Source organism: Cnephaeus nilssonii (assembly GCF_951640355.1).
Source record: "Cnephaeus nilssonii genome assembly, chromosome: 3".
Lineage (NCBI taxonomy): Eukaryota > Metazoa > Chordata > Mammalia > Chiroptera > Vespertilionidae > Cnephaeus > Cnephaeus nilssonii.
The window spans coordinates 105,298,502-105,586,859 of record NC_137074.1 but is presented as its reverse complement, the minus strand read 5'-3'; the positions used below and the strand labels follow the sequence as shown (position 1 = coordinate 105,586,859).

General features: G+C 40.2%; 1 protein-coding gene and 1 pseudogene across 4 annotated transcripts; one reads left to right on the top strand and one right to left on the bottom strand.

The window, feature by feature from the left end:
• Positions 1-55,115: 55,115 nt before the first annotated feature.
• Positions 55,116-217,570, bottom strand: LOC307096777 (neurofilament light polypeptide-like; annotated as a pseudogene). The gene is made up of 2 exons: positions 217,295-217,570; positions 55,116-56,232 (listed from the first exon to the last, which is right to left on the bottom strand). The product of its transcript is annotated as a neurofilament light polypeptide-like (transcript).
• Positions 217,571-232,701: 15,131 nt separating this feature from the next.
• AGTR1 (angiotensin II receptor type 1) lies at positions 232,702-284,261 on the top strand. 3 transcript variants are annotated; one of them, XM_079764194.1, is made up of 3 exons: positions 232,703-233,023; positions 242,640-242,723; positions 282,249-284,261. In XM_079764194.1, the coding sequence occupies exon 3, from the start codon at positions 282,296-282,298 to the stop codon at positions 283,373-283,375; it is 1,080 nt and encodes a 359-aa protein (XP_079620320.1). In that variant the 5' UTR covers positions 232,703-233,023; positions 242,640-242,723; positions 282,249-282,295; the 3' UTR covers positions 283,376-284,261. The 3 variants fall into 3 exon arrangements, with proteins under 3 accessions (XP_079620321.1, XP_079620320.1, XP_079620322.1); XM_079764195.1 differs by lacking the exon at positions 242,640-242,723 and having other exon boundaries at positions 232,702-233,023; XM_079764196.1 differs by lacking the exons at positions 232,703-233,023; positions 242,640-242,723 and adding an exon at positions 270,522-270,546.
• Positions 284,262-288,358: the final 4,097 nt, after the last annotated feature.

The following is a 288,358-nucleotide window of genomic DNA, read 5'->3' as shown; positions in this document are numbered from 1 at the left end:
CATTGGACAACTGGCAATGCAGAATTTTGATCACTGAGAGAAGGGAAACAAAGGGAGCGAGCGCTAATATGTATGTCCCTGATTTTCTGCCTGGAGAAACTTTCTGGGTCATAAATAGTACGTGGAAGCGGATTTTAAACAAAGCATGGTGGTCTCACTGAGTTGGGGAAATAGATTGGGGATCAGGGAGGCTGCAGTGGCTGGACTTTGTGAGCCAGTGTATCAGAGAGAAGGGCATTGCCCAGATAAAGAGCCCCAAATATCTGCACGGGGTCTCATTGAGTCTCTGGCTGAATACTGTGCCCTGCATACTTAGAATGAGACTTCAAGTGGTTGGTTAAAGAACAATTACTGAGAACAGAACAAACTACTAGGAAGCTATAGGCTAAACAAGTCCCAGCACTAACAAAGATTGAGAGATGGTAGAGTTCTGATCCCACACAGAGACCTTTTTGAACATCTGGTACAGCTAATAGAGACCCCAGAAGGACCAGCCCTTGATATTAAGGCTAAATAGACTTATGTTAAAGGCCATCATAAGTCCATGCCAACAGAACTTAAATTCAAGTCTTGAAAGCTGATCTGCTTGAAATTTAACTGTCTTCCAAGTAAAGCTGCTCTATAAAAGAAGAACAAAAAATTTAGACACTTAGCAATTGCTGGGAAGAAGCAGGAAAGTGGGAAACAAAATCAGGAAATATAAATAGACTAAAAAGAAAACAATAATGATTGAAAACAGACAAGAATTTTAGACAGCTATTATAAATATGTTGAGGAACTTAAGGAAAGCATGAACATAATAAGGAGTTAAATAGAAAATATAGAAAAGAGCAAAGCTGGTTTGGCTCAGTGGATAGAGCATCGGCCCATGGACTGAAGGGTCCCAGGTTCGATTCCAGTCAAAGGCATATGCCTGGGTTGGTGGCTTGATCCCTATTGGAGGGCATTCAGGAGGTAGCCAATCACTGATTCTTTCTCATCATTGATGCTTCTATCTCTCTTTCCCTCTCCCTTTCTCTCTGAAATAAATAAAAATATATATAAGATTTTTTTAAAAAAAGAAAAGAGCAAAGTGGAACTTCTAGAAATAAAAGATTTTATATAATAAAAGGCTAATATGCAAATCAACCGAACAGCAGAACAAACGGTGGCTATGACGCACACTGACCACCAGGGGGAAGATGCTCAATGCAGGAGCTGCCCCCTGGTGGTCAGTGCATTCCCACAGTGGGAGCGCCGCTCAGCCAGGAACCCTGAGCTGGGCTCACGGCTAGTGAGCATAGCGGCGGTGGTGGGAGCCTTTCCCACCTCCACGGCAGTGCTAAGGATGTCTGACTGATGGCTTAAGCTGTCAGTCAGACATCCCCCAAAGGCTCCCGGACTGCGAGAGGGCACAAGCCAGACTGAACCCCCACCCCCGGGTACGAATTTTGTGCACCAGGCCTCTAGTTTTAAAATAAAAAGCATTAAATATATTGAGATTTTTACCTCGCTCCCCTTCTTCATCTTTTTCTTTCCTCACATATGATCTATCCCACCCAAGTAATATATGTTGATAGTATGTGTCTGTTCCTTTTTTCTCTACTCTTTTAATATTCATATGAACATATATGCACATGTATAAATAAATTTGCATTCATTTTAATAGACACAGAACTTTCATCCAAATATAGATATACATATGTATTTATCCTTCTGTACAAAATTGTGCTTTTGGCTTTATTCTGGGAACTGACTTCATATTCCAGATTTTTACAATATTAACAGTGCTTAAACTTGAACATATATATTCATACATTTGTTTCTGCTATTTATGGAAGGTTAGATTCCCAGGATTAAGACTGCTTGGTCAAAGAGTTATATTTAAAAAAAAAAAAAGAGTTATATTATTTTTAATTTAAATATATATTAACAAATTGCTCTCCCAACATAACTTGAAAATTTTCACATTTTGACCTTTTTCTAGCATTATTTTGAGCAATAGGTATTTACAGCCTTAAAATGTTTTCCAATCTAATAAGCATTCAAGACTATCTTATTATTAATTTAAATTAAATTTCCTTAACTTGTAGCAAAGCTAAACATTTTGGGGAGCCATTTAGACTTGAATTCTGAATTGCCTCTTATAATCTTTGCCAATTTTTCTATTGGTTTGTACATTTTTTCTTTAGAATTGTTCAAAATCATGCTGTATAAATTTTAATCTTTTGACGGTCATCTGTTTTTGCAAAATTTTCCCCCAAAGTGAATCCATGTAGAATGTATTTTGTCAATTATATGAAATGGCATGATTTACATAAGCTTCTTGGATATTGATGCATTTGTTATTTTATATGAAATTCAAAATGATTTTATTCCCTTATGAAAAAAGTCCTGCTGATATTTTTGTAGGATCTATAGAGAAAGAGCATTTTTATTAAATACATTTTTCAGGAAGTAATTTTGACATTAGTTTTACTTTTCTTATTCTTATGCTCACTGGAAAAACTCATACAAACTGGACTATAGGGAGATGTTTTTATTTGCAGTATGAAGTACAATATAAATATTTTGAATAGATAGAACACAGAAGCTTAAGTTTCCATAGAAAACAAAAAGGAAAACATTTTGTTTTATTACTCTCCTTGTGTCTCAAGAGAACAATCTTTTACAATGTTTTGAGGTCAGTAATAGGGAAGAAAAGGTATTTTTCCTTATTTTCACAATGTATATATACAGTATATATTATCTAATAATATCATTTTCTATTGTGGTTTGGCATAGTTTATTGTAAGGCACAATAAACACATTTAGGATATGCTTCTGCCTGAGACACTTGGGCAAATACCAGCACAAAGGAAATCTTATCCTTTAACACATCTGTGCTAAGAGCAAAGGAGAATATCTTTATTTTCTAATTTTCATTAGGATTACATATATTTATTTGCAAACGGCTTTTAAATTTTGTGAAACTTTGAAAGAACCAAATTTAATTGCAATGAAAAATATCATTTTAATGTAAAAGCCACAGGTCTGGAACTTTACAGACATGAATTAAAATCATGACTGTGGGACTTTGAGCAAGTTATAATATCATTCTGAGCTCTGAGTTCTTCATCAATTAAAAAAAAAAAAATGCTTACTTGCCAGAAACCACCTGCTTAACTGCAAAATTAAGTGGGACTAAAGATCTAATGCAGTGTCTGGCAACTATGATACCCTGAGTCTCCTTACTTTTGTTACAGATAGGAAATAGCTAAGGCCTTATTAATAACAATTCTACTATGTATCTACTTATTTATTATGATTTCAAATAAGGCCTCACCTATTTCTTTATAGCAAAGTTTTATAATTTGATTTTTAAAATCCATTAACTCTTTCACTCAAGATACATCTACTAGGTACTAACTATAAGCAGGATTATCCTATGCAGTGAGGGTACAGACATATTATATTTTAACTAGAGGCCCAGCGCATGAAATTGTGTGCAGGTATGGTCCCTATACCTAGCCTGCAATCAGGGCCATCTTCCCTGGCTGCCAGCAGCAGGCCCTGCCCCTCGCCGCCACCCACCCTGGTTCCCCATTCCCCATCCAACAATGGGAGCCTGACGGCCAGGGAGAGACTGAGAGGTTGGCCATTCCCGCCCTCTTGCCAGCCCCACCCCTGCCGCCAGTTGCCCTCTGTGTGTGGGGTGACCAGTGGGGTGGGGACCTTGGCCTGGCACCGCCTGCATCCCCCGCCACCCACCCGGGGTCCCCGTTCACCATCGGCAATCAGAGCCTGCCTGCTGGGGAAAGAAACCAAGAGGTGGTCAGTGCACCTCATAGTGACTGGTCGAGCAGTCGTTCTGGTCATTCTGCCATTATAGTCACTGGGCTTTTATTATATAGGATAAGGAAACATATAAGACAAAGAAATAATAAAAAATAATTACAGACCATGAAAAGCACTGCAAACAAAAGAGAGTGATATGACAGACTAAGTCAGTAATGGATAGCAGTTACATGTTTGAGAGTCAGTCCCATCTGAATAGCTTAAAAGTGCTTATAGCCCTTACCAGTGTGGCTCAGTGGATAGAGCATCAGCCTGCGGACTCAAGGGTCCCGGGTTCGATTCCGGTCAAGGGCATGTACCTTGGTTGTGGGCACATCCCCAGTAGGAGGTGTGCAGGAGGCAGCTGATCGATGTTTCTCTCTCACCGATGTTTCTAACTCTCTATCCCTCTCTCTTCCTCTCTGTAAAAAATCAATAAAATATATATATTAAAAAAAAAAAGTGCTTATAATACAGTATACATGCTATTTTATTGCAAGTGTGAAATACATACTTATTTCACAAAGTGGCAATGTAATATTTTTTCAAATGGGAAATTTAAAGGAATTGATTCATTTAAAGTAATTGATTAAATAATTTGTAATTATTTAATCAATTACTTAATGGGTACTTCATAAAATATTTTAGGGGCCCTATTATGTTCTAATTACATAGTAGGTGTATAACTATAATTTGGTCTTAGAAAGACAAAGATTTATAAAACTCAGTCCATGTTCTCTAGATAAATAACTATCACAATGTGATTAAGACTACATTAGGATTTGTAAAGGGATACAGGAAAATCCCAGAGAAGAGTACTTGAAAATGAAGTCTCTTCAACAAATGAGCATCTACAATGTTCTTACTTATATTTGTAGACTTTTAATTTAAACTTTACTTATATAGGGATAGTATTATCTACTAGAGACCCAGTGCACGAATTCATGCACGGGTGGGGTCCCTTGGCCTGGCCGGTGATCGGGGCCGATAGGGATCATATCACCCAGTCTGGGGGGAGGGACCGTGGGAGGTTGGCTGGCTGCAGGAGGTTGGCTGTGGGAGAACACTGACCACCAAGGGGCAGCACCTGCATTGAGTGTCTGTCCCCTGGTGGTCAGTGCACATTATAGCGACAGTCGCTTAGGCTGAATCCTTGGAGTAGGACTTAGTGAAATAGAACATGTCTTCTCTTTTTTATCTTTATACTAGAGGCCCGCTGCATGAAATTCATGCACTTGGGGGATCCCTCAGCCAGGCCTGTGCCCTCTCGCAGTCCAGGAGCCCTCAGGGGATGTCTGACATCCTTAGTGCTGCTGTGGAGTTGGGAGAGGCTCCTGCCATTGTCACTGCATTTGCCAGCTGTGAGCCTGGCTTCTGGCTGAGCAGCACTCCCCCTGTGAGAGGGCACTGACCACCAGGGGGCAGCTCCTGCATTGAGCATCTGCCCCCTGGTGGTCAGTGAGCATCAAAGTGACAGGTCATCCCACCATCAGGCTGAAACCGGCTCCCCGACATCCCCTGAGGGGTCCTGGATTGCGAGAGGGTGCAGGCCAGGCCAAGGGACCCCACCGGTGCACAATCGGGGCCAGGGAGGGACGAAGGAGGTTGGCCATCTGGGGAGGGGCCATGGGAGGGCTCCAGGCTGTGTCTGGCCCATCTCACTCAGTCCTGATTAGCCGGACCCCAGCAGCAAGCTAACCTACCGGTCAGAGCATCTGCCCCCTGGTGGTTGACTGGTCGACCAGTTGACTGTCTGCTCCTGGTGGTCAATGCACATCATAGTGAGCAGTTGAGTGGCCTTAGCATATCATTAGCATATTATGCTTTGATTGATTGAATGGCCGACTAGATGACTGGACACTTAGTATATTAGGCTTTTATTATATAGGATGTCTTTCAAACATTACTTCTATTTCTTCTCTCATGCTAACCAAGTGAAGAAATTTGCTTGCAAACAAGATCTTGGAAGAGGTCCTGACGTCAGAGAAGAGCACCTTCTTCACTCAGGGAGATAAGAAGTTGCCTTCAAGTCTAAATAATTTTGCTCCTACTCAGAGATTCTCTATTTTAATCAGGAAATCATCACTCACTCATTTACCTAAACCAAACATCATACTTGAGTTTCCTTCTCTATTGCCACTGTCTACATACCATTGGTGACCAGTGTCTCCTGGGTCCCACAGCCTCTGTGTTCTCATGGAAACTGCCTTAGATTCCATTCTTATCACCTTTATCTGGGATTATAGCAATGGCTGCCTAACTTTATCTCACATCATCAATCCACACTTTATAGTCTACTAGAGTTAATTTTTTAAATGGCAAAATGTGATAATATTAACATTATGCCCATAAAAAGTAATCCAAAATCCTTACTTCTAGCTATTCTGTCCTGTCTGCTCTATGATCCTAGTACAAACTACCTCCCATTATTGCAGAACACCCCAGACTCTCACTTTTGCTGGAATGTTCTTGAGTCCCTTAACCACCTGAAAAACTCAGACCTCAAGGCAAAGCTTGAGGATCACCTCCCTGAGGGTGTCTTCCTCATGGTCCAGAGCAGAGGCTGCTTCATCCTGCTTGCATCAAAGGCACATTGATCTATTAACACTTTTCACTGCTTTGACCTCTACACCACGAGTGCCTTAGGGATGGGAACTGTGCCTTAGTCCTCTGAGTAGAAAGTACAATTTCCTAACTCCTCATCCAACATGAAAGTTCATTTCAATTGTTTTAAAAAATTTTATTAAAAATGTCCATTGCCATCTTACTGTGCATTACTATGTAATGGCTGCTTCTTCATATTATAGGTATAGTCCCAAATGGGATTTCAATTAAAAATTGTGTTTAAGGTATCAATGTCCTTAACAATATAACAAACCATTTATGAATTTTTAATAACAGTAGCATCATACTGACTTTATGTATATGGTCACAGTCCATATGTCTTCATTCCAACTGAGATAAAGGTAGCCAAGAATATAAATGCACACAATTTTGCAAGACCTTAGATGGAAAATCACTTAGTGAAGTGTATGTTATTACCAAGGCATTGCCTTACTTGTCCATATGTGAAGGAAAGGGAATCTATGTTTTATGCTCACAACTCTGCATTTCAGGTTCATTGTAAATATTATAATAGTATGAGGGTTTGCTAATGGAAAAAAGTGAGGAAATATTAATAAATGAAAGTACTTTGATAATTAATTTCTATTTTAAAAATACTAAAATATATACTGACCCAAGGACCGCCTTTTTCTCAAACCCCCATGCAAACTGTAACTAAGGTCCTCATTAGCCCACCTGGACAGGTTGTGCATGTGCATTGCCCTCAATTGCACCAAGTCTCAGGTTCAGAGCTAGCTCCATTTTACTAGACACACCTGACTTAGGTTAAATGGTTCCTCTTATTTTCTTTAAAGTACTGATTGTAATAAAAATATTGTCAACTCAGTGTGTATTATCAACAGAATGTTTGTGAGAATAGAAGTCAATTTAATTGTGGAATAGGTCTGGAAACTTGCTTTTTGTTTGTCTGTTTTTTGTTAATTCTCACGCAAGGATATTTTTCCATTGATCTTTTAGAGGGAGTGGAAGAGAGAGGAAAAGACAGAGAGAACATCAATGTGAGAGAAACGCATTGATTGGTTGCCTCCTGCATGAGTGCCAACCAGGGCCCAGGACCAGGGAAGCCTGAAACCAAGATATGTGTCCTTGACCAGAATGGAATCCAGGACCCTTTGGTACGCAGGCCTAAGCTCTATCCACTCAGCCAAACTGGTTAGAGTGGAACTTGGTATTTTAAAGTTCCTCAGGTGATTGCAGTGAGGAATCAAATGAAAGTCTTCTCTACAGGAGAGAACTCTATAGATGGAAAAGTTGTATATGAAGTACTTAATGTGGTTAGGTTTTTCAACTAACCAAAACACCTTGCTTAATGTCAAATCAAAGTCTCTTTGCAAACAAACAAATGATGTAAGGAAATTGAGGTTATCTTAATATATAAAAAGCCATGGGCAGTCATGAGCAAAACAACTGAACAGTAGGCTGCATGGGGCGACCAGGCCGGTGGGGGGGTGGGGGGGCAGTTGGGGGAGACCAGGCCAGCAGGGGGGCGCAGTTGGGGATGACCAGGTCAGTGGGAGGCAGTTGGGGGCAGTGGGAGGCAACCAGGATGCCAGGGGGATGGTTGGGGGCGACCAGGCCAGCAGGGGGGCAGTTAGGGGCAACCAGGCCAGCAAGGGGGCAGTTAGGGGCGAGCAGGCCGGCAAAGGGAGGCAGTTGGGGGCAACCAGGCAGGCGGGGGGGGGTGGCAGTTGAAGGCAGCCAGGCCAGTGGGTGGGGGGCAGTTACCGTGAACAGGTTGGCATAGGGGGGCAGTTGTGGGTGACCAGGCCAGCAGGGGGGACAGTAAGGGGCAACCAAGCTGGTGGGGAGGCAGTTAGGGGCAACAAGACCAGTAGGCAGAGGAGGTTAGGGGTGATCAGGCTGGCAGGGGGGGCAGTTAGGGGAGATCACACATGCAGTCAGGTGAGCAGTTAGGAACCAGCAGTCCCGGATTGTCAGAGGGATGTCTGACTGCTGGTTTAGGCCCAATCTTCAGGATCAGGCCTAAACCGGCAGTCGGACATCCCCCGAGGGGTCCTGGATTGGAGAGGGTGCAAGCTGGGCTGAAGGGACCCCCCCCCCATGCATGAATTTCATGCACTGGGCCTCTAGTCTATATATATAAAAGCCAGAGACCGTAATGCCATAATGACCAGAACGACTGGTCGCTATGACACCCACTGTAGCCAGTGAAACCGCCTGATCTGGGGGTGGAGCTGCCTGGACAACCTCCTGCAGACCCTCCCCTGGCCGCTGACCCCCAATCACCCCCAACCACATTCAAGGGTGGGACTGGGCAGCCCATCACCCACAACCCCTCCCCATGGCCAGACCTGCTCCCAATTGGCCACCTACCCCAATCAGGGGTGCGACCCACTAGCCAATCACCCTCGGCCCCTCCCCTCAGCCAGCCATGCCCTGATTGGGCCCTGATTGGGGCAGGCTGGCCAGCCAACCTCCCGCCATCTCCTCCTCCCAACAGGCCCATCCCCAATCTGTCCCGATTGGGGCTGGGCCGGCAGGACCCCACCTGTGCACGAATTCATGCACTTGGCCTCTAGTGTTAAATTATTGACAAGGATTGTCTACATTCGTTACTGTGAAGGAATTTTTAAAGAGGGACAAAAATTGGAGGCTTTGAGATATATTTCCCATTGGGATTTTGATTTAAATTGCATTTATTCTAACCACATTTAACAAATATATACCTTTACTACATTTGTTTCTTGTTCAATTATAAGTATTAATAATTTTCAGGGTCTTTTGTTTTGCAAATAACTGCTGAAATGAACATAACTGTAGAAAAAATTAAATTTAATTTTCTGAAATATTTGCATTTTTAATATCAAGCATCATGAGTAATAATCAAATTTAAATGTTCTTATAATGCTACCTTTGAGCCCTAGCCAGTTTGGCTCAATGGATAGAGCGTCAGCCTGTGGCCCAAAGGGTCCCAGGTTCAATTCCAGTGAAGGACACATGACTGGGTTGTGGGCTTGGTCCAACATGCAGGGGGCAGCAAATCAATGATTCCATCTCATCATTGATGTTTCTATCTCTCTCTTCCTCTCCCTTCCTCTCTAAAATCAATAAAAACTATTTTAAAAAAGAATAAATGTTTGCCAAGCCAGTGTTGCTCAGTGGTTGAGCATCTACCCATGCATCAAGAGGTCGCTGGTTAAAAAAAAAATTCTTCCTTTGAGTACTGTCTGTTTTAACTATAGTATAGTTTCTTTAAACTATGTCTTTGTAACATACATCCATTTTTGGTTACAATTAGAATAATTATTTTCTCACATTTATCTCTTTGAATGGCCAGAATCAACAAATATTCATTGATTACCTACCTGACCAAGGCAGTCTCTGACATATCTTTTAATTTTTTGAAATATTATGTTCCATTAAAGGATGTGAGTTAACAAAAAGTGAATCAGTTTAGCTTATAATGAGTTATTTGTAGTTCACTATTTCATTCAGAGATAAGTTAGTGAAAATTACTCTGTAGGTCTGAAGTTTAAAAATGAGTTAATAAAGGAAATAAAATTCTAAGGTTTTAGATGCATTGAAATCTCAAACCTGAGATATAACTCACATTGAATGCAATGTTCTATGCATTATTATATTAGAACTAGGACTCAAGTGATTTAGAATGTTTGTTTAAACAATTTAGCACTTCAATATTGAGATAGAAAACAAAAACTTCATCCCCTTACTTCCTTACTTTCTTAGTATGGTTTATGTATTTATATTGGGTATGTATTTAATTCATGCACTGTTTTAGCAAAATTAGCAGCAATTACAAGAAACTGCTAGGCACTGGAAAAATAAAGAGGAAGAAGAAATGGGAAAAACAAACAAAAAGTAGTTGTTGGCACATGCCTTTTCAGTCAAGGACAATTTCATAATAATAATAATAAAGTTATATGTCTCCATTAATTTCTTTGGCTAAATAGCAAATCAAAAACCTCAGTTTAGAGATTAAAAGTTGGACATGCTCCCAGGAACAAAATGGAGTTACAACTAAAATACAGAAAAACTTCCTGAATAATCAATGGAAGACTTGCTGGAGAGAACCCTGATACCTGAGGACTAAAAGTGGAGACTGCATAGAGACTGGTCAGAAAAGGGAAAAGAAACCTCGGTTTTACACATATTTGCCTAATATTTCTGCATCTTCAAATCACCTGCAGCCTATTTAGAGGATCAAGTTGGGGTTATAAAAACAAGAAAAAGGAAAAGGAGAAGGAACCAAAGAAAACAAGATTACAACATCTGTTCATGACAATATGGCAGACAAAATAACCTGAAAACCCTCAAACAATGAAGCATATAGAAATCCTGCGCAAGTATAAAATAATTCCTGTCAAAGAATTCCTCATCTAGGAATTGATATAAAATGGCGGCTGAATAGGCAGCAGCATCGGGGACCTCCTCCTAGGGCCAGGCCAGAAAAGCAACTAAATCGGAGAACATCCAATTGAATTAACAATTTAGACACAGCTGAGGAGACAATTTTCAATAAGGAAGGGCAGAGGATGCCTAGAGAGCACCGCTTCTAGCCATAATCCCTGTGGAACCACCACCTTGCCCTGGAACTGAGTATCTCCCTGAAGGCTCCCAGACATCTCCAGGGAGCCTACACTGCCAGAGTGACCTCCTGCACCAGGCTTCCTCACCAGCCCACTGGGACCCAGAGACCTAGGATTGATTCTGTTCCAAGACCCCGCAGTGAGTGCAAGGCAGGGGGAACCCTATGCCTCACCCCCACCCCGGACCTCAGAATCTTGCTGCTAGCCTGACATGGAGCCACCTGATGCCCACACACCCCCAGCCACAGGACCTGCGGGGGGGGGCAACCCTGAGCTACTCAGAGCATGCCCCACTCCTGGCCACAGGGGAGTTCTGACTGTGCTACCCAGAGCAACCCACAAGTGCTTTTCCCTGGCTTCTGAAACAGTCCTGCAGGGGGAACCCAGAGCAAAGTTGTGTGCCCAGCCAGGGGCCACAGGACCGCACTGCAAGTGCACTGCCAGAGGGACCTAGGGTGCACCCTGCCACAGGTGCTGGGGCCACACAGCAAATTGCATACCAGAGGGCTTTGGGTCCTCAAAGGGAGTCGCACACCAGAGAAAATGTGCACTGCACATGGTCCCACCACCCGAGCATCTGAAGCAAACAACTGAGGGAACAGATCTGTGGGAGAAGGGGATACAACTCAGAGAAGAGACAATAAAGGCATGAGACTCAAGGCAGACAGCCTCTGGGGCAAGCATGTCAAAGTCACCAGCAGTGCACTAGGGTTCCTTTTTCTCCACATCCTCACCAGGACTTGTTGTTTGATGATTTGTTGATGATAGCCATTCTGACAGGTGAGAGATGATACCTCATTGTTGTTTTGATTTGCATCTCTCGGATCATTAGTGACTTTGAGCATGTTTTCATATGCCTCTCAGCCTTCTGTATGTCCTCTTTTTAAAAGTGTCTATTTAGATCCTTTGCCCATTTTTTGATTGGATTGTATATCTTCCTTTTGTTAAGTTGTATGAGTTCCCTGTAAATTTTGGAGATTAAACCCTTATTTGAAAGAACATTGGTAAATATGTTCTCCCATGCACTGGGCTTTCTTGTTGTATTGTTCATGGTTTCTTTTGCTGTGCAGAAGCTTTTTATTTTGATGTAGTCCCATTTGTTTATTTTCAACTTAGTTTCCATTGCCCTAGTAGCTGTATCTTTAAAGATATTACTATGACACATGTCTGAGATTTTGCTGCCTCTATAGTATTCTAAGATTTTTATGGTTTCCCATCTTACATTTAAGTCCTTTAACCATTTTCGGTTTATTTTTGTGTATAGTGATCTAGTTTCATTTTTTGCATGTATCCGACCAATTTTCCCAGCACCATTTATTGTATGCTCTTGGCTCCTTTGTCAAATATTAATTGAACATAATGGCTTAGGTCTATTTCTGGGTTCTCTGTTCTGTTCCGTTGATCTATATGTCTGTTCTTGTGCCAGTACCAAGCTGTTTTGAGAACAATGGCTTTGTAATACAGCTTGATATCTGGTATTGAGATCCCACGTACTTTGTTCTTCTTTCTCAGGATAACTGCAGCTATTTGGGGTCTTTGTTAATTCCAGATGAATTTTTGGAAAGTTCATTCTAAGTCTGTGAAATATGCCATTGGTATTTTAATGGGGAGTGAATTGAATCTATAGATTGCTTTGGGTAGTATGGATATTTTGATGATGTTGATTCTACCAATCCATGACCACGGTATATTCTTCCATCTGTTTATGTCTTCCTCTATCTACTTTTTCAGTGTCCTGTAGTTTTCCACGTGTAGGTCTTTTACCTCCTTAGTTAAGTTTATTCCTAGGTATCTTAATTTTTTTGGTGTGATGGTAAATGGGATTGCTTTTTTTAGTCCCTCTTTCTGTAAGTTCATTATTGGTGCATAGAAATTCCATAGATTTCTTGGTGATAATTTTGTATCCTGCTACATTGTGGAATTCATTTATTAAGTCTAGTAGTTTTATGATGGAGTCTTTGGGTTTTTCTATGTACAATATCATGTCATTTGCGAATAAAGAGTTTTACTTCTTCTTTTCCAATTTGGATGCCTTTTATTCCTTCTTCTTGTCTGATCGCTATGGCTAGCACTTCCAGTACTATGTCAAACAGGAATGGTGAAAGTGAGCATCCCTGTCTTGTTCCTGTTCTTAGGGGAAATGGTTTTAGTTTTTGCCCATTGAGTATGATGTTGGTTGTGGGTTTGTCATATATGCCTTTTATTATACTGAAGTATGATACCTCTATTCCCTCTTTGCTGAGAGTTTTTATCAAGAAAGGGTGTTGGATTTTGTCAAATGCTCTTTCTGCATCGATTGATATGATTATGTGATTTTTGTCTCTTAATTTGTTTAAGCGATATATGACATTTATTGATTTGCAGATATTGTATCATCTTTGCATCCCCAGAATAAATCTCGTTTGGTCATGGTGTGTGATCTTTCTAATGTAATGCTGGATCTGATTTACTAGAATTTGTTGAGGATTTTAGCATCTATGTTCATCTCCAATATTGGCCTGTAGTTCTCTTTCTTTGTGGTGTCTTTATCTGGTTTTGTGAAGTATGGTAGCAACCATACTTAGGTAAAAACTGCTGTTTGAATTTTAACCCTGCTATTCTGGCTTCTGCACGCACTTGCTTGCTTGGACAATAGGGTGGTTACCTCAGCTTCCAGACTGAGACCTGGAGACTCACAGAGGTAATTTTCCTGTGCCTGTGGACCAGGACTACAGGAGATTGATTCCCACTGATTCAGTAGCTCCAGGAGTAGAAACTGTAGATAACCTTTAGAGATTACTGAGTCCACTTGGTTCTGCTTCTGTAAAAACCTGCTTTTGCAAGATAGGGCCACATTCCAATAATGTCCAGCAGGGGCTGGGAACCCCCCTGCAGGCTGTTCCCAGCCTTTAGAATTTAGAATTTAGAACAAAGGAAAATTTTTGTGGTTTGGACCTTTAAAAGTACTTCCTACACCTGGGACGGCACGGTCGTGAGGGTGGCCACCTGCGTGTGGTGCCCTCGCAGCCATCCTGGCCAGTTCAATAAATCCTTGCCTTTTTTTTTTTAATCAATCAGCAGCCTCCGGTGGTCTTATTTTTGACTCCAGGGTTCGACCCCACAACATTTGAAATTAGGGTAATGTTGGCTTCATAGAAAGAGCTTGGAAGTGTGCCTTCCTCTTGAGTTTTTTGGAATAGTCTGAGGAGGATATGTTTTAGTTCTTCTTTAAATGTTTGGTAAAACTTCCTTGTGAAGCTATCTGACACAGGGCTTTTGTTTGCTTGGAGATTTTTTGATCACTGCTTCAATTTCATTAGTATTTATTGGCCTATTCAGGTTTTCTAATTTTTCTTGATTGAGTTTTGGAAGATTGTATTTTTCTAGGTATATGTCCATTTGTTCTAGTTTGTCCAGTTTGTTGAAATAGAGTTGTTTGTAGTATTTTTTTTTTTTTACGATTCTTTATATATCTGTAGGGTTGGTTGTTATTTCACCTCTTTCATTTCTTTTTTTCTTTTTGCGTTCTTGCCCTTCATAATTTTTTTATTGATTAAGATATTACATATGTGTCCTTATTCCCCCATTGCCACCCCCCCCTCACTCATACTCTCACCCCCTAGTGTCTGTGTCCATTGGTTATGCTTATATACATGCATACAAGGTCCTTTCTCTTTGTTTCTTAGTGACCCTGGCTAGAGGTTCATCAATCTTGTTTATCCTTTCAAAAAAACAGCTCTTGGTTCTATTGATCTTTTGTATTGTTTTCTTTGGTCTCTGTGCCATTTATTTCCACTCTGATCTCTATTTTTTTCTTTCGTCTACTTACTATGGGCTTTTCTTGTTGCTCTCTTTCTAGTTCTTTACATTATCAGGTTAGATAACTTATTACCAGTTGTTCTTGTTTTTTTGGTGGTAGGTTGTGGTGCTATGACCTTCTCTCTAAGGACTGCTTTCTTTGTGTCACATAGATTTTGGATTGTTTTGTTTTCATTTGTTTCCAGAATTTTTTTAAAATTTCTTCTTTGATCTCTTCGGTAACCCATTCATTGTTTAACAGCATACTAGTTAGCCTCCAATTTTTTTTTATGATTGTTTATTTCTAATATTATGCCATTGTGATCTGATAAGATACTTGATATGATTTCAATCTTCTAGAGTTTGTAGAGACTTAGCCTGTGTCCAAATATATAGACTATTTTGAAAATATCCCAGGACACTTGAGGAGAATGTATATTCCTTAGCTTTGGGGTGAAATGTCCTGAAGATATCAATTAATCCCATATAATCAGTAGGTTGTTTAGGATAGTTTTTTCTTTCCCGATTTTTTTGTCTAGAGGATTTATCCAGTGGTGTCAATGGGGTATTAAAGTCCCCTACTATGATTGTATTGCTGTCAATCTCTCCCCTGATATCTTCCAGAATTTTTGTTTTTATGTATTTGCATGCCCCTGCATTGGGTGAATATATGTTTACCAGAGTTATATCCTGTTGTTAAGTCAATCCCTTTAGTATTATGAAGTGGCCTTTCTTATCTCTTATTATGGCCTTCACTTTGAGATCAATCTTGTCAGATTAAGTATTGCTACTACAGCTGTTTGTTTGTTTTTTTCATTTTCATTTGTCTGAAAAAAATTTTTCCATCCCTTCACTTTTAGTGTGTGTGAGTCCTTTGTTCTGAGGTAGGTCTCTTGTAGACTGCATATATATGGGTCATGCTTTCTTATCCATTCAGCTACCCTATGTCTTTTGATTGGAGCATTTAATCTATTTACATTTAAAGTTATTATTGATAGGTACTTGTTTGTTGCCATTTTTATTCTTTGTTCCTTCTTCCTTTTTTCTTCTTTTTACAGCAGTCTCTTTATCATCGCTTGCATTGCTTGCTTGGTGGTAATAAAATCCCGTAGCCTTATTTATTTATTTATTTATTTTTGTCTGGGAAGCTCCTGATTTCATCTTCAATTTTGAATGTTAGCATTGCTGGGTACAGTATTTTTGGATTCAGTCCCTTGCTTTGCATCACTTCGTACCGTATTTTCTGGCATATAAGATGACTGGGCGTATAAGATTTTCCTGGGTTAAAAAGTCATCTTATATACTGGAAAATACGGTAGTTCAATATATCTAATCCATTATATCTAATCCCATCAATATAGTCCAATATACCATATTTTCTGGTGTATAAAACGACTTTTTAACCCAGGAAAATCTTATACACCCAGTCGTCTTATACACTGGAAAGTACGGTATATATAATTCTATTCCCCTCTGGCCTGATGTGTTTCTGTTGATAAATCAGTTGATAGTCTAATGGGAGATCCCTTGTAGGTAACTTTCTGTCTCTCTCTGGCACACTTTAAGATTCTTACTTTGTCTTTGATGTTTGCTAATTTAATTACAATGAGTCTTGGTATTGGTCTCTTTGGGTTCATCTTGTTTGGGACACTGTGTGCTTTCTGGAGTTGTGTGCCTTTTTTCTTCCCAAAGTCAGGGAAGTTTTCTGTCATTATTTCTTCAAACAGGTTTTCTATTCCTTGGTATGCAGATTTTTTGAATTTGTAATATGTAGTAGATGTTATGGGACCCAGTGGTTCTGTCTCTCAGGTCTTCTGGGCTGGATATTCTAAGGATGCCCCCCATTTGAGATATTTGGGCTCTCTTGATGGAGTTGGGTCTTGAGTGTTATTGTCCCATTTGTGGATAGTGTCTCCTCTCAGGATGTCTGGTTATATGGCTTGCTCTCTACCCCATCGTGCCAACCATTGTGGAGGTGTTGAACAAATTGCACAAAATACAACAGAACACATAATACAAAAGGAACCAAACACGGTACATAAGACACCTATAATCCCAATAGGAGTGACCAGCAGAGAAAAGAGAATTAGGTGAGAGAAAAGAGAGCAAAAATGACAGTGAGAAAGAAGCAAGAAAGAATATGGGGATACAACACAACAAAACAAACAAATAAACCAAAAAGTGCAAACCAAAATACCCAGAAGAAGGGGGAGCAGAATCTGTAGATGCAGAGATTAAATACAGAAAATAAAGTTAAAGAATTGGATGAATCGGGGATTGACCATGGTTTAGTATAGAGGAGGGAGAAAGAGAATAAGTAAATAAGGAGAAAAAAATTAATACATATATATTAATTTTATATATATATAAAATTACATATATATATATATATGTGTGTGTGTATATATAAACACATTTGTGTTTATATATATACACATTTGAAAAGGAGAATAGAGGAGAGAGCAGTTAGGCCTGAATTTAGGAAGTGAAACTAATTAAAAAATTAGGAGTAGAAAAGAGCAAGAGAGGAGAGGAAACAAAATAAAAATAAATTTTGTAGTGAAGAAAGAGAAAAGATAAGGGGAAATGGAGTAGGAGCAGGGAAGAGGAAATTAGATATATGAATAAGTCAACAGAGACTATAATAATAACAATACATTAATAAATGAGATAAAAAGATCAATTTTTAGAAAGGGGTAAAAAGAAAAAAAAGGGAAAAGCTAAAGTGAGGAAAGGAGACAAAAACAGTATGAAAAAGGGAGATGTGAAGAAGAAAAAGGTAAAAATAAATAAAATAGAATATAATAACAATAAAACAATAAAAATATAATACTAAAATAATTTTTTTTTAATTTTAAAAAAATACGAAAGTAAAGTGTCCTCTGCTTCAGCCATGTTTTAATGCCCCCCTATGGGCTGGTTTAGGACCGCACCCTTCTGTTCTGTCTGCCAATTCTGGGCTTCCTGTTAGATAGTTAGGAGCTGACCACTGTCAGGCACTGTCTCTGGCAATTAGCACTGTGTTGAAGCTCTGAGCAATCCACCACTCCTCCACTCGTGTGTGTTTCCACAAGCTTTGGCTGCAAGCAGGCGGAACCAATCTGCATGCTTTGCCTGTCTGCCAGCTGTCAATCTTAATCACTCAAATGTCTGTTTCTGTCAGCACTTTAGGTGGGTCTCATAGTAATACATAGAAATGTTTAAAAATGCTTTAAAAATGCCTTGAAAAGCATATATATATTAAGAAGGTTTTAAAATGTTTAAATTAACTTTCCTTAAAAGTGTGATTCCCCACTGCCCTGAAGCATGTGTACCTCACTAATAAGGATTTGAACTTCAGTAAACAACTCAGAGTGACTTGTCAAGATAACCACTTGAGTGAGTGATGTACTCTCTCTAGATAACCACATGTAGTCCCTTGCCCTGTTTGAGATAAACATGTGTACATTGACACAATTCATTGATAGCCACCTGGGCTGCTGCAACTGGGGTACAGGCTTTAAACTGGGGACTAGACCAGCCAAAGTGCTCACCTGTCAAGACAGCTACAAAGGCATGTCCTTTTGCCAGTCCGGGAAGCAACACCGCTCCATGCTCCTCTCCCTGCCAGACGACAGAAGAACGGCTAATCACCCCTGATTGAGACGCAACGGAGCTCTCGGGTGAGGAACGCCAGCCTGCTGCATCTGGACCAGACCAACCCAGCTGCTGGACCCCAGAGGACAGCACCACCGGGTATCCCCAATAAGCCTGTACCTGCAGCACCAGGAATTGTGTGAGTAATAAAGTGCTGTGTGATTTGCAACTGCATATGTTTCATGTGGTGTAATTCCTCTGGCAGTTAATTGAATTATTTTGCTTACACTTAAAATTTAAATTAAAGCTTCTGGTCCCTCTGGTCCTAAGCCTGCCACTTGGTCCTGCTTGCATAGAGTAGTCTCTTCGCTAGCAACTACTTGAATGTCCCACACCTGCATGTTTAAAGTTTATCTCAAGGGACACCTTAGATGAACACCCCAGAATCTTTCCAGGGATCTACTTGGGACAGTGGGGTTGGTGCTATTTAGCTATCAGGGGATCAGACCCAGAGCCACTCTTCCATGAGTAGCCCAAAATATAGCTCTGGCCTTTGTTGGTCAGAGATCCTTGTATGGACCAGTGGGTTTGGCTGGCAACCTGGAATTTTTATCAGTCTGGTTTCCAGAATAGTGGGGCAGACAGGGCCCTCTTCCAACCCAGCCACTGAGCTCTTTGGGGCTATTCAGAGCCTTTGTTTCCTTTGTACAGCTCAAAATGCAGGCAGGGTGTGGCAGGCTATATTCCCTGCCTTGAGGCGACTGGGAGGGCCTAACTATTCTTGGGAGAAATGGCCACTTGAGTTTGGAGGGTTATAAAGAGTCCTGGCCACATCTCACTGCCCTGCATCTCCTCAGGCTCTGCAATTCTATTACCTCTCCCTGCACCAGAGCCTCGGGTGAAATTTTGCAAGTGAAAAGTCCTATATTCTGGGTTTAGAAAAAACAAGACAAAAGCAAAACAACCAGGAAACTGCAGGTTTCTCTCCTCCTGGCACCTCACCACTGGGGCTCCTTTTTAGGCCATCTTTCAGGGTGAAGCACCCCATGCTGTGGTCCCAGGTCTAGATTCCCTGGGTGTCAGCAGCCCTGTGGGTTTTCCTTTTCACAATTGGGTATTACACCGGTAGCCAAGGGATGTGGCTTTGGTGTAATGCAGCCTCCACCTCACCCTCTCGGCCCAGGGTCCAGGCATCCCTCTTCAGCCCAGATCCCCACTCCTACCGTTCTTCAGGCATACTTTGCCCTTCCTTATTGAAAATTGTCTCCTCAGCTGTGTCTAATTTGTTAATTCTGGGTGGATGTTCTCCAATTTAGTTGCTTTTCCAGTCTGGTCCCCAGAAGAGGTGCACGACACATCTGCCTATTTGGTAAGGTGACCAGATTTTAACATTGGTAAAGCAGGACACCATTGACCGGGGGGGGGGGGGGGGGGGGGGGTTCTTTTTTAAAAAATATATATTTTATTGTTTTTTTACAGAGAGGAAGAGAGAGGGATAGAGAGTTAGAAACATCGATGAGAGAGAAACATCGATCAGCTGCCTCTTGCACACCCCCTACTGGGAGCATGCCCTTGACCGGAATCGAACCTGGGACCCTTGAGTCCGCAGGCCGACGCTCTATCCACTGAGCCAAATCGGTTTCAGCCCCGGGGGGGGGGGGGGTGGGGGGGTTCTTGATTAAAAATTTGGTCTATATTGTAATCACTTTTGGTTTTTTTAATAAAAGGAAATTCAATTCTTAGATCATCATTGAATTTGCATCCTCTTTTCTTACTCATTATGTTAAAAATCTAAAAAAATAATTTAAAATTATATTATAAATTATTATATACATATTGCTTAAAAACACAGTAAGTAGGTACATAATTACATGAACATATTTTATTGTTAGTTTATAAATTAAATTAATTTGATTGTTATAAAGAAACTATATTTTAAAAATTATTTTAATCCTATATTTCTTTCTAAATAATAACAATACTAACTTGTATTATTTTTCCTCTGAATTTGCCATAACGTAAGTCATAAGTGTCACTTTCAAGGCCGGTGCTAGACTTTTTGCTGCCACTATAAAATATAAATAATACGAGTACTGTCTGCTAAATTCAAGAAAATTTATGTATTTATGAAATAAATAAATAAATTACTTACCTAAATTATCTGAATAGCTGATTTGTAATGACATCACTTGTTTAACTAGCTTACTAGCACGCAGTACAATGTGTATCATCTGAGAGACAGTTACAAAATGTTTTCATCGTTGCCAATCCCAAAAAATGCCATTGTTCATTAAGTCCAAACAATGGTGGTCGAATTCTAACAACTGATCAACAATGCGAACTTTGATAAGCAGTTCTTGATAATCAGTTTTCAACAATTATTTGTTATTATTAAAGTTTAACATTATAAAAGTAACAAAAATAATATAAAACTCATATTCTGGCAAAATAGCCACATGGCCGCCAAAAACCGTATATTCCCTTCCCGTCCTCCCGCCGTTCTCTAGCTTGTTGTGCATTCTTTCCAAAAACCGGGACTTTTTTAAAACGCCGCGGGACATGGGACAAATTGTTAAAAATCGGGACTGTCCCACCAAAAGCGGGACGTCTGGTCACCTTACTATTTGGCCGCCATTTTCTTCTCCAAGAACTAAATTCTCAATATGAATATTAACTATACAGAAAAAAACTCTTACCTACAGTTGACACCCAAGAAAGTAACTTTCACCCTGAGGCAATAAGGTAAAGGGAAACAAACCAAATGGTCTTGTTTCTAGGTCTTCAACAACTCCTACAATAAAATATTAACAAAAAATAACATCTCTGAGCCATGGATAACAAAGACACAAAGAAACAAAGCATAATAAGTGAGGAAAAAAGAAGAGATAGCAGGCTACAAAAACTGATATTGTTGGAATCACCAGGTAAAAATTCTAAACTAACTGTACTTATTAACATTGAAGGAAAATGCTAGGTTAGGAAATATTTGCATGAGACAGGAAGCATAAATTTAAAAATTAAAATTGTAAAATGTTTAAAAGATAGCATAGAATGGTGTTGGTCTGACCTCTGGATGGGTATGCACAAAGGTGCAAACCCTAGAGGAAATTATTGATAAATTTGATATTTATATTAATATAAAAATTTATGCTATTTAAAAGATACCATAGAGGATGTAAAGAATTGGAGAATCCATTTTCAAATTTACAACTTATTAATTTTAGTATCCAGAATACATGATGTAAGTACCACCAGTAAGAAAGAAACTGATAAAAGTGGGTTAAAGACTTGAACAGACATTTCACAGAAAAGATAAATAATTTTTATAAGCATGTGAGAAAGCTCTACCTCAGGAGTCATGAGAGAAACACAAACTAAAACAAAAATAAAAGGTCTTTTCCCTCAGAGAACACTGGCAGTAATTTAAAGTTTAACAACGTTATATATTGGTAAGAATAAGGAACAACCTAGAAAAGTATATACTGTTCCAAGCAATGTTAACTGATAAAAGAAATTTGGAAAACAATTAAACATTATCAAGCAAAATAAGAAATGCACATCCCTTATGATTCAGCAATTCTATACCTAACTATGAACTCAAGACTCTAGAATCTCACTTAGCCAGCTGTGTAAGAAAACACACATATATGTTCATAGTAGCACAGTTGTCAAGAATAAACATACCTATTTATAGTCAACTGTTAAACTTGTCATAATCCTACAATGCAATATCATATAGCCATCGACATCAATCCTTATCATTGTCAAAAGTATTGAGTTGTACCACTTCCTTCCCAGAGGACACATAGTTTAGTTTAAGGTATATAAGATCTATATAGAAAGTTAAGTAAAAAGTATAAACTTCAGGGTACTACTCAACTCAGAGTAGGAGGTAAGCACTTAATATGAAGAGGAAATTTATGACGTAACTAGAGACCTGATGCACAAAGATTCGGGCAAGAATGGGCCTTTCTTCCCCTGGCTTCCAACAGCGCCTTCGCTCTGGTCGGAGCCGCCTTTCCGCCTTCCCACACTGCCCAGAGGCCCGGAGTGGTTGGGGTGGTGCGGAACACCTGTGTTGTCCCCAGCCGCTAGGCAACTGTGTATGCAATTTAACCCAACATCTTTGTTGGGTTAATTTGCATACTCACTCTTGATTGGCTGGTGGGTGTTGTGAATGTATGGTCAATTAGCATGTTACTCTTTTATTAGGTAGACGACAATTTTCTTTCTTGAATTGGAGGTGGTTACACCAGTGCTTCTTATAACACTACTAGAGGCCTGATGCACAAAATTCACACAAGGGGCTTGGCCCTTGCAGCCCTGGCTTCATCTGGAAGGTCATCCAGAAGGTCATCTGGAAGGTCATCCAAATGGTCATTCTGCTGTTTGGCCACTCAGTCAATTTGCATATTATGCTTTTATTGTTATAGATATTTCATATCTTATAAATATGTGGTAATATGCATTCAATAGTTAATATAAATAATTTTAAAAAGCGTAAAAATGATACACAATGTAAAAAGGGGAAGAAAAATTGAGTAAAATAAATAGATAAATTAGATGATATATTTCAAAAAGAAGGAAGAAAGAGACAATAAAGAAAATTAATATAGCCTAAAGTTTGTTCACTAAAAACTCTAATTAGAAAAATTCAGGCAAGGCAAAATCTTTCAAGGAAAATAAAAGATAGAAGGCAAAAATAAGTAACACTGGAAAAATGGAAGAAGAGGTAATTGTATATAAAGCAGAAAAAAGTATCATCTGAAAACTTTTTGTCAGTATATTTCAAAACTTAGATGAATGAAAAAAAAAAAACTCAGAGAGAGAAGAGATTGGTGCTTGTCAAAGGCAGGGTTAAGAGGAGGGTCAAATGTGTGAAGGTGGTCAAAAGGTACAAACTTTCTGTTATAAGTCCTGGGGACGTAATATACAGCATGATGACTATAGTTAATACTATTGTATGGTATATGTGAAAGTTGCTAAGAGAATAGATCATAAAAGTTCTGGTGACAAGAATAAAATGTGTTACTGTGCTGATGATGCAATATACAGATATATTGAATTGTTATATTGTACCCCTGAAACTAATATAATATCAATTATATTTCTTTTCTGTTTTTAAAATACACTTTATTGATTTTTTTACAGAGAGGAAGGGAGAGGGATAGAGAGTTAGAAACATCAATGAGAGAGAAACACCGATCAGCTGCCTCCCGCACACTCCCTACTGGGGATATGCCCGCAACCAAGGTATATGCCCTTGACCGGAATCGAACCTGAGACCCTTCAGTCCACAGGCTGATGTTCTCTCCACTGAACCAAACTGGTTAGGCCTATGTCAATTATATTTCAATGAAACCTTAGGTGAATGGACAATTTTCCAGGAAAATGCAATTTAGTATTTATACTCTAGATCAGTGGTTCTAGAGCCTAAGACCATCGGAAAACACAGATATTAACATTACGATTCATTAACAGTAGCAAAATTACAGTTATGAAGTAGCAATGAAAATAATTTTTGTTTGGGGGTCACCAAAACATGAGGAACTGTATTAAAGTGTCGCTGCATTAGAAAGGTTGAGAACCACTGCTCTAGATGAAGCAGTTTAAAAACTAAATCTGTAGTTAAAACACTCCTCCCAAAGGAAAACCCTCTGCCTAGACAGATTCAGAGATGAGTTCTGCTGAACAAATAGACAAGCCAATATCTATGAACTAACTTCAGTTAATTGAATATAGAGAAACCTCCCCCAATAATTTTATAAAGTGCCTACAATCTTGATATCAAACTACCGTATATTTTTCGTGTATAAGACGCCCCATGTATAAGATGCCCCCTACTTTTCCAACCCCAAATTAAGAAATCAATATTTTAAACATTTTTCTAATTTCCTCTTAAGGCCTTCTTCTTTTATTGGCATCTTAAGTTGTTCTTCCTGTTTTCTCCACTGTCTGATCATACACTCAGTGGGAGGAGGTCCAAATTGTCTCTCTGCAGCTCTATTTTCATGCTCTTTTGCACAGCTGATTACATTCAGTTTGAATTTTGCAGAGTAAGAGAATTGCTTACCGGTATTTATCTTTTTATTTTTTTATGTCATTATAGGCTCAGAATGCTCTGGTCTCTGTTGCTTTTGCCTGTTGCATCTGTGCACTCTCCACTTCCACCTCTAATTACAGCATCAGTTAATGTCAGTAACAATAAGGCTCGTGACTGGGAGAAGCCAGTTTGACAAGGTATGCCCAGCTTAGTCCTTGGCTGACTTCTGAGTATAAGATGACCCTCGATTTTCAGTCTAAAGATTTTAGAAAAAAATAGCATTTTATACACATAAAAATACAGTAGATAGCTATAGGATGAAAAGAAATAAACCAGTCTCACTAATTGATAAGAAGGCCAGCATTCTAAATCTAATATTAGCAAACTAAATCCAGCCATAGATATAAAAAAAATAACATGCCATATCCCAATTAAGTTTATCCCAGGAATAGAAAAAAAATACTTTATCATTTAAAAATAATTACTCAATCATTATATTAACACATTTTAAAAGGAAAAGAGATAATTTAAATCAATTTTTAACAGAACATTTAATAAAATTTAGCATCTATACATTATGTTTAATAATTAGCAAGTAAGGATTAAAAAAGGTAACCACTTAAAAACCTATAACAAAATTTATGCTTGATGATAACCTATTGGGAGCATTCTCTTTATTTTTTATTAAATTTTGAGCTAACATTGGTTAATAACAAATAATTTTCAGGTGTACAAGATTATAATTCAACATCTGTGTACTCTATCATATGTTCACCATTCAAAGTCTAGTTTCCTTCCATTACCATATATTTGACCCTCTTTACCCACTTCAACCTTTTCCCATCCCTTTTCCTCTTGGTAACCACCATTCTATTGTATGTATGTATGTATGAGTTTGTTTTTATTTTGTTAGTTCATTTGTTACTTTTGTTTTATATTCTACATATGAATAAGACCATATGGGTTTTGTTCTTTTCCATCTAATTTATTACACTTAGCATAATATTCTTAAGATCTATTCCTGTTGTCACAAATGTCAATATTTCATCTTTTTATGGCTATTTCATTATATGTATATCATACTTACATATAATACACATATATCATATATGTATTATCCAATAATCTGTCAATGAACACTTAGAATATACATTAGAGAAAGAGAAGTCTCTTCAATAAATGGTGCTGGGAAAATTACAGACATATGCAAAAGAGTAAAACTACACTATCTTGCACCAAACACAAAAAATAACTCAAAATGGCTTAAGGCTTGAATGAAAACTTAAAACAACAAAATACATAGAAGAAAACATAGGCACTAAATGTATGGACCTTGATCTCAGAAGTGTTTTTTTTGTGAACTTGACCCCAAAGGCAAGAGAAATAAAAATAAAATAAATGAATGAGACTACAACAACCTAAAAGGTGTATGCAAAGCAAAAGAAAGCATCAATTGGAAAAAAAAAAAAGGCAACCAGCCAAGTGGGAGAAAATATTTGCAAGTGATTCTTCCAGTAAGACATTAATATTAAAAATATATAATGAATTCATACAACTCAACAACAACAACAAAAATCCATACAATCTGATTAAAAATGGGCAGATGACCTGAATAGACACTATTCCAAGGAAGGCATGAAAAGATGATCAAAATCAAAACCTCAATGAGAGACCATCTCACACCTATTACAATAGCCATCATTTAAAAGACCAAAAACCCCACAAATGTTGGCGAGGATGTAGAGAAAGGGAACCTTCACGCACTGTTGGTGGGAATGTAAATTAGTGCCGCCGCTATGGAAGATTATCTTAAAGGAAGGAAAGGATGAGACAGTTCCGTTGTCACTCCTTTTGTTTCCCGTTGTACAATAGATCTAAGGCAGCATGATTGGAGTGTTAAGCAGAGAGATCAAGAAAGGATATTCCAGACCTGGTCTTAATTGAGTTTTTTGTAAAGATTGGGTTTTATCTTATAGATGATCAAGAACTAATTTCAAACCAGAGTATTGTATCCATATTTTAGAGTGATCTCCATGGCAACAATGAGGAAGACTGTTTAGAAAGGAGAAAGATTAATTTTGTTGCTCAGGTGGATGAATCCAGACTTTGTCTTCTTTACGCTGTATCCCCAGTGCCCTCCACTACGCCTGACACATAGAAGGTACTCAGAAAACACTTGTCAATAATTGAACACTATGAACAGGAAAATAATGACAATGCAGGGGAATGAACACTTTTTAGAAACAGTAAACATAAGCATCGGTAGGAGTTGGTAATAAATTGGAGAGTGATATAAAATTATGAATTAAGGGTGCTAAGTATTTTGACTTGGGTCACTGGTAGTAACATAATTGATAGAGAAAAATGTGTAGAAGAATCTGATTTGAGCCAAGAAATAGTGATTCCACGTTGGCAGACTGAGTTTGGAGTGCTTGGGGGATATCCAGGGGAAGGGCTCACAGAAAGTTAGAAATGAGCCTCTAGTGAAGAAGGCTGGGCTAACAATGTATATCTGTAAATGTTCAATAATTGTTTCAAAGTACCAGGTCAGTAATTCTGGGTGTTAGAGAAAATGAAATTGTCTGTGTAAAGTAAAAATTTCTGCTTTTCTCATTCAGGGAAAATGATCCACATTGCTCACAGGGAAGTATCAGTGCTTTGGGGCTTTAGTGCTTTGGAAGGATTTGTTTCTTTATTTATTTGGTTTAGGTTTTAGCAGATTTGACCACTGCTCACCCATTTACCCACACCCACCCCCACTCCACCTTCACACACATATACACTGATGGAGACTATTTTAGTGAAAAATGCTTGCCTGAAGCCACTTCACAGCCTTATTGAAATTTGCTGCTTTATCTAAAGTGGTGGGAACCAGAAATAGCATTAGAAAGTAACCCAACCATTGGCATATTGTATCTTTTCTGTGAAAACAAATACAACCAATATTAACCCAACTGGTTTCAAATTCCCAACTCTTCTGCCGAATATTTTGATAACTTTCCTCAAATATCTTGGAACTAATGAAATCATTTGTAATTGAAATACCTCTGTCAAAGCCCTCACTTTAGAACAGTTGTTTTGAATTAGAAAATTAAAAATTGAGTCAGTTTCCCTCAGGTGGAAGAAGGACATGTTGCATCTGAAACAATATTTTCAAAGGAGCTATTATACAACAGCAAGTAAACAAGTGTATCTATTTGGAAATGCAGATGAGTTGAGTATATCTTGACCACACTGAGAGAGTGATTCTATGTCAGCCTGTTCATTCTTCTATGCTTAAGCTTCATCTCTCTCATCAACCCAGTTGGGTTCTTACAGGATTCTCTGTGTAACCAATGAGACTATTCTATGATGATGTTTTGCTTTACTTCAGCTTCTGTAAGTGCTACTCAGGATAGTTAGTAGTCATCTGAAACCAGCCCCATTCAATACAGCTACTTGAGAGCTGCTGTCTGTGGTAACTGGATGGAAGTCAGCAGAATGTTTTGGGCATTCCTTTTGCATTCTGCTTAGACATTTATCCTAACCCCAGCTGGCTTTTGTAAATATCTATTCCAGGATTAGTCTTCTGTGATCTCTCAATCTCAACTCATAAAATTGCATCAACTCATGCTGACACTTTTTTTTCTTTTTAATCTTTATCTTCATGTTACTTTTTCCCACAGTCTTTTTAAAAAATATATATATTTTATTGATTTCAGAGAAGAAGGAAGAGGGAGAGAGAGATAGAAACATCAATGATGAGAGAGAATCCTTGATTGGCTGCCTCCTCAAGCCCCACACTGGGGATCAAGCTCATGACCTCCTGATTCATAGGTCAATGCTCAGTCACTGAGGCATGCCAGCCAGGCTCCCACAGGCTTTGTAACAATAAGTGTATATATATTTTCTCTTTTTTTCCTTCTATCAGCAGCTCGGGTGTGTTTTTTTTAATAATAAAGAAACATTTTAGCATAACTATATACACAAATGGGTGAGAAAATAAACATTGAACTAGAAGTCACAGTCCAAATAAACAGTGATGTACAAAGTTCATTGCAAGTTATTTGTCACCGATCACTTGGAAGATCAGCACTTCAGCAGCGTAACCATCCTTTAATATGTATTGTTTCTGAAGAGTATGCACTGAGGAAACAAAAACGTACTTGTGAATATTTACATAGGGGTTATCTTGGCACTTGACATCTAAGCTAGTTTTGGGAAATAAAAAAGTAAAATATGAAGACAAAGAATAATAACATGTCAATGTGAAAAACATGAAAATCTATTTAAAAGATTGAATCGATAATCATTACTAATAGTTACATTCAGGGATGGGGAGCAGTCAGGATGGGGGAGGGAAAGAAAAGGAGAGAAAGAATGAGGCAGGTGGCAAGAGAGGAGAAAGTGTAAATAAAACAGAAAGATGAATAAGAGATATTAAAAGGAGGTGTCTTTACTGTAGAAGAAATGAGTTACCTTATCAAATGAAACAAAATGGAAAAGATAAATGGGATATGAATGATATAAAAACATATTTCTATTACAACATAAATGCATCATAAAATATAATGTTACCCTAAGCTGTTCAAAACATAGATGGTATTTGATGAATTGATTCAGAGGTAAGTACATAGAGAGTGGAGCAATATAATGGTAGCTGTTAACAGCATTTCGTTTCTTATTTAAATTTCATGTAGAATATTATAGTAAGACTAGAGGCCTGGTGCATGAAATTCATGCATGGGGGTGTGTGTCCCTCAGCCCAGCCTGCACCCTCTCCAATCTGGGACCCCTCAAGGGATGACCGACTGCCCGTTTAGGCCCAATCCCACCAGGCTTAAACAGGCAGTCGGACATCCCTTTCACAATCCAGGACTGCTGGCTCCCAACCACTTACCTGCCTGCCTGCCTGATTGCCCCTAACCACTTCTGCCAACCAGCCTGATCACCCCTAACCACTCCCCTGCCTGCCTGATTGACACCTAACTGCTCCCCTGCTGGCCCGATTGCCCCTAACTGCCCTCCCCTGCAGGCCTGGTCCCCCCCAACTGCCCTCTCCTGCAGGCCTGATCCCCCCCAACCACCCTTCCCTGCAGGCCTTGTCACCCCCAACTGCCCTCCCTTGCAGGCCTGGTCCCCCCCAACTTCCCTCCCCTGTAGGTCTGGTCCCCCCAACTGCCCTCCCCTGCAGGCCTGATCCCCCCTAACTGCCCTCCCTTGCAGGCTTGGGTCACCCCCAACTGTCCTCCCCTGCAGGCCTGATCCCCCCTAACCATTAAAAGTTCCATAGCCTTTGCTTGGAGATGACTTCAAGGCAACTTAGAAAAACTAAAGAGCCTCCAGAGTGTGGTGTGTCCCCACTTTAGGAGCACTAAGGGAAGGAAATGGAAGTGCAAAGGAAGCTACAAGCCAATTATGATGACAGAGGCCAGAGTCAACTATTTGACTCCAGTGGGATTGGGCACTTGGATGGAAACTCAGTCACTTCACTTTTGTAAATGCCCCCAAAGAAAGTGATTGAGTTTTTTTCTTGAGCATTAAGTTGTATCCTTTGCTTTTTTTATTTCCCATAAACATACTAATAACCAGTATGGAAACTTAACTCTTTAGTAGTTTTCTGAGAAAAGGACTGCTAAGTTAGATGGTTAGAAGTCATGTTAATCAGACAATTACTCTACATTTTATTCAACTTAAAGCCCATTTTAAGTTGATTGCTTAAAATTATTAAATTAGTTTTTAACTTCATGCATCAAGATATGCTATTACCCTCATAAAGTTTTACAACAGAAAAAGAGAGCAGCATTGCAGATAATCAAAACATCTCTGTTGATTTGACACTATTTCCAGAACAGAGCCCTTATTTCCAGAATAAGGTGGCTTCTTTTTTCTTAATGCTCTGGAAAACAAAATTATAGGATCATAATACTGCCTATAGTTTGTGTATCAAATTTACTTTTAAAATTCTTTCACTTACTCTATTTCATTTAGTCCTTACAAAAACTCCATAAAGTGGGTATTATGGTGCCTGCTTCACAGATAAGAAAATTCTGACTTAGAGGTCTTCCAACTTATACTTGAAAATCATTTTCTAATGGTTATGTTATTTTATTTTACTATAAGTTTAAAAATTAATTTATCTATCTTAATATGTGATCAAGACTCATTTTGTTACCTCAAATTGATTTATAAATTTTTAAATGGCTTCCTCAACCATAAAACTAGTAGATAGTATCATCAGGGTGCAAATTCCTGTCTTTTGAGTCTAAGCTTGTCATTTTTCTTCAGTATCATGTCCCAGAGAAAGCCACCAAGTTCATTAGGAATTCATCATCCCCATAATCAATAATGGATGATACTTACATTGATACTTTGACCATTCATATTATATACTGTGTGTGTGTGTGTGTGTGATTATTATAAAAGTTAAAATTTAAAAATCTTTTTTATTCATGTGGCTTCAGTTGATCAGTAATATGAGTTATAAAGTATCCATTTAATGAAAAAATAGTCATACAAAACTTATTTCTAACTGTAAGGGTTATTTTATTTCATAGTAAAGTAATAAAATCACATTTCTTTTTTTAAAAAATATATTTTATTGATTTTCTACAGAGAGGAAGAGAGAGTGATAGAGAGTTAGAAACATTGATGAGAGAGAAACACTGATCAGCCGCCTCCTGCACACCCCCCACTGGGGATGTGCCCGCAACCAAGATACATGCCCTTGACCGGAATCGAACCCGGGACTCTTGAGTCCGCAGGCCGACGCTCTATCCACTGAGCAAAACCGGTTTCGGCTAAAATCACATTTCTTTATCATATGTGTGATTCAGACTTATTATTAATTCAGAATGTCCTTGCATGTGATTAGTAGATTTTATTGTTTTTATTTTTTTAACATGTATACAGCCAAGTTTCAAAGATGTCTCTTTTTTTTAGAACATTCAATTAAACTGTTTTGTGCACATCACTAAACTCAGCATCTCACAATTCTTATAACTATCATGGAGCAGGCAATTGGCTTCTTTTATGAAGAACTGAAAATAGGGAGTGATCCTGCTGAAATAAAGACTTGAAACTCTTGAGAGTTTTGTCATTGCTTTTCATTTCACTTGATATCCTAGCTTTGTGGTGATTAGGTTGTTTGAAAACTTCCAAATAGCATAAAAAAACAAAGCACTGTGTTCTCTCAAAGACACTTATCACGTTTCTCTGATGATTTAAATTGTACAGCCCAAGTGCCCATAAGTAGATTAGTGCATAAAACAGCTGTTTATACCATGGAATACTATGCAACAGTAAAAAAGAAGGATCTCTTACTCTTTGAGACAGCAGTGGGGGAGGGTGGGCTGGAGGGTATTTTGCTAAGCAAAATAAGCCAGTCAAAGAAGGACAAGTATCACATGATCTTACTCTTATGTGGAACCTAATGAACAAAATAAACTGATGAACAAAATAGATCCAAAGACATAGAAGCATGGGGCAGACTGTGAAATCTCAGAGGGAAGGCAGAGGAGGGTGGGAGGGTGGGAAGAGATCAACCAAAGAACTTGTATGCATATAAGCATAATCCAGGAACACAGACAATAGGGTGGTAGAGGCCTGGGGCAGGGGACAAGGGCAGGCTATAAGGGGTCAATGGGAGACAAAGGGGACATATGTCATACTTTCAACAATAAAGATTTAAAAAATAAAATTAATTGTACATCCTGAGGGCAGAAATGAAGGTTCTTCTATCTTGCACAAAATATAACTCAGGCTCTAAATAATATATAATAAAAGTAATGACATCACTTTCTCATCACCTGTTAGTGTTATAAACAACATCAAGGAGACAGTGTCTTGGGAATTTATTTTCTGATGTTCCTTTTTTTTTAAATCATATTGTACTCTTTCCTTTAGAACATTTTATGTACATGTTTGTTCATTTTGAGAAAACACTGTTATCGTATTTCTAAAGTTAGAAAACACTTGGGAAATGTGACCTTTTGGTCGATTTGGTTTTCTAATTTTCCAGTCTTTTTGTTCCCCCTTTATAAAAAGTGCTAGATAAAGCTTGAGGGGAAATGTGTACATTATGCAGATCCCGATAGTATTCTCCTTCCTCACATAACTGCAGCCTTCTCTTGGTAGAATTAGGTTTCTGTTACTATTTCTACATAGCAAAGCAACCCCCAATGTAATGGTATGTGGGGAGGCACGGGACCTGGTTGGAATGTCTGTAAGGAGGATTCTCCGAAAGGTCGGGGGCCTCTGAGGGGACCCTGCCGAAGGCAGCAGCCCCTGCCTTGACTTTTCCAAGTCTGATCCCCGGGGGCGTTTTGCTAGAATCTCTATGTTTAGTCTTTAAAGACCAGACCTTGTAGAGGCATATACTTTCTCAAGGATACTTGCCCTGCTGATTGTATCTACAGGTTAATTTGAGTTCAAGCTGTTACAATAAAAAGCCAATGAGGAAGGAGAACAGGACTGTTTTTACTACTGAAGTAAAAGACTCCCTTAGCCCTCTCTTTCACAGAAACCTGTATCAGAGTAATCTGTTCATTCATCATCATTCAGGGTCGGCTGGTCAGCCCCAGCAATGGTATTATGTCAAAACCATTTTATTAAGCTCATGGACCCTGTGGGAACGGGGCAGGATCCATCAGAGATGGCTTACCTTTGCCCTATGTCTGGGGCTCTGAAGAATCCAAGGCTGGGGACTCTGAGTGGTTCAGATTATCTTGACATGAGCCTCAGATGATCTCGACATGGCTGGTGCCTGCGCTAGGGTGACAGAGACTGTAACGACACACCACATGTCCACCTTACTTAGGGTTGCTGACTCTCTCATTGGGCGGCTCATGGCTCCAAAAGATTGTGTTCCAGCAAACAGAGTGAAAGCTGCTCAGCATTGCACAGGGCAGCCTCAGTAGTGGTGCAGCATCTCTCTGCTGGACTCTGGGTCAAAGCCGATGCAGAGCCCACCCAGCTCTCAGGGATGGGAATGGGACTCGACCTTTTGATGCAGGAGCAACAAACCTGAATTATGGGCATGCAGTGCAAACAGAAGGCATGGTATGACCAATTGGTGACATGAAACCTGACACAAATGGACTCAGTCATTTATGTCTGTCTCTGTGAGTGGAACTTGCTGGATAAAGGCGCCTTGTCTGGCTGGGCCTTTCATATCTCCTATCAATTAGCACTGGCTACATTTAAATGGCAACAAATGTTCATTGAACCTGAACTGAATTAATCCCACTAGTCTTTTCACTGAGGTCCCAGAAAAGCTTTCACTTCATGCCACAAAGATAGTTTTTGTAAATAATTTATGAAAACGACAGTGAATATTATTGTTCCTGGTATCTCAGTTGCAGGCATTAAATCCCTGCATGTGCTTCCTGAAGGCAGTACTGCCCACACAGACTCTGGCTGAGGCATATTTATTGTTGGGTCCTCTCCACCACCTACAAAGGGCTGTCCTTGAGCAAGTTAGTCACCGAGCTGAAGTTTCCTCATCGGCAAAATGAAAGAAATGCTGCTGACTTGAAGGGACAGAAACGTGGGCAGAACCAGCATGGAAAAGCCGCATCAGCGGCTAGAGAGGGGTGGCAATAGGAAACAGATGAAGAGGCTGGGTTTTTGTTTTGTTTTGTAATTTGTCTGTCTAGAAGGATGTCTTTTCTAATTTATACAAAAGCATCACATGTGCTAGCGGAGGCCCCAGGGCAGCTGTACAAAAAATAAAATAAAAACAAAAAGCAAGCACCAATATGAATTTGACTGTTAAGTATACCAATTTCTATTCATTTTGCCTCAATTTTGCCAGTCCAAATAGCCAGTGAGGCCTGTACATAGTAAAATATTCACATATTTAGTACCAAGTTTGAGTTGTATAACGCTAGGCTCGTGAGCTTTATCACCAACATTCACTTGGTTATACCGCATGTGCCTCCCACTATGGCAGGAAGGCAGCAAAGTGTTCTCAGGTGTGAAAATGTGACATCCCCTTTGGAATCTGTTTTCTCAAAATCCTGAAAAAAATGCAAGCAAATATCCAACTAGACTCTCAAAACATGAGTTGACGTATCTGATTCTTTACAGTGAACTTAACTTTAGGCCAGGGGAACATATTTCAAAGATGTTTAAATTTGGAAGGTGAGAATATGAGACACTCCATGCAATGGACAAAAGAAGATGTGGCCCTGTATCCCATCCCAGTCTGTGTGGAGGCAGCTGGCTTTGATGATTCTGTTCGCACCAATATTAAAAGCCAGCCTTGATCAGAACTCAAAATGGATCCTGCTCGAGACCATTGGAGAGCACCAGTGCAGCTTGCAATCATCACCTAATGAAACAAAAAACATTCTGACTCTTAGACTTACTACTGAAATGTCTCATGTATCTTAAAAGAGCTAAGAGGTTGCTCAAAGCAATTACACATGGTTATTTTCCAAAGAGTTTGCACATAGACATACACACAAACTAGATTCTGCTTTTGCTCCAAATAAAGAACTTGGTGCAAATTACTGTACAGTATTTACTCCCCGTGCAAAACATCTCTGCCTAATGTTTACCTTGATAAAATTTCTCATCTGCAAATTAACATTAAATTATTAAGTTAGCTTGAGCCAGCAGGAATATAATTTTTTTCTATGCTTGCAATAAAAATATTTATAATAAGATCAACATACCTTGGTCTTCTCCCATAAGCATTGTAATCAAGAAGGCAAACCTCCACCTACTTCCACTTGGAGCTGTCTACCAAACTCTCTACCTTCAAAGTGTATTTGCATTTCAGTATCTGGCCTTTGTTTCTGGGGTTCTGGAAGCTTTGTCTTTGTCACACGCATAGCACATTTATAAAGGAGGAATTTTTGTTGTTGTTGAATATTTTTCAGCTCCTCTTTTCTTTCTCTCAAAAATAACACTTTGATAACCTGATCATCTGCTCAGTAATTAATAGTTGTCAGGAACCAGGAGTTGGGGGAAATGGGGAGGGGCTACACACTTTCTATTATAAGGTGAATGAGGTCAGATCAAATGTATAGCATGGTGGCTATAGCTGATTATACTGTAAGCTAAGAGAGTAGATCTTAGGTGTTCTCACACACACACAAAAAGGTAACTATGTGAGGTGATGGACATGTTAATTAACATGATTCTGGGAATCCTTTCACGATATACACATATATCAAATCATCACATTGTACACTTCAAATAATTTTATTTGTCAATTATACTTCAATAAAGCTGAAAAAATAAGAATTAATAGTTGTTGGTTTATCTTGTCTCTCACAGATAGTAGGGAAGCAGAGAGGTATTTCTGATGTCACAATGCCTAACCCAGGTTTATAGCTGGGTCCTTTCTTCTGTGAACTAGAGGACAGAAACTTGTTCTCCTTCCTTTCCCTACCTGTCTGGGAGAGAGGCAAATCAGGACAAAGTACCCTTCTTTGTCCCAAATTCTGCTTTACCACTCCTTGTCTAGTTCATAACACCCTGGACCCCATGGGATATTTAAGCCATTCTTAATTAAAATATTTTAGCAAGAATTGTAAGCCTGTAAACTTTGATGAAGGGAAGACCATGCCTCTAATTTAGTCAATAAACTCCTCTGAGCACCACAGGGATGAAGGCCTTATCCCATATGTACTCTCTGATTTTATAACTTCATTTCCTCCCTTCAAAATGTATTCCTAAAGTCCTTCCCAGTCTTGTTTTCTTGTGATGCACCACCCTTTCCCAGAGGACAATGAGCATCTATCCCCCAGTGCTGAAGTGGCTCTTGCGAATACATTTTCCACTTGAGGGCTTTTCCAGAAGTCTGTAGCTCTCTCCTTTGAGGAGAAGAGGAGTGAGCTCTGAGTTGGGGAAGAGGAGACAATAAATATGGTGGTCCAGTTTTACTTCAGACTGTGGCTGATTTTCTTTTAAACTGTCTGAAATCAAACACAACTTGTCACCAGGAGGATGAATATCCTCCAAAGAGATCTTTAGTCTTAACTTAAACTTGTATTTTTCTATAACTAATGACCTTGATCTTATTCCTCATGAAATAAACTCCTGGCCCTATTATGCTCTTTTCCTTCCCTAAGCGTTTTTACAAAGTGCTTCCATATTTAGTGAAGATGTTTTTTTCTGAGCCATCAGACAAATTGTTCACACTCAGAACACATCTCTCTAGTCCACCAGGGAGCTTGCATTTTACTAGAAAAGTTGGAGAAGGGAGTTGTCAGAATTTCAAGTCTTCCTGCAATACTTGAAGGAGTACCTCCAGTTCTTTCTGAATCCATATTAGCACTATAGAATTTGTAAGATTTTAATTGAACTCCTATTTGTTCTGAGGTCATGAAAAGCCCGGTGCTCAGATAGCAAGCATCATCTCCTAAACTCAGAGTAACTCTGGAAGTCCCAAAATAGAAGAGACCCAACAAACAGGGGAAGCCCAACATATTTTTCTAAATGGCCTGCCAATAAAAGGTTGGAGGAGGAGTTTATAGGGTTGATATATATATATATATATATATATATATATATATATATATATATATACACACACATATATATACATACATATATATAATCAAATATGAAATAATATAACATAGAGTCTACCATAATTCAAAATGTAAGCTCCCTTACACTTATACTGGATATTTGCACCTTCACCCATTTGCTTTTAATTTTCATTGTTCCCAATATTAGATTTATGGATTCAATATCACTATTTTTGAAAAAGACATGCCTACAAATATTATCATTAATCCATACATCGGGAATTCTAAATTCCTCAAATAAATAATCACCAAACACTCAAATATCAAGGCATTTCTTTGTGACTAGAAGAAAATAATTACTTAATTGTAAGATACTTGATAAACCACTTTTTTAAAAATTAATAAGAAAATGGATAAACCTATCTTCTAAATCCCAAAATATAAAAATATTGAAACACCAGAAAATGCTTAATATATGTATAAAATGCAACTTTATTTCCTTCCAAATGAAACAATTTTTAATAAGTTTATTATAAAGATTAAACTACTTCCAGGCCCAAGTAACACAATTATAACAACAAAAGCACTCTGAATTATTTCCCAAGAGCAATAAAGCAACAATATGCTGCTTCAAGATATTCACAAATTTTATGGGGGTGGCCATCTTTGAAGGCTACTTTGCTTTGAAGGGTATATAGACAAGAAAATGTTAAATGCTGTTGATCTCTAAAAAGACATTTAATAGTGAGTAAAAAACAACAATGAAAATCTTAAAGCTTGTTTTTCCTTCATAAATGTTTATGATATTTTAGTGATCAAATGTATTACAGAACATAGATTATGTCTTATATATTTTTTTGAGCTGCTGGCTGTATTCCCTCATTCTTGAAACTAGAATAAGGAGGGTCCAGATCAGTTTGTAGCTGATTCTAATCCTTGCCGTATCTTTCTCATAAAGTTTAAGATGTTTTGTAAGCCCAGTTTTCCAGCTGTCCCAGTTGTCTGACCCATTAATCTGAAATCTACTTTGAGGCTTTAGCAATCTCATAATTTCTCCTTAAATATAAATAATAATAGTATGATGATGTTGCTCTGAGCTTAAAATGGGTTAATTCACTTAAAGTACCTATAACAGTACTGGGAACATGGTAAAAACTTTTTTTTTAAGTTAATTGATCTTATCATTACTGCCCCCGTTAAATTTGAAAATTAAAGGATATGCAGAAAATTAGGCAGTATTCGCCTAAAAAACACTTAATACAAAATATTACCAAGGCAAAAATGGATTAAGTGGCCTCTATCGCATCTTGATTCTAATCTCAAAATAGATTACTATTTATATACTATTTATTTTCATTTGGTTTCCAGGAAAGAATTTGAATCAGAACAATCTGTTTTAAATCTTGTCCCTTCTATTTACTAGTTACATGACCCTAATAAAGTTAATCTGTCTAAACTTCCCTTTATTCAACTGTAAAGTAAGGATAATCCTCATGGGGGTTGTTAAAAATCAAAGAAAATAGTGTGTGTAAATATCTAACATATAAATTGGCCCATAATAATACTCAGTAACTAATTACTACTTTTCCATTCCTGTTTTATTGTTTTCAAAGTGCTGATCTGAAAATAATAATTACTTTGATAAGAATAAAGCAATTTTAGCTCAATGCAACAGGCTAATTTAAATCTATTCTTCATGGCTTAAACTAAAAAAAAACGCTTACAGTTAAGAATCAATTACTCAGATTTTTCTATTGCCTCAGAGAGAATTAGGTATGAAAATATGAGAATTAGAATGAATTTTTACCTTTTTACTTAATATTTATATACTACATACTCAACAATCTTGTACTAATTCTTTTCAGAAATTTTTATAATAAAAATGCTTGTTTTTTGATTTTTTCTATGAAACCCTTATTTATCATTTTTACTTAGGTCAGAGGAGTATCATATATGACTACAAATATTTAGATTTGTCCAGGAAATCATTCTTAATTTTTAACTCTATTTTTTTATGTTATAAAAGAACTGAGTACTTATTTGAGCATGCTGGAGAAATTTAGAGTAATAAACGTAGCAGAAACTAGTTTACCTATAATCTTACATTGAAAAAGAACCACTATTTAACATATTTTCTTTTTTTTCGCAGAAAATCCAGTTAACTTTTAAATATTCCATAAACTTATCTCACATTGGAAGGACAATGGAAAGCTCCACAAAGTAAAGATTCTGGAATGAGCTGGTACACATAGGATGGGTGTCTTAATGAAGGGACTGGAACTGTCTCCTCAGTGCCTGCTCAACCTGAGTTGGAAAGGCAGGTGAAGCTTCTGAGCTGCATAAAGTTAAATCACTCTCTCTTTCCCTGCTTCCTTCCCCCTCTTTTGCACAGACCACACAGTTGACTTCTGAGAAGCTAGATGGTTGCAGTATTTATTTACTCTTCCACAGTAGCTTCTGTGACTGACAGCTGTACTCAGATGGTGGAGTCAGGTAGGGATCCTCTCAAAACCATGTTAGGCTTTCCAGGCTGAACTTCCCAACTGGGGCACAAGCAAGCTGGGACACCAAATGGGGAATCAAGGTGTGCCAATATTATGATTTTCAGCCTTTGGGGAAGGCAGATGTAGCTGGAATCGATCATCTCAGAATTACCATTGTATACTGTATCACAACTTGATAAAGTTTGGGAAGCTTTGCTTTAGAACCATCTCTCTGACATTTAAGGAAGCCTACACTAGTGGATGTTATTTGGCTAAATCATATCATCTTTCAAGTTGTCAGTGGAATTCCTTATACTTTTTTAAATTAAATTTTTATTTTTAAATAATTGTATAGTTGACACTTGAGCAACTGTGGAGGCTATGGGTACCTACCCCTGAGCAGTCACAAAGCCATGTATAACTTTTGACTCCCCTAAACCTAACTACTAACAGCCTGTTGACTGGAAGTCTTACTGATGACATAAATAGTTGATTAACACACAATTTTTATATTATATGTATTATATACCATATTCTTACAATAAAGTAAGCTAGAGAAAAAACTTGTTAAGAAAAATATAAGGAAGAAAAAATGCATTTATAGTACTGTAGTGTATTTATCAATATCAAAGATTACATTATCTGTTTATGAGATGAATCATTTATAAGTACCTACATCAAGAATGTCTTATATAATACAAAACACTGTAGACATTATACATTTTAATAACACTAAAAAATAAAAAGATAATGTGAAAAAGAAATTTAAAACTATTTTCAGGCATAACAATTCATGTATTGATAATGAAGAAGCAGCAATATAATTGTTTTATGTGTAATCAATACAACCTAGTCCAATCAATATAATAGCTTCAAGATAGTAAGGAAATCTCCAAAAAAATTTCCAATACTGTATACTTATTGAAAAAGATCCGCAGGTAAGTAGACTTGTGTTGCTCAAGGTTCAAATGTATATTCATAGGCAGTTGAAAGAAATAAATTAGAGATCCCATGTATCCTTCACCCAGTTTCCCTCACTAGTAACATCTTGAAAACAAGTCTGTCAAAATACAGATCAACTTCATCATTATACGGAACCCTTGTGTTCCCCTTTGTAGCCATACTCAGCCCACCCAACCCATATCTAACACCTGGAAACCACTAAGGGGTCCTCATTTCTAAAATATTGTCATTTCAAGAATGTCATATAAATGAAAGAAAACAGTATGTAATCTTTTGGGCTTGGCTTTTTAAAATTTTTTTACTGAGCATAATTCTCTGGAGATTCATTCAGGTCATGGCATGTACCCAATTTTATTGCTAAGTAATAGTCCATATTGCTAAGTATGTATGTATCATTACATTTTGAAGGGCATCTGGGTTGTTTCCACTTTGGGAATATTACAGATAAATTATTATAAACACTAGAGGCCCGGTGCATGAAATTCGTGCATGGAGGGCGGGGGGTGTCCCTCAGCCCAGCCTGCACCCTTTCCAATCTGGGATGCCTCGAGGGATGTCCGACTGCCCGTTTAGGCCCGATCCCGGTAAGATCGGGCCTACACAGACAGTTGGACATCCTTCTCACAATCCAGGACTGTTGGCTCCCAACTGCTCGCCTGCCTGCTTTCCTGATTGCCCCTAACCGCTTCTACCTGCCAGCCTGATCACCCCCTAACCACTCCCCTGCCAGCCTGATTGATGCCTAACTGCTCCCCTGCCAGCCTGTTTGCCCCTAACTGCCCTCCCCTGAAGGCCTGGTCACCCCTTACTGCCCTCCCCTGTAGGCCTGGTCCCCTCCAACTGCTCTCCCCTGCAGCCTGGGTCACCCCCAACTTCCCTCTTCTGCCAGCCTGGTCACCCCTAACTGCCCTCCCTTGCAGGCCTGGTCACTCCCAACTGCCCTCCACTGCTGGCCATCTTGTGGTGGCCATCTTGTGTCCACATGGGGGCAGTCATCTTTGACCACATGGGGGCAGCCATCTTGTGTGTTGGAGTGATGGTCAATTTGCATATTATTCTTTTATTAGATAGGATTAGATAGGATAGAGGCCTCGTGCACAGGTGAGAGCTGGCTGGTTTGCCCTGAAGGGTGTCCTGGATCAGGGTGGGGGTTCCCTTGGGGTGTGGGGTGGCCTGGGCAAGGGGCCTGTGGTGGTTTGCAGGCTGGCCACACCTCCTGGCAACCCAAGAGGAGGCCCTGGTATCTGGGATTTATTTATCTTCTATAATTAAAACTTTGTAGCCTTGAGTGGAGCCAAGCCTCCTGCTCGCTCTGTGGCTGCAGCCATTTTTGTTGGGATTTATTAATCTTCTATCATTGAAACTTCATAGTATAGAGTGGAGGCCTGGGCCGGCAAGGGCAGGTGGAAAGCTTGGCTACCTCCATTGCCCGGGAAACCCAAGCCTCCCTCCTGCTCTCTGTGGCTTCAGCCATCTTGGTTGGGTTTATTTGCATATTCGCTCCTGATTGGCTGGTGGGTGTGGCTTGTGTGTGGAGGAGGTAGGTCAATTTACATATTACTCTTTTATTAGATAGGATTTGTTTAACAGGTTTTTGTATAAACATAAATTTACACTTTTTCTTTGTTAATCTTCACCTGAGGATATTTTTCCATTAATTTTTTAAAGAGAGTGGAAGGAAGGGAGAGAGACAAAGAGAGAGAAACATTTATGTGAGAGAAATATATTGGTTGGTCCCCCCCCACACACACCACCACCACAACACACACACATGCCACTACCAGGGCTAGGGATTGAGCCTGCAACCAAGGTACAGGCGCTTGACCGGATTCAAACTAGGGACTCTTCAGTCCATGGGCCAATGCTCTATCCACTAAGCAAACCCGCTAGGGCTAAATTTACCTTTTATATGGGATAAATATCCAGGAGTGCAATTGGTCAGTCACATGGTAGTTGCATATTTAGCTTTACAAAAAACTGCCAAACTGTTATGTAGAATGACTTGTACCATTTTCCATTCCCACCAACAATGTATGAACAGTTTTTCTGCATCCTCTCCAGCATTTGCTAATGTCACAATTTTTATTTTTGCCATTCTGATAGCCATGCAATGATAACTCATTGTCATCTAAATTTGCATTTCCCTAATGGCTAACAATTTTCAAAGTCTTTTAACATGCTTATTTGCTATCTGTATATTCTCATCAGTGAAATACTCATTTAAGTCTTATACCTATCACCTACTAATTGGATTTATTTGGAGTTTTTACTTTTGAGTTTTAAGGGTTTGTTACATGTATTCTAACTGAGTCTGACAGATTTGTGGCATGCAATTTTTTTTTCCTGGTTTGTACCTTATCTCTCCATCCTTTTAACAGGGTTTGTTAGGGTTCTAGAGAAAATAAAACCAATGTATAAAGAGATTTATTGTACGGAATTGGCTCACATGTTTATGGGGGTTGCAAATCCTGAGATCTAGAGTCAACTAGCAGGAGACACAGGAGAGCCAACAGTGTAATCCCAGTCCAAGTCTGAAGGCTGAAGACTAGGAGAACCAACAGTACAAGTTCCACTCTGAAAGCTGACAGGCTTAGGATCCCAAAAAGAGCCAATGTTTTAGTTCAATCCCAAAGGCAGGAAAAACAAACAAACAAAACAATGCCCATCTCAAGGTAGTAGACAGAGGGATTTCCCTCTTAACTCAGCCTTTTTTTATCTATTTGGGTTGGATTGATTAAATGGGGCCCACCCATATTTAAGGGAGTGCAATCTCCTTTACTGCGTCTACCAATTCAATTGTTTATCAAATCTAGAAACACTCTCAGAGACACATACAGAATTAGGTTTGATGAAATATATGAGCACCCTTTGGCCAGTCAAGCTAACAAGTAAATTTATCCATCATACAGACTCTTTCACAGAGCAAAAGTTTTTAATTTTGATAAGACCTTATTTATCTATTATGTTTATGGTTAGTTTTTGTGTGTGTGTGTGTGTCAAATCTTAAGAATCATTGCCTCTCCCTAAATCCTAAAAATTTTCTCCTATTATTTTTCCTAAAAGTTTTATTAATTTATGTTTCACATGTAAATTTATGATCCATTTTGGCTTAATTTTTGTATGAAGTGGGAAGTTTAAGTTAGGGTTCTTCTTTTGGAGGGGAGGAAGGAGGAACTACAAATGTCCAATTGCTCCAGCACCATTCATTGAAAAACACTTCATCCAATGAATTGTTTTTGCATCTTCCTCAAAACAGTTAAACGTATGTCTGTGGATATAACTATGGGTTCTCTTTTCTACTTTATCTTTATGTCTAGTTCTCCACCAATACAACACCATTTTGATAACTGTATATATTTAGGAAGACTTCATAAATGATGTAAATATATTTTCCAACACTATATCCTCAGCCCCTTGTATAAAGTTTGAAAAATAGTAGATATACCATACATACATACATATAAAACAGCTTTATTGAAATACTAGAGTCCTGGTGCACAAAATTTGGGCACTGAGTGGGGGGAGGGGGATGTCCGACTGCTGGTTTAGGCCCAATCCCACAATCCAGGACTGCTGGCTCCCAACCACACGCCTGGCTACCTGTCTTATTGCCCCTAACTGCTTCTGCCTGCCAGCCTGATCACACCCTAACCACTCCCCTGCCAGACCAATTGCGCCTAACTGCCTTCCCCTGCCAGCTATGTCACCCCTTACTGCCCTCCGCTGAAGCTGGTCCCCCACAACTGCCCTCCCCTGCCAGCCTGGTCCCCCACAACTGCCTTCCCCTGCCAGCCTGGTTGCCCCTAACTTCCCTCCCCTGCTGGCCTGGTCGCCCCTAATTGCCCTCCCATGCAGTCCTGGTCTCCCCCAACTTACTTCCCCTGCTGGCCCAATCACTCCCAACTGCCCTCCCCTGCCGGCCTGGATCCCTCTCACAATTCGGGACCACTGGCTCCTAACTGCTCACCTGCCTGCCTGCCTGATCACCCCTAACTGCCCCCCTGATGGTCTGGTCACCCCCAACTGCCCCCCTGCCAGCCTGGTTGCCCCCAATTGCCCCCCGTGCCACACTGGTCACCCCACGCAACCCGCTGCTCAGTCATTTGGTCGTCCCTCACTAACCCCCCTGCCGGCCTGGTTGCCCCACATAGCCTGTTTGGTCGTCCATTCAGTTGTTTCGGTTGCGACAGTTGCTTAGGCTTTTATATATATATATAGAGAGAGAGAGAGAGATCATTTTAGTGGTTGTAAAACTATAATGAATTGGAGTTTTTATTTGCATTTCCTTGATGACTATTGATGTCAAGCATTTTTTTATGTGCTCACTGGCCATTCTTTGGAGAAATGTCTGTTCAATTGTTTTGCTTATTTGAAAGTTAGATTGTTGATATTTATATTATTTAGTTTAAAGAGTTCCTTATATACTTCATATTCAAGACTCTTATCAGACATATGTTTTAAAAATAATATTTTTCCTAATTCTAAGAGTTATCTTTTCACTTGCTGGTCTCCTTTGCAGCACAAAATGTTTAAATTTTATGGAGTTCAATGTATCTATTGTTTCTTTTGCTGCTTGTGCTTCTGGTTTTATATCAAAGAAAATTTTGCCTAACTCATGGTCATGAATTTGTCAATTTTGTTGATTTTTACAGGTAATCAACTTATTGCCTTTATTTTCTCTATTTTTCAGTTCTCTGTTTCATTATTTTTCCATTCTGCTTCATAAGGTATAGTTTGCTCTTCTATTTTAAGTGTCTTAAAGTGAAAGGCTTGTTCTTAATTTTAGATTTTTCTTCTTTTTAACTAAAGTGTTTGCAGCTATAAATTTTCTCAAATAACTGCTTTCATTTCATCCCTTAAGTTTCATTATGTTCTGTCTTCCTTTACATATATGTAAAAGTATTTCCAATTTATTTTGTGATGTATTCTTCACCCATCTATTACTTGGGAGTGTGTTAATTTCTACATGTTTGTTAATTTTCCATATATTCTTCTGTTATTTATCTGTAATTTCATTCCACTGTGATCATTAAGCATACTCAGTATATTTTTAATCTTTCAATATTTATTGTGGCTTGTTTTATGAATTCCACATGTGCACCTAGGAAAAATATGTATTCTGCTAATTTGGGGTGAAATGTTCTTCCAATGACTATTAGATTTAGTTGGTTTCTAGTGTTGTCCAAGTTAAATATTTTCTGATATTCTGCCTAGTTGTGTTGTACAGATGAAAAATAAGATAGTGAAGTCACTAAGACTTCATGTTGAATCATCTATTTCCCCTTCAATTCAGTAGTTTTGCTTAAAATATTTTGGGGTTCTGCATACATGTTATAAGTGCTATATGTTCCTGATAGGTTAACCCTTTTACCATTACAAAATGTCCTTCTTTATTTCTAGTAATATTTATTTTAAAGTATATTTAATATTAATAGAATCATGTCATATTTTATGGTTATAATATATCTTTTTTCATTCTTTTACTTTTAACCTATTTCTGTCTTTGAATATAAATTTTATCTCCAATAAACAGCACAAAGCTTTGGAATTATAGCTTTATAAATTATGTGTTCATGGATTATGAGATTTTTATGTTGTCTGATAATTTCTGCCTTTTGGTTGAATTGTTTAATGTATTCATATTTTTTATTTTATGATTGAGCATTGCGTCTATATCTGCTAGTTTACATGTCTCTTTTGCCCCTCTGTTTTTCCTTTACTACCTTATTTTTCATTAAGTGAATACTTGATGAGAAATCATTATTTCTCCTAATTATTTTTTCACTATATAATTTAGCTTCTTTTTCTTAGTTGCTCTAGGGTTAACCACAGATACCTTAACTTATCAGAGTTTACTTACATTTATACTGTCATAGGTGCAGTGAAATATCCAAATGTTACTCTTCTTCTTTTCTATGCTGTTACTAGAGGCCCAATGCATGAAGATTTGTGCAAGAATAGGCCTTCCTTCCCCTGGCTGCCGGCACTGCCTTCGCTCCAGCCAGAGCTGCCTTTCAGCCTTCACTCCGGCCCAGAGCCACCTGCTGCCTCTCGCCTTGTCTCATCAATTTGCATATTCCCTCCTTATTGGCTGTGGGCGCCATCATCTTTGTTGCAGAGTTACGGTCAATTTGCATATTCTGTCTTTATTAGATAGGATTATATAATACCACAATATGGTATATTGTTATAATTGTTGATTTATATAATTTTATGTCTTTAAAGAAGCTAAGAGAAAAATAAAAAGTATACTGTTATAGAGTTTCTTATGTAATTTTCTTATTTACCATTATGGGTTCTGTTCATTTCTTCCTGTATATTTGAGGTACCATCTGATGTCATTTTATTACTCTAATACACCTTGGTCACTTCTTTTGTGATATATTATCAAAATTTCTGTATGGTATAGGCTCAACTATACAATGATATATATATTGGTTATACAACTTCTTTTTTTCTCATACTCACCTGAGGACATGCTTTTATTGATTTGAGAAAGAGAGAGGGAGAGAGGAAGAGACACATTGATGTGAGAGTGGAACATCTGTTGGCTACTAAACACATGCTCACACACACCCCAACAGGGATCAAACCTGAAAACTGGGTATGTAACTTGACCCAAATCCAACCCTAGACCTTTCATTGTATGGGATGACACTCAAACCAACTGAGTCACACTGGCCAGAGCACAATTGCTTTTCAAGTAATTTATTTTAAAACAGCATACCTTACTTTTAAGAGAACACATACAAACGTAGTAATTATTTACCACATTCTTAGATAGTCCCCAAGACTTCCCAGGCACTTGGGGTAAAACAAGTATTAAAAAAAATCCTTGCCTTCAGGAAGAATATATATAATTATGTATATATGTATATATAATGTAACTATGTATATATACAAGCATGTCATATATATATAATATAATGTAACTATGTATATATACTAGTATGTCACTATATATATATTTATCTCCTATTTAATAAAAGAATAATATGCAAATTGACCATTACTCTAACACACAAGATGGCTGCCCCAATTTGGTCAAAGATGGCTGCCCCCATGTGGACACAAGATGGCCACCACAAGATGGCCGGCAGGGGAGAGCAGTTGTGGGTGATCAGGCCAGCAGGGAAGGGTAGTTGGGGGAAACCAGGCCTGCAAGGGAGGGCAGTTGGGGAGACCCCCCAGGCCTGTAGGGGAAGGCAATTGGGGTCGACAAGGCTTGCAGGGGAGGGCAGTTGGGGGGGACCAGGCCTACAGGGGAGTTGGGGGGAACCAGGCCTGCAGGGGAGAGCAATTGGGAGGGACCAGGCCTGCAGGGGAGGGCAGTTAGAGGCGACCAGGCCAGCAGGGAAAGGCAGTTGAGGGTGACCAGACCTGCAGGGGAGGATAGTTAGGGGCTACCAGGCCTACAGAGGAGGGCAGTTGGGGGTGACCAGGCCGGCAGGGGAGGGAAGTTTGGGTGGACCCAGGCCAGCAGGGGAGGACTGTTGGGGAGGACCAGCTTATAGGGGAGGATAGTTAGGGGCAACCAGGCCTGCAGAGGAGGGCAGTTGAGGGCGACCAGGCCGGCAGAGGAGGGCAGTTCGGGGTGACGAGGATGGCAGGAGGGGGCAATTAAGGGTGATCAAGCCAGCATGGGAGGGCAGTTAGGGGCGATCTGGTTGGCAGAGGAGCAGTTAGGCGTCAATCAGGCTGGAAGGGAAGTGGTTAGGGGGTGATCAGGCTGGCAGGCAGAAGCAGTTAAGGGCAATCAGGCAGGCAGGCAGTTGAGTGGTTGGGAGCCAGCAGTTTTGGATTGTGAGAGGTATGTCCGACTGCCCGTTTAGGCCTGATCCCAACAGGATCAGGCCTAAATGGGCAGTTGGACATCCCTCGAGGGGTCCCATATTGGAGAGGGCTCAGGTTAGGCTGAGGGACACACACACACCCTGTGCACGAATTTCATGCACTGGGCCTCTAATAAATATATATACATACACAAATACATAACACATATTAATATTCTTGGTGTCACAGATGCCTTTGAAAAGATGATGGGAGTTGGTGGCAGTTTGAAAACTCATTTTACCCTTGTAACACCATTTAACTACCTCTTCAGGGCAGAGAAACTAGCTGAAATTTCTGCATAACAAAACAAGCTCAGTACTTGAGCCAGAGGGAGCCAGTCAAAGAAAGAAGCCTGGGACAGGGTCTGGGACTCTGTTTTCCAGAGAGGTTAGCCTAAAAATTGCTTTGTCTCTCCCAATGAAGAGGTGTGTGTGTGTGTGTGTGTGTGTGTGTGTGTGTGTGTGTTTTGAGAGGATAGTGTTCTAGAAGGTCCTGTTTGGCCCTGGAAGAACGGGAGAGAGCTACATAAAGGTTGAATTGCTTCTTTTCCTTGATGCTGTGGACAACTCTCACTGCTTGGAAGAAGCAGAAGCACATAATGCCCTCAAGAGAAGGGTGGACATTTCTCACCATTGTACTGCAGATACAAAAACTCTCATTCTTTGGAAGGCTGAAAAAACAAAATATTGACCTAACACATAAGGATAAAAAGAGTCATAAGTAGGTAAGAAAAAAAATACATTTAAGGAGAACCAGCAACCAGAAGACAACCTAGAATAACACCCAAAGTAGTTACTGGGGAAATATAATTTTTAGAATATATAGATGACAACTTAAGCAAAAACAACAATAATATAAACATTCAAGGAGATCTGTTGTAGCACAGAATAGATTTTTCTATTATCTCCCCCCATCCCATCCTACCAAAGTCAGTATATCAATTAAAATGAGAATAATCATTTGTTGGGAATGAATAATAATAGCACAGGCAATCAAACAGAAGAAATATTTTAATACACAGTGAAGAAATATAAAGTAATTAAAGTGGTGGACATTAACTCAAGAAAAACATATCTGAAAATAAAATTTTTGTGAAGTTTCAAGTATTTTTCATATGCCGCTCAAGCATATCTGTGGACCCTATGATACATAGAAATTCAATTAGAGGTAGAAATCTAGATTAAAACATGATTTTAAATTAAAAAGACTATCTAAGCATCAAGATGTCTATCATTACCTAAAAGTTTTCCCTTGCCATTGCTCTCTTACTCAGGTCCTCAGACCGATTTCTTCTAATGATAACCAAGAGTGGTGAGAACTGCATTTACTGTTTTATCAATTACAATTAAGGAGTATTTCTCACCAGAAAGGGGATGTAGCACAGCTTTCCTGGATTTTTGATAGGCTTCTAAAGAACACTGTTCCACTGCCTTTTGTTTGCTTTCTTGCTGTTAATTCCAGTCATCTCATCCAGTGTGGCAGCATGCACAGCTCTTCCTGATCATTAGAAAAGTCTTGGCAAGAAAAGTCTGAGTGACTTCACATCTGAGTTTCTGTGTTCTCCATATATCTTTCGTCATCTACATTTCACCTTCCATTATGGCTTTCCTGCAAGAGCAAGTCAGCTTTATCTCACCAGTGTCTTTTTAACCCCTTACATATCAACTACACATTTCTTTAAAAAAGAAACCAAACAAAGGCAAAACATGATAATATTTTAATATACAAACCTGTATAAAAACAGCTAGTCTATACTAATAAGAGAGAAATATGGTAATTGACCATCACTCTGTGATGCCCACAGCCAATCAGGAGAGGATATGCAAATTAGTGACACAAAGATGGTGGCAGCCACAGAGTCAGCCTGAGCGGGTGGGAGGCTTGGGTTGCTGGGGCCAGCCACCAAGGGAGGGGCCTGCAAACGGCCCTCAGCCCCTCATCCAGGCTGGCCATGCTTCCATGGGGTGAGAGTCCCCACTGGGGGACATGGCCAGCCTGAAAACAGCCATCAGCCCCTCACCCAGGCTAGTCATGACCCCGCAGCAGAGACCCTCATCCCATGGAGGCGTGGCTGGCCTGCAAACTAGCCACCCCCCATGCACCAGGCCTCTATCTATATAATAAAAGGATAATATGCTAATTAGACTGGGAGACCTTCCAGGAGACCTTCCAGACGTTCTTCTGGACAAAGCCATGGTGGCGGGGATGAGGTAGAGGCAGTTAAAGGCCAAGAGGGGAGGGTAGTTGTAGGTGATCAGGCCAGTGGGGGTCCATTGGGTTGATCAGGCTGGTGGGAGGATACAGTTGGGTGTGAGCAGGCCGGCAGGGGGGGCCAGTTGGGGGCAAGCAGGGTGGTGGGGAGGGCAGGTGGGGGTAAGCAGGCTGGCAGGGGGGGCAGTTGGGGTTGAGCAGGCTGGCAGGGGGGACAGTTGGGGGTGATCAGGCTGGCAGGGGGGCAGGTGGGGGCGAGCAGGCTGGTGGGGGGGGGCAGTTGGGGGTGAGCTGGCCAGCATGCAGAGTGGTTAGGGAAATCAGGCAGGCAGGCAGGTAAGCAGTTAGGAGCCAGCAATCCCGGATTGCAAGAGGGATGTCCGACTGCCAGTCGGACCTAAACCTGTGGGATCGGGCCTAAACCGGCAGTCGGACATCCCCTGAGGGATCCCAGATTGGAGAGGGTGCAAGCTGGGCAGAGGGACAACCTCCTCCCCATGCATGAATTTCGTGCACTGGGCCACTAGTTTTTTTATATGAAGATGGTAGACAAATTGGGTTCAGAAATTTCCTGTTAACTGTTTGACTGTTGCTAGTGATGGTCACTCCCCGTTCTGATCCCCAGGTTCCAGAAAAACAACCTTCCCCTGCAGTCTCCCAGGGTGTCCCCAATGCAGACTGGTGCAGCCACTGTGGAGAACAGTATGGAGTTTCCTCAAAAAACTGAAAATGGAACTCCCATTTGACCCAGTAATCCCATTCCTAGGAATATATCCTAAGAAACTAGAAACACCAATCAGAAAGGATATATGCACCCCTATGTTTATAGCAGCACAATTTACATTAGCTAAGATTTGGAAACAGCCAAGGTGCCCGTCAGCAGATGACTGGATCAGAAAACTATGGTACATCTACACAATGGAATTCTATGCTGCCATAAAAAAGAAGGAATTCTTACCATTTGCAGCAACCTGGATGGAATTGGAGAACATTATGCTAAGTGAAATAAGCCAGTCAATGAAAGAAAAATACCACATGATCTCACTCATTTGTGGATAATAAAGAACATTATAATCTGATGAACAAAAAGATAGATACAGAGACAGTAAAGCATCAGACTGTCAAATTACAGCAGGAAGGCTAGGAGAGGTGGGGGAGATAAGAGATCAACTGAAGGACTTGAATGCATGCATATAAGAATAACCAACGGATGCAAAACATTGGAGGGTGAGGGCATGTATGGGAGTGGAGTTGGGGGAGGCAATGGAAAAATATGTACACATATAATACCTTAATAAAAGAAAAAAAATAATGTGATTGTCATTCATTCTTGATAATTACTTATATGGTAATAAATACATGGGGTTGGCAAAAGGAGGTTTACAGTTGTAATACAAATAAATAATGCAATAATTAATAAATCTTACCTAATAATAGAGAAACATGTAAATTGACTATACCTCCACTACGCCCACAGCCAATCAGAGTGAGTATCTAAATTAACCCACAAAGATGGTGGTTAATTTGCATACATACCTGGGTCCCAGGAACCTCCTCAGCCATCGAAGGGGCAGGGGGGGTCCCCCTTCCCAAGCCTAAAGCCTGGGGCAGAGGCTTTAAGCTTGGGCAGGGGCCAAGCCTGGGATCGGAGGGAAGGGGAAAAAATCAATGGAAACATATCCTCAGGTGAGGATAAAAATAAAAATAAAAAAAGAAATGTCATATCTATGAAAGACACATCTTGAAAACGCCTAAAGAAAGTTGTCATTTTTTCATGGTGAAGGGACTGGAGTCCGTGTTGATGAAAACCCCTTGGCAGCTGCAGCAGCAGGGTAATGGGGCTGGCGCCTTCCCCTGATCAGCCTGGTCGCCTCCGCAAATGGAGGCCAGACTGCGGCTCAGGTCTGCTCCCAAAGGGGAGCGGGCCTAAGCCATCAGTAGGACACCCCCTGAGGGCTCCCCGTATGTGAGAGGGGGCAGTCTGGACTGAGGGACCCCTCCCCAGTGCACGAATTTCATGCACCGGGCCCCTGTTTTGCATACTCACAATTGTAAACCTACTTTTGCCCACCCCTGTATGTAATTAGTATTTTAACATATACTAGAGGCCCAGTGCACGAAATTCGTGCATTGAGGTGTTGTCCCTCAGCCCAGCCTGCACCCTCTCCAAACTGGGATCCCTCTCACAATCCAGGACTGCTGGCTCCCAACCACTTGCCTGCCTGATTGCCCCTAACTGTTTCTGCCTGCCAGCCTGATCATCCCCTAACCACTCCCATGCCAGCCTAATCAATGCCTAACTGCTCCCCTGATGCCCCGATGGCCCCTAACTGCCCTCCCCTGCTGGCCTGGTCACCACTAACAGCCCTCCCTTACCAGCCTGGTTGCCCCTAACTGCCCTCCCCTGCAGGCCTGGTCCTCCCCAACTGTCCTCCCCTGCAGAACTTTTCCGTCCCAACTGCCCTCCCCTGCAGGCTTTTTCCCTCCGAACTGCCCTTCCCTGCAGGCCTGGTCACCCCCCAACTTCCCTCCCCTGCAGGCCTGGTCCCCCCAACTGCCCTCCCCTGCAGACCTTTTTCCTCCCAACTGTCCTCCCCTGCAGGCCTGGTCACCTCTAATTGCCCTCACCTGCCAGCCCAGTCACCCCCAACTGCCCTCCCCTGCAGACCGGGTCGCTCCCAACTGCCCACCCTTGCCGGCCCAGTCACCCCTAACTGCCCTTCCGTGCTGACCTGGTTGCCCCTAACTGGTCTCTCATGCTGGTCTGGTCCCCCCCAACTTCCCTCCCCTGCTGGCCTGGTCCCCCCCAACTGCCCTCCTCTGCTGGCCTGGTCACCCACAACTTCTCTCCCCTGCCAGCCATCTTGTGGTGGTCATCTTGTGTCCACATCTTTGACCATATGGGGGCGGCCATCTTGTGTGTTGACGTGACAGTCAATTTGCATATTCCCTCTTTATTAGATAGGATAATAAAGATATTGAAGTAAAATTACAAAAAAATAGGAAGATCACTTAATATCAGGTCACTTGACATTCTCTAAATCTTTATTCTAAATGCCTGATACATAGGAAAGCCTGCTCTCCATTATTTTCTCTTAACATAGGCTCCTACTTGCATTTGACATGCCAAGCTGTCTTTTATTTTGTGTGGTTTTTTTAAAATATTCATCCATTTATTAAGTGTAGTCTCCTGAGACTAAGACAAATTTATGCTTTCATGTCAGTATCCAAGAAACTAATTAACGTCAAACATATTATACTTAAAAGACTTCTTTATTTGTAATTTTTAGTTACAACTTCCGGAAAAAAAGCCAAAGTTCAAACATTGAGTAAGAAAATAAATGGCTATTTATACTGAAAATTGCCAAATACGTGATTCAATAAAAGATAATTTCCCATCTGCGCTAATCTTATTTATGAATTAAGCCAGAAAGGGCTTTGAAGAGTGATGTATACCTTCTTAGTCATAAACTTTTTTGAATAAGAAAAAAATTGTAAAACTTCTATCTAAATACTTATAGCATCAATGATAGTATAAACATTTCACTAAATAATCCCAACATTTTGCATTGTTACTCTAAGACTATATTATTTCAAAATTCACCTAGAATAGAGAACTACAAAAGTTACAATGTAGAAAGATTATAAATATACACTGAGTGGTGAGATTATTATGATCTCTGAATATATATATGTATATATATATATATATATATATATATATATATATATATATATATATACTAGTGGCCCAGTGCACGAAATTCATGCGGGGGGGGGGGGTGTCCCTCAGCCTGGCCTGCATCCTCTCCAATCTGGGACCCTTGTGGGATTGGGCCTAAACCGGCAGTCAGATAAGCCCCTTGCGATCTGGGACTACTGGCTCCTAACCGCTCACCTGCCTGCCTGCTTGATCTCCCCTAACCACTCTGCCTGCTGACCTGCTTGCCCCCAACTGCACCCCCCTGCCAGCCTGATCACCCCCAACTACCCTCCCCTCCTAGCCTGATCACCCCTAACTGCCTCTGCCTTGGTACCGCCACCATGGCTTTGTCCAGAAGGACATCTGGAAGGTCTCATGGTCTAATTAGCATATTACCCTTTTATTAATATAGATAGGATATGTCATACTGCCATAACTATAACATATTTAACAGTATTACTCAATGAGAATATGTACTTTATATGATAGGAAGGCATCTAATACATTACATTGTATATGTTGTAAGTAGTAGGAAATACTGTATTCGTAGCAATAATATACACCCTGTGACTTCCCTTCCTGATTTGGGAATGGTTCCCCAGTTCTTTGAATGTTTCCTGGCCCCTAATGTATTTTTTTTTTTTTTGTCATTCAGTGTAACTTTATTTACTGTTTATTGCACATGATTTGAGATCTTTAATTTCTAACCACCAAAGATTCAAAGGACTATTTTTTCCATGAAGTTTAACATTAACATTAGTGAATTCGTGTATTCATGTGTTTTTATTGTAAACATCTGAATTATCCACATTGTCATGAGTTTATAGATCCTGAACTCATAAGTGTGGACCATGCACAGGCTGGCAGCAAGCCAGGAAGCCACTCTGCAAGCAGATACTCTGCATAAGGAGAAAAGTCATAGCATAACATTTAATGTCCAACCTGAGTCACCTCAGAATGTTATATATATTGACTTCTGAATTCATATAGTATCGGGAACTCAACTGCTTGGTTGGTGACGGGGTTGACCTGGTTTCGGGAGGATTATTCCTGAAATAATTAAGGAAAGGGGGCTCAATCTTTCTTCTTGGTTGCTTGCTCCTCCCCAGAACCTTCATCTTTCTTCTCGTCCTCAGCTTCTTGGGCATCTTCTCCTTCACCTTCACCTCCTTCTTCTTCCTCCTTTGCATCCTCAAATTCTTCCTTGGCACCTTCTTCCTCTTCCTCTCTTTCCTCTTCCTCAGCCTCTTCCTTCTCCTTTTCCTCCTTTTCAGCTTCTCCTTCAAAAGGGGGTTCATTCTTAGCTTACTCGGATTTTGCAGCCTCAATGGTCGCTTCCACCTCGATCTGCTCCTCCTGGACATGGCTGGTGTATTAAGAAGGGAAGGAGCGAGAGGACATCTCTCTAAGCAATCAAGTAGGAGCTGGTCTGTAAACCACGGTAGGCAGATCAACCAAAGACCTGGGAACTCTGGGAGTAGCCGCTGGCTATGCTTATGACACTGGTGAAACTGAGCCGGGTCTCCTCACCTTCCAAGAGTTTCCTATAAGCTGCAATGTCAATGTCCAAAGCCATCTTCACATTGAGGAGGTCTTGGTATTCTTTTAAATATCGTGCCATTTCACTCTTTGTATTTCTCAACTCATTTTCTAATTTGTTAATTGTGTCCTGCATAGCACTAACGTCGGTGTTCTGCTTATCCTCCAGCTCTTGCAGATGCTTTCCCAGCGCTTCGTTCATGCCCTGGCTTGCTTCCATCTCCAGGGTCTTGGTCTTGAGCAGTCAGCAGCTCTTGGACACCTCTTCCTTGGCGGCGCGCACCGCGTAGGTGTTCTTGGCAGTGCTCTCGGTCAGGGTGACGAAGCAGCTCTTGTACCATTCTTCGGCATTCTGCATGTTCTTGGCAGCCAGCTTCTCGTACTGGGCACGGATGTTCTTGAGCATAGTGGAGAGGTCGGACTTGGAGAACACGTCCATCTCCACGGAGATCTGAGCATACTGGATCTGCGCCTGCAGCTCAGTGATCTCCTTTTCGTGTACCTTCTTCAGAAAAGCGATTTCATCCATCAGGCTGTTGATGCACTTTTCCAGCTCAGCGCCTGCGAGAGCCGCCTCACCTGCACCTTTGCGTGCCTCCATCAGCCAGCCCTCTGCATCCTCATGGTTCAGCACCTCTTCCTGGTAGCACGCCTGCAGGTTGTTCCCAGCCACTTAGGAGCCCCAGTGCCTCCTAACTGCCCACTTCCCTCTCCTCACCAGGGAAAGGCGCGGTGGGGTGGGGCACAGGCATCCCATTTTCATTAAAATGTTCAACCCATGCCTGCTCCACCAGTGTCCTCAGGCAGCCCAGGGGCAGACAGTGATGCCGGAGACCCTGGCCACCCCCACCTACCCAGGTCCCTGATAGCCATCTGGACCCCGCGGGCAGCATTAGGCACTGCCTGCCAGGCCTGCCCAGTCCCGATCGCTGCCTGGACCCCACGGGGGGCAACAGGCACTGCCCACCCAGCCTGCCCGGTCCCGATTGCCGCCTGGACCCTGCGGGCAGCTTCAGGCCTGATCACTGGGCCTGCATATGCAAATTTACCCACCATCTTTGTTGGGTTTATTTGCATATCGCTCCTGATTGCTGTGGACATAGCAGAGGTATGGTCAATTAGCATCTTTCTCTTTTATTAGTATATATATATATATATATATTAGAGAGGCCCGGTGCATGAATTTGTGCATGGGTGGGGTCCGGCCAGCCTGGCCAGGGGTGGGGACATGGGCAGTTGGCCGGCCTGCCTGCTGGTCAAACTCCTGGTCGAGGGGACAATTTGCATACTAGCCTTTTATTATATAGGATAGACACTGAGTGGCCAGATTATTATGAGTTCAGAGATCATATAGATACTTTCAATAGAGCTAGATGTTTCCTGCAGTTAAGAAAAACAAAATGCTCTGTCTACATGAGAAAATTAAAGAAATAAATCAGGATCCTTTCTCTTAGTGGTTGTTTTCACTGGCCAGCACTTGGCAATATGACTTCAGGCCCAGATTGAATTTCATGTTTGGTTTTGGGCAACTTCATTTATCATGATTCCAAAGGTTGGTATTACTGCCATTTGGTTTTGGCACCAAAAAATATTTCTAATCTAATGTGTGGATGGGGAAAGGAAATCACAATAATGTACTCTTCTAGAAAAGGTGCTTCTATGAAGATTTTTAAATTAGTAACATAATATTTGGTAAAATATTTGACCAAATATAGCTGATAGTAAAAATGTGGTTGTTTTTTTTCTAAAACACATGAAGCAATATTTCTTAAGCATCATGTTAGTAACCATATACAAAATCCATCATGATGATGATGGAAAAATAATCTGCTAAAACATTGGAGTGAAAACTTTAATATTTTTATTCTGCTTTGAAAATTAAATTTTGGAGGTACCCATTAATCAAAATATATTGAATGCATACTCTATGCAAGGAATTATGTTAGGCACAAGAACTATTAAAATGATGATGGTAAAATGCCAGCACTCACAGCCTGTCCTGTCCAGAATACTGAGAGGACAGACATAAACAGTTAACAGGTAATAGTGCAGGCAGCCACTGAAATGAACTGGATAAGTATGAAACAGAACCTTTTTTTTTCTATAGTCTTGGCCCTCTGTATGGCTCAGGATGCCTTGAAGGTCTTCAGGTCAGTGCTTATCTCTCTAAGCAATAACAGATTGTTATGAAAATTGGGGACTGAATCCTTGCATTTAGGATCCAAAATTTTCATTCACTGAGTGCTTTGAGGCAATAACTTCACTTTTAGGGTTCAATTTACATCTTAAAATTAGAAGGGAAGAGTGCCTCTCTCTACTGAGTTGTAAAAGTAGAAAGAGATAATATATAAAAAATGCATTACAAGAAAAAATAGAGTAGATTGTAAAATGATAAACAAATGCTATTTGTTGTGGTTGTTATTAATAAACCTTTAAAAGTAAGCCACCTTAAAAGGAAAATGGGTATAAATCATGTAGAAGAGAACTTCCTGTCTGCCTTCCCATGAGAAAACTCTATTTGAGCACAGTTTCAATTTATCCTTACTCTTATAAAGGCAAATAGACTTGACCCAATTCAAAATTAAGAAATTGAATAACACTCTGTTCCAGGCCTTGTCTTCATGACTCAGGCAAGTTTTTTTTAATCTTTCTGACTCTCAGTGTCTATACCTGGAAAGTGGGAATAAAAATACTGTACAGAACTACACTGAGTAGCCAGATTATTATGATCTCTGAATGCATAATAATCTGGCTACTCAGTGTATATCCTATACAATAAAAGGCTAATATGCAAATTGTCCCCTCGACCAGGAGTTCAACCAGCAGGCAGGCCGGCCAACCGCCCATTTCCCCTCCCCATGGCCAGGCTGGCCGGACCCCACCCATGCACAAATCCATGCACAGGGCCTCTAGTATGTATATATATATATATATATATATATATATATATATATATATATATACTGAGTGGCCAGATTATTATGACCACCCCATCAGTACTTTGTTGGGCCACCTTTTGCCTTCAATACTGCGGCGATTCTTCTTGGCATTGACTCCATGAGATGTTGAAAGGTGATGCGAGGAATCTGACACCATGCCTGATGAATAGCACTGTCCAGTTCTGTGAGATTTGATGGTTGTGGAACCAGCTGCCTGATGGCTTTTTTAACTTTGTCCCACAAATGCTCAATTGGATAGAGATCTGGTGATTGTGGGGGCCACCTAAGCAAGGTAAAGTCTCCTTCATGTTCTTGAAACCACTCCTGCACAATATGAGCACCGTGGCATGGTGCATTGACTTGTTGGAAGAAGCCATCTCCATTGGGATACGCCATCAACATGACAGGATGAACTTGATCAGCAATGATACTTAGGTATGTTATGCTATTCAGACGTTGTTCCACACAAATTAAAGGGCCCAAATCATGCCAGGAAAACATGGCCCAAACCATAACACTGCCCCCACCACCAGCTTGAAGGGTTGTACTCATGCATGTGGGGTGCATGCTTTCATGCTGTTACCGAGAAATTCTCACTCTGCCATCTTCATGATGCAACTGGAAACATGATTCATCGGACCACATGACTTTTTTCCAATGCTCGACTGTCCAATCCTTGTGTTCCTGTGCAAATTGGAGACATTTTATCTTGGTAACTGCAGACAGCAAAGGTGTTCTAACAGGCCTTCAGCTTCCATATCTCATATGATGCAGTGTATGGCTAATTTGCCTACAAACGTCAGGTGGTCATAATAATCTGGCCACTCAGTGTGTGTGTGTATATATATATATATATATATATATATATATATATATATGTAATAATATATATAATAATCTGGCCACTCAGTGTGTGTGTGTGTGTGTGTGTGTGTGTGTGTGTGTGTATGTATATATATATATACACACACACACTAGAGGCCCGTTGCAGGAAGATTCCTGCAAGAATAGGGCTTCCTCGGGTCTATTCCTGCAAGAATAGGGCATCATGTGGCCAGAGTGAAGCAGAGAAGGGAGCAAAGCCCGCCGAGGCAGGCTTCCCTCCCATCTCTGCTGCCACCTTGCTCCCTCCCATCTCTGTCACCACCTGGATTCCCTCCTGTCTCCACCGCCACCTCACTTCCCTCCCTTCTCCGCTGCCTCGCTCCCTTCTCTGCAGCTTCACTCCCTTCTGTAGTGCTTGGCTTCCTTCTACACTGTCTTCAGTCTGTGCCTGCATATGCAAATTAACTTCCATCTCTGTTGGGTTAATTTGCATACTCGCTCTGATTGGCTGGTGGGTGTAACAGAGGGACAGTCAATTTGCATATTTCTCTTTTATTAGTGTAGATACACTGAGTGGCCAGATTATTATGCGTTCAGAGATCATAATAATCTGGCCACTCAGTGTATAGAGTTGTAGAGACACTAAATGACATGGAGTGTGTGAAAACTTGAAGACCTGTGCCAAGTCCATAGTCAGCCCTCTATCAATGATAACCAGTTATATCACTAAAATAATAAGGGTCCTGAAATTATCATTCACTATAATTTAATTAACCAATCTCTCTTTACTACTTATGAGTTTTGCACATCAACTAAATCAGCATTTTCATTTTGACACTTTTATTTATAATTATGTATAACTTGTTCCCTATTAAAGGTATTTCAGACATCAGCAAGCAGGTCAGGAAATCATGTGGACAAGCCACTTCTGCAGTCATATACTTTACTAGAGGCCCAATGCACAAAATTTGTGCAAGAGTTGGCCTTCCCTCCTCTGGTTGCCAGCACCAGCTTCCCTCTGGCACCTGGGACCCGGGCTTCGTTCCAGCCACCAGGAGGCATCTGGGACCCGGGCTTCACTCTGACCCTGGTTATGTATGGTCTAATTAGCATATTACCCTTTTATTATTATAGATTTTTTTAATGTGGTTTCCAGGAGGCTAAGTGGTAATATAGATACTTGGATGGGAACAAGTGCTTGTTGCAGGTTAATTTCCAGAATGTAGTCGTAATATAAGAGTGATTCTGTTGTCATTGATTTCTTCTAGGACTTGAAATCCTGTGCCTTTTCCTAACTTTCTTCCCTTTCCCTGAAGTAGGTCCCATCTCCCAATCTTAGCCCAAACCGTGTTTTCCTTTCTTAGCTAAGACCTTCAGGTTTTCATTTCTACATTGTAGTGTATTTTACAATATTTTCTTTGCTTTTTATCTAGTAAGATGGTATTAGTTAGGGTTCAGTTGAAGATAATAAAACTCACTCTAATTGGGTTAAGCAGAAAGGGATTTATCACCGAGTACCGGTGGCAATGTAAGAATGGGCTCCAGGGTAACCCTCTAGGCAACTCCCAGTCCTGGAAATCACTCTGTATCTTCTGTGAGTGGGAAAGAGGCCCTAAGCATCAGAAAATGACAACTGCAGAAGCTAGCTGCCTCTACCATGACCAAGCCATAAAATAGAAGCTGGCCTTCTGCCTTCCTCCCTTCATGATTCAGCCCTGTATACAAGTCTTGCTAGGATTATGGGATTGGCAGAACCTAAACACATCCAAAAAACCATGCACAAGGAAATCTTGAAAATGCAATTTTTAAATTTTTTTTTTCTCTCCACCCTCTACAAAATATGAAGAACACTAGTCAAGACCTGGAATGTATATAAATTAGACTATTCAAGTATCTGCCACAAATATTATAAAACTAGTGGCCTGGTGCACGAAATTCATGCATGGATGGAGGGGTCCCTCAGCCCATCCTGCACCCTCTCTAATTGGGGACCCCTTTGGGGATGTCCAACTGCCTCTCGCAATCTGGGACCGCTGGCTCCTAACCGCTCACCTGCCTGCCTGCCTGATTGCCCCTAACTGCCTCTGCCTGCCTGCATGATCACCCCTAACTGCCCTCCCCTGCCGGCCTGATCTTGCCCCCAACTGCCCTCCCCTGCAGACATGATCTTTCCCCCAACTGCCCTCCTCTGCCAGCCAATTTGGTTCTTATTGGTTGGTTTCTATGCCAGTCAGCGTCAAAAGCTCTGCCTCCTAGGCAGCCATTGGATTCTCACACTTCACCCAGATTTGGTTCTGATTGATTGGTTTCTATGCCAGTCAGCATCTCTGGTCTATCAACAGGGCCTGATCAGAAAGGTGGGGCTGATCAGCAGCCCTGGTGGAGGCCTGGAGAGAAATGGAGGCGCAGCTGCTGGCCAGACTGGGAGAGAAAGAGAGAGGCAAGTGCTGATCAAAAGTTGCCAAAGAGGCAACAGATCAGTCCCTGCTTCTCTCTTCAGGCCTCTCTCTGGCCCTGATTCACAGCCCCCTCAGCAGTCAGTGCTGGGGCACCGCACCTGCAGCGGAAGAAGTCAGCCCCAGCATTGACGGCAGGACTGACTTACGGTTGGTAGAGCCTCAGTCATTACTGGTCGTTACAACCCAGGGTTTTTATATATTAGGACAGTGGTCGGCAAACTCATTAGTCAACAGAGCCAAATATCAACAGTACAACGATTGAAATTTCTTTTGAGAGCCAAAGTTTTTAAACTTTAACTTCTTCTAATGCCACTTCTTCAAAATAGACTCGCCCAGGCCGTGGTATTTTGTGGAAGAGCCAAAGGGGCCAAAGAGCCACATGTGGCTCGCGAGCCGCAGTTTGCCGACCACAGTATTAGGATATTTAGCCATACATTCTATATATTTCTACTGTTTTGTAGAGGAGGAGTAAAAGAAATTACCACTGGAATATCTATTACTTTTTATTTCTTCCCACTATCATTGCGAACAAGAACTACTGAGTCTTTCAAGACAATGAAAACAGTTGAAAGTGAACAGCTTCCCTTGGCAACATATTTTTAGCGCTCCTGAGGTATGCAAAGTCTTAAAGAGCTTGTTCTTATATCTTTAGAATAGTAAAAATACACTAGTTAAATTATCCCAGTTAAATCATGTATAGAAGAAAAATTTTAACACTCCCCATAAACACTCTTCCTCCCATTATTATGAGAAGTATTTACTTAAATTCATAGAACAGTAATAGTCATTACGTCTTCCAATTTTTAAAAATCAAAAAATAAACTAATTTTAACTAACTCTATGTTATACTAGGTAACACCCCTTCAAAGCCAGTGAGAGTATTTCCAGTTTAAAAAGTAAAGTATATACATTTTATTCTGAGAAATAATGGTAGCTTTAAATGCAGTTGAAGGAAATAATACAGAAAGATCCCAACAACACTTCACCCAGCCTCTTCTAATGTAACTTAACATCTTTAAAACTGTAGTACAATATCACAAGGATATTGACACTCATACAATCAAATACAGAACAAGTCCATCGCAAGGATTTTTCCTGTTACTCATTTATAGCAACATGACTTTTCCATCCACCCTTCCTATTGTCCTTAATAGCTGGCAACCAATAATCAGTTCTTTACTTCTATAATTTTGACATTTAAAGAATGCTATCCAAATGGAGTCATATAATATGTAATCTTTTGGAACTTGTATATCTGTCTAAATTGTCAGGTCTTCCTGATATTCCATGGTATAAATGTACTGTGGCTTGTTTAGCTATTCATTCTTTGAATATCTGGACTGATTTCAATTTGGGGCTATTATGAATAAAGTTGCTATAAACATTTGTGTATAGGCTTTTATGTGAATACTAAAGGCCCGGTGCATGAATTCGTGCAACAGTGGGGTCCCTCAGCCTGGCCTGCAGGATCGGGCCGAAACTGGCTCTCTGACATCCCCCAAGGGGTCCTGGATTGCTAGAGGGCATAGGCCAGGCTGAGGGACCCCAACAGTGCATGATCAGGGCCGGGGAGGGACACAAGAGGTTGGCCAGCCGGAGAGGGACTGCAGAGGGCTCCTGAGCATGTCCAGTACATCTTGCTCAGTCCCTATCAGCCGAACCCCAGAAGCAAGCTAATCTACCGGTTGGGGTGTCTGCCCCCTAGTGGTCAGTGCACATCATAGCGACTGGTTTACTGGTCTACTGTCTGTTCCCTGGTGGTCAGTGCACATCATAGCGAGCAGTTGAGTGGCCTTAGCATATCATTAGCATATTGTGAACCGAATAGATGACCGGACGACCAGACACTTAGCATATTAAGCTTTTATTATAGGACTAGCGACCTGGTGCATGAAATTCATGCTTGGGGGGAGGGGTCCCTCGGCCCAGCCTGCACCCTCTCCAATCCAGGACCCCTAGGGGGATGTTTGACTGCCAGTTTAGGCCCGATCCCTGGCAGTCAGACATCCCTCTCGCAATCCGGGACCACTGGCTTTTGACCGCTTACCTGCCTCCCTTCCTAATAATCTCTAACCCCTCTGCCTGCTGGCCTGATCACTCATAACCGCCCTCCCCTGCCAGCCTGATCACCCCTAACTGCCTCTGCCTTGGCCCCCGCCACTGTGGCTTTGTCCAGAAGGAGGACCGGACAACCAGAAGATGTCCAGTTGACCTGGTCTAATTAGCATATTACCCTTTTATTAGTATAGATGTCTTCATTTCTCTGAAATAAATATCCAGAAATGCTATTTCTAGGTCGTATGGTAGTTCCATGTTTAGCTTTTAAAAAACTGTTAAACTGTCTACCTGAGGGGCCACACAATTTTGCATTCCTACCAACCATGTGTAAGTTAAGTGAAACGGTTTCTCCACATCCTCACCAGTACTTGGTGTTGTCACTATTTTTTTTATTTTTGCCTTTCTGATAACTGTATAGCAATATCTCATCCTGGCTTAAATTTGCATTTCCCTGATGGGCTAATGATCCTATATAATAAAAGGCCAGTGACCATAACGGTGTAATGACCAGAACAATTGATCAACCAGTCCTATGAGATGCATTGACCACCTGTTGATCCCTCCCCACAGCCCATCAGCTCCGATCACTGGATGGCCAACAGGGAAACCACGGGGAACTGATGTGGGTGGTGGCGGGGTGGGATTGGGGACTGGCGAGCGGGTGGAACGCTGACCTCTTGGTCCCTCCCCTAGCCCACAGGCTCAGATCGATCAGCTGGCCAATGGAGAACCAGGGTGGGTGGAGGCTGCCGGGCAGGACTGGGGACTGAAGAGCCGGTGGAAGGCTGACCTCTTGATCCCTCCCCCAGCCCAGAGACTAAGATTGATTGCCTGGCCAACGGGACTGGCGAGCGGGCAGAAGATGGCCCTGTTTGCAGGCTAGGCCTAGGGACCCTACCCGTGTATTATTTTGTGCTCTGGGCCTCTAGTATTGAATAATGTTTCATGTACTTATTTTCTACCTGTATGTCCTCTCCAGTGAAGTGTTTCTTCATCTCTTTGGATCATTTCTAATTGAATTGTTTCTTTTTACTTCTGAGCTTTGAAAGTTTGTTATATATTCGAGAAAGAGTCTTTTGTCAGATGTCATTTGCAAATATTTTTTCCAGGTAGCCTGTCTTTTTATCCTCTTAACAGGGTCTTTCATGGTCAAAGTATTTCATTTTGATGAGGTTGTGTTTTCAAGTTTTACTTTTATAGATTGAATTTTTTATGTCAAGTCAAAGAACTGTTGGCCTAGCTTTAAAACTCAAAGATTACCTCATATACTTTTCTAAAAATATTACAATTTTACATTTAAGTTCATTATTCATTTTAACTTAATTTATATATAAAGTCTGAGGTTTAGATTAAGGTTGAATAAAACTCTTTTCTTCATTGAATTGCTTTTGCACCTTTGTCAAATAACACTTGGTCATATTTCTGTGGGTCTATTTCTAGGTTCTCTATTCTGTTCCAACAATCTCTCCTTCTGCCAATATACATAATTTTGATTATTGAACTTATATAGTAAGATTATTTCCAGTTTTTCCTTCTGATTCAAAAATTTTAGCAATTGTAAGTCCTTCTCAATTCCATATAAATTTTAGAATAATTTAGTTTATATCTAGAAAAATATCTTGCTAGTGTTTTGTTTTAAATTCTCATTGTTTAAAATATTACATATGTCCTTTTTTCCCTCATTGATCTCTCCCAGCCTGATCCTGCCCTCTCCCCCCACCTCAGGCCTAACAACCCTATTATCAGTGACCATCAGTTATGCATATATGCATACGAGTTCATTGGTTGATCTCTTCCTACCCACCCACCCACCTTCCCATGCCTTCCCTCTAAGGTTTGACAGTCTGTTCAATGATTCTATGTCTCTGGATCTACTTTTATTCATCATATTATGTTGTTCATTATATTCCACATATGACTGAGATCATGTAATACTTACCTTTCTCTGACTGGCTTACTTCACTTAGCATAATGTTCTCCATGTTCATCCATGCTATTGCAAATGGTAAAAGTTCTTTCTTTTTTACAGCAGCATAATATTCCATTAGATGTACCACAGTTTTTTATTCCACTCATTAGCTGCTGGGCACTTAGGCTGTTTCCAAATTTTACTTACTTTAAATTGTGCTGATATGAACATAGGGCTGCAGGATACAAAATTAACACCCAGAAATCTATGGAATTTTTATACACCAATAATGAGCTCAAAGAAAGAGAATTTTTTAAAAAAAATCCCATTTATGATTGCAACAAAAAAATTAAGATACCTAGGAATAAACTTAACCAGGGAGGTAAAAAACCTGTACTCAGAAAACTACAGAACATTGAAAAAAGAGATCAAGAGAGATATAAACAAGTGGAAGAAAATGCCATGTTCATGGATTGGTAGAATCAACATTATTAAAATGTCCATACTACCCAAAGCAATCTATACATTCAATGAAATCCTTATCAAAATACCAAGGGCATATCTCACTGACCTAGAACAAACTCTCTAAAAATTTATATGGAATAAAAGAAGATCCCGAATAACCGCAGCAACTTTGAGAAAGAAAAACAAAATTGAAGGGTCACAACCCCAGATATCAAGTTATACTACAAAGCCATTATACTCAAAACAGCTGGCTGGCATAGAAACATGCATATAGACCAATGGAACAGAACAGGGGACCCAGAAATCAACTGAGGTCATTATGCTCAATTAATATTTGACAGAGGAGGCAAGAACATACAATGGAGTCAAGATAGTCTCTTCAACAAGTGGTATAGGGAAAATTGGACAGACACATGAAAAAAAAAAAGAAAGAAACTAGACCACCAACTTACACCATACAAAGATAAACTCAAAATGGATAAAATACTTAAATGTAAGATGTGAAACCATAAAAATCTTAGAAGAATTCATAGGCAGCAAAATTTCAGACATCTCTCATAGCAATATATTTACCGATACATCTCCTAGGACAATGAAAACTAAGGAGAAAATAAACAAATGGAACTATATCAAAATAAAAACTTCTGCATTACAAAAGAAACCATCAACAAAATAACAGGAGATCCCACTGCATGGAAGAACATATTTGACAATGATGCATCAGATCAGGGGTTAATCTCCAAAATTTATAGGGAACTCATACAACTTAAAAAATCAATTTAAAAAAATGGACAAAGGACGACCTAAACAAATACTTCTCCGAAGTGGACATACATAACGCCAAGAGGCATATGAAAAAATGCTCAGTCACTAATTGTCTGAGAAATGCAAATCAAATGACAATGAGGTATCACCTCATACCTATCAGAATGGCTACCATGAACCAATCAACAAAGTACAAGTGCGGCCGAGGATGTGTTGCAAAGGGAACCCTCATACCCTGCTGGTGGGAATGCAGACTGGTACAGCCTCTGTGGAAAACAGTATGGAGTTTCCTCAAAAAATTAAAAATGCAACTCCCATTTGACCCAGTGATCCCACTTCTAGGATTATATCCCAAGAAATCAGAAATACCAATTGTGCTAGTGTTTGATGGTAATTGTGTTATATATTGGGGAAGAATTGACATGTTTACTCTGTTGAATCATATAATCAATGAATACTTATTTAGACCATTTTTCTTTTATTATGTTACAGTTTTAAGCCTGTAAGTCCTGTATTAGATGTTTTGTTTGATTTATACCTAAGTATTTCATTTTTTTTGAGTGACTGTAAATCATTTTTAATTTTATGTCCACGTTTTTATTGCTAACATATAGAAATTAATGATTATCTTACTGAACTCATTTCTAGCAAATTTTAGGGTTTTTTGTTGGTTGGTTGGTTTGCTTTTGGTTTGGTTTTATAGATTCCTTGGGTTTTCTATGTAAATAATAATGCCATCTGCAAATAGAAAGATTTATTTATTTATTTTACTTCTTTTTCTCTCCCTACAGCACTGTCTAGCACCTCCAGTACTATGTTGAACAGGAGAGGCATGATTGGACATATTTGTCTTGTTTCTGATCTTAGGGGGAAAGTAATCATTTAGTGTAATGCTAACTATAGGTATTTTGTGGATATTCTTATTTGAACAAAAGACATTTGTCAATCTCATGATATCATATATTACAACAGATTGAAATTAAGAACAGTTATGGAAACTAGATACCTTCTATTAAGCTAGACATTGAAGAGAAGTTACAAAGATTAGCCAAATTTTAAAAATCCTACACCTTCACTTTTTTGTTTTGAAAATTATAGTAATTATTTGTAAAAACAAGCTATGCTATATTGAAATGAATAAATAAATATATGTTTTTAATTTTATTAGTTTTAATTTCTGATATGGTAAATATCTATAGATATAACCCACAAAACTCTTTGGAGTCCTCAATTTTGAATGTGTAAAGTGGTTCTGAGACTAAAATGTTTGAGAACCATTGTGATAGGCAGACAGAAATGTCTACATGTTGGTGTTTACAGCTGGTATTTAATTTCTGATATTTGTCATGCATACAGAAATGTTACTGGAAACATACCAGTACTTTCTATAAATATGTGTACACATAGCGGTACAGGAAGTTTTTTACATGCTTTTATTAACTTTTTTAAAACTCTGTGCTGTTGACTATGAATATTCTCTTTCAGCTAATAAAAGGCAACACAACCAAAAACAAAAGTTCACTTCTGGAAACTTTACATAGTTATACATACATTCAACAAATATTGAATGCTTGTTTTGTGAACTGAGTGTATAGTGGTAAGAAAGCCAACAGAAAATTGCTTCCATGGACCTTGTATTTTGTTGCATGAAAAGGAAGATAATCTGATAATTACCCACAATGTACACTGTAGGGCAGGTGGGCATGGAAATCTGTAGCCAGCTGGGCCCTTTCTTGCTCCCAGACTGGCATAGGAAAGCCTCTTCTAGAATTATAGCCAAAGATAAAGGACACTTTCATGATGTGAATGAAAACACATAGTTCATCTCTGATGAAAGCACTTTGCTTCACTTTCTTCAACCCTTTTCCTTTGCTTTGCCTTGCACAAAATGAACTCTTACCAAACTTAGGACATTATTGTCGAGGTTTCTTCTTATAAGAACTAAAATCTGTATTATTGTGTGAGAGCATGTTACTGACCTCTACTCTTCGGGGAATTAAAAAAAAAAAAGATACTCATTTATACCAGGAAGTTATCCATCAACTTTTCCTTATCCCCTGACTATTTTAATGATGATACAACAAACAGCCTCACATTTTTTTGTAAATAAAAATAGCAATCTCATGAAAAATGTGTTTCCTGCTGACTGTGAGAAAGTGTCCTAGGTGACACACTGACCAGTTTGTTTGATTTAGCCTTGTCTTAAGATACGGGAAGATGCTGGAATCACTGCTGCTGCAGCCACCCAGAGGCCGTGTCACAGCCTTGGAGCCCCCATAAGAACAAGCAATGTGGCAATCCAGTGTGCAGAAGGCTACCTAGTTAGATAAGCAACTGCCTTAAAACATCCCAAATTGTTGTTTTTAATTTGTGTGTACCATTAATATAATCATTTTTTTCTTTTTTCTTTTTGGAATAGCCTCAGGAAAAACACATGTTATTTCTTCCACTGATGATCTAGTCTGGTGGGTGAGTTTTATCTTTTTTAAAAATATATATTTTTAAATTTATTTTAGAGAGGAAATGAGAGGGAGAGAGAAATAGAAACATCAATAATAAGAGAGAATCATTGATCAGCTGCCTCTTGCACACCCCACACTGGGGATGGACCCCACAACCAGGGCATATGCCCTGACCAGGAATCAAACCGTGATCTCCTGGTTCATAGGTCTGTGCTCAACCACTGAGCCACGCTGACCAGGCTGATGAGTTTTATTTTTATAATACATCCCTACTCTGAAAACATCATCACCAGGCACTTGGATATGCTTGTGTGGGAAAATTTAAAGTGATAATAATTTGGCATAATTCATGCAATACAGAGAATATTGTTAAAACTTTCTCTTACCTGGTCATTTTTCTTGCCTTCTAAAACTAATGCAGCCTTTCTCCTACCTTTCATATAGTCTTCTTTTCCTCAAAAACCAAGCATTGACTTCTTGCCTAGTTACATTTTCTCATATATTTATTTTTTAATTAACTGGAACTCAAATATTTGTCTGAATGTTTTTATATGAAATATATTAAGTAATTATAGTCCCATGGTAATAAATCTTGCCTTTATTTTCTATTGATAAATTTTCATTTTCATAGCTATTATTTTAAAAAATGATCTGAAGTTATAACCACATCCCAGTGGTCAGTCATTCATGTAACACATTTATTGAGCCCTACTCTGTGTCAGCCACTAAGAAAGATTCTGGATTTGTTTACATAGTTTTCAATTAAGTCTTTACAATCATCATTTTCATATTACACTCAAAGGATCCTTGGGATTTGTTCTACTGTGGCCCTTTTGTATGATGACAAACATTCAAACAGCACAAACTCCAAGCTATCTCTGTTGTCACTCCCCTCACCCAGTATTATTTTGTATTGGTTTCAGGTGTACAGCATAGACAATCTATACTTTATAAAATCGTACAGCATATTCAATCATATACTTTACAAAGTGTTCCCCTTGATATTTTCAGTACCCACGGGGAAATAAAGTACAACATAGGGAATATAGTCAACATTGTTCTTACTTTTTAAGTATTGGACTTTCATGTAAGATTTAATTTAAAGAAAGAATTGTAAAGCTGACAGAAATTTTCTCCTCTGCCATAAACAAACTAGCAAGATATAAAGATATTTTCCTAGAAATCAACCTGTGTTTATTTATCACCAGGCAATATGTTAGGCAATCAATTGATAACCCAGAGAACTAATTTAAATGTAATTAGCCTAAATTAGAGATTCTCAAAACTTTTTCATTTCAGAATGCTTTAAACTTAAAAAAATTTAAAGACCTCAAAGAGCTTTTGTTTATGAGGGTTTTATCTATCAATATTTTTCACATGAGAAGTTGTTTTAATTTCTGAGGAAATTATAAAATATTCATTTAATAATTCATTTTAAAAAGATAAATGCCTTGCATGTTAAACATAAACCATTTCTATGAAACAAATATTTTTTTCAAAAAAGAGAAAATCAGTAAATGGCATTATTTTGTAATTTGCAAATTTTTTCAATGTGTGTCATAATAGAAGACTTGGATTTCTAAATCTGTTGCAACATCACATCATATAACCTCTGAAAAATTCAACCACATGCTCATGAAAAAATAAGAGCAAAAAAATGGCAAAATAAAAACTTAGTATAATTTTGAACAAAGTTTTGATCCTGTGAACCCACGGGAAGAGTTTCAGTGGACTCTTGAGAGTACCCAACCATACTTTAAGAACCACTAACATAAGGATTATTTTAGAAAATCATTGATCCACTAAAAGTTATAGAAAGCAATATATAATGAATAACAATTTCAAAAAGAACACATTTTTGTCTTAAATATAACACCTCAGGTATATAAGCTCCAAAACTAAAACTACCCTACTTATAGATGATGATTTTCTGCATAGAAAATTCAAAGGAATCCCACAAAACCTCTAGAATTATGAAGCTAATTTAAGTTTGCAAAAAACAAGATCAACACAAAAAAAATCACTCATATTTTTATATACTAACATCGAACATAGAAACCAGATCTGGCCAGTGTGGCTCACTTGGTTGAGTATCGTCCAGTGCACCAGAAGGTTGCTGGTTCAATTCCAGGCAGGGTGCATACCTGGGTTGGGGGCTCAATCCCCAGTAGGGGGCATGCAGAAGGCAGCCTATTTCTCTTTCATATCTATGTTTCCCTCTCTTCCTCTCCCTTCCTCTCTCTCTCTAAAATCAATAAAGACATTTAAACACACACACACACACACATAGAAAAAAAAATTAAACAGAATTTACACTCATTCCAAGTAAAATAAAATATTTTGGTATAAAAATAAAACATGTAAAAAATCTGTATGCTTAACACAAAATGCTCATGAAAGAAATCAAAGTCCTACATAAATAAAGATATATTGCATTGTGTTCATGGATTTGAACATGCATCATAGTAAAAGTGTTAATCTCCTGAAATTGAGCTATAGATTTAATGTAATACTTTTCAAAATCCTAGCAAAGTTTTTGTAGACATAAATAATATTGTCCTAAAAAATATATGAAAAAACAAATAATTGCTAAAACAATTTATAAATGGAAAAATAAAATAAGAGGAATCACTGTACCCAATGCTAAGGCTGACTATAGAACTCTATGCTCAAAACTGTGTGGTATTGGCAGAAAGATAAATCAATAGAGTAGAATTAAAAACCTAGAAATAGTTCCACACAAATATTTCCAAGTGACTTTGACAACAAAGAAAAACCAATTCAATAAAAGAACTATAGCCTTTTCAACAAATGGTGCTGGAACCATTAGACATTCATAGGCAGGAGGGGGGAAAAAGAACTTTGGCCTAAACTTCACACCTAATAAAGTTAAATAACTCAAAATGGATTATGGACTTAGATGTAAAAAATAAAACTTTTAGAAAACAACAAATGATAATATCTTGAAAAATTAGAGGCAGGCAGAGAGTTTTTAGACTAAAGTAGAGATCATATAAATACCTGAAAGTTTGTGAGTAGCTGAGCAAATGGGTCATATTACTGTCATGCAGACTCTGTGGAAGAGAGCACAGTGAGGCACAGCCAGGATAACATATCATCAATAGTGAAGCACCAGTGTGGTGGGAATAAATCAATTCATAACTGAACACGTGACAGGTTACTTGGTTCAGTTCCTTTGTCAACTGTCATCCCAGCCTATTGGAGGCAATTTTGTCTAACTGCAAAAAAGGTTTGGCTAATTTTACATTGGCCCATACACAATTATGTATTCTTGATATCCAGGTCTAATTCTGGTGTTACCACTTAACATAATCAGAAAACAAATGCTTTTAAATTAAAAAAAAATAGAAAAATGAGCTAGTACTATTGCTTGGCCAGTTAGGTTACATTAAGATAAGCCTTGATTTCAGCATTGTTTTCAGAGATGTACTGTATGTTCTCACTCCTAAGAAGTAACTGGCTAGAACATACATTTGGGGGAAAATGCATTAAAGATCTATTTTGTCTAAAAGAGTTGACATCCAGGAGTTAAGCTATTAGTTATTTCCTTTTTTTCTACCAAAGGAATGTATAAATGCCAAAATGTCAGTAACTGTTCAACAAAACGATGGTGTTAACCTCAAGAGGATGAAATTAAATTCATTTGTTGTGTCTTCTTATTCTATAACTGGTGTGAAAATTACTAGTCTCTTGTTCAATTTTAATTGAAGCTTCCCTTTAGAAATAATTACTAACTCTAACCCACATCAGTTACAAAAAGTTTCTTAGAAGTGTTTTAATTCAATGCTGTATAAAGTTTGTGCCCTGATATTTACATATCAGTAGACATCTCTGCTTTTGTACACAGGCATACTGGTAGAGAAAATATGCCACCTTTAGACATTAATACAAGTATTGAGCCTGAAAATGCCACACCATGGCTAATATTAATATCTTAATAAAAAGTCACTTGTTCCATGCTGGAAGGCAATTCCAGCATGTCATCAAACGGTTGATGGAACTTGGGGACTGAGCAAGGGCTGAATCACATATGTTATTGCCTGTTGGAAATGGCTAAGGGCATTTCCCCAAAACCTGAAAAGGATGCATAAATGCTTGCTTGCTGCCAGACAGCTGAGGACATTTCCATCTACATGTTATTGCCTCCTGCTGGACAAACACCTGAACAGCCGAAGGCAGTTCCTCCAATCTGACAATGGATTCTGTGTACTAAACCCTGACCTTTGATATGTATTTCTACCTTGCTGTAGGACAATTTGTGTTAATAAAAATCAAGGAGTCCAGAGAGAGAGGAGAACTTGGTTTCTTTAGCCAAGCTCCTCTGGCCCCCAAATGCCTTCCAAAATTATGTTTCATCTCTGGACTCTTGATTAATTTATACACAGTGCCTTCTCCAGATTCCTGAACCCCTTGCAGATGCTGGATTAAGACCCCCACCATTAATGGTGACCACGAAGGGCATCTGAAGAAGAATTTGCCTGAGCAGATAAAACAGAACCATTAATGGTGGTAAGATTAACTGTGTGTAAAACTCATGTTTAGCTTCAGAAGCCTTTGGATCCTTAGTGCGTGAGTAATTCTTTTTTTTTTAAGTCAGATTATAATGGGGACGAATTCAGTTAAAAGACAAAATTATAAACAAATTGTAATATCAAAAGGTACTTTTTTAAAAATGTGGTTTCTTGTTCAAATTAAAATCCTAATTCATATTTGGAATCGAAAATCTGTAATCCTACCTAACAATAGACAAATATGCAAATTGACCATACCTCCGACACACCCACAAGCCAAGCCCACAAGCCACGCCCACCATCCAATCAGAGCGAGTATGCAAATTAACCCAACCAAGGTAGCTACAGCTACAGAGAGCAAGGTTTCCTAGGTAACAGAGGAAGCCAAGCTTTCTGCCTGCCCTTGCCAGGCCTAAGCCTCCACTCAAGCTACAAAGTTTCAATTATAGAAGGTAAACTAATTCAAACAGAAATGGCGGCAGAATGGAGCTTGAGAGAGCAGGCCAGGGTTGCCCCCGGCAACAGGGGAAGCAAAGCTTTCCACACACCCTGGCCGGGCCCACCCGCTTAAGGCAACAAAGTTTCAATTATAACCCCAACAGAAATGGCTGCCAGCCGCAGAGGGAGCCCCAGGCTTGGCTCCGCTCCAGGCTACAAAGTTTCAATTGTAGAAGGAAAATAAATTCCAGATACCAGGGCCTCTGCTTGGGTTGCCAGGGGGCGTGGCTGGCCTGCAAACCACCACAGGCCCCTTGCTCAGGCTGTCCCACACCCCAAGGGAACCCCACCCTGGTCAGGGACACCCTTCAGGGCAAACCAGCTGGCCCCCACCCGTGCACCAGGCCTCTATCCTATCTAATAAAAGAGTAATATGCAGATTGATCATCACTGCAACACACAATATAGCTGCCCCCATGTGGTCAAAGATCCTGACCCCATGTGGACACAAGATGGCCACCACAAGATGGACAGTTGGGAGGCACCTGGCCTGCAAGGGAGGGCAGTTGAGAAGGACCAGGCCTGCAAGGGAGGGCAGTTGGAGGTGATCAACCCTGCAGGAGAGGGCAGTTAGGGGTGACCAGGCCAGCAGAGGAGGGAAGTTGGGGGCAAACAGGCTGGCAGCGGAGTGGTTAGGGGGTGATCAGGCTGGCAGGCAGAAGCGGTTAGGGGCAATCAGGAAGGCAGGCAGGCAAGCAGTTGGGAGCCAGCAGTCCTGGATTGTGAGAGCATTTGGGAGCCAGCAGTCCCGGGATCGGGCCTAAACGGGCAGTCGGACATCCCTCGAGGGGTCTCAGATTGAAGAGGGTACAGGCTGGACTGAGGGACAACCCCCCTCCGTGCATGAATTTCGTGCACCGAGCCTCTAGTAAGAAATTAAGCCCCATTGCTGAATCTGTCTCTGGTGCAGAGAGATTCAAAAGTGGCTGGAGAAGGCAGAACTATCAGCTTTGTCGCAAAGAGATTCTCTAATGCTTTGTTTAAAAATTACTGAAGAATGCGTTGGGATAAGCAAATGTTGGCAAAAATAATTCTGAAAACTAGTACATTACTTTGGAAAATGGAATAGAAAAAGATTTAGAAAAAGAACTTTGATTTGGTCTTGTTGATCTGTCATTATCTATTAGGCATGCCTTTAGTTTAATTGGGAAGAGAAACGCAGCCAAATCAGTTGCTGAAAATTCCCCCAAAGCAAGCAGGAAGTGGGGGAAGGGAGATCCGTGGTGATCCTGTAACATAAACTCCTGAGTGTGCTAGGAAAAGTATCCTTCTCACCATGAAAAGTTTTACAAAATTTAGAAATGTGTCTGGGATTTTTGTGCACGTGTAAAGAGAGAAGTTAGCTTAAAAAAAAATGCATGCAACCGTCCGATTTCAGATATTAGATGGGTTTTGAGCTAAACTTAACTCTCTTTACGATGGTACAGAATAAAACCCAAGACTGTTTTTTTTCCTGCAAAAAGAAAGATGTCAGATTTTGAGAAGGAAAACACCTATTTTGTAAAACTACTGTTTGGAATTCTTTGAAGATAAACTTAGCTGCCTGACCTTGTAGGCCAGACACTAGATATGCCCATAATCTCTATGCCATGCCAGGTGCATTTTTTAATTGGATAGAACTGTGTTGTTTTCAAGGCCAGCTGCGAGATAACCACTAAGTGCACATAGGGCTGGCTCCTTAATAAAAAGGGAAGTTCTACTTGTAACTTTGCTTAGAATTTGAATTCATTTTCTCTAAGCCCACCGCGGTGATTAAAGTGAATCTCTCCAATCTCTCCTCCTGCATTGTTTGATTGATCCGAATCTCTGTAACAATTTGACCTAGGAAAAAAGATGCAGGCTGGTTCTAGCAACAAGATTGGTATTTCCATAATAAAGAGTAGTTTTTAAAATAGTAATGAACTGCATTCAAAAGTTAACATTTAAACTGCTAAAAAAAAAGTCAGTAAATTGTCTCTGTTACCAAAATTTGCCAAAGTAAATGCCTTGTGTAATGTTTGAGGCGCAGGAAACTGGAGTTGGAGACCACCAAGACATATTCAAGGAAGGTTTATTCCCCAGTAATGAGTGAGATTCATGATGGAGGAGGTAGAGAAATTATATAGTTGTGGTAACTAAATGCCTCAGAATTTTAAGACAAAAAAAAAAAAGCCCTAGAGGCCTGCAGGAAAGTGGGAGGGGGAGAAGAAGGAGGGACCCAACTGGACTGCCTCCTGCAGAACAGAAGGAAGAGGAAGAAGGTAACATGTGCTTGAAAGGAGAGTCCTTTAGGGGAAGAAACAAGAAGGGATTGGGCCCAGGGCAGAACTGGAGGGGTGGGCCCCAGGGCACTCGGCACGCACTGATTGGTGGTTCAATGTCTTGGGGATGTCTCAGTGGCAGACACTGGTAATGTCATAACTCTGCCCACCAGTTGAGGGGGAGGGAGGAAATGAGTGGTGTGGAATTTCTGCCTGGGGCCAGGGGTCTAGGAAGATGCCAGTTATCTCTGTCACCATCTACCTTGCAGATGCATGCATCTGCTCTGGACTTCCCCCCTGCCTCTACCTTACACCTTGGATAATTATAATTGGCTCTAGATTCTCAAAAATTGTTGAAACATAGATAAATAACATATTAATTATAAAAATCTAATTAGCCCAGGTGAAGACTGGCTACGCCCTTTGTTAATTAAGAAGGCTGGCTTCCCTGGGCACAAAATCTGTTTCTCCAACCAAGGACAAAGCTTTTTCTCAAGGCAACCTCTTAAAGAAAAAATGTGGCTCCTAAAGACAAGCTTGCTTCCTGGCTTCCCCTCCTTGGGGCAGGTCACATTTCCAGCAAAAAGAATGTAACTAATTTGCATTTGAATGGCTACAGGCCTGCTACTGAACTCTAGCAGCTTAATCTGAGAAATGCTAAATATTTGACTTGCCAGCTCTAAAAGTTTAAGGTTCAAATTAAATTGGGAGAAATTATATAGTTGTGGTAACTAAATGCCTCAGAATTTTAAGACAAAAAAAAAAAAAAAAAAAAAAGCCCTAGCGGCCTGCATTTTAATATGCTGGACTTAGGGCAGCATTTGTACCTTGTGAATTAGATGTATAAGTTTACTAAATTTGTGTGCTTTGCTTTTTAATAAAGATGCCTACTTAAATTACTTAATAATTTAGCTTTTTGAAATATAACCAAGGTTTCATATAATTTCAGTTATATGAGAAGCCAATATTTTTATAAGTAATTGGATCCTAGTAAAGTCTTCTAAGAAATTTACTGAGACCTCCCATAATCCCTCTGTATATGCAAATAAGCCAAAGGGGATACTCTATATAAATAAAATTCTAAGCTTAATAAAAAGGAGAAATTTCAAAATTTTAAAATCTCTTCCACTAATATTTACAGGGTAAACTAAAGATTGTTGCTTAAGTACTAAATCTGACAATAATTACATTCACCATAATTAAAAAATCACTTGAAATATATGGCTTTGTGGCAGTATTTGCCTAAATCTCAGAGAACCTATTTTTGTTACATTGGTTGCTTGGTGTAAAAAAGAAAGGCAAAGACTTTTAAAAGAAACTCTCTAAATGTAGCCTAAATATCATTCTGGAAGGAAATAAAAAGAGGTTTCCTTCAAATGTCTGGAAAACTAATTAAAAATCAATATATTAGGCCTCAAAATAGAAAAGTAAATAATTTGTGTTTTTGCCTCCCTAGACAAAGCTTATGTAAAATTACTCAAAGGCTAATAGTAGAAATTTAATTAATGTCATTTACTGTCCATAACCAAGGACAAGTAAAGTTAAAAACAAAAACAAATAAAACTTATTTCAGATTAATTTAATTTGGTTAATTGATATAAGTGAATATCCAAGAAAACTTAATTATACTGGCCAGGAGACTGTTCCTGGAGCATTAACTAATTTTTTACTAATGGTTCATTTCATAGTAAAAACTTCTTAACTTGCAATGAATCCAAAGCAGTCATATTTCTATACAGAAAATTAAAATTAAAAGTTATCAAAACTGCATTTCAAAATTTCCAAAAGCCTCTTAATATTATTTTAATCAAACAAAGGGGGGATAGTGGAATAATCCCCTGTAAGTAAATTACATCAAGAAATTTTTACTTTGAAAATTATTTTTCATTTGTAATGCTGATGACAAGGCACCCATGAAGACACGCATGGTGTCAAAATAAGCCAAAGGAAAATCATTTTGGGCAAAAATGAAAGAATCCCAAGTCTAATTTATAGAAAAGACCCCTTTATTAATCTTAGGTCGAGAATATATTTGTATATTTCCAGAAAACTCCTCCAAGCCAGTGTGGATCCCAGAGAGGAACTGACCAGACTGATCCAGCCACAAAACATCAGTGGCTCCCAAACAACACACCCAGGACAACAAGAGAAAAAACAGTCCAGAGATGAAGATAATGAAGACACCTTTCCATACTAGCAGTCAGCAACTGTGCATCACTGTAGGTTGCCCAGGACCAAACCAGAGAAGGTCGGACCTGCATTGCCACCGTTTGTCCACCATCCAGAACTAGCATATAATTGCTGGCATGTACACATAAAAAACTGTTGGGCATTGAAATTGGGACTCAAAGAACTGTTGGCCCAAAAAGAAACTTACTGCAGGCTGACTCCTTTAATGCCTGACAACAATTTAAAGGGACTTGATAGAACTCTATCGTTTCCATTGAATTTAAAAATCTTAAGACATTCTTGTTAAATTTATAAAATCAAAAAGGGTGAGATGCCAGAAGGCAATTCCAGCATGTCATACATGCAAGAGTTTCATCAAAAGGTTGATGGAACTTGGGGACTCAGCAAGGGCTGATTCACATATGTTATTGCCTGTTGGAAATGGCTAAGGGCATTTCCCCAAAACCTAAAAAGGATGCATAAATGATTGCCAGACAGCTGAGGACATTTCAATCTACATGTTATTGCCTCCTGCTGGACAAACACCCAAATAGCCGAAGGCAGTTCCTCCAATCTGACAATGGATTCTGTGTACTAAACCATGGCCTTTGATATGTATATCTACCTTGTTTTAGGACAATTTGTGTTAATAAAAAGTAAGGGGTCCAGAGAGATAGGAGAACTTGGTTTCTTTAGCCAAGCTCCTCTGGCCCCCCAAATGCCTTCCAAAATTATGTTTCATCTCTGGACTCTTGATTAATTTACACACAGTGCCTTCTCCAGATTCCACAATGCCATGGTCTCAGTTCACCACCATGGTAGAGTGTGCATTTGGAATCACTATTTCTCCCATCAGCTTTATCAAGAGTGTTAGGATTTTGGACCCTCTAATTCTGATTTTGAATACAATATATGTCAACTAATCCCAGCATTCTGATCCTACAAACATTATAATACTAGAGGCCCATTGGACAAATTCATGCACATTGAAAGGAAATTAATTAGAAGAAATATATTAATACTAGAGGCCCGATGCATGAAAATTCATGCATGGGTAGGGTCCCTAGGCCTGGCTGGTGATCAGGGCTGATCTGTGGGGCAACTGGCAGGGCAATTGGAGGGGCCCCTCTGGCACCCACCTTGGCTGGCCTGGGGTCTGTGGGCTGGGGCAGCTCCTGCGTTGAGCATCTGCCCCCTAGTGGTCAGTACACAGCATAGCTACCAGTCATCCTGCCTGTCATTCTGCTATTCAGTCTATTTGCATTTTAGGCTTTTATTATATAGGATTGCTATTTGCCCTTTCTCTATAATAGAAGTGTCAACCAAATTCACGATTGACAATGACAGATTGAAACACATGTGTGTGATTGGCTCCAGCAAGAGCTTTATATGTATCATACACGTCTGAGTTAACCTAGCCTTTTATAGATATAGAATAAACTTGCTTAATTAGACCTACTTTCTGATTTAGCTAAACTTTTTCCAGCCCAGTGAAGCACCCCAACTTCTCTTTCAGGTAATTGTCAGCAACACACCAGTAAATATCAACATGAAGCAGATTATTACTATAGATCACACAGGGAGAACAAAGGGTAAAATATTTAACTATAGCAGTGTTTGATTATATTCTATGCAGTGAGAAAACCTGAAGTCATTTTCAAGGTCCACCGTTTCTTCTTTTCAGTCGGGTCAAGTTTCTAAGCTTTATAAATCTCCATTTTCTGGCTAATTAAAAGAAAATAGGATTCCACCGAGTCTCCTATCTACCTACTCCAGGACTTCTGTGAGGATCAAATGATAGGAGGCATGGGAAAATGCTTCACAGACATTTGGTTAAAGTGTACCATGTTTCCACCTGGCTATAAAGCAAGTCATGTTCCTGGGATAAAGAAATTCCAAGGAGGCTAGTTGCTAGGGAGAGGAAGCTGGGCATTTCTATGTGATGTCATTACACGGTGCACACAGCCACTGTTTCCAGGCTGGGCTTGGCTGTGGGCCACATTTTGCGCCATGGGATCTTGGCAACATTGGCTTTGATTTGGCGGGGTTTTGCCCTGGGGAGGCAGTGGAGCCTGTATCCCACTTGGGGGAAGCTGAGTGTTGTTTTGTGGGTGCCAGATCCACAGTGCCATTTCTCTGTAAATGGCCAGTCCACATCACAGCTGCTCCTGCATTGAGCATCGGCCACCTGGTAGTCAGTGCACCTCGTAGCGACCAGTCGAACTGTTGGACACTTAGCATATTAGCCTAATATATATATAGCAATAAAGCACATTTCCTTCAAAATCATTTCAGTTCAACCAAAAGCTAGTGTGAACATAGCTAACAACAGCTGGATATTGGAGTGGGGGCAAAGAAATAAAAGGTCAGGCCCCTACCTTGAAAGTTTACACATTTCTTAATTTACCATGTAAAATAAGGAACTCCTAAGTAGTGGATACAAATAGTGTACTGCTTTGCTAAAGGGCTTGCATTGACTTTTACCCCAGGTTCATTGTCATGGCTATCCCCAAAAGATACCCAGAAATCAAACAGATAAATACTAGAAAAAATATTTGGTTCTATTTTGCCAAAACCAAAAGTAATATGCATGAGTGTTTATAAAATTAAATCAAGACTATATCTCAGGATCTTCATAGCTTTTGTTGTCACGTGCCAATGGAATTCATCTGTAACTGCCAGGTGACAGAAGCTTTACATGGTAAATTGTTGTGTGCCTAATGCTGGTTACTTTCTTTGTCATTTCTAATGCAAAACCTCTTTCACCATAAATTATTAGATAAAATCTCCTCATAGGAATTAGAGGTGAGAGCAAATGCACAATGAGAGAAGTAAATGTAGCGGAACATGGGCTTTGGATCCCTAATGGTTCCTTGGCAGTAAAATATGTGTATGCAATAATAATGACAGAGTATCATTCTCAAGAGCAATGAGATTCCTATCCATGGGAAAAGGAAATTCAGTGAAGTGTAAAGAAACTATTCCTAGGGGCCTGGATGAGACACCTCCTCCCATTCCATCAATTGACCAGGAATGGCAGGAAGCATTGTCCGTTGTCCCTGCACTTGATGCTGACATCCCAAAGGGCACCTGGGGTGCAGTGTTGGCTCAACTAGCATCAGCATACTGATACTTTTATGGCATAATTGACTGGGACGGATTTGTGTTATCCTGATATACAACAGCCTAGAAACACTATTTGCTAATGTAATCACATATCCTATATAATAAAGAGGTAATAAGCAAATTGACCCTCATGCCGTCACAAGATGGCGGCACACACAGTGCAGGCTGGGTTCCCATAACATAAGATGGCTGTGCCCACAGTGGAGCTGCGTTCCCATAAAATAAAAAGGCCGTGCCTACAGCGGAGACTGGGTTCCCGTAACACAAGATGGCTGCACCCACAGTGGAGGCGGGGTTCCCGTAACAAGCCATAATGAGCAATCAGCAAGGACCTGAGGCTGCACCCCCCTGCGAAGTGACCCAAGTCCCGAGTGGTTCAGGGTTTAGGTTCAGGGTTCAGGTTCGGGCTCTGGAGGAGGCCATGCGCAAATGAAAGAGACAAGACAAGAAATAATAATTTGGGAATTGGGGGCCAGACGGAAGCCCAAGGAAGGACTCCGCTTTGCTCTGGCCTTGCCATCCTTTTTATTCAGGTTTGGGATACACCCATAGCCTTTAGGCAGGCAATTCTAGTAACAGCTCAGTGATAGCCCATCAGCAAGGATTTACATAAGACTAAAAGGTGGAAGTTGCTTCAGCTACCTTTGTCTCAACTAGACAGTGGGTGTATGGCTCTGACCCTTGCCAGAACCTCAAGGGTCAGACCAGCCCTCCGGACTCCTTCTCCACCCCTTTCTGCTAGTGAAGGCAATGGGCAGCTTCCAACACCCGCTTGCCTGGCGGGGCTTGACGGGGGACCTCAAGCCATGCTTCCCACCCTGGTGCCAGGCCAGGGGACCTGAGGCCATGACCCTCTCCCAGCGTGTGCTGGGGGACCTGAGGCTGTGCTCCTCCACCCAGCACCAGGCCAGGGGACCTGAGGCTGTGCCCCCTCCTGGCAGGGCTTGATGGGGGACCTGAGGCTGCGACCCCCGCTCGGTGCTGGGCCAGGGGATCTGAGGCTGTGCTCCCCACATAGTGGGACTTGACGAGGATGGGGCCGGCCAGGTCTGGAACTCGCCCAATGTAGGTGCGGCAGGCTGGGTCTGGGTCTTGCGTGATTTCGAGGTGCATGCGAGTGGGTAAGGACTTGACTCTGGGTCTCACGGCATGCCCCAGACTCTAACAGGAGAAAGATTTTCATATACATTTTACTAATTTTATTTAATCTCTGACACTTCTATTATAGAGAAAGGGCAAATAGCAATATTAAAATATTTCCTCTAATTAATTCCCTTTTAATGTGCATGAATTTTGTGCACCAGGCCACTAGTCTATATATATAAAAGCCTAAGTGACCAAAAGACCAAACGACCAGTCGACAGGTCGCTATGATGCACAGTGACCACCAGGGGGCAGATGCTCAATGCAGAAGCTGCTTTCTGGTGGTCAGTGCATTCCCATAGTGGAAGTGCCACTCAGCTGACCAATGGGTGCCAGACGCCAGGCTCACAGCTGGCAAGTGCAGCTGCAGCGGCACGAGCCTCTCCTGCCTCCACGGGAATGTACTGAGCAGCTGCAGCAGCTGCGGCAGGTGCAGTGGGGCTGGGGTGAGTGGGAGCAGCTCAGCACCTGGCCCAGGCTCGGAATCCTCCCCATCCACCTGCCGCTTCGCACACTACTACATCCATCAGGGTAAGTTGGACTGCCGGTTTTGCCTGATTCCCACAGGCCACCTACAGGGATCAGTCCAAACCAGCAGTCTGAGTTCACCTGAAGTGTTCCAGATTTCAAGAGGGTGTAGGCCAGGCTGAGGGACCCCACTGGTGCATGAATCCGAGCACCAGGCCTCTAGTTTATTCATAAGATGTAAGATTTTTATATTATTTGATTATTTGAATTCATCAGGGATACTGACCTCACAACAATCAACCAATTATATATTTTAGCATAAAAGTTATAAATTATAAATGACTCAGGTAATTCCTAAATTTGTTTTACACTTTTGCTTTTGCTCCAGTGAAATTCTACCTTATGTACATTTGAGAATTATTGATATCAAATTAGTCAGACAGTATGATGTCATTCCAAGTTTGTCAGAAAAAATAATTTATCTATAATAATAAAAGCATAATATGCTAATTAGACCAGATGTCCTTCCGGATGACCTTCCAGATGAAACCAGGGCTGCGAGGGAAGCACAGGTCCCGGGTGCCTGGTGGCAACTGGAGGGAAGCTTAGGTCCTGGGTGCCTGCCAGGGGCCGGAGGGAAGCCCGGGTCCTGGGTGCCAGAGGGAAGCCAGTATTGGCAGACGGGGGAAGGAAGGCCTACTCTTGCATGGATTTCATGCATCAAGCCTCTAGTTTATAATGAAAATATGGCTATTTAAAATCATCTTAGAGCCAACAAAGATATTTTGAACTGATATCTTAGAATTTCCATTATTGCTTTATGCTTACAATTTTGTAGGTAATGCAAATATACACAGAAAAGGAGATACAACTGGCTACATATTAAGCTATTCAACATTTGAACAGTTATCTAAATGTGTTTCAATATTGTTAGTGTACTGATCTATATCTCTTCGAATCATAATTTTATACACAGTAGGGCATCTCCTTTGAAACTAGTTGATCTGCATTAGAATTTTTTTGTATAATTTCTAGGTAACTGAACAAATTCTTCAGGAAATGACATCTATTAGTGTCAGTGGCTCAAAATGCATTCTCTTTAATATTCATACTGGAGAGAGCATGTAGATGGACACAGAGCTGAAATGCTGGAGGGCGGGTTTGTTTTTATTTTCCTTTCTTTTCTATAATGAACACACAATCCAATGAGATTGTCTACACATTACAATCAAAATCAATTAAGAACCAAGTACTGATTGGTTTTGTCATATTTAACTACATTAAAAGCATATCACTATTATCTATATATATAAAAGCCTAAGTGACTGAATGACCAAACATCCAAATGACCGGTTGACTGTTCGCTATGATGCACACTGACCACTAAGGGGCAAACGCTCAGCGCAGGAGTGCTGCTCAGCTGACCAACGTATCCCAGCGGCCCATCAGCCCAGTGGCAGCCACTCACTCCCTCAGTAGTCCTGCACGTCCAATCTCTGGAGAACAGGCCAGGCACCAATGGACCAGCACCACCAGCACGATCCTGACAGCACTGCCCAACCTCCTAGAGGTCGGCCTCGGGCACCATGGCCACTTCCCCTCCCTATATGCTCTGCAAGGAAAAAATGATATAAAAGCGGCTGCCAGCCTTAGCCAATTTGGTTCAGTGGATAGAGCGTCAGCCTGTAGACTTAAGGGTTCCAGGTTTGATTCCAGCCAAGGGCACATGCCTGGGTTGCAAGCTCGATCCCCAATAGGGGGTGTGCAGGAGGCAGCTGATCAATGATTCTCTCACATCATTGATGTTTCTATCTCTCTCTCCCTCTTCCTTCCTCTCTGAAATTAATAAAGAAAAAAATTTTTTTAAGGTGCCATAAGGTGGCTTCCAACAACCAGCTCGAATGTCAGTGGGATGGATCTGGATCACGGGATAGAAAAGGCGTTCCACTGCTCACCTGGAGGGCCGATCACATCCCATCCCCCTTGGGACAGGCACCAGATGCAGGGCTCATGGCTGGCGAGCGCCTCTCCAGATCAAGACTGACAGTGTAAGCCCACAGCAGGCAGTGTTGGACTGCCGATTTCGGCCTAATCCCCACAGGCTATGCCAAGGGAGCCCACCCATGCACAATTTCGTGCACTGGGCCTCTAGTAATTTAATGTTTAACAACTCACTTTATTGTATATTAAATGCAAAAAATCTATGTTAATGTAATGTTGAGATTAGATTGCATATTTGGTATTAAAGGAAAAAAAAGAAAATGCAAGGTTAGATCATCTTAGCAAAGGTTGATTTTCTTTGTTGGTTGAAAGTGTCATATATATTAAATAATTTAAGTGGAAAAAGTGGCAATATTTTTAATTAAAAATGTATAAAACAGTTTAAAATTTTAATTGTCTATATTAATATGTATGTTTTGTATTTTCATGTGTTTATATATTTTCAATATCAATTCAATTTCAGTTGTACAACACTTACTTGAATAATTTAAAAGTAATTTATCAATTTCTATTGACTAAATAGATTGAAATGTTAAATAAAAAAATTTTGTTTTTCAATTGATTAAGATTTGTTCAAGGTACACAGTGAATCAGTAAGAATCAAGAGCTCTAAAAATAACATTTCAAAAACTATTGACATTTAATAGCACAAGTTTAAAATAAACAAATATAAAAGTTTGCAGATGGAGTAAGTAATTTTGCTTAGAATTCACCAGAGCATGGAGTAGGTTGATCAAGGCAAGATGAAATATATGATATCAAGAAGCAGACTTTTGGACCTCAAGGCCCCTCTATCTACTTAGAAACTGAATAAATGTATATGTGAAATAATAAAAGAATCCAAATTATTTGTTCATTTAATAGGCATCTTAGTTATCTATTGCCACAATAATGCCATATAGAAGCAAGAAGGGAATCTCAGTGACATAAGACAAATACTTATTATTCAAATGAGGTGGCTATGGTGCTGTAACTAGCTCATTTATTCATCTGGGGTTTGCTGCCTGAGTTGGCCAGCTAATCTAGGTTGTCTTTGGCTAGGCTCACTCACATCTCTCTAGTTTGGCTAGCTTACTTATCTGTCTATAGGTGGGCTTATTCCACATTTTTCTGATCCTCCATAAGGCTAGCCCATTTTCTTACAACAATGGCAGAGTAGAAATGAGAACATTCCCTTCAATTCTCTGCTGCACCAAATCTTCTAACACACACTGGCCAAAGAAAATCACATGGAAGACACAAAAAAGAGCTGTATGACAAAAGCTCTGGACTCAAAGAGAGAAAGGAATCAGGCCCAGGGGGTGGTGCAAAATGAAGGAAAGCCCTGGCTGGGAGCCGGCAGCCTGCAGCCAGGGAAGGAAGGCCCCTGCCAGCAGCCAAAAGGCCCTGATTGGCCCTGATCGGCAGCCTGGACTGGGGACCTTACCCGTGCACAAATTTTGTGCACTGGGCTTCTAGTATCTGATAAGGGCTTAATCTCCAAAGTCTATAGGGAACTCATCTTAGCAAAAAGAAGATGATCAAATAAAAAAAAAATAGGCAAAGGACTTAAATAGACACCTTTCAAAAGTGGACATACAGAAGGCTATGAGACCTATGAAAAAATAAGTCACTAATAATCCGATAGATGCAAATGAAAACAACCATGAGATACCATCTCACACCTGTCAGAATGGCTATCATCAACAAATCAACAAATGACAAGTGCTGGTGAGAATGGGGAGAAAAAGGAACCCTCGTGCACTGTTGGTGGGAATGCAGACTGGTGTAGCCACTGTGGAAAAACAGTATGGAGTTTCCTCAAAAATTAAAAATGGAACTCCCATTTGACCAGGAATCCTACTTCTAGGAATTTATTCCAAGAAACCAGAAACATGAATCAGAAAGGATATATGCACCCCTATGTTCATAGCAGCACAATTTACAATAGCTAAGATTTGGAAACAGCCCTGGCTGGTTTGGCTCAATGGATAGAGCGTCGGCCTGCGGACTGAAGGGTCCCGGGTTTGATTCTGGTCAAGGGCACATGCCTGGGTTGTGGGCTCGGTCCCCAGTAGGGGGCGTACAGGAGGCAGGTGATCAATGATTCTCTCTCATCATTGATGTTTCTATCTCTCTCCCTTCCTCTCTGAAATCAATAAAAATATTAAATAAAAAAAGATTTGGAAACAGCCTAAGTACCCATCAGCAGATGAGTGGATTAATAAACAGCTGTACATCTCCACAATGGAATACTAAGCTGCTGTAAAAAAGAAGGAATTCTTAGCATTTGCAACAGCATGGATGAAACTGGAGAGCATTATACTAAGCAAAATAAGCCAATCAGAAAGATAAATATCACTTGATCTCACTCATTTGTGAACAACATAAACTGATGAACAAAAATAGATACAGAGACAGAGAATCATAGAACAGACCATCAAACTTCAGTGATAAGGCAGGGATAGGGGTAAGAGATCAACCAAATGACTTGTATGCATGCATATAAGCATAACCAATGGACACATTCACTAAAGGGGTGAGGGCATGTGCTGTGGGGTGGAGTTGGACAGGGGGAAGTCAATGGAAGAAAAAGGAGACATGTGTAATCCTATATGTAATACTTTAAACCTTAAAAAAATATGTAACACAGCAAGTGACTATAAAATAAAACCCTTGTTTGTTTATTATTCAGAAATTCCATTTGTGTTTAAAAGCTTTAGTAATAAAAATTTCTACTTATGCAAAAAATATATATTTTGGATGGGCATTTTTTAGGGGATTAGAGACCTGAAGATGATATACAAAATATCATTATTAAATACTGAATATGTTAGCTTAAAACTTAAATATAGTTTTAAGAAAATACCCTTTTTTATACATTCAGAATTTATGTCCAAAATATTTGTCACTGATATACAAATACATAAAATGATATGGGTCAGTACTATTATTTAATACTAGAGGCCCGCTGCACGAAATTCGTGCATGGAGGGGGGTTGTCCCTCAGCTCAGCCTGTACTCTCTCCAATCTGGGACCCCTCAAGGGATGTCCGACTGCCCGTTTAGGCCCGATCCCTGGGATTGGGCCTAAACGGGCAGTCGGACATCCCTCTCACAATCCAGGACTGCTGGCTCCCAACTGCTTGCCTGCCTGCCTTCCTGATTGCCCCTAACCACTTCTGCCTGCCAGCCTGATCACCCCCTAACCACTCTGCTGCCAGCCTGTTTGCCCCCAACTTCCCTCCTCTGCCGGCCTGGTTACCCCTAACTGCCCTCTCCTGCAGGGTTGATCAACTCCAACTGCCCTCCCTTGCAGGCCTGGTCCTTCTCAACTGCCCTCCCTTGCAGGCCGGGTGCCTCCCAACTGCCTTCTCCTGCTGGCCATCTTGTGGTGACCATCTTGTGTCCACATGGGGTCAGGATCTTTCACCACATGGGGGCAGCTATATTGTGTGTTGCAGTGATAATCAATCTGCATAGTACTCTTTTATTAGATAGGATAGAGGCCTGGTATAGGGGTGGGGGCCAGCTGGTTTGCCCTGAAGGGTGTCCCTGATCAGGGTGGGGTTCCCTTGGGGCATGGGGCGGCCTGAGTGAGGGGCCTGTGGTGGTTTGCAGGCGGTCTCCGCCCCCTGGCAACGCAAGCAGAGGCCCTGGTATCTGGAATTTATTTTCCTTCTACAATTGAAACTTTGTAGCCTGGAGCAGAGCCAAGCCTGGGCTCCCTCTGAGGCCCGCAGCCATTTGTGTTGGGGTTATAATTGAAACTTTGTTGCCTTAAGCGGGTGGGCCTGGCCAGGGTGTGCTTCCCTGTTGCCGGGGGCAACCCTGGCCTGCTCTCTCAAGCTCCATTCTGCCGCCATTTGTTTGAATTTATTTACCTTCTATAATTGAAACTTTGTAGCTTGAGTGGAGGCTTAGGCCTGCAACGGCTGGCAGAAAGCTTGGCTTCCTCTGTTACCTAGGAAACCTTGCTCTCTTTGGCTGTAGCCATCTTGGTTTGGGTTAATTTGCATACTTGCTCTGATTGCACGGTGGGCGTGGCTTGTGGGCGTGTTGGGGGTATGGTCAATTTGCATATTTGTCTATTATTAGATAGGATTATTCTGGAAGTGTTAGTGCAGTTAGGTAATAAAAAATCAAAAGTATAAAATTAGTAAAAGTGGGCAACAAATTGCCTATGATATGACAATGTAATAGAGAGGAAAACACACACACACAAACAAACAAACAAACAAAAAAACAGAATTTGACTCTTTCCTTACATCATAGGAAAGAAATTAACTAAAAAAAAATCTAAACATAAAAGCTAAAACGGTAACATTTCTAAAAGAAAACATGTAGGAAAGTCTCTGTGACATTAGGTTAGGCAAATATTTTTTAGTTTTGAGTCTTTCAAATTTTAAACACATTCTCCACCTCATAGAGCAGCTAGGAAAATAAAAAAATAAGCGAAAGACTGGAAAAATATATCTAATAAAAAACTACATCCACTATATATAAACTTTTAAAACACAATAATAAATTAACTCAATTAATAAATGACCAGATGAACCATGAAAGATGTGGTACATGTCTATGAACCATGAAAGATGCTCAAAATTAGTTATTAGTCATTAGGGAAATACAAATTAAAATCATGGTGAAATACCACTACATACTGACTAGACTTGCTAAAATTAAAAGATGGAAAATAGCAAGTGTTGGCAAGAATGTAGAAAAATTGAAAGAGTCTTATTTTACCAGTGAGATGTAAAATAATACAAGCATATTTAGAAAATATTTTAGCAATTTCTTTCAAAGTTAAATATGCATTTATCATTCAACCCAACAGTTTCCATTATCGGTTTTTACCCAAGAAATATAAAAACCCTATGTCTACACAAAGAATTTTACTTGTATATTTATAGAAGAACAGCTTAATTCATAATAGCATAGAACTGGAAGCAACCCAATTATCCACCTTTTGGTGAATGAATAAAAATTGTGGTATGTCTATTCATAAAATGAAATAGTACTCAACTATAAAAAGTAAATAACTATTGCACAGCAGCACTGATGAATCCTAAAAACAATATGACCGCTAAATGAAAGAAGTCAGACACAAATGTTACATAATTCAAGTTATATTAAATTTTAGAAAGGGCATAATTGTAAAGGAAGGAAACCATAAGCAGTTGCCAGAAGTAAGGGAAGAAGACTAACTGAGAAGAGGATCATGGGAACTGTTGGGGATTATAGAAATATATTATAATTTTGTTGGTTGTTACACGACGTATACACTTGTTATAATGCATCAAGTTTTACAATTTAAATTGTTGCAAAAAGATAATTATATGCAATGTATATCTCAATAATTTTTTTAAAAATCCATTAACAATAGCCACAAAAAAGAAAAAAAAGGACCAGGAATAAATATAAGTGTGTGAGACTTACCTGGGGGAAAAAGATATATATGAATAAGGACACAAAATCAGACTAATACATAGAAAGTCATCTCATTCTTTTGAATAGAAAGATCCAATGATAACAGGCAAGATTTATAAAAGTGAGCATAATGTGCTATTCTAATATGTATTAACTCTTCTTTTAATTTTTATTAAATTTATTGGGGTGACATTGGTGAATAAAATTATATAGGTTTCAAGTGTAGAATTCCATAATACATCATCTGTATATTGTATTGTGTGTTCACTGCCCAAAGTTAGGTCTCCTTCCATCACTATTATCCCCCCTTTACCTTATTCTAACTCCCCTAACAGCTCTTTCCCTCTTGTAATCACCATAAATGTTGCCCAGTGACTCAGGCTCCCCAGTCACCTGAGCTGGGCACTCTAGATGCAACCTTGTATGGGTTGTGTGCACAAGCTTGTTGTAGTTGAGCCTTGATTGCTGTTGGCATCACATGGAGGAATTGACCTCCAGGCCAGTTAGCTGTGAGGACCGGTTGTGACAATGTAATAGTCATTTTTAGGGGATTAGAGACCTGAGCATGAGATACAAAATATCATTATCAAATACTGAATATGTTAGCTTAAAACTGTCCACCAGTGAAAGAGCTGCTGTGCAGGAAATACCCCTATGGAACAAGACTTGCTTTCAGTGGGGTTTTGGTGCTCATTGAGTCTGCCCCTTGAGTGTGTCACTTGTGGATGTTTAGAGTTGTAATCTGGTATGGTCTGAAGCTGTCCACCGGGTGCACTGGCTCTGGGGCCTTCCAGGAGGTACAAAATTAGCCACTGTCTGGGACCACCCAGCAGGAACTACAGAGCAATCTTCAGGTGTCTGCTACCTGAATTATTGGGATTGGAAGTGCCCAGGCAAGGCCCAGCTATGAAGAAAGGCAGGCTGGTGCTAGTGCCAGGTCTTGGGCCTCTGATTGATAGGTTTGGAGCATGCTGATGCCAGCTGCTGCTTGTTTGAGAGATTTTAGAAAAGTCTGAAGCCTGAGGCAGGACAGGCCATTTCTAAGAAAAACCCTGCTGCACACAGCTTGGGCGGGGCTGCAAATTGGATTGGGAGAGGTCTCAGGATATCACTATGGCAGAGGAAAGAGTGTGGGCCATGCTGATTGAAACTCAAATAGTCAGCTTTGTGATGGAGGAGGTCCCAGCATAGGAACAATGACCCCTGTGAGCATTCATGTCTTGGAGAAAACCACTCCCAAGTTCCTGTCCCAATGCCAGACAATCCAGTTCTCTCAAGCTTCTGCCCCAGCACTGGAGCCCAGAGGGATGGAGTGTGAGTAAGTCTGGCCCTTTAGAAGGAAATACCTGCATCTCCAGCAGCCTCCATGTCACCACTGGTTTTTACAGACTGAAGTTATGGGGACTTCTCTTCCCAGTACTGGAACCCTGAGCTGAGGGGTCTGGAGTGGGGCTGGAACTTGTTGCTCAACATGGGAGGTCTCCATTGCCTAGATATTCCTCTGGATTAAAAAAAAATTTAAAATAAATAAAGCCATGTGTGGGTGTTGGACCAGCCTGTTCCGGGCCTCTGCTCCTCCCTACCAGTTTCAGTGTGCTTTCTTCTTTACTTCTCTAGTTCTAGGACCCCAATTCAGCCATATTTCAGGCAATCCTGAATGGTGGTTATTCTGTATTTTAGATGTAATTTTGATGTGGTTGTGGGAGGCAGCGAGTACTCATGTTTATGCTGCTATCTTGGTTCTCCTCTCAGGTTTCTTTGAATATATCTCTAGAAGTGGAATTGCTGGGTAATAGGCAGTTTCATTTTTTGAGGAAAATCTATATTGCTTTCTTCAGTGGCTGCACCAGCCTGCATTCTCACCTGGGTTCTCTTATCTCCACATCATCACCAAAATTTTTTTTTGTTGATTTATTGGTGATAGTCATTTGACAGGTGTGAAGTAACATCTCATTGTGATTGTAATTTTTATTTCTATAATTATTAGTGACCTGGAGTATATTTTCATATGTCCATTGGCTCTCTGTATGTCCTCTTTGGAGAAATGTCTATTCAGGTCCTTTGCCCATTTTCTTTATTAACTTGTTTGTTTGTTTGGTATTGAGTTTTATAAATTTTGGATATTAACCCTTTATCAGATATATTATTGGTGAATATGTTCTCCCATTCAGTGGGTTGTCTTTTCATTTTGTTTATGGTTTCCTTTGCTATGCAAAAACTTTTAGTTTGATGTAGTCCATTTTATTTATTTTTATTTTTGTTTCCCTTACCCAAGGAGATATATCAGAAAAACTATTGCTATGAAAAATGTCCAATATTTTACTACCTATTTTTTTCTAGGATTTTTATTGTTTCAAGTTTTGCATTTAAGTATTTAATCCATTTTTAATTTATTCTTGTGCCTAGTGTAAGAAGGAGATCTCGGTTCCTTTTTTTGCACTTATCTGTCCAAATTTCCCAACACCATTTATTGAATAGACTATATTTATTTCATTGTCTGTTCTTGCTTCCTTTGTCAGATATTAATTGATCATAAAGGTGAGGGTTTATTTCTGGGCTTTCAATTCTGTTCCATTGATCAATATGTCTGTTTTTATGCTGGTATCACTATTTTGATTACTATGTCCTTGTAACATAGTATAATGTCAGAAAGTGTGATTCATCCAACTTTGTATATCTTTCTCAAGATTGCTGTTTGTATTTGGGGTACTTTATTTATTATTTATACATATTTGTGGAATATTTGTTCTAGTTTCGCAAAATACACCATTTGGTATCCTGATAGAAATTTCATTGAATCTGCAGATTGCTTTGGGTAATATGGACATTTTAATGATGTTAATTCTTCCAATCTATGAACACAGTATATGCTTACACTTATTTGTATCTTCTTCAGTTTTTTTCTTCAGTGTCCCATAATTTTCCAAGTATAGGTATTTAACATCCTTGGTTAAATTTATTCTTAGTATTTTTTATACATTTGCAAATGAACTTGTTTTCTTAGTTTCCCTTCTGATAGTTCATTATTGGTGTGTAAATTTACAACTAATTTCTGAATATTTATTTTTTATTCTGCTACTTTACTTCATTTATCAATTCTAATAGTTTTTAAGTGGGATCTTTAGGTTTCTCATTATCATGTCATCTGAAAATAGTGACAGTTTTACTTCTTTCTTTCCAATTTGGATGATTTTTATTCTTATTCTTGTCTTATTGCTGTGGGTAGGTCTTCCAGTACTATGTTTAATAAAAATGGTAAAAACAGATAGCTCTGTCTTGTTCCTGATCTTAAAGGAAATGCATTTAGTTTTTGATCATTGGCTGTGGGTTTGTCATATATGGCCTTTATTACATATGTTCCCTCTATTCCACTTTGCTGAAGGTTTTTTTTTAATCATAAATAGGTGCTGAATTTTATTAGATGCTTTTTTTGTATCAATTGACATAATCATGTGATTTTATCCTTCATTTTGTTTATGTGTTGTGTCATGTTTATTAATTTGTGGATTGTATCAACTTTGCATTGATGGAATAAATCCCACTTGATCATGGTGTATGATCTTTTCAATCATATTGAAATCATATTGCTGGATCTTGTTTCCTAATTTTTTTTTTGAGAATTTTACTATCATCAGGAATTTGGCCTATAATTTTATTTCTTTGTAGTGTCTTTATCTGGTTTTGGAATTAGGGTAATGCTGGTCTCATAAAAAGAGCTTGGGAGTCCTCCCTCCTCTTGAATTTTTTTTTTTTTATTAGTTTGAGAAGGATATGTAGGTTGTTAGTAGTTCTTTGAATATTTGGTAAAATTTACCTGTGAAGCCATCCAGTCCAGGCCTTGATAGTTGGGAGTTGTTTTATTACTGTTTTGATTTAGCTATTTGTTATCAGTCTATTCAGATTTTGTGATCCTTCCTGACTCACTTTTGAAAGATTGTTGTTTCTAGGAACTTACCCACTTCTTTCAGATTGTCCAATTCATTGGTATAGAGTTGTTCGTAATATTTTCTTACATTCCTTTATATTTCTGTGCTGTCAGTTGTTACTTTTCTTCTTTCTTTTATGATTTCATTTATTTGGGTCCTCTCTCTTTTATTCTTGATAAGTATGGTGAAAGGTTTGTCAATCTTGTTCATCTTTTAAAAAAAACAGTTTTTTTGTTTCATTAATATTTTGTATTATTCTTTTTTATTTTTAGAGTCTATTTCATTTATTTCTGCTCTGATCTTTAGTATTTCCTTTCTTCAACTCACTTTGGACTTTGTTTCTTTTTCTTTTTCTTTTTCTTTTAACTTTAAGTGTAAAGTTAAATTGTTTACTTGATTTTTCTTGTTTCTTGAGTAATGTTAATAAAGTTGTCTCCAAGGACTGCTTTTGCTATTGGGTTCTTGTATTCTCATTTTTTATTTGTTTCAAGCTAACTTTTGATTTCTACCTTGATCTTGTTGTTAAACCATTCATCATTTAGTAACATGTTATTTAGCCTCCATGTCTTAGTGTATTTTTTAGTTTTTTTTTCTTTTAATTTATTTCTAGTTTCATAGTATTCTAGTCAGAGAAGATGCTTGATGTAATTTCAATCTTCTAACTTTAATGTGACTTGTTTTGTGTCTTAACATGTGTTCTATCCTAGGAAATGTTCCATATGCACATGAAAAGAATGTATATACTGCTGTTTAGGGATGAAATTCTCTGATGATATCAATAATATTCATCTGATCTAGTGTGACATTTAAGGCCACTGTTTCTTTGTTGATTTTCTGTCTAGAAGGTCTATCCATTAATTTCGATGTGCTGTTAAAGTCCCTACCATGACTGTATTACTCTTTATCTCTCCCTTTATGTGCACCAATATTTGTTTTATATATTTAGGTGTTCCTAATGTTCAGTGCATAAATGTTTACAAGGGTTATATCTTCTTAGATTGATTCCTTTAACTTTATGTGGTGTCATTCTTTAGCTCTTATTATAGCCTTTGCTTTAAAGTTTATTTTGTGGGCTATAAGTATTGCTACCCTAGCTTTTCTTTTTTCGTTTCCATTTGTTTGAAATACCTTTTTTCATCCCTTTATTTTAGTCTGTATCTTTCATTCTAAAGTGGGTCTCTTGTAGACAGCATATATATGGGTCTTCTTTCCTAATCCATTCAGCTACGCTATGTTTTTAAAAGAAGCATTTAAGCCATTTTTATTTAAAGTGATTTTTGATGGGTACATAGATATTGCCATTTTATTCTTTAATCCTTTCTCCTCCTCCTCCTCCTCCTGCTCTTTCTTCTTTTTCAAGATGACCCTTTAACATTTCTTGTATTACTGGTTTTGTAGTGATGAACTCCTTAAGCTTTTTCTTATCTGGGAAGCTCTTTATCTGTCCTTTAATTCTTAATGACAAACTTTGCTGGGTAGAGTAACCTTGGTTGTAGTCCTTGCTTTTCATCACTTTGAATATTTCATGCCAATCCCTTCTGGCCTGAAATGTTTCTTTAGAGAAATCAGTTGAGTCTTACGGGAGCTCCCTTATAAATAACTAAATGACTTTCTCTTGCTGCTTTTAAGATTTTCGTTTTGTATTTAACCTTTGCAATTTTAATTATGATATGTCTTTGTGTGGGCTCTTTGAGTTTATCTTGTTTGAAACTCTCTGCACTTCCTGAACTTGAGTGACTTTTGTTTCACCAGGTTAGCAAAGTTTTCAGCCATTGTTGTTTTTTTCAAATAGGTCCTCGATTCCTTGCTCTCTCTATTTTTTTCTGATACCCCTATGATGCAGATATTGTTATGCTTCATGTTGTCCCAAAGGCCCCTTAAACTATCCTCATTGTTTTATAATTATTTATATTTTTATTGATTTTTGGATAGATGATAGATAGATAGATATCGATTTGTTGTTCAACTTACTGATACATTTATTGGTTGCTTCCTATATATGCCCCTACTGGAGATTGAACCCATAACCATGGTGTATTGTGATGACACTCTAACCAAGCAAGCTACCTGGCCAGAGCCACTATCCTCCTTTAATTTTTTGTTCTTTTTGCTTCTCTGATTGGGTGATTTCTGCTACCTTTTCTTCCAAATTGCTTCATCCAACCTACTGTTTATTCCTTCTAGTGTAGTCTTCTTTTTAGATGTTGTATTCTTTCATTCTGACTGGTTCATTTTTATGGTTTCAATGTGCTTTTTCATGCTGTTGTAGTTCTCACTAAGTTTCTTGAAGTTCTCACTAATTTCCTTGAGCATTCTTATAACCATTTTTTTAAAAATCATTTATCTGGTAAATTGCTTGCCTCTATTTCATTTAGCTCTCTTTCTGGAGATTTCTCCTATTCTTTCATTTGAGGCATGTTTCTTTGTCTCCCCATTTTGGTTGTCTCTCTGTGTTTGTTTTTATGTAATAGACAGTTCTGCTATGATTACCAGTCTTGGTAGTGTGTCCTTATATAATAGGTATCTTGTGGGATCCAGTGGCCCAATTTCCTTGATCATCTGAACTGGGTGCTCTAGGAATTGTTCCTTGTGTGGGCTATGTGAGCTTCCTTTTCTGAGTGAATTTTTATTTCCATTGGCTTGTTTGTGCATGTGTTCAATTCTTAGACTGGCTGACTGAGAGGATCAGCCTTGTATGAGCTGCTGTGTAGGTGCTGACCACATGAAACAGAATTTGCCTCAGCAAGTTCTGATGCATGCCAAGATCTACCTTTGGGTATATAGCTTATGAAGCAAATTGGATCTTGCCCTGATGTTGCCTGAAGCTGACCACTGGATGTGTTGGTTCTGGGACCTCTTAGGAGAGACTGTTTTATTTCATTGTTAGACACTATATGTGACTGGCCCTAGGCAACTAGTTTGGAGCTACAAAGCTGCCTCTGCTGGGTCTGGGTGGCCATGGGAATGATCAGGCTGTATACAAAGGCCGGCTTACACCAACTCCAAGTCAAAGGGAAGGACAGTAATAAACCCAAGGCACCTCAAGGTCAATTTTTCCCTGCCTCTGCCTGCCAGCTGCCTATTAAGCTCAGTCACTTGAAAGATCTCCTAGCAATATTCAAGTTGTATGAGGAAGGGTCTCAGTGAGTCACTGGGTAGAGGTGATTGGCTTTTACCAGATTTATACAGGTTCAAATTATATGCCAGTGCTGAAGCTGAAGCCATTCAGCAGAAGTCCCAGTGTATACCAAGTCTAGCTGCTACTCCTCAGGTGTCCGCAAACCTTTGTGATAGAGTGGAGTGAAGAAATCATCAGGGTGAGGCCAGTTGAGTTTATCAGGCCCAAACAGACCAAGATTTGGCTGTGTGAAGGAAAGGCTTGGCACCAGTCAAGCGTGTGAGGAAAAAATGGGCCCTGTCTTACAGCCACAAAACCAGTTAGTCCCAGATTCAGCCAGGAGCCCCAGTTCAAAAAGGCAAGGCTTCCAGAATTCAGGAGGGTGAGCCAGTGGATCTCCCATTAGGGGGAGCACAGATCAGACTTGGGGAAAGGAAGGAGGAGTGATCCTTGTTCCAAAGCCCACAACTCAACCACTGACTCCTCATAGTCTCCTTGGATCTCCAAACCCCTGCCTAGACAGCTGACTCCTTAGCAGGGCATGAGCTCCACAGGGTGGGGAGACAGGGAGTCTAGAGGGTCAGAATATTGCATTCCTTAGGCCAGTGATGGCGAACCTATGACACGCGTGTCAGCACTGACACGCTTAGCCATTTCTGATGACACGTGGCCGCATGCCAAGGATGAAACATTTGTTGCTCCTGAGGATGAAACATTTGCAACTAGAGTCTTGGAGTTAGTTTTTTCCTCAAAGTGACACACTACCCGAGTTATGCTCAGTTTTTTGGCGAAGTTTGACACACCAAGCTCAAAAGGTTGCCCATCACTGCCTTAGGCTGATGACATAAGGAGAGGATTGCTGCACTCAAAAAAGGTGGTGTCTGCAGTGTGACAGGGACTGAGCGCAGGGATCCTGACAGCTTTCTCTTCATCTCTATACAGTGGCACAAATCTCAATCTTTCCTCTTGAGACTCTAATACACTTTTCCCTCCCTTTGCCAAAGGGAGGGGCTGCAAATTAGATTTTGTGCATTGGCCCTTCAAGAGGGTGCCTGAGTCTCTAGAAGACTTCTGTCTCTCCCTGGTGATCAGAATCCCTGCTGATTTTCACCAAATGTTAGATGGAGACCTTTTTCCAGCTCTGGTGTTCTGGGCTTGAGAGCCAGGCTTGGGGTTGCAACTCCATGCTTCTCAGAAGGAACCTTTGCAGCTGAGGATATCAGCTACCTCTTGTGTGAGTGGGGCCAGCCCTTTTCACACCTCCACCCATTCTACCAATGTCAATGTGGCTTCTTCTGTAAACTCTTGATATAAGACTTATGTTCAGCTAGTCTTTAGTTGGTTATTTAGGTTGATTGTTCTATATTTTAGTTGTAATTCCAGTTTAGTCCTGGGGGAGATGAGTGTACCTTCCACCTACTCCCTAACATCTTGGATCTTACATGTATAAACTCTTAGTCTGCCATGTGATATTAGTACTAATATTGTTTTGGTTTTTATCATCCAGACAGAGATATAGAATGTTTCTTATCCAATGTCACAAAGCTAGTAAGTAGTAGAGTCTGGACCTAAGAACAGAACAAGTAGCATGGCAGTCTGGTGTTATATACCCATCAGAAGTTATTCTGCCTCTGAGCATCAAAAATATGTCGGTTCTCTCCATATAGATTCAATGATATCAATAAGTACACTGTCAATTCTAATTTTAGAATGAGAAACTTATTTCTACATTTATATAGAAAATAAACAACAATTAAAACTCTGAAAATAAGTGAAATAAAAGAAGATTAAGTTCATGGGACAGAATTGAGATGCCAGATATAAATCTAAATTCCAATGAATTTATTTATATACTAGAGGCCCAGTGCATGAAATTCATGCATGGGTAGGGTCCCTATGCCTGGCTGGTGATCAGGACCAATGGGGGCCTTCCTTCCCTGGCTGCCAGCTGCCGGCTGGGGCCTTCCTTTGTTCTGTGCTGCCCCCTGGTGGTCAGCACATGTCATAGCAAGTGATCGAACTCCCGGTCTACTGGTTGAAATTCTGAGGGGACAATTTGCATATTAGCTTTTTATACATAGAACTACTTTTATTATATATAAAAGTAGCATTATATATAAAAGAAGAAATGATGGATTTGTTAAAAATTATGTTGGAACACCAATAGCCATATTGAGTAACACAGTATTTGATACCTACTTACTTCTTACATCAAAATAAAGTCCCTGTAGATTAAGATTTTAAATATGAATAGTGTAAACAAAAGAAGCAAAATATATAGAAAAGTTTATAAACTTGAAATACTGAACTCCTAAGTATGATACAAAACTAAAAGCTATAAAAGAAAATATTGATAATTTCAATGGTTTAAAAGTTAGAACTATCTGCAAGGAAAAACATCATTATTAATAGGGACAGGCATGTCAAAAAAAAAAAACCAGGAAAAATATTTGCAATACACATTACAGAAAAGAAGTAATGGATTAAACTAGGAGATTCAAATAAATCAACAACCCAACAGCAAAAGGAGCAATGGACAAACTGCTCAGAGAATGGAAATTTAAATAGCTCTTAAACATATGATAATACAACCAATTTTATTTGTAAAAAGAGTATATAAATTAAAACTAAAACCCAGAGCCACACCCAATAAATTCATAAAGAGGGGAAAATTAAAAAAAGATAACTCATTTTTATCTGATTGCCAAAGATCAAAAAGCATGTACACTGTGTTGTAAAGATAGTAGGAAAAAAGCACTTATATATATTTTGGGTGGGCATATAAATCAATGCTATGTCTATGGATGGTAATTTGGTATATCCATTATAACTGAAAATGTATATGCCATTTAAAACACTAATTACACCTTTAAAAATCTTTTATGAACACACACATTTTAAAACTACTTTTTATACATGGGTGCATATTGCACCAATATTTATAATAGCTAGATAGTTGAAATAAACTAAAGTTCATAAATAGTGAACTAGCAAAATTAATTAAGATATATCCATATGAAAGAATACTATGTAGATGCTATGCCTACATGTATGTTAAAACAATTATTTAGATACTAGAGGCTCGGTGCATGAAATTCGTACATGGAGGGGGGTTGTCCCCCAGCCCAGCCTGTACCCTCTCCAATCTGGGACCCCTCGAGGGATGTCCGACTGCCCGTTTAGGCCCGATCCCGGTGGGTGGGATCGGGCCTAAATTGGCAGTCGGACATCCCTCTCACAATCCAGGACTGCTGGCTCCCAACTGCTTGCCTGCCTGCCTTCCTGATTGCCCCTAACCGCTTCTGCCTGCCAGCTTGATCACCCCCTAACCACTCTGCTGCCAGCCTGCTTGCCCCCAACTTCCCTCCTCTGCCAGCCTGGTCACCCCTAACTGCCCTCTCCTGCAAGGTTGATTACCTCGAACTGCCCTCCCTTGCAGGCCTGGTCCTTCTCAACTGCCCTCCCTTGCAGGCCGGGTGCCTCCCAACTGTCCATCTTGTGGTGGCCATCTTGTGTCCACATGGGGTCAGGATCTTTCACCACATGGGGGCAGCTATATTGTGTGTTGCAGTGATTTTCAATCTGCATATTACTCTTTTGTTAGATAGGATAGAGGCCTAGTACAGGGGTGGGGGCCAGCTGGTTTGCCCTGAAGGGTGTCCCTGATCACGGTGGGGTTCCCTTGGGGCGTGGGGCGGCCTGAGCAAAACTGGTTTGCAGGCCGGCCACGCCCCCTGGCAACCCAAGCGGAGGCCCTGGTATCTGGAATTTATTTTCCTTCTACAATTGAAACTTTGTAGCCTGGAGCGGAGCCAAGCCTGGGGCTCCCTCCGCGGCTGGCAGCCATTTCTGTTGGGGTTATAATTGAAACTTTGTAGCTTAAATGGGTGGGCCCGGCCAGGGTGTGCGGAAAGCTTTGCTTCCCCTGTTGCAGCCGGCAACCCTGGCCTGCTCTCTCAAGCTCCGTTCTGCCGCCATTTCTGCTTGAATTTGTTTACCTTCTATAATTGAAACTTTGTAGCTTGAGTGGAGGCTTGGGCCTGGCAAGGGCAGGCAGAAAGCTTGGCTTCCTCTGATACCTAGGAAACCTTGCTCTCTGTAGCTGTAGCCATCTTGGTTGGGTTAATTTGCATACTCGCTCTGATGGGATGGTGGGCGTGGCTGGTGGGTGTGTCGGAGGTATGGTCAATTTGCATATTTCTCCATTATTAGGCAGGATATAAAATTCTAAGCAACCGTTACAACCAGACAACTGGATGACCCGATGACTGGCCAGTAGCTATGATGCATACTGACCACCATGGGGCAGACTCTCAACACAGGAGCTGCCCCCTGGTGGTCAGTGAGCTCCCACAGCCAACCTCCCTCAGCCAACTAACCTCTGGTGGTTCCTCCTCCTGGGCAACCGGCCCTGATCAGCCCTGATTGCTGGCCAGGCCGATGGACCCCATCCATGCACGAATTTGTGCACCAGGCCTCTAGTATTAATATATTTTTGAGAAAAGAATTGTGTGAAAAAGTATGTTTGAAAACATATATACATACATTTTCATAAATGTTTATATTGTGCATAGGTTTATATTTATAATCTCTGGAAAATTACTCAATAAATAATTACCAGTTATTGTGTCCATAGGAAAGAAGTGCCTAGGGGACAGAGGCATACCATTTTATCCTTTGGGGATTTTATATAATCTATTCAATAATCCGTGTGTTAATTAATTACAAAATAGATATAAGAAAGGCTTAGTAATCCAATGTTGACATCCATGGCAAGTCATTTGAAATGTTTCGAAATGTACCTTATGCATTTTAATATTAACCTGTCAAAAATCAACCTGAAATGATTTTGTCAGAGAAGAAATACTGAACAGGATGAACTTTTAAACTAATTATTGTGGCTTGAACAGAGGTGGATTTGAGGAGAATGTATTGAGAGGTGGCAAAATAGACTTATGCTCTCACCTACTGTTGCACTTTACTAAAGATTTATGTGTACAGCATGAGAGAGAGAGAGAGAGAGAGAGAGAGAGAGAGAGGCAGACAACAGGCCAGGCACTGGTGGAGAAAGAGGAATCCCCAACTAGGAAGGGTCATAAGACACATTTTTCTATTCATTGCTATCAGTTTCCATCTGCAAACAGTTACTGGGTCTTTCTCTCTTTCCCAGAAGTGGCTGCCTTTCAGCACATTATGGAACGAGTGCTCCTACAGGATTTACTTAAGTGTGGAACAGAGGGTACATTAAGAACATTTGTATTAAAAGGCATGGTGTTATTTTAAGACATGTTTATTACTGCTTGACATCACCACTGCAAAACAGACTTGGGAATGAGAAGGCACTGCCAATGGAAGTGTTTTCAGGAACTGTCATCTCTCCCTGTGCTCCAGAATTGACTGGCCCAAGCAGACAAAGAAAAGGGCTTGCTTGATCTCCAAGCATATTAGACTAATGGCTTGTGCCAATACTAGAAAGTCCTTTCCACTCAGTCTACAAACTAGTTATAGTAGTCCTGACTTATAATACCAACCTTTCACCACTTGTTTTCCTGCAAGACCACTATGCACACACAAACACTCACACATTCATACACATAAAGTCTCACACATGATGTTGGCTTTATTATTTTAAATATTTTTGCTCAAGTTTATCTCTCTGAGGTCTGAACGTCTCTCCCCTGTGGACCCTGCCTGGGCCACTCCAAATTTGTCATCTTCCCTTCTGAACTGAGCTCATATTGTCTTTATGATAATCTATGTTGTCCTGTATTTTTTGAGGCACAGAAAATTTGTTGAGGTTGTCTTGGGATTTTATTTTTGTTGGGGTTTATTTTTATTTAATTTTTTATTTAAGAAATCAAATTGATTACACTACAGTGAGGAAAGTGACATCTCGAGAGTCATATTGGACTTTTCCCTCAGAATAAAAGGCTCCAGACTTTCCCTTCCAGAATAAAAAACTGGAAAACTAGACAAAATACATGACATTTGATAATAACAGCTCAGGATCATATTTTCTCAGGGAAGGAAAACAAATAATGTGAGTCCTCCAATTCTCTGGGTTTCTTCCTAAGACACTTTCAAAACTGTGGCCCAGAGAAAAGCCTCCCCCAAAAAGCACAGTAGTGTTGGTGAGCTTAGAAGTAAAGGATCTACAGAGGAGGGAACTTTGCAGAGAAAGAGCTCTAGAAATCTGTCTTCTCAAATCATTGTCTGAATGGTAAGCCGTACAGGCATAGGACAGGCAAAGGATGACTGGGGAGTTAAAGGCAAACATTTCCCAAAGCTTGCATACAAACAGAAGATATTCCAGTTCTAACCAGTCAGGACACCCAGTGCATTTACTAGAGATCCCGAAGGGACTGCACCTTGATAATGGGACTAAATTAGCTCTAGAGTAGAAGCTCTTCTGTACCTTCCCTAACAAAACTAAAAACCACACTTGGAAAAGTGAAGCTGATCCACAAGACACTAAAATATGTAATATGTCCAGACGTATAATTTTTTCTTTTGTCTCTCACCAGCAAAATGTAAGATTCATGAGTGTAGAAATTTTTATCTATTTTACTCATGGGTATATAGCAAACACCTAGAAGAGAATTTGCGCAAAGTAGGCATGCAATAAATATTTATTGAATGAATAAATACTATTAACCTTTATCCTATATTAAATATTTATACCACATAAACTCATAATATCATACAATATTTTCTATTTATTAATGTTTATATTACACAAACTCACGCCTCATTGATTTGTGGCTGAGAAAAAAATATTTGAATATAAGAAAAATCTTATTCTTCAAAATGTGTCTCAACAATCATAAAATGAAAATAAACAATCATAACTCTTGTTTTATTTGGGAGAAAAATGGGAAAATGAGCTTCCTCCAAAGAAGCAATTAGTAAATTCTCAATCATCTTAATTAAGGAGTAGCTGGATTTTCAAAACTGTGTATGCTCTTACCTTTCCCCCAACATAAAACAGCATATTCCCCTTGCACTGCCCTGACAGCCCAACATGGAAGCAGTCTTAAAGGAGCACTCACTATATAGGTCCAGCTCAGCAACAGGGTCCCTAATGAAAAATTAGTGTGTGACCTAAACATGCAACAAAACAAAATAAAACACACATAAGAATATCATTACCATGTAAAAATCTAATATGTTATATTTTATAACATTTTTGATGCATTTTTTCCATAAAATAAAAACAAAATAATTTATCTAGGTTTTTATTATGATACTTTTTATTACAAAGTAAAAACATGCACATGAACATTTTTTCATATATTGCAGCAATTCATTCACCAGAAAAACTATATATGTTTTATATATTCTCCTTAGATGTATGAGAATGATGCACTCCTGTGTGCATTCTGTTGATTTACTATCATTTTAAAAGTTTTCTGTGCACTAATCCTGTATAATAACGAGATAATATGCAAATTGGCCATCACTCCCTCGCACAAGATGGCTGCCCCCATGTGGTCACAAGATGGCCACCACAAGATAGTCGGCAGGGGAGGGCAGTTGGGAGTAATCAGGCCAGCAGGGGAGCATTTAGGCATCGATCAGGCTGGCAGGGGAGTGATTAGGGGTGATCAGGCTGGCAGGCAGAAGAGGTTAGGGGCAATCAGGTAGGCAGGCAGGCGAGCAGTTGGGAGTTAGCAGTCCCGGATTGTGAGAGGGATGTCCGATTGCCGGTTTAGGCCCGATTCCTGTGGGTTTGGGCCTAAACTGGCAGTCGGACATCCCCTGAGGGGTCCCAGATTGGAGAGGGTGCAGGCTGGTCTGAGGGACACTCTCCCCACCCCAGTTCACGAATTTCATGCACTGGGCCTCTAGTGAACAAAATAAACTGATGAAAAAAACAGGTCCAGAGGCATGGGATAGAATAACAGACCTCAGTGGGGAGGGCGATGCAGGGGACAGGAAGAGATTAACCCAAGAACATTTATGCATATATACATAACCCCGTGGACACAGACAATAGTGTGGGGAAGGCCTGGGGAGGGGAGGTGTTTGATGAAGGGCAAAATTAGGAGACATCTGTAATACTGGCAATGACAACAACAACAAAAGGAAGCACCCCTGGCAATGTTCTGATAACATTTGTGGTAATATTAACAAGTGATTTTTTGCATATATAATCAAATGTGTCAATATTTGGTAGATATCAATAACCCAGTGAACCAGTCAGTAACTTCAGATGAACAATATATTATGTTACTAAATCATGCATGGGTAAAAAATCCACTCAAAGTGCAAGATAAACCAATGGATTTTAATGTAATAGAGTGTATAAAATTTATTGATAAAGTTTCTGATTCCTCATTTTAACTAATCTTTAAGAAACTAGCACTTGTTAGTGTTGTGTACTATCAAAGCATAATCATAGCTATCTGAAAGGAATAACAAAATATGACTCCATCCTTCTATAGCTTCCAACTGTAGCCCTAACAACATGTCATAAGAGCTGTCTTCTAGCAAGCCAGAAAATAATTTGCACAAATGTGAAACAATATTGCTTTCTAAGGTTTTTGTTTGTGTATTTGGAAAATACAGGGTGGGGCAAAAGTAGGTTTATAGTTGATCATATGGAAAATAATACAATAATTAACAAATAATAATACAAGAATAAACTGTTTTGTATCCTCACAACTGAGTATGCAAAAAAGTATTTTGCCCATCCTATATACTAGTAGTTACTTTTCCTAAAAATATGTCTTTTGTTAACATGTAATGGATTTAGTTTTTTTTAATAAAATAATTATTTAAATAATTTCTAAGTTCTAACTTCTAGTATGATAAATATTGATAAATATGACCAACATTATAGCTCTTTGGGGAATCCTTAGTAACTTTTAAGGGTGTGACAGGTTCTGCTGAAACTTTGGAATTGCTGGCCTAGGAAATGGACATGTAAGTGGAATATTGGAAGAGATGTTTCTTCTTTTCATGAATTTGCAATAAAATTAACCTTTTGCACTCGGATGTCGAGTGTGACTCGACACAGTTAGCATTAGAATAAAGGAATCGAGAAAAAAGCAAGCGAGTGCATTACAATAGTAGTGTGTAAGATACAGTGGACCACTGGGAAACATTAACAATAAAGAGAGTTGTAAAATTGTTTTTCTTTCCTCTCATAAATCTCTTTAATTTTTAACTCAGTTATCATCACATGTAATGCAATTGTTCCATTGCAGAATGAAGCACTGTCCTTAGAAGAAATAAGGATTAGAGTAGTACAAATGCTTGGCACTCTAGGAGGGCAAGTAAGCAAAAATCTTGGAACAGGTAAATGAACTTTTTATTAAAATAAATTAACCTCATAGATGTATTTGTCCTTTAATTTAGATGTATACAGATTGTGGTATATTCTCATATTTATCCTATATATGATTAACATATCTACACTAATAAAAGAGAAACATGCAAATTAACCATCACTCCGCTACAACACCAGACAATCAGAAGCGATTATGCAAATTAACCCAACAAATATAGTGGCGGCCACAGAGCTGGAGCAAGCAGGAGGCTTGGGTTGCCCCTGGCGATGGAGGAAGCCAAGCTTCCTGCCTGCCTTGGCTGGCCCTGGCCTCTGCTCAAGGCTACAAAGTTTCAATTATAGAAGATAAATAAATCCCAGATACCTGCTTCCAGCCAGCCCTGGCATCTGCTCAAGGAGGCGCTGAAAAAAAAAAGCATTGGCTGGGAGTCTGGATCGCCATGGGGCATGGCCAGCCTGAAAACAGCCCTCAGCTCCTCACCCAGGCTGACCACACTTCCATGGGGTGAGGGTCCCCACTGAGGGGCTTGGCCAGCTTGAAAACAGCCCTCAGCCCCTCACCCAGGCCAGTCATGCCCCCCCAGTGGGGACTCTCACCCCATGGGTGTGTGCTGGCCTGCAAACCACCACAGTCCGCTTGCCCAGGCTTCCCCATGCCCCAAGGGAACCCCCACCCTGATTCGGGACACCCTTCAGGGCAAACCAGCTGGCCCCCACCCATGCATCAGGCCTTTATCTATACTAATAAAAGGGTAATATGCTAATTAGACTGGGAGACCTTCCAGGAGACCTTCCGGACATTCTTCTGGACAAAGCCATGGTGGCGGGGCCGAGGCAGAGGTGGTTAGAGGCCAAGAGGGGAGGGCAGTTGTGGGTGATCAGGCTGGTGGGGGGTGGGGCCGTTGGGGGTAAGAAGACCAGCAGGGGGGCCAGTTGGGGGTAAGCAGGCCATTAGTGGGGGTCAGTTAGAGGTGATCAGGACAGCGGCGGGGGCGGGGGCAGTTTGGAGTGAGCAGGCCAGCAGTGGGGCAGTTGGGAGCGAGCAGGCCAGTGCAGAGGGGAGGTGGGGGCAAGCAGGCCAGCAGGGGGGCAGTTGGGGGTGAGCAGGCTGGCAGGCAGTGTGGTTAGGGGCAATAAGGCAGGCAGGCAGGCAGGTGAGTGGTTAGGAGCTCGCAATCCCAGTTTGCGAGAGGAATGTCCGACTGCTGGTTTAGGCCCGATCCCTTTAAACCGGCCGTAGGATATCTTTCGAGGGACCCCAGATTGGAGAGGGTGCAGGCCGGGCTGAGGGACACCCCCCCCCCCATGCATGAATTTCGTGCACTGAGCCTCTAGTCCTATATAATAAAAGTCCAGTGGAACAACCATTGATGCTCAACGCAGGAGCTGCCCCATGGTGGTCAGTGTGCAGCGCTCCCACAGCAGGAGCAGCTGTTCAGAGGGCGGGTCCACAGCTGCTTGGCTGACCAGGATGAGCAGCACTCCCACAGGTGAGGGGCGGAGGGGAGATGGGGCGAAGGCCGTGTACTCTCCACAGAATCTCATAATCCCAGAACCTGCCTCACAGGGTTGATCTAAGGGTTTCTACTCATAGCTTTAAGAATGGAATGAGATTATCAGCTTTTAAGTAGTTGAGGGAAAACACACACTGCTCCTTTTTCATTCTCTTCCTCCTGCCTTCTTGTGAGAAAAGGAACAACTGGCTCCCATGGCCCCGCCCTGAGCACTGTGCGAAGAGCTTAGCTCCCAGTGAGTCTGCCTTCCAATGGCCTTTACACCTAACACCACTGCCTGAGCATCTTACTCACCCCGTATCACTGAGTGAGCACCCGCCGTGTCCCAGGCAATGCTTCGGTGCTCGCAGAGCAGAAGGGGGCCATCCACTCTGTCCTACTGAACATGCATTCCACCAGGAGAGGACGGGAGTGTGGGGATGAAACAGCCTCAGACAGACGTGAGGTGCAGCTGTTAGAGGGCACGGGCACCATGAAAACATGGGAATGAAGCCACATAGAGGCTCCGCGAGGGAGGGGCAAAGGGAGGCTCGCTGAGGGAAAGTGGATGGATGGTGGAGAGCCAGGTGGATGCCTGGAGAAGGGCATCGTGCAGAGGGGCAGCCCATAGAGGGGCAGCAGGACTAGGGTCAAGGCTGGGTGGGGGGGCACATCCTGCAGGATCAAGGGTCCCTGAGAACCTGGCATCCCCTGAGTGCAGGGGAGGCACCGGGGCTGTAGGTGAGGACCTGCTGGCTTCTGTGTCAGGAGCAGACTGAGGGGGAAGAGGAACAGAGAGACAGCAGGAGGCGACAGCACCCTCCCCGAGGGCGATGCGGAGACAGTGGAAACTGTGGCAGCCCAGGTGGCAACTTTGGGGTGTACTGGAGGGAAGCCAGAGCGTGAGGAATGATGTGGGTGGGAGAAGGGAGAAGTCCCCATGCTCGGCTTGGCCCGTGGGAAGACAGTCTCTGGCAGCTGCCGGCAGGGGTCAGATCCCATCTGTTTTGAGGGTCTGACTGTAAAACCCAGACCTTAGTTTGAGCTCCACACGAGGGACATGGAATGTTCACGATCAGCCTCCCACCTTGAGGTCCAGGAGGCGGGTCATTCCCAGCTGGTTGCTCTAATCCCTCCATGACACTCCCCCCCCCACCACCACCTTCCAGTGATGACAAGTACTTGTTGGAATCAAGCAGGTGGTTTTATTTTTGGTACAAAAAACAACACAACAGAATGTACAGTATTATGGAAAGCAAATTTTGAAAACTAGGAAAATGAAGCCCTCTTTTGGACACACAGATCAGCTGTGCCCAGAACCCGGGTCACGTGTGACACAAAAGGGCTCAGGGTCCAATGCAAAGGGCTTGCCCAGGTGGTCCCACTCCAACCCCCCTCTCAAGTTTCCAGGAAAGAGAGGATCCTGCACCACAGAACAGAACGGCGGAGACCAGCGCCAAATCCCGAAGCCTAAGGCAATGCCTGCGGTGCTTCCAGAGAAAGAAATGCTCCTGAGATTCTGGGACAGTGTGATCAGCATCCAGATCACTGCCTCTAATTCTCACACCAGGTCTGTGGTGCTCCCAGCTCTGCCCCTCCCTACCCCTCCCACACCCCTCCCAGGTGAACCTAGGATGGCCCTTCCCATCCTCCACCCTCCTCAGTTCCGATGGCAGGTAGGAAGGGTGGGGGGTCATGTGGGGAATCTGAGGGCCTCTAGGAAGTGCCACTTGAAGAGCCAGAGACAGTGTCTGTCCACCCACCCCCCTGGATGAACCGATTAACACAGAGGTCTCATGAGTGCATATTTAGAACCCGTCCCCCTTTCTCCCCCTGACTCTGCCACTGCGTAACTTGGCTGTTTTGGGCAAGTTGACCTCTGGAGTGTTAATTCTCTCTCATTTAAAATGAGAACAAGAGCCTGGAGGGCATGGCTCAGTGGTTGAACATTGACCTATGACTCAGGAGGTCAAGGTTTGACTCCCTGTTAGGGCACATGCCCAGGTTGTGGTCTCCATCCCCAGTGTGGGGCATGCAGGAGGCAGCCTATCTATGATTATCTCTCATCATTGATGTTTCTCTCTCTCTCTCCCTCTACCTTCCTCTCTGAAATCAATGGAAGATATCCTATATAATAAAAGCCTAATATGCAAATTGTCCCCTTGACCAGGAGTTCAACCAGGAGTTCAACCAGGAGTTCCACCACTCGCTATGATGTGCACTGACCACCAGGGGGCGGCGTGGAACATGGCGGGCGTCGGCGACAAGGCACTGGCATTGGGCGGCAGTGGAGGCACTGTCGGCACCAGTGGGCTTCCAGGTGAGCCGGGCCACAGCTGCCAGGACCGCAGGGGCTGGTTGAGCTCACTGTGGGCTCACGCAGAAGCCAGCCTGCCGAGGCTGGCTGGGAGAGAGTGCACTGGCTGCATGGCTTCTTTGCGGCACCACTAAGCGACCCAGAGGCCCACGCTGCACCCTGTCCTGCAGCATCCGGCCAGGCTTACCGCATCTCTGCATGGGGACTCGGGCACCATGACTCAGGCAGAGGGGGGTGCATGGAGGCCTGGGGCCCAGGTGCTGCCCAGGGCCCAGATGTCAGCTGGGACCTGCCCTTCCATGCCAGATGCTTGTGCTTTGATCACTGGCTAGGCCTAAGGGCCACACCCGTGCATGAATTTCATGCACCAAGCCTCTAGTAAGTTTTACAAATTCCACCTTGGAGGTTGATGCTCCCTGGGTATTACACTTAGCCTTCTTTACTTCTCATCTTGCTGATAATTAGGATTTCAAATTCCAATTATTTGTTCCAGTATCAGGAAGTTTTGAGAACAGTGGCTTTGCAGTATAGCTTGAGAACAGACATATTGACCAATGGAACATAATAGAGAACCCAGAAATCAACCCAAGACAGTATGCTCAATTAATATTTGATAAAGGAAGCAAGAGATACAATGGAGTCAAGACAGTCTCTTCAATAAATGGTGCTTGGAAAATTAGACAGATACATGCAAAAAAATAAATAAAACTAGACCACCAACTTACACCATACACAAAAATAAACTCAAAGTGGATAAAGAACTTAAACATAAGATGGGAAACCATAAAAATCTTAGGAGGATACATAGGCAGCAAAATATCAGACATATGTTGTAGCAATATCTTTACCTATACAGCTCCTAAGGCAATGGAAACTAAGGAGAAAATAAACAAATGGGACTACATCAAAATAAAAAGCTTCTGCACAGCAAAAGAAACCATCAACAAAACAACAAGAAAGCCCACCTCATGGGAGAACATATTTGCCAATGTTATCTCTGATAAGGGTTTAATCTCCAAAATTTATAGGGAACTCATACAACTAAACAAAAGGAAGATAAACAATCCAATATAAAAATGGGCAAAGCACCTAAATAGACATTTTTTGAAAGAGGACATACAAGAAGGCCAAGAGACATATGAAAACATGCTCAAAGTCACTATTCATCTGAGAAATGCAAATCAAAACAACAATGAAGTACCATCTTACATCTGTCAGAATGGCTATCATCAACAAATCAACAAATGACAAGTGCTGGAAAGGATGTGTAGAAAATGGTACCCTCTTGCACTGCTGGTAGGAATGCAGACTGGTGCAGTCACTGTGGAAAACTATGGTGTTTTCTCAAAAAAATTAAAAATGGAACTTCCATTTGACCCATAAATCCCACTTCTGGGAATATATCCCAAGAAAACAGAAACATCAATCAGAAAGAATATATGCACCCCAATGTTCCTAGCAGCACAATTTACAATAGCTAAGATTTAGAAACAGTCTAAGTGCCCATCAGCAGATGAGTGGATTAGAAAACTGTGGTACATCTACACAATGGAATACTATGCTGCTGTAAAAAAAAGAGAAGGAATTCTTACCATTTGCAACAGCATGGATGGAACTGGAGAGCATTATGCTAAGCGAAATAAGCCAGTCAGAGAAAGATAAATATCATGATCTCACTCATTTGTGGAATATAATGAACAACATAAACTGATGAACAAAAATAGAACCAGAATCATAGAAGCATCAAACAGACTGTCCAACCTATGAGGGAAGGTGGGGGGTGAGGGGGAAAGTTCAACCAAAGGACTTGTATGCATGCATGTGAGCATAACCAATGGACTCAGACACTAGGTGGATGAGGGCATGTACTGAGGTGTGGGGGCAGCTGGGAGAGGTCAATGGGGAGGAAAGGAGACTTATGTAGTACCTTAAACAATAAAGGATTTTTAAAAAATCCCAATTACTGTTCCTAGTTGACCTAACTTCATACACACCTCCAAGTTTATATTTCCAGTTGAACACACTAACTTTCTAGATGTCCTACCTTACCTTCACAACTAGCTCCTCCCCCTCGTGTTCTTCCAACTTTGGTGAATGCAATTTTTACCCAACCAAAACCCTGAGAACTGCTATCTGTCATCTGCTTGCATCCTACCATATGCATCTAAATTTTCCTCATTATCTCTGTAATCCAGTCCTTCTTCCCATGTTCTGACACTCTTCAAGTTTTAATTATCCCTAGCTTATTTAATCACGGTAAATTCAAGTGCCCTCCCTGTCACTACCTTCCCAAACAACTGCCCTAATCTGTTTCCCAGGGTTCTCAGCTATCTCTCACTACAGATCCAAACACACTTGCTGTTTTGTAAGATTCTTCAGTGGTAACTTATACCAGCTCTTGTGGCCTGCAGAGCATGTTTGTTTTGCTATCCCTCTCAGTGTTTAAAGTTAAAGTGAACTGCTGTTTAAACTAAGAGAATTCACACAAAATTCCAGGTATTTAGCTACTCTCACAAGCCCAAACAACTGGCAGCACTGGGCTCTGCATTCCCGACATCGTGACAACGAGCTGAAGCTAAGTATAAGGTGCTGCACTTGCACAGGGGTTAATGCACCCTCCAGTTCCCAACAACTCAAGTGGTACTCATGCTTCCACTTATCAAACCACCTTCCCCCACCTCTGTGACACCTGATGGCACAGGATGTCATTTGATTTTACAACCACTGACTCTACCTGATGCCACCCAGATTCTCCTGAGGCTTGATATAATAAAACTTTTTAAAATTGTTCCTCTGGATAAATCTCATCACCTCTCAGTTAAGGTTCTCACATCTATATATATAAAAGACTAAGCAACCATTACAACTGGTCGACCAGTCGCTATGACACGCACTGACCACCACGGGGCAGGCGGGTGGTAAGGAGCGAGGGGTCCCAGACTGCGGGAGGGTGCAGGCTGGGCTGAGGGACCTCCTCCCCTCAGTGCACGAATTTTGTGCACCAGGCCTCTAGTATAAGATAAGAAGCAAAGACCAAGTGGTCTTCAGTCTGCTGACACAAGGAGGGGACGGAAAAAGAAATACCCTGGCTTCACATGTCTTCCTATCCGCACTTTCCCACTAGGGCTCTTCATTGCCTGGACCCAAACAGAAACCTAAGGATGGATGGATGGATTAAAGGAAATTATAATCCATAGTGGCCAGGGAACATTTAATTTATCAAAACCATAATTATGTCTGCTGGTCCTCTCTAGAACGTTAAAATTCACAGAGCCCAGGGTTTTGGGAACAAGAGGCAAAAATTCAGAAACCAGGACGTTATTAAGCAAAACAGTAAGAGAAACCAATTTCATCTCTATCCCTTGGTTCCTACACATATTCTGACTATGTAGATGGAGCCAAATATTAGTTGCTAACTTAAGGGATATTAACTACTTCCTACAGAATAGTGCTGAGCCACACAGGGTATATTTCCTAGCTGGCACTGTAACTGAGCCTTCCTCACCCCATTGCAGTGTTCTGTCAAGACTTTTTGAGGAGTGTGGGCACAAAGTAAGATCAGAGTGAATTCCATGGGCATGATTTCCCTGGTCAGAGGTGAGGTTTATGGAAAGCCATGGATACAGCAATCTGTAATCCATGAAGCAAGATGCTAGCAGAAGCCCTGATGACAGGGAAGGCAAATATGTCCCTGAATGAGGAGTCTGTCCCTGTGTGGACAGGTGCTGCCTCCTCCCTGATGGGCAGACAAGGAGCTGTTTCCTTAGAGAGTGGTACAGGGACTCCTTTTTGTCCTTTGCCACAGTCAGGGAGGACAGTTCCTTGGTGACAGCAGGTCCATGTTGCGGAGCCCATGCATGACCTCGGTTCCTGCTGCCACGGCCACTCTGTAGTGGATCCATGAAACAGACACCAGGGTGCCTGGGTTACTGGCATCCATGATGGGTCAGATTGTCCACCTCATTATTAATTGTCTTCTTCACAGATGAAGCCCTCTAGTACACATTGATGTGGATCACAAATATTTTTCACGCAGTTCCCATTATAAGAACTATACAGCCCTGGCTGGTTTGGCTCAGTGGATAGAGTGTCGGCCTGCAGACTGAAAGGTCCCGGGTTCGATTCCGGTCATGGGCATGTGCCTTGGTTGTGGGCGCATCCCCAGTAGGGGGTGTGCAGGAGGCAGCTGATCGATGTTTCTCTCTCATCGATGTTTCTAACTCTCTATCCCTCTCCCTTCCTCTCTGTAAAAAATCAATAAAATATTTAAAAAAAAAAAAGAACTATACACCTGTTCCCTAGACCTCATTTGTCACCAGTCTTTCAGACTAATTCATTTCAAATTCATGACCAGCCCATCAGCCCATTAGCCACAGTGCATGATTCAAATACAGACATGCTCAGGCCATTTTTCCTTTTAGAATGTTTGTGTGCAACCCCTCTGGGGATTTTCTTGCACCCTTGTTTTCAGGGCCAGCTCTGGGAGGTTGTTCCATATGGCTCATGCAGCGTTCGGTTCTCCTCATATGTATGCCATGAACCTATCCATATCACATTATAACTTCTAAAATTTCTCTCAGATTGATAAAATGTAAAGAACACAACACCACCACCCTTAAACATAAGCCCACACCAGCTTTGTACCTGAACTAGAACCTCTTTCTTGTTTCAGAAACATTTCCTATCAGCAGCATGGCTTGTAAGCATTAAGAGTCAACTAGAAATTAACCTTTCCAGCGCATTATAAATAGGCAGCCAAAACATTATTTTTAAAGTACAGTTTTTAATTAAACATTGTTTTAGTTTCTGTCCCTTATTTCTATTGTAAGTGAACTTATACTGAAAAGGATAAAACTGACTGCAAGAAAAGCAAACAGTACTCACTCATGTAAACAACTTCATCTGTAACTCATTAACCCTGCTACCCTCAGCGCCCCAGAAAATGTGTCCCATTTATTATTCTCCAATCGCAGGTTCATGTTTATTTTTCAGGTCTGGGCCATTATTGAGCAATAAAGATGAGATGCTCTCTTACTGGTGACATCTCATACATGGAGTTGCCAATCTTACACCAATGGTACATGTTGTTTAAAGAACTCTTTCCATCTTTGCCAAATTGGCCACCCCAACTCTTCCCATTATTTGTTTTCCAGAACCACTGAAGAAAGTAGAAAAATACATATTATGGAGGCATCTCACTTTCTCATTGCCCCATCTAAAACAGGAGAAACAGAGCCTGAAATAGCAACAGCTACTGAAGAATAAATAGCATCACCTCCCCAAATGTGGGTACTATTGCTATTTGAGATGACTCTGGTTGGAATGCAAGACTGTCAATGTCAGGTGGTACTCTACCCAGGAAAATAATGATAGTAAAAATCATAATAAAAAAGTTGTTTCCTGTTGCACTTTTCTTCAATCATTTAATTCCATCAGGGAAAAAGTCTTAGTTTGGGGCTATGCTTTAAAACCCAGAGTTTTAGTGCAGAGAACAGTCCTCATGCTAAGAACACTTGGTGAGCAGAAGCATCCAGCTAGAACCTATTATCATTGTTCTGTTTTTGTTGTCTATTTATGGCAAATGATACTAATTATATAGTAGTGATAGTGATGTTTCTCTTTTGATAATCTTATATTTTTAAAAAATATAAGTTAAATACGTGTAAAAATATTAAGCAAATAATAATATAGGTGCTTCATAAATACATTAGAAATGCCAAAATCGGAATACAAAAGAAAATTTTTTTTAAATACTTCAAGAGAAAAAATAAAAGAAATAGTAACTATTTATGACAGGACTTAGTCCAAAAAATGGGATTCACTCAATATTGATGGTTGTTTGTGTCTGGGCTGCATATATATGGTAGCATTGGCTCTCTATCCTATGTAATAAAAGGCTAATATGCAAATTGACTGAACGGCAGAACAACCAGTCACTATGATGTGCACTGACCACCAGGGGACCGATGCTCAATGTGGGAGCTGCCCCCTGGTAGTCAGTGTGCTCAGCCAGAAGGGGGAGCGCCACTCAGCCAGAAGCCGGGCTCATGGCTGGTGAGCACAGCTGCGGTGGTGGGAGCCTCTCCCGCCTCTGCAACAGCTCTAAAGATGTCCAACTGACAGCTTGGGCCCACTCTCCCTGGGGAGTGGACCTAAGCCGTCAGTCAGACATCTCCTGAGGGCCCTGTACTATGAGAGGGTGCAGGCCAGGCTGAGGGAACCCCCCACCCAGGGCACGAAGGCCTCTAGTTGCTATAATATTTTTTAAAACTTGATATGTGCATGCATATGTATAAATCTCATTTTTATTATTTATAATCATGCTTAATCAATTTTCTTCTAAAATATCAGCTATTTCCTTGTATTAAATATGTAAATCAGTGCTTCATGAACATTATGTGCTTGAGTATTGCCGTTTATTTTCTTTCTGGGTTATCTTTGTTTAGACCTGAGGCTTAATACACTCATTTCATTGAAGTAGATGTATCTGGAGATTTTGTTCTTCAGAACAGAAGTGATTGGCATCTTGTGCACAGGAATAGAATAACTTTTATTAACCTTCATTTGTCTCATTCAGCTGAGATTAATGCTTAAAAATTTCATTTTGTTGCGATTATTTTTATTTCTCTTTTATGTAGTCATATGCAAATTATATTATTTGTCACTTTCACATAAAAAAAACCTGATTATGTAGCCAGATCAAGAGAAGGGCTTATACCTATTTGGAATCATTTATTTTTTATTTAACTATTTTCAAACATTTATTTTACAACATTGAAACTATAACAAGAATTTAGTTTGTTTAAGCGTTATCACTTTGTCGGTTTGTTACTTTCAGACATCCCATTGCATCTCCTAGCAATTATTAGAACTTACTTCACTGGAAATATTCTTCTTAGGTCACTAATCCTTGAAAATACCCCAGATCCTTCCTAGGGCACAGTGTGTTATTTTCCTTCCTTGGATACCTAAGTTGGAGTTAAAATTGCTGTGATTTTGAACACAAATAAATAAACAACTTCTGGAGTTGTTTTTGGACCCTTGAGATTATGTTTTCACTAAGTCTCATGAAAAAAAGACAGTTTTGCCATATGTACATCAGCCTGAGGGATGCTGAACTCTAAGAAATGGGCTAGTAATCACTGTTGAATAAACAGATATACACTTTGGCAGCTATTGACTTTTTTAAAGACCCCCACTCCAAAAAAAGTTAGTCAAATTTATTCCCATGATAAAATATTTCATTTTTTAGTACAAAGTGCATTTTGTAAAGTACTTTTGAAATCAGAATAAATGTGTTTTTTATATTGAGTCTATGTATAGAGTCCTATAACTGTGATAACGTGGGACCAGCAATCACTTGTTTCTTATCATATATATATTTTTAAACAAATACTCAGCAACCACAACAACAAAGCAGGGACTTTATGCAGAAGTTTCCCCATGTTGTCTCTAGATGTATGATTTTTCCACTTAAAGGACAATGGGCATATGGCCAAAACACATCACTTAAAAAATATTTAAATTACATTTAAAACATAGCTTTTTACATGGAGAATTTAGTCAGCAATATTGTAATAACTATGTATGGTGCAAGTGGGGTACTGGGACTATCAGGGAGATCACTTTATAAAGTATATGATTGCCTCACCACTATGCTGCACACCTAAAACTAATACAAAATAAAATCAAATGTAAACTGTAATTGAAAAATAAAATTAAAAAATAAAATAAAGTAAGACATTAAATAAATAAATAAATAAAATATAGCTTTTCAAAATAGCCTCTATTAAACAACATATTTCTTTAAGTCCTTTTTTCTTTTAAAACATCCAATGTGAGTTTTGCATTAATTAAAAAATAAAATCTTTCCTTATATGTCTATTATAACTTACTTTTGATTTTCAAATAGTTTTAAAACTTAAATTTACAAATATGTTAAGGAACAAAGAAATATAGCTTTTGTAGTAGCTGATGAACTGCCAAGTTAGAAAGTATTTTTTTACATAAAAGAGAAATTTCATAATAAAGGCAAATCACATAGACATTAAACATATCCAAGTGCTGTCAAAGTCTACTTTCTCCCCAAGAAGATTCTTGCCATCAATTTAAAGATGGATAGAAATTAAGCAAGAACTCAGGACTGTGTATCATCCAAGGATTTGAGGCCTTTGTATGGAAAGATACGTTTTCTAAGAAGACATATGATGTAATCAACTTGGCTTCCGAAAAAATTCTGCTTTTAAATTTTGTAGTGAAATTAAAATTAAATTGTGGAGCAGCAGCACTGTGAGCAGCCTGCCACCATCTGAGGAGCAGCAGCTGTATGAGCAGCCCACCCTCATATGAGGAGCAGCAGCCCTGCGAGCAACCTGCCCCTATCCAAGGAGCAGCAGCCTCATGAACAGCCTGCCCCTGTCAAAGGAGCAGCAACCCTCATGAGCAGACCGTCCCCATCCAAGGAGCAGCAGTTCAAGAGTAGCACCCATCCCAGCAGCAGCAGCCACACGCAGCCTACCCCCATCTGAAAAGCAGCAGCCCACCTCATCCAAGGAGCAGAAGCTGCACAAGCAGCCTGCCACGACCAGCCAAAAGAGCCACCACTGCTGTGAACAGCACCCAGCAGAGGAGCCACAGCCAACTGAGGAGCAGCTGCTTCTGTCTCCACCTGAGGAGCAGCCACCGCCCAAGAAGCCACTGCCACCCAAAAAGCAGGCCCTGCACAACTCGACACCTAGATCCTTCAGTGAGAGGAAAAATGGGTAGACAAAGAAACCCCCAAAGGAAAGAAAAGGAGGCATCACCAGAAAAGTAGCTAAGTGAAATAGAGGCATGGAATATGTCAGAAAAATAATTCAAAATAAGGGTTATATAGTTAGTAAAACAGATGGATGAAAAAATCAAGAACTTATGTAAGAATCAAGAAGAAATAAAGACTGATATAGCTGCAATTAAAAACACCATGGGAAGTTTAAACAGTAGACTAGGAGAAGCAGAAGACCAAATTAGTGAATTAGAATACAGGAAAGTAAAACACACCCAAACTGAACTGCAATTGGAGAAAAAAATTAAAAGAAATTAAAAGACAGGAGCAGAGTATAAAGGAGCTTTGGGACAACATTAAACGCAGCAACAAACAAATAATAGGGGTGGCAGAATGACAGGAAGAGGAACAAGGGTTAGAAAACCTATTTGAAGAAATAACATCAGAAAACTTCCCTGATGTGAGGAAGAAAAAAGTCACACAAGCACAGAGAGTCACAAACAAGATGAACCTGAAAAGACCCACACAAAGAAACATCATAATGATGATGGCAAATATTCAGGACACAGAGAGAATCTTAAAGACTGCAAGAGAGAGACAGAAAGTTACGTACAAGGGATCTCCCATTAGATTATTAAATGATTTCTTAACAGAAACACATCAGGGCAGAAAAGAATGGAAATAAATTTACAAAGTGATTCAAAGCAAGGGACTGAATCCAAGAATGCTCTATCCAGCAAGGCTATCATTCAAAATTAAAGGGGAAATAAGGAGCTTCACAGACAAAAAAAGGCTTGGGAGTTTATCACTACAAAGCCAGGATGACAAGAAATACCAAAGGGACTGGTGTAAAAAGAAATAAAAAGGTAAGAAGGAACACAGGCACAAAAAAATAAAAATGGCTACAAACAAGTATGTATCAATAATAATTATAAACATAAATGTACTAAATGCTCTAATCAAAAGACATCGAGTGACTGAATGGTTAAAAAAAAACATGATCCATATATATGCTGTCTACAAGAGACCCACCAGAGAACAAGAGACTCACACAAACTAAAAGTGAAGGGATGGAAAAATATCGTTCAGGCAAATGGAAATGAAAAAAAAAAAAAAAAAGCTGGAGTAGCAATACTTATATCTGACAAAATAGACCTCAAAGTGAAGGCCATAAAAAGAGATAAAGGCCACTTCATAATACTAAAGGGATCGATACAACAAGAGGATGTAATCCTGGTAAACATTTATGCACCCAATGCAGGAGCACCCAAATACATAAAAAAAAAAATTCTAGAAGATATCAAGGGAGAGATTGACAACAATACAATCATAGGATGGGGACTTTAATATACCACAGACATCACTGGATAAATCCTCTAGACAAAATATCAGCAAAGAAACAGCAATCTTAAGTGACTCACTAGATCAGACGGACTTAATTGACACCTTCAGAACATTTCACCCCAAAGCCAAGAAATACACATTCTTCGCAAGTGCACATGGGACATTTTCAAAAAGAGATCACATATTGGGTCACAAGCAAAGTCTCCCCAAATTCAAGAAGATTGAAATCATATCAAGCATCTTCTCAGATCACAATGGCATAATATTAGAAACAAATGACAATAAAAGCAATCAAAAAAATTCAAACACTTGCAAGCTGAATCGCATCCTACCTAATAAAAGGGTAATATGCAAATTGACCACACCTTCGCTACACCTAAGCCACGTCCGCCAGTCACGCCCACCAGCCAATCAGGGCGAGTATGCAAATAAACCCAACCAAGATGGCTATAGACAGAGAGAGGAAGGTTTCCCAGGCAACGGAGGAAGCCAAGCTTTCCGCCTACCCTTGCTAGGCCTAAGCCTCCACTCAAGCTACAAAGTTTCAATTATAGAAGGTAAACAAATCTTAACAGAAATGGTAGCAGCCAAGGAGCTGGAGAAAGCAGGCTTTCTGCACACCCTGGCCAGGCCCAGGCTTCTGCTTAAGGCTACAAAGTTTCAATTATAGAAGGTGAATTAACCCCAACAGAAATGGCTGCTGGCCACGGAGCGAGCAGGAGGCTTGGCTCCACTCCAGGCTACAAAGTTTCAATTGTAGAAGGAAAATAAATTCCAGATACCAGGGCCTCCTCTTGGGTCACCAGGGGGCGTAGCTGGCCCGCAAACCACCACAGGCCCCTTGCTCAGGCCGCTCCACGTCCCAAGGGAACCCCCACCCTGATCCGGGACACCCTTCAGGGCAAACCGGCTGACCCCAACCCCTGCACCAGGCCTCTATCCCATCTAATAAAAGAGTAATATACAGATTGACCATCACTCCAACACACAATATGGATGCCCCCATGTGGTCAAAGATCCTGCCCCCATGTGGACACAAGATGGCCACCACAAGATGGCCAGCAGGGGAAGGCAGTTGGGAGGCACCAGGCCTGCAAGGGAGGGCAGTTGAAAGGGACCCAGGCCTGCAAGGGAGGGAAGTTGGAGGCGATCAACCCTGTAGGAGAGGGCAGTTAGGGGTGACCAGGCTGGCAGAGGAGAGAAGTTGGGGGCAAACAGGCTGACAGGGAAGCAGTTAGGCATCAATCAGCCTGGCAAGGGAGTGGTTAGGGGGTGATCAGGCTGGCAGGCAGAAGCAGTTAGGGGCAATCAGGAAGGCAGGCAGGCGAGCAGTTGGGAGTCAGCAGTCCTGGATTGTGAGAGGGATGTCCGACTGCCTGTTTAGGCCCGATCCTACTGGGATTGGGCCTAATCAGACAGTAGGACATCCCTCTAGGGGTCCCAGATTGGAGAGGGTGCAGGCTGGGCTGAGGGACATCCCCCTTCTCCATGCAGGAATTTCGTGCAACGAGCCTCTAGTGCTATAAATAATGATTGAGTTACCAAAGAGATCAAAGAAGAAATTAAAAACATCCTGGAAATGGATGACAAAGAAAACAATACAATCCAAAATCTATGGGACAAACTAAAAGCAGTCCTGAGAGGGAAGTTCATAGCTCTACAGGCCTACCTCAATAAACAAGAAAAAATAGTAAATCATCTAAGTCTACAACTTAAAGAATTAGAAGAGAGCAACTAAAAAGCCCAGGTGAGCTGAAGTAAGTAGATAATAAAGATCAAAGCAGAAATAAATGACATAGAGCTAAAAAAAAAAAAAAAATTTACACAAAAGATCAAAGAATCCAAGAGCTGGTTCTTTGGAATGATAAACAAGATTGATAAACCTCTATCCAGGCTCACCAAGAAGCAGAGAGAGGACCCAAATAAACAAAATCAGAAATGAATGAGGCAAAATAACAGCAGACACCACAGAAATACAAAGGGTTGTAAAATAAATACTGTGAACAACTCTATTCCAACAAACAAGACCACCTAGGTCCTAGAGGAAATGGACATATTCCTAGAAAAATACAACCTTCCAAAACTCAATCAGGAAGAATCTAAAAATCTCAATAGGCCAATAACTAAGGAGGAAATTGAAGCAGTCATCAAAAAGTTTCCAGCAAAAAAAAGCCTGGGGCCAGATGGCTTCACAGGGAAGTTTTATCAAACACTCAAAGAAGAACTAAAACCTATCCTCCTCAGATTATTCCAAAAAAATTCTAAAGGAAGGAAGACTTCCAAGCCAGATTCTATGAAGCCAGCATTTCCCTAATTCCAAAACCAGATAAAGACAACAACAAGAAAAGATTTACAGGCCAAATCCCTCATGAACATAGATGCCAAAATCCTCCACAAAATTCTAGCAAATCGGATCCAGCATTACATAAGAAAGATCATACACCTTGATCAAGTAGGATTTATCCTGGGGTTGCAAGGGTGGTAAAATATCCCCAAATCAATAAACGTGATACATCACATAAACAAATTGAGAGATAAAAATCACATAGTCATATCAATCAATGCAGAAAAGACATTTGACAACATCCAACACCCTTTCTTGATAAAAACCCTCAGCATAGTGGGAATATAGGGATCATACCTCATCATAATAAAAGCCTTATATGAAAAACCTATAGCCAACATCATACTCAATGGGCAAAAACTAAAACCATTTCACCTAAAAACAGGAATGAGACAGGGATGCCCACTTTTACCACTCCTGTTCGACATAGTGCTGGAAGTGCTGGCCATAGCAATTAGACAAAAAAGAAGAAATAAAAGGTATGTAAATTGTAAAAAAAGACTTAAAACTGTCATTATTCACAGATGACATGACACTGTACATAGAAAATCCTAAGACTCCATCAGAAAATTAGACTTAATAAATGAATTCGGCAATATAGCAGGATACAAAATTAACGCCAAGAAATCTATGGGATTTCTATACACCAATAGTGAACTTACAGAAATAGAGACTAAAAAAAAACCAATCCAATTTACCACCGCACCCAAAAAATTAAGGTACCTAGGAATAAACTTAACTAAGTAGGTAAAAGACCTGTACTCAGAAAACTACTGGACAGTGAATAAAGAGATAGAGGAAGTCATTAACAGATGGAAGAACATACCGTGTTCATGGATTGGTAGAATAAACATCATTAAAATGTCCATACTACCCAAAGCAATCTATACATTCAATGCACTCCCCATTAAAATACCAACGGCATATTTCACAAACTGTCCAAAAATTCATCTGGAATATAAAAAGATCCCGGATAGCTGCAGCAATCCTGAGAAAGAAGAACAAAGTAGGAGGGATCTCAATACCAGATATCAAGCTGTATTACAAAGCCACAGTTCTCAAAACTGCCTGGTACTGACACAAGAACAGACATATAGACCAATGGAATAGAATAGAGAACCCAGAATTAACCCAAACCACTATGCTCAATTAATATTTGACAAAGGAGGCTTGAACATACAATCGGGTCAAGACAGTCTCTTCAATAAATGGTGTTGGGAAAATTGGACAGATACATGCAAAAAAAAAATCAAACTAGACCACCAACTTACACCATACAAAAAACTAATTCAAAATGGGTATAGGACTTATACAATAAGACAGGAAACCATAAAAATATTAGAGGAATCCATAGGCAGCAAAATCTCAGACATATGTCGAAGCAATTTCTTCACCAATAAAGTGCCTTGGGCAATGGAAACTAAAGAGAAAATAAACAAATGTGACTACATCAAAATAAAAAGCTTTTGCACAGCAAAAGAAACCATCAACAAAACGACAAGAAATCCCACCTCATGGGAGAACATATTTCCCAATGTTGTCACAGATAAGGGTTTAATCTCCAACCTGTACAGGGAACTCATACAACTTTAAAAAAGGAAGATAAACAACCCAATCAAAAAATGGGCAATGGACCTAAATAGATACTTTTCGAAAGAAGACATAAAGAAGGCCAAGAGACACATGAAGCATGATCAAAATCACTAATCATCTGAGAGATGCAAATCAGAATGACAATGAGGTACCATCTCACACCTGTCAGAATGGCTATCATCAACAAATCAACAAAAAACAAGTGCTGGTGAGGATGTGGAGAAAAAGGAACCCTCTTTCACTGCTGGTGGGAATGCAGACTGGTGCAGCCACTGTGGAGAACAGTGTTGAGTTTCCTCAAAAAACTAAAAATGGAACTCCCATTTGACCCAGTGATCCCACTTCTAGGACTATATACCAAGAAACTAGAAACACCAATAAGAAAGAATATATTCACCCCTATGTTCATAGCAGCACGATTTACAATAGTTAATATTGTAAAGAGCCTAATTGCCCATCAGCAGATGAGTGGATTAGAAAACTGTGGTACATCTACACAATGGAATACTACGCTGCTGTAAAAAGGAAGGAACTCCTACCATTTGCAACAGCATGGATGGAACTAGAGAGCATTATTCTAAGTGAAATAAGCCAGTCAGAGAAATATCATATGATCTCACTCATTTGTGGAATATAATGAACAATATAAACTGATGAATAAAAACAGATCCAGAGACAGAGAAGCATTTATCAGACCATCAAACCTTAGAGGGAAGGTAGGCGAGGGTGGGGGTAAGGGGAAGAGATCAACCTAAGGCCTTGTATGCATGCATATAAGCCTAAACAATGGACACAGATATCAGGGGGGTGAAGGCATGAGTGGGGGGTTGGGGGAGAAGGGGGTAAAAGGACACATATGTAATACCTTAATCAATAAAGAAAAAAAAAACATTCTTCTTGCTGGTCTTTTGTCTATCACCACTTCAGTCTGCCTGTGTGGCCTTGAGGAAGTCAGTTAATTGGGATGTTTCCTGAAAAGTAACCTCCTAATATGGTACCTAGCACATCTCAAGCTCTCAATAAATGTTTATAAGACAAGTACATTTATATAAGCACATTAATGGCAGAGGAGTAGTTCAAGCAAACAATTTAGCCCTTGAATTTTTATGACACTTTTTACTCCCTGGGGGACCTTTCACTTGTATTGTCTGATGAGATACAATGCATTTTATACAGATATTTCAACTGTCCTTAACAGAAAACAACTCAAACTGGCTAAATAATAATAAAACACACAATTTCTAAAGATACTAAGATTTTCCAGTGTTGACTAACCAGGCAGCTTAATGATATCACCAGGATCCCAATTCTCTGCTATCCAGTGTCAACATCATAGCTGCTTTCCTAAGACAGCTGCCAGAAGTAGAATTGAAGTAACAACCTTTCTCTTACATGTCCAGGGAAGGAAGAGTGTCTTCCTGGGAAGTTCTTTCAGATGATAAATGAAAAAGTTTCCCAGAAATTTTTTTTATTGAGGTATTATATGTGTACATATCTTACCATTACCCCCCCACCCCACACCCACACATGCCCTCACCCCCCAGAGTTTTGCGTCCATTGTTTATGCTTATATGCATGCATACAAGTCCTTCGTTTGATTTCTTATCTACCCAGAAATTTATTTTTGAGGCATCTCAAGCCATAAGTCACGTTACATGTTGATTTTTGAATCAATCACTGGCCAAGGAGTGTGACTGCTCTAATTTCACTTCTGTACCTGCTGTAGGGTGTGTGTGTGTGTGTGTGTGTGTGTGTGTGTGTGTGTGTGTGTGTGTTAGGAAGGGGAGGAGAGGATACCAGAACAAAATAAGAATAATTTAAGCTAGAGGAGGGGAGGAATGGATGCCAGGGAGACATTCAACAACATCCATTCCAGTCATTTTCTTGCTATCTAAAATGAGAATTATGAGGCTATATTGTCATACTAGAGTAAGAGTATGATGGACACATAAAATTTTAGAACTGGAAACACCAGATAAATGCTTTAATTAAATCCTCTTCTTTTTTAAAAAATGAAGACACTAAGGTCTCCAGGTCTGGGAAGGTAGGTCACATAGACAAGTTAAAATAGAAGCAGTAATAAAACTCAAATTACCTAATGGACAATTGTATGCCCTGTGTGTGACATTACTCTTCAAAAATAAGCATGGTAGCATTCTAGGTAAGATAGGAACACTCAGTTGCTGACATATATCAATGGATTAATTATGAAAATATCTATAGCAGTCAACAAGTGATATTATAAATAAGATAAATGATTAGAATAGTAATAATTTTAACTAAGTAATTATTAATGGATAAAGTCTGTTGTTATTTGATTATTATCAGTGTACCATGAAATTTAACTTTAAGAGAAAATTCCTAGGACTCCCTTTTTACTGCAAAGAACTAGCCACCTTCTTTAAGAAATTCTGTCATGGGATGCACCCAAGTCAAGAATGAGAAGAATGGGCAGAATTTATTCAATTAGAACTTGAATACACATGATGTAGGAAAAGTTTTAAGCATTTTGTTTTATAATAACCCCAAACATTCCATTGGGAATTATTATATCACTAGACCCCCGGTGCATGAAAACTCATGCACTGGAGGGGGCGTCCCTCAGCCTGGCCTGCCCCCTCTCACAGTCTGGGAGCACTCAGGCACAGGAGGCAACCCGGCGATCAGGGGAAGGCGATGCCCCCATCACACCTCTGCTGCTGCCACTGCCAGCAGCACAAGCCTTGGCCAGCCCTGGTTACCTGAGCCTCAGGCCAGCCCTCGGGTGGCTGGGCAGCCAACATCCAAGGCTTGCCCGCACCTCGGGCCGGCCCTAGGAGGCTGGGCAGCTGACATCTGAGGCTTGCCTGTGCCTCGGGCTGGCCCTGGGCAGCCGGGGGGCTGAGGGCAGTTCCAGTTGCACCATGCACTTGCCGCCCCACACCCCACCCCGGCTGGGCTGAAAGGACCGTGGGACTCTGGCGGCAGGTGCAAGGAGCGGCTGGACCCACCTGAGGGTGGATCTGGCCACAACGCCTGCCTGCCACCCCCCTGGTGGGCTGAAAGGACTGGTGAACTCTGGCGGGACTGAGGGGAATGGGTGCTATGATATTTGTCATAGTGTGACAGTCAATTTGCATATTCCCTCTTTATTAGATAAAGTTTTTCTATTTTCCAGGCCATTCTAAAATTTTCTGTATTGTACCTTAGAAAGAGCCATTAAACTAATGTAAAATAAATATGAGTCATTAAATTGTGTCTAAGAGGCTATGATTTTTGAAATGTACAGTTGAACGTATAATTTGAGATAGTCTTCCAGGACAATCAGATTATCAAACACAGATTGAAAATACAGTATACATTTTTTCTAGTCACAAAATAGCATAAGGACAGAAATTATTTCCATATACAAAATTAAAAGTTTTTTTTTTATAGGAAAAAAACCCTCATCCTCACCATAAATTGTTTTTCTATCTCTGACATAAAGAAACCATAGGCTGCTTTCCAGAACTGTTATACCTCTGTCAGCAATGTTAACTGCTCATGAGCTTCAACCTTTTATGAAGCAGTAACAAGATTCTGAGAAATGATCATGAAATAATCTAAAAATAAATATGTGAGATGAATAAAATTAGCCATTTACAAAGAAGAAAGGAGTAAGAACTCTATTTCCTTTAAGCCATTAAAACCTATATTCCATTACATTTGCTTTTGTTTCTTAGGCAGTGAATTTTTTAATGTGCAACCTTGAGTAGAGAAATATTTATAGGAAATATTATATGTGACATGAAACCAGGCATAAAAATTAAGTCACCATGCAGGAGGGCACCAGTTTCCATTACTCTGAATTTAACTTTCAAATAAAAACTTATACCCTAAGCCAGAAGAAATTAACATTAATTTTCCCATTATTCATTTTCTGCATGGTATTTTTGTGTTGAGGAGATGCAAAAATATTTAAAATTACAAATTAATCCTCTGAAAAATAATAATAGTAAAATTTAAAAGTAAATCAATGGTACAAGTTAATCTTTACTATATTTATTTGGTGGCAAAAAAATAAATGTCACCTATAAATTAAAAATATGTCAGGCAGAGGGAGTATACCATCCTCCTTTACTGCTCTTGAGATCATATGACTGGATTAATAATAAAATTGACACAAAACCAGATCAACAGAAGAAAAACTATTTAATATGTGCAGATAGGAGATCATAAATGATGCTCAGAGAAATGATCAAAGCAGGCAGTTTTTTATACTTTTTTAGACAAAGAAACAATAATTTGTGAGGATTTGACAGGATAAAGAAAGTTAGATTTGGGGGCTCATTAGTAAGGAATTGAAAGAGAAAGAGAGACTGAGGTATTAAATTAGTGGAAAAGTAACAAGGTTTGTTGATACAGGCTTTTTGGCCCTGGATTCCTTAATTCTGGCAATAGGGTGACTCTTCCAAGTCCCCTGGAACAAGTAAGGCATCCTGGGTTGCCCTCACATGGGGAGATTTACTTTCCACATTTCAAAGAGACAAAGGAGGGTCAATGTGCTCTTCTTGTACCAGCTGCTTTTCAAAAACCTGTAAAATAGATATATTTACTAGAGGCCTGGTGCATGAAATTTGTGCACGGGTGAGGGGGGTGGTCCCCTCAGCCCAGCCTGCACCCTCTCCAATCCGGGAACCCTCAGGGAATGTCCAACTGCTAGTTTAGGCCCTATCCTAAACTGGCAATTGGACATTCCTCTTACAATCAGGACTGCTGGCTCCTAACTGCTCACCTGCCTACCTGCCTGATCACCCCTAACCACCTCTGCCTGCCAGCCTGATCACTCCTAACTGTCCCCTCTGCTGGCCTGGTCACTCCCAACTACCCCCTGCCAGCCTGGTTGCCCCCAACTACCCCCCCACCAGCCTGGTCACCCCTAAATGCCCCCTGCCAGCCAGGTCGCCACTAACAGCCCCTCTGCTGGCCTGGTTGTCCCCAACTGCCCCCCTCTATCAGCCTGGTCACCCCCAACTGCCCCCCTGCCGGCCTGGTCATCCCCAAAAGCCCCCCTGCTGGCCTGGTTGCCCCCAACTTCCACTCCTGCCGGCCTGGCCACTCCATGCAGCCTGCTGTTCAGTCGTTTGGTCGTCCCTCACTAACCCCCCCCTGCCGGCCTGGTTGCCCCCAACTGCTCCCCTGTTGCTGGCCTGGCAACCTCTTACTGCCCCCCCACCAGCCTGGTTGCCCCCAACTGCTCCCCCTGCTGGCCTGGTTTCCCACAACTGCCCCCCTGCTGGCCTGGTCACTCCACGCAGCCTGCTGTTCAGTCGTTTGGTCATCCCTCACTAACCACCCTGCCAGCCTGGTTGCCCCATGTAACCTGCTGTTCAGTCGTTTGGTCATCCCTCACTAAGTCCCCTGCTGGCCTGGTCACCCCCAACTGCCCCCTGCCCCCTGCAGCCTGGTCACTCCACACAGCCTGCTGTTCAGTCGTTTGGTCATCCCTCACTAACCCCCCTGCTGCACTGGTTGCCCCACACAGCCTGCTGTTCAGTCGTTTGGTTGTCCCTCACTAACCCCCTGCCAGCCTGGTCACCCCATGCAGCCTGTTGTTCAGTTTTTGGTCATCCCTCACTAAGGCCCCTGCCGGCCTTGTCGCCCCATGCAGCCTGTGTTCGGTCCTCAGTCTGGTTGTTTCAGTCATGACGACCACTGGCTTTTTATATATTTGGATATTTATTTTAGAGAAAGAGGAAGGAAGAGGGAGACAGAAGCATCGATGAGTGAGAAACATTAATAGGCTGCCTCCTACACACCCCTTACTGTTGATGGAGCCTGCAACCTAGGCATGTGCCCTGACCAGGAATCAAACCACTGACCTCCTGGTTCATGGGTCAATGCTCAACCACTTAGCCACACCAACCAGGCTCAAGTAACTTTATTTATTTATTTATTTATTTATTTATTTATTTATTTATTTATTTAAATTCTTTATTGTTTAAAGTGTTACGTATGCCTCCTTTTCCCCCCATTGACATCTCTGAAGTGGCTTCCACCCCCCAGCACATGCCCTCACCCCACTACTATTTAATATGCCATTATGGGGTAATTGGGGACTGTTTGCCCTGCGTCCCTATAAATGTACTAAGCCAAATTAGTTGTTATTATAATATTTAATGTAATAGACAACTATATAAATATATTTTCTTTTTTTTAAAATATATTTTATTGATTTTTTACAGAGAGGAAGAGAGAGGGATAGAGAGTTAGAAACATCGATGATAGAGGAACATCGATCAGCTGCCTCTCGCACAACCCCTACTGGGGATGTGCCCGCAACCAAGGTACATGCCCTTGACCGGAATCGAACCTGGGACCTTTCAGTCCGCAGGCTGACGCTCTATCCACTGAGCAAAACCGGTTTCGGCTATATAAATATATTTTCATGTAACTTCTGTATTCTTAGATATTTTATGCTATTTTGAAATTATTTCCAAAAATATATTGCTTTTAAATTTAGTAGTTATTATATGTTGATATTTTAATATATTACATGTTGACGATTACTTTGCTGTTATTACATGTTGATGTTTCAAGCATATAGTAGGATTCAGGCAAGAGAAATATCCACTTGCAATTATAATTCATAATTTATATATAAACTCATGTAAACAATTCTAGCTACCTCACTTTTGAAAACATTTTATAAATTACTAGGGGCCCAGTGCACGAAATTCGTGCACTGGCAGGGGGTGGGGTGTGTCCCTCAGCCCAGCCTGCCCTCTCTCACATACTGGGAGCCCTCAGGGGATGTCCTACATAAGCTTAGGCCCACTCCCTTTATGGAGGTAACTGGGCTGATCAGGGGAAAGCGCCAGCCCCATCACCCCGCTGCTGCAGCCACCACCAGCCACCACAACCACCAAGGTGTTTTCATCAACACGGACTCCCGTCCCTTCATCATGAAAAAATGACAACTTTCTTTAGGCATTTTCAAGATGTGTCTTTCATAGCATATGACATTTCTTTCTTTCTTTTTTTAAACCTCACCTGAGGATATGTTTCCATTGATTTTTAGAGAATGTGGAAGACAAAGGGAGAGACAGAGATAAACATCAAAGTGAAAGGAAAACTTTGATTGGTTGCCTCCTGCTTGAGTCCTGACCTGGGCCCTGGCCAGGGAGGAGCCTGCAACCTAGGTACATGCCCTTGATAAAAATTGAACCCAGACCCTGCTGTTGGTAGGCCAATGCATTATTCACTGAGCCAAACTGGCTAGGGCAGAATATGACATTTCTTAGCCCTCCAGCAGCGGACCTTTGTTTTTGTTTTTTTGTTTTTTTTCTCCAGGAGTGTAGTGGAAAAACCCTAGATCACCTTTTTGGATTCTTATTACCCAAGTTACTAAGAATATTACCAGTGGCATACAGGAAGCTTAGCCAATGAGCAATCAGAAAAGGTACATATATCAAGTGGATTAGAAACTCAGTTCACACCGATCTCCAGCTCTGCCCCTGCTGGGGCCTAAAGCCTCGGGCCTGGGCAGGTGCCCTCCAGCACCCTCTAATCACTGGCTCTGCCCCTGCCCAGGCCTAAAACCTATGGGGCCCTCCAGCTCCCTCCAATCACTGGATCCCTCTCACTCTGATCCCTGGCTCCCTTTCCCTCCTATGGCTGGCTTGCTCTCCCTCCGATGCTGGCACCCACTGGCTCTGATCGCTGGCTCCCTCTCTCTCCAATGTCTGGCTCCCTCTCGCTCCAATCGCTGGCTCTCACTGGCTCCCTCTCGCTCTGATGGCTGGCTCCCTCTCCCTCCTATGGCTGGCTCCCTCTCCCTCCGATAGCTGGCTCCTGCTGGCTCTGATCTCTGGCTCCCTCTCTCTCCAATCGCTGGCTTCCTATCACTCTGATCGCTGGCTCCGATTGCTGGCTCCCTCTCCCTCTGATGGCTGGCTCCCTCTCGCTCTGGGTGCTGAGGATGTTCCCGGTTCCCGGATGAAGGCCATTGGGCACCTACTTATGCAAATTAGCCCCATCTTAGTTGGGTTAATTTTCATAGTTACTCTGATTGGCTGTGGGCTTATCGAAGATATGGTCAATTTACATGTTTGTCTATTATTAGGTAAGATATTTATTATAATTAGCTTCTAAAAATAATTTTAATTTTGAAATACAGTTTATATACAATATTATGTTAATTTCAGGTGTGCAACATAGGGAATACAGTCTAAAATTGTAATAACTATGTATGATGTCAGATGGGTGATTACTTTGTAAATTATATAAAATGTCTAATCACTATGTTTCTGCACTTAACGGTAATGACATCTTGAGAGGAAGAGACTGATTATAGACAAGGAAGATAAATATTTGGAAAGAAAATTATCAGTTTAGAAAATTGATGAGCAGGCTAAAGAAATGGGTTTGGAAACAGAAATCAAGTGATGCCCTGAGAGCAGGAATCAGAATGGACAGGAGCTGTCCTGCAGCAGGTGAAGCCAGAAACAACACTTGTGGAAGTTAATGGACACCCATCACTGTCAGCTTTTGTGTTATGAGAAGAAGCGTCAGATTGGCCAAACTTTTCAAGAGCCCTTCGCTTGGTAAGAAGAGGGTAGGTCATTTAATTAACTCTTACCTAAGTAATAGGGAACAGATGATCCTAAAAGACTGCAAGGTTCTATATTTTTTTGGTAAGGTTCTATTTTAAGGAAGAAAATAAGTGTTCAACAGCCCAAAAGAAGTCACAAATATCTGCCTTACCAGGCCAAACATACCCAAGGCTTAGAAAGATAAAGTTTCTGTTACTTGTCTTAGATCACCTTCCAAGAGCTCATTTCATAGTACAGTACAAGACTAACAAAAAGACAATATTGATTCCCTTCAAGAGAAAATCTTCCCAATCATGGTAAAACATATATCAAGCTTATGGTCTTATTATTGGTGTCACTCATGGTCCCAGCATTTGCTGCCCATTCCCATAAACATATTAGAGCACTGTAGTCCAACATCACTATATTTTCCAAAATCTGAGTTACTGCATTTTAAACAACAAGCCAAGGTCCAAGAAACAGGTGGCCTCCTTAGAGTGTTTCTGTAGTTCCCTGTCTCCTACAGCCAGCTGATCAAAGAAGCAGAATTCTGCAGAAAGCCTAGATTATAAACTGTTTGCCTCAATGCTTGTTCTATAAAAATCATGATTCACAGAAACATCCTAATATATAAAAACCCTGGGTCCATCACATCCTCAACGACCGGGAGGCTTGACCATTTGCCAGGCTGTGTGCGCAGCAGGTGAGCAGGATGAACTGCTGACCTCACGGAAAGAGAGAGAGGCAGGGCTGATCAGCAGTGGCAGCTGCTGCTGGCAAAGCCGGGAGAGAGAAGCAGGGTGGTCAGACCCTGCTTCTCTCTCCCTAGCCAGCAGCCAAGCCTCTCTCTTTCCCAGAGGTCAGCAGTTCAGCCGCTTGCCAGCAGCCTGGGATAGCTGCTGATCAGCCCTGCCTCTATGATCAGGCCCGGAGATAGGCCTGGAGATGCTGACTGGCATAGAAACTGACCAATCAGAACCAAATCTGGGTGAATTGCAAGGAGCCAATGGCTTCCTAGGAGGCAGAGCTTTTGATACTGACTGGCATAAAAACCAACAAATCAGAACCAAATCTGGGTGAATTGTGAGGAGCCAATGGCTGCCTAGGAGCTGGGTTCTTTTGACGCTGACTGACATAAAAACCGACCAATCAGAACCAAATTGGCCAGCAGAGGAGGGTAGTTGGGGGCGAGATCAGGCCAACAGGGGAGGGCAGTTGGGGGCGAGATCAGGCTGGCAGGGGAGGGTACTTGGGAGCGACCGGGCCGGCAGGGGAGGGTAGTTGCGGGCGATTGGGCTGGCAGGGAGCAGTTAGGTGTTAATCAGGCAGGCAGGGGAGTGGTTATGGGATGATCAGGCTGGCAGGCAGAAGTGGTTAGGGACAATCAGGCAGGCAGTCAGGCAAGCAGTTAGGAGCTAGCAGTCTCGGATTATGAGAGGGATGTCTGACTGCCACAGAGATCGGGCCTAAACTGGCAGTAGGACATCCCCCAAACAGTTCCAAATTGGAGAGGGTGCAGGCTGGGCTGAGGGACACCCTCCACAGTGCACAAGTTTCGTGCACTGGCTCTCTAGTAGATGTGATAACTGGTAATCCCAGTTTATAGTAGCCAATGAAATACAACTTTGTTTTATAAATATCCCCATTTATATAATTTCCATAGGGCTTTCCCAAGTACCATGATTGGATATTTGCTTTACTAGTAAATATATATAGGTTTTGCCCTAGCTTGTTTGGCTCAGTGGATAGAGCATTGACATGCAGACTGAAGGGTCCCAGGTTTGATTCCCATCAGAGTACAAGCTCAGGTTGTGGGCTTGATCCCCAGTAGGGGGCATGCAGGAGGCACATATCAATGATTCTCTTTCATCATTAACGTTTCCATCTCTCTCCCTCTCTCTCCCTTCCCTTCTGAAATCAATAAAAAAAAATCTTAAAATATATGTGTGTATGTGTGTTTGTTTTAAAACCAAGTTAAGAGTTTTATTTTTTGCCTCAGAAAATGTTGTCCTTCCCAAAGGTAAGTTAAAGTGGCATTGGTGGCAAAATGGTGAGCACAGCTGCCTTCCAAAGTTAAATTAAAATTTCCACCTTAAATCTGTACACTTGACAAGTGGAGGACTTGACACTGAAATAATGCAGAATTCACTTTATTTCCAAGTATATACAGAACATTTACCAAATTAACCATGTATTAGTACATAACACAGCTGTCAAAAATTTTTTTAAATTGACATTATGCAGATGTTTTCTGACTATAAAGGGATTTCATTAGAATTCAATTTAAAAAAAGAAACTAAAAAATCCCATTATGTTTAGAAATTAAATGATGTACTTCCAAATAACCCTTGGGTCAAATTAGAAATCACAATATAAATTTTAAAATATTTTCAATGTAAGGTGTGAGATGCAGTAAACCTATTCTTAAAGAGAAATTGGTGGTCTTACATGCATATATTAGGGGAAAAGGGGGTCTGAAATGAATGATCTAATCTTTATTTCTAAAAGCTAGAAAAAGAAAATAATTAAATCAAAGTAAGTAGATAATAAATAAATTTCTTAAAAAAAACTAAATGAAAAATATAACCAATTTACCAAAACTGATACATGAATATAATAAGAATTAGAAGTTTTGGATATTTCTACATCTAATAACAAAATCAATATTAATATTAAAACTATTTACACAAAGATAATGACAAGACCAAATATGCTTCTCCTTGTAAGAAAGAAATTATACCAATTTTATTCAGTCTGTTCCAGAAATTAAAAAGAGAACATGATTGGCATAATTCTCTATGTGGATAATTCAATAAATTATATGAGCAAAGGTTAGAATTAGTAAGTAAATTTAGCAAGGGCACTGGATACAAAATCAATATAAAAGTCAATTTGTTGTAGAGGCTGGTCAAGATGGCGGCCAGCAGGATAGCAGTGAGGGAGAGAGTGTGAGTGAGTGAAGGAGCAAAAGTGGAGTGCATGGATGTGGTGTGTGTGTGTGTGTGTGTGTGTGTGTGTGTGTGTGTGTGTGAGGGAAGGAGAGTTAGACCCTGCAGGACTTTCAGGGGAGGGCATATGGGGCTCCCTTACATGGGGAGCCCCCATTAAAACTTCAAGAACTCCAAGTGGCTGTCGTTGGCACAGAAACCATGCCATCTTGAAGGGAAAAGCTGATGTGATTAGGAGCTGAGCCACACCAACACCAAGACTGGCATCAGACATCACCCAAGACCCTACAGCCACTCTGGCCAAACACCTGCTAATGCAGCTGCAGACCCATGGACACCAGGACTCCAGCCTCCCTGGCCACAGGCTCCTGTGAGTCCCAGAGTGCATGACCCTCCAACTGACCCACCGCCATGGAAACAGGCCCCATGTGTTCTGGCATCTGGGCTCTCTGGTGATATTCAGTGTTCATGACTCTCCAACCAAGCCCTCCACTTCAGCCATAGGCCCCATGCAACTCAGCGCCTGGACCCTTCAGTGACAGCAAAAATGGGGAGAAAAAGAAACAACCCCCAAATGAAAGAAAAGGAAGAATTGCCAGAAAAGGAACTAAATGAAATGGAGGCAATCAATATGTCAGAAAAAGAATTCAGAGTAAGGGTCATACATTTCATAAACCAGATGGATAAGAAAATCAACAACTTATGTAAGAATCAAGTGGAAATAAAAAACAGATATGGCAACAATAAAAAACACAATGGAAAGTTTCAACAGTAAACTAGAAGAAGCGGAGGACCAAATAACTGAGTTAGAAGACAGGGCATAGAAACACACCCAAACTGAACAGTAACTGGAGAAAAAAAAAATGAAACAGGAGGAGAGCCTAGGGGTGCTTTTGGACAACATGAAACGAAGTAACATATGCATAATAAGGATGACAGGCAAAAAAAAAAAGAGGAGTAAGGATTATAAAACCTATTTGAAGAAAAAAATGACAGAAAACTTCCCTAATTTGGGGGAAGAAAAAAGTCACACAAACACAGAGTCCCAAACAATATGATCCCAAAAAGAACCACACCAAGACACGTTATAAGTACAATATCAAAGATTAACAACAAAGAAAGAATCTTAAAGGCTACAAGGGAAAGATAGAAAGTTACCTAGAAAGGATCTCCCATTAGATTCTGAAATGATTTCTCAACAGAAACACATCAGGCCAGAAGGGAATGGAATGAAGTATATAAACTGATGCAAAGCAAGGGACTGAATTCAAGAATACTCTATTCAAAGCAAAGCTACTATTCAAAATTGGAGGAGAAATCAGGAGATTCACAGACAAAAAACAAAAACAAAAACAAACAACAAAAATAAAACAAAAAAACACTAAGAGAGTTTATCAAGCCAGCACTGCAAAAAAAAAATGCTAAAGGGACTGTTGTAAAAAGAAGAAAGAGAACGAGATGAAGAAACATAGGCATAAAGAATAAAAATGACGAAAAACAAATACCTATTAATAATAACCTTAAATGTAAATGTACTAAATGCTCCAATCAAAAGACATTGAGTGGCTGAATGTATAAGAAAACATGACCCATATATATACTTTCTATATGAGACTCACCTCACAACAAGGGACTCACACAAACTGAAAGTGAAGGGATGGAAAAATATGTTTCAGGCAAATAGAAATGAAAAAAAAAAGCTGGGGTAGCAATGCTTATATCTGACAAGATAGACCTCAAAGTGAAGGCCATAAAAAGAGATAAGAAGGGCCACTTCATAATACTAAAGGGATCGATACAACAAGAGGATATAACTCTGGTAAACATATATGAACCCAATGCAGGAGCACCCAAATACATTAAAAAAAAAAAAACACTTCTAGAAGATTTCAAGAGAGAGATCAACAGAAATACAATCATAGTAGGGGACTTTAATACCAATTGACATCACTTGATATATTCTCTAGACAAAAAATCAGCAAAAAACAAAACAAAGCAGCAATCCTAAATGATTCACTAGATTAGATGGACTTAATCAACATCTTCCAAACATTTCTCTCCAAAGCTACAGAATATACATTCTTCCCAAGTGCACATGACACATATTCAAAGATAGACCACATAATGGGACACAGGCAAAGTCTCTCCCAATTCAAGAAGATTGAAATCATATCAAGCATCTTCTCATATCACAATGGCATAATATAAGAAATAAAGTACAATAAAAACAATTAAAAAATTCAAACAGTTAGAGGCTAAACAGCATGCTATTAAACAATGATTGGGTTACCAACGAGATAAAAGAAGAAATATAAAACATCCTGGAAACAAATGACAATGAAAATGCAACAATACAACATCTATGGGACACAGTGAAAACAGTCCTGAGAAGGAAGATCATACCATTACAGACCTACTTCAAAAAACAAGAAAAACTTGTAATACATTATCTAACTCTACAACTTAAAGAATAAGAAAGAGAGCAACAAGAAAAGCCAAGAGTGAGGAGAAGGAAGGAAATAATAAAGATCAGAGTGGAAATAAATGGCAAGAGACAAAAAAAAAAGATCAACAAAACCAAGAGCTGGGTCTTTTAAAGGATAAACAAGATGGATGAACCTCTAGCCAGGCTCACCAAGAAGCAAAGAGAGAGGAACCAAATAAACAAAATCAGATATGAAAGTGGCAAGATAACATCAGACCCCACTAAAATACAAAGGATTATAAAAAACTACTATGAACAACTTTGTTCCAACAAACTGGTCAACCTAGAAGAAATGGACATATTCCTAAACTCATTCAGGAAGAATACAAAAATCTGAATAGCCCGATAACTATAGAGGACATTGAAGCACTAATTAAACAACTTGGAGCAAACAAAAGCACTGGGTCAGACAGCTTCACAGGGGAGTTTTACCAAACATTCAAACAACTAAAACCTATCCTCTTCAGACTATTCCAAAAAATTAAAGAGGAATGAACAATACCAGCTCTTTCTATGAAGCCAACATTATCCTAATCCCAAAACCAGATAAAGACACTACAAAGAAATAGAATTATAGGCCAATATCCCTGATGAACATAGATGCTAAATTTTAAGCAAAATTCTAGCAAGTTGGATCCAGCATTACATTAGAAAAATCATACACCATGACCAGGTGTGATTTATTTCTGGGATGCAAGGATGTTAAAATATCTACAAATCAATAAACATGATACATCACATAACAAATTGAGAGATAAAAATCGTAAAATCATATCAAGGAAGAAAAAGCATTTGACAAAATCCAACACTCTTTCTTGATAAAAACTCTCAGCAAAGTGTGAATAGAGGGATTATACCTCCACATAATAAAAGCCTTATATGACATACCTACTGCCAACATCATACTAAATGAGCAAAACTAAAACGATTTCCACTAAGAACAAGAACAAGTCAAGGATGCTCACTATCACCACACCTGTTCAACATATTATTGGAAGTGCTAGCCATAGCAATCAGAGAAGAAGAAATAAAAGGCATACAAATTGAAAAAGAATAAGTAAAACTGTCATTATTCTCAGATGACATGGTATTGTTCATAAAAAACCATAAAGACTCCATCAAAAAAACTACTAGATTTAATAAATGAATTCAGCAATGTAGCAGGATACAAAATTAACACCCAGAAATCTATGGTTTTTTTATACACCAAAAATGAACTCACAGAAATAGAAACAAACAAACAAAAAATCCCATTTACCACTGCACCTGAAAAATTAAGATACCTATGAATAAACTTAACTAGGGAGGTAAAAGACCTGTACTTAGAAAACTACAGGACGTTAAAAAAAGAGTTAGAGGAAGACATAAACAAATGGAAGAATATAGCAAGTTCATGGATTGGTAGAATCAACATCATTAAAATGTCCATAATAACCAAAGCAATCTATAGATTTAATGTAATCCCCATTAAAATACCAACAGCATATCTTACACACCTAGAACAAACTTTCTAAAAATTCATCCTATCTAATAAAGAGGGAATATGCTAATTGACCATCATGCCCTCACAAAGATGGTGGCGCCCACAGCCAATAAAGAGAGAATATGCTAATTGACTGTCATGCCCTCACAAGATTGCAGCACCCACAACCACAAGATGGCAGCACCCAGTCCCCTCAGCCTCACCTCATCCAGCCTCAGTCCCCCAGTCCTCTCAGCCCCGCCTCATCCCCCGGAGTCCCCCAGTCCCCTCAGCCCTGCAGGGGAAGGCAGTTGGGTGTGATCAGGCTGGCAGGGGAGCAGTTAGGCATCAATCAGGCCAGCAGGGGATCAGTTAGGCATCAATCAGGCCGGCAGGGGAGCAGTTAGGGGGCTATCAGGCTGGCAGGCAGAGTAGTTAGGGGCAATCAGGCAGGCAGACACGTGAGTGGTTAGGAGCCAGCAGTCCAAGGTTGTGAGAGAGATGTCCAAATGCCACAGGGATCAGGCCTAAACTGGCTTTCGGACATCCCCCAAGGTGTCCCAGATTGGAGAGGGTGCAGGCTGGGCTGAGGGATACCCCCTTCCCCCTGTGCATGAATTTCTTGCACCGGGACTCTAGTATGGAATAAAAAAAAAGACCCTGGATAGCTGCAACAATCTTGAGAAAGAAGAAAAATGTTGGAGGGATCACAATACCAGATATCATGCTACATTGCAAAGCCACTGTTCTCACAACTGCTTGGTACTGGCACAGGAAGAGACATACTAGTAGTATAGACCAATGGAACAGAACAGAGAACCCATAAATCAATCCAAGCCATTATGCTCAGTTAATATTTGACAAAGGAAGCAAGAACATACAATGGAGTCAAGACAGTTTCTTCAATAAATGGTGTTTGGAAAATTGGACAGATACATGCAAAAATGTGAAACTAGACCACCAACTTACTAGTACACCATACACAAAAATAAACTCAAAATGGATAAAGGACTTAAATGTAAGATGGGAAACCATAAAAATCATAGAAGAAGCCATAGGCAGCAAAATAGCAGAAATTTGTCATAGCAATATCTTTACCGATACAGGCTCCTAGGACTTAGGAAACTAAAGAGAAAATAATCAAATGGGACAACATTAAAATAAAAAGCTTCTGCACAGCAAAATAAACCATCAACAAAACAACAAGAAAACCCACTGCATGGGAGAACATATTTGCCAATTTATATCCGATAAGGGCCTAATCTCCCAAATTTATAGGGAACTCCTACATCTTAACAAAAGGAAGATAAAAATCCAATTTAAAAATGGGCAAAGGACTTAAATAGACACTTTTCAAAAGTGGACATACAGAAGGCCAAGAGACATATGAAAACATGCTCAAAGTCACTAATGGTCTGAGAAATGCAAATCAAAACCCCAATGAGAAACCATCTCACACCTGTCAGAATGGCTATCATCAACAAATCAACTAACGACTAGTGCTGGAGAGGATGTGGAGAAAAAGGAACCCTCGTGCACTGCTGGTAGGAATGCAAACTGGTGCAGCCACTGTGGAACACAGTATGGAGTTTCCTCAAAAATTAAAAATGGAACTCCCATTTGACTCAGTAATCCCACTTCTAGGAATATATCTCAAGAAAACAGAAACACCAATCAGAAAGGATATATCCACCCCTATGTTCATAGCAGCACAATTTACAATAGCTAAGATTTGGAAACAGCCTAAGTACCCATCAGCAGATGAGTGGATTAAAGAACTGTGGTACAACTACACAATGGAATACTACGCTGCTGTAAAAAAAAACCTCTTACCATTCGAAGCAGCATGGATGTAATTGGAGAACATTATGCTAAGTGAAATAAGCCAGTCAGAGACAGATAAATATCACATGATCTCACTCATTTGTGGAATATAATGAACAACATAAACTGACGAACAAAAGTAGATCCAGAGACAGAGAAGCATTGAATGGACAGTCATACTTCAGAGGGAAGGCAGGGAGGTTGGGAGGTGGGTAAGAGATCAACCAAAGCACTTGTATGCATTAATATAAACATAACCAATGGACACATTCACTAAGGGGGTGAGGGCATGTACTGGGGGTGGGGGTGGCTAAGGAGAGCTCAATGGGGGAAAAGTGAGACATATATAATACTACATGTAATACTTTAAACAATAAAGAATTTAAAATTTTTTAAAAAGTCAATTTGTTTCTATAAGTCAGCCACAGTTATTAGAAAATAAAATTTTAAAATAACAATTTTCAGTAGAATCAAATGTTTTCTAATACCTAACAAATGAATGTATTGAAGACATTCACACAAAAGTATAACAGATTTCTTCACAAAAAAACACACTATAAAACATTATTTAAAGAGAATAAAAAATACTCCAATAACAGAAAAAAACTAATATTAACTTATTGTACTGGAAGACATAGATTGTTAAACAGTGTTAGTTCTTCCTGAATTATTCAATGCAATACAAATAAAAATTCCAGCAGGGTCAACCTGATTCTCAAATGCATATGAACTTAAATAACCAAGAATGGCTAAACAATCTTGAAGAAGAAACAAATTGAAGGAGTAGTCTAACTTATTTTACTGTACACTAGGACTTTTTCTTAGAATATAGCAATTAAGACCGTTTTTACTGGTGCAAAATTGACAGATGTAGACCAATGGAGCAGAACAGAAATTTAGAAGTAGATCCACACATTTGGTGAAATTTGATTTATGACAAAAGTGGCACTATAGAGCAGTAGATAAAGACTTCTTCTTAAATGCTGTTGGAAGAATTAGCTATTTATATGGAAAATAATGAAACTAGAACCCTCATACCACATAGCAAAATTAATTTCAAGTGAATATAGATCTAAAGATGAAAGAGTAAGTATGATAAAGCTTCAAGGAGATGACATGGGAGAATGTAGGTATGATCTCAGGGCAGCAAAGACTAGTTAAGTAGGACACACAGAGCACTAACCATAGAATAAAAGTTGGATTACATAAAAACTTACTACTGCTTTTCAATAAAATATTTCATTAAGTGTATAAAAACCAAGCTATAAAGGTAGAGAAGATCATTGTAGCATATATAATTTACAAAAAGCTTATATTTCAAATATATATAAAGAACTCCTACAATCATATGAAAAAGGCAAGAAAAATAGAAAATGGGCAAAAGACTGGAATGAGTCTTTCAATGAGGACATTCAAATGCACAATAAATATATTAAAATATGCTAAACTTCATTAATCATCAAGGAAGTGCAAATTACATCCAAAATATGATATAAATCTACAAACATCAGAATGAATGGAATTTTTTAAAAATATATTTTATTGATTTTTTACAGAGAGGAAGGGAGAGGGATAGAGAGTTAGAAACATCAATGAGAGAGAAACATCGATCAGCTGCCTCCTGCACACCCCCTAATGGGGATGTGCCCGCAACCAAGGTACATGCCCTTGACCGGAATCGAACCTGGGACCTTTCAGTCCACAGGCCGACGCTCTATCCACTGAGACAAACCGGTTTCGGCATGAATGGAATTTTTTAAAAGACTAACTATACCAAGTGATATTGAGAATGTAGAAAAGCTGGCACTCTCTTTGTTGGTAGAAATGTAAACTTGGTACCATTTTGAAAATCTGTATAATATATAGTGAAGCTGAATGAACATAGTATAACCTTTGAAACAACAATTCCACCCCTAGGTGTATGCCCAAGACAAAATGGTGCATGTGTTCATCAGAGGACATGTACAAGAATGTTCATTGTAGCATCCTATATAATAAAAGACTAATATGCAAATCAACCAAATTGCAAATGACCAGGGGCAGACACTCAACACAGGAGCTGCTCCCTGCTGGTCAGTGCACTCCCACAGGGGAATGCCACTCAGTCAGAAGCCAGGCTCACAGCTGGCGAGCGCAGCGGCAGTGGTGGGAGACGCGGAGAGTGGGCCTAAGCCAGCAGTCGGATATCCCTGGAGGGCTCCTGGACTGTGAGAGGGCGCAGGCATGATTGAGGGACCTCCCTGAGTGCACGAATTTTGTGCACCGGGCCTCTAGTTAAGTATAATAGCTAAACTGGACAATTCAAAGTCTCATCACTAGCAAAAATGATTGTCTGGCTGGTGTGGCTCAGTGGTTGACCGTTGAACTACGAATCAGGAGGTTATGGTTTGATTCCTTGTCAGGGTACATGTCCAGGTTGAGGGCTCAATCCTTAGTGGAGGCAGCTGATCAATGTTTCTCTTATCATTGATGTCTCTCTCTCTCTCTCTCTCTCTCTCTCTCTCTCTCCTCTCTCTTCCTCTCTGAAATTGATAAAAATATATTTTTAAAATGGTAAAAATTATTTTAAAAATTCAATAATTCACTGTAACTCCATATTGAAATACAATACAAAATTCAAATAAGCAACTTCAACAAAGAATATGAATGATTCCACCAGTGTATGTTGAGTTAAAACAGCCAAACATTATTATGTTAGCAGGCAAACGTGAAAAGAATCCAAGACTATTCTGGTGTTAAAACCCAGAATGGTGTCATCTTTGGAAGGAGAGAAGAGGTATTTTATGAGGACTGCTGGGGGGCTGACAGTGCTATATTTCTTGAACTGGGGGTATTTTCACTTTGTGGTTGAGCTATCCACTTATATTCACTTTTCTATATGCAGAAATACATACTTTTTAAAGGTTTCTTTAAAAATATACTTCCAAATTTTAAATGATGTTTTCCTTATTGTACCATCAGTAAATATTCCAAAATAATCACAGACTCTATATACTCTTAAGGTCATCATGATTTAAAAAACATATACTAGATACATGTTAAATATTAACTTGGAATGGTTAGAACAGGTCAATGGTGGAAAATATCCAAAATCCTAAGTATACTAAAGTATTAGTAAATAAAATTAAAAACTTATACAATAGACCTTGGCCCTGGTTGATGAACCCCAAAGTGCTTTTCTGTATTAATCTGCTAAAAAATAAAATAAAATAATAAAAGAATGTGATACTCTCTCCACAGGCAGAGAAACTCATATATTAAAACTCCTTAGATTGACTTTGTCATTTCAATGTGTTATCTTTCACTGAAGGAAGCAGCAATGCAGGAAAATGTGTGTAAGAAAATAATGAACCTTTGCACATTTAGATAAGGGATAAAACAAATGCAAAATAAAACCAAGGTGTTTTTACAATTCTGGTACTTTATAAAATATCGTCTCCACCAATGAAAAGAGAAGGTTAAAGGAAGTCAGAATATTAGAATTATTGAAAACAAACCAATTTAAAAAAATGAGGATATTAAGCATTTGCTCTGAAACAATACTAATTCATTCCTGGTATACAATGTCACATGAGATAAAATTTAATTACCCACAGGGTAAAAAGTTCAGATACAATCATTCTTTGTCTGTAAACTCATCCAGTGCATTTGGTCTCAGTCTGGAGTTTAATACTTTCTATAGTAAAGTGGGGTGTACACACCAAATGCTAACTATTTTCAGGGTTTTTGTGCTGAGTCAGGCAATACAGATCCCAGGGGTAGTAAGTGGGGAAAGAATCAAAACAGAACTTGAATTCCTTCAGGCTGACTTACTCCACAGAAACATTTAGGGTAGAAGGAAGAAATACTTTACATGGTGTTTCACTCTGGTTTATTTTTGGTATTTGAGATTTTTTGTTTTCTTTTTTTAAAATTTTTGTATATATAAGGCTTAGAAGAAAAGTTCAGCCAACCACTTTTTACATTTTTGGCTGATTTTTCCTGGGTGTTTATGTGTTTGGCCAAAATATAATTAAGTAATAAGTTTCTTCCTGGTTCCCATATTTGAAAGTAAAAGAATGAATTCATGTGATTTAGTAGACTAAATTTGGGATTAAATTATTAAATGATTCTTGCATTTTCAAATTGATTAATTTATCTTGAAGCTATTCTGCATTTCTGAAACTTTATTTTATTACATTAAGACTTTGCTTTAAAGATTTATCGATATGTTATGGTTGAGTGTGGCAAAAATGTACATATATCTCTATGGTGCTTAACATTATGAAATATGGTCTCCATAGACCTCCTTAAAGCTTAAACTTGTAGTCAATGTTCACACTCAGCTGTTCCCAGGAAGTCTGGTGAATTTTTATTGCCTTTTTAAATTTTTTCTTTCCTTGCTTTACTAAAACATCTTAAACAGGAAGTGTACTGTCAGAATACCATTGAAATGATGGGATATAAATGGGGAGATGAGAAGGAAGAAACAAGTAGCCAAGCAGGAGATGAGAGGAAAATATTAAATAATTAAAATTTAAATGACAACATGGGAGGACTCAGCTCCGAGTTCCTCTATCCCAATACTTTTATCCTGATGCCCAGCATAGTAGGTGCGCAATAGCATAACTTGAATTAATTAATGATTCTCAAAGCAAAACGTGTCAGAAAGACAAAAATATAAAACTAGCTTAACCAATTACTATATGTATGACCCTGTGAAGCTTTCTTAATCTTCTGAACCCTTGTTTTTCATCAGTAAAAGTATGAAAATAACATCACCAAAAACTTTCATTGTAAAAGTCAGAAGAGACAATGTATGTAAACCTTCCAGGAAGTATCAAAACTAGTAACCACCAATAAATGCTTAACTATTATGTTCTCAAAGTGATTGCTTATATACACACTTACGTACCTATATTCAGATGTGTAAAAAACATTGAGGCCAAAATAAACTTTCAAAAAGGAAAAAGCATTTTAAGCTGTGCTCATTTCAATATAACTTGTAAAATGTCTACCATTGAACAGGTTTCAGAACCATTTCTTGTTTTAAAAATGTCTTTCCGATGGCATAAGAGAAAATGTCATGACTGTGGCTGCCAAATTTCACATCTGCACATTTCACATGGAATAACAAATGGGCCTTATATTAGTAATAATTTTTTCTATGGCTCAGAAAAATTGCTCTATTATTTATCATTTGTTTGAAACTAGAGGTCCAGTGCACAAAATCTGTGCACTGGTAGGGTCTCTAGTGGAGGGCTGCTGGCTGCCAGCCGGGGCCGGGTACTCCCTCCCTTCCCCCAGCCACCTGCCGCTGCCCTGCCGGGGCCTCCCTCACTTCTCCCGGTTGCCTGCCGCCACTGCCACAGCTGCCACCACTAGCCAGGTTTGACAGAATTGGTCCAGTTCTGGTCATTATTGAGGCTGAGTCACTTCAAGATTATTCATGGCCCTGACCGGTTTGGCTCAGTGGATAGAGCATCGGACTGTAGACTCAAGGGTCCCAAGTTTGGTTCCGGTGAAGGGCATGTACCTTGGTTGAGGGCACATCCCCAGTAGGGGGTGTGCAGGAGGCAGCTGATCGATGTTTCTCTCTCATCGATGTTTCTAACTCTCATTCCCTCTCCCTTTCTCTCTGTAAAAAAATCAATAAAATATATATATTTTTAAAAAGATTATTCATAAACCTTAGGAATTTATGTAGCTCCAGGAGACCAGGAAACGGGCCTGACCCTTGGTGGTCATCATCTTTACTAAATACCATTTACTATTGTTTCCTTCTAGTCCTTCACTGTATCTTCATACAAGTCACAGAGATACCCATGGCCATAGGAGACTCACCCACTACTCTTTAGAATCTTCCCAGTAAACATACATGACCATTCTCTTCATTTAGAGAACACATATCCAATATCTCACAGAAAATCACCAAAACCAAACCCTCCATCCTCCCAATTCCTCTACCTTTTCCCATTTTTCGCCAAAGGACTTACATGGGACTTGTTTATTGCCTTTGAAACATAAAGTAGTTTTAATTTCCCTTGGGACAAGATATCTAGGAATAAATTGGCAAAGCCATCTTCTAAAGGTGTGTGTTGGGTAATGAGAGGTACAGAAGGGAGAAAATTACTCATTATTGATTCAATTTCTTATAGAAGCAATAATAAAGTTGAAATTAAAATCTCAGATCATCCTTCTACATAAATTATATGGAATATAGAAAATCCCATCTTGAGAAATTAGAAGAGAACAGGGCTCACGGATAGACCTGTGTTTAAGATCTCTTGAGTCTATATAACCCAGAAAGCCCTCTCCTACATATATATTCAAGAAAAATGAACATACTTTCACACAAAAACTTGTACATAAACATTTACAGCAGCATTATTCATAGTATACACAAAATTAAAACAATCAAATTTTCCTTCAGTGATGAATGGATAAACAAAATGTAGCCTACCCATACAATGGGATATTATTCAACAATAAAATAGAATGAAGTAACTATGCATGCTACAACATTGATGAACTTGGAAAACAGTATGCTAAGTAAAAAAGTCAGTCCCAAAAACCCACATGTTTTATGATTCCATTTGTATAAAATTTCCAAAATAGGCAAATTAATAGCAACAGAAGGTAAATTAGTGGTTGTGTAGGTTCAGTGAGGAAGGTGTAGGGAGGTGTGAGTTGGTATTAGTAGAGGAAGAAGGAAACAATGATTGCTAATGTATATGGAGTTTCTTTGGGGGATGATGAAAATGCTCTAAAATTAAATTGTTATCATGGCTATTCATTGGAAAGGTTTAATGGCATTTTCTATTTGAAATAATGGCCTGTATTAGGCATTATTTAGCAAGAAACAAATGCATGCAGCAACAACAACAAAAATCACATCAATAATACCAAAATTATAGAACTCATTTGAATGATTTATGGTCAATCTATGTTTCTAAATAATTTAATTTACTTAGAGAATAAAAAATATGTTTTAAATAGTGACATGCTAATTTATATATTAATTAATAGGAGTTATCTCTCAATGCACTTATATTTTTATGGGAATTCTACTTTTTTGGAAAATATAAAATATTAACAAGGTACAATGTCTACACATTTTCTGAATATCTGAGTAGTTTTAGTAAAAGGCCTGGAACTGACTTTTATTGGATCAGCTTGGGACACATTTCCTTCACTGAACCAATCATACTTCCCTAAGTGGTGGCTTATGCTGATTGGTCAGGCCCAGGTTATTTGACTATTCTAGAGCCAATGGATGAGGTCACACCTCTCTGGAACCATATAGACTGGGATAATAGCAAAGGCATTTTTTTCAAAGTAATATCAGACAGAAAATGGTTGCCAAGCAAGTAAAAACAATGGATGCCAAATATGACTTTGAAAAAGAAATTCCTTTATTTATGTTGCAAGGAATGAGTATTGATCAGGCAATTAGGCCCAGGTAATTAATTTGGTTGTGACTACAGATGTCCTTAAAATGTAAAATTGAGATTCATCCATACTTCTTTATCTCACTATAAAATCCTTATAATTCACTACATAAAGGAATAAAATTTACAAATTAGATGGACCTCAAGTTCATTTTTTCCAAATACCATGTCTAATAAATAAAAAAGCTGAAGTACAGAGAGACAGGCTGACTCATCAAAGTCAGATACATTGAGGCATGATAGAGATAAAATTCAGCTTCCTCCTTGTTTCCAGAGAGTTAAATGGCTTTTTAGCATGAACTCAAATGACTATAATACAATGATGAAAACAGCAAATGCCGTTAAAAAGGTACAAATAAAGTGCTCTGAGAATTCAAATACAGTAATCATCTCTGGGAAGGAGGCAGGAGCATTTCATCTGGATAGCTCAAAATTATTCCTTTGGATGCTCAAACCTATTTTTTATATCATTTTATGTAATTTTTAAAAGTATATTAAATTTTCCCCTGCCTTTTAAAAATAGCAACAGCTGAACATAAGATGGCATAATGATAGCTGTGACATCGGTATGAATTGTTTTCATTGCATTATTCTCTACAATACACATAACTCTGTGTCTGTGTTCTTAATTTCTTCTTCTGTCTTCCTTATCTAACAATTGTCACTTCACTACTGCCAGTTTGCTTGCCTCTAATAGTCTCATACTCCTTTCTAATTCCTTACTTATAATCAACATCGGGCTAGGAAACCAGAAAATGCACAACTATTCTGACCTCAGTTAAGTAAGAATAAACAATCTCTAAGTGAGTGCACATAAATCTTTAAGAAGGAGGAAAGTCCATGGCTTTGGTCTGGGGCCATGGAAGCTATTTTGGTTACTCAAGGGCCTTTTTTACTTATTTATAAGTTTGCAATTGAGGGAACAGAGTGTGCTGGGAGTCAGACCTCTGGTCAAATAGGACATCACTGTGAATAAACTTTGCAGAAATCTACTAACAAAGGGTTTCACCAAGGATGCCATAGTACCATGCTGCCAGGTGAGTGTGGCTGAGGTTGCAACCAGTTCATGCAGAGACACCTTCCAAACACACTCCAGAAAAGCTCCTTGAATACTTGGTTTAATACATGTTTTAAGCTTAATTACCTGGAAGGCTAGAGTTGTTCTAAATCACACTTTCTATTGACAAAACATAGATCTTAATCCAGATCCCCTAAAGTGCTAAGTCAATGTCTCTAAGATTAAAACCAAGAGTCCCTTCCCCATCAGCAGGGTCATCTAAAATGTCTGCAAGTCAGTAATAATGTTGTAAGCCCACAAAACTATCAAGCCAGATCAATATTGCCAGCTTATCTTACCAAAATGTAGATTTCTGTTTGAAATCAATATTCCTAAGCTTTATGTCTATGTCAACCCAATATTTTTTCATCAGTCTCTTGCTGTTTTAATTGGCATTTTAAGGAAGAGAGAGATGTATACTAGTAGAGGGATCCATTTGGAGAACAAGTAATTTAGCTCAGTGTTGCCGGGGGTCAGGTGAGCCTAAAGTGTTCATTTATCACTCGCCTAAACTACTGAGACTATTCTACTGAAATATTTACCCATTGAAAAAAATCTGTTAAAATAAATTTTTGAACATCTGAACTCTACACCTCTGGTCACATATGTAAAAGGAGTGCGAGATTTTTAAAAGAATGCCTCCTTTTGCTTCAGATTTTCAGTCATTGAACTGCATTTTTTTTATAGATCATTCTTATTTCTCTTCTGAGAATAGGAAAATGGGAGACACTTTAACGGAGGGAGTTTTGTGTGTTTCTTTCCAATTAAAATGAGTTGCAGAAAACTAAGAAATGTAACACTTCATTAGCAGGCATTTAATTCCCTAGCTTTTTATTTTTAAGGAAATTAAAAAACCATATGCTCTCTGGTACCATTTGTGTTTTTCAATTGCAGTATACATTAAAACCTAGAACAGGGAGTTGTTGTTGTTTTTATAAATATGAAGTATTAACAAATAACTTCAACCATAATTACTAACTGTGATTTCTGTCATTTAATGCCGATGAGTATAAGTTGTTTTTTCTTGAAGAAGCAAGAAGAATGATTAAAAAGCGTATATTAGAAACCACACACAAATGGATGCACTGTTTTAATGCACTTGTGTAAAATGGTGGGTGTCATATGACAGTTATTCTTTTAAGGTTCTTTTAGTAAATAAAAATAAAATGTTTTATTTTAACAAATAGATTTAAAAATAATGTTTATAATAATGTCCTCTATGTTATAAAAGTTTACCCACTCATGAAGCATTTTGCTTTAAAATAGCATTTTTATAAATCATAATGTGGTGCAATCAATTCTAAGCATTCAGAATAGTGGGAGATGACATTTTTTTTTTATAAACTGAGATATTTCACACATGTTATATACAAATTTGAAAATCTTACAGAATTCAAGTCCAGTCAAAATGTGTTTTGCACTAAAGCCACTTAGGAACAAAATTTAATCTTTTTATGATGGTTCAAAAATCATTTGAAGACCTGGTAGTTTGTGAGTTATTACTAAGTACAGCCATTCTCTTTGCACAATACATGCATTTAAATTCTGTCTGCTGGGCATGTTACAGAGTACAAACTGAATTCTGCATAAAGGGAAGTGTAACATTAATATAAATTCTGCAACATGCTATCTCTTGGTTTTTGGATGTCAAGCAATCATTCCAACATTAAGCATCTAAGAAAGAGCCCCCACAAGAAGAATAAAAACTAACAAAGACTGTAATACATTTTCCTGAAATTTTAATATTGCCACATTCTCTCCTAAAGAGAACAATGTAAACCCTTTTCCTCACTTCCTTTTCTTTCTTCAGCTATTTAGACAAGACCAAAATTCTAGTATATTCTTTCTACATTTTAATCTTTGAATGAGACATTCGAGTATTAACAATTTTTTATATGTGGCATTATATTCACTACTAGGGGCCCGGTGCACAAATTCCTGCACATTGAAAGGAACCGTGAGCCGCGAGGCTGCGGTGGGCACAGGGGTGGGTCTTGGCCCATCCTCCGAGCCACCACCCGGCCCCTCCCACCATGGCCCCCAGTCCCCTGTCTGCCAGCAGCGGGTGTGAGTAGGGGGAGGTGGAGAAGCCCTGAGGGGTGATCGAGGCCCACTGGCAGCCCCCACCCTGCACCCTCAGCACCTGGGAGTGGCAGCCCTACCCAGGCTGCTGCTGTTGCTGGTCGCTGTCTTTGGGGTGATCAGGGCTGAGCCGGTGCCGGCAGCAGGTGCAAGCACTGGGCGGGACCACAGCATGCAGGGCCAATACCTGCCATGTCCTGCACACGGCCCCCTAGCGGTCAGTGCATGTCATAGCGAGTGGTCAAACTCCCGGTCAAGCACCTACCTGATGGGATAATTTGCATATTAGGCTTTTATATATATATATAGATAGATAGATAGATAGATAATCACCAAAGGTTAACCAGTGTAGCTTCTGATTGAAGTAAGCAACTTACACATGATGTCATGAGCTTCTTGAACTGCTTCATTGACGCCCCTTTCAAATGAGGCTTTCAAAGTTACTTTTAATTAAAAAAATCTAGAACCCCTCTCCAGGTTGCATTAGTCACAGTTTAGCTTTTATTTTTATTTTCCTTTCCTTCATTTTTTTAATTGCCAGAATTCCTAGCTTCTACTGACTTATTTATAGTCTACAATCACTGCTAAAGATTTTAAAATACACATTCTAAAAGAAGTCATAGTTCTTTTTTAAAATAAATATTTATTGTTCAGATTATTACAGTTGTTCCTCTTTTTTTCCCTCATTGCTCCCCTTCACCCAGTTCCCACCAAGCCCTCTGCCCGCACCCCCCCCCCCTCACCTGTCCTCATCCATAGGTGTACGATTTTTGTCCAGTCTCTTCCTGCACCCCACACTCCTTTCCCCTGAAAATTGTCATTCCACTCCCTTTCTATGCCCCTGATTCTATTATATTCACCAGTTTATTCTGTTCGTCAGATTTTTTATTCACTTGATTTTTAGAATCATTTGTTGATAGATATATATTTGTTGTCACTTTGTTGTTCATAATTTTTATCTTTACCTTTGTCTTCTTCTTCCTCTTCTTACAGAATACCCTTCAGCATTTCATATAATACTGGTTTGGTGGTGATGAACTCCTTTAGCTTTTTCTTACCTGTGAAGCTCTTTATATGACCTTCAATTTTAAATGATAGTTTTGCTGGGTAGAGTAATCTTGGTTGTAGGTTCTTGCTATTCATCACTTTGAATATTTCTTGCCACTCCCTTTTGACCTGCATAGTTTCTGTTGAGAAATCAGCTGACAATCATATGGGTACTCCCTTGTAGGTAACTAACTGTTTTTCTCTTGCTGCTTTTAATATTCTCTCTTTGTCTTTTGCCCTTGGCATTTTAATTATGATGTTTCTTGTGTGGTCCTCTTTGGATTCCTCTTGTTTGGGGTTCTCTGTGCTTCCTGGACTTGTAAGTCTATTTCTTTCACCAGGTAGGGGAAGTTTTCTGTCATTATCTCTTCAAATAGGTTTTCAATATCTTGCTCTCTCTCTTCTTCTGGCACCCCCATAATTCAGATGTTGGTACACTTGAAGTTGTCCCAGAGGCTCCTTACACTGTATTCATATTTTTAGATTATTTTTTCTTTTTGCTTTTCCAGTTGGGTGTTTCTTGCTTCTTCATATTTCAAATCTTTGATTTGATTCTTGGGATCCTCTAGTCTGCTGTTGGATCTCTGTATATTATTCTTTATTTCAGTCAGTATATGCTTAATTTCTAGTTGGTCCTTTTTCATATCCTTGAGGGTCTCACTAAATTTTTCGGAGGTTTCTAGAAGATTCTTGAGTAACATTATAACCGTGGTTTTGAACTCTATATCCAGTAGTTTGCTTTCCTCCATTTCTTTCATTTGTGACCTGTTTCTTTGTCTCTGCATTTTGGTTGCTTCCTTGTGTTGACAGAGTGGCTTTGTGTGCTAGGTGTCCTATAGGGCCCAGTGGCTCAGCCTCCCCAGTTACCTGAGGTGGCCAATCTTGGTGCACCCTTTTGTGGGCTGTGTGCACAGTCTTGGTGTAGTTAAGCCTTGATTGCTGTTGGTATCACTGGGAGGAATTGACCTCCAGGCCAATTGGCTGTGAGGATCAGTTGTGTCTACAATGGGAGAACTTCTGTGCTGGAGACACCCTTATGGGAAAAGACTTGCTTCTGTGGAGCTTTGATGCTCACTGAGTCTGCCCCCTCAGTGTGTCTTTTATTGATGTGAAGAATTTAATCTGGATGGTCTCACTCTGACCACTGGGTACACTGGCTCTTGGATCTCCAAGGAGATGCAAGTCAGCCACTGCCTGAGGCCACCCAGCAGGAGCTACAGAGAGATCTGCAGATTCCTCTTCTTTGTTTGGGGTATGGAGGTGCCCAGATGAGTCCCAGCTGTGAAACAATGCAAGCTGCTGTGCAGCCTGGGGTCTTCTTTTGGAAGCTCTGGGGCTCTCTGGCCCAGCTGCAGTTTGTTAGGTTTTAGATTGCAAAAGGCCAGGCCAATCATATGCAAAAGCCTCTTCACACAGCTTGGGTGGGGTTGTAGATTGGGTGGGGTGGGATCTCAGGGAATCACCAGGGCAGAGTGAACAGCAATGGCTGACCATCAGCCCTGCTACAAAGAGGTCCCTGGGTCTCTGTGTCCCACGGCACTGTGCAGGCACAATGATCGCTGCAAGCACCTCTGAGAGAAAGCCGCCCTCATGTTCCAGCCTGATGCCAGACAGTCCAGTTTCTCCCCATATGAGTCTGGATCCCCAGAGTCTTGCCCAGAACTGGAGTTCAGAGCAAGTGGCAGCTTGTATCTCCCTCCTGATTGAAAAAGACAACAGCGTACCCAGTTGCCAGCCAGATTCCGCGGGCACCTCTGAACCTCTGCAATTCACTTCCACACCTCCGCACCTCCTCCCAGTCTCTTTCCTTCTAGTTGTATTATTTCCACTCAGCCAGTCTTCTCATGGTTCTAGATGATATCCATTTTGTCTTTTAGTTGTAGTTGTAGTTTTGATGTAGTTGTGGAGGCAGCAAGTTTAGGTGTTTACCTATGTCACCATCTTGGTCCCTCCTCCTCTGAGCTTTTTTTGGTCATAGTTCTTTTACTCGATGTTTTCTGTCTTCATTTCTTTTAAATAAACTATTTCCCATTTCACAAGTCTAAGAAAATTAAATGAGCAATTTGTGACCAAAGGGTGACTATTTAGAGACTGAGTATATGCATTTTACATGCTGACTACAAAAAAGATGGAAATTTCAGCTGAACTCTGAGCTCTTTATCTGCATTTACCATTCTTAGAATGATGGCTGATAATGATGGAAATCACATTGGTTAAAGGCACTATTAACATCTTTCATGTTAGCTTATACTCTTGCTGCATATGAGCTCCTTTAGTAATTTTTTTAAGTTCTATATTGATTACTATGAAAATAATAAGGGGATCAAGGATGGTGGCTGGTAGGAGAGAGGTGACAGAGAGGGTGTTGGGGAGTGTTGACGTGTGGTGTGTGTGTGAGTGAGTGAAGGATAGTTTGATCCTGCAGGAGTATCCTGCAGGTCTGGCTGGCAGACCAGGCTCTCCTGGACAGAGAGCCACAAACACCACTACAACAAAAAATGGGGAGACAAATAAACAATCCCCAAGGGAAAGAAAAAGAAGAATCACAAGAAACGGAATTAAATGAAATGGAGGCAAGTCAGAGAAAGAATTCAGAGTAATGTTTATAAGGATGCTCAAGTGTCTGGATAACAAATACACACAACTCAATGAGAATTAGAGGGAGCTGAATGAGAATGTCACCAACATGAAAAGGAATCAAGAGGAAATGAAGAATGACATAGCTGCAATGAAGAACACAATGGAAGGCTTCAACAGTAGACTAGAAGAAGCCTTTGACCACATCAGCAAGTTAGAAGATAAGGTAGAAAAAAAAACACCCAAGCAGAGCAGCAACTGGAAAAGAAATTTTAAAAGCAGGAAGAGAGCTTCAGGGAGCTCTAGGACAACACGTAAATGAAACAACATTTGCATAATAGGGGTGCCAGGAGGAGAGGATGCTGAGCAAGGAATAGAAAACGTGTTTGAAGAAATGACAGAAAACTTCCCTGGTGTTGGGAAGAAAAAAGCCACACAAGTCCAAGAAGCACACAGTGTCCCAAACAATATGAACCTAAAAAGACCCACACCAAGACACATCATAATTAAACTGGCATACCTCAACCACAAAGGAAGAATCTTAAAGGCTGCCAGAGAGAAACAGAAAGTTATCTACAAGGGATCTCTCATTAGGCCATCAACTGACTTCTCAACAAAAACACATCAGGCCAGAGGAAATGGAATGGAATATATAGAGTGACGCAAAGCAAGGGACTAAATCTAAGAATACTACACGCAGCAAGGCTATCATTCAAAATTGAAGGTGAAATCAGGAGCTTCACAGACAAAAAAATAAAAAATCCTAAAAGAGTTTATTACAACCAAGCCAGCAATGTAAGAAATGCTAAAGGAACTGTTGTAAAAAGAAGAAATAGAAAGGGAAGAAGGAACACCAGCATAAAGAATAAAAATGGCTACAAACAAGTACCTATCAATAATAATCTTAAATGTAAATGGACTAAATGCTCCAATCAAAAGACTTAGGGTAGCTGAATGAATAAGAAAACATGACCCATGTGTATGCGGTCTACAGGAGACCCACCTCAGACCAAAGGACTCACAGAGACTGATAATGAAGTGACAGGAAAAAAATTTCAGGCAATTGGAAATAAGAAAAAAGCTGGGGGAGCAATACTTATATCTGACAAAATAGACCTCAAAGTAAAGGACATAACCAGAGGTAAGGAGGGCCACTTCATAATACTAAAGGAAGCAATTCAAAAGAGGATATAATTCTGGTAAACAAATATGCACCCAAATACATTAAAAAAAAAAAAAAACTTCTGGAAGATATAAAGTCAGAGATTGACAGCAACACAATCATAGTAGGGGACTTTAAAACCCATTGACAACACTGAATAAGTCCTCTAAACAAAAAAATTGGCAAAGAAACAGCAATCCTAACCAACTCACTAGATCAGATGGACTTAATTGACATCTTCAGAACATTTTATTCCAAAGCAACAGATTACACATTCTTCTCAAGTGCATACTGGGCATTTTCAAGGATAGACCACAGGCAAAGTCTCTTCAAATTCAAGAAGATAGAAATCATACCAATCATATTCTCAGATCACAATGACATAAAATTAGAAATCAACTACAATAAAAACAATGAAAAAAAATCAAGCACGTGCAGGCTAAATGGCATGCTACTAAACAATAATTGAGTTCCAAAAGAGATCAAAGAAGAAATAAAAAACATCCTGGGAAAAAATGACAATGAAAACACAACAATCCAAAATCTATGAGACATAGTGAAAGTAGTCCTGAGAGGGAAGTTCATGCCTCTGTTGGCATACCTCAAAAAAAACAAGAAAAAATGGTAATAAGTTATCTAACTCTACAACTCAAAGAATTACAAAGAGAGAAACAAGGAAAGCCCAGAAAGTAGAAGGAAGGAAATAATACATATTAGAACAGAAATAAACGACATAGAGACAAAAAAAAAACACACACAAACACAAAAAACAAACAATACAAAAGACCAATTAAACCAAGAGCCATTTCTTTGAAAGGATAAACAATATTGATGAACCTCTAGCCAGGCTCACCAAGAAGCAGAGAAGACCCAAATTAACAAAATCAGAAATGAAAGAGGTGAAGTAACAACTGACCCCAGAGATATACAAAGGATTGTAAAAAAATACTATGAACAACTCTACTCCAACAGAGTAGACAACATCAACAAAATGAACACATTCCTAGAAAAATACAAGCTTCCAACACTCAATCAGGAAGATTAAAAAAACCTGCATAGGCCGATAACTACTGATGAAATTGAAACAGTAATCAAAAAGCTTCCAGCAAACAAAAGCCCTGGAAAGATGGCTTCACAGGGGAGTTTTTACCGAACATTCAAAGAAAAACTAAAACCATCCTTCTCAGACTATTCCAAAAAATTCAAGAGGAAGGAACACTTCCAAACTCTTTCTATGAAGCCAGCATTACCCTAATCCCAAAAACAGATAAAGATACCACAAGAAAGAGAATTACAGACCAATATCCCTGATGAACATAGATGCTAAAATCCTCAACAAAATTCTAGCAAATCAGATCCAGCATTACATTAGAAAGATCATACACCATGACCAAGTGGGATTTATTCCAGGAATGCAAGGCTGGTACAATATCCACAATTAATAAATGTAATACATCACATAAACAAAGTGAGAGACAAAAATCACATAATCATATCAATTGATACAGAAAAGGCATTTGACAAAATCCAACACCCTTTTCTGTTAAAAACACACAGCAAGGTGGGAATAGAGGGATCATACCTCAACATAATAAAAGCCTTATATGACAAACCTAAAGCCAACATCATACTCAATGGGCAAAAACTAAAACCATTTCCACTAAGAACAGGAATAAGACAAGGATGCCCGCTTTCACCACTCCTGTTCAACACAGTACTGAAAGTGCTAGCCACAGCAATCAGACAACAAGAAGAAATAAAGGGCATCCAAATTGGAAAAGAAGTAAAATTGTCATTATTCACAGATGACATGATATTGTACATACAAAACCCCAAAGACTCCATCAAATAAATGAATTAATAAATGAATTTGGGAATGTAGCAGGATATAAAATTAACACCCAGAAATCTATGGCTTTTTTATACACCAACAATGAACTCACAGAAGAAGAAATTAAAAACACAATTCCATTTACTATTGCAACAAAAAAATTAAGATACCTAGGAATAAACTTAACTAAGGAGGTAAAAGACCTGTACTCAGAAAATTACAGGACATTGAATAAAGAGATAGAGGAAGACATAAATAAATGGAAGAATATACCATGCTCATGGATCAGTACAATCAACAACAGTAAGATGTCCATAATATCCAGAGCAATGTAGAGATTCAATGTACTCCCAATTAAAATACCAACAGCAAACTTCACAGATCTAGAACAAACTCTCCAAAAACTCATATGGAATAAAAAAAAGACCCTGGATAGCTGCAGAAATCCTGAGCAAAAAGAACAAAGTTGGAGAGATTACAATATCAGGTATCAAGATATATTACAAGCCACTGTTCTCAAAACTGCCTGGTACTGGCACCAGAACAGACATATAGACCAATGGAACAGAACAGAGAACCCAGAGGTCAACCCAAGCCATTATGCTCAATTAATATTTGACAAAAAAGACAAAAGCATACAATGGAGTCAAGACAGTCTCTTCAATAAATGGTGTTTGGAAAATTGGACAGATACTTGCAAAAAAATGAAACTAGACCACCAACTTACACCATACACAAAAATAAACTCAGAATGGATAAAGGACTTAAAAGTAAGATGCAAAACCATAAAAATCATAGAAGAAGCCATAGGCAGCAAAATATCAGACTTATGTTGTACCAATATTTTTACCATACTGATAGAGCTCCTTGGATAATGGAAACTACAGAAAAAATAAGCAATGGGACTACATCAAAATTAAAAAGCTTCTGCACAGCAAAAGAAACCATCAACAAAACAAGAAGAAAGCCCACTGCATGGGAGAACATATTTGCAAATGTTATCTCCGATGAGGGTTTAATCTCCAAAATTTATAGAGAACTCATACAACTTAACAAACGGAAGATAAACAATCTATTCAAAAAATGGGTAAAGGACCTAAATAGACCCCTTATGAAAGAGGACATAAGGAAAGCCAAGAGACATATGAAAACATGCTCAAAGTTACTAAACATCTGAGAGATGCAAATCAAAATTACAATGAAGTATCATTTCACACCAGTCAGAATGGCTATCATCAACAAATCAACAAACGACAAGTATTGGCGAGGATGGGGAGAAAAAGGAACCCTCTTGCACTGCTGGTGGGAATGCAGACTGGTGCAGCCACTGTGAAAAACAGTTTGGTGTTTCCTCAAAAAATTAAAAATGCATCTCCCATTCCACTCAGTAATCCCACTTCTAGGAATATATCCCAAAAAAACAGAAACACCAATCAGAAAGGACATATGCACCCCTATGTTCATAGCAGCACAACTTATAATAGCTAAGATTTGGAAACAGCCTATGTGCCCATCGGCAGATGAGTGGATTAGAAAATTGTGGTACATCTACACAATGGAATATTACGCTGCTATAAAAAAGAAGGAACTCTTACCATTTGCAACAGCATGGATGGAATTGGAGAGCATTATGCTAAGCGAAATAAGCCAGTTGAAGAAAGATAAATATCACCTGTTCTCACTCATATCTATACTAATAAAAGAGTAATATGCTAATTAGACCAGATAGACCAGGTGTCTTCTGGTCATTATTCCATATGTCCTTCCTGACAATGTCGTTGGCATGGTCAGCCTGCAAACTGCCCACAGCCCCTTGCCCAGGCCGGCCCCACCCCCCACTGGGGATCCCCACCCTGACCAGGTGTGTGGCCAGCCTGAAAACCACTCGTGGCCCCTAGCCCAGGCTAGCCCCACCCCTCAGTGGGGACCCCAACCCAACTCCAATTGGGGTGTGGTTGGCCTGTAAACCCCCAGCGGCCCCTCACCCATGCTGGCCCTACCCCCCAGCATTGACCCCCACCCCGATCTGGGGACAACTTCAGGGCAGACCAGCCGGCCCCCACCCATGCACCAGGCCTCTATCCTATATAATAAAAGGGTAATATGCAAATTGACCCTAACAGCACAAAGACCAGATTGACCACTGGACCAATCACTATGAAGCTCATTGATCACCTCTCGGTCCCTTCCCCCAGCTGTCAGGCGCTGATGACCTGATGGCAAATGGGGAACCAGGGTTGGGTGGAGGTGGGGGGTGGGGCCAGCTGCGGGCAGCTGGGGAAGATGGCCCTGATCGCAGGCCAGGCCTAGGGACTGTACCCGCACACGAATTTCATGGACTGGGCCTCTAGTGTGGAATATAATGAACAACATAAACTGATGAACAAAAATAGATCCAGAGACAGAGAAGCATGGAACAGATCATGCAACCTCAGGGAAAAGGGGTGATGTGGGGTTGGAGCAGAAGAGGGGGAGAGATCAACCAAAGGACTCGTATGCATGCATGTAAGCATAACCCATGGACACAGTCAATAGGGAGGGTGAGGGCATATGTTGTGGCGGGGTGGGGGGGTGGGGGGGTTGGTGAGCAGGGAGAGGTCAATGGGGGAAAAAGGATTCATATGTAATACTTTAAACAATAAAGAATTTTTAAAAAGAAATAAAGAAAGAAAATAATAGGAAACATGACAATTTGGATGGTTTAATTCATGAGCCTCATGCATTCACTAAACTTTCAAGTTGCCCTCCATCTTTAGTCTTCTTTTGTTAAAAATGGAAAATTTTGACTTCATATTTAAATCATAATTTTGCTTTTCACAATTCTTTGAACTGGGTCTATGAAAATCTATTATGGATTTAGTAAGTCATTAAGTGGTAATCATTAGATGTATTTATGTTTCTGAACCACTGTGAGATTGAGACACAGTATGACAGTGATGCATGTCTTTCCAGAGGCTTCCATTCCATAGCCTCTCTGAGCATTATTTGCCCAGTATTGATGTAAATATATGTGCATTTTATTAAAGGTACAAAAATGTTCTGAATAAAATGTCCTAAGTAAAAGGTTGTGCTTGTTTGTTTGCTGTGTCTTGTTTTGTTTGCTTCAGTGATTTTGTTCTTTAATTTATAGAATGAACATCAGCCCTAGCTGTTTTTGCAAAGTGGTTAGAGTGTTGGCCTTAGACTGAAGGGTTGCAGGTTCGATTCTGGTCAAGGGCATGTACCTTGGTTGCAGGCTCAATCCCCGGCCCCAGTCTCGGGTCAGGGTGCATGTGGAGGCAACCAATTGATGTGTCTCTCTCACATCCATGTTTCTCTCTACCTCTAATGCTCCCTTACACTCTCTTTAAAAGTCAATGAAAAAAAAAATGTCCTCAGGTGAGGATTAACAAAAGAAGAAGGAGGAAGAGGAGGAGGAGGAGGAGCAGGAGGAGGAGGAGAAGGAGAGGAAGAGGAAGAAGAAGGAGAAGAAGAAGGAGAAGGAGAAGAAAGAAAAAACATCTACTGGAAAAATGAATCCACAATTACTTATGTAGCTCTTTTCCCTGAGGAATTTTTACACAATTATTTTGGCCAGTTTCTGTGTTTGTTTGTTTGTTTGTTTGTTTGTTTGTTTAATGAATCATAGGGCCTCTGCAGAAAAAAAAATGGCTGGGTATTTTGAGCCAAGATGATTACAGCTGAAAAAGAATGCATTCATTTCTTGAATATGGTGATGTTACAACACAGTCAAGGTAGCTTGCCTAGACAGGGATTAGCTGCCTAAGTGATGAGACATGCTTGCTTTCTGCAGTGTAATTGTGGATACAAATAATCCATTTGCAACAATGATTCTAAATTTGTTGTTTATAAACCAGCCTTAATTTAAATCAACAGAATAAATTCCAACAGCATATTTGTAACTCAGTTATTGGGAGCTCAAAATCTATTTTACTATGGATGAAATGTTATGAACATATTTTTAGGCAGGTAGGCAATGCCACACAACTTATTTCATACTTTCCATCATTTTGACATGTGTTTTAAGTACCAATCTGATAAGGCCTGTCTTCCCAGGCACCCCAGGAATTACACAAGAGATATACACCCAGGCTTTTCAACAGTGATCTATTTGAGCAACAGAAAAAATCTAGGCAAATAATTCAACCTATAAAAAAGGTCTTTAAAAGTACACAATCAAGTATATTGCTTTACCTTCTATTAGTACAGAAATTAAACTTTCTGCGTGACACCAGGCAGCAGTGAAACAAGTGGGGCTGCAGGCAGATTTTCAGGTGCTGCTGGTCTTCCAGAGTTTGTGTGGTTGGGGTTACTGGAGTTCAGAAATCTCAAGTGGCTGAGGCCCCAGGCTTTCAGGCTGCCCCAGACCTGCAGAGAAGTCAGGGCACAGAGGGAGAGAAAGGGCAGGAATTAGTTACCTCTCCTGGCAATCTCAGAATTACAGGGTGGTGGAGTTTTATGCAATGGAGGCATGTATTTCTGCAAGTCCCCCCATAACTCAAAACTGGCATTAAGATTCAGTTCCAATGGGATAAATGAAAAGTATAGGGGATCTAACCTGACCTGCTTAAATATACAGTCTCTAGAAGGTAGTTTTACTTAATGTTGCCTTTGCATTTTTTCAACATTATTGCTGATATTTGGCAGAGTGCTCTCTCCTGAATCAGTGTGATAGTAGTTTTCTGACATCTAACTTTGGTTCCAAAGTTACTGACTTTCAGGTAAGTTGTTCAACACTAGCTCTATAGCCACCACTTGGTGAATGCCCCAAGAAGTGCCAGTCTTGATAAGTCTCAGTAAGCTATCATTTCCGTTTACCAGCTATTGAAATAACCTAGTTCGCAATTTACTCAGCCTATCACCATTGAAATTACACAAGTCTTAATTTTTTCAGATTCTTTTTTTTTAATTTGGAACAAGAACCTCTTGATCTTGATACGCAACAGGGCCTCAGGTTCTTCCGAACTTTTGGGTGTGAGAAAGTGTGAAAAAAGTTACCATAGGGATGTCACCCGAATTCTAATTTGATTTTACAGTAAGATTTCATTAAAATTTTAAGTCATATTTCAAATTATCATAATTCAAATTTGTATTCAATATGATCAATTCCAGGAGTCTTCACAGATTAAATATCTTGTTCTTACCCCCCATGATATGTCTATAAACTGGGTTTACACATTGGATGGAATTCACATTGGGGAAGGAGTGGGGTTTCTTTTTCTCTTGTGCCTGTTTTGTTTTTTTTTCCAATTATAGTTGGCATTCAATATTATTTTATACTAGGGGCCCGTTTTGCAGGAAGATTCCTGCAAGACTTCCTGCGGGCTTCCCTCCTGCCACCAGCACCTCTCCCACCCCCCACCTCTCCCACTGTGGCGGGCGGGGCAGGCGGGGCACACCCCGGCTACCCCACAGCCTCCGCCGCTGCAGCTTCCTCGGCGCCACGTGCCGCTGCCCTGGCTGCGCGCCCCACCTCCCCACCCCCACCCCCGCTCCCCCAACCCACCACGCCTGCCGCTGCCACCCACCGCTGCCCGCCTCTGTGGCTGCACGCGCTGCCCGCGCTTTCCCTCCAGCAGCCGCCTTGCTTTCTACTTTCCCTCCCTCTTCCTTCTATGGTGTCTTCAGTCTTCACTCCTCCCTCCCTCAGTGTATGCAAATTAGCCGCCATCTTGGTTGGGGTAATTTACATACACGCCCTGATTGTCTGGTGTGCGTGGCTTAGGCGTAGCAAAGGTGCGGTCAATTTGCATATTACCCTTTTATTAGGTAGGATTAGATTCAGGTGTATAGCATATTGGTTAGGCAATTGTATAATTTACAAAATGATACCCCAATAAGTCTAGTACCCACCTGGCATTACACAGTTATTGCAATATTATTTACTGTATTCCCTATGCTGTACTTTACACCCAATGACTATTTTGAAACTACCAATTTGCACTTTTTAATCCCATCATCTTTTTTATCTAGCCCCCCAACCTCCTTCTCCTCTAGCAACCATCAGTTTCTGTTTTGTTTATTGGTTTATTTTGTTCTTTAGATTCCACATATCAGAGAAATCATGTTATTTGTCTTTCGTTGTCTGAAATGTATTATTTTACTTAGCATAATACCATCTAGGTCCATTCATGTTGTCATAAATGATAAGATTGCATTCTTTTTATGACCACGTAATATTCCATTGTATTTATGTATCACTACCTTTTCATTCACTCATCTATTGATGGGCACTTGGGTTGCTTTCATATTATAGCTATCCTACATAATAATAGACAAATATGCAAATTGACCACACCTTCGCTACGCCCAAGCCACGCCCACCAGCCAAGCCACGCCCACCAACCTATCAGGATGAGTATGCAAATTACCCCAACAAAGATGGCAGCTAATTTGCATATCAAGACAGCGTAGAAAGAAGCCAAGAGATGCTGAAGGGAGCAAAGCTGCGGAGAAGCAAGCAAGTGGGGGGGGGGAGGACAAGGGAGGAGCGGAGGCGGGGCCGGGGGAGAAGGAAGGAGAGCGGGGCGGGCTGGCGGAGAAGGCGGGCCAGGGGACAAGGGAGGAGCGGAGGCGGGGCGGGGTAGAGTGCAGCAGGAAACCCTATTGCAGGATTTTTCCTGCAACGGGAACGCTAGTTGTAAATAACACTGTAATGAACATAGGAGTGCATATATCTATTCAAATTAGTGTTTGGGTTTCTTCACAGAAGTGGAGTTCCTGGGTCATAAGATATCTCTATTTTTCATTTCTCAGGGGCCTCTGTATTGTTTTCCATAGCGTTTGCACCAATTTGCAATCTGATCAACACATTCTTACAACATTTTCTCTTCTCCATATTCTTACCAACACTGTTGTTTGTTGATTTACTCATAATAGCCATTCTGACAGGGTAAGGTTGTTTTATTTGCATTTATCTGATGATAGTGATCTTGAGTATTCTTTTGTATGTCTATTGGCTATCTGTATGTCCTCTTCAGAGAAGTGTCTATTAAGGTCCGTTGCCCATTTTTTAATTAGATTGTTTGAAGGCTTTTTGGTGTTGAGTTGTATGAATTCCATATAAATTTTGGATATTATCCCCTTATTGGATATATCATTGGCAAATATCTTCTCCCAGTCAGTTGTGTTTTGTTTTTGTTGATGGTTTCCTTTCCTACACAAAAACTTTTTAGTTTTATATAGTCCCATTTGTTTAATTTTCCTTTTGTTTCCCTTGCCCAGGAAGATATGTCAGAAAAAAATATTACTAAGAGCAATGTTAGAGAGTTAACTGCCTATGCTTCCTTCTAGGATTTTATGGTTTCTAGTCTTATATTTAAGTCTTTAGTCCATTTTGAATTTATTCTTGTATATCAAGGTGCATAAGATGGTCTAAGTTTCATTTTTTGCATGTATTTGTTTAATTTTCCTAACATCATTTATTGAATAAACTGTCTTTACCCCATTGTATGTTCTTGCCTCCTTTGTCATATATTAATTGACCATATAGACTTGAGTTTATTTCTGAGCTCTCTGTTCTGTTCCATTGATCTATCCATCTGCTTTTATGCAAGTGTCATTGCACCTTTTATTTTTTAACCTAGACTTGTAATATAGTTTGATATTAGGTAGCATGATCCCTCCAACTTTGTTCTTCTTTCTCAAGATTGCTGTGGCTATTCAGGATCTTCTTTGGGGGTTTCATATAAATTCTAGGATTATTAGCTCTAGTTCTGTAAAAAAAAAAATACCATTGGCATTGAATCTATAGATGGCTTTGAGTAGTATGAACAGTTTTAATGATGTTAATTTTTCCTATCCATAAGCACATAATATGTTTCTGTTTATTTGTTTCTTCAATGTCTTATAATTTTTTGAGTACAGGTCTTTTGCATCCTTGGTTAAATTTATTTCTAGGCATTTTTTATCCAATTATAAATGGGAATGTTTTTCAATTTCTCTTTCTGATAACTCATTATTGGTGTATAAAGATGCAACCAATTTCTGAATATTAATTTTGTATCCTGCTACTTTACTGAATTAATTTAGTAGTTTTTGGTGGAATCTATAGGATAGATAGAGAGAGAGAGATAGTATTACTAGAGGCCCTATGCACAAAATTCATACATGGGTAGGGTCCCTAGGCCTGGCCCACTCACTGGCCCCGCCCTGCCACTGCTGCTGGTCACCTCCCTCTGCGGGAGGCGACCAGCAGGTCAATCAGGGGTGGCACTGACCCGCTCGCTGGCCAGCCCTGCTCCCCAATCTCCCTGCCGCTACAGAGGCTGGCCCTGCTCCCTGCCGCAGATGCCAGTCACCTTTCAATGGGGTGATTGGGGGGCCCCCACTGGCACCCACCTTGGCTGGCCTGGGGCCTGTGGGCTGGGGGCAGCTCCTACATTGAGAGTCTGACCCCTGGTGGTTAATGAGTGTCATAGTGACCAATCATTCTGCCGTTCGGTCAATTTGCATATTAGACTTTTATTATATAGGACTAGGGGCCCGGTGCATGAAATTCGTGCACTGGGGAGGGGTCCCTCAGCCCAGCCTGCCCCCTGTCACATACTGGGAGCCCTCAGGGGATGTCCTATGGATGGCTTAAGCCCACTCCCCATTGGAAGCGGACCTAAGCCGCAGTCTGGCTTCCCTTTGCTTGAGGTGACCGTGCTGATCAGGGGAAGGCGCCCGCCCCATCACTCCTCTGCTGCAGCCACTGCCAGTCACCGCAGCCACCCAAGTATTTTCATCACCACAGACCCCAGTCCCTTCACCATGAAAAAATGACAACTTTCTTTAGGCATTTTCAAGATGTGTCTTTCATGGAATATGACATTTCTTTATTTTTCTTTTTATCTTCACCTGAGGATATGTTTCCATTGATTTCTTTCCCCTTGCCTCTGATCCCAAGCTCAGCCCCTTCCCAAGCTTAAAGCCTCCTCCCCAGGTTTAGGCTTGGGAAGGGGTCCCCCCCACCATCTCCGATCTCAGGCTCTGCCCCTTCTTCAGCCTAAAGCCTCCACCCCAGTGGGTGTCCCCCAGCACCTCCCCAAGCCTAAAGCCTCCGCCCCAGGTTTAGGCTTGGGAAGGGGCCGAGCCTGTGATCAGAGGTTCTGGGTGGGGGGTGGGGGTGGGGAAGACCCCTTCCCAAGCCTAAAGCCTCCTCCCCAGGTTTAGGCCTGGGAAGGGGTTCCCCCCAGCACTTCCCCAAGCCTAAAGCCTCTGCCCCAGGCTTTAGGATTGGGAAGGGGACCCCCACCCCTCCGATCGCAGGCTCAGCCCCTTCCCAAGCCTAAAGCCTCTGCCCCAGGTTTTGGCTTGGGAAGTGGTTCCCCCCGCCACCCCCCTCCCATTGCAGGCTCGGCCCCTTCCCACATGTAAAGCCTCCACCCCAGGCTTTAGGCTTGGGAAGGGGACCCCCGTCCCTCTGATCGCAGGCTCGGCCCCTTCCCAAGCCTAAAGCCTCTGCCTGATGGTCGGCTGGGAGTGACCTCAGTGCCAAGGAGGTTCCCCGGACCCAGGTATGTATGCAAATTAACCGCCATCTTGGTTGGGTTAATTTGCATACTCATCCTGATTGGCTGGTGGGCGTGGCTTGGGCTTAGCGAAGGTCCGTTCAATTTGCATATTACTCTTTTATTAGGTAGGATGTCATCTGCAAATAATGGCAGTTTTACTTCTTTTCCAATTTTCTTTTTATTGTCTGGTATTGCTGGGGCTAGGACTTCAAATACTATGCTGAGTAAGAGAGGTAAAATTGGGCACCTTGTCTTGTTCCTGATCTTAAGGAAAATGCTTTTAGCTTTTTGCCATTGAATATGATACTTGTTGTGGGTTTGTCATATATGGCCTTTATTATGTTGATGTATACTCCATATATTCCCACTTTGCTGAGAGTTTTTTTTCATAAATGGATGCTGGATTTTTTCAAGTGTTTTTTTGTTTTGTTTTGTTTGTTTGTTTATCTATTGATATTGTCATGTGATTTTTATCCTTCATTTTGTTTATGAGGTATAGCACATTAATTTATTTTCTAATATTGAACCAAACTTGAATCCCGAAATAAATCTCATTTGATCATAGTATATGATCTTTTTAATGTATTTGCTGAATTTTGTTTGCTAATATTTTGTTGAGAATTTATACATATACTAGAGGCCTGGTGCATGAAATTCGTGCATGGGGGGGGTCCCTCAGCCCGGCCTGTACCCTCTCGCAATCCAGGATCCCTCAGAGGCTGCTGGCCTGGGCCTTCCTTCCCTGGCTTCCAGCTGCTGTCCGGAGCCTTCCTTTATTCCTCACCACTCCCTGGTGGTCAGCGTACATCATAGCAAGTGATCAAACTCCCGGTCTCCTGGACTAACTCCCGAGGGAACACTTTGCATATTAGCCTTTTATATATATAGATGTTCATCGGTGATATTGGTCTATACTTTTTTGTAATGTCTTTGTCTGGTTTTGGAATCAGGATAATGGCGGCCTCATAAAATGATCTTGGGAATCTTCCCTCTTCTTAAGTTTTTTGGAATAGTTTGAAAAAGATAGGTGTTAGTTCTTCTTTGAATATTTGCTGAAATTTACATGAAGCTATTTAGTTCAGAACTTTTGTTTGCTGGGAGTTGTTTTTATTACTGATTCAATTTTGTTGATAGTAATCAGTCTATTAAGATTTTCTGTTTCTTCTTGATTCAGTCTCAGTCTTGAGAGATTCTTTGTTCCTAGAAATTTAACCATTTCTTCCAGATTATCGAATATGTTGGCATATAATTGTCTGCAGTATTTTTTACTAGTATAATCCTTTGTATTACTGTGGTGTCAGTTGTAATTTCTCCTGTTTCATTTTGGATTTTATTTACTAGTAGTTGGGTGCTCTCTTTTTTTTCTTTATGAGCCTGATTAAAGGGTTATCACTCTTGTTTATCTTTTTAAAGAACCAGCTCTTGGTTTTATTGATTTTTTAGGTTGTGTTTTTTTTTGTTTTTTTTTTAGATTATTTCATTTATTTCTGATCTGATCTTTATTATTTCCTTTTTCCTACTCACTTTGGGCTTTGCTTGTTGTTGTTTTCCTAGTTTCTTTAGGTGTAAGATTGGGTTGTTTATTTGAGGTGGGCCTGTATTGCTTTGACTTTTCCTTAGAACTGCCTTTGCTGTGTCCCATATATTTTATGTCATTATGTTCTCATTTTCATTTGTCGCAAGGTATCTTTTGATTTCTTACTTGATATCATTGGTAACCCATTTATTGTTCAATAATATGTTATTTAGCCTCCATATATTTTTCAGTTTTCTTCTTTTTTGAAAATAGAGAGGAAAGAAAAGAGAGAGAGAGAGAGAGAGAGAGAGAGAGAGAGAGAGAAACATCAATCACTTGCCTCCCACAATCACCCCAACTGGGGATTGAGCTTTCCATTTTTTGGTGTACAAGACCATGCTCCAACCAACTGAGCTACCCAAGCCAGGGAAGTTTTCTTCTTTTTTCTTCCTCCTTCCATTGAGGGTATGTTTTTATTGATTTTTAGAGAGAGAAAAACATGGATGTGAGAGATAAACATCCATAGGTTGCCTCCCATACTCCCCCCAACCAGGACCATACCTGCAATGTAGGTATGTGCCCTGACATGAAATTGAACCTGCAACCTCTTTGTGTGCAGGACAATGCTCCAACCAACTGAGCAAACCAGGCAGGGCCAGTTTTCTTCTTCTGATTGATTTCTAGTTTCATACCATTGTGGTCAGAGAAGATGCTTGATATGATTTTAATCTTGTTAAATTTATTGAGACTTCTTTTATGGTCTAACATGTGGATTATTCTAGAATATGTTCCCTGTGTACATGAAAAGAATGTATATGCTGCTGCTTTAAAGTGAAATGCTCTAAATTATCAATTAAATCCATCTAGTCTAATATGTCATTTAAGGCCACTGTTTCCTTCTTGATTTTCTATCCATTGATGTCAGTGGGGTATTAAGTCCTCTACTATACTTGTATTATTGTCAATATCTCCCATCAAGATTTGCTTTATAAATGTAGGTGCTTTTATCTGGAACATCAATGTTTATGAGGATTATATTCTCTTATGAATTGATCCCTTTATCATTATGAATCGTCCTTCTTTGTCTTTTATTATAGCCTTTGTTTTAAAGTTAATTTTGATTGATATAAGAATTGCTACCCCAGCTTTTTTTGTTTGTTTCCATTTGCATGAAATATCTTTTTCTATCCCTTTACTTTCAGTATGTCTGTGTCTTTGGATCTGAAGTGGGTCTCTCGCAGACATCATATAATATGTGTGGGAAAGAGTTGGATTTGAAGAAGGAGGAGGAGAAAGTGATAATAAGGGTCAGAAGAAAGAAAAAAGGTTTGGGCCCTGCAGCCTGGTGTGGTTTGGTAAGTGTTCTCACCCAGGCCTCTGCTCAGTGAGCTGGAACTAAGGTCAGGATCTTGTTCCTACAAGTCCAACATGTCCAGAAACCTGGGCCTGTTGAACATTCCCAGAGGGCTCCCGGGCTGCCAGAGGGATGTCTGACTGTCAGCTTAGGCCTGATCACCTGGGGAGCGGGCCTAAGCTGGCAGGTGGACATCCCCCAAGGGTTCCCGGACTACAAGAGGGCACAGGCTGGGCTGAAGGACTCCCATGAGTGCACAAATTTTCATGCACCAGGCCTCTAGTCAGTATAATAAAAACATGGTAGAAAAAGAATTTATAAAAATAACAGAAATTTGAAAATGTGATTTATAAAAAGATATATTCCTTTAAAAGTATAAAACTGTAACCTCAGCTTTTTCTTTTAGACTTGTTTTTGAATGATACTCTTTTGTGTATCATTTCTTTCTATTTTCAAGAACTCTTGGATTTTTATCATTTTGGTTTATAACCTTTCTCTAAACTTTATCATTTATCTACTTTTAAAATGAAGGAACACAAATATGGCTTTTTATACATAATCCCAGATACATTTTTTAAAATTATTTAATGGTTTTCTCTACTGAAACTTGATTCTTTTATTACTGTCTCTTGAATTGTTCAGGGGGCTTATTGCTGTGAAAACCTATGCAGAACCTTCTATGTGCTGTTCTACCAATACGCAGAGATGTTGTCCTCTTAAATGTTTTGCAGCAAGTGACTATAGACAGCACATTCCTTTTGAATTCAGTGTCTAGGATCATTACCTTACTTTTCTATATATTTAATTACAGACACCACTTATTTACCTGTGCTTTTTCTATTCAGCCAATTCCATCAGTTTTATTTTATCTTTTATGCCTAGCATCCCCAACCATCATTTTATGTCATCTGCACATTTCATCATGTCAATTTATATTTCAATTTGCAAGTGATCACTCTATTTCTATATTTTAATTGTCTTTGATGCTTCTTGTGAGGTTCCATAAGATGTTTTTATAAAGCACAAATTAAAATTTAACTAGCTGAACTTTTCATTTCTTAGACTTTAGTATTTTTTATTACAGTGAAAGCATACATCAACGTCTCCTGAAAGTGTTATCTTTGGTATCTGTGACTCTTTTAACACCTTTTACTGATGTGGAACATTTTTGGCAACTAAACTTCTTTGGATTTCTGTCCAAATCACACCTGCTTTATATAGAATTTTATGCCAGCAAAAGGGGAGTAACCATTGTATTTTCAACATGGCATTTATCTAATTATGTTTGGAATCCCAAGAAAACAAATTACTTACAACTTTTCTGTGCAGAATATTCTGGTAAATTTGTTAGTATTCAATTTTCCCTGTATTTTAAAATAGTTCTAAATTGTGTTATGACATTTTCCCAGTTAAAATCAAGTATAATTCCATAATGATATTGATTTCTGAGACTTTTGTCATCCTGGCATATTAAACCAAGCCACCAAAACAAAATTATAGTTTTCCCAATTTCTAAAATTGGGGTCATATTACACATGCACTATCTGGAGCATCTTTATATGTCAATAAAATACAGCTATATCATCATTTTTAGTAATGGCATTTTTGTTCCATTATAGATTTGTTCTTATGTTCTTATTTTTTAAAATATATTTTTACTAGAGGCCCAGTGCATGAAATTTGTGCACTGGAGGGGTGTCCCTCAGCCGCCTGCACCCTCTCTAATCTGGGACCCCTTGGGGGATGTCTGACTGCCAGTTTAGGCCTGATCCCGCACAACTGCTGTTTTGGCTCGATCCCATATGGATAGGGCTTAAACAGGCAGTTGGACATCCCTCTCACAATCCAGGACTGCTGGCTCCTAACCACTCACCTGCCTGGCTACCTTATTGCCCCTAACCACTCTGTATGCCAGCCTGATAGCCCCCTAACTGCTCCCCTGACAGCCTGATTGACACCTAACTACACCCCTGCTGGCATGATTGACACCTAACTGCTCCCCTGCCAGCCCGATCACCCCCACTGCCCTCCCCTGAAGGCCTGGTCCCTCCCAACTGCCCTCCCCTGCCAGCCATCTTGTGACAATGTGGGGGTGGCAATCTTGTGATGACGTGGGGGGCAGCCAACTTGTGGCACAAGGGTGTGAGGGTCAATTTACATATTACCTCTTTATTATATAGGATTGATTTCAGAAAGGAAGGCAGAGGGTGCGGGGGTAAGAGATCAACCAAAGGACTTGTATGCATGCATATAAGCATAACCAATAGACACAGATTGGGGAGGGGCTGTTGAGGGCATGTGCTGGGGGTGGGGGCAGCCAGGGAGAGGTCAATGGGGGTAAAAGGAGACTTATGTAATACTTTAAACAATAAAGAAGCTAAATTTTAAAAATGTGAATAGGCTGAAAATTCAATGTCTAAAAGGCATAATATGCTAATTAGACTGGACAGCAGAACGACCTTCTGGATGTCATTCCGAATGTTCTTCCAGATGAAGCTGCTATGGCGGGGGCCAAGGCAGAGGCAGTTTGGGGTAATCAGGCAGGCAGACAAGTGGTTAGAGGTGATGAGGCAGGCAGGCAGGCAGGCAAGTGGTTAGGGGTGATGAGGCAGGCAGGAAAGTGGTTAGGGGTGATGAGGCAAGCAGGCAGGGTGGTTAGGGGTGATGAGACAGGCAGGCAGGGTGGTTAGGGGTGATGAGGCAGGCAGGCAGGGTGGTTAGGGGTGATGAGGCAGGCAGGCAGGCAAGTGGTTAGGGGTGATAAGGCAGGCAGGCAGGGTGGTTAGGGGTGATGAGGCAGGCAGGCAGGCAAGTGGTTAGGGGTGATGAGGCAGGCAGGCAGGCAGGGTGGTTAGGGGTGATGAGGCAGGCAGGCAGGGTGGTTAGGGGTGATGAGACAGGCAGGCAGGGTGGTTAGGGGTGATGAGGCAGGCAGGCAGAGTGGTTAGGGGTGATGAGGCAGGCAGGCAAGTGGTTAGGGGTGATGAAGCAGGCAGGCAGAGTGGTTAGGGGTGATGAGGCAGGCAGGCAGAGTGGTTAGGGGTGATGAGGCAGGCATGCAGAGTGGTTAAGGGTGATGAGTCTGTTCAATGCTTCTATGAATCTGGTTCTATTTTTGTTCATTAGGTTATGATGTTCATTATATTCCACAAATGAGTGATATCATGTAATATTTATCGTTCTCCAACTGGCTTATTTCGCTCAGCATAATGCTCTCCAGTTCCATACATGCTATTGCAAATGGTAAGAATTCCCTCTCTTTTACAGCAATGTAGTATGGCATTGTGTAAATGTACCACAGTTTTCTAATCCTCTCATCTGCTGATGGGCACTTAGGCTGTTTCCAAATCTTATCTATTGTAAATTGTGCCTCTATGAACATAGAGGTGCATATATTCTTTCTGTTGGTGTTTCTGTTTCCTTGGAATATATTCCTGGAAGTAGGATTACTGGGTCAAATAGAAGTTCCATTTTTAATTTTTTTGAGAAAACGCCATACTGTTTTCCACAGTGACTGCACCAGTCTGCATTCCCACCAGGAGTGCAAGAGGGTTCCTTTTTCTCCTCATCCTCACCAGCACTTGTCCTTTGTTGATGTGTTGATGAGAGCCATTCTGACCGTTGTGAGGTGGTACCTCATTGATGTTTTGATTCACATTTCTCATATAAGTAGTGACTTTGAGCCTGTTTTCATATGCTTGGCCTTCCGTATGTCCTTTCTTGAAAAGTGTCTATTTAGATTCTTTGCTAATTTTTTGATTGGATTATTTATCTTCCTTTTGTTAAGTTGTATGAGTTCCCGGTAAATTTTGGAGATTAAATCCTTATCAGAGATAACATTAGCAAATATGTCCTCCCATGCAGTAGGCTTTCTTGTTGTTTTGTTGTTGGTTTCTTTTGCTGTGCAGAAGCTTTTTAATTTTGAGGTAGTTCCATTTGTTTATTTTCTCCTTAGTTTCCATTGCCCTAGGAGCTGTATTGGTAAAGATACTGCTACAACATATGTCTGCTACTTTTCTGCCTATGGCTTCTTCTATGATTTCTATGGTTTTGCATCTTACTTTTAAGTCCTTTATCCATCTTGAGTTTATTTTTGTGTATGGTGTAAGTTGGAGGTCTAGTTTCATTTTTTTGCATGTATCTGTCCAATTTCCCAACACCATTTATTGAAGAGACTGTCTTGACTCCATTGTATGCTCTTGTCTCCTTTGTCAAATATTAATTGAGCATAATGGCTCTGATTGATTTCTTGGTTCTCTGTTCTGTTCCACTGGTCTATATGTCTATTCTTGTGCCAGTACCAGGCAGTTTTGAGAACCGTGGCTTTGAAGTATAGCTTGATATCTGGTATTGTGATCCCTCCAACTTTGTTCTTCTTTCTCAAGATTGCTGCAGGATTTGGGTCTTTTTTTAAATTCCAGATAAATTTTTGGAGAGATTGTTCTAGGTCTTTGAAATATGCCATTGGTATTTTAATGGGATTGCATTGAATCTATAGATTGCTTTGGGTAGTATGGACATTTTAATGATATTGATTCTATAAATCCATGAACACGGTATATTCTTCCATTTGTTAATCTCTTACTATATCTATTTTTTCAAAGTCCTGTAATTTTCTGAGTATAGGTCCTTTACTTCTTTGGTTAAATTTAATCCTAGGTATCTTAATTTTTTTTTTTTGGTGCAATGATAAATGAGATTGTTCTTTTAGTTTCTCTTTCTGTGAGTTCATTATTGTTGTATAAAAAGGCTATAGATATTTGGGTGTTAATTTTGTATCTTGCTACATTGCCAAATTCATTTATTAAGTCTAGTAGTTTTTTTATGTAGTCTTTGGGGTTTCCTATGTACAATATCAGTTCATCTGCGAAAAATGACAATTTCACTTCTTTTCTAATTTGAATGCCTTTTATTTCTTACTAGAGGCCTGGTGCACGAAATTCGTGCACAGAGGAGGTGTCCCTTAGCCCAGCCTGTACCCTCTCCAGTCTGGGAGCCCTTGAGGGATGTCTGACTGCCCTTTTAGGCCCGATCCCGCCTAAATTAGGGGAAATTATTTTAGTTTTTTCCCATTGAGTGTGATGTTGGCTATAGGTATGTCATATAAGAATTTTATTATGTTGTGGTATGATGCTTCTATTCCCACTTTGCTGAGAGTTTTTATTTAAAAAAAGGGGGGGTGTTGGATTTTGTCAAATGCCTTTTCTGCATCAATTGATATGATTATATAATTTTTGTCTCTCAATTTGTTTATGTGATATATCATGTTTATTGATTTGCGGATATTGTACCATCCTTTTATCCCTGGAATAAATCCCACTTGGTCATGGTGGGTGATCTTTCTAATGTAATGCTGTATCCAATTTGCTAGAATTTTGTTGAGGATTTTAGCATCTATGTTCATCAGGGATATTGGCCTGTAATTCTCTTTCTTTGTGGAGTCTTTATCTGGTTTTAGGATTAGGGTAATGCTGGCTTCATAGAAAGAGTTTGGAAGTGTTTCTTTCTCTTCAATTTTTTGGCATAGTCTGAGAAAGGTAGGTTTTAGTTCTTCTTTGATTGTTTGGTAAAACTCCCCTGTGAAGCCATCTGGCCCCGGGGTTTTATTTGCTGTAAGTTTTTTTGATGACTGCTTCAAGTTCCTCCTTAGTTATTGGCCTGTAGAGATTATTTTTTTTTATTCTTTTTTTTTTTTTTACTGTTTTTTTTTGTTTTTTTAAAATTTCTTTATTGATTAAGGTGTCACATATTTGTCCTCATCCCCCCATTCCCATCCCACACCCCTCCCCACAGATGCCCCAACCCCCTGTTGAACTTAACCATTGGTTAGGCTCATATGCATGCACACAAGACCTTTGGTTGATCTCTCCCCCCACCCTCCCCTATCCTCCCTCTGAGGCCCGATAGTCCGATCAATGCCTCCTTGTTTCTGGTTCTGTTGTTGTTCATCAGTCTATGTTGTTCATCATTTTCCCTAGATGAGAGAAATCATGTGTCACTAGAGATATACTTATAAGAACTGAATGTGAGACGAGCAATAACATTTTCAAAGATAGACCACATATTGGGTCACAGGCAAAGTCTCACCAAATTCAAGAAAATTGAAATCATATTAAGCATCCTCTCAGACCATAATGGCATAATATTAGAAATCAATTGCAATAAAAACAATAAAAAAATTCAAACACTTGGAGGTTAAATAGAATGCTATCCAACAATGATTGGGTCATCAAAGAGATCAAAGAAAAATTAAAAACATCTTGGAAATGAATCACAATGAAGATACAACAATCCAAAACCTATGGCCCTAGCCAGTTTGGCTTAGTGGATAGAGTGTCAATCTGTGGACCAAAGGGTCCCAGGTTCGATTCTAGTCAAGGGCATGTACCTTGGTTGCAGGCTTCTCCCCATCTGGGCCCTGGTCAGGGCATGTGCAAGAGGCAACCAATTGATGTGTTTCTCTCACATCGATGTTTCTCTCTGTCTTCCCCTCTCTTCCCCTCTCTCTAAAATCAATGGAAAATATCTTTAGGTGAGGATAAAAAACACACAAAACATAGAATATCAAACAAAGAAAAACCTATGGGACACAGTGAAAGCAGTCCTAAGAGGGAAGGTCATAGCATTACAGGCCTACTTCAAAAAATAAGAAAAACTGGTAATAAATTATCTAATGCTAAGTCATAAAGAATTAGAAAGAGAGCAGCAAGAAAACTCCAGAGTGAGAAGAAGGAAGGAGATAATAAAGATCAGAGCAGAAATAAATGACATAGAGACAAAAAAAATACAAAAGATCAATGAAATCAAGAGCTGGTTCTTTGAAAGGATAAACAAGATTGATGAACCTCTAACCAGGCTCACCAATAAGCAAAGAGAGAGGACTCAAATAAAATTAGAAATGAAATAGTTGAAATAACAATAGACCCCACAGAAATATAAAGGATTATAAAAAAAATACTGTGAACAACTCTATTTCAACAAACTAAACAACTTAGAGGAAATGGACATATTCCTAGGAAAATAAGACCTTCCAAAACTCAATCAAGAATAAAAATAAATAAATAAATAAAAATAAAAATAAAAAAAAACACAGCATAACTATTTTTTTTTATTCTTGATTGAGTTGCTATTGGAAAGCTTGGCTTCCTCTGTTACCTGGGAAACCTTGCTCTCTGTGGCTGTAGCCATCTTGGATGGGGTTAATTTGCATACTCGCCCTGATTGGCTGGTGGGCGTGGCTTATGTAGTGGAGTGATGGTTAATTTGCATATTACCATTTAATTAGAGAGGATATTTTTTCACAAACCTATACTAATAAACGGATAATATGCTAATTAGACAGGATAGACTGGATGTCTTCTGGACATCATTCTGGACTTCCTTCCTGACAAACTTTGGAGTGTGGCCAGCCTGCTATCTGCTTGAGTCCCCTCGCCCAGTCTGGCCCCGCCCCTGAGCGGGGACCCTCAACCCAATGGGGGCATGGCCTGCCTTAAAACTTCCCGTGGCCTCTAGCCCAGGCCAGCCCTGCAGCCAGTGGGAATCCCCCACCCCAGTCAGGAGTGTGGATGGCCTGAAAACCTCCAGAGGCCTCTTGCCCAGGCTGGCTACACCCCCCAGCGGGGACCCCACCCTGATTGGGGGTGTGGCCAGCCTGAAAACCCCATGGCCCTTCACCCAGGCCAGCCCTGCCCCCCAAAATGGACCCCCCACCCTGATCCAGGGCCCCCTTCAGGGCAGGCCAGCTGGCCCCCACCCATGCACCATGCCTCTATTCTACATAACAAAAGGGTAATATGAAAATTGACCCTAATTGGCAGAACAACCAGAACGACCATTGGACCAGTCACTATGAGGCGCACTGACCACCTCTTGGTTGCTTTCCCCTGGCTGTCAGGGACCAATCACCTGATGGTGAATGGGGGACTGGGGATGTATGGTGGTGTGGGTGTGGTTGGCATGGTCATCTGGGGAAGATGGCCCTTATCACAGGCCAGGCCTAGGGACCATACCCACTCACAAATTTCATGTGCCAGGTCTCTAGTCTGACTATATAAAAACCCAGGGTCTGTAACATCCAAAATGAACGAAGGCTTGCCCAACCAGAAGTCAGTGCTGGGTTGCCATGGAGACCCAGCACTGACTGCCACAACTTCAGGCATCCCGACCCAGCACTGACTTCCAAGGGGACTGTGGATCAAGCCCGGAGAGAGGCCCAGAGAGGGAGGCAGGGTCTGATCTGCATCTTCTGTGGCAGCTTTGATCAGCACTTGCCTCTCTCTTTCACTCCAGGCCTGGCCAGCAGCTGCACATTTCTTTCTCTTGGGCCTCCACTGGGGCTGCTGATCATCCCCGCCTCTCTGATCAGGCAGGTTGATCAGCCCAGAGATGCTCACTGGCATAGAAACCGACCAATCAGAACCAAATCTGGGTGAAGTGCAAGGAGCCAATGGCTGCCTAGGAGGCGGAGCTTTGGACACTGACTGGCATAGAATCCGACCAATCAGAACTTACTCTGGGTGAACTGTGAAGACAGAACCTAAGATGGGGGCTGAGGATGGGTTTTAAGGGCAACAGCTGTTTGGTGTAAGAAATCGGTTCAATTTTTTAACGACTGGTTTGTCAGTATAGTGTATATCACTGTCTATCAGTCCAGATATAGGGATTATGTATTTTTGTCTGCCAAGAGCATCTCCTCCTGATGAAAAAGGCTTTCCCCCACCATTTAAGCAATTCTATCCTAAATAATCTATCTATACTAATAAAAGGATAGCATGCTAATTAGACCGGGTCAACCGGCCATCTTCTGGACATCCGACTTCCTTCCAGACAAAGCCATGGTGGTGGGGGCTGAGGCAAAAGCTGTTAGGGGCAGTCAGGGTGGCAGGGGAGGGCAGTTTGGGGCAAAGATCAGGTCAGCAGGGGAAGGCCATAGGGGGTGAGATGAGGCCAGCAGGAGAGGGCAGTTAGGGGTGATCAGGCAGGTAGAGGCATTTAGGGGTGATCAGGCTGGCAGAGCAGTTTGGGGTGAGATCAGGCCAGCTGTGGAGGGCTGTTGGAGGTGAGATCAGGCCGGCACGGGAGGGTAGTTGGGGGAAACCTGGCCAGCAGAAGCTGGAAGTAGGGGGTGAGATCAGGCCAGCAAGGGAGGGCAGTTGCGTGCAAAATCAGCCCGGCAGTGGAGGACAGTTAGGGACAATCAGGCAGGCAGAGGCAGTTAGGGGCAATTGCCCCTCCTTTTTCCATTAGCAGAGGAGGGCCATTGGGGGTGATCAGGCAGGCAAGCAAAGGGGTTAGGGGCAATCAGACAGGCATGCAGAGGCAGTTAGAGGCAATCAGGCAGGAAGGCAGTTGAGTGGTTAGGAGCCAATGGTCCCAGATTGCAAGGGGGATGTCCAACCAATAATAAACTGGCGGTCAGCCAACCCCCAAGAGGTCCCTGATTGGAGAGGGTACAGGCTGGACTGAGGGAATCCCCCCATGCACAAATTTCATGCACCGGGCCACTAGTCTATATAATAAAAGCCTAAGCGACCATTATGGCAGAATGAACAGAACAACCAGTCGCTATTATGTGCATTGACTATGAGAGGGCAGATGTTCAATGCAGAAGCTGCCCCCTGGTGGTCAGTATGCTCCTACAGGGGACACTGCTCAGAAAAAAAGCCAGGAATATGACTGGCAAGCACAGAGGCAGTAGCGGAAGCCTCTCTCACCTCCACAGCAGCACTAAGGAGCAGCAAGCAGGCGGGCATTAAGGAGCAAGGGGCCCCAGATTGCGAGAGGGATATATGACTGCTGACTTAGGCCCGATCCCCTGGGGGATCGGGCCTAAGCTGGCAGGTGGACATCCCCTGGTTGGTCCCAGACTGCGAGAGGGCGAAGGCCAGGCTAAGGGACTCTCCTCACCTCCAGTGCACAAATTTTGTGCACCAGGCGTCTAATATATATGTGTGTGTGTGTGTGTGTGTGTGTGTGTGTATATATATATATATATATATATATATATATATATACATGTATATATGTATATATGTGTGTACATACACACACACACACACACACACACACACACACACACACACATATATACGTTTTTATTACAAACACACACACAAAAGTATAAAATCACTTAAGTCATAGGCAGAGCTAAAGTATATTCTGAGCCTTTTATAGTATACTAGAGGCCCGGTGCATGAAATTTGTACACAGGAGGAGGTGTCCCTCAACCCAGCCTGCACCCTCTCCAATCTGGAACCCCTCAGGGGATGTCCGACTGCCGGTTTAGGACATCGCTAAACCAGCAGTCGGACATCCTTCTCACAATCTGGGACTGCTGGCTCCTAACCACTTGCCTGCCTTCCTTCCTGATTTCCCCTAACCACTTCTGCCTGCCAGCCTGATCGCCCCCTAACCAATCCCCTGCCAGCCCGATTGATGTCTAAATGCTCCCCTGCTGACCTGATCACCCCCAACTGCCCTCCCCTGCCAGCCCAATCACCCCCAACTGCCCTCCCCTGCTGGCCCGATTGCCCACAACTGCCCTCCCCTGTCGGCCATCTTGTGTCGGCCATATTGTGGTGGCCATCTTGTGATGATGTCGTGCAAGGGCATGATGCCACCTAGGCTTTTATTAAATAGGATTAGAGGCCCAGTGCATGAAATTCGTGCACTCAGCAGTTGTCCCTCAGCCCAGCCTACAGCCTCTCCAATCTGGGACCCCTTTGGGGATGTCTGACTGCCGGTTTAGTCCTAATCCCATCCAGAACTGCTGGCTCCTAACCACTCACCTGTCTGCCTGCCTGATTGCCCCTAATCGCTTCTGCCTGCCAGCCTGGTCACCTCCTAACCACTCCCCTGCTGGCCTGATTGACACCTAACTGCTCCCCTGCTGGCCCAATCGCCCCCAACTGCCCTCCCCTGCCAGCCTGATGGCCCCCAACTTCCCTCCCCTGCTGGGCCAGTTGCCCCCATTTGCCCTCCTCTTCTGGCCTTTTCTCCCCCAATTGCTCTCCCCTGCCAGCCTTATTGCCCCCAACTGCCCTCCCCTGCCAGCCATCTTATGCCGACCATCTTGTCGGGGTGGCCATCTTGTGGAAGCCATCTTGTGATGACGTGGGGGCAGACATCTTGTGATGACATGAGGGCATGAGGGCACAAGGGCAACCCAGGCTTTTATTAATATAATCCCTAGTTTTTTGCTTGCAGGGCTATTGGTAAGAACTTTTTGAAATTAAAAAATAAATAGCTCAAAATATTACACATCTTTGAAATTTCTTAAAGAGAGGAAACTTTCCATTAGCAAAAGCATTTCTTATGGGGGGAGGAATTACAGTTCTTCCCCAATAAAATTTTGGAAGCCATTGGAACTTCCAAACCTCAAGTGAGACAGCTGAGAAGACTAGTTTCTTTGCTACTGTAAGAAGATACTGATGAAAGATACATCAGCATACTCTGAAACATTATCATCAATGAAACTTTTTCCCCAAGCAAAATAGAAATATAGGTGAATTAGGATTACTTTATATATCATATTTTGCATTGTGAATTTTTTTTAGGTGACTAAGCTGAGTGGTAGATGACAGTAAGCCATTTGACATATAATCCATTTCATTTAAAGGATCACTAGCTATATTTAATGACATCCAAAAATAAGCTCTTCAGATACTAAAATACTAGACTCGGAAGGCAGGCAGGGGAAGCACAAAAGTTATTCTAGTTTTATTTCATTTTCTTGAGGGCAAAAGCAGCTTTTCATTCACAATGAGAAACTGATCCCAAAGTGACAGAAGGCAAGAAACTCTGCCAGGCCTGTGGAACCATAGTTGACAATTGATATCTATCCTCAATAGCAGCAAATTGTTTCCTTCTTTAAACATTCAAGGGAGAGCCTCTGCCTCTTTTAAAACTAGAAATTATAGTGGTTAGTGATTTATCTAAATGATGTGAAGGAGTTTTGTGTAGCAAAGTATAAGCAGACCAGACACTTGATTTTAAACAAACAGTTCTTATTGATTGCGTAATGCATGTTTTTCAAAGGACCTGGGACTCACCAGGGATCTGTTTTTGTGAACATTCCCAACACCCATTGTCATTTGGCCTTTTTATTCAATAGTAGCTCAAGTGCACTAACAATGTCAAACTGCATAAGAACATGAAGTGCTGAAACTCTGTCGTATTTTTATCTTAAAATAGCATATTAGTATATATTTTTCCTTTTTATTTCAGGGGCAAAAATACCCACACAAATAACATCTGTCAAAAAGCTGCCTTTAGTAATTAGGTGGCTATTGCACAGTTGGGTGGTTTGGCTGGAGTAGTTATATGATATTTTAAAAAACAATTCTTCATCAGGATAAAGCTCTCTGTTCCAACACTGTTCCTATTGCCTTTCCTCCTTTCTAGAGTTCCTGCATTCTAACCAGCAAGATCGCTGGTTTACTCACGTGGAACCCATTTGGCCTTATTGAGGTGGTAGCTGAATCTCAGCATCAGTAATTAGTAGTGGGACACAATGTAGAGACATGGCTTGCCAAAGAGTGTCATGTCAGAATCTCTATAGTACCTTGCCAAGCTGCACCTACAGACATCTGTCACTGGAGATTTGCACTGCTTCTTCCCCTGGCATGTGGGAATGGCAAAGAACGGCACTTCCTATCAGTTGAAAATCAGTGCCACGGTGAGCCACTGTTTTTACTAAACTATATAGTATCACTTAGGTATGTTGGTACAAAAGTTGGTACTGCTCTTTAAATCCCACCCACTTAGAGAGATTCTTGTGGCTCTGTCCCCCTTCAAGCACCATGCCTGGTATACATCAGAAATGCCGCTAAATAAATGAATAAATAAATGCAAGATTTTACCATAAACTGAAAACATAAACATTTACCATCTAAAATTCTTAAAATCACTGTGAGACAGGTGATTTCATAATAAACACTGTTCCTAAACAAAACCATCTGATATCTCCATTAGTGAACTGGGAAAATGAATATTAATTTTTTGACCTCTCAATTAGATCAGGACTCAATTTAATCAAAGGTAATAATCTTGTTGGGGAAATAAGATAGTTGCTTTTTCCGTTGAAGAGAAGATCAATTCACAAGATGCTCAGATGTGATCCTTTAATGGATCCACAATAGCTCTGGAAAATATAGAGTAGAGCCTCAGGAAGAGTGGAAAGGACTACTGTTCTTCGACCATCCATGCTCCCGCTACCAGCTGCCATACCTCTTCCACTCTAATGTCAGCCTCTAATTAAACTAATCAGCGAGAAGTCAACATGGCTTAAGGAACAAGTTGTTTCTGATGTCTGAGATAGTTAGCTGTCCCCGCACCTGTTAGTCCTCTTTTCTATAATTTAAGCTGCTTCTGAGAAGTGGCTGCCCAGCTAGAGACTACATTTCCTACCTCTTCTTGCATCTAGGTGGGGCCCATGTGACTAGTTCTTGCCAATGGGCTGTCCACGGGCGTGAGATGGGTCACTTCTGAGCCAAGACATTTGAGGAAGTAAATGTGTCTTCTCACTGCCTCTTTTCTCTTTCTCCAGCTGGATGGAAAAAAAAAAAAAAGGATGACAGACCCACAAGATGGAAGGAGCCTGGATCCTTGAATCACTGCATGGGCATAGAATAAAGGCACATCTGGTCAGGAATACCCTCATTGGCTCCTTACATGAATAAGAACTAAGCCTGCATACTGTTAAGCCACTGAAATTTGGAGATTTATTTATAGAAGCAGTATGAATTATTCTAATGCACGCACCCCCCTCTCATGTCATGCTTGCACAATAAAAACCTGTTGCCATGTCCCAGACTGGCCATGCACTTTCGTGCTTCCATGTGTTTCCACACGCTGATTCTTCTGCTTATAACACCAAATTTCACTCTCCTTTCTGGCCCTTTGTCCTTGATCAACTACTATTAATTCTTAAACCCAGCTCCTAAGCTTCTGTGGAGCATTATTCTGCCAATAGGCTCCATTCCTACTATGTACTTCCCTAGTTTGTACACAACTCCACTTTTGCACATGTCACAATATTTTAGGAACCTCTGTTTATAAATATGTTAATCTTACAACATAAACATTTGTCACGTTTCTGTACTCTGAAGCTCCTAGCAGAGCGGTGCTGCGTAAGACTGATTTATGACTATATGCTAGGTTCCTGTCTAATTGAGACGGTTTATTTTCAATTAATCGGATCCACGGAGGGTCAGAAAGGGAATATGCTAACCTCAGGAAGATGGGGACAGCAATGAAGGGAAGGAATCCTATTTAGTGTGTGCTACTGTTTACTCACTAAATGAGTAATAGCAACACAAGCTTGCAAATGAGAAAAACATGTGCATTTATATAGATTTCTAAATTTGGCAGAAGTTCAAGGGAAACGCAGATCCTGATAGCCTAGGTTAAGCCAGATGGTTCAACATAAAACATTATGGCTTGCATGCATTGTTTGTGTTTTATATAAATGGATTTTATTCTAAAAGGCATAATTTCATTCTTTGCAGGAACTTTTTTGAGCATTAAATGAGATAATAAATATAAAAGCACCTAAAGTACGGTCTGGAATATACTGAGTATTCAATAAATGTTGGGGAAATTCACCTACAGAATAATGTTACTGACCAAGGACAATAACTATTTTTAAGTCGAATTCATGTAGTTTTATATCCTAATTGTTGCATGAGTTTTTTATTCTTCTTTCTTGAGGCATGGCTGAGAGATGAGAGTGGAAGGAGAATATGAGGCACTGTGGATAGTCATCAGGCATTAGGAGGTGAGGGAGCCTGTTTACAAGCTTCTCTCCGCCTTTCACTTGGTGCAAATTTGAGGCAGTTTGTTTCTCAATTTAAAAAAATAATCTGTTGTTGAATTTTTCTTTTTAAATTATATTTTATTCTAGTGACTAGTTTTATGCTGGTCCCCCAAAATGCACATTATTACAAAAATACAAAACCTCATTTGATAAGCCTGTTCCATTACGCTCATGGCCGCCAGCTTCATTCTATTGAATTCAAACTTGCCTGTGGCAGTGCACCGCATCTAATTTGTGACTTTCACAAGGTGAACTTGCCTCATTTTCCTTCGCCTCTGCTTCATTTATCTCAATGAAAACAGTTTCTCTTAATGCATAGGTTTGCTTCATAAGCCATTAATACCACAGATGGGCCCTGAAATGCTCATAAAAAGAAGCATCACAATAAATAGTTATTGTTGTTTCACCAAGACACACACACCTGAATAGTTTTAATATGGCTGGCTACTTGGTTTCTTTTTTAATAGAGCTTATTTACTTGATTTCATTTTCTCAAATAATTGCTCTTCCTCTGAGGGTTATGTGAGGGGAAGGGGCCGCTGAAGGGAGGAAGGGATATTGAAATACGTGAGAGTCAGGCTGGTGGTACATTTAAACTGATTAGAAGACTGAAATGAAATGAGGGTCAAGTGTTTCATGCTTAAATGTCTGAACTTGTGTGGAATTTATCTAATTCAGAAAAATATGTGTGTTAAGCACAGCATTTCATAAACAGCTTTGAGAAAAACAATTTTTGGCTGACTAAATTTCACAGAGAATAATTCTCAGAGGAAAAAACAAATCATAGGGAAGTTACTGGTATTTCTTTAACTTCTATATTCTTTGTGATTGGTGCCCAATATAAACTAAAATTATATGTACATTCCAAATGGCTTCAACTATCTGACAAGTTATATTTGCTCAATTTTGAAAATTTCTTAAGAACTATTTAAAATAATACATTTCTTTAAACAACATGCCATGAATTCAAAAGTTCTGCTCTCAATGGCAGAACCCTGTGAGAGAGCCTCACTAGACATAGTCCCTGAGGTCCAGAGCTCATGGGCTGATCGAAAAAAAATCACATGGCAGCATACCAGGGACCCAAAAACAGGAAAGTCAGCCTAGGGTGGCAATCCAAGGGGCTTTCTTGGGTGAGCTGGCAATTGAAGTGGGTTTAAAGAATGTGAGGACACATAGGAAGTAGTGGGAACAAAGGCAAGAGGAGAAAGGGATTCTGTCAGAGGGTGAAACATAAATTAATTTTCCCAGGTATGACAGAGCAACATGCTCACAGAATTTGCAACTATTTCTATATCACTAGAACATGTTTTAACTTCCTTTCCTGGATGACATTGTTTTTAGTACTCATATCTTTTCCACTACTAGTTCTTTAGCAGATGGTTTATTTAGGCAAACCATGAAATGTAAGCACATATAATTTTGAGGATGGAAACATGGAATACTCTTTCTAATACCCATTGTTACAAAAGAAAACACGGAACATATAACAACATTTGTATTTAGTGCATGTACATATATATGACTCTGAAGCATCTGATCAATTATGAAAACAATAAAAAGAAGTACACTGAAAAAATTAGATTTCCATTTTTTAAAAAATTGATCATCAAAACTAAGTAATATTTTTTCTTGGAAGCAATTTACTTGTCTTTATGTAATTAAGCAAGAACTTGGAGTGAGTGAAAAATATTTAAGAGAAGGATGAGTTTACAGACAGTTATTTGAGGAGACAGTAAATAAAAGTAAGTTTAATCTATTTAAGCTTAAATTTAAGAAATCCCTGGTGCACCATTTGAACCAAATGAAAATTACCTCCTATAGATTCCTCTAGATATTTCCCTGGAAATGGCATCTCCTGCAAGACTAAAAGATATAACAAATATTGGGGAGGCATACCACTACTACAGAGAAAATGTAGTTTGTATTTCCATAGAGCTTTCCATGACGATTTTATAATATGTGTTTGTTAACAGAAGAGATTCATTTCTTATTTTCTCATTTTTAACCCACTCAGTTTCTGGAGTTATATGCATTTTTCATTTATTCCAATTTCTAGCAAGTGATTGTATGTGGCTCTTCTAATTAAAGCTTCCTAAATTGAAGAAGAAAATAATTTCTATTTTGTCAGAGGAGTTGAGTCTACAGAGGATTCTAGCTTTACAGGTAAAACATAGTGCTACAAACAGCATTAATTTTGAAAAAGCAGATTTCAAGAATCTCATTTCTCATACCATAAAAATGTTGGGTGAGCTTTAACAAACTTGGAAAATTCTTTTATGATGAATTGTGATAGGCAATCTACTTAACAGACTTCAGTAAACATTCCATATACATCGATATTGATTCCATAATCTATACGAATAATAGACAAATATGTAAATTGACCATACCTCTGCAACACCCACAGCCAATCAGGAGTGAGTATGCAAATTAACCCGAGAAAGATGGCTGGCCTGTGGGTAGCACACACACGTGAAGGCGCCGAGTGGCCAGGGGTGGGGTGGGACACCTGCCCGCCTGCTGCATAGCCTGGGCAACGCAGCAGGCATCCTCGGGACTCTGCCCACTCCAAGCCTGTGGCCAGTGCAGACGCCAGTGCCAAGCAACCGGGGTCCTGGGGATGCCACTGGAGTGTCTGGTCCTGTCAGCCTGGCCTGGGGGCAGCTGGAGTTCACAGTCCTTTTGGTTTTTGCAGCTCCTGGACTGGAAGCAGAAACCAAGAGCATGGGGAACACTAGGAATTCTGGGAAATGTAGTTCTGGTTTCAGCCCCTGGACTGGAAGCAGAAGCCCAGAGTGTGGGGAGCACCAGAAATGCTGGGAATCATAGTTCTGGTGGCAGATGCATTGTGGGATCTCCTAGACACTAGAGCAAAGTGAGCCTGGAGCAAGTTACTGTTGCGGGTGGGGAATGGAGGGAAAGCAAAGGTGAGAGACATAAGTAAAGTCAGAGTGTCAAGGAAAAATTAAAAGGACGATATCCTGCAACTTCTAGGAAATCTCCACCAATGGAGCAAAGAAAAAAAAAACAAAAAACCTCTATTATTTTGTGAGCACCAAACCATACTGGGTTGGGGTCTCAGACAATTCATTCATATGATTGCAAAAACAGACAGAAACTCCCGGATTGAAGAGGGCTCCCAGATTGGAGAGGGTGCAGGTCAGGCTGAGGGACACCCCCCCGCCCCGCCCCATGCACAAATTTCATACACCAGGCCCCTAGTTTGATTATAAACTCCTTGAAGGCAGGAGTTACTGTGCCAAGTACCATCTCAGAAACTGATTTTTTTCTCTGGAAGAATACATATTTCTAATTTTTGTATTTGTCAACAAATGCTGGTTACTGTCCAATTTTTTAAGAGTTTATGTTTTTATAATTATTTAAGGTTCACAACAAAATTGAGAAGGCACAGAGAGTTTCCATATACCCACTGTCCTCACACATGTACAACCTCCTTCATAGCAATATCCCCACCTGGGTGATACATATATTACAACTAGAGGCCAGTTGCACGATATTCGTGCAAGAATAGGCCTTCCTTCCCCTGGCTTTGTTCCCGGCCGCCCTGGAGCCTGCAAGTCTTAGCTTCCAGCCAGAGCACTGCTCCTGTAGCTCCCTCCGCTGCCCCCGCTGCCCCTCATAGCAGGTGTCCCACCCCTCCCGGCCGCTCCACGCCTGCATATGCAGATTAACCCGCCATCTTTGTTGGTTCATTTGCATACTCACTCCTGTGGGCGTAGCAGAGGTACGGTCAATTTACATGTTTGTCTATTATTAGGTAAGATTTGTGGACCTAAACTGACACATCATAATGACCCAAAGTCCATAGTTTACATTAGGGTTCATTATTGGTGTTCTATCTTCTATGGGTTAGGACAAATGTATAGTAACATGTATCCATCATTACAATATCCTACATAGTATTCTCACTGCCCTAAAAATCCACTGTGCTCCACATATTCATCTCTCTCCCCCACCCCCCAAACATTGGCAACCACAGATCTTATTACTGTCTCCATAGTTTTGCATTTTTCAGAATGTTAAATAGTTGGACTCATATAATATGTAGTCTTTTCAGATTGGCTTCTTTCTATTAGTAATATGCATTTAAGGTTCTTCTATGTCTTTTCGTGGCTTGATAGCTCATTTTTTTTAGCACTGAATAATATTCCTTTATATGGATGTGTCACAATTTATATATACATTCACCAACTGAAGGACTTTTTTTTTTTTTGCTCCCAATTTTTGGCAATTATGAACAAAGCTGCTGTAAACATTTGTGTGCAGGTTTTTATGTGGACATAAGTTTTCAACTCATTTGGGTAAATACCAAGTACCACCATCACTGGATTGTATGGTAATAGTATGTCTAATTTTGTAAGAAACTGCCAGACTGTTTCTCAAAGTAGTTGTACCATGTTGCTCATCTTCTATGCTCTCTGAGCAACAAAAGTATTTGTGGGCAAGATATTGGTGTTGCAGAAAAGTTTTTATTCCCACTAAGTCTAAAGCTGATCAACAGGACTGGCTGCACAGCCCCTCCCCAACTCCTCAATTCAGACAATTCAGGAAGAAACTCCCAGGCAAACACTTTTTACTTATCCCCTCACAGCTGGAGGTGCTCGTTCCTCCCCTAAATTTCATACCAACTATGTACTCTTATCTCTCTCTCACTTGCACATGCTCACTTCCTCCACCCTAGGGATGATAGTGTTCATGTATGGGAATTACTGCCCTCTCAATCCCTTGTGTCATTTTCCATTCTAGGATTTGTCTCTAGTCCAAGATTAACCTGAAAAATTAATTTTTTTTCCTAAGAAACATTGCACGTGGTTGAAATTTAGTCTTACAAGTCAAGGGGTCTGAAATTAGCTACTTTGTCTTGTGTACACTTTCCTTTATTTCCCTCAACACCCTCAAGTAAAAAGTGCAAATCCTTATTGCAAAACAGAACACTTTACTGGCTATGAGAGCAGCAAATGTCCTGGGACCAGCTTGATCATCTGCACCAAGAGTTCCCAGGACAATAGTTCATCTCAAGCACAGCTGACCACTCCTGAAAGGCCTGATCCTTCTCTCCTCTCATCAGACACCAGTAGACAGCTGGGAATACCTTTTGGGAAACAGGAGCAGTAAAAGCCTTCATGTATCACAGCATTCCCTTCCTAATCTCTATCCTGCTCTGCCCTCTTACCCCACAGAGTCACTCTTACCCCAGATCTTCCTACTGTGCCAACTTGGAACATCTGTGGAGTCATAAACAGAGTGTCCTCTGTCCTAGGTTCTTAACTAAACATTTCATCTCCCACCTTCCTGTATGGAAATTGGATTTTTTTCATCAGATATCATGTTCCCTGTGGCTTCACAGGGGGAGATAGTATCAGCTCACTTCTCCAGACCTCCACACTTCTCTTTGACTTTCACAGTAATGTCTTCCTCTTCGAAGTTTTTCCTCTTTCACAGTATCCTCCACATCTCTTGGAAAACATTATGGCACCCATCCTTTTGTATTTATCCACCCCAAGATCTGATGTCATCCTGAGTGATATCAATGTCCACAAGAACTACACAACACCTTGACCTCTTTCCTTGATCTTCTCGTTGGCAGGGACCCACATATCCAGTTCCCTCACAGAAACCTTGGACTCTAAACCGGCACCTCCAAGAACTAATGAAAGCCTCATGCTTTGGCACCACAACATTTGCTCCTACCAGCTCTCTGTTGTAGTTACTCCTTTTCCTATTCCTTAATTTTCTGGGTCCTCCAGTCCCACAACCCCTCCACCTTATTCCAAACCATCAATCCCTCCTTCTTTCATTGTTTTCTTCTCAAAATTAGCCTTAATACTTCAGTTCTTCAACAATCACCTGCCAATATTCTCAACTCCCTTAAACATCATCTCTTCATAGCACCCAGGTGGCAAAAAAACAACAACAAACAAAAACCTTTATTTTTATATTTTTATTGTTTTATTCCAATATTTAACTGGGATACAACATGGTATACTTATCTTACATGTTGTTATTTAACTGCTAGGTTTTATTATAGTTTACTAATGTTTATGTTATTTTTCCATTTATTATTTATTAGAATTTTCTTAACTCTGTTCTGTGTAAAATACCATGTACTTGAAAATGCTATTGCAGAGCAGACAGTGGGGATATACAAGTAAAATAGTTTGCAGCCAAATTGCTAGCCTAGCCAAGGATTCTGAACTATGCACTTCCCTTGCTTGCAGCATGGGAAAAAATAGCTATATTTTAAACTACACATTTACAATATTTTACTTCTCATTTCTTTTTATAAATGAAGCGAGGAGTTGAGGGTGAGAATGAAAGAACTGGGTAGGAGTCAACTGCAAGAAAAGTCATCTTCTTTGTGTCCCTACCTTCACCCCATCAGCCCTACTTGATACACGTTTCTATTCAGGGCCACCACAAATGGTTGTGCAAGTTGCACCTTGCAAAAGGGCACCTGTCAAAGTGGCCAAGGCAGGATTATTGCTGGATAAGAAATTATCTATATCCTGGGGAATTGTCAATCATTCAAGTCTCTAAAATTTACACGTAAATTCAAAGACTTTATATATTTCATGAAAAAAAGTCAATTGCTAGCATTGTAGGTGGCTCAATTTTATTAACAACTTGTTTACAGTGACATCCTAGTTATAAGAAAACACTACTTATCCCATTTACAGATATATAGATGGGGAGAGCAAAATGATATGAATTAGTTACTAGCAGAACATTAATAAATGAATTAAGTAATTAAAGAGAGAGAAAAACTCTTCATGTTTCATACTTGTTTCTATAAAGGACTTTTATGATTGTTTATTCATTGAATTTTAAGTGCTGACCAAGTATAGATGATTAAGTTCCTGAATAAAAATATAGCAAAGGCAAGGGATGGGATTACAGCCAAAATTTGTTTTAACTATGAAATAATTAGTGCCATATTTAGATGTTTGGCTTTAACAAGTCTCTCCCTCCTTGTCACATACACATACACACAGATATGCATATACATGAGGAACAAAGGGGGAAAAAATTGAAAAACAGACTCTACTTCCTAAAATAATGTAATATAACAGTTAATATGATTAAAATACCTTATCAATAAAAAGAGAGTGAGTCCACTTCAACCAATCATCTACAAAATGACATGTTGGTGTTTGTCTCTATTTAATAAATACAGTCAAAACCATGATCGGGTGTTCTTCATTACAGAACTGGACACACACCTAATCCAGAAGGCGGGGAAGCAGAAAGAGGACTGAGAGGAAGGGAAAGCAGCAGCAGGCCTGGTTGCTGCCCCTTACCAGCACCAACAACAGTAGTGAGCTGCATAGCACCTGCATGGTCCTTCTGAATGCATAAATAATATGGAAGCTGCTGCTTTTCCAGCCCCAAATTTTGCAAAAAAAAAAAAAAAAACAAAAACAACAAACAAACAAAAAAACTCTCTTGTGCCCCACCTCAACTGAAAATATATAGTGAAGGGAATTCTGAGAAATGAAGTTGAGTCTAGCCACGTTGACATATCATAAAGTCACCATAGTCCACCCCCTGGCAACATATCAACACCCCCATATATTCCTTTAAATCACATTTAACTTCCAACTAAAGACACAAGTCCTGCTGCCAACTAACATGATACAACTATCCCATGTACAACTGAAAAGGACATGTGAAGTCCCTTCCCGATCTTTGAGGGATGTTCATTCAGTTACTGATCATGGCAGGGTGAGGGCTAGTCTTCTCCAAATCATTCAGCTTAAAGGATTCCTAATCATTCAGTTTCTAGAGGTCTCCAGCTCAAGGGTTCCTTCTCCCATAGTCTGGCAATGGCATATGATACTGCTACATCTCTGTTTGCTTCCTCAGAGTGCTGGAGCAACACATCTGCTGGGGTATTGCTGCTGTGAGTTTCCTGTAATAAAAGCTCCTTTGGTGTGTGCTCCGAGGATCACTTCCCCTTGTTTGCTCAACGTCTTCAACATTTTCTTTCAAAATCCCTAAAATTGTCTATTTCCTGATTGTTTACTAAAAAGATCTTAAAGAATTATTCCCCTAGTTGCAGAATCTATAGTTCTAGCAACTCAAAGACTTTGCAATCTGAGTTCCTGATATTTTCCTTCTGGAAATTGAATTTTTTTAAATCACCTTGTAATATTACTTTTCATAGAACCCCTTTTTTATCCACGGTGTGTGTGTCTGTGTGTGTGTGTGTGTGTGTGTCTGTGTGTGTGTGTGTCTGTGTGTGTGTGTGTCTGTGTGTGTGTGTGTCTGTGTGTGTGTGTGGTATCAATCCTCCTAAAAAATTAGGCCACTATTGGAGCAAAGCATTGGATTTCTCTCAGAAGCTAATTTTTTTTGCAAGTAGGATTTTTTATTTTATTTATTTATTTTTATTAATTTATCTTTATTGTTGTAAATATTACAGATGTCCCCTTTTTTTCCACATTGACCCCTTCTAGCCCACACCCACTATGCACTCACCCCAGGCCTTTACCATACTATTGTTTGTGTCCATGGGTTATGCATATATGTATATAAGTTCTTTGGTTAATCTCCCCACCTACCCTTGCCTTCCCAATTCAAAATATGTTTTGAAAGCACTCATACAACTCAATACCAAAAAACAAACAACCTAAATAAAAGTGGGCAAAGGAAATGAATAGATCTTCTCCAAAGAGGACATACAGATAGGTAACAGACATATGAAAACGTCACTAATCATCAGAGAAATCCAAATTAACACCACAATGAGATATCACCTCACACCTGTTGGAATGGCTATCATCAATAAATCAACAAACATCAAGTGCTGGTGAGTACATGGAGAAAAGGGAACCCTTGTGCACTGTTAGTGGGAATGCAGATTGGTACAGCCATTGTGAAAAACAGTATGGAGTTTCCTCAAAATATTAAAAAATGGAACTGCCTTATTACCCAGTGATTCCACTTCTGTGTATATATTCAAAAGACCCCAAAACACTAATTTAAAGAATATATGCACCCCTATGTTCATTGCAGTGTCATTTACAATAGCTAAGCTATGGAAGCAACCCAAGTGCCCATCAATAGACAAATGGGTAAAGAAGAAATGGTACGTATATACAATGGAATATTACTTAGTTATTAAATGAACTGACCAACAAAATAAGACCCAAAGCATGGAAGCATGGAACAGACTGAAATACCTCAATGTGGGGATGGGGGGATAAGAAAAGATAAGCCAAAGAACTTATATACTTACTAGAGGCCTGGTGCATCAATTCATGCACTGGTGTGGTCCCTTGGCCTTGCCTGCAGGGATTGGGCTGAAACTGGCTCTTCGACATCCCCCAAGAGGTCCCAGATTGCGAGAGGGCGGTTCTCCAGTGACACACCCCGGAATCAGACTCCCTCCTCTCTGGTTGTGGTTGCATCACCTGAGAACCACAGTTGCCAAGTCACTGCAGCTCAGCAGCTTCTGCATTGAGTGTCTGCCCCCTGGTGGTCATTGCGCATCATAGCTAGCAGTAGGATGGTCAGATGGTCACTTAGGCTTTTATATATATAGACTAGTGGCCCAATGCACAGATTCATGCACATTGAAAAGAAATTAATTAGAAGAATATTTTAATATTGCTATTCGCCCTTTCTCTATAATAGAAGTGTCAACTGCATTCAGGATCAACAATGACAGATCAAAACACATGCGTGCAATTAGTATCAGTGAGAGCTTTATATGTAGTGCACGTGTGCAAATCAACTTAGCCTTTTATATACACTGAGTGGCCAGATTATTATGCATTCAGAGATCATAATAATCTGGCCACTCAGTGTATATTTGCTATCTGGTTCAGCAAGACTTTGTGTTCTAATTCAATAGTATTTGTTCTTAGGTCATTTACTTCCACATATATGTTAGTACTATAGTAGCCCCCCAAACACTCTGTTAATATCTATAATAATAAAAGCATAATATGCTAATTAGACCGGACGGCCAAATGACCTTCCAGATGACCTTCCGGAGGAAGCTGGAGTTGTGAGGGCCAAGCCCCTTGCACGAATTTCGTGCATTGGGCCTCTAGGATTTATAGTATATAGAATAAACTTGCTTAATTAGATCTGCTTTCTGCTTTAGCTAAACTTTTTCCAGCCCAGTGAAGCACCCCAACTTCTCTTTCAGGTAATTGTCAGCAACACACCAGTAAATATCAACATGAAGTAGATTATTATTGTAGATCCCGCAGGGAGAACAAAGGGTAAAATATTTAACTGCAGCAGTGTTTGACTATATTCTGTGCAGTGAGAAAACCTGAAGTCATTTTCAAGGTCCACCATTTCTTACTTCTTTTCAGTTGAGTCAAATTTCTAAACTTTCTAAATCTCCGTTTTCCAGCTAATGAAAAGAAAATAGATTCCACCAAGTCTCCTATCTACCTACTCTAGGACTTCTTTTAGAATCAAATGAGATGAGGCATGGGAAAATGCTTCACAGACATTTGGTTAAAGTGTAACATGTTTCCACCTGGCTACAAAACAAGTCATGTTCCTGGGATGAAGAAACTCCAAGGAGGCTAGTCGCTAGGGAGAGGAAGCTGGGTATTGCTATGTGACATCATTACCTGGTGCCCAAGCCTCTGTTTCTGGGCTGGGCTGGGCTGTGGGCCACATTTTGCACCATGGGGTCTCAGCAGCATTGCCTGCGATTTGGTGGGGTATCACCCCAGGGTGGTGCCAGGGCCTGTGTCCCACTTGGGGAAGCTGAGTGTTGCTTTGTGGGCACCAGGTCTGTGGTACTGTTTCTTTGTAAATGGCCAGTGCACGTCATGGCAGCTCCTGAATTGAGTGTCTGCCCCCTGGTGGTCAGTGCACGTCATAGCAACCAGTCAGATGGTTGGAGGGACACTTAGTGTATTAGCCTTTTATATAGAGAGACTATAGGCCTAGTGTATGAAATTCATGCACAGGAGGGGGTGTCCCTCAGTCTGCACCCTTTCCAATATGGGACCTCGTGGGGGATGTCTGACTGCTGGTTTAGGACATCCCTAAACCAGCAGTTGGACATTCCTCTCACAATCCAAGACTGCTGGCTCCTAACCACTCACCCGCCTGCCTGCCTGATTGCCCCTAATTGCTTCTGCCTGCCAGCCTGGTTGCCCCTAACTGCCCTCCCCTGCTGGCCCAGTCACCCCCAACTGCCCTCCCCTGCCGGCCTGGTCACCCCTAACTGCTCTCCCCTGCCAGCCTGGTTGCCCCCAACTGCCCTCCCCTGCCAGTCCAGTCACCCCCAACTTCCCTCCCCTGCAGGCCCAGGCTCTCCCAACTGCCCTCCCCTGCCGGTCTGGTCACCCCTAACTGCCCTCCCCTGCCAGCCATCTGTGGTGGAACATCTTGTGGTGGCCATCTTGTGACGACATGGGGGCAGCCATCTTGTGATGACATGAGGGTGCAAAGGCCACCTAGGCTTTTATGAGTATAGATATGCATAGCCCATGGACACAGGACATAGGGTGGTGAAGATATGTGGGGAGTGGGTAGGGGCTGTGAGGAGGAGGGTAAAAGAGGGAAAATGGGCGTCATCTGTAATACTATCAACAATAAAATATATATTAGAAAATAATAAATTGTATATATCGACAAGCTGAAAAAGAAAGAGTGAAATCAATCATACCATTTGCCAGAGCATGGATGGACCTAGAGGGTATTATGCTAAGTGAAATAAGTCAGTACGAGAAAGACAAATACCACATGATTTTGCTTATATGTAGAATCTAATGAACAATATAAACAAACCAATGAAATAGAAACAGATTCATAGATATAGAGGACAGACTGATGGTTGCCAAAAGTGAGGGGGTTGAGGGATGGGCAAAGAAAGTAAAGGGACTGAGAAATACAGATTTGTAGTTACAAAATAGTCATGGGGATGTAAAGTACAGCATAGGAAATATTGTGATAACTACTATATATGGTGTCAGGTGGGTATTTGAAATATCAGGGAAACAGTATGTGGAGTATGTGATTATCTAACCACAATCCTGAACACCTGAAACTAATTCTATATAATAAAAGGCTAATCTATATATATAAAAAGCCAGCAACCATAATGGCCATAACAACCATAACGACCAGTCACTATGATGCCCACTCTGGCCAGTGAACTGGCTGATCAGAGGGTGGGGCTTGCCGGCCAACCTTGTGGCCCCTCCCCCCTGCCTGCCTGCCCCTCATCGGACTCTCCCACCCCGATCAAGAGCTGGCCTCCAGCCAAACGCACCCTCCCTTCCCTCCCAGCCAGCCCCGCCCCTGATCAGCCTGCCCTACCACAATAGGCCCGCAGCCCCTCCCCACAGCCGCCTGACCCTGATTGCACCCCCTCACCCCATAGGGGGCAGGGCTGGGAGGCCAACCTCCTGAAGCCCCTTCCCCTGGCCACCCCACCCCTGATCCAACCACCCACCCCAATAGGGGGTGGGGCTGGCCTGCCAACCTGCAGCCCCTCCCCCTGCCAGGCCCCACCCCAGGTCAGCCCCCCCACCCCATCAGGGGCAGGGCTGGCAGGCCCACCACCCATAGCCCCTCCCCATGGCTGGCCCTGCCCCCAATTGGCCCCCAACCCCAATTAGGGGTGGGACCCACCGGCCAATCACCCATTGCCCCTTCCCCCAGCCAGCCCTGCCCTGATTTGGCCCCAATCGGGGCGGGCCAGCCAGCCAACCTCCTGCCATCTCTTCCACCCTACAGGCCCAGCCCCAATCCGTCTTGATTGGGGCTGGGCCGACTGTACCCTGCACGCACCTCCCCCCTCCCTGCCCCCGTGCATGAATTCATGCACTGGGCCTCTAGTATGCAAATAGACTGAAATGTAGAACGACGAATCACTATGACACGCACTTAACACCAGGGGGCAGATGCTCAATGCAGGAGCTTCCCCCTGATGGTCAATGCACTTCCATAGGGAAAGCGCCACTCAGCCAGAAGCTGGGCTCATGGCTGTTGAGTGCAGTGGCAGTGGTGGGAGCCTCTCCTGCCTCTGTGGTAGCGCTAAGGATGTCCAACCACTGGCTTAAGACATCAGTCAGTCGGACATCCCCCGAGGGCTCCTGGACTGCGAGAGGGCACAGACCAGGCTGAGGGACCTCCCCGAGTACATGAATTTCATGCACCAGGCCTCTAGTACAAAATAATAGTAAATGTAAGCTATACTTTTAAAAAAATAAATGAATTATAAATGCCTTGACCAGGTGGTCCAGTTGGTTGGAGCATTGTCCTGTACACCAAAAAGTTACAGGTTTGATTCCTGGTCAGGGCACATACCTTGGTTTCAGGTTGGATCCCCAGTCAGGGCACATGTGGGAGGCAACCAATGGATGTTTCTCTTCCTCTCTCTCCCTTCCTCTATCTCTAAATAAAAATTTAAAAAATCAATACAAACATACCCTTGGGTGAGGATTATAAGTAAGTAAATAAATAAATAAATAAAACACAGGAAAACATGTTTTTTATGAAAAATTTTAAACTAAATAAGTTGCAGTGTTAAACTCTGGTGAGAGATTTACCCAGAGATCAAAACTCTTACTGGTCTATTTAAAGTCCTATTTTCCTGTTGCTTATTGATTCTCATTTCCTTCTTTTTCACGTGCAAAGTACAAACTACTAATCTTCACATCTTTAATTGCTCTCTTTCAACACTGGACTCAGGCTAAAATCTATTCATTTTATTTTCCTCTATGACTTGGGGAGAGAGTGAACAGCTGGAAGTAAAATGAGGAATTATCATTATGACAAAAAAGATTATAACAGTTGAGCCAAGAGATGAGAAGAATTCTTTGTAAGAATATTTACTCACCTGATTTTTAAATAGTCATCTTTGTCCTCAAGTGATTTTGTTCAAGAAACTTCCTCTTTGTTTAGTTTTACCAATATTTTGTACATTTTAATGAAGGAGCAACTATAGAATAATAATATTCCCCTTTCTTAATAATTACCATTGTTACATCATATTATTAATTAAGTATTAAGCATTATAAAAATATGAATTTTATAATATAAAAGCATTTTTATGTCATTAACAATAGTGTTGAAAAATATAGTGGTACTATGCTAGTTTTGTGTAAATTAGCCAATGTAAGTGTCATTATGATATCCATTTTATATATGAGTATACAGGGCCTGGAAAGGTAACTTGACAATAAATGGCAGAAACAGTATTACAACACAGACAGTGTAGCTCAAATCATTCTTGAGAACTGTGTTCTACCATGTAATGATAACACCTCAAAGTTTACAAAATGTTATCACATGATCTCCTTGGCAAAATCCAGAGCTATATACATCCATTTTGAAGGCAAAGTTGCTGAGACTCAGGAAAGTTAAATAATCTTTTCAAAGTCAAACAGCTGAGACATGATAAATTTGGGAAAGGAACACAATCTGTATTCTTTCTTCTCTACTCTGCTTCCTATAAAATAGTTTAAAATTATCAATCATGAATTCATGGCAATAATAAAACTTGTGCCCTGGACGATTTGGCTCAGTGGAAAGAGCGTCAGCCTGCAGACCAAAGGGTCCCGGATTCTATTCCAGTCAAGGGCATGCACCTTGGTTGCAGGCTCCTCCCTGGCCAGGGCCCTTGTTGGGACTCATGCAGGAGTGCAAGAGGCAACCAATCGATGTGTTTCTCTCACATCAGTGTTTCTCTCTGTCTTTCCCTCTTTTCTACTCTCCCTAAAAAATCAATGAAAAAATATTCTTAAGTTAGGATTAACCAAACAAACAAACAAACAAAAATAGTAAAACTTGTTTTCTTGTTACATCACACTATTAACTTTAAAATATCCAGAATTTATTTATTACATTTAGTTCTCATTGTGTGTGTGAGAGAGAGACGTTTATTCTCTAGTAATGCATGAGTACTAGTTTGGTAATTAAAACTATATTATAAGAACAGTGTTTCTTTCTGATGTATCACAATTATTTATAAATTTAAGTCATTGTTTGATGTGTGCTATTAATTAAAGCCCTGGATAGGGAATTAGGAGATTCTGGTTTTATCAGTAACAAGTGAATCTGGATGAATTACTTACCTTCTCTAGGCTTCAACTTCTCATCTACACAATCAAAGAGCACTCTAAGCTCTTTATGGCTCTCTCCAGCTCTAGGAATTATGATAAGTCAGTATGTCTTTGCAGGACACTTTTCATCTGCTTTATTGTGTCTGTAGTAACTACAGAGAGAACTCTATACATTTTTTATTCAACAGGGAAGCTTTAAAAAATGTATGCATGAATTACAACATCCACATAGAGGGGAGATGGATGTTGCTAATAATTCATTGAGCTGTTTCTATGTTTCAGACAATGTACTAAATGTTTTCATATGCATACCTTCTTGTTACACAGCCCAAAAGCATCCTAAGAACTTTAATCAGTTTGCCTGGCAATGTTGATTGGGCACTGCTAAACCTGCTCCTTCTATGGCCAATGTTTCTTATACTCTAATTTCACTTTGGCATCCTACCTTAGCCCGGTTTTTTTCCATGATATTAATTGGTTTCATTTTGTATTTTCCCAAATATTGAACACATTAAATCAAAATATAGCCAAGGGTCAGAAGTCAGAGTCAGTAATTATGTAACTTTGAAATATTATATATATTCCCACCTTGCTGAGAGTTTTTATCAAGAAAGGGTGCTGGATTTTGTCAAATGCTTTTTCTGCATCAGTTGATATGACTATGTGATTTTTATCTCTCAACTAGAGGCCCAGTGCATGAAATTTGTGCACTCAGGGGTGGGGGGTCCACCAGCCCAGCCTGCACCCTCTCACAGTCCGGGAGCCCTCTGGGGATGTCCGACTGATGGCTTAGGTGGGGAGTGGGCCAAAGCTGACAGTTGGACATCCTTAGCACTGCCACTGAGCCTGGCTCCCTGTGGGAGCACACTGACCACAAGGGGGCAGCTCCTGCATTGACTGTCTGCCCCCTGGTGGTCAGTAAACTTCATAGTGACTGGTGGTTCTGCAATAGGGCCAACACTGGCTCTCCGACATCCCCCAAGGGGTCCCAGATTTTGAGATGGCACAGGCCAGGCCGAGGGATTCCACCGGTGCATGATCAGGGCCGGGTAGAGATGCGAGAGGTTGGCCAGCCAGGGAGGAACCATGGGAGGGCTCCAGGGTGTGTATGGCCTGTCTCACTCAGTCCCAATCAGCCAGAACCCAGCAGCAAGCTAACCCACCGGTCAGAGCATGTGCCCCCTGGTGGTCAGTGCACATCATAGCAAGCAGTTAAGTGACCTTAGCATATCATTAGCATATTATACTTTGATTGGTTGAATAGCTAAACTGATGATTGGACACTTAGCATATCATTACCATATTACACTTAGCATAATAGGCTTTTATTATATAGGATTTGTTTATGTGATGTATCACATTTATTGATTTGCAGATATTGTACCACCCTTGCATCCCCAGAATAAATCCTATTTGATCATGGTGTATGGTCTTTCTTATATACTGCTAGATCCAATTTGCTAAAATTTTGTTGAGGATTTTGGCATCTGTGTTCATGAGGGATATTGGCCTGTAAATCTCTTTCTTTGTGTTGTCTTTATGTGGTTTTGGGATTAGGGTAATGCTGACTTCATAGACTTGAGCTCGGAAGTGTTCCTTCCTCTTGAATTTTTTGGAATAATCTGAGAAGGATAGGTTTTAGTTCTTTGAATGTTTGGTAAAACTCCCCTGTGAAGCCATCTGGCCCTGGGCTTTTGTTTGATGGAAACTTTTTGATGATTGCTTCAATTACTTCCATAGTTTTCGGCCTATTGAGACTTTTAGATTCTTCCTGATTGAGTTTTGGAAGGTTGTATTTTTCTAGGAATATGTCCATTTCCTCCAGGTTGTCCAGTTTGTTGGAATAGAGTTGTTCATAGTATTTTTTAACAATCCTTTGTATTTCTGTGGGGTCTGTTGTTATTTCGCCTCTTTCATTTCTGATTTTGTTTATTTGGGTCCTCTCTCTTTGCTTCTTGGTGATCCTGGCTAGAGGTTCATTAATCTTGTTTATCCTTTCAAAGAACCAGCTCTTGGTTTCATTGATCTTTTGTATTGTATTTTTTTTGTTGTTTTTTTTTTTTCTCTATGTCATTTATTTCTGCTTTGATCTTTATTATCTCCTTCCTTCTGTTCACTCTGGGCTTTTCTTGTTGCTCTTTTCCTAATTCTTTGAGTTGTAGAGTTAGATGATTTACTACCATTTTTTCTTGTTTATTGAGGTAGGCCTGTAGAGCTATAAACTTCCTTCTCAGGACTGCTTTCACTGTGTCCCATAGATTTGGGATTATTGTGTTTTTATTGTCATTAGTTTCCAGGATGTTTTTAATTTCTTCTCTGATCTCTTTGGTAACCCAATCATTATTTAATAGCATGCTATTCAGCTTCCAAGTGTTTGAATTTTTTGGATTGTTTTTATTGTAGTTTATTTCTAATATTATGCCATTGTGGTCTGAGAAGATGCTTGATATGATTTCGATGTTCTTGAATTTGGGGAGACTTTGCTTGTGACCCAATATGTGGTCTATTTTTTAAAATGTCCCATGTGCACTTGAGAAGAACATATATTCTGTGGCTTTGGGGTGAAACATTCTGAAGATGTGAGAATGCAGACTGGTGCAGCCACTGTGGAGAACAGTATGGAATTTACACAAAAAACTAAAAATGGAACTCCCATTTGACCCAGTAATCCCACTTCTAGGAATATATCCCAATAAACTAGAAACACCAATCAGAAATGATATATGCACCCCTATGTTCATAGCAGCACAATTCACCATAGCTAAGATTTGGAAACAGCCTAAGTGCCCATCAGCAGATGAGTGGATTAAAAAAACTGTGGTACATCTATACAATGGACTACTACCCTGCGGTAAAAAAAGAAGGAATTCTTACCATTTGCAACAGCATGGATGGAACTGGAGAGCATTATGCTAAGCAAAATGAGCCAGTCAGAGAAAGATAAATATCACATGATCTCACTCATTTATGGAATATAATGAACAACATAAACTGATGAACAAAAACAGATCCAGAGACAGAGAAGCATCAATCAGACAGTCAAACCTCAGAGGGAAGGTAGGGGAGGGTGGGGGTAAGGAGGAGAGATCAACCAAAGGACTTGTATGCATGCATACAAGCCTAACCAACAAACACAGACAACAGGCGGGTGAGGGCATGAGTGGGGGGTTAGGTGGGCAATGGGGAGATAAGGACACATATGTAATACCTTAATCAATAAACAAATATATAAAATATTATATATATTAATTATACATATATTAATTATAAAGTACATGTATATATCACATACTACAAATTTAAATGATAGATTTATTCAAAATCATCAAAATTTCACTTCTTTAAGAACTTTAAGCAATTAAAATTTAACATAAAAGAAAAAATAGTTAATTTTAAAAACTGCAAAGACACTGCAATGTCAAAGTAATGCTAAGCATTTACTTGTACTGCAATATGCATTAAAACCTACTGCATTCTACTTATTTTCTCTGAGTACAAATATTACTCTAATATGTTGATACAAATTATATTTAAACTTGTTCTCTTTATTTAAAACCTTATGTTTTATGTTAGCAAGGGACAGTTGTAAAATTATTAACTGTACATTAGGCTCATACTGATTTCAGAGGCTATTAAGCAATACAAACAGTATCTTGATGGCTGGGAATTCACCTCAAACACAGCATATTCCATAGGAATTCACCTTTACAGTCTGTTTCACACTACATGCAAAACACTGAAGATATAAACAACAGACTTGTTTAAGTATCAAATGAGTCTCATATGATAATAAATATTTGGCAGGAGTAGATCTCCTCAATGAATAAACAGCACTGGCTTTCTCAACAAAAAATTATCTTTATTCCACATCTACTATGTCCCAGACATTCTTCTGAACAATGATAATATCATGAAAAATATCATATAATCTTTTTCCTTGGAAATAACATACCACAGCCAAGTTTTCTTATATTATTTTATATATCAACAAATAAAATCTTCACCATTTATATCTACTCAAGAGTAATACAATATCTCTAAAGTCAATTGAATATGTTGATCCTTCTTTTTGTGTTTTTTTCATCATATAGGTATGAAGCCTTTGGGTGGTTGTCCTTAAATATTCATGCTTGTACATTCAGAGGTAACACATACAAATGGTGCTAGGAAAAGATAGGTTTTCTAAATATCATGTTCAAATTAAACTATAACTATTCTTTTAAAAAATAATTCATTTGTTTTTTTTTTTTTGTGGCTGGAATTTTATAAAATCAAAATGCCTAAGACAAATGGGTTAATAAACATAGGTGTTTCCTCAGTGTAGATTAAGAATTCATACCAAGCCTAGAGTCATCAATAGCAACAAGGCCTATCAAAGCTAAACTAGGATTATAACCTGTTCTGAGCTCAACCTAGCAGGAATTCTGGAAAGGTTGTGCATATTTTCTTCTTCAAAGCTTAAATGCTGGAAAATAAAGGTAGAACCCATGACTAATTGAAATGTTGAAATTCCTGGTTCTTTCAGGGACCCAATCTTGCTACCAAACTCATAAACATGAGGTACTCTCTGCAGAGACCAGGACAAAGGGAAGTCAAATAAAATGCAGGGAATAGCTTAGTAGGCTTTTAAAAAGGGCTTCTTAAATGTACTTATTAAGGGGGGAAAGTAAGAAATCCTTAAGTATTAGAGACTTAGAAAACCATGAGTAATATGACTAATCATTGACTTGCAAATAAGGCACATGGGCTCCAATTTGTGATCCTAGATTAATTCATATGTTGCATATTTAAATTCACTTTCATGAATATCACTTAATATGCAATAACATTAGTCAGTCTTTAATATCTGTTTTTACATTTGGATCACTGTTTTCAATTTTAGCCATACTTTTCTACTTAAACCTAAAATAAATGTGACAACAGTTCAGAAAATTTGAATAGGCATTGTACTTAAAGAAAAACTTGCAATTTCAATTTAATAGCAATTCAAGCCGAAACCGGTTTGGCTCAGTGGATAGAGCGTCAGCCTGCGGACTCAAAGGTCCCGGGTTCGATTCCGGTTAAGGGCATGTACCTTGGTTGCGGGCACATCCCCAGTAGGGGGTGTGCAAGAGGCAGCTGATCGATGTTTCTCTCTCATCGATGTTTCTAACTCTCTATCCCTCTCTCTTCCTCTCTGTAAAAAATCAATAAAATATATATTTAAAAAAAAAAAAAAAAAAATAGCAATTCAAGATCCAGATATTAGTCAAAGTCCCAATAAGAAATAGCATTCACCCAGAAGGATCAGTGAAGACTTTCACAAGCCTTATAGAAGTGTAGGTAGAGATAAGGAAACAAATAAGGTATAATAAGATGCTTGTAGACAAGTAATAATGGAAAGTCATTACCACCTCTTGGAGTCAACTTCCCAATGAATAGAGCATTTTGGTCATGTTTTATTTTTTTACTTGGATCGTGTATTAGTCTGCTAGGGCTGCCATAACAAAATTCCAGAGTCTTGGGAACTTAACACACATGTATGTTCTCACAGTTTTGGAAGCTGTAAGTCCAAGATCAAGGCACCATAATGCTTGATTGAGGCCTCTCTTCCTGGTTTTGGATGACTGCCTTCTCACGGCATCCTCACATGGCCTTTCCTCTGTATCTTTGTGTAGTGGGAGAGAGCTCTCTAGTATCTCTTCCTCTTTTCATATGAACACCAGTCCTGTCAGATTAAGGCCCCACCCTCTGACCTCACTTAACCTTTATTACCTCCTTAAAGGCCTACCTTCAGAGTTACACTGGAATTAGGGCTTCAACATGTGAACTTCAGGAGGACACAATTCCATCTATAACAGGTGGTATTTATATGGATGTTTGCTTTGTATTTACTTGATACAATGTATTTTCCTATATGTGTGTAATAATTTTCAGTGAAAATGTTTTTGAAGTTATTACCTGAGTTTCTTTTACTTGGATTTTTTGAATTTTACAATTAGAAGTCTTTTTGGTAATTAGACAGGTAATTCCTTTCCAGGAAACTTTATGCTTAAAGTAATTTCCGTTGGTACCTAATCTCCAATTATAATGCTCACTGAATATAAAAAATCCAAATCATTTTGTTTCTACAATCCCTGTAGAAAAGACACCTCAGGTGCACCTATATTTATGAAAACAGTTTGTCCCCGGAACACATGTACCAAGCCTTCTGTCTTTGAAAGGAAATACAGCACAGAAAATATAAGTACATGATTTGATCTCAGAGAAGAAGAATTATAGTATGAAAACATCATTAAATAATTAAAATAATATTATTTTACCAAAAATATATAAAATTGATTCAAAGTGACTTTGGACTCAGGGACATATCAGGGTAAGGGTCAAGGCTAGTGATGTGAGAGCTATGTATTCAGGGTTCCAGACAGAGAAGTAGAAGGAAAGCAAGTCTAGCATGGGAGGAAAATGCCCACTGAAAGGAAAAGTAACTTAAAATAGAGCCCTAATTTGATATGCAAAATTATTTCTTCAAAGAATGATCTAGTCTTAATATAGCATACTTGATTTCTATTCCTTGAAATTTTGAAAAGTTCCATTATACTTTGACATAATTTTTTAAATATATTTTTATTCATTTCAGAGAGAAAGGGAGAAGGAGAGCTAGAAACATCAATGATGAGAGAGAATCATTGATCGGCTGCCTCCTGCACGCCCCCTTCTGGGGATCCAGACTGCAACCCTGGCATGTGCCCTTGACCAGAATTGAACCCAGGACTCTTCAGTCTGCAGGCTGATGCTCTATCCACTGAGCCAAACCAGTTAGGGCAGCATAATTTTTCTTTTATATGCAAGCATATTGGAGATGTCACTTATCATGGGTAATGAGAAATATTTAAGTAATAATTTAGCAGATTTGAGTAAATCCATTTTTGCCAATTAAAAAAAATTTGTACTTTAAAGGCAATGTGTTCTGAAGCTATACTAAGACCTTCTTCCTCTGTTGAACTCCTTTCACACCATACTTTTCTCATGACCTAAAATGTTTCCACGAGGTTCATTTTTTCTTTTAAATGACTTTCCCTGGAGATCCCTGCCCTTCCTATTTAGCACCTATTAAGGACTATAGAGTTGAAGGTTTTAGCAATTTTTGCCTTAGCAGAAGTGATACAGGAGTGTGGGGAGAGCCAGAATGTGAGGGAGCCAAAGAAAGTTACTTCTTTGTCAGTTTAGGTGGAATTGGCTCCAGACTGCTCTGGATCCATGGAGGCCCAAGAGAAATTCAAACAGCAGGTAGAATTTGGTTTTTAAACACCACTGCTTATGTTCCATCACCATTTCTCAATTATTTAGCAAGCAAAGGAAAAAAGATGGAGCCTTTGATATGGTTAATATTTCAGCATGGATTAAATAAACTATTTGCATTATATCTCAACTGTCTGCAAACATCCCCAAGTTTTTGGCAAATTTTTTTTTCAATTTTTTTATTAAGGTATTATATGTGTACATATCTTACCATTGCCCCCCCCCACCCCACTCCCATATATGCCCTCACCCCCCAGAGTTTTGCGTCCATTGGTTATGCTTATATGCATGCATACAAGTCCTTTGATTGATCTCTTATCTTCCCCACCTCTCCCTAACCTTCCTGCTGTAATTTGACAGACTGTTTGATGCTTTACTGCCTCTGTATCTACCTTTTTGTTCAAGTTTATAATGTTCTTTATTATCCATAAATGAGTGAGATCATGTGGTATTTTTCTTTCATTGACTGGCTTATTTCACTTAGCATAATGTTCTCCAATTCCATCCAGGTTGCTGCAAATGGTAAGAATTCCTTCTTTTTTATGGCAGCATAGTATTCCATTGTGTAGATGTATTTTGGCAAAATTTTTAAACCTCGAGAATCATCCATAGACAGTGGCTGGAAAGGACTGAGGGACAAGCATACGAAGTCAACTGTCCTACAGATGACATCCTCAGAGCAGGTCCCTGTGCAGACACAGGAATCACCCACACTTACACAGTCGGCCCTCCAGTGACGTCGGAGATCCGTTACCACGGTGCGACGTAACACGATCTCACCATAAGTCGGAACCCACCTACATAAGCACCTACGTCACTCACATGGAGCACATACACAGCAGTAATGAAGTGAGACAGTAAAAAAAAATTTAAAAGAAAGATAACAATTCCTGATCTTTACTTGTGGTAAATAAATAATAAAAAACATAAAGCACATATGTACATACGTCAAAATGACAGAACTTTTTTTTTTTTTAAATAAATAAATGGGAGATGGCAACATAACCATGAAACAATGTTGTCAAAGTCCAACGTAACCCGTGGACTGTCTGTATAGCTAAGCGTTGCAATTCAATTTTGCTAAATGTTCTTAATAACTAGAGGCCAAAAATAAACTTTAATTATACAAGTAATTAATATATGTTTACTTCAGACTTCCAGAATGAAAGACTACAGAGATGTGATTCCTTCTTAACATAAGCCCTAAAATCAAATGTTCTTTAAATATAAGTAAATAGATTATATCACCACTAAATTCTTTTGTATGTTGCAAATTAGAATGGGACAGGAAGCAGAATACAAGGGAAATGGAATTGGACCAAGAATTAGCATTTGGTTTCTAATCTTCTATCTGCCAGTTACATGTCTCTGGATACATTTAACTCTTGGTCCTCAGGTTTTTCATCTGTAAAATGTAGACAGTAACTCAGACTTGTCTATCATACAGTATTATTTTTAAAATCCAATAAAATTCCTCATAGTCATCTTAGAAGCTATTTTAGAAGCACCATTCAGTATACGGACCACGGGAAAGGATACGATGGCTTAGTCCAAACTTCAACAAAAGGGCAGAAAAACCAAAGGTTATCTGTTCACCTGTGCACAGAACCCCATGCTCTCCTGTATTCCACAGGATCTTGATCTGACAATGATTTCTTCTCTGCAAAATCTATAATCTCCATTATTATTATTTTTTTAATAATCCAAGTCTTTATTCCAAAAAGTGGTTAGGTCAGAATATGATGGGATTCATCCTTAGGTAAACTCAAGGATGTCAGGTCTACATTGGGGATATTTAAGATATATGCACATATTTCTTATTTTAAATCACACAAAATAACATGTTCCTTAGTAAAAAATTGGAAATATCATATAAACAAAATTAAAAAAAATTAAAAACCTATAATTTTTTAGAGATAGTAGTTATTGATATTTTAGTGTATAGCTTTACTATTTTCTTTTTTCTTTTTCTTTTTTAAATTTCTTTATTAATTAAGGTGCTACATATGTGTCCTTATTCCCCCATTACGCCCCCCCCCCTCATCCTCCCCACTCATGCCATCACCCCCCTGTTGTCTGTGTCCATTGGTTAGGCTTATATGCTTGCATACAAGTCCTTTGGTTGATCTCTCCCCCTTAACCCCACCCTCCCCTACCTTCCCTCTGAGGTTTGACTGTCTGATTGATGCTTCTCTGTCTCTGGATCTGCTTTTGTTCATCAGTTTATGTTGTTTATTAAATTCCATGAATGAGTGAGATCATGTGATATTTATCTTTCTCTGACTGGCTTATTTCACTTAGCATTAACATAGCTCCTTTATAAAAAAAAAAATTATTCCCCAACCTATTACAGTGTGGTTTTGCTCCCAACTCTATTGAAACCACTTTTGCTGGGACTCAACCGCCTTCTATTTGCAAGATTCTGTAATATTTTTAGAGTTCATATCTGACACTTAACACCCCCTTTTTCTATAAACGAACCTATAGCCTACTCTCTGTTTTTATATGGCCCATGAACTTAAAATAGTCTTAACATTTTTAAATGGTTAAGAAATAAAAGAAATAACATTGTTGACATGTGAAAATTATATGAAATTTGAATGTCAGTGTCCATAAATAAAGTATTATTGAAACATAGCTATACCTATTTGTTTGTCTATAGTTGCTTTTGAACTCCAGAGGAGGCAAAGTTGAGTAGTTGCCACAGAGAAAAATAGCCCAAAAAGCCTAAAATATTTACTATCTGGCCCTTTGAAAAAAAAAAAAAGTTTGCCGGTGCCTACTTAAGCTCCCTTCAACCAAGGTTTCAGGATGCCTTTCCAGGAAAAGTGCTTACTTCTCTGGCAAGGCCTCCGGGAGATGCTGTGGAGATTAAACCAGAAGACATATGCAAGTACCTAAGGCGGCATCTGTCTCAAGGTCTGCTGACTCTTCCCCCTTCGCCTATCCCTTAGAGGTGTGCTCTCCAAGATTTCACCTTAATTTTTTCCTTCTCTTTTCTCTTCACTCTTTCTTGTAAACCTCATTTCCTCAAATAGCCTCAAGCATCATCTCCATACTCATGACTTTCAAAAAATTACATATGCCAGCCCAAACCCTGCTTTACATGGATGCTACTCAAGAAAGCAAGCTGAACACATTTGAAATTAAACTCATCCTTTCTCTTAAAAAATGTTCCTTTTTTATATTCATGACCTCAATTAATCCACCCAGAAATCTCATCTTTTCCTTCCTACCTCTTTCTCACCCTCATGTCCAACTCATCAATGAGTCCTTTCCATTGTTTTTCAGAAGCTGTCCCACCATCTACAGAGTCGCCATTTTAAGTTATCGTCATTTCTCTTCTGGAATTGTTAACTCATCTCCTGGAATTTCTAACTCAATGGACCTGCAGTCTGATCCTATTTGGATCTATCCCCAACATTTCCACCAGAATTACTTTTCATCTTCCTACATAACAAATGGGACCATAGGACTCCCTGCTCATTGATCCCTGTAACTCTCATTGCCCACAAAATAAGTCTAAACACTTAAACCTGGTCTTTTACAATCTTGCATTTACCTTAGCCACTCATTCCTTCAACAAATATTTATTGAGCATGTACTATTGCCATGCTATGCCAGACTATACTATCTAATAAAAGGGTAATATGAAAATTGACTGACACTCCGCAACAAAGATGGCGACGCCAACAGCCAATAAGGAGGGAATATGCAAATTGACACGACAAAGATGGTGGCGTGCATGTGCAGGTGCAGAGCAGCCGGGGTGGGGTGGGATGCCTGCTATGAGGGGGGGTCAGCGGGGGATGGAGGGAGCTACAGGAAGCCGGCTCCAGCCGGAGCAAAGGCGGCCAGAGCGAAGGCCTGGGTCCTGGGTGCCAGTGGGAAGCCAGTGCCAGCAGCCAGGGGAAGGAAGGCCTATTCTTGCAGGAATCTTCATGCATCGGGCCTCTAGTTGGTGAATAATACCAGCAGAAGGGGGGGGTTCTAATCCAGCAGAAGATATCAAGATTAAACAAAGAATCACTGCATTTTGCTTCTATTGATATTGGAAAAGGCACACTGTCACAGTGCCATCTGAATGTGCAGTGATCTCTGTGTAGAATACCCTACCCTTTAAGACAAGGCTCAAATACCTTCCCCAACTTGGAGCTATCAGAGTTAATTCTGGCCTTTATATTCTCTAGGTGTATCTCTAGTACTTAAATACAAAATTATACATTACTCCTACTCTGAGCTCAATAGACTGTCAACATCTTATATTCAGAGACTGTGTCCCATTGATGCCCCCAGGCCTAATGCAGTTGTCATTATAGGTGCTTTGATTAATTAATTGTGTCTCTTCTGGGTTCTAAAGACCAAAAATTGACTTATATCTACATTATAATAATAAGCAATATCTGAAAAAAATCAATAAGTAAAAAATAAATTTAAAGAGACAACATATGTTGTTCATCTATACATATAATACCCTGATATGCAAATAGACCGAACAGTGGGAACAACCAAACAACTGAACAACCAATCTCTATGAAATGCACTGACCACCAGGGGGTACATGCGGACCATGGCAAGCTTCAGCAGGGGGCAGCAGAGCACGGAACATGGAGGACATGGGCCACAGTGGGATGGTGGAGCAGGTGAGCTGGGGCGCCAGACCAAGGTGGGTGCTGGTTGTTATCATCGGGGAGAGCCTCTGGTGGTTACTGAAAATTCTTTGCTCCCATGTGCCATGGTCCCGCCTGGCACTCGCACCCACTGCCGGTGCTGGAGCCACCACTCGCACCACTGCCAGTGCCCGGCACTGGCCCCAATTGCTCAGTGCCATCAGCGGGTGCCAGCGGCAGCTACCGGCCCCAATCAACCCTCAGGGCATCTCCACCTCCCCCTGCTCCTCAATGGGTGATCAGGGCCAGCAGCCGCCTCTCACACCCACTGCCATCAACAGCCCTACTTGCACCCACTGCCAGCACCAGAGCCTCCGCTCACACCTACTACCAGCGCCAGCCTTGCTCACACCCTCAGCTGGTACCCGGTGCAGGTCCTGATCACTCAGTGCTGTCAGCAGGTGCAAGCAGCGGATGCCAGCCCCAATCGCCCAAGGACTTCTCCACCTCCCACTGCTCCTGAGGGGTGATTGGGGCAGCAGCCACTGCTCACACCCACTGCTGGCGCTGGCCCCAATCACTCTGCGCTGTCAGTGGGTGCAAGTGGGGCTGGCGCCATCAGCATGTAGGAGCAGCAGGGGTGGGAGCGGGACTGCCAGCAGACTGGGGACTGGGGCTGTGGCGGGAGGGGACAGGTGGGGGTGCAGAGCAAGTGCCAAGACCTGGCCCTGTGTCCACCACAGCCTTGTGGCCCAGAGTTCCTTTCAAGGTGCACAGATTTGTGCACTGGGCCCCTAGTGGAAAATAATGTAAATAAAATAGTACTTTGCATTTTTAAGTAATTACTTTTAATAATTGGATCTTACATTGTTTTAATTTAGGAAAAGCCAAATAATGTGCCAATAAAGGCATACTCAGCTGTTAATGCTTGATTTTTATCTGCTAATTTTTTTCTCATTTTAGTATGTTCAAAGCATATTTTATTGAAATACTAGAGGCTCTGTGCACAAAATTCATGCACAGGTAGGGTCCCTAGGCCTGGCCAGTGATCAGGGCCAATCTGTGGGGCGACCAGCAGGGAGATCCGGGGACCCCTGTTGGCATCCGCCTTGGCTGACCTGGGGCCTGCAGGCTGGGGGAAGCTCCTGCATTGAGCATCTGCCCCCTGGTGGTCAGTGCACATCATAGTGACCAGTCATTCCACCATTCGGTCGATTTGTATATTAGGCTTTTATTATATAGGATAAATCTCTCTGCTAATAAATATTTTAGAATGTTGTCCTCATTATAATATATTTGTTTTACATGAATAATATATTTATATCATGTAGGTCTTCAAGTCATAAACAATGCAGAAAATAGAGAATGAGGGGTGAGCTGTGGAAAAATTGAAGGAAATAATTATAATCATGAGGAAGGACAAAATGGTGGCAGAATAAATGGACGTGTCCCAAGCCTTGTCCCAGAGCAGATAGAATGAGCAGCTGAATCAAATAACATCCACCCCGAGTTGGCAAAGGAGACACAGCTGGTGAGACAATTCACAGCTGGGAAGGGCAGAGGATGCCTGGAGAATGGTAAAATCAGGGATCTGGGCTGAAGAGAACTGCAAGACCTCCAAGCCCAGAGGGTCAGAGGAAAACTGCACGGCACTGAGGCCGTGTCCCCTTGAGTCAGGCACAGTGTCTGACTGTGGAAAGGAGGTCCGCAGGACTGCTGGTGGCAGGAGATTCTAGATCTGGGGCCACAGTCACAAAAGACTGAGCCCAGATCGCGCAGTGCCGGCAGGAGAGGGGCTCACAGAGGCGCAGCTCTTTCCCCTCTTTGTGGCTTTTGCTTTTCTTCACTGAACCTAGTTCATAGGACCTTTCGGATACAGACACTCACTTGGGGCTGAGGTACAGGAGAAGGTGCAGACTTGTGGAGTCTGGGGAGAGGCTGGGGTGAGGAGAGGGCCCAGGAGAAGCGAGTCTGGTGCTGAGTCATACCTGACAAGTGGGACCTAGGTAGCCATTTTCTCCTGAAGAGATAGCCCCTCCCTGCAGTCTTCAGGCAACCAATACAGCCACACTCAGACTATACCCTGAGTGTTACAAAGGATACAAAAAATAATAATAATAATAATCTCAATAGTCCCTGAGAGTCCACAAGGACTGGCCTAAAGAGAGGCCTTCAGTTCCAGCAATAGGAAACTGAGAAGCCACAGACAGTATAGAAGAGTGGGATCTTAAACCAGCCAAAGGAATGACACTTCACAGTTTTATTTTATTTTATTTTATTACTAGAGGCCTGGTGCAAGAAATTCATGCATGGAGGGGGTCCCCTCAGCCCAGCCTGCACCCTCTCCAATTCAGGACCCCTCAGACATCCCTCTCAAAATCTGGGACTGCTGGCTCCTAACTGCTCACTTGCCTGCCTGCCTGGTCGCCTGTAACTATTCCCCCCTGCATGCCTGGTTGCCCCACACAGCCTGGTGTTCAGTCATTTGTTCATCCCTTACTAACACCCCTGCTGGCCTGGTCGCCCCATGCAGCCTGCTGTTTCATTGTTACTTTGATGGCGTCCCCAACAATTTGCATATTCCTCTATTATTAGTATAGATTATTTTGTTATCTCTATTTTCTTTTTTCTTTATTTTCCTTTATGCATTTATTTCTTTATTTTCTATTTCTTTTCACATTTTTATCATTCCAATTATTTTATTTTTATCATAATTTTTAATCAATTTTTTTAAATTTTTATTATTATTATTATTATTATTTTCTTCTCTTTCTTCTTATCCACTCATCCTCTTTCTACTTCCTCTATACGGAACTGAGGTCCTCCCCATATTCATCCAATTCTTAACCTTACTTTCAGTATATAGGATTCTGCCCCACCCTCTTTACTGGGAATTTGGTGTTTGTATGTTTTAGTTTACCTGTTTGTTCTCTGATGTTTTCTCCCCACATATTTTGTTTTCCTTTTTCTTCACTTTTCTTCTTTTTCTTTTCTTTCATACCATTTTTTTCTCTCTTCGATATTATTTGTGCTCTCTTTTCTCTCCCCTAATTCTCTTTTCTCTGGTGGTCACTTATACTGGGGATATTGGTGTCATGAGTACATTTGTGATCTGTTCCCTTTGTGTTGTGTGTTGCCGAGGTGAATTTTATCCTGTTTGGCCAATGTGCTAGAAAGCGAGCCACATAACCTGGAGAGGAGACTCCATCTACGAATGGGTCAATAATACTCCAGACCCAACTACAGAGGTAGGAAGAAGGCGACAGTAAGGGAGAGAGCATGAGTGAGTGAGGGAGCAAAAGAAGATTGTGTGGTCGTGTGGTGTGTGTGTGTGGCACAGTTCCATCCCGCAGGACCTTCTGGGCAGGCTAACCAGGCTCAGCTAACTAGACAGCCTCTGCTACCATTGCAAACAGTCCTGAAGAGGCTGGCTCTTCCTCAGAGCCCTCACCTTTTTGAAAGGGAGAGATGCTGTGACGGGGAGCCCAGCATCACCTCCACCCACGGTGCCCTCAGATAATACCGGGGACTCAACAGCCACCCCTGTCAGGGACCTCAGCTGTGGTCCCACAGTCACCAAGACTTCAGCCACCCTGAGCGCAGGCTCCTGTGAGTTCCGAAGTGCTCTCCCCTCTGACCAGCCTAATGCTTTATCCCAGGGCACTGTGACCACGTGAGCAGTAGACACGTGAGCAGCCTGCTCCCGTCTGAGGAGCAGCAGCCCCATGAGCAGCCTGGCCCAGGCCAAAGAGTGGCAGCCTCACGTGGCTTGCCCCTGTCAAAGGAGCAGCAGCTGTGTGAGTGGCCCACTACCCCATCCGAGGAGCAGCAACCACATGAGCAGCCTGCCCCAGTCCAAAGAGTAGCAGCTACATGAGCAGCCCACCCTCAATCCGAGGAACACCAGCTGTGCAAGCAATCCACCCCAGTCCAAAGAGCAACACACCTCCACCCAAGGAGCAGCAGTCACACAAGCACCCCACCCATGACTGAAGAGAAGCAGCCCCGTGCAGCCTGACCCCATCCAAGGAGCGGTAGCTGCACACAGCCCGCACCCTGCACCCATCCAAGGAGTAGCAGCCACACGAGCAGCCCACCCTCATCCGAGTAACAGCAGCTGTGTGAGCAGCCTGCCCCCATCCAAGAAACATTAACTCCGTGAACAGCCCTCCCCCATTCGAGGAGCAGCAGCTGCACGCAGCCTGTACCTGTGCATTGAACAGTAGCTGGGCAAGTGGCCTGCCCCCATCTGAGGAGCAGCAGCTGTGCGAGCAGCCCAGTCCCGTACAAGGAGCAGCAGCCCTGCGAGCAACCTGCCCCTATCCAAGGAGCAACAGCCTCATGGGCAGCCTGCCCCGTCCAAGGTGTAGCAACTGCTAGCAGCCAGCCCCCATCCAAGGAGCAGCAGCCCCGTGAGCAGCCCACCCTGTCTGAGGAGCAGCAACTGTGTAAGCAGTCTCCCCCCACCAGCCAGAGGAGCCACCATTGCTGTGAACAGCACCCACCAGAGGAGCCACTGCCAACTGAGGAGCAGCCGCAGCCATGACCGCCCAAGGAGCAACTGCCGCCCAAGGAGCAGCACCTGCACAACTCGACATCTAGAACCATCGGTGAAAGCAAAAATGGGTAGACAAAGAAACCCCCAAAGGAAAGAAAAGGAGGCATCACCAGAAAAGGAGCTAAGTAAAATAGAGGCATGCAATATGTCAGAAAAAGAATTCAGACTAAGGGTCATACAGTTCATAAAACGGATGGATGAAAAAATCAACAAATTATGTAAGAATCAAGAAGAAATAAAGACTGATATAGCTTCAATAAAAAACACCATGGGAAGTTTCAATAGTAGACTAGGAGAATCGGAAGACAGAATTTGTGAATTAGAAGACAGGGAAGTAAAACACACCCAAACTGAACTGCAATTGGAATAAAAAAATTAAAAGAAATTAAAAGACAGGAGCAGATTCTAAAGGAGCTTTGGGACAACATGAAATGTAGCAACATGTAAATAATAGGGTTGCCAGAACAACAGGAAGAGGAACAAGGGTTAGAAAACCTATTTGAAGAAATAATGTCAGAAAACTTCCCTGATGTGGGGAAGAAAAAAGTCACACAAGCACAGAGAATCCCAAACAAGATGAACCCGAAAAGACCCACACCAAGACACATCATAATTACAATGGCAAATGTTCAGGACACAGAGAGAATCTAAAAGGCTGCAAGAGAGAGACAGAAAGTTACATACAAGAGATCTCCCATTAGGTTATCAAATGATTTCTCAACAGAAACACATCAGAGCAGAAAAGAATGGAAATAAATTTACAAAGTGATGCAAAGCAAGAGACTGAATCCAAGAATACTCTATCCAACAAGGCTATCATTCAAAATTAAAGGGGAAATAAGGAGCTTCATAGACAAAAAGAAAAAGGCTGAGGGAGTTTATCACTACCAAGCCATCAATGCAAGAAATACTAAAGGGACTGGTGTAAAAAGAAAAAAGAAAAAGGTAAGAAGAAATACAGGCACAAAAAAATAAAAATGGATACAAACAAGTACGTATCAATAATAACTTTAAACATAAATGGATTAAATGCTCAAATCAAAAGACATCGAATGGCAGAATGGATAAAAAAAACATGATTCATATATATGCTGTCTACAAGAGACCACCACAGAACAAGAGACAAACACAAACTAAAGGTGAAGGGATGGAAAAATATCTTTCAGGCAAATGGAAATGAAAAAAAAATCTGGAGTAGCAATACTTATATCTGACAAAATAGACCTCAAAGTGAAGACCATAACAAGAGATAAAGGCCACTTCATAATACTAAAGGAATCGATACAGCAAAAGGATATAATCCTGGTAAACATTTATGCACCCAATGCAGGAGCACCCAAATATATATAAAAAAAAATCCTGGAAATATCAAGGAAGAGATCAACAACAATACAATCATAGAAGGGGACTTTAAAAACCACTGACATCACTGGATAAATCCTCTAGACAAATAATCAGAAAAGAAACAGCAATGTTAAGTGACTCAATAGATCAGATGGACTTAATTGACATCTTCAGAACATTTCAGCCAAAGCCACAGAATATACATTCTTCTCAAGTGCACATGGGACATTTTAAAAAATAGACCACATATTGGGTCACAAGCAAAGTCTCCCAAAATTCAAGAACATCAAAATCATATCAAGCATCTTCTCAGATCACAATGGCATAATACTAGAAACAAATGACAATAAAAACAATAAAAAAATTCAAGGACTTGAAAGCTGAATAGCATGCTATTAAATAATTATTGATTTACCAAAAAGATAAAAGAAGAAATTAAAAATATGCTGGAAATGAATGTCAATGAAAACACAACAATCCCAAATCTATGGGACACAATGAAAGCAGTCCTGAGAGGGAAGTACATAGCTCTACAGGCCTACCTCAATAAACAAGAAAAAATGGTAGTAAATCATCGAACTCTACAACTTAAAGAATTAGAAGAGAGCAACAAAAAAAGCCCAGAGTGAGAGAAGGAAGGAGATAATAAAGATCAGAGAGAAATAAATGACATAGAGACCAAAAAAATAATACAAAAGATCAATGAAACCAAGAGCTGGTTCTTTGGAAGAATAAACAAGATTGATGTACCTCTATCCAGGCTAACCAAGAAGCAAAGAGAGAGGACCCAAATAAACAAAATCAGAAATAAAAGAGGTGCAATAACAACAGACCCCACAGAAATACAAAGGGTTGTTAAAAAATACTGTGAACAACTCTATTCTAACTAACTAGACAACCTGGAGGAAATGGACATATTCCTAGGAAATACAACCTTCCAAAACTCAATCAGGAAGAATTTAAAAATCTCAATAGGCTAATAACTATGGAGGAAATTGAAGCAGTCGTCAAAAAACTTCCAGCAAACAAAAGCCCGGTACCAGATTGCTTCACAGGGAAGTTTTACCAAAGATTCAAGGAAGAACTAAAACCTATCCTCCTCAGACTATTCCAAAAAATTCAAGAGGAAGGAACACTTCCAAGCTCGATTCTATGAAGCCAGCATTACCCTTATTCCAAAACCAGATAAAGACAACACAATGAACAAGAATTACAGGCCAATATCTCTCATGAACATAGATGCCAAAATCCTCAACAAAATTCTAGCAAATCGGATGCAGCATTACATCAGAAAGATCATACAACATGAACAAGTAGGATTTATCCTGGGGTTGCAAGGATGGTACAATATCCGCAAATCAATAAACGTGATACATCACATAAACAAATTGAGAGATAAAAATCACATAGTCATAACAATTGATGAAGAAAAAGCATTTGACAAAATCCAACACCCTTTCTTGATAAAAACCCTCAGCAAAGTGGGTATAGAAGGATCATACCTCAACATAATAAAAGCCATATATAACAGACCCACAGTCAACATCATACTCAATGGGCAAAAACTAAAACCATTTCACCTAAAAACAGGAACAAGACAGGGATGCCCACTTGTACCACTCCTGTTCGACATAGTGCTGGAAGTGCTAGCCATAGCAATTAGACAAAAAGAAGAAATAAAAGGTATGCAAATTGTAAAAAAAAAGACTTAAAACTGTCATTATTCACAGATGACATGACACTGTACATAGAAAATCCTAAAGACTCCATCAAAAAACTTCTAGACTTAATAAATGAATTTGGGAATGTAGCAGGATACAAAATTAATGCCAAGAAGTCCTTGGCATTTCTATACACCAATAATGAACTTACAGAAAGAGAGACTAAAAAAAAAAAATCCCATTTACCATCGCACTCAAAAAATTAAGATACCTAGGAATAAACTTAACTAATTAGCTAAAATACCTGTACACAGAAAACTACAGGACACTGAAAAAAGAGATAGAGGAAGTCATAAACAAATGGAAGAACATACCGTGTTCATGGATTGGTAGAATCAACATCATCAAAATGTCCATACTACCCAAAGCAATCTATAGATTGAATGCACTACCCATTAAAATACAAACAGCATATTATACAGACAGCACGAACTCTCCAAAAATTCATCTGGAATTTAAAAAGACCCCAAATAGCTGCAGCAATCCTGAGAAAGAACAAAGTAGGAGGGATCTCAATACCAGATAGCAAGCTGTATTATACAGCCACAGTTCTCAAAACAGCCTGGTGCTGGCACAAGAACGGACATATAGATCAATGGAATAGAATAGAGAACCCAAAAATCAACCCAAACCACTATGCTCAACTAATATTTGACAAAGAAGGTAAGAACATACAATGGAGTCAAGACAGTCTCTTCAATAAATGGTGTTGGGAAAGTTGGACAGATACATGCAAAAAATGAAACTAGACTACCAACTTACACCATACACATAAATAAACTCAAAATGGATAAAAGACTTTAACATAAGATGGGAAATCATAAAAATACTAGAGGAACCCACAGACAGCAAAATCTCAGACATATGTCAAAGCAATTTCTTTACCAACACAGCTCCTATGGCAATGGAAACTAAAGAGAAAATAAACAAATGGGACTACATCAAAATAAAAAGCTTTTGCACAGCAAAAGAAACCATCAACACAACAACAAGAAAGCCCATTGCATGGGAGAACATATTTGCCAATGTTATCACCGATAAGAGTTTAATCTCCAACATTTACATGGAACTCATACAACTTAACAAAAGGAAGATAAACAACCCAATCAAAAAAATGGGCAACAGACCTAAATAGGTACTTTTCAAAAAAGGACATAAGGAAGGCTAAGGGACATATGAAAACATGCTCAAAGTCACTAATCATCCAAGAGATGCAAATCTAAACGACAATGAGGTACCATCTCATACCTGTTAGAATGGCTATCATTAACAAATCAACAAGTTGATTGTTGGAGATTAAACTCTTATCGGTGATAACATTGGCCAGCAGAGAAAAAGGAACCCTCCTTCACTGCTGGTGGGAATGCAGACTGGTGCAACCACTTTGGAGAACAGTATGGAGTTTCTTCAAAAAACTAACAATGGAACTCCCATTTGATCCAGTGATCCCACTTCTAGGAATATATCCCAAGAAACTAGAAACACCAATCAGAAAGGATATATGCACCCCTATGTTCATAGCGGCACAATTTACCATAGTTAAGATTTGGAAACAGCCTAAGTGCCCATCAGCAGATAAGTGGATTAAAAAACTGTGTTACATCTACACAATGGAATGCTATGCTGCGGTAAAAAAAGAAGGAATTCTTACCATTTGCAACAGCATGGATGGAACTGGAGAGCATTATGCTAAGCAAAAGAAGCCAGTCAGAGAAAAATAAATATCACATGATCTCACTCATTTATGGAATATAATGAACAACATAAACTGATGAACAAAAACAGATCCAGAGACAGGAAAGCATCGATCAGACAGTCAAACCTCAGAGGGAAGATAGGGGAGGGTGGGGGTAAAGGGGAGAGATCAACCAAAGGACTTTTATACATGCATATAAGCCTAACCAATGGACACAGACAACAGGGGGCTGAGAGCATAAGTGGAGGGGTGGGCGACAATGGGGCGATAAGGGCACATAAGTAATACCTTAATCAATAAAGAAAAAAATTTAAAAAAATATAATCATAACTTTTCTAATATTTAAGATGTGCCTAAGGGGAAATCCAGGAAATTACCAAGCAGTTAATATCAATACTAGGAAAGAGTAAGAATAAATAATAATAGAATTGATCAGGAAGTATTTATGTAAGAACAATTTAATGAGTAACTAGCAGCATGAGTTCATGTAGAAAGCTCATGGAATACAAACCAGACAGAAAGTGTGAGTACGAGCAGAATCAGCCAAAAGAACCAAAATTTGTCTATTTCAAATTATGCCAATAGCCATGTGAAAGTAGTGTTTTAAATTAAGTTAATCCTATAAGAATAAATATGAAAGTAACTTTTGGTTGATATAAAGACAGCAATTAATTTTTAAAAATTGCTATCCAGAAGATACCTTCAACCCAACCACAGCTCCACCACAGGACTCCAAGTGATGTATATGAGTGCCAATGGTATTACTTCAACACTCTTACTCCATCTCCCAAGAAACAATTGCTCAAACCTTTCTGATAAGTGATTTTTCAAGGCAGCCGAAGCTGAACTGTTACTCGGGCTGTCTTTGCAAAAGCCTCCAGCATGAAAACTAGTGTAGATGAAATCCTGACAAGATCAGAGCTATTAGCAATGCAGAGGCTGCAGGTGACTGCTTCAAATTTTACTTTTTTAAAGATAATTTCTTTATGTGTAAGGAAGTATTTGACCTGCAGTGTCAAGTTAAACATTCTAAATGGACTAGAGGAAGCTTTATTCATTAGGAGTGTCTCTAGCCTAATGGAGCTGAAATCAGCTATAACATCTCCCCTCTGTCAAAGACGTGCCTTTCACTGCTTAGGAAGGACACTCCTGTGTGGACTAAGAATCATGCAGCTCAGTCAGCAGGTGGGCATGTGCTCTGGGCCAGCAGAAGCATTCTCAAGTTGGCCTGGTGCCAGACAAGCATCAGCCAAGTGGGCAGCCTGATATCATGACCTCTGTAAAAAGTCAAGGACAGCAGGCATGACTGTGTGGATGAACTATCTCAGAGTAAAGAAGAAGCCACCCACACAAACTGAACCACAATAAGACACATGGTAGGAAATATTTGGATTATATTCTGAAGACAATGGGAATTTAACTAAAATTGGAACAACCTAATCTCATCTTTCCTCAGCCAGTTAAATCCAAACAAAACTTTGTAAATGCCACCCAGTTTTCTAGAATGTTTAATCTGAAAGTCTACTGAGTTCTTTATATGGGTCCAAATATATACTATTTTCCATCTAGCTAAGTATCCACGTTTATCTTTCCAGATACGTAATTTCTCAGCACCTTCATTATTTTAGCATTTTTATATAAAACTTCCATATTTTAAAGTTAAATACTTAAGAAATTGATAGTTTTTATGTATATCAGTTCCTCTGTGCAGAGCACGATGTATTACCAATAATTCAAGGATCCTATATAATAAAAGCCTAGGTGGCGTCATGCCCTCGTGCGACACCCTCATGCGATGTCGTCACAAGATGGCCACCACAGATGGCCACTTGCACAGTGGAGGTGGGGCCTGGTAGCCACTCTACGTGGTGAGGCCTGGGGGTCCCGCAGCTCTGTGCAGCACGGAGGAGGTGGGTCCTGGTGGAGGAGGTGGGTCACAGCAGGGGAAGGCAGTTGTGGGCGATCAGGCTGGCAGGGGAGGGCAGTTGGGGGAGGTCAGGCTGGCAGGGGAGGGCTGTTGGGGGTGATCAGGCCATCAGGGGAGCAGTTAGGCGTCAATCAGGCCAGTAGTGGAGTGGTTAGGGGCGATCAGGCTGGCAGGCAGAAGCGATTAGGGACAATCAGGCAGGCAGGCAGGAAAGCGGTTAGGAGCCAGCGGTCCCGAATTGTGAGAGGGATGTCTGACTGCCGGTTTAGGGATGTCCTAAACTGGCAGTCAGACATTCCCCGAGGAGTCCCAGATTGGAGAGGGTGCAGGCCGAGTTGAGGGACACCCCCCTCTGTGCACGAATTTTGTGCACTGGGCCTCTAGTTATTAATAAAATATTCAGATTTAAAACACTCACACTTTACAACTCTCCTGTTGGGAATTTTATTTAAGTAGTATTTTTTTCATTCTTTCCTATCATCTAACAACATTTTTTTTAACTCCTCACCCGAGGATATGTTTCATTGATTTTTAGAGAGAGGAAGAGCGAGAGAGACATCAATTCGTTGCCTCCCATACACAATTCACAGATTGGGAATCAAACCCACAACCATTTTTGTGTACTGGACAACACTCCCACCAACTAAGCCACTCAGACAGGGCTATCAGAATTTTTATTAATGAATATAGTAACCTTGCCTTTTTTAAGAAAGTGAAATGAATTCAATATTAAGTTGATCCATCTTCAATTTACTACATCTGACTTCATCTCTAAATTTAAGAATGGCTTTATACGTACTGATATTTTTCCTGTTTCCTCATAAACATTTAAATAATTTAAAAATATCTAGTGCATAGTTAAAGCAAAATATGACTTAGAATCATATATTTAACTCTTTTAGATTTTTCTTGACCTTTACAAATTTTATCACATCCACCAGCATATTGGATAATGTCCTTATGCTCTGGTGGGTTACAGAACTAAGTAAATATTCCTTCTCCATCTTTATAAATGAAGGTGATAAGTAATAGTCAGAATCTTGTCTGACTAATGATCTATGAAGTTTATAATTTTGTTTTTTTTAAGTGTTTACATTTGTAAAAGGTAGAAAATCAGAAAGGTAAAGCAGTTGTTTACACTTTGCATGCAATTAAAATAGATAACCTGAGATGTAGACTATCATTATAATACACAGCACTGTAAAACTTCGTTATAGTTAATGAGGCTATCAATATGCCTCCCGTCAAGAATGTTCATCGATACTGTTTTATTGTTATAGTCATCTCTTTCTCTCTATTCCTATAAAACTATTTAAAGCAGGGTATCAATTTTAGTAAAGTATATCGAGTAAGATAGATTCCTTAGGATTTCTTAGAAATTTTAATTTTTGAATAACATAATATTTAGAATTATTGGGGTAAATTTAAAAAGCTAACATTTCTTGAGCACTAATACAGACCAGGCATTGTTTGCTTTACAAGCATTACTAGTAATTCACTGAATCCTCATTCACACTGAATTAGGTGCTATTAGTGCCCACATTTTGCTGATGAGTAAACTAAAGCATAGGAAGTTAAACAACTTTTCCAAGTTCACACAACCACTAAACAGGGTATTGGAAAACCCTTATTTTAAGGGAAGATCCAGATGTCAACTAGCTTGGCCAAGCTCCACTGATGCCTCTTGAGAGAATGGAAAATAGACTCCAGGTCTGTGACCTCCAACTTAACATCTCCTCCCATAAAATCATGTTACATTTTATTTTTAAAAACAGTACAAGCATAGGCATACTCACAGGGCAGAAGTCACTGGGCCTTCAAGTTCAGTGTCAGCAAAAACTGTCCACAAAAGGTGCCCCGATAGCCTTGCTCTCCAAACAGTTCCTATGTTAAGTTTCCTGACTTCTTATACATTCTGCTCATTTTTATAGTGATGTAATTGTTATATAAAATTTTGATAACATAGACAAGCATAAAAAGAAAACATAATTTAAAAATACCCATAATTATTACATTTAGAAATAACCATTGTATGCATTTTAGTGAATATACATCCAATTTTTTCTGCATATGCATGTATATATTTGTGTCTATGTTCTGGATATATATTTTTTAAGATTTTTCAAGTGATTTTTAGAGAGAGAAGAAGGAAGAGGGAGAAAGAGAAAAACATTGATGTGAGAGGGAAACATCAATTGCTGCCTCCCACATGCCCCCCATCAGGGATCAAACTGGCAACCCTTCAGTGCACTGAAGATAACAACCAACTGAGCCACACCAGCCAAGGCTAGATATTTTGAATAACAGTATACACAGTTTCATATGCTGATTTTTGCTAATTTACATATCATGATCATTATCCAATTAAATATCCTTCTACAGTATTCTCAATGGATAAGTCCTATTCTAGATGTATTATTACTGTTGTTGTTGCTGTTGAAGAACACTAAGGTTTTTCCAATGATGTGATATTATGTATAATATTCTTATATATAAATCTTTGCATATATTCATGATTATTATTTAAAATAAATTCCTGGTTGATGAGCATATGCAACAACCCTACAGTATCATTTGATTTTTACTTATGAGAATACTGGCTTTCCTACATCCATCCAAAAACTGAATTCTGGTGTTATTATCTTTTGTCTTTAATCTTTGATAATCTTATCAGTGAAAAACTGCAGCTTCTTGTTTTAAGTTGCATTGTTATTACTGAGACGGGTAAACATATAGTAGGCATTGCACTTCTTTTGCATGCCCTGTTGATTTTTACTCCAGTCTAATATTCAGAGCTGGATCTTTCATAGGTGGTCTGGAATCTGGCACAAGCTGAGCCTGAGCCACCACAGAAGTGAGGTACCACTGCTTTCACTCATCTAACATTGCAATGCCCACTACCCTTTTCCAAGTTGGAAAAGTTGTTTAACTTCCTCATCTAGCATTGCAATGCCCACTACCCTTCCAACTTCACGGTGACAGTTACCTCCGATCCTGCCTTATATGACACATACAGAGAGGAAAGAGAGAAACAAGACTTCATTTACATCAAAATTTCAAATTTTAAATAGTAGGAACAAATTAAATAATCAAAATGATGTCAATGAGTTTATCTCTTTTTTAAAGCATCAAAAAACTACTAATACATCCCTGATCAGCATGCAAAACTGCCTGCTTCTCAGTAAAAATTACTGCCATTTATTAAAGTACCTACTATGTGCCAGGCATAGCATTAGAAGCTTTTATATAGACTCTTTCCCTTAACCCTGACAAAAGTTTAGGGCACATTATTATCTCATATATGAAAACATCTGTAACAGAGGAGGAAACTTGTATATGTGCAGGGGGGTGAAGAAAGAGCAGCAAAGCTGGGCTTCACCTTAAGTGTTAAGTGTTTAAGCTACACCATCACTCTTCACAATAATAATGATGCCATTAATTTTTTGGAAACTTTTTCTTCTCATCTGCTTGTTTCTGATGACATAATATCCCTGGAAGCAAACCCCGCCCTTTCGAAAGGTTTCACCCAAAATAGCTGATTCTCTAAGAAACTTCCAGTCCTCAAAATTAAGATCATTTAAAAAACTAAGTTGGAATTAATTACAGGCATGACTATGATTAATTATTTATAGCACTTAAATAGATTTAAAAATATAAGGTTCTCCTGAATCTTCAACAATATTCAAAGGAGCATTTTCTAATTTCACCCAGATCCTGGAATTTGGTTGTCATCCACTTTTGACTTTTCTTCAAAGGCCATCTCTCCCAATTATTATTGCTAGTGGGACATCTGTGCAAAGTCCTTAAATAAATAAACCTGATCAGCTGCCTCTCATAGCCAGCTCAATACACCCCTCCCCCCACCACACACACACACACACACACACACACACACACACACACACACACAAACACAAACACACGCACTCACACACATACCCTTATTTCTGTAAGTCCTCTCTATTCTGTCTTGACATTGTTTCTAGTCCTTACATAGAGCAGGTCCTTGTTTCTTCTAGTCTGGACCACTGTTATCTTTGCTTCTCGCATTGTTATACTCTGATCCACCCTACACATCATGCTCCTCCTCAAAAGACTCAGTCATTCCTCAACTGCTTAATTCAACTCAAGCTCCTCTACTAATTTCTGAACTCCACATTCATGCTAGCCTCATCTTTATAGTTCCTTCTACCATTCTTCTCTCTTAGCATTGTGAATGCTAAGCTCTTATGCCAGAGAAACTGGAATCTTGGCTCTGTCTCTTACAAATCATGTAACCTTGAAGAACTTGTTTAACTTCTATACCTCAGGCTTCTCATCTGCAAATGGGTTTAATAATGTACCTATTTATATATGGGCTTTCTGTGATGATTAATTAGGTTAATAGAGATAAAGAATTTAATGGGTATCTGATGTACAATAAGTATCCAATAAATTATAGCTATATTATTATTATTCATATGCTCTACAAAGTTCCAGCATTCCTCTTTCCCACACAAATAATAATGTTTTGCCAAAATACTTTTATACATGCTGTTCCCTTGGTTCCCAGTTCTAACATCCTATCTTTCAATACCCATCTCAACATTTCTGCTAAGATATATTGTTCAAATGGGCTCAAAGTCAGTCTTACATCTTCTTGCATTAGTGGGAATTCTTACTGTGTGCCAGGCACCCTGTGCTTATAGTGAACTCAGGCAGGGCCCTACCCTAGAGGCACAATCAGGCAGGGAGGGAAGATGCTGTCTCCCTGCTGGGTTAGGATGTGCAGGGCTCCATGTCTTCCTCAGCCTTGCATCCCTTCCAGGACTGATCAGCAGACCCTGAGCGACAGATAAGAATGGATTACTCTGACACACGTTTTTGTGAAAGAGAGGCTAAGGGGCTGCTTGGTAGGAGGCACCAAAACAACCCCAATTGCCTGCTTCCTTAGGCTTTTATTGTAACAGCAGCTTGAACTCAAATTAACCTCTAGATACAATCAGCAGGGTAAGTATCCTTGAGAAAGCACATGCTTCTACAAGGTCGGGTCTAAAAGACCAAACATAGAGATTCCAGCAAAACACCCCGGGGATCAGACTTGGAAAAGTCAAGGCAGGGGCTGCTGCCTTTGGCAAGGTCCCCTCAGAGGCCCCTGACCTTTCAGAGAATCCTCCTTACAGACATTCCAACCAGGTCCCACGCTTCTCCACACATCCCCACTAAGTCCTCCTGCAGAAACCCGTGCTTACTACATAGCTGATTACATTGTACGAAAGTTGGTATTTTTAATTTTGTGAAAATTAAAAAAATGTAAGTTATCATATGGTAACTCTATACTTAACCTTTTACAAAGTGGCTGTGCCACTCACATTTCTACCAAAAATGTCAGAGGGCCCCAGTTTCTCCACATCCTTGCCAATATTTCTATTATCTGATTTTGTTATAGCTCTCCTAGTAGGCATGAGGTGATATCTTGTTACGGTTTTGATTTTAATTTCCCTGATTACTAATGATGGTGTACATTTTTCATGTGTTTATTGGCCATTTTGGCCATCTTCTTTGGCCAACTTCTTTATATGTTCTGGATACAAGTCCTTATCAAATATGTGATTTGAAAATATGTTCTTTAATTCTGTGGGTTGCCTTTCAACTTTGTTAATGTTGACCTTTGAAGCACAGAAGTTTTTAATATTGATGAGTCCAATTTACCAATTTTCCTTGCATAACCCAGGGTTACGAAGATTCACTCCCATGTTTTCTATTATTTTATAATTTTACTTATTACATTTAGTTCTACGATCCCTTTTTTAAGGAGAAAATATCTATGAGCCATTTTTAGTTCATTTTTGTTTATGGTATTGTAAGAGGCCTACCTTCATTTTTTTGCATGTGACTATCCAGTCCAATATTATTTGCTGAAAAGACTATTCATTCCCATTGAATTGTCTTGGTTCACTTATCAAAAATCAATTGACCATAAGGTGCTGGTTTAATTTCTGGACTTAATTCTATTCTGCTGATCTATTTATCTATCTTTAAGCCAGTAACACACTGTCTTGGTTATTATAGCTTTGGAGTAAATTTTGAAATCAGGAATTGTGAGTTCTCTTATTTTGTTCTTCTTTTCCAGGATTGTTTTTGATATTCAGAGATCTTTGCACTTCCATATGAATTTTAGAATTACCTTGTTAATTTCTTCAAAAACTTCTTGATGGGGATTATGATAAGAATTGTGTTTAATCTATACATCATTTGTAGATTATTACTATTTTAATAATATTATCTTCCAATCCATGAACATAGACTATCATTCCATTCATTTAGGTCTAATTTAATATCTTTCAACAATGTTTTCTGGTTTTTAGAATATAAGAATCACACACTTTTTGTTAAATGTATTGCTAAGTATTTTATTCTTTTGACCTATGGTATATGTAAGTTTTTCTTCACCTCATTTTTGGATTGTTCATTGCTGGTGTACAGAGATAGAACTGATTTTGTATATTGATCTTATATCTTAAAGCATTGCTGAACTTGTTCATTAGTTATAATAACTTTTAAATTGATTCCTTAGGATTTTCTAAAAACAGTATCATGTCATTTGCAAATACTTGTACTTCCTCTCTAATCTGGATGCCTTTTATTTCTTTCATTCTTTTTTTTCTTGCCCAATTGCCCTGACTGGAACCTCTAGTACAATGTTGAGTAGAGGTGTGCAGGGCTGACATGGTTGCCTTGTTGATCTTAGATGCAGAAACTTTGTCTTTCACCATGGTGATGTTAGTAAGTTTTTCATAGATAGACTTCACAGTCTGAGGGAGTTCCTTTCTATACCTAGTTTGTTGAGTGTTTTTATCATGACAGGGTGTTGGATTTCATCAAATATTTGTTCTTATTTATTAAGAAGATACTGTAGTGTTGTTGTTTTTCTTGGTTCTATTGAAACGGTGTATTATATCAATTGATTTTTTGTAAAATAATTTTGCATTCCTATGATAAATCTCACTTGGTCACGGTATATAATCCTTTTTATGTTACTGGATTGATTTGCTGTCATTTTATCTATATTCATAAGAAATATTTACCTGTAAGTTTTTTTTTCCTGATATCTGGTTTGGGTATCAGGGTAACACTGGACTGATAGCATGAGTTGGAAATGATACTTCCTCTTTTGTTCTTGTAAAGAGTTTACAAAGAATTTATATTAATTCTTCCATAAATATCTAGTTATATTTTGTTATAAAAAGTATAACTTCTTTTATATTTAAAAAAAAATGAAATTCTGATAGCATGTCCAATAGGAGAAAAAAAAATTCACCCTTTAGCTGAAATTTATCTATGAGATGATCTGGGATCCACAACAGTAAAGCCCAAGTTTGAGTTACAGGAAAGAGGAGTTCCCCACTTTAGCCTTAAAAGTTTTCCAAGTTTAAAAAAAAAAAAAGAAAAGTAGAAGAGCATTACTCTCGGCGTGAACGGCTGCTGCTGGACCCCAGCTCTCCTCCATTTCTCAGTCTCCCCCCAAACGGGTTCCAGGACAGGTGGCACAGAGCTAAATAGAAGGTGACTGGGAACGGCTGCGGCATCACCCCGCTCCGCTCCGTCCGCAGCTGGAGAGGGAAAGGGTTGGCCGAGGGTCTCCCGGGGCGGGGCGGGGGAGGAGGGAATGCAAAACAGCCTCGCCCCGGGAGCCCAAGCCACGGCGACGCCCCACCCCATAAATTCCGAGCTGCCTCTGCGCTGACGACCCAGCTCCCGTCAGCCAGGGCCCCAGCCTCGGCGACGGGGTGCGTGAGCGGGCGCTCGGCGAGCGGTCCCCGCAGGGCTCTCGGTGGGAGCAGCCCGACGGCCCGGGAGCGGGGCCCGCAGCCCGGACGCCGGGGAGGCGCGCGAAGAACCGCAGCGGCGCGCCCAGCTCGCGACCCGACGTGCGCGCAGCGGCCCGGGCGCCGGTGAGTGGGTGCGGGCTGCGGCCGGGCTTGGGGGCGCTGGGGGCGCTGGGGCGGAGGTGGTGAGCTTCTTGCCAGGCGTCCTAACGAAGGGCCGGCCTGGGGGGCTCCTGAGGACCACGCAGAGCGAGTGCAGCTCGGGTCCGCGCCCGCCCGGAGCCGGCCGCCCTTCCCCAGATCAGGTGAGGGGCGCGTCTGGGTGGGGAGGGTACAGTTTGAGCCTGTTTGCTGCGTACCCCCCAAATGTCATTCCGATTTGACCCAACTCTTTCGAGGACAAGGGAGAAATCTGCAAAAATGGGATGAAACCAAGAAAACTCTCTTCCGGAGGCTTTAGCTAACTCCTGTCTCTTAACCCTGACCTGAAGGGAAGCGGTCTGACTCCCCGGGCGTCCATTTATTTTAAAGCTGTGCTGCTACTTCTAGGGCGAAATTGCAAAGATCTCCACACTCCCCTCTGCTTCCCAGGAGATGCCCTTGCGCTGCTCATCTACCTTCCGCCTCCCTGCAAACCCTACCGACGGGTCCTTGGCACAGGACGCCGCCCACCCTGGGGTAAACTCTCCCACCTTCAGGTTTCCTAAGGTGTCCTTTGATTCATCAAACTGGGGAAGGAAGAAGCCCACGTGTCTCCACACCTTAATCCCCGTGGCCTAGGCCAGGGCACATTCCTGAGTGGGGCTTTTCGAAGCTGGCTCCCCTCCTCCACTCCACCTGCCCGTTTAGTGCCCCACTCTCCAATGATCTTGACCGCCCAGCCCGATCTCTCCACAGGGCCAGGCTGCTGAGGTGTCCAGAAGACCTCGGCAAGTCTTTCCCAGACTGTCTCCTGCTGCCCCTTTGTCTTTGGACAGCTTTAGAGACCTGGCTATTGAATCCATCTGGGCCGTCTTTACCAAATCTCGGTTTGCTGATGGCTCCATAAATATCAAAACCCACTACCACACTCAGAAGCACTCCCTCTTGGTGAAAGTCTGGGATCACTTTCAGGACTTAGCTGCCTTTATTTCCAGTGTCATTCCAGAAGGAGAAAGGAACGGTGAGGGAGGCAAGAAACCTGGCACCTTGCTGTTCCATGTTTATAACTTTGCAGAACAACTTGCACCTCCTCCTGAAGGTGCCTCATCCCCAACATGTCTCTCTTGGTGGTTATTACCTGAGGGATCTGGGCCCAAGGCATTTGCTCCCCTTAGCGTAAGCTGCAACCCCTTGTAATCTTCCCTAAAAAAGAAATGGCCTGTTTCTCTGGTCTCCGTAGTGTTTCCCTAGCTCTAAAGGCCCCATGGGTAATCCCTCCTCAGGGCAGGGGAGCCCGGGAGCAGGGAAGAGACTCCCACTTAGCTAGCTGGGTGCTACTTCACAGCTCTGAACCTCAAGTCTCTGCACATAAGTTTCCCTCCACTAATAAAAGCCTTTGATTCCTTTTGTTTCTTATTTATTGTTTGAAAATAAGTCTAAAATAATTACCCTTTTAGCCCATGTTTGGCATTTTAAAAACTGTCAAAGTGACTCCCCTGATAAATGACCTGCTCTGGAAAATCAGTAGGTCTTTCTTTGCTGGCTCTGTGTCCGTCCCACAACTATGACTGGCAGTTCCTATGACCTGACCTGAGACCCTAGAGTGGCCCCAAGTCACTAGGTCTCAACATTTGCTAAAGGCAAGTGATTACTAGAGTTAAGTTTTTGTCTATTCTGTCTCTCCCTTCTTGTCTGACATCACTGGTCTTTGTGCCCATCATGAGGCCTTGATTTCTGGCTCAACTCTTCTTTGTCCTTGAAACGAATCAGCGGCTCCATCATCCAACACAGATGAAAACTGGTTTTCTTCCATTGATTCCACTGGTGCCAAATAAGATTCAACTTCTTTATGAGTTAGAAAGTGTCTTTCAGCCATTGTTGCTTTGGCCATGCTCCCAATCCTGAGAGCTCTGAGTTTAAATATTTTCTGTCACTTTTGAGCCTGGTTCAGTGTTCAAAAAACGACAGAACTGTGGCTTGCTCAGTTTTCTTATTGTGGCTGTTTTTCTAGTTTGAGGTAAGAATTGTATGAGTGCACATGATTTGGGTGTTTTGCTCCTGCATATACTGTTATTATTACTAGGGCTAATTATTTGCCCTATGCTCATGGGAAATTAATTAAAGAAAATTTAATCTGCTGCTTACCAAAAGGCCAGGTAAAATACCATTTGAAACTCATAGTTTAAATGCATGATGCATGTCTCCTACAGTTTTGTCTGTTGTCACAGTGTTCTTTTCAAGTGGCTGCCTGAGAGTTGCTGTATTTTGCTTTCAAATTTGCTACAAGATCGAATCCCATCACACTGGCGTGTCTGGGCTGCCCAGTGCAGGCTCCCGGCCTTTCTTCCCATGCTCATTTGTGTACCTAGTCCTTTTCCTTTTCCTCATGACTTCGAATGCCAGAGTCTCCCATGTAGGTTAGCAAATTAAGAATTTTATTCAGAAGTTTGAAGTAAATCCAAGAGTTGAGAGGATTAAAAAGCTGCCTTGAAGACACACTGTGGCAATAAACAAATCAGAGCCAGAGTAACAACATTAGACAAATGTTGAGGAGAAAGGCCAGGTTAAGAATGGTTTCTCCTCTGTTCACTCTACAAATCAACTTTTAAACCCATCGCCATTGAAAAGTGCTCATTCTTCTTCTTCAGAATAGGCTTCTCTTTCAAATTGCCTAAAGTTATCAAATTACGTGATTCGTGTTTCTTCTCACTAGGTGCTTATTCAAAGTCTAATAACACTTCCATAAGCAAAAGTAAATTTTATTTCATTTTCACTCTAAATTTAGTTATTACTTTATATTTTCTATTTTATTCATGATATGAATTTATCCTACCAAAAATCAACTCTTCAGTAGCTTAATCTATAAAGCCAACTTAAATCAAGTAGTATCTAAAAGGACTTAAGGTAATATTGAACTAATGTGGCAAGTGAGTGCCATCATCCTACCAAAGGTCTAAAATATGTTTCAATCACACCAAAAAAAAAAATCTAAAGAGCTATAAATTTGCCAGATGTGTCATTAGTTAGTGATTACTTTAATGGCAAGGTTGACAATTGGAAATAGAAAACAGTATATATTTAGAATAGTCATGGAAATGACAAGTGAATCTTGGTCTTAGCTCTGTTTGTATTCACATTAAAGTTTTGCTATTTGATTTTTATTCTCTTCGTAGTAGATGTCCATAGGGGAAAAATTCCCTTGTGTATGAAAACCAAATTGTCTTTCAAAATATTTCACTAACAGAATTCAGTATATACTACAAATACTGTAGGACTGTTTATTTTACATTATTCTTATAGCTCAATTTAGAAGCTTTTTTTTTTCTTTTGTCTGTTTGGTTTCTAAAATAGGTGCATCATCTAAATGTCTTAGGCATAAATAAATGTCTAGAATCAGCCAGTTCTTGTTAGAAGTTCCTTCCTGTACCCAAGAATACTTTAAATTGTATTGCTAGTCTCATGTTTAATTTTCTAACATTTACAAGTTTGGAAAATGGGTAAGAAATGCATATGCTTTGTTCTTCATATTTCAGGTCCCAATTCTAGATGTCTTAAAAATTTTAAATCACAGAATTAATAATCCTTTAGTTTGTGTCAATTCTCATGTGATTTCTCATTCATATTATACATATAAATGTTGCTTTGTTCCTTTACCAGATGATATGAAAATCTTATTTAGATCAGAGTAATTTAGTACTTTGAATGGTTAACTTCAGAGTAAGAGTATTAGATAATTACATATATGGTATACACTCTTAAAGGTAGTTTATGATTGCTAATTTGCTCTTTAAGCTTTCTTTAGATATTTCCCATGTTATATTAATCAAAGTCCTCTTATCTACCTTGGAAAATGAAGAATTTCACCTATGAAATACATAAGCTATAGTATCAACAATAGAAGATACTTACAGAGGGAATACTGTGAATCTAGTGATATTAAGCCCCCAAAGACACATCAAAGTAGAAAAATTATCTTTGTCCTAGAAAAATGTTGTTCAAGCTAAGTACATATTTAGATATGGGTTTCTTTAATCATCTCAGTACCGCTGGGGCAGGAAGCCATTTAAAAACAACTCTCCTCCTGTCCACCTATCAGACCAGGTGGAATGCTTCATGTGGTCACATTGCTTGGTTCCGTCACTTCCAAGATAACCATAACAGCCTTCCCCTCCCCATGGGATTATGACTCCTTTGACAGTATGGACCACATGTCATACGTGGGCCAAATATCTTTGTATTCTATTACTAAGTGCTCCACAATTACTTGCTTACTCTTTGTTGATTCTTTATTTTCTGCTAAAGCTACGGAAAATGTTAAATACTTTTTTAGATCCCTGTATTTTAGAAGAGAAATGGTAGAAACCATTTTTGTAATCTAATTTAAGTACATTATCCTGCTATAATACAATGACTTAAAATTGATGATGTAGTCTTACTAATTGGGGAATCAAGTATTAATTCCATTTTTTAGTCTGAAGCTATAATGGCAAGGAGCAAGTAGAGGAAAGAATAAGAAAAAGAGAAATGAAGAATAAAACATTGACATGGTTCTAAAGGTGTTAGGGAACAAGTAAAGCAAGTATATTACAATCACTTCGGGAGCGTTTTAACTTGAATACATGTTGTCTGCACGTTCCTTTCTGCCACTCGCCCCTCTTTCTCTTTGAGAACCACTGTATCACAGTTTAGAGAGCAACCATCCGCAGTTACCTCAGGTGTCAAGGTCCACAGACCAGCATCATGGATATCATCTAGGGGCTTGTTAAAGATACAGAATCTCAGACCCCACCTGGACTCATTGAATAAAAATATACATTTTTAACAAGATCCCCAAGTAATTCAAATGCCCATTAAAGTTAGAGAAGCACAACAACAACCTATGACTTGTTCAACTAGAGGTTATTTTCTTGTTTTGTTTTTTTTAAATAAACATTTTAAAGAAAGCCATTAGCATGTATAATGTGCTAAATATAGTGTTCAGCCTTTAAACATTTTTTATTTAATCTTCACAACATCTCTATGAAATATCCACTGCTTTATCCTCACTTTGTACATTAGCATTCTGAGTAATAAGAAGATAAGGAGCTCACCCAAATGCAGTAACTGGGAGATTCAATATTTAAACACAGGGATTCTGATTGCTATGCTCTTAGGTGCCCCCCCCCCCCACTGTATATTCTACACTCAGCTGCCTGCTTTTAAAGCCAACTAATTATTTGAGAATTTATTTTAACTTATGATGTGAATTCAGGTTCTGTTTCCATCGTGGGGAAAAAGAGAATCTATTTCATTTTAGTTGTAACATTTGCCTGTCATCTTACATTTAAGAACAATAATGAAGTCTACAAATTTCTTCTTTAGTTGGGAAATAAATACTAAAACTATGGCAGCCCATTTTAAAACTTAATGTTTGATATCTCTATTTTTTCTCATAACTTAAGTTTACCGTTTTTACCTTTTGGTGTTTTGATGATATGAAAAAAAAGTTCTCTCTTGATTTGAACATGTTATTCCTTATATACATAAACTGTTCATTCCAATTCAAATTATATATCATTCTTTCAACTTTTAATATAAACACTGATATACAAGCAACTGTTTACAAAACTCTAGTTGAATATAGTTACTAACCAGTCAGTCTGCAAGCTAGTGCTAACTTATTTAAGCCAGTGACTCCACAAATGCTTCCGCCTCTGAACGCTTCCTCCCAGGCATGTCAATTCTCTGACAGCTGTCAGTGGATCCGGCCGATGTCTGTTGTTTTGACAGGGGATCACTGATGTTGCTCAAAAGACTGAGGTGAGTCTGGGTTCCTTGTGATCATAGTTGAGAGGAGGGATATGTCATCAGGACTGAGAAGACACAATTTTCTCAGTCATGAAGGGACATATTCTCAGGAGACAGAATTTCACTAGCTGCTTGGATCTGGAACTTTAGATGCACAGGCAGCACTAATTGTAAATCATCTAACTTGTAAGTTACTGGTTAAGTCAAAATCCAGGGGAAGTAGTGTCCAGGGGACAGCCTGCACATAGCAGGCAGTTTTTCTTAGTGCTGACAAATTACACAGTGCAGTGATCCTCTTATGACCCTTTTGAGTCCTGCTCATCTCACTAAGCCCAAATATTTGTGACTGTGGCTGAATATAATATACACCAGTATTTTTTTAATAAATAAATGGAAAAAGTATCATTTTTTCCAGTAAACTTCATACATTTACAAGTTTATCATTACATATACTTCCTTCACATTTTGACCCAAATTATTCTTGTTATCCAGTTCAATTGCATTGTACCAACTTCTAAATCTATGTGGGTTTCCCCTAGAACAAGAATATGCCCTCACCCCAGCTTTAATAATCTAATTCTTTCCAATCAAATGATGTCACTTCACATAAAAGATGTTATACTATGATGTCTCTCAGCCCTTAACCATCACACAATTAATTGCTGCCACCTTATCAGGAATGAAAAAGAACCTGATATGATTGCTATGTAATGATTTCCTGAATGTGTCCTAGCCTCTGATCTACTAAGTCAGTGGTCGGCAAACTGCGGCTCTCGAGCCACATGCGGCTTTTGGCCCCTTGAGTTTTTAGCAAAGGCCAGTTTAGGAGTACCCTAATTAAGTTAATAACAATGTACCTACCTATATAGTTTAAGTTGAGTGCATGTACCTAAGTTTAAAAAATTTAGCTCTCAAAAGAAATTTCAATCGTTGTACTGTTGATATTTGGCTCTGTTGACTAATGAGTTTGCCGACCACTGTACTAAGTTAACAGAAGATATTTCTGATAGAAACACAAATCTATTTATATTTTTTAAAATTCCCATTAGGTTAAGCCGTATGATGGAACATTATACTGTATAGCCATAATGTATTTATATAAATATATATTTAATATATAACATATTTTAAAATATTTAATAGCAAAGAAAGGTAATCATAAGTGGATAAAGCAGTCTATAAAACATAAATCCTGAATGTGATCCAGTGTGCATATGTATTTGGTAGATTCTAGTCAAGGTTCTATTAAGGTCTTACTTAGGTCTTTGGTGTTCTAATAAAAAAAAAATTAGGTATATTGGCACTGATTTGTGAGTAAGATCGCCTATATGTTTTTTAAATGACTATGTATTTGTAGAACAGAAAACAAAGACTAGGAAATACATATAACAAATCTTAAAAGCTCTTGAAGGTTATTAAGATCAAGGCTACTAAGATCAAAGGTGACTTTTTTCTTTCCTTTTTTTTTTTCATGTGCTTTCAAAATTTCCAATAATGAACCTCTATTACTTTTATACTTCTTACTTTCTGTTTGTCTTAGAATTTCTGTTACTTTCCTTCTAACCCTCTCTAGATTTTAGATCTTAGACAACCACTACGAATTCTCTGAAGAATAACACTGACAAATCTGACCCATCTCTAATTTTTCCCCCTACAGTACACTAGAACTTCACAAGATTCCACAGAATTCACACCAGAGTGATATTTTATAAGAGAAGTTATCTTATGGGAAATTTCTTTTGCTATCAAAAAAACCCACAAAGAAATAGGGATAAAAATTGATCCTTTTAATGCCAAAATTCTTCTGTACAACGCTTCAGTAACGTTGATGTGTGTTGTTTTAAAAAAGTAACCCAATAATAATCTTTCTTATTAACTCTTCAGCTTAAAAAAATTCTTACATAAAAAAATCAAAATCCATAATGAAAAGCACTGATAAATGTTTTTTTGGCTACAATAAAAAATATTTTAATGGCTATGTAGTAAAAAATACCATAAACAAAATAAAAAGATAAACAGGAACTTGGGAAAGCAATTTGCCACACACTGCATGTAAAATGCCAGTTTTCTTAATATAAAATGAGCTCTTTAAAATAAAAAACAATGAACAACCAACTTGAAAAATGAGCAAAAGCCATGACTGGCAAACTTGTAAAAGAATAACTATGTAAACCAAGAAAGCAAAAAGAATCGCAGCCTCTTTTGTAACTAAAGAAATGCAAATCAAAGAAAATACATACTTTTTACTTATCCAACAGAGAAAAAAATTTAAGATTTGATAAAAGACAGATTTTTGGTTTCATAAATTAGTATAATTTTTGTAGAAGACATTTTGTAAATATCTTTGTAAAACTTAGAGTATACAAACAATTTGCTTCAATAATTATGTTTGAAACTTATTTTACTGATATATTCAAATAAATATAAAAATGCATATGTATAAATATCATTATTGAGGCATTTTTTTAAGCAGCCAAAAAGGGAAACTGAAAAGAAAAAAATCAAACAAACCTTAAGTCCATTAATAGTGGACTGGTTAAATAAGTTATTACGTATCAGTGCAATGAATATAATATAGCACAGTACTCACAATGAAGGAGGCAGCCCTGGCTGTTTGCTTAGTGGTTAGAGCATCAGTTTAAGGACTGAAAGGTCACAGGTTTGATTCCCTGTTGAGTGCATGTACCTCAGTTTCAGGTTTGATCCCTGTCCCCGTTCAGGGTGAGTTTGGGAGGCAACCATTCAATGTATCTTTCTCTCATCAATGTGTCTCTCGCTCTCTCCCACCCCTTTTCCCTCACTTCCACTCTCTCTCTAAAGATCAATGGGGAAAAAAAATCCTCAGGTGAGGAATAAAAATTTAAAAAACACACGAATGAGGCAGATTTATATACACTGATGTTGAAAGTTCTGCTAGCCATATTATTAAGTTAAAAATAATAGAGCAAAGAGTAGAATAGTAAAATGTTAATAGGATGTGTAAAATTTAAAAAAAATGTGGATATAAACATGTATATGCATATAAATATATTTTCTAAAAGTCCTAAAAGGATACATAAGAAACTATTAGTAGGAAGTATCTCTCGGAAGTGGATCCAGAGAGACAATTGGAGAGAGCTAGGAGACATGTACTTTTATAGTATACTCCTCTGTAACTTGACATTTATCTCACATGCATATATTCTATGAACTATAAAAACAAAGATCTTTTAAAATATTTTTTAAATGATGGTTCAATAACACTGTTTAAGCTTTGTATTAAAAATAAGTATTTATCAAAGTTTAACTAGATTCACAAGTAAAAATCGAATCTATTATATTTATTTTTTAAATAGCTATATTTGTTTTGTGGAATTATGATCATTCATTTCTTATTTTTATTTAAATCTATTTTCTTACATTTCAATAATGCATGTGCATTCTTTGTATAAAACGTTGAACCAATTTAAGTGCCACCATCCAGTGATAACCACATTTATATTTGGTGGTATATTTCTTATAGTTAGTAGTTATGTCTATAGAAATGTCTTAGAATAAAACTGCAATATTTTACATGAAAATATTCTACTTCTTATTCTCTAATGTGTGTCTACTAGAGCTGGGGAGGATGTGGAGCAGAAGCAGAGGATGAGATCCCATGACAGGGTAGCCATTCAGTTCAGCCTGATTCTGTATAAGGTGATGTCCTCAGTGGGGACCAGATGACTTCATTCCCTCCAAAAACACTCATAAAATGTAGTGTTAATGCTTGCTCTGTAAATTAAAAAATAAAATCTGACCATATTTAGTGAATCTCACTAATTTTTTTTTCCAGATCTGGTAAACATAAATTGGTCTAAAATGGCTGGGCCTTTATCTGAGTAAGTCACTGAATCCATCCCAGAAGCTCTGCGTCCAGGTAAATACCTTACACCTGTAGCATTGTATCTGTCAGGAGTTTTCTGTAATGCATCAACAGTAGAGGTAGCACAAGAAGCCACACAAATCCCTGTCCAGTGACAGAAACAGAAGAAGCAGAAAAGAGGGAAATTCCAGTCTTACCCTTCCAGTAGACAGCTTAAGAACACGTATATACTCCGAGGAGTTTAAGTGCAGATGGTGTCAAAGTTACCAGGATATCCAGGTATAAACTGATGTTAAACCATGTGAACGATCTGCAGTCCCTTGTGACAGGGACTGCCTCCCAGTGGGTGATGGCTCTCCATGCGGCACAGCTCTGAGCTTTGGAAGAACCAGGGGAATGCTGTGCCCTCTCATTGCCACAAGATGGGAGAATTGTCCTTCGAGATGCCCCAGCATTGACTTCCAGAAGCACATCAACCTTAAAATTTGATCTGCTCACCTTCTGAAAAGCCACATGCCTCAGTCTCATTCTCACAAAGGCTCCCTTACTCCATTAAGAAATAGGGAAAATTGCACTATGAGGTTGGAGATAGAGGCTCCCTTTAATGCCCATGCTGGCTAAGGCCCTGCTATGCAGAAGTCCCTGGAGTAACAGGGCATCACACTCAGAACCTTTGTTGTCCCAACTCCTGTCAAATGAGTTTCATACAAATAAAACTCCTGAGTTTACCCAGCTTGCAAGATTTTTTTCCTGATAAAAACTGAGCTCAAAGAGCAAGCCCTCAGCTTCCCAAATAACAGGAGCGACACTCCCTAATCCCTCTAGGGCGAATGAAAAGAGTAGCTTCCCCCTTCTGATTATGTGTGATTGCACCTTATCAAAGTAGAAGGTAGCTAGGATAGGTGGTGGGAAGGTTGACAAACTTCCTGGGACTTGATTATTTGCTGGATTGGCAAGTAGGAAATGCTTGCTGGAGGGCACTCCATGGTGGTGTTAGGAAACTATTTAGGACTGCTTTAATCTTGGGAGATAAAAATAGCAACATTCCACAGAGTTCTGTTGCTGAAAATCTTTAGGGCTGTGTGTGTGTGTGTGTGTGTGTGTGTGTGTGTGTGTGTGTGTGTGTGTGTGTGGTTAAGCCTAGGAAGCTACACTGTGCATATTTTCAGCAAAAATCCAGCTCTGGAGAAAGTGTTTAAAATATATGTCCTAGTTAGGAAGTCACTAAGACAAGAAGCTTTATTTTACCTCCTAAGGAGCTCTTGGTCCCTAACAGCCCACCTGCCTGGCTGTGACAGAAGCAGGACAGTGATGCCCATAAGGAGGCTGGGACCAGCTGCCCTGTTGCATGTTGGAAGCCCTCAGTTTCTAACATTCACAACTGCATTTTGCTTACAAATAGCAAAACATTGAAGAAAACATTGTAAAATGTAAAGCTTTTTTCAAATTTTTAAGTTTGAAATGAATAAGCAAAACATGCTTAATTCTGAGTTATTTTTTTTGTTTGTTAAAAAATCAATGCTGCCCCATGTGGGTGGCTCAGTGGTTGAGCATTCACCTATGAACCAGGAAGTCGTGGTTCAATTCCTGGTCAGGGCACATGCCTGGGTTGTGAGCTTGGTCCCCACTAGGGGGCATGGGGAAAGTAGGCAATCAATGGTTCTCTCTCATCATTGATGTTTCTATTTCTATCTCCCTCTCCCTTCCTCTCTGAAATCAATAAAAATATATTTTTAAAAAACGATGCTATACCAATTCTGCCACTAACTAGCAATTTTACCTTTGGTTTCCTGTGAGATAATCTCCAAAGCCCCAGCCCAGCCCATGGGCATTATATTGAAATACAATTTTATAGGACCAAAAGAATTTCGGTTGAAATCTACTTATGAAAATGGGGGAAACCTGATTAGGATAGTTAAAAGAATAAAGACCATATTCAGTGTCTTAACACCTATAGACCTGCACTGTTCAATATGGTTGCTACTTGCCACATATAGCTATTTTAATTTAAATATGAATTATTTATAATTAAATGAAATTGAAACTTCAGTTTTGCAGTTGTATTAGCTACATTTCAAGTGCTCAGTAGATGCATATGGTCAGTGACTGCAGCAAACTTCTATTGGCAAAAAGACTGTATGCTTTCTTAAACTTATTTGGAAATTTAAAATCATTTTTAAATTCCAATTTTCTGAGTAGTGGGTTATCTGGTATACGGTTCTCACAGGCACCCTTTTCTTTTTCCTGTTTATTTGCTTATTAAAATACATGAAATTAAGTCTTTCATGAAATGACACCTAAGGATCTTCAATATCAAATTTTCTTACAATCCAGTCAGTAGCAATAGAACCGATGTGTATAGATGTACCAAGGCAGCATGTTCAAAACATTGTCACCTATACAGAATCTGCTCAGCTTTGAACACCCTCCAAGAGTCCAAACTTCCTATACATTTGGCAGATGGAGCAAAATTTTGAAAACATAGCCTAGAGGCCTTAGCTCCTTAGACCAGCTCTAAAAATAGCTGATAAATTTCACAATTGCTATACAAAAATTCTTTTTGAGAAGTACTTAAAGTTGTGGTTGTTTTTTGTTTTTTTTTTATCAGGCTTATCAAAAAACGTCACCCTCTAGTAATCAAAAACTATTCCATAAGCTTGAACTTATTTTGAAAATATGCAGCAATACAGCCCTGGCTGGGTAGCTCAGGTGATGAGAACGTCATTCCAATACACTAAGGCTGTGGGTTAGATTCCCAGTCAAAGCACATACAAGAAACAATCAATAAATGCATAAATAAGTGGAACAACTAAGCAATATTTTGCCCTGGCTGGTTTGGCTCAGTGGATAGAGCATTGGCCTGCAGACTGAAGGGTCCCAGGTTCAATTCCAGTCAAGGGCACATGCCCAGGTTGCGGGCTCAGTCCGCAGTAGGAGGCATGCAGAAGGCAGCCGATCAATGATTATCTCTCATCATTGATGTTTCTCTATCTCTCCCGTCCTCTCTGAAATCAATAAAAAAAATATATTAAAAAAACATACTGCAATACCATTTAAGAGAAAACATATATAAATGTCTCAATTTACAGAACAAAAATTTCATCATGTGAATAAAATTCTTTCCAAGAAATCCCTGAAACAAACCATTCAGAGTAGAGCCATTCCTTGGGCAATGGTGTCTCCTAAGCATGACTATTATCAGTCTAATGATACCCAGAACCATGTTAATATCATCTTGGAATTAACGTACCTAGAATATCTAATTATAGAGAGGACGGCACTGAAGCCACAAAGGCAGAGGCTTGCCCAGAGCCATGCAGGCCATTCCAGGACTTCTGGCTCCCAGTCCGTGCTCCTTCCATTTCATCCTTCTGTGCTTCCAGGATGTGATTCCAAACTGACAGCATCCAAGGAGCTTCAAAAAAATACTGCTGTCTGTGCTTACCCCAGATTCCTGATTTATTCATTCAGGAATGTAGCCTGGGCTCTAACACTTGGAAAATATTCCCAGGTGATTCTAATATATGGACGTTTGGGACTTGTCAAATGGAACATATCAAATGGGAGAATTTCAGCCCTGTAGGTTCCTGCCTTTTTAAAAAATCAATAATTATAGTCATATTAGTGAATATTATTTTTGGCTAATAACCTATCTGTACAGCCTCTAGCTTACTGTTCCTAATTCACCATGGACTTTTAAAAAATGCTAACTAAACCTAGTAAAACTGGATACAAAATAAAAATAAATCTGTGCTCAGTGAGAATCAGGTTCCTTCATCTGCATACACTTTGGTATAGTCTTAGCATCTTATAAGCCTTTGTCAGGTGCAGCCAAGTAGGGAAACAGTTTGGCAATTCCTTATAAACTTAAATAAATGCTTATTAACCAACCTCCCCTACTTTCTGGTATTTACCTAGGAAACATGAAAATATATGTTCACACAAAGACCTAAACATGAATATTTATATGCTTCTTTCATAATTACTGAAAACAGCTTCTTTCATAATTACTGAAAACTGGAAATAATCCAAATGTGTACCCACAGGGAAATGGAAAAAGACACTGTGCTCCATCCACATGATAAAATGCCACTCAGAAAAAAATAAAAAATAAAATAAAATGCCACTCGGCAGTGAAAAGAGCAAACTAGGGCTACACCCAGTAAAAGAAGCACACAGAATATGCTACATGCTGTGTGATTCCATTTATATGACAGTCTGAAAAAGGCAATACTATTGGAACAGAAACCAATCAATGACTGCCAAGGACTGGGATTGGGAGGAGGAGATAAGGAGTGTAAGGGATTTTGGAGAGTGATGAAAATATTCTGCATATTGACTGTAATGGTTATTACACAGCTGGATACATTTATCAAAACTCATCAAACTGTACTTTAAAAGGGTGAATTTTACTAGTGTGTGTGTGAGTATGTATATATATATATATATATATATATATATCCTCTACACTAATAAAAGAGTAACATGCTAATTGACTGTACCTTCGCAACACCCACCAGCCAATCAGGAGTGAGTATGCAAATTAACTCAACAAAGATGGCAGGTTAATTTGCATGCACAGGCGCCAAGGGGCCAGGGGTGTGCCGCACCACCCCAGCCATTCCAGGCCTCTGGGCAGCATGGGAAGGCAGAAAGGTGGCTCCGGCCAGAGTGAAGGCGGTGCTGGCAGCCAGGGGAAGGAAGGCCCATTCTTGCATGAATCTTCATGCATCATGCCTCTAGTATATAATAAGAGGCTAATATGCAAATCGGCTGAACAGTGGAACCACTGGTCGCTATGATGCGCATTGACCACCAGGAGGCAGACACTCAACACAGGAGCTGCCCCCTGGTGGTCAATGTGTTCCCCCTGTGGAGCTCAGCCAGAAGCTAGGCTCACGGCTGGCGAGCACAGTGGCGGTGGTGGGAGCCTCTCCTGCCTCCTTTGCAGTGCTAATGATATCTGACTGCTGTCAGTCAGACATCCCCCGAGGGCTCCTGGACTGCAAGGGGGTGCAGTGCAGGCTGAGGGATACCACTCCACCCACCCCTCCTTGCATGAATGTCATGCACTGGGCCTCTAATATATATATATTTAAATAAATCTGACTTTAGAAGAGTATATAAAATATTTTTAACTTTTTAAAGTCAGAGGTTATTGGTTTCTTAAAAATTGTGAAAAGAGGTACACAGTTATATTGAGCTAATATATGGCTGTTGGCTTTTTTTACCTTTATCTCTGACCTCTCTGAGTAAGAAACACTAAAAAAGATTTAGGGTCAATTTCAAAGGCCAATATTTCTTTCTTACTATTTATAATCTGTAAGATTTTATTTTTTTATAATTACAGAAAGGTCTCCATTTTAGTGGCTAAAGTTGATTTATGTTTTTTAGGCAATTGGAAAGCGAAGCAAAATAAATCTTAGACCACTTATTCTGTTTTTTATGAAAATGTACAAGATATTAGAAGTCTCCCTTTTTATTTCCAAATTATATATATCATAATAATGGTAGTTTGTTTTTTATTTTAATTGATATAATCACCCCATTATAGTATATTCTTCAAGTTCTCAGTCACCATTTTCCACTAATAGGATCCTGTTATTAAAATGTCAAACTCAATTACTTTCCAATCATTTATACCTACTAGTTTAATTACATTTGGCTTCTGGACTAATAGTTGTGTGTTTCACAAAGCAAAAAGTTAAAAACAAATTTGTCTTCGAGTCATTGAAGCATCGAAGATTTGAAGTAGCTATATAACCGGCTGTGACAAAGGTATATAAATATTCAGCCAAAGTTCTACTTGCACACTTAAAAGTACCCTTTTTCAATGAAATCATAAATAATAGAAATTCAAACCCAATTTGTAAATGTCAAATATGAATCCTAGAGTCTTACCAATGAAAAAGAAGACAAAATAAACATTAGCAATTTGTGGAATGTTTTCAATAAACAAAATTATATCTTTTTGTAGAGTGTACCCCAAATAACTTATTATTCTACAGAAATATTGTTCCTAGGTTTGAATAATATGCTTAGCACATAACTAACTATGTAGGAGACTAATTTAAATTATATTACTGTTAATATTTTCAACAATTAAAAGAGCTCAGAGAATTAGCCTCTAAATCCAAAGGGTCTGTTTTGTTGGCAGAACAAGCTTTTGATTAGTACCAAAAGTGTTGTCATATTCTCCCTTTAACTAGTTGGTAATTCTCATAAAGACATTTAAGAAGATTGAACATATAGGAGTAATTTTTTAAATTCCAGAAAGGTCTAGGATATTTTAGAAATCCTATATAATAAAGAGATAATATGAAAATTGACCATCACTCCAACACACAAGATGGCTGCCCCAATGTGGTCAAAAATGGCCACCCCCATGTGGACACAAGATGGCCACCACAAGATGGTTGGCAGGGGAGGGCAGGTGTGGGCGATCAGGCCAGCAGGGGAGCACAGTTGGGGGGACCCAGACCTGCAGGGGAGAACAGTTGGGGGGACCCAGGCCTGCAGGAGAGGGCAGTTGGGGAGACCAGGCCTGCAGGGGAGGGCAGTTGGGGAGACCAGGCCTGCAGGGGAGGGCAGTTGGGGAGACCAGGCCTGCAGGGGAGGGCAGTTGGGGAGAACAGGCCTGCAGGGGAGGGCAGTTAGGGGTGACCAGGCCTGCAAGGGAAGACAATTGGGGGATACCAGGCCTGCAGGGGAGGGCAGTTGGGGGGGGGGGACCAGGCCTGCAGGGGAGAGCAGTTAGAGGCAACCAGGCCTGCAGGGGAGGGCAGTTGGGAGGAACTAGGCCTGCAAGGGAAGGCAGTTGGGGGATACCAGGCCTGCAGTGGAGGGCACTTGGGGGGGACCAGGCCTGCAGAGGAGGGCAGTTGGGGGCAACCAGGCTGGCAGGGGAGGGAAGTTAGGGGTGACCAGGCCAACAGGGGAGGGCAGTTAGAGGTGACCAGGCCAGCAGGGGAGGGCAGTTAGGGATGACCAGGCCTGCAGGGGAGGGCACTTGGGGGGGACCAGGCCTGCAGAGGAGGGCAGTTGGGGGCAATCAGGCTGGCAGGGGAGGGAAGTTAGGGCTGATCAGGCCTGCAGGGGAGGGAAGTTAGGGTGACCAAGCCAGCAGGGGAGGCCAGTTAGGGGCAATCGGGCCAGAGGGGAGTGGTTAGGGGGTGATCAGGCTGGCAGGCAGAAGCGGTTAAGGGCAATCAGGCAAGCAGGCAGGCGAGTGGTTGGGAGCCAGCAGTTCTGGACTGTGAAAGGGGTCCAAGATTGGAGAGGGTGCAGGCTGGGCTGTGGGACACGCCACCCCCCCATGCACGAATTTCATGCACCAGCCCTCTAGTGTAATAATATAGTGCATACCTGGCAGAAGATAACCAGTTACCTGAAACTAGGTCTTTGGTACCTTTAAACAAATGATTAACTCACCCAGGGGCCCTACAACAGACAACAGGAATAATGTCATACCACAAGTCCAACATCTGGTCAGGAGCAGTCTTCCTCCTCCTCCTCTCATCCAGGCAAAGCCAAAATACTTTTGCACACAGCAGGGGCCTCGGTAGAAAGCAAACAGCTGCTGTAGATAAAACCAGGCAGTAGGTCAAGGCTATCTCTTGACCTAGAGCCTGAGTCTTGGCTCCTCAGGGGTGCTCCCAGGTCAAAGAAGAAGAAGAATGTGGGTGTTTTGCTGCCTCCTGCTCCCTCCAGTGGGGTCAGTGTACAGAGCAGAAGGAAAAAAACAACTGAGTGTGTTCTTTATCAAAGCAATGCAAGAAGCCCAACCTGCTTTGGCAGTGTGAAAACAATGTGAATTAGTCACTAATGATAACAGCTTCTCATGTGATATATGTAACACTAATAGACTAGCCATCTTTTATTCAATTAAACCATTAATGAATGCTTGTCTTCATTTTATACAGCCCATGTTTATCTATATACAATAAGTCAGAGCGGGACATTAGAAATGGCCTTGTGGGAAGTTTTAGCCCACAATGCATCAGCTTGGTTTGGGGCAACTGAAGTAGTAGTAGGCTCTTCTTACATTTCTGCTAGGATTTCAAATTAATTAGATGGATAAATTAGACAGACAAAACATGCCATCTGAGTTAAAGAAGGAGAAATGGAGTATGTACCAGTTAAGTAAAAGAAAAGTTAGACTATGAATAAAACAATAAATTTAAAAAAATAGTTTAGCTTGCTTAAGATAGGATAAATTTAATAGACCTAATTTGACATCTTAAAAGGAAGAGATCTATGTAATCAATTTTGTGCTTTTTATCTTTTTAGGAGGATGTTTTTATATCTTTAACTTTTATATTGAATCACTTCTTTTTTTTTTAGTTTCTATGTTATCATCATCTATCAATACATATTGGATGATTTTATATATATATATATATATATATATATATATATATATATATATATATATAGTTAAACATCCCAAGAGGATATAATTCTGCAATCCTTCTTAGCAATTCATCATACCAATTAAGAACCCTTAAGCTAAGTAAAATAATTCATTTCACAGGAAACTTTTATTCAATATCTATAATTAGTTTTAGTTAACTGTATTAATGAAATGTCACAAATCAATTAGGTTTGAAATAATCAGATGCTTGGGATCCAAGAGAGGCCATGTCTCTCACAATTTAGTTGGAAATCAAATGTAATTAGATTTGATCAGGTGAGTGTTTCTGTCCTGATGTGGAGTCAGACACATACCCAAGCCTAAATATATACTAGTAGTTGAAAATGGGTAGAAAAAACATTATGACCTACAAAATGTCTTCATGGTCCTATTGGCCACAAACTGACAGCTGAAATGGGCATTGGAAACTACAGGTAGACAGGTTTTCTTCAGACAGGCCTGTGGTTTAAATTCCGTTTTTTATCTGAATGCCTTTAAGTAAAATTGTATATGAACATACTACTTATCACAGACCAGTGTACACCACTCCCTAATGCCTTATATTGGGTGCTTCACACATTTATTTAACTGCCCAGATCCTGATGACATTTCAGTTTGCAACATTCCTGACCTAGAAGTTTGTTATTAAAAGTATGTGGGGTAATCCTAAAGTTTATTTTCTCTTACTCTGAAATAGGAATATCAAAGAAATGTCATGAGAGTAAGAATCCTGAAAGAATTACACTAAATACAAGTAATTCCTATTTAGGCTGCAGTTTGCAACAGATTCTGCTGTGATACATTTAGTAAGTATTTTTGTTAGACACCTACATGCCAGTCACTGTGCTCAGCACTGAGGATGAAGTGTGAGCAAAGCAGACAAAAAACCTGGCCTCAGAACTTAGTCCCAGTGCATGTTGACAGAGAAACAATCAAGTCAAATATGTAATACAGCAGATTAGGTGACGTGGAAAATGGGACTAGAACTCGGAAGCAGTGAGAGGGGAAGGGGCAGTTTTAAATGGGTGTTTAGAGAAAGCCTCCTTAGCAAGGTAGAGGGAACTCTATGGAGTCTGGGGAAGATTGTTCTGGGCAGAGGGTAGATCAAACGCAAAGGCCCTGAGGCAGTACTGTGCCAGAATATTCAAGAACAGCAAATATCCTAGAAACCATACAAAAAGAAACCTGTGTTTGTTTTTTATGTTTTTTGTTTGTTTGTTTGTTTAAATATATTTTATTGATTTTTTACAGAGAGGAAGAGAGAGGGATAGAGAGTCAGAAACATCGATGAGAAACATCAATCAGCTGCCTCCTGCACACCCCCTACTGGGGATGTGCCCGCAACCAAGGTATATGCCCTTGACCGGAATTGAACCTGGGACCTTACAGTCCGAAGGCCAACGCTCTATCCACTGAGCCAAACCGGTTTCGGCTGTTTTTTATGTTTTTATTAATTTCAGAGAGGGAGGGAGAGAGAGATAGAAACATCAATGATGACAGACTCATTGATCGGCTGCCTCCTGCAGGCCCCCAACTAGGGATCGAACCACAACCCAGGCATGTTTCCTGACTGGGAATCAAACATGAACTCCTGGTTCATAGGTCGATGCTCAACCACTGAGCACCACCGGCCAGACTGAAAACCTGCATTTGATGTCAGTTCCTCCTGGATACCCAACTGATTTCATTAGTGCCTTTGGTATACTTCAAAGGACTGCCTGTCACTAACCTGTAAACCCATGTCTCTGGGCCTTAAAATAAAACTCTTCAACAACAGAGAGTTAGGGTTGCAGGACATTGCCATTAGATTGCTTTTAATAATAATCCTTATTCTTAGACAAATACACCAATGAACTTAAGTCCTGGTGGTACCATGGAATGTAAAATGACTTCATATACCAGTTATTCCATTTAAATTATTTTATCTTCAAGTCCAACATAAAGAATTCTAAACAAAAAGATACAGTTGGGATTGTATATGTGGCATTCATCCACATGTAACTAGGAATAAAATTATTTAATGGAAAGTCTCAAATTCAACCAACTATAAATATGTAGGGTGCTCTGAGTGAGAAGGAACAATCTCAGTGTTGTGCTGTTTTTAGTGTTGGTGTTTTCTCATTATCCCCATGCTTTTTTTTTTTCTCCTGTTTTTCTATTCTTCAAGATTTCCTAATGAGGATTAGGAAACAGGTGTATTTAACAATTTGTATTTCCAGGAAGGAAACAAGAAAATGAAGACTAATAGTTTCTCTGCTGATAACTTGATTTTCTAAGCTCTTCTCCTACCAGTTACTAATTCTAGCAGATAGGGACAAGGAAAAAACAACCATCTGTGATTCTAGGCTTTCCCCATATGCACCAGTTTTTTTAACTGCTTTACAGGCTCCCAAGAGTGAAAAATGAGAAGTGATCATGAATAGAATGAGGGGAAAACAGCTTTCTTTATTCTAGAAAATCAATACTTAATGGTTGGTAAACAATGCTACAGAAAATATTTTGTACATTTTTGGCACATGTGGAGAGTTTTAGGGTATGTACATATGAAAATGCTGGTTTGATTTCCAAAGAGGTGGTGATATAAGAAGGCTCCTGGAAACTAGGCTATGCCACATTGACAGAAAGATGTGGTTTCGAGGCTTTAACTGCCAGTGTGTGACTGGCTTTTATCTGGAACATGGCCCCGAAAGAGCTTTTGGGGCAATTTCAGGTCTAAGGGTTTATTAATGATAGGAACCGTTAGTTATTTATAACTAGAGGCCCAGTGCATGAAATTTGTGCATGGGGAGGGGGTGTGTGTGTGTCCCTCAGCCCAGCCTACACCCTCTCCAATCTGGGACCCCTTGATCGGGCCTGAACGGGCAGTCGGACATCCCTCTCACAATCCAGGACTGCTGGCTCCCAACCACTCACCTGCCTGCCAGCCTGATCACCCCATAACCACTCCCCTGCCAGCCCAATCGACGCCTAACTGCTCCCCTGCCAGCCAGATTGCCCCTAACAGCCCTCCCCTGCCGGCCTGGTTGCCCCTAAATGTCCTGCCCTGCAGGCCTGGTCACCCCCAACTGCTCTGCCCTGCTGGCCTGGTAACCCCTAACTGCCCTCCCTTGCCAACCTGGACACCCCTAATTGCCCTCCCCTGCAGGCCTGGTTGCCCCCAATTGCCCTCCTCTGCTGGCCTGATCACACCTAACTGCCCTCCCCTGCAGGCCTGGTTCCCCCCAACTGCCTTCCCCTGCAGGCCTGGTTGCCCCCCAACTGCCCTCCCCTGCAGGCCTGGTTGCCCCCCAACTGCCCTCCCCTGCAGGCCTGGGTCCCCCAAAACTATCCTCCCCTTCAGGCCTGGTTGCCCCCAACTGCCCTCCTCTGCCGGCCCGGTCACCCCTAACTGCTGTCTCCCCTGCAGGCCTGATCACCCCCAACTGCGTTCCTTTGCAGGTCTGGGTACCTCCCAACTGCCCTCCCCTGCTGGCCATCTTGTGGCAGCCATCTTGTGTCCACATGGAAGCAGCCATCTTTGACCACATGGGGGCGGCCATCTTGTGTGTTGGAGTGATGGTCAATTTGCATATTACTCTTTTATTAGATAGGACTAGACAAGCATTTATTTTTCAGTACCCCTCATATCACTGACATTCCATAAAATCAACCTTGCAAGGAGCTAGGATGTTTGAGAATATACAATAGATAACTTTAAGGGAGAGGTTTTACTTCTCTCACACAAAAACATGAGAGTTGGTTTGAATTGACGGGGACCTCTGTCCAGGCAAGTGTCTCTGACTTCAGGACACACCTCTTTTGTAACTCCAGGGTGTCCTTGTGAATTGCTGCATCAAGGCCAAACTGCCAAGTCTAGTCCTCCTCCCGGTAAAGCCTTTTTACTTGCAAGTCAGTATCTAGTCTTTGTTTTCTTTAGTGCTCATTGCAAAATACAGCAATTCTAATTCTAAATCCAAATAGTATTGGGAAGACAAGTTAGTTAAAATAATGGCTGAAATTGAGTCAGTATTCTGTCCCTAGGAAAAAGCTAGTCACAGCTTCCTTCTCCCACAGAAATCCCTCCTGAAAAGAGAGACTATACAGGGAAAACGATTGCTCGGAGTAATGAAAGGGTTGAAAATAGCATTTTGAGCATGATCATGTTGTTTTCATTCCCTGAGGTTGAACAAATTCTTAACTTTAGTTTTTTTAATGGCACTGAAAATTTCAAAAATTGCTAGTTGACTCTTATTTCAATGCAATATTTTGTCTTGTTAATCGGGTAGAATCACAAATTTAAGTCATCATCTAGAAAAGAAAGAAATGTCAGACTTCAAGTAATCTAAATGGCAGACCTTCGCACTCAAAAATAAATAAATAAATAACCTCAGATCCAAGACGAATCATCCTTGAAACTCCAAACTTTCCATCCAGTTTTATGGGTGAAAACTGTGGGAGACAAGTTTGGGAAGCATCCAGTGCCATGTATTGTTTCATACATAGAATCTTATTTACTTCTCACAGTAACACTTAGAGGCAACTATGATTATTGTCATTGTATTATATTGCTATTTGATAAGTTTAGACAAAACGGATCAGAGAAAACCATAGTTAAAATCTATTCATTGGACGTTTACTAGGTCAGGCCCTACATCTGTCTTTTTTTACTTAATCCACCAAAACAACAACAACAACAACCCCTACAGGCTGGGTTCTCTCATTGGTTTCATTTTTTCACAGACACTGAGCCTAAGGGACCACATTGCTAACCACTACCAGAATCAAACTAGAATTGGAGACTGACTCCATGGTCCTAGCTGTGACCATTTCTCTCCAAGATGTAACCCATCACATTCTCCAGAGCCTGAGATTTTCCTGTTGCTATTTTAAATTAGGTACTATACTATCAGTATTATTTTTTAACATATACATACATATACAAGTGAACACTGTTAATATTTAAGTAAAGGTTTATACTGATATTGGATGCAAGTATAAGCTACACTTATTTTAAACAATGGAAGAGTCAGGAGCTCTGAAAGGCATATTCAATTCAGGTTTGGGTAAAACATGTTTTTCTGTCACATTTCAGTGAGAAAATTGTTAATATATATGCCACCAGCCACACACAGAAATGCAACCTAACTACTCTAAATAATGCGGTCAGTAGTACACATTATTGCACTGGGAACTAGTTTCCTTCTGCTGTAGAATTGATCAGTTGGATTATGTAGACAAGCAGGGTAAGACATTACTAAAATTATCTTGAGTCCTAGATTTGAGATCTATATAAAACACTAGGTAATTTGTCTGTGAATGCATCAAAAATACTTTTTAAAAGGATTGGAATGGGTTATTTTCTCCTCGGTAAAATATTAGCCTTTGAAATGAATCCAGCTGATCTGCTAAGTAACAGTTGAAAATGGTTGTGTTTTAATAAAGTGACAGACAGAAGCCACACTAGGCCCGCTCCTGTTTCTGGAAGTGGCGCAGGCCAGGAGCATTATGCAATCAAGCCTTTTAAGAGGAGGGAGCCTATTAGCTCAAACCTTGCCTGGCAACAAATGTAGCCACTTACTCCAAATGCAGGCATAATTAGAATCTATGAAAATCTAACATCAGAATCCCAAACCCCCGGTGCAATACCCAGTAAATTACAGCTTTTATGTCTGTAATATTTTCAACCACTGCGTTTAAAAATGTGAATTTATGAGTGTGCAATGTGTTAGAAGTCCTGCGTGATAAGACTATGGAAAGAAAAGTTTCATCATTATCAGGTGTTCTATAAATGGGGCACCACATTTAGATTTCTGGAGGGCTCAGAGTTGCACCACTGCTCACTGCTGGCAGAGGGCTAAACCAAATGGGCTACTCTGGTGAAAATCCTGGGGCCAGCAGGGACACAGTGAAAACTTGGGAGAGCCACTAGCAATCGTCATTTCTATTATAGCATTGACCAGGCAAGCCCAGGCTCATGAGTTGGTTTGTAAAATTTCAGCAGAGCCTTACAAATTAAGATTGAGAGAACATTAATTTTTAATCTAATATTGGCTGACCAGTAAAACAAAATATTATTTTAGAACACTCATAAATGTTGTAAAATTGGTGTTTCAAATGAGCTAAACTGAGAATTAATTAAATTCTTTAACTTTTTTTTGTTGTAATAAGAAAATAAATGCTTTAAAATTTCAAGTTAAATATAGAGGTCTTAAAACACATCCTGGAAAGCTATCTTGCAGAAAGTAAATATTGTTCCTCTGATTGCAACTGGCCGTTGATTTCTGCGTTTCAGAGCATGAAGTTGTGCTCAGCTGTCCAGCAGTAGCAGCGAAGACTTGGCCCCTTCAGAATGGAAGGGTCCCTATTAGTTTTTTCTCCTTCGTCTCCTAGTGTTGTAATTTTTATTCCATGGTGTTGTCTCTTTAAACGATTTTAAATCTTAAAACAGAAAAATAGGTATTGACATTGAGAGCATAAACTCCCAGCCAGCTGATATGATGTCTTTAAGTAGGTAATACAGACCTCTAGTGGAGGAATAAGAGCAAGTGCCAGCGTTTTAAGGAGAAAAAACAGTTGTTAGTTAAAATTATTCACATTGCAAAACTCACATATTTCATACAAACAAAAAAGGTAAGAATATGCTTCAAGAGAAAGCGGAGTACTTCCCATCATTTTTAATTCTCCTAAAATAAGCAAGAATCTTCCCACCAACATCCCAGCAAGAAATTTGCATCTGTATTGAGTCTTCTAAAAGATTAACGTCCAATGCATTTATTATATAAATGGAGCTGACAGATATGTGTTATGTGAAATAGGTTTAGTTTTCCCCTGTTCACAGTTTTGCCTCACTGGGACCCTAGCTCTGAATTTTGAGGGCTATCCATGGAAATGCAGGAGACGCTCACACCGCCACAGCCTGGCTGTGCTGTTCCAGGTCTCTCCTGGGCAGCCACACTTCGCTGGGGCAAGCTCAGCAATTGGGGTAGCTCTCCAGTCTACAGGAGGGACAAACTCTTGGATCCATGCGCAAGCTTAAGTGATTACTAACTGTCCCTCTGGACTAGCGCTTCTCGAACTTAAATGGTACACAAATCACCTTGTTGAATTGCAGGTGATTCAGTAGTAGGACCTGAGAGTGCTTTGCTAGGGAGCTCCCAGGTGCTGCAATGTTCTCCTCTAGGACCACACAGAGAGTAACAAGGAGACCCTAGCATCTGCTTATTAATTATGCTTTTTGTTTTTACTGATCTCTTCGTCTTTTTTGTTTTTATTTTAATGGCATCTCTTAAATTTTAATTTTTGAATTTATAAAAATTTCCTTTCACTTGACTATGTGCAAATATCTTTGGGAACCTGTTAATCAAACTATGCCAAGTTGCTCATATGTTGTAAACATCTATTTAGTGTCATCTGTTTAGGTTGGTGTGTTCCTGGTGGTTGTGAGCCCCGCTCTAAGCACTTGAAGTCATTAGGCACTTATAACCACAATTAAATGTCTGGTTAGCCATATTGGGCTTGGGGGTAAGACCTGATTTTGTGCATGTTGAAAACCTATGAAGGGCCTAAAGCAACATCCACATTGTAAAATGGGGCAGAATAAAAAGCACAAACTGAAACCATAAGAGCCAACAGATCAGAGTAAAAGTCTGGGGAAATATAATTTTTCAGACAAAATCTATTATAATTCCATCATCCTATCATAACATGTTGTCAACCTTAATTTTGAAGCACGTAATTTTAGAACTTATGTCACAGAGTAGCCTTTAAAACCTCTTGCAAACATTCAACATCTAGTTTCAAGTAAAAAATAAAATATTAGCAAGCTGTAGCATGAAGAGAGCACATAATTATCATCATTGCCTTGCATGAACGGTAATTCACAGGTCTGGCTCAGACACAACTTGGATGAAATAATTAACTATGTACAGTACTTAACATTATAAAAGTAATTAATCTAGCTGCCTCATACTGGTTTGGCCTAAATAAACATGCAATAAAAAAGCATACAATTTTATTATTTTTTCACTCTGGTTACTACTTTAGTAAGTTGGATTTTAATATGACAGAAGAAATATATCTTTCCTTTAAAAAAATCAATTTTCAAAAGTCAATATACGGATTATAAGCTAATGAGTTCCATCCTATCTAGTAAAAGAGTAATATGCAAATTGACCATCACTCCAACACAAGATGGCTGCCCCCATGTGGACACAAGATGGTCACCACAAGATGGCCAGCAGGGAAGGGCAGTTGGGAGGGACCAGGCCTTCAAGGGAGGGCAGTTGGGGGTGATCAAGCCTGCAGGGGAGGGCAGTTAGGGTGACCAGGCCAGTAGAGGAAGGAAGTTGGGGGCAACCGGGCCTGCAGGGAAGGGCAGTTGGGGGGACCCAGGCCTGCGAGGGAGAGCAGTTGGGGGGGACCAGGCCTGCAGGGGAGGGCAGTTAGGGGTGACCAGGCTGGCAGAGGAGGGAAGTTGGGGGCAAACAGGCTGGCAGGGGAGCAGTAAGGCATCAATCAGGCTGGCAGAGGAGTGTTAGGGGGAGATCAGGCTGGCAGGCAGAAGCGGTTAGGGGCAATCAGGAAGGCAGGCAGGTGAGCAGTTGGGAGCCAGCAGTTCTGGATTGTGAGAGGGATGTCCAACTGCCCGTTTAGGCTTGATCCTACTGGAATCTGGCCTAAACGGGCAGTCAGACATCCCTTTTGGGGTCCTAGATTGGAGAGGGTGAAGGCTGGGCTGAGGGACACACACCTCCCATGCACAAACTTCATGCACCAAGCCTCTAGTATATTTATAATGGTGGGCAGATGTTCTCAATTAGTATTCTATGCAGTCTGCTTCACAAGAGTTCAGTGAAAATGATCATCTATTTTAAGTAAGGTGTAAATAAGAAAATTTAATTTTTTTAACTGCAAATCACATAGACTCTGTTGATGGTACCACAATTGTGTTGTGGCGTAGCTTTGGCAAAATGTTTCAGTTAAACATGGTTTGTGCCCCATGGGTTCTGGGAGGAAACAAGTTGCCTTTTGACCTTTACCTGCAGGCTCACAAGGTAAAGGGCAGGGTCATTAGTTAGGATAAGAGCAACCACTAAGACAAGTATTCCTGTTTGGGCAGGAGAAAAGGGCTCAGGTGATTCCTCCTAGAGAGAGAGATGCATCCCATTCAGGTGTTGTCGTTTTAAAGTCCACTCTCAGTGTATGAACACTCCTTTGCCTAACCTTATAGACTCTGACATTCTCTCCCTGTATGATTCTATTGATTAAGTAGTGTATTATTATCCCCATTTCATAAATAGGCAAAGAAGAAGAAGAGACTGAGCAATGCTTCCAAAATCAAATAGCACAAAAGATGTAGGTCAAAAGCCAAAAGCAGAGGCTTCTGCTTCAAGCGAGCCAGGATGGAGTAACAGGGGTTACCTTCTCACCTAAAATAACAACTAAAAATTGAGAGAGAGAAAAAGAGAGAGAGAGAGAGAGAGAGAGAGAGAGAGAGAGAGAGAGGCGGGAAATCTGAAACAATGGTTTTCAAGACAGTGGATATCAGACAAGGAAGGGCAGTGATTTCTGAGGGATGGGAAACTAAGGAAGTTGAGCCCTGTGATTGCCCCAGCTCGCTGCCCAGAGGGAGTTTCCAGTGTAGCACAGGGAAGGAGAATGCAGGAGGAGCTCCAATATCTCCCTGGGTTGAGAAGATGGAGTTGGAAGTCCAGAGAAGCAAGGAGCTAGAGTCCACAGGGCAGAGTACCAGAGAATAGAGAGCTTTACAGAGAAAGAGCCCAGCGATCTGCAAAGGGGCCTTTGTGTTTCAGTGCTTGTGTGTGAGTAATCACCCAAAAGGATTGGAAGGAACAATCCCCAGAGATCACCCAGAGCCAGCAAATAGTTCCTGTTCCCACAGGCTGGAGTGAAAAAACCTCATAATTCATGGGACATCAGATAGCATACTCAGAAGGGTTTTGTCTCAGGAATGGGAAAATATCAGCCCTAGACTAAATTCTGCAAGGTTTCACCTAACAAAGCCTAAAAGCCAGATATAAAGAGATTAAACTATTTACGAGTAATTGCTTCCCAGAGCAAAGCTGGAAAATTTTTATAGGAATACAAAAACTAAACAAGGCAAAATTCACAGTGTTTAGCATCCATTCAAAAATCACCAGTCATGCACCATAGCTATATAGCTCAATTGGTTAGAACTTCATCCCAATATTCCAAGGTTTCAGGTTCAATCCCTGGTCAGAGCACATATAAGAATCCACCAATGAATGTATAAATAAGTGGAATAACAAATCTCTTTCTCTCATCTTCCCTCCCTCTCTTCCCATATATCTCTAAAGATCAATTTTTTAAAAAATTTACCAGGCATGCAAAAATCCAAGAACATGCAATCCATAAAGAGAAGGAAAAAAATAAATCAATGGAAAAAGACCCAGTAATGACACAAATGATAGAATTAGTACACAAGGACATTAATGGTAATTATAACTGAATTCCATGTGTTCAAGAAACTAGAGGAAAGAAAGTCTGAACATGTTAAGTAGAGACATGGAAGACATAGAAAACACTGAAATTGAATGTATAGAGATGAAAACTACAATGTCTGAGGTGAAAACTCCAATTAGGACTTCAGATGCCAAGACCATGTTTCTTCCACTGCCTCCACAATATTCTTCCCTGGATCCCGAGTTTGATCTTAGCAGCCCAAAACGTAATACCGCCTTAATACTAAAAGTCCTAAGTGAATGCTCCCCGTAAGAGAGCAGGAGGATGTTACCAGCTAAAGACAACAAAGTTGCCCAGGCCATCATGGGGGCCCTTTCCACATCACTTAGTTCCATTCCCACAGCCTGTCTCTGGTTCATGGAGCAGGTCCCACCACCTTCCATGGACTGTCATGGAAAGGAGCTGCTACAAGTTCTCAACATGGCACTGTCTGAGTTACAAGAATGTGGATGGTACCAAATCCTATATATACTGTGTCTTTTCCTATACTTAAATACCTATGGTGGAGTTTAATTTATAGTCACAGTAAGAGATTAATAATAAAACTAATAATAAAATAGAACAATTATAGCAGTTATGTGAATGTGGTGTCTCTCTTTCAAAATACATTGCCTTATGCTCACTCTTCTTGTGATGATATGAAATCACAAAATGCCTACAGGATGAGATGGGGTGAGGAGAATGACACAGGCACTGACGTCGTGTTAGGCTATTGTTGACTTCTAACAGCACATCAGAAGCAGGATCAAGCCATGACAATGGTTGATTGTCAGGAGCAGATAAGGTCGATAGTTGAAGAAATTTAATATTTTTGGACCACAGTTGACATGGGTAACTAAAACCACAAAAAGTGAAACCACAGAAGAAACTTCTGTGATTTGAAAAGGCATACAATTTTATCTGTTTACATAAAATTAAAATGGAAATTAGTACTTTTGCCCTTCCCCATCCAAGGTACTGTGTATAAAATAATGAATTGTGTTCTTCCAGCCAACGAAGCAATTAACCAAAATGTACGTGTTTTTTTACAGAATTCAAAATATAGTCATGAGAATTAAACTACTTTTGCAGCAAAGATGAAAAGTCAACTTACTTGTCCAGGAAGTTTTATTAGAGCTTGACTACCAAGACATGTACATGCTAGCCGAGTGTTACGGTGCATTGGAAACATCTTATGTCCACTCAGAATTAATCCAGTGAAAGTCCCTCAGTCACTGTATTCTCCTGATCAATAGCAGATATGTTCTCTTTATCTGTTTCTGCTTTGTATTCCTAAACCTTCAGTGAACAAATTTGGAGAATATATTAGTATAAAAACACAAAGATAATTTTGCGACAAAAATGTGTAGGTCATATGCTTAGAGCATCACAGTTCACTTTAGATAGTGAAGGTTTAAAAAATAAAAATCTTTCAGCAATTACTAAACATCTTTTAAAATTTAACCTCATCACCAATTATGTGATCAGGACATTGGGTCAGTGTGGCTCTGGGAAATAGCATCAGTCCCTTTCACTTTAGAAAATCTTTTGGGCACTAAATTATTTTTTTAAATGCATGTTAAAACAATATGCAAGAATACCCAAATATCTCAGATTCTGTGCTATATTCACCCATGTGGAGACATCACTTTAGTGAAACACAGCAAAAGCTCTAAAAGATATAATGGTATCTTTAACAATATAGAAAATGAAAAGAAAAAAATCAGTTGCTGGCAGGAACAATGAAGTGAAAGGTGACATCCAGGCTGCCATTCAGAAAGTTGTTGCACTGCGTTCCATCCGTTTCCTGCACACCCAAGTGGGGCAGCCCAGCTCTATGGGAGCTGGGGTGGATAATGACCTCACACCTCTGCTTTCCCATTACCTCCATCTCTGTGATGAATTGTGGAAATGGAAGGAGGGGATGTCTAATCGAGGTAGACTTAAGGTATTTAGTGCAGTTTAAAAACATTGCAACACAGGTCTGCAGCATCTTACAGGAGCTTACAGTCTGTTTCTCAGATGTAAAAATAGGTGGTTGGCTTACATCCTATGTTGCAAATTGGCAGCCCTTGGACCAGATTTGATTTTAGTTCAACACAATGTTGCTTTTGTTCCCCACCTGCATGAGTTGAAAACACTTCAAAATAATATATTTCACATAAAATTTAAAATTTCAAGTTTATTTTTAAGAAATGGGCCTGTATCTCTTCTGATCACAATTGCCATAATTGGCTGTAGCTGACAAGTGACTCTTCCCCAGCCTCACTTCCTCTGAGGAAGGGTAAGTGTCCTGCATTTACCATTATGCCTGAGTCACCCACCTGTTACTCCCAGCCCCTCTGATTGTGTGAATATGTGAATACTGGAGCATGTCATTTCTAGGGAACATTCCAGCAATAAAATGTTATGAATCTCTGACATACGTTGTTCCAACCAAAGCAAAATACTACCTATATAATAAAAACCTAAGCGAGCATTAACGGCGGAATGACCAAAACGACCAGTCGCTATGATGCGCACTGACCACCAAGGGGCAGACGCTCAATGCAGGAGCTGCCCCCAGGTGGTCAGTGCGCTCCCACAGTGGGAGTGCCGCTCAGCCAGAAGCCAGGCTCATGGCTAGTGAGTGCAGTGGCAGTGGCAGGAGCCTCTCCTGCCTTCGCCGCAGCGCTAAGGAGCAGAGAGCTGAGTAGTAAGGAGCAGGGAGCAGGTGGGCAGTAAGAAGCAAGGGGTCCCAGACTGTGAGAGGGCACAGGCCAGGCTGAGGGACCCCCAGCCCAGTGCACGAATTTTGTGCACCGGGCCTCTAGTAGAGAATAATAGTTCAACTACATTATAGGTTAAAATAGACCTTGCTGGGATAACCTGGCAACCAAAACAGCATTTGCAGTATAGCAACTGTGTGTATGTACAGGGACAATGGGCATACATACCTGTATTTTCTGAAGAAAAGCAATAAATTTGACCCATATATTTCCTTCTATAGCAGAAATATATGTGACTTCTTGATCCACATTAAGCTAAAGCTGTTCCCCCAAATAATTTGAAAGTCCATAGTTGCAGAATGACTTTTTATGTAAAGAGAACATTATAATTTGATGGTGTAACACAAAGAAACTGTGTAATTTATCTGGAAACTAACTTTAATCCAATCATTGACATGTATACTATGCCTTGTGAAATAGACTGATTTATAAACATATATTCTCTGAATTGGAACCTCTTCATCTCATAATATTCAAAATTATTAGCATATTATTTTATTCTCACAAAGTCTAATGAACTTCACAAATCTGTTTGCTCTATTCTGAGCACAACAATATTTAGCCTAATTTGTTTTTCTATTATTTTATATATTAATAAAGTGATACCAAAAATGTTATTATCAGAAACAATACGGTATTGTATAATTATTACAAAGTGAATCTCATGAAATCATATTAAAGAACAACAATTACCACATATTAACTCAGATAATTCAAGGAAGAGAGTTATATGAATACTAGAGAGCTGTTGGCAAAGAATATTTTTCTCAGAATTTTTGGCATTTAATTATTGAGGTATCAAAGACCTATAGTATGATATATTTTCCTCCCCCAACTTTATCTTCAAATCATCTATGCTTTAGATCAGCGGTCCTCAAACTTTTTAAACAGGGGGCCAGTTCACTGTCCCTCAGACTGTTGGAGGGCCGGACTATAGTTTAAAAAAAAACTATGAACAAATTCCTATGCACACTGCACATATCTTATTTTGAAGTAAAAAAACAAAATGGCAAAAACCCCCGCATGTGGCGTGCGGGCCGTAGTTTGAGGATTCCTGCTTTAGATGTTCATACTCTCACCTCTTAAAAGTGCAATGGATCCTTTTTACATTGCTTTATGAGATTAATAACACATTATAACACTATACTGAAGGGCTTTTATAATTCCACTTTTTTTCTTGGCCATGCATAATAATGTGACAATAACACATATATAAAGTAAAATTATGGGGTAATTAACTTAGTATTTTTCTGGGGACATATGAATATATATTAAGAATATATATAATGACAATAATAATAAACAAAAATAATACTAGGTATTAGATTTATTGAGTGTTTAATATATGGCAATCTTTTTCCTCCTTGTTTTATTTAACCCTCATGTTAACAGTATACAGTAAGTTTTCAGTCCATTTTAAAGATGAGGAGACTAATGCTCAAAGATGATGAATAAATTAGCCAGTTACAAGATTACTCAGAGGTGGATCCAGGACCTAAACTGATCTTTGTGATTTCAAAGCTTATGGATTATTTTCTGTAATGCCTGCCTGCCAATGGACTTTGCTAACATCTATACTAATAAAAGGGTAATATGCTAATCAGACCAGACATCTTCCAGACATCCTTCCAGACAAAGCCATGGTGGTGGGAGCCTAGGCAGAGGTGGTTAGGGGCAATCAGGCCGGCAGGGGAGGGCAGTTAGGGGCGATCAGGCTGGCAGAGGAAGGCAGTTAGGAGGTGATCAGGACTGCAGGGGAGCAGATGGGGGCAATCAGGCCAGCAGGGGATCAGTTAAGGGGCGATCAGGCTGGCAGGCAGAGGAGGTTAGGGGTGATCAGGTCGGCAGGCAGAGGCAATTAGGGGCAATCAGGCTGGCAGGGGAGTGGTTAGGGGCATCAGGCCAGCAGGCAGAGTGGTTAGGGGCAGTCAGGCAGGCAGGCAGGTGAGCATTTAGGAGCCAGCAGTCCTGGATTGCAAGAGGGATGTCCAACTGCCGTAGGGATCTGGCCTAAACCGGCAGTCGGACATCCCCCGAGGGGTCCTGGATTGGAGTGGATGCAGGATGGGCTGAGGGACCACACACCCCCCATGCACAAATTTTGTGTACCGGGCCTCTAGTTGATTAATGTTTCCTTTAAGATTATAAGTGCTGAATATATACTTCTTGATATATAGATTAGCTTTCCACTTCAGCCATGTATTAAACTTGTTTTTATTATATGTAGTCTATATTGAATGGATATAACATACTATCTTTTAAGAAAATTACTTTAAACATATAATCTTGCAACATTCTTCCAAGGGCAAGGTAGAAGGCGTAGAGTTTCATTCCTATTTGTCAGATCAGAGTTCAGGGAAGGTTTAATGATTTGCCTAAGACCTCAATTTCTAGAGAGACAAAGAAAAAAGCCCACCCCAAGTTCTAGACTAGTGTTTCTTCTAAGTCATTTGTCCCCCTAATATATCCTGTGATCAACTGACTTCTACTCTTGACTTACTAAGTTATGTTGCTTTCTTATTCATTGTTTCTGGTTTTATATATTAAGATTTGACATCAGGTCTTAACCAGTGTGGCTCAGTTGTTTGAGCATCATCCTATATACTGAAAGGTCACTGGTTTGATTCCTGATTGGGGGTTTGGGGTTTGATCCCCAGTAGAGACATTTGTGGGAGGCAACCCATCAATGTTTCTCTCTCTCTCCCCCTTTCCCTTTCTCTCTCTCTCTCTCTCTCAAAAAAAAAAAAAATCTAAGGGAAAAAATTTGACATTCTTTCACCCACTTTAAAAATTCACCATATATTTCACTCTTAATTCTGAGTGCTTCCATCTGACTTTTTTCTTTATTTCTGTTTTATCCCAATTATCCAGGAAAGGCTACCTGTATCGTTTGAAAGTTCTGATGTCCTCAATGAAAAGACCTTCTAAATGACCTTGTTTGTCTCCAGTAGAGTTGCATATCATAACTTCAATGCCTCACTAAAATGTTACCCACTTGGCATCAGTATACAGAAAAGGCTGCACTCTGTGATATTACGTACAGTGGTATTTTCCTAGTAAGAGAAGAGAGGTCCTAATGGAAAAAGAGGGAAGGAAAATGTCCTCAGATTTAGCTAGTATTTCAAACACAATAGTGTTTTCTTCTAGAACCACTCTATAAGAAAGTTGTAGGGAAAATACTACAGGAACCAATAAACAACTCAAATGTTGGCCATAGAATCTATTAATTGCTCCTCTAGAGGCCCTTTTCCACAAATGTTTTTCTTTGGCTACAAAAACAACTATTCAATGTCTTTATAGAGCAGTAAAGCAGCTGGGTAGAGGAGGCAAGGAACAGACTCAAACCAAATAATTGAAACTCTGGTTGCCAAACTTGCAGAAATGATCATTTGTAACTACTCATGTTTATCCTCTTTGTCTCTCACTTTTCTCTACTTAGCTTAATTCTAACAAGAGCCTTGATGACAGGCTACATTTAATGTTTTGTCCCACAGAGAAAAAGAGCCTAAGATGAATGAATGCAAAGTTGAATTTACATTCAAATATTGCAGTCAGTTTAGAACCTAATTACAGACTGACTCCCTCTGGCCCTGTCAGATTCCCAATTGGCAGTATCCTTGACATTGATGCCACCAGAGGGCAGGGTTTGACTTCAGACTGGATGGCTTTCTCCCTCCAGAAGCAGCCTTGGTACCACTATAAGCCATCAAATTTCTTGAAGACCTTGTAAGCTTCAATACTCCTTTCCAGTGTACTTGTGAAGAATACCAAAGCTCTGGGAAATGGCCAAAGAGGGTAATTTCTATAATAATCTGACACAACAAATAACTTGCAATTTCCTGCCTGAACCGGCAGTCGGACATCCCCCGAGGGGTCCTGGTTTGGAGTGGGTACACTTCTAAGTATTCAACATGACCTTGGGTATTTGGAGGTTACCTAACAGGATTTTATCATTTGAGGGATCTATAGTTTCCCTGGGAAAATATGAATATGATATATGAAACAAATGTCACTAATAAAATATACAGTTAAATTATTCCATAAAAGATAAGAACTACAGATTATCAAAAATTGAAAAAAAAAGTAGACATTAGACCTAGGTTTCTCAACAGCAGCACTGCTGCCATCTTAGGCCAGATAATTCCTAGTTGCTGGGTCCTGTCCTATGCTTTCTCGGTTGATTTGCAATATCCCTGCTGTCTGCCCACCAGATGCCAGTAACACTCCCTACCTCTGCCTATTGTGAGAACCAGAAATGTTTCCAAACATTGCCAAATATCCCTGAAGAGTAAATTTACCTCCAATTGAGAAGCATTGAACTACAATATAAAGAAATAGCCTTACAAAAAACAAACTGAGCCCTCGCTGGTTTACTCAGTGGATAGAGCATCAGTTTGCAGACTGAAGGGTCCTGGGTTCAATTCCAGTCAAGGGCACATGCCCGAGTTGCAAGCTCAATCCCCAGTAGGGGGTGTTCAGGAGGCTGCTGATCAATGATTCTCTTTCATCATTGATGTTTCTATCACTCTCTCCCTCTCTCTTCCTCTCTGAAATCAATAAAAATATAATAAATAAATGAAGAAAGAAAGAAAGAAAGAAAGAAAGAAAGAAAGAAAGAAAGAAAGAAAGAAAGAAAGAAAGAAAGAAAGAAAGAAAGAAACGGAGCCTGGAAACTTTAGAATGTGAAAAACGTAAGGACCTGCTCTCTAAACCTGTTTCCTCATCTGAAGAATGGAAATAATGGGGCTTTCCCTCATAGGCCTCGTGTTAGTTTGCTTGGATTGCCATAACAAAATACCAGAGACTGGAACTGGGTGGCTTAAACAACAGACATTAATTTTTTACAGTTCTGTAGGGTAGAAGTTCAAGGTCAGGTGCTGGCAGGGATGGTTTCTGTGCAACCTCTTTCCCTCACTTTGGAGATGTTCCCCTTCTCCCTGTGCTCCTATGGCTTTTCCTCATACTGAAAGCACCTTAGGGATTAGGGGTTCAACCTATGAGTTGTGAGGAGACACAGTCTGTCCATAACAGAGATCTTATAGAGATAAAAATAATTACAATACTTGGCACATAGTGAGCATTCAATCAATCATAAATGTTACCAATGTTAACATAGAGCCACTATTTTAAGTCCTCCTTGTGAATTAGATACCACAAAAGCACAGAAGAGTATAAAACAATTACACATTAAATAATTGTATTTGAACACTTGTCACTTTGTGCTGAAGTTAAGTAGCTAAAAATTTTAAATTGGTATTTCCCACATTGACATCGACCATCATTTCAAGGTGCCTTTTCCTTTGAGACAAAGGGCAGTAGCTCCTGAAACACCCTCCCCACCCCCCAACCCCCATGAGTTGTTAATGATCCAGAAATAAACTTTTAAGTGCTTTAGGAGATTTCTGTGTGTAAAGAAATTCAATGAAAATATTTCTCCAAGAGGAAGCTTGACAGTAACAATTCACATTCACCCTCTTAATTTTATTTATAAGTTTCACCTAAGAATAAAATTAATTGGCAAGAAATAAAGTTTCAAACAGCCATGGTTTCCAGCTGGAACTGAGTAACTGGAGATTTTGAAATTGCAAAGGAACATGAGCCTTCTTCAGGCAAAAATATTTGTTCATAAAAACTAGAGGATGCTAGATATTTCTATCACACCAGCTTGTCATTTGAAACTTCTGCTGGTTCACATGAACTTGTGCTGTCCTATTTCCTACTGTGGGTTCCCTCCTAACTGTGTTGCTTTCAGTTTTGGAGGCATGTAGCTGAAGACAAGGACAGTCACTGCTCAGCTAGCTGGAGCAACATAAGGCGAGTTTCATATCTCATGGGGAGACGGAAGCACTACCAGGGTTGTTACAGCAAGTTCAGGAAGAGGAGTGCGGGGGCCTGATGCGGCGGGGATCTCCCTTTTCCGTGGCCAGCACGGAGAGAGATGAAACTGGTTCTTGATAGAGGCGTCCGGGGATTGAGAAATAAAGAAAAAAAGAGAGTTGACACAGAGATAGATGCAAGCTGGGTCCCGGGTGGGTCACTGACCTCTTCTGCTGGAGAGACAGACGACTGCCCTGAGCCACGCAGCACATTTATTTATCCTCCCATATACAAGGGGGTTTCATCGGAAAACTTAAGATTAAAGGAGCTTGGGAGGGCCCAGGTCTATTTCATTTCCTCTTTTCCGGTGCTAGACTGGTTCCACATCTCAAAGCCCTCTTCCGGAACCTAGACAAAGGTAAGCCAGGAACTGACAACACCTCCACACTCCTGGGGCGGGGGTGCAACTGACATGACTCTGTCAATATCTTGGGCTTAATCAACAGCAATCTAAAGAATGTCCATGTGTCTTCCCAGGGGGCCCTCTACAGAGTAGAGTTGACATCCACAGTTGCTGATAGAACAGTGTTTTTTTGTGGGTAATACAAGTAGAAATCGCTTGCTGAAAGTGAAAGTGTGGAAAGGAGAAATTGCTAAAGCAAAGTTAAAAACAGGAGATGGTGGTCTTGGTGTGGCACAGAATGTTCAAAAATATTCTCCTTGCCATTACAGAGTTGCTGCTGCATGAGTAATGTGCCATTTCATTAAATATCCCTTGCATAAAGGCTCTATTTCCACTTTCCAAACCAAGGGGTACATTTTATTTTACATTTAGAGCAGAAACAACAGTCAATGACAGAAGTGGTGCATTATCTCATATACCTCTCTTGGAAAGGGTACATTTTTCCCTCCTGCTCAAACTGTACACAAATACTAGGAATATATTTTAATTTCAAATTTGATGTGTGACATCTGGTAACTCATTTATTGCTAATGAAATTTTCACAGGAAACAGCAGTCACCAGTATTTCATCGTATTTTTTCAGTTGGCAGTGTTGTTTACCTTTTACTCTACCTGGCATCCATGCCTCTTATCACAGGCTGTTTAATTAGAAAACGGAGCACTAAATAATAGGAGATAGAATGGTCTAGACTTTTTGTTACAATCAGTAGTGTAATATCATTGTAATTTAATTTTTTAGAATTATGTAGGCATTCAAGAGAATGATTAGAGCTGGCAAAATGGTCCGGTCCAAGTTGCTTATGAGCAGTGCCTGTCAGCCCCCTTCTCTGAACCATTCCACCTCTTTCTGGTGCTTTTTAGCTGTTCCACTTCCAGCACCACTTGCAGTTTCCCAGTCCCTCTTTCCCAAGTTTGCATGTAGCTGGAAATTTGGTCATTTACACCAAAGTATAAATTTAATAACATTAACAAAAGTCTCAAAGCTATGGGATCTCCGAGCATCTTCACATACATGACCTCATTAGATGTTCCCAACAATGTTGTGAGCCAGATTGGATGTATATTTTTTACTTCATAATTTTCATGAAATTCATTATAATTATCATCATTTCCAGATGAAGAAAATGAGTCACAGGTTAAGCAAAAAGCTGAAGACCTCATAGCTTATAAGAGGTGAATCATGTACAGGCACACCTTGTTTTATTGCACTTCACAGATGTTGCCTTTTTTTTTTTTTTTTTACAAACTGAAGGCATGACCCTCCACCAGCAAAAGGATGACTTGCTTTGGTGTGATTCTTGCTTTATTACAATGGTATGGAATAAAACCCGCAATATTTCTGAGGTGTGTTTGTACCTGGTCCAGATCTTTCAGTTCCCATGCTCTTCTATTACTTTAACTCTGGCTCTCACCTGAGTCAGTGTGTTCTCCCAGCTTCCCAGGTGTATCTCAGTTCTAATGGATGTATGGAGGTGGGTATTGCCCACCTCACTCTAGTTAAAGAAATTCCAGACCTCTATGAGTAGGCACCAGGGGTATTTTACTAGATAACATCCTATTAGATTCCCCTTAATCACACCAGTCCTGGCTGTTTAAAAGAAATACACAGTTTAATAAACTTCACAGTTAAAGAAGAAGTTAAATAAGCTTCTCAAGCTTAGAAGTTTGTCATACTTCAGGTTTTGAAGTCTCAAAAGTGTCAAATGAAGACATTTCGGCTAAGGGCACTTTTGTTGTTTTGTTGGGTTTCCTTTTGCCCATCACTCATGATTATCAACATGTAAGCCAGAGCTGCAAATTAAGATGCCAATAGGGCAGTGATTTAAAAACATTATCATGCATCAGAATCATCTGGAGGGCTCATTTAAACCCGGATTGCTGGACTCCACCCACAGGGTCTCTGATTTAGTGGGTCTGGGGTGGGGCCTGAGACTTGTGTTCCTAAGGAATTCCCAGGTGATGGTAATGCTCCTGTTGCTAGAAGGGCTGGGTATGTGACTTAAGCACCTAATGCTGCATGTACAATGAGATGTCCCCAAGTGGTGGTTGGGCACTTGAAGTGAGGCTAGTTTCAACGGAGATATGCTGGAAACACAGGTTATACTCTGCATTTGGAAGATTTGGTATTAAAAAAAAGAATGGAAAATATCAATCATTTTTATATTGACTACATGTTGAAATACAGGGTTAAATAAAATATGTTATTCAAATTAATTTCACCTGTTTCTTTTTAACTATTAATGTAGCTACAAGGGAAATTTAAATTACATGTGCCTCACATTAGATTTTTTCTAAAAAGCACTTACCTAAAGCACCAGGAAACAGAGTGGTGGAGAGTAGTGATCTAGATAGGATTAAAATTCCAAAACTCTAAATGCATTTTGGGCCAAAAAAATGTATCTGGCCCAGCCAGTGTGACTCAGTGATTGAGTGTCAACCTATGAACCAGGAGGTCACAGTTAGTTTCCTGGTCAGGGCACACATCTGGGTGTGCCGATCAGTGATTCTCTCTCATCATGGCTGTTTCTATCTCTCTCTCCCTCTCTCTTTCTCTCTGAAACCAATAAAAATATATAAATTTTTGTTTTAAATATATCTGTTGGCCAGATTTAGCCTGAGGGCCCCACTTTGTACACAAACAGTTGCTGTCATAAATATTAAATGTAGAAGCTATATAATATCTACAGTTTTACCTTTCTTTTGACAATCAAGTGCCTCATTATTATTCTGAAATAAAAGCAGTAGATTATAAACATGAAAATATGCCTACTGTTCATAAATACAGAGAACAGATTGGTGGTCACTAGAGGGGAGACAGGGGGCAGGGGTAACAGGCAAAATGGATGAATCAAAAGATACAAAAGGAATAAAAAGGTACAAAGGAGAATCAAAAGATACAAACTTCCAGTTATAAAATAAATAAGTGCTGGCTGATGTACAGCATGGTGACTATCCTATATAATAATCCTATGTCATAAAGAGGTAATATGCAAATTGATCCTCACACCCTCACACAAGATGGCCACCCCCATGTGGTCAAAGATGGGGAGGGCAGTTAGGGGCGACCAGGCCTACAGGGGAGGGCAGTTAAGGTGACCAGGCCAGCAGGGGAGGGAAGTTGAGGGGGACCAGGCATGCAGGGGAGGGCAGTTGGGGGGACCAGGCCTGCAGGGGAGGGCAGTTAGGGGCAACCAGGCCTGCAGGGGAGGGCAGTTGGGGGTGATGAGGTCTGCAGGGGAGGAAAGTTAGGGGCAACCAAGCCTATAGGGGAGGGCAGTTGGGGGTGACCAGGCCTGCAGGGGAGGGCAGTTGGGGGGACCAGGCCTGCAGGTGAGGGCAGTTAGGGGCAACCAGGCCTACAGGGGAGGGCAGTTGGGGGTGATGAGGTCTGCAGAGGAGGAAAGTTAGAGGCAACCAAGCCTATAGGGGAAGGCAGTTGGGGGTGACTGGGCCTGCAGGGGAGGGCAGTTAGGGGCAACCAGTCCTGCAGGGGAGGGCATTTGGGGGGACCAGGCCTGCAGGGGAGGGCAGTTGGGGGTGATGAGGTCTGCAGAGGAGGAAAGTTAGGGGCAACCAAGCCTATAGGGGGAGGGCAGTTGGGGGTGACTAGGCCTTCAGGGGAGGGCAGTTTGGGGGACGAGGCCTACAGTGGAGGGCAGTTGGGGACAATCGGGCTGGTAGGGGAGCAGTTAGGCATAAATCAGGCCAGCAGGGGAGTGGTTAGGGGGTGATCAGGCTGGCAGGCAGAAGCAGTTAGGGGCAATCAGGCAGGCAGGCAGACAGGCAGGCAAGTGGTTGGGAGCCAGCAGTCCCGGATTGTGAGAGGGATGTCTGACAGTCGGACATCCCCTGAGGGGTCCCAGATTGAAGAGGGTGCAGGCTGGACTGAGGGACAGCCCCCCCCCCCCACCCCCAGTGCACGAATTTTGTGCACCAGGCCTCTAGTTGTTAATAATACTGTATCATATATTTGAGTATTGCTAAGAAAGTAGATCTTAAAAGTTTTCAACATAAGAAAAAAATCTATGTATGGTGATATATGTTAACTAGACTTATTGTGGTGGTCATTTCACAATATATATGAATATCAAATTATTATGTTGTGCACCTGAAACTAATGTAATACTAATATGTCAGTTGTATCAACCCAATTCTTTTATCTGAATTTTTGAGTGAAATAATTTTATTAGTCTTTTGAAGTTCTGAATTTTCTTTCATTAAATTCATTTTACTTACTCTTGCATTGTAGAAAGGTTATATTTTCAGTACTTTTATGTTTTGCAAATACTCAATTTTTTACCTTTAACATTCTATGAAATAGAGGTGAGAACGAGTGTTGTTATTCTCATTCTAAACATCTTTCTTAATATTTAAAGGATAACAAAATAAGACATCAAGTTACCTGCACATGATGTGCACTGGTTAGAATGGGCAGACATTTCAACAGGATACTAGTCCAGTGTGTTCTCTATATGGCTGTTCTACTGTCTCTCAGTGTTTACAGCACTTTAGTATAAAAAATAAAAAAGCAAAAAATGTAATATGTACAAAACTGTTTGAAAAAAAATTTAACTATGAATAAATCAAATAAAATTACCCTTTACAGAATTCATTTTCTTAGGACAAAAGTCCATTTAGTTCTTCAGAACATTAACTTAATATAATACTTCAAAATAATATTCTAAATAAGATTACTATAAGGTTCTTTTATAATTCTCTACCTTCAAGTCTATGTTTTTATCTGGGCAACTGAACCACCTTAACTGATTAGTGAACTTTAAAAAGTTGTATTTTCCCTCCAAAGAATCTGAGAATAGGTCCATTTTGTAGGCATTATTTTAACAATTACATATTGTGCCACCTTTTTCATACAATGATGTCTTCTTATTGTCTAATTGCAGTGTATGCTTTTCATTTTGATGTACACTCATGAACCAATCTGCCTTTACTCTGTCACCTAGTATTGCCAATGAATAACACAGGGAATGCCTAAGAGACTCACAGTCTTTGCCCATAAATAGAGTGAAGCCAGCTCGTCTAGATAGAGTCCAAATCTATAACCTTGATCTCATTAACCAAGGGTCACAAGTAACTATCCAAATGCTGTGCCAGGAAAACATTCATTTGAGTAAACAGTTAAATTTTTAAATGAGGGTGGGGGACAACACCATCACTATATTATAACTAGCTTATGTGGAGTTCATTAAAAAGTAAAATTCTTTTCCTTTCACTTTTAATAAAAATATTTCTTATATTTAGTTATGGAATATATCAAATCATTGTGGCATTAATATTTATATAGATAATAGATAAGTATCTAATTTAATGATTTATCAGGTCATTTCTACTTGTAAGCAATTATTGCCTTTGTCTTCAAAAGATGTATGCCTATTCAAAAGAAAGATTATGAAATCTCAGTGATAAGAGATTTCTTTAAGCGTGTACGAGCTCCTTGCGGACACACAGGTCTACAGAAGCTAAGGGACTGACCAAGATCACCTAGCTAGGGAGTGGGAAAGCCAAAATCAGAACTGGTCTCCTTACATACTGTGCAGGACTAACTAGTGGACTATCATTCAAGACCTACTGCAATCAGGACATTGGGCAATTTGAGGAAACACATAAAATATATTGAATACTTAATTCTTCTTGTTTCATTTAAAATTTAGTATGTGATTTGTGTAATATTAAAAACCTTAATCTGAAATAAATTGCCATGTGCTCTATAATCTCTAACATAAAACTCAAAATGCATATAACTGTTATAATATCATTATAATTTTCTAAAGTTATAAATTAGTGAGTGCTTCCTTTTCTGCCCAATAGCTTTCCTTGTACCCCTTAAAACTGAAATTGAAATTAGATGCGCAATTGTTTCAAAGAAGCAAATTAGAGTGGCTACAAAGGTGAATCAAGCAGCTGCTGTTGACTGAGAGAGTCCATAGGTGCCACCTTTTTAATTTGTTGCAAAAGAAAGGCCTCCACAGATAAAACAAATAGAATTTGTCCCTGAAGAAACCACAAATAATAAATCAATTGTATAGGGCCTCCTAACATACACTTTTTCAAAATGTTTAAGGAGATCAGGGTAGAAATAGACCTCATAAAGTAAGAACAGAAGGTTTAAAAATAAGACCAAGTATATTCGGGTGTTGGGGGAGTAGAAACCCTAAAAATTTTAGTGTTAACTTTTATGATTCAATGAATTCACAAATAAATAGTGGCTAGCAATTGTTGCCTGTAGAATGCCTCATTCATTACTTGGAGGGTGGGAGGAGGGAGGCTGGGAACACAGGAGCAGAAGCAGTTGCTTTCTAAAGTCTGAATTATAAAACAAGAGCAATAAAGAGAATGAATTGGATGGGATGGCTTATTGAGCTTTCCAGCACTATAAGCAAACGACTTCAAACACTCTCCTTTTTGAATTTAAGACAGATACTTTGATAGAAGATTATTCCAAAATATAATTACTTGGTCTTTTAGTTTTCTCCTTATTATCATAGAAAACTATGGGGTTGTTTTTTTTTTCTTTAGATTGCAAACTCATTAAAAAAAAAAAAAAACATAAAGGAGCTTGTAATGAACAATTTAATTAGATTGGTTTTGGCTTGCCAGAAGCTGAAGAAGATATTAATATTCTAGTCAAAAGTCTTGAGGAAATATTCTTAAAATTTTTTTAAATCTCCTAGAATTTTTTTAAATCTCCTTCCTTACGCTTGTTTTTAAGAGCCAGAGAAGCTGTCAAGGAATTCCAGGTAACTCCTCCAAAAGCAAGCAGTGGGTGGTGTGGCCACCATGAGCCAACCTTGTGTTTGCAGCAGGCTGAAAGTTCCCACCTGACTCATGGAAAATTTATTCAGCTGCTTATGATTATTTTTTACTCATACTTTGAAAGAACAACAGCTTGGTATTTTTAGCCTTTTAATGGCAAGAAAAAGAGTTTATAAATAACAAACCCCCTTTTTAAAAATCACTCATGCTTTCCTGACCCATAGCTGAGTCAGCATTTGTCTTGCATTAAAAAAATAACAGCAACAATTCCAATAAAACACAATTATTAAACACTATTTAAAAGATATGCCCAGTGCTTTCACATTACCTCATTTAATCCCTGCAACCAACATGTGCAATGGAATCACTGTTCCTATTTCTTACAGATGAGGAAAATGAGGCTCATGTTCAGAGATATAGGGTGACATTTGTAAGTGACAAAGGAAGATTCCATTACAAGTACTTTGCCTCCAAATCCATCTTCTTTCCTACAAGAGAAAGTGGTGAGACCCAAAAGAGGGAGAGGTGGGCCCTCCTGTGTTTTATCAGCACCCTACCTGCCTATCCCAGACTGGGAGAAGAAACAGGATGAACAAAGTGTAGCTGTTTTCTAGGACTCAAAAATTTGTTTTCTAGTAGAACACATCGCTCTCTCCGTTAGCTCACCAACACAGCATCCTTTCAGCTTCAAAGAGAAAAGAAGCCACTTTTTCCCAACATTTAGCGTCAACCTAAGATGGCTGCCAATCACAACTTCCATTTTAGCCTCTTTCCTGAGTGCCCTCAGCTAGGGAAGCCAATCAGTGGGAGAAATGGGTGAAGGGGGCCAAAAGTTAAAAGAAGAAATGGGCAATCACTACAAATGCTTATGCTAAAAATACAACCACAGCAACAACAACAAAAAAAAACAAACAGTGCAGACCAGAGAATTGTTTTTCTTGTTTCTTAGGGCCTATGTCACTTTCCCATCCAGTGCACATCACACCCCAAACCCTTGCCCAGAGGATTGTGCAATATCTTTAAATTGCAAGAGCTGTTTGCCATAGACGATGCTGCAGGCATTTGTAAGAAGGGAAAAGTTCAAGTGATGGCACGCTCTCTACTCCACCTTGGCTGGCCAGCTGGTTGCCTTTAAGTTCTAACCACTCTGTTTGCCATACATCCTCTGAAGTCCAAGTGCCATCTTCTGTGGGGAGCATCCCTGACCACTTCCCAACCACCCCGCCCCCCACCACCAGGTTGGGTCAATAGTAAACACAGAACGTTCCATAAGCCTCTTATATGGTTAAATATTCAACACATTGGAGATAATTCTGTGTTTAAGGCTCCTATGCATCCAGCTAGACTCAAATGATGGAGAAGTGTGACTTTATTCACCCAGCACATAATAGGTGTTCAGTGAATATAAGATGATGAATGAATAACTGCCCACTGAAGGCACTATTTGCATTTTCTGCTTCCCTGCCTTTCTTCCTGCCATTTCCCTCTGCTGTTTCCATCACTCAAAATTCATCTCCTCTTTTCTCCACCCCCAAGTATAAGGCAACTTGTTTCCTTACTAGGTAGGAAGTCTTGGTAGTTACTTATATAAACATTTATGTAAACTTTTCTTCTGATTAATATATGCAACGCTATGTCCAGAGTTTCTCAAGTGATAAGCTCATTCAAATTATAAGTCCTCACTAAAATTTCCAGGGATGCTCGCCTAGCTGTTCAGAACAACTTTCACATATTAAATATTAGTCAATCTGATTGATGAGAACTGAAGGAATGGCTGACCTCAGACTGGGAAGGAATTATTGTCCAAAACTATGTTTATAAATTGGTTCTCTCAAACACAAACTTTTTCCCAGAGAAATTCTTTTATAAGTGATGGTTACAGTTCCAGCCTAGTCAATAAAATTCCACTCACTCTAGACACAGGATTAATGAACTCAGCCTGAGTTGTGTGCCCTCAAAGCAGGGCCAAGAGAGGAAAGAAGAAAGAAGAGCACTCAAGCTCAGGGCACCCAGGGAATCCTAAAGCATCAGGTTTAATTCTTCCTATCTTTTGTGCCCAAGCCGAAACAAATATTTACCTCTGCCCTGATTTTCAGTTACGAAGTTCACCCAAGCTGCTTTTAATCTTTGAGATTCTTTAGCCTTGACATTTCCAATGTTTTCCTAGGCAAAATCCAACTAATCTCAACTAGATGTTAGGAGAGCAAATAAGAAAATTAATCCACTTAAGGTATAAATGATTGCCAGCACATGAACCTTTAATATAGCATTTAATTTTTAATAGAGAATATTTGTTTAATAAAATTAATTTATATTTCTAATTTGGCATAATTTTAATAATTATAATAAAATGAACTGAAAATCAGGAAAGTGTAAGGAAATCTTCCTGGGTGAGGAGGAAATGGGTCCTACCTCCCTGAGAGCCTGGCCCTAGTTTCTTTGAAATTATTTTTTCTTTTCATCTTTTGTTTGTAAACTACAGATTTCTAAAAGTTCTAAGGGCTTTTTGTTATTGTTGTTGTGTGTGTGTTTTGGTTTGGTTTTGGTTTAGGTTTCTCATCCAAGGTGAAGCCCAGTTCATCTTTGAATATTTTCTATGAGATTCTTTGGGAAGCAGAATGTAAATTGACTTCATTAGCCCCATAGAAATTAGTCTCAGTACTCTATAGTATTAGCTTTTAGGTTATATGCTATTCATTCACTCACTTGTGCACTCACTCTCTTCTTCATCAGACATTTAGCACATGCCTCCTGGGCTGGTAGGCCCTACCCTTGACAAACCAGTGGAGAAGACATTATTAACAGACCATTATCATATAGTGTCAAAACCTGCATCCAAAATACCAAAGCCACTCAAAATGGAACAGCCAATTGCCCAGAAAAGTTAGGAAGGCTCCCCAGAGGAGGTGACCATTTGCCTATTTGTGAATGCTAAGCCCTTATGAATGAAAAGGGGGAAGGGGGATTTAGATTACATACGGCTAAATGAAAAGGAGAAGTTAATGAGGTCATGGAACCAGAAACTGGGATGGGGAGAATAACTGCCTCTATGGGAGAGACAAAGTAGCCACTTAAGAACCCCTTTCTTCCCAGGGTTATCTCTTAAAATCTTCTCTCATCTTTTCTACAACAACACTTTACACCCAGATGGATACTGCCTTAGTGTTCAGCTCTCCTGGATGGTACACAGAGCTATCCTGGGCAGACTAGTAATGTCTTATTCCTGTCCCTCATCTTGCCCAGCACACTTTGCTATAAGAGAAATGTGTAGCCATGCTCACCCAGGGACCTGATCCTGGTGTAGCAATAGGATCTTGATCCAATACCACTGCTCTGCCTGGCCAACCTTACCTGTGCCCAACGCTGACCTTCTCCACAAAGCATGCCTGTGCCACCTCCTGTGATGTTACCCTCACAGCATTGTCAGCCTTCCTCCCAAGGGTCTTCTGATGGATTCTTATGTAGGGCTGAATAGGTTGATTTTCTAAATCACATGACTGAATAGCTTAATTGTTGATTACATAAAATATTGGAGCAAATATTTGCAGAAGTCTTTATAGAGTCCTTTTCTGAGCATCTTATTTCTCCCAGAATCCTAAAGAACTGCTACTATCTCAAGCCCCCACAAAAGGCATGCTGATAATCCTGATTTCATCTATTCATTTGTCATCCTTGTTATACAGATGGTTAATGTTAAAGTTAATTCCAGAAATGGCTGGCAGATACAAAAGTTAGGAGATTCAGAGCCTGTGCAAGACTGAGTTAGAAGTTAAAGAATGTGGTTACTGCCTGTAGTGGCCTGAAAAATAATGGAAAGAATACTATTCCCTCCCTCTTCTCCCCTCTTACATCAATTTCCACAATCACCAATTCCTCATAAACCTAGAGACAGCTCTTCTGACCATTTGAGGGGTGGAGGGGTGCTGATCATTTTTATACCTAAGTAAAGATTGTGAGATGAAAGAATTTGTTTAAAAAATAAGTATAGATGTGTCACACTTCTGAGATTAAAGACAAATTAAATTAATTGACCTTGTTTACCTCAAGAAAAACTCAAGTCTTTCTGAATGACTAATTTAATTCAGAAGTGTTTTCTGAGATTCAGATTGTTTTTAAATCAATTCGAAAGCTAGGATTTACTTCTAGAAAAAAAATACACACAAAGGATCTAGATCATTTTATTCACATAGAACCCTACTTCTATTTGTCTGGAGGATATTATCACTTTCCAGAAAAGTAATATGCTCTCAAAATTAACTTGAATGTGCAATGTAGACTTTATTAGTTCACAGTTTTTCTCTAGGAAATATGTGTGCCGAGCCAGTTCAGCCAGGTTTGATGAGCCTGAGAGGGGGCGGTGAAGGATTTAAAAAAGACAGACAAGAGAATGAAAGCTGGGTCTGGGTGGGATGCTGTCCTCTCTGATGGAGAGCTAGTGACAGCGCCATGGCCTGTAAACCATCTCTTTATTTTATAGCCAGATTCCACGAGGCAAAGTAAGGGCATGGTTACAACGTTCTCATGGGTTTCAAATCTACTCAGTTACATGCACCTGAACTCTATCAAGCCCACATCACTCAGGCACGTGGGCCCACATGTTCGGACCATAGGTTCAAGATTACAACTATAGGTTTTGGCTATAATTGTGCTGGGAGGGCTCTGCCCTCCAAGCTGGGACTTGCACATGGCAATGAGAGAACTGTGCCCTCTCATTAGTCTGAGGCTTGAACCTGTCCAAACACTGTAGCCGCTCTCCACAAATATGATCTAGTTTTTTTCTCCTAAAATCAAAGTTGAGTTACTGTACTTATGATTGAGAACTAAACATACTCATTTATTACTGAAAGTTAATTCATTTTTACCTTTCCATTTTTATTTTTTTCCAGGTGCATTTGGCATTAGTATCTGAGATTAATTAACCCAGGAGATCAAAATGATCCTCAATTCTTCCACTGAAGATGGTATTAAAAGAATCCAAGATGACTGTCCCAAAGCTGGACGGCACAATTACATATTTGTCATGATCCCTACTTTATACAGCATCATCTTTGTGGTGGGAATATTTGGAAACAGCTTGGTGGTGATTGTCATTTACTTTTACATGAAAGTGAAGACTGTGGCCAGTGTTTTTCTTTTGAATTTAGCACTGGCTGACTTATGCTTTTTACTGACTTTGCCACTGTGGGCCGTCTACACTGCTATGGAATACCATTGGCCCTTTGGCAATTACCTATGTAAGATCGCTTCAGCCAGTATCAGTTTCAACCTCTATGCCAGTGTGTTTCTACTCACATGTCTAAGCATTGATCGCTACCTGGCTATTGTTCATCCAATGAAGTCCCGCCTTCGGCGCACAATGCTTGTGGCCAAAGTCACCTGCATCACTATTTGGCTGCTGGCTGCCTTGACCAGTTTGCCAACTATAATCCACCGAAATGCATTTTTCATTGAAAACACCAATATCACAGTGTGTGCTTTCCATTACGAATTCAAAAATTCAACCCTCCCCATAGGGCTGGGCCTAACCAAGAATATACTGGGTTTCTTATTTCCTTTTCTGATCATTCTTACAAGTTATACTCTTATTTGGAAGGCCCTAAAGAAGGCGTATGAAATTCAGAAGAACAAGCCAAGAAATGATGATATTTTCAAGATAATTATGGCAATTGTGCTTTCCTTTTTCTTCTCGTGGGTTCCCCACCAAATATTCACTTTCTTGGATGTTCTGATTCAGCTGGGCATCATACATGACTGTAAAATCATAGATATTGTCGACACCGCCATGCCCATCACTATTTGCATAGCTTATTTTAACAATTGCCTTAATCCTCTCTTCTATGGCTTTCTTGGGGAAAAATTTAAAAAGTATTTTCTCCAGCTTCTGAAATACATGCCCCCAAAGGCCAAGTCCCACTCAAGTCTATCCACAAAAATGAGCATGCTTTCCTACCGCCCCTCAGATAATGGAAACTCCTCCACCAAGAAGCCTGCCCCATGTATTGAGGTTGAGTAACACACGTGAAAACTGTCTGTGACGTAATCTTGTGGAAAAAGGAGAAAGAGAAGCATTCCTCTACAGCACTTCTCTACCAATTAAGCATCAGCTACTTTTCAGAAACTTAAGAAGAAAGTGAATTATGTGGACTGAACTGACTTTTCTAAAGCTCTGAACAAAAATTTTCCTTTGCAACAAAATGAAGCAAAGCCACATTTGTCACATTTTGCCTAAGATAGATGATGGCTGCTCAAAGGCCAATGTCAGAAACTGGATAACTGCGTTGATTTGGAAACATTTTACTGGTGGAAATGCCATCTCCCCAGTCTGCTCTTGTTCTGTTATTTTTTATTTCCACATAAAGGTGTTTAGAATATGTTAAACTTTTAGAAGATCAGCAGGGGATCAGAGCTCAAACTTGCTCTCCCCAGTGTCCAAAGGGCAGTAAAGTTTTTGTGCTTAGCCATTAGCAACTGTGGTTCACTTGTACCTGCTACCACACATCACATTTACTACAAAGACTTGCTAAGCAGTGGTTGTAAAGTTTCAAAACTTGTGAAATTCAACCATTGTCTTACTGATTCACACTGCCAAAACATGCCAGCTAAATGGCTCATTTGTATAATGCTGTTACTAAAGTCACCTATAAAAGTAAAACTACTTATAAAGATGTTAACTCTTGTCCCAGGTCATAGTGTCTTTCTAGTCACTACTTTCATTTCATATCTGAGAAGTATATATACTTTACTTCAGGTAAAAAGACTATATATCATAAAGTATGCCTTACTGTTTTAAAAAGTATATATTCTACCTATGTATGTATATGTACATCTATATCTCTAAATTGTTGTTACTTTATTAAAATCTGATAAAGTTATATTTACATTAAAATAAAATAATTTTATCGTAATGTATTTCATCTTCATTTCTTAAAAGATTTCACCTTCATTTCTTAAAAGAGATGCTGATTTATTTTTAAAACAAGAGAACTATGAATAAGTACAAACATATTTCAACTTAAATTTTGATACAGCTGATGGTTTAGTCCTGTTGGTTATAGATGTTATATCCTGTCATTGAAATGATAAGGAATACATTTCATTCCACTGAACAGCATGGAATAAATACCTCATTTTGAATTTTCCAAAGTTTTTTATGTAACAAAGAAACTCATTCCTTATAACACTAAAATAATACATTATTTTACACATTTTTAATATTAGGATTTTTTAAATTAGATACATGATCACTGTAGGAAATGTATATGATATAGACAAGCATACAAATAAGTCATGTGTCGATATTTCACTCAAAAATTACCATTTTTAACCCTTGAGTGCATTTTCTTTTACTTTTTTTGTATTCATTATATAATCATCCTATCTAATAAAGAGGGAATATGCTAATTGACCATCATGCCCTCACAAAGATGGTGGCGCCCACAGCCACAAGATGGCAGCGCCCAGGCCCCTCATTCCTGCCAGGGCGGCAGGCATGTGGCACAGCCGGGCCCACCCCCAGGCGGGTCCGGCCGCTCCGTGCGCCTGCCTCTGGAGTCCCCCAGTCCCCTCAGCCCCCCAGCCACCCAGAGCCGGCCCGAGCCTCAGGTAACCAGGGCCGGCCAAGGCTTGCGCTGCCGGCAGTGGCAGCAGCAGAGGTGTGATGGGGGCATTGCCTTCCCCTGATCACCGGGTCACCTCCCACCCCTGAGGGCTCCTGGACTGTGAGAGGGGGCAGGCCGGGCTGAGGGACTCCCCCTCCAATGCATGAATTTTCATGCACCGGGCCTCTAGTACATATATAAATCATGATATTGGAGTCATAATGTGTATAGTATTTTGTATACAGCTTTTGCACTTAGTGTCCTAACAAAGTAGGTTGTCACTACATTAAATATTTTTCTAAAACATTTAAATAGTTGTATAACATTATAAAATAGTGACATATCCTAATATAGTTAGCTAGTCCCCAAATTAGATCATCTAGCTTGTTTTCTGATTTTTTTAGTAACATAAATTGCACTGTGATGAACATTCAAATATATGAATCTGATAAATTACATATGATATACTCCTAGAAGAGGTACAACTAGATACACAGATATTAACATTTTTAATATTCTTAATACATATTGCCAAATATTTTCCAGTAAACTTTAAACAATTACAAGACCAGCAACCAAGCATGAACGTATCTAACCTCAGACTCAGTAGCATAAAATATTGACTAGATTTAAGCAGAAAGGGAAACTTTACTGCAAAGACCCAAGTACCACAAGCAGGGAGGGAACTTCCCTGAAGAAAGCGATGTGGCATTTCTGCTGTCTGTGGGCAGTGCCTCATTCTGCTCCCTGGAGGTCTTTGCTGCTCCTGCAGACCACACAGACAAGGTTGAATAAACAGTGGCCAAAGGATGAGATGGTATAAAAACTGGCTGATGGGGGTGTGGGTGACAGGGCCATCCAGAGAGGCCCGTAGTGGGCTGGGCAGAATCTCCACAAAGCAGCCTATCACATACATTCACATTCCCAAGGATAGAGTTATTTTGTGAATGAATATGGTTACACATGCCTCATATTATTTTCCTTTTATATATTTTTTTATTTCACTAGCATAATACCAGCCCCTAACTCCAAAGGTCCTTTATAATTTTCACAAAGGATTGCCTCTAAAACATAAATTCCAGCTCATCCCAAACTTATCGTTTTGAAATCTCTCCAAGTCAGCTTAATGACAGTTCTTTTATTGTCCAAGTATCTTAATCCAAGTGATTATAACTATTATAAACTTACTGAACCATTTGGTAAGTTGTAGTTGATAGGATTTCTGGTAAATAATTGTATTTAGATACCCTCTATCTAATGTATTTATTAACTGGAGTGAATGACATGTTCCAAGCCTTGTTTTCATTTTCATTTTCTCAAACTAGGGGACCAGTCCACGAATTCCTGCACCTTGAAAGAAACTGTGGGCCGGAGGCTGCAGTGGGCACAGGGGCAGGTCTCAGCCCATCCTCTGCGTCCCCACCCGGCCCCTCTCTCAATGGCCCCCCAGTCCCCAGTCTACCGGCAGCCCCACTCCCGCTGCCACCGCTCCCATGTGCTGATGACACCGGCCCTGCTCGCACCCACTGTTGGCAAGGAGCAATTGGGGCCAGTGCCAGCAGTGGGTGCAAGCAGCCCTCAAGAGCAGCGGTAAGTGGAGAAGCCCTCAGAGCCAATTGGGGCTGGCAGCCGCCACTTGTACCCACTGACAGTGCCGAGTGATCAGGATGGGTGCCACATGCCAGCAGCAGGTGCGAGCGGCTGCTCCAGCGCCGGCAGTGGGTGCGAGTGGTGGCATCAGCAGTGGGTTCAACTGGGGCCGTCGCCAGCAGCAGGTGCAAGAGGCGGCTGCCAGCCCCAATCGCCCTTCAGGAGCAGGGGGAGGTGGAGAAGTCCTGAGGGGAGATCAGGGCCAGTAGCAGGTGCGAATGGCAGCGGGTGCAAGCAGCGGCTCCAGCACCAGCAGCAGTGTGAGTGGGCCGGCGCCGACAGCAGGTGTGAGTGCCTGGTGGGACCATGGCGTGCAGGAGCAAAGAATTTTCAATAACCAGAGGCTTGCTCCAATGACAGCGACCAGCACCCCACCTTGGTCTGGCGCCCCCGCTCACCTGCTCCACCATCCCACCACAGCCGACGCCCTTCCATGCTCTGCTGCCTGCTGCCAACACCCACCATGTTCCACTCGTTCCCCCTGGTGGTCAGCGCACGTCATAGTGACTGGTTGTTCAGTTGTTTGGTTGTTCCACCATTCAGTCTATTTGCATATTAGCCTTTTATTATATAGATTACATTGTGATTTTCACCATTCCATTTTGTGAAATAGATATTCATAACTCCAATGACTGATCTTGCCTTTTTGAGATTAATATTGAAATTAAGACTCTACTTACCAAAATTATAGGATGGGATGTTATTATTTACTAGAGGCCCGGTGCATGAAATTTGTGCATGGGGGAAGGGGATCCCCTCAGCCCAGCCTGAACCCTCTCCAATCCAGGACCCATTGGGGGATGTCTGACTGCTGGACATCCCTCTTACAATCCAGGACCACTGGCTCCTAACTGCTCACCTGCCTGCCTGCCTGCCTGATCACCCCTAACTGCTCCCCCCATGCCAGCCTGATAGCCCCTAACTCCCCCCCCCCTGCTGGCCTGGTAGCCCCCAACTGCTCCCCCTGCTGGCCGGGTTACCCCTCACTGCCTCCCCTGCCAGCCTGGTCACCCCTCACTGTCCCATCTGCCAGCCTGGTATCCCCACACAGCCTGCTGGTCAGTCATTTGGTCATCCCTTGCTAACCCCCCTGCCGGCCTTGTTTCCCCACGTAGCCTGCTATTCAGTTGTTACTATGAGGGGGGTAATGACCAATTTGCATATTACCCTTTTATTAGTATATATTCTTCATTAAAATACTTAGAGGTTAGGTGGACTTCTTATTTTTTGGAATACTTTTAAAAATTTGTGCAGAAATCAATATTTATCATAAGGATCTAGGTGCCCAATAGAACTCAAGAGCAATATGTATATTTCAATTTACATTCCAATTCTTGTTTTCTCAATGAAAGATTCATCTTTTCAGTCAATAATTCATTTATTCATAGGTTCTACTTAATTTTTATTACCTATCTACTCTGCACTAGGGGACTAGAGTTGTGTAACATGTAGCTTAGAACACATATGCTAAACATTTCAATCACTGCTGTGGGCAGTATAAAAGAGAGCTCAGTGAGAAGGAACCTGATTGCCAAGCCATGGAAAACTCACAAAGGTTTGATACCATAGATTCTCAATTTTGTAACTGTATACTGGGGCAATTTTTTCCAACAATAGGTGCCAACCTGGGAACCAAAGAGGAGAAAATAGACTCAGGTCCCCAAAGTGGTGAGTGAAGAAAACAAGTCCCAGAGAATCTTGGATACTGGCACAAAGGGTGAGATCCCTGAGGGTAGAGAAGAAAATAA

Excerpts from the sequence above, each read along its gene's own strand:
- AGTR1 (XM_079764195.1), top strand. The coding sequence starts at position 282,296 with ATGATCCTCAATTCTTCCACTGAAGATGGTATTAAAAGAATCCAAGAT.